This window comes from Triturus cristatus, chromosome 8 (assembly GCF_964204655.1).
Source record: "Triturus cristatus chromosome 8, aTriCri1.1, whole genome shotgun sequence".
Taxonomy (NCBI): Eukaryota; Metazoa; Chordata; class Amphibia; order Caudata; family Salamandridae; genus Triturus; species Triturus cristatus.
Window position 1 is genome coordinate 60,162,122 of NC_140591.1, and position 288,358 is coordinate 60,450,479.

The window sequence follows — 288,358 nt, forward strand, 5'->3', positions numbered from 1 at the left end:
TGGATTAAACCCAGATCTGTGACTGGGGGTGAATGTTTTGCCATTGTACAACATTCCGTCCATCATCTTGTGTGATTTGCTGTTCACCCTATGTGGGAAGGGTATGCCCAGACGTGGGTCCCGTGCTCACTACGCCACTGGAGTCAAGCTATCCTGGCTGATGACGGCTGATAGCCAGAAACCGGTCCTAGGATGCTTGATTCCGGTCCAGGGAAGACATGGCTTGGCAGTTCGGGCTGGACTGTTGCTATGAGGCACAGGGTCAAGACTGATTTGCATATGGCCATGTCTGAACTGGGGTGGCATGGTGAGCAAAATAACGATGGATTAAACCCAGATCTGTGACTGGGGGTGAATGTTTTGCCATTGTACAACATTCCGACCATCATCTTGTGTGTTTTGCTGTTCACCCTATGTGGGAAGGGTATGCCCAGACGTGGGTCCCGTGCTCACTACGCCACTGGAGTCAAGCTATCCTGGCTGATGACGGCTGATAGCCAGAAACCGGTCCTAGGATGCTTGATTCCGGTCCAGGGAAGACATGGCTTGACAGTTCGGGCTGGACTGTTGCCATGAGGCACAGGGTCAAGACTGATTTGCATATGGCCATGTCTGAACTGGGGTGGCGTGGTGAGCAAAATAACGATGGATTAAACCCAGATCTGTGACTGGGGGTGAATGTTTTGCCATTGTACAACATTCCGTCCATCATCTTGTGTGATTTGCTGTTCACCCTATGTGGGAAGGGTATGCCCAGACGTGGGTCCCGTGCTCACTACGCCACTGGAGTCAAGCTATCCTGGCTGATGACGGCTGATAGCCAGAAACTGGTCCTAGGATGCTTGATTCCGGTCCAGGGAAGACATGGCTTGGCAGTTCGGGCTGGACTGTTGCCATGAGGCACAGGGTCAAGACTGATTTGCATATGGCCATGTCTGAACTGGGGTGGCGTGGTGAGCAAAATAACGATGGATTAAACCCAGATCTGTGACTGGGGGTGAATGTTTTGCCATTGTACAACATTCCGTCCATCATCTTGTGTGTTTTGCTGTTCACCCTATGTGGGAAGGGTATGCCCAGACGTGGGTCCCGTGCTCACTACGCCACTGGAGTCAAGCTATCCTGGCTGATGACGGCTGATAGCCAGAAACCGGTCCTAGGATGCTTGATTCCGGTCCAGGGAAGACATGGCTTGGCAGTTCGGGCTGGACTGTTGCCATGAGGCACAGGGTCAAGACTGATTTGCATATGGCCATGTCTGAACTGGGGTGGCGTGGTGAGCAAAATAACGATGGATTAAACCCAGATCTGTGACTGGGGGTGAATGTTTTGCCATTGTACAACATTCCGTCCATCATCTTGTGTGTTTTGCTGTTCACCCTATGTGGGAAGGGTATGCCCAGACGTGGGTCCCGTGCCCACTACGCCACTGGAGTCAAGCTATCCTGGCTGATGACGGCTGATAGCCAGAAACCGTTCCTAGGATGCTTGATTCCGGTCCAGGGAAGACATGGCTTGGCAGTTCGGGCTGGACTGTTGCCATGAGGCACAGGGTCAAGACTGATTTGCATATGGCCATGTCTGAACTGGGGTGGCGTGGTGAGCAAAATAATGATGGATTAAACCCAGATCTGTGACTGGGGGTGAATATTTTGCCATTGTTCAACATTCCGTCCATCATCTTGTGTGTTTTGCTGTTCACCCTATGTGGGAAGGGTATGCCCAGACGTGGGTCCCGTGCTCACTACGCCACTGGAGTCAAGCTATCCTGGCTGATGACGGCTGATAGCCAGAAACCGGTCCTAGGATGCTTGATTCCGGTCCAGGGAAGACATGGCTTGGCAGTTCGGGCTGGACTGTTGCCATAAGGCACAGGGTCAAGACTTATTTGCATATGGCCATGTCTGAACTGGGGTGGCGTGGTGAGCAAAATAATGATGGATTAAACCCAGATCTGTGACTGGGGGTGAATGTTTTGCCATTGTACAACATTCCGTCCATCATCTTGTGTGTTTTGCTGTTCACCCTATGTGGGAAGGGTATGCCCAGATGTGGGTCCCGTGCTCACTACGCCACTGGAGTCAAGCTATCCTGGCTGATGACGGCTGATAGCCAGAAACCGGTCCTAGGATGCTTGATTCCGGTCCAGGGAAGACATGGCTTGGCAGTTCGGGCTGGACTGTGTCCATGAGGCACAGGGTCAAGACTGATTTGCATATGGCCATGTCTGAACTGGGGTGGCGTGGTGAGCAAAATAACGATGGATTAAACCCAGATCTGTGACTGGGGGTGAAGGTTTTGCCATTGTACAACATTCCGTCCATCATCTTGTGTGTTTTGCTGTTCACCCTATGTGGGAAGGGTATGCCCAGACGTGGGTCCCGTGCTCACTACGTCACTGGAGTCAAGCTATCCTGGCTGATGACGGCTGATAGCCAGAAACCGGTCCTAGGATGCTTGATTCCGGTCCAGGGAAGACATGGCTTGGCAGTTCGGGCTGGACTGTTGCTATGAGGCACAGGGTCAAGACTGATTTGCATATTGCCATGTATGAACTGGGGTGGCGTGGTGAGCAAAATAACGATGGATTAAACCCAGATCTGTGACTGGGGGTGAATGTTTTGCCATTGTACAACATTCCGTCCATCATCTTGTGTGTTTTGCTGTTCACCCTATGTGGGAAGGGTATGCCCAGACGTGGGTCCCGTGCTCACCACGCCACTGGAGTCAAGCTATCCTGGCTGACGACGGCTGATAGCCAGAAACCGGTCCTAGGATGCTTGATTCCGGTCCAGGGAAGACATGGCTTGGCAGTTCGGGCAGGACTGTTGCCATGAGGCACAGGGTCAAGACTGATTTGCATATGGCCATGTCTGAACTGGGGTGGCGTGGTGTGCAAAATAACGATGGATTAAACCCAGATCTGTGACTGGGGGTGAATGTTTTGCCATTGTACAACATTCCGTCCATCATCTTGTGTGTTATGCCTCTAGAACAGGGTTTCACGCACTCTGTTCCCGGGCACTAACAACGGGCATAGCACCGAGCGTGGCTGTTAAGAGCGTTTCTTTTATTTTCTGCTACACTCGTTGCTCTAATGGAAAGGCACTAAAATTCGGTGGGCATGGTGACTGAATACTTGAGCTAATCGAAAATTAACCTGCATTGGGAACCACCTCTACAAATTGAAGGGCCGTTTTCGACTGGGGTTCCATTGTTCACACCAGTCGCGGCTCGTGTCGTGTGGGGGGGGGGGGTCGCGCGGGGTGGGGTTTTAAAAAAAAAATCCTACCTGTCCTAAGCAGGTCCGGGGCCGCGCCGCCTCGGGTCCGTTCTGGCGCCTACACTCACTCACTGGAACAGCCCATCAGTGCTGGCAAGACCCCTCTCAGTCAATCTGGTGCTGGAGCAGCTTACGCTCCGCCCGCCTACCCATTAGGACACCGAGGTTTGAGCCTTGGCTCAACCCTCGCTCTCCTAATGGGCATGCGCCAGCCTTTGGAAACACAAGTGCGCATGACTGGGCACGGTGCAAAAATCACCCTCCGTCCCCACTCATGCGCACATGTGTGCTGCTGGCTGCCTGTTGCCCCAGACAATGCCTGTCAGTCAACATGACGCCAGACCACCCACCCCCTTCAGACTCTGAAGGGGGTGGGCGGTCCAACGTCATACTGACTGACAGTTCTCCCTCAGCGTCTCTGAACTTAAGTAAACTGAGAGTTTACTTAAGTTCAGGGACGCCGAGGAAGCTGCGGGCGCGGGGCGCGGGCGGGGGGGGCAATGCCCCAACGCCCCCAATGGACGCACCGCCACTGCTCGTAAATGGTGGTTTCTTTTGCCGGGGTTTGCATTACTATGTAAATTGGGGGTGGGCGAGGTAAGGAGGGGGCTGACGTCATAGCTGCTCCAGAGAGGCACTGGGAGAGGGAGGTGGCGTCACGGCCAGCACTGTCTACCTTGGAACTGTGGTCGCAGGCTCTAGTTTCGGCGTCCTGATCCGAGGAAATCATTTAATCTCCCTGTGCCTGAAAAATAAATGCGTCCTTGTCTAATGTAACTGAAAATCACGTAAAGTGCTCCAATACCTTTGGCACGAGTTCGCACTATATAAAATTGCAAATAAATAAAGCAAGGACCTAGAGACACGCTTATACGTATATGGAGGAGCAGGGTCAACGGGAGCCGCAGCTTTATGTACAGAGCTACGAGACTGTCAACAAAGCAATCAGTGTGTTATACTAGCTCAAAGTGTGACTCAACCTCGTCCTACACTCAAAACAAGTGCGGTACCGCAAAGTCAGCCGCGTGTTTATTTTTGCATCGCGCTTTCACTTTAAGTGAAAGCGCGATGCGAAAATAAATACACGACTGACTTTGCCAAAGCCGAATGTGAAGAAAAAAGTGCCTACAGACTAATGAAGGAGAGAGTGTCACGCCGCCAGTAAACGATCCAATCCTGGTGGGCGGGGCCAAAAGGAGACAAGGCGGCAACAAGGAGGGACTAAGAAGCCTCCTTTACAATCAGAAGCCAGCGTTTTGCATGGAAGATGACGCTACCCACTTAAAAAGATGGGTGGGGCTTTAACACCGCCTCCAAGAGCTTCGGAATCTGTATTGATTCCAAGAAGCTCTTGAATGCCGAGAGTAGCACATGCGCGCTGCTATCGTCAGCCGAGACCTAAAAAGCAGGGGAACTGTAGGGCTTATTTACAAGGGCTTATCACCACCAAAATGTGTAAATAATACCCCTTTAATGCACCACTCGGCGTGAAAAAGACAGGCAATGGCGTTGCAGTGGGTGTTCCCTCACAACACTCATTTCTTTTTTACGCTGCCCCCTATTTACACGGGTGGCATAAATATGGGGCAGCGCCAAAAATTAGCCCAGGTAAAACCTGGTCTTAACCTGGTGCAACGAGGAGAAATCATTAATTTCCCCTCGTTTTCGCTGTTTCAATGTGTGCTGCATTGTGCAGCACACATAGAACCAGCAAATCACAGTAGTGATTGTTTATGTGCAGGAAGGAATCCCTTCCTACACATAACAAATCATTAGAAAATAACAAGTTGTAACCTCTATATGTGCTGCATTCTGCAGTACACATAGAAGTTACAAATGGCCATTAGTGATTGATTAGGTGCATGAAGGGGCACCTTCCTGCACATGAACAATCATTAGAAAATAACAAGTTGTAACCTCTATATGTGCCGCATTCTGCAGTACACCTAGAAGTTACAAATGGCCATTAGTGATTGATTAGGTGCATGAAGGGGCACCTTCCTGCACATGAACAATCATTAGAAAATAACAAGTTGTAACCTCTATATGTGCTGCATTCTGCAGTACACATAGAAGTTACAAATGGCCATTAGTGATTGATTAGGTGCATGAAGGGGCACCTTCCTGCACATAAACAATCATTCCCTCAATGCGGGCTCTCTTGCACTATGTTATAAGGGTGCCTGCGTTGGCGCTAGGCAGCTAAATCTTGCACTAGGGGAAAGGAGGGTTGCTCCGCTTTATTGTAAATATGGTGCATCCCTGAGTTTCCAGAATCTCAGAGGGGAGCTTTGCCAATTGTGGCACAACACCGCGCTCAGCCATTCTGTTGTACATATGCCCCTGTATTTGTTAAATTAAAAACCTATAGGCACGTGGTGCCCTAGAGTTCCCGCCCATGTCAACCTATGGCTCCCACACTGCATGTCCATAGGTGTTTGCACTGCTGCATCTTCAGTTTGTACAAACGATTGTACATATGTCCCAGAACTAAAGAAAAGGGCAAGAAGATGAACTTCCATCTTGATGGGGTTGCGAAGCGGAATTTGTTTTGGGCAACCTTCGTGAATATGTATACAAAATATGTGAAGAGCCTTACAAGGATTAGTCTTGCCATCTCTCGGTGAAAATCAGGAATTTTTCAGCAATTTATCTGAACTAAACTGAAATTGCATTTATCTAGCGTGGGGCAATGTGAGAAGCAAGTGGCTGATGGAGTGAATAGATACAGGGTTAGTTTGCAGGGATATGCTTTCAAAGGGGGAGATGAAGGCGGACAGGCGGGAGGCACGGATTAGTCCATATCCTCAGGAGGGATGCAGAACGTAGAAGGGAGGAGATGGGCATTCAAAAAAAGAAAGGATTCTTCATGCAGGACTTTAAGCCTATTGCAGGAGGTCTTTACTGAGATAGCATGCACTCTGTGGATGGAAATCAGTAGCAAGAAACAAACCATCTGCTCTGATGACCCAACTGCACTTTTAAATTCTGATCTGAAGGAGTGTGGCTTTCAGCAGCCTTCCTAGAGACACTTTAAAGTTCAAAGCGATGTTGGATATTTGATGCAAAAAGCCACGCCAGTGCTTGTTTGAGAGATCCCTTTACCAGCAGCCATCAAGCAATGTGACATCCAAGCACATCCAAGTATCCGGGGATATGGCTTGAATTGCTCAGACATCCCTGTTTAACAATTTGAAAATGGCTCCTCCTAAGTGTATCTCAGGAGGTGTTGTCCAGTGGCGTTCGACATAGGAAAGCGCTGCTAAACGTAAACTTCAAGGGAAAGATATTGCCTCCCTTTGCACTGCGCATAGACCCGATCTGCAAAAAGGAGACTGTTTGAGAAAACGTCTGCATTCATTCTCAGGGTATTCATTTCGGGGGGCACGTACCCCAGTAATGACAGCACGAACAGAAGGTGTGGATCTCATTGGAAGCCATCATTTAATGTTCGATCTTACTTTGGTACCACACACTCACATCTGCACTCTTCCTACATCTGTCTCTCTCCACCTTCAGGACCAACAGTACTAAGAGCGAGAGAAGGCTCTAAGAGCCTTAACCTCTGACCTGCGCAGTCGCCGGCGGATGGAGACCTGGATAGATGATTGACTTTACGTGTCCCCTTTTGGAGACCACCAGATACAGACCACCCACATCATACGGCCTGTTTACGATCTTGATGGATGAGATACTCCATCACATAAGTGACGATTATCCCGTCTGCCGTATTACAAGTTCCATAGGATATAATGGAATTGTAATACACGATATCTGTCATGTTTGTGACGGGGAATTCCATCTGCAAAAGGTTGTAATCAGACCCTAAGTGGTCTCCCTCGGGGACAGGCTCAGAATGTTTTTTGAATACCTGCCAATTTGAAGAACAATCTCACCGTGTGAGGAGGGGGTGGGGCCTCGGAGGGGGTGGGGCCTCAAAGGGGGTGGGGCCTCATGCCAGGAAGTACCTACGAGGAACTTTTAAACCCTACTCTACCCCAAACCACCTCCCCCCCCAAAAAAAACATTGGCTAAGGCTGGTGCCGATGCCGGCATCTCGGAAAACGAGCTGCAAACCCACTGTTTACACTCTTTTTCTGTTAATTTTCGCTGCCATCATGTGATATCGGCTCCTCACCGGGAGGCCGTGTGATGGGAGTGGATATCGTGTGTCACACGGAGTCACCATATGAATTGGCAGGTATGGTTTATGGCATTACCCATTTGCTTATCCTATTGCATGCCTTCAGCAGCTCTACTGACCAGCTTTGATGGTCACTTGTAGAGACGCCGGTTGCTTCATTAATGAGAGCATTAATAGGAGATCTGAACACAGATGCCACATACTGTTTGCACATCACAATGGACTGGTCAAACTCTTCGATGGTTCTCAACTCCGCGGTGGATCCAGGTTCATCGAATCCGACACATCACACTGTTTGTAAAGATCTTCCCATGTTCTATTATACTTCTGCCAGCACAGACACAAAACAAACATCCATACATTTGCATTCGTTAGGTTTGTAGGCATCACAAAAACAGCTGCTCTTGCCGCCTGCAAGTTGAGTCAAGCGGGCAAATGTCCATCCATCTCCCTGAGGTAATGTCAAATTCAGGGCCTATGGCTGAATCTTCCTACAACAATTTTGTTGCCTTGCTTTCAGTTCTACCACCCCAAATTTGTTGAATTAATTGCTCTTTCACGCAAGGAACACATCTGAGTACTGCTCTGAAGCCAGGGTGATGCAGTCTGAAGTCAGACCCAGAAGAACTAGAAAACAGATGTTTTATGTATGGGCAGATTAATGATCTTGCACTAAATACAGGCTTTTTTGTGGTGTAGCTGTCTGTGGTGTTATGACCTTAAGCCAACCTAGGATATTGTATATGTATGATTAATTTGGAGACCAGTTATTAATTTGGAGACCAGGACTCTGCTCTTATCTTTAGATTCTTTATTTCTCAGAGTCTGCAAATTAAACATTTTGGAGATTGTTCTCTGATTGGTTTAAACAACCCATTGGGACAAAGCAAATTATTCTGTTTATTTTTAGCACTTGTGATTTTTATTAGATCTTTGCTGCCATCACTATTCTGGAGCAGGGTGGGGTTGGATGTTCATGAACCTCTGTAGCACCTTGGACCAGATCAGGGCAGACTCAGGTGCCCAAGATCACCGGTCTGTCACCTGACTGCACAGAGACAAGCCGCGCAGCACAGAAGCGGGCATGTCAGGCACCGAGGGCCCAAGCATGCTACGCAGCTGCACTGGTGCTCAAGGGGCAGGCGGAGACATGCTACGCAGCTGCACTGGTGCTCAAGGGGCAGGCGGAGACATGCTACGCAGCTGCACTGGTGCTCAAGGGGCAGGCGCAGACATGCTACGCAGCTGCACTGGTGCTCAAGGGGCAGGCGGAGACATGCTACGCAGCTGCACTGGTGTTCAATGGTGCTCAAGGGGCAGGCGCAGACATGCTACGCAGCTGCACTGGTGCTCAAGGGGCAGGCGCAGACATGCTACGCAGCTGCACTGGTGCTCAATGGTGCTCAAGGGGCAGGCGCAGACATGCTACGCAGCTGCACTGGTGCTCAAGGGGCAGGCGCAGACATGCTACGCAGCTGCACTGGTGCTCAATGGTGCTCAAGGGGCAGGCGCAGACATGCTATGCAGCTGCACTGGTGCTCAAGGGGCAGGCGCAGACATGCTACGCAGCTGCACTGGTGCTCAAGGGGCAGGCGCAGACATGCTACGCAGCTGCACTGGTGCTCAAGGGGCAGGTGCAGACATGCAGTAGTGCCCATTCCACTGAGGAGCTACTTATCCTTCATGCCCCCTACTAGGGACCTATGAGCCTGTAGTACCACAGGCGTGGGCAGCCAATGGCCTGCAGGGCATCTATCGAGCAGTGGGTGTGGAATGCTCCCACTGCCCACAGCGCAGCACGTGCAGCAGCCGGGACCCGGACAACTGACCCGTGAGAAGTCAGTCTAGTCAGAACCATCACAACAAACGAAATGACCATGTGACTGACAATTTACAGTCTTGTATTTGAGAGGTACTCTAAGGCTGATGCTAGGTCTATAAGGTGTCCTTTTAATGGACACATATACATAAAGGTTTACAATAGGTGCAGTCTGATTGCTATTAGCAAACTGTTGTATTGGGATTTAATTTCCAAGGCAAACCCTGATATCCGTTGGAAAGTAGCCTAAAGTAAAGTAGTGATATACGCTACTTGTCTCTACTTTACGTGAGTCGGGTGTTCCGTGCAAGCACCCATGGTTTTAGATCTACTAAAGCTGGTAGACAGAGATTTGTGCCAAACATGTGTGCATTCACGTGGAATGTTCCCCCCTCCCAAAATGCGAATGAGCTCACTGAACTATTTAACAATACTGTTACAGATATTCTTGACCAACTAGCCCCGCCTAAACTCAAAAACCAAAGAAACACCCCCTCAAACTCTTGGTTTAATACAGAGATAAATAATGAGAGACTGGCGCTGAGACTGGTAGGAAAGAACCTGGAGACACCATCCCCCACCCTCCCATCTTGCACTTCTCAGACATGCCAGATCCACTTACAAAAAACACATCCTCAAGGAAAAGGCATCCTTCTTCCGCACTCAACTTGACCGTGCCAAAAACAGACCCAGGAACCCCTTCAAAATCATCCGAAACCAAACTTCCCCCGCACCTCCAAATATGACAGCCTCATCAGACAGATGCGAAGAAATTGCCCACTTCTTCTCGGAAAAAATTGCCAAAATTGACCAATCCTTCCTTCCCACACAACTATCCTCCAACTCCCAATCCAATCCTGTCCTCACCTCTAATGCCTACTCCACATCCCCCCTTTCAGACAACACTTTCTCTCCTCTGCCCTCTATCCTACCGCTCCCCAGCGAGCCTCCTCACCCACCCATTTCCATACCCCCCCATCACTCCACAGGCCTCTCACCTTCCACATCTCCAGTAACCAACTCCGCTAAATCTCAACTTTAGAACAATGCCTCCTTGCTCAACTTTCTCCCCGTCACTGAGCTTGAAGTCCTCAATATAATTGGCAATCTAAAACCGTCCTCCCACACAAAAGACCCAATACCCTCCAACCTTGTCCCTGCCCTTAAGCACATCATCACCCCATTCTGGACCAAAATCATCAACACCTCTCTCGCCACGGGCTGTGTCCCCTCCTCCCTTCAGCTTGGTCAAATCTCGCCCATAATCAAAAACCCCAATGCTGACCCCAATGACCTAAATAATCTCCGCTCCATCACTAACCTCCCCCTTCTCTCAAAGGTACTTGAAAAATGTGTCCTACTACAACTAGACAAACACATAGAAAATTTCAACCTTCTCGACACCTTTCAATCTGGCTTCAGAAAAGGCTGCAGCACCGAAACGGCAATGCTCAATGTCATAGATGACATCCATCAATCACTTGACAATGGCGAGACCTACCTTCTTATACTTCTTGATCTCTCCGCAGCATTCGATACAGTCAACCATTCAGCCCTACTTAATGTGCTTAGGACCAGTTTCGGCCTTAATGGCACCGCCTACAAATGTTTCATCTCTTATCTACAACACCGTACTCAGCAAATCAAAATTCAAAACTGTCTCTCTACCCCCACTCCTATCTCCCTTGGAGTCCCCAAGGATCTATTCTCTCTCCCTCCCTCGTTAACCTCTTTATGGAACCCCTCACCCTCATTCTTAACCAAGCAGGCATAAATTACCACCTCTACGCCGATGACACCCAAATCTATTACAAGATTAAAACTCATGCTGACATCTTACTCCTGAACAACACCCTTACCAAGATCCAAACCTGGTTCCATTCCAATTATCTCAAACTCAAACGTAACAAAACCGAAATCATTCTCTTCTCCCCCAAAAATAACCCTCTTCCCGTTCAATCTTGGATCCCTGACCTCAATGCACTCAATTGCTCACTCACCCTGTCCAACTCCGTCAAATCTCTTGGCAATACTATCGACAACACCCTAACCCTTAATGTTCACATCAAAAACTCTGCCAAAGGAGCCCTCTTCACTCTCTGTCACCTCAAGAAAATCAAACCATTCATACCCACCGATGATTTCAAACTCGTAGTTCAGTCGCTTGTTCTGTCACGTATTGATTATGGTAATGCCATCCTTAATGGAATCCCCAAGGTACACCTTGCTCCAATCAAAGCTGTGCTCAACCTTGCTGCCAGGCTGATCACGGACTGCAAACGCTTCGATCATATATCCCCGGCTCTCAAATCTCTTAAATGGCTCCCTATCGAAGGCAGATCTGCCTACAAAACCGCCTGCATAACTCATAAAGTCCTCCACCAAAACACTCCGCAGTACCTCTCAAAGAAACTCCACACTGAGGGCTCCACTCGACCTTTGAGAAGCACCAACACCCGACTCCTAATCCCACCTCTGCATAAAAAGAAAGCCACACAATCTCGCTCCTTCTCTGGCAATGTCCCCACTATCTGGAATGACCTCCCAAAAAACCTGCGCTGTAATCCCTCCTATTCTAGTTTAAAAAAAGACCTCAAAACCCACCTCCTCAATTATTATTGGGGTTCCTAACCTCTGTCCTACTCCTGATCTCTTATCAATCACACTATATTTGTTCAGTAATATATACCCTGTTCTCCTGTTTCACCATTTACCTAATTACTTAAATGTATAGTTCCTGCCCCTGTTTATTTATCTGGTTTTGTATAATGCTCATGTTGTTTTTACTTTGTATATTTCAAATTTTTGTTGCGCTACCTTTCATATGCTTTTATACCCTATGTGCCGTATACTATCCTTATCTTGTAAAGCGCTCTGAAACCTCTGGGTCTAGCCAGCGCTATATAAAACATTCAAATTAAAAAAAAAAAAAAAAAAAAAATGTGTAAAATCTGATGAAAGATTTTTCTCAAAGCCTGTAAATTTGCACGTGTGCTGAACTGTACAGAACACATACTAAGTGGCAAAAGTGTTAACCAATGTGAAATCGTAGTACTTGGTACAGGGATGACAGTCCTTCAGAAGAAAACCTATGCTTGAAATCATGTGCATTCCCTTGCACTATGGTATAAGAATGTGTGCATTGGCAAAAGGGGGCCTTAAGTTCAGCAGGGGAGGGTGGGGGGCAGCACCATACGTGCTCGCTACCTTTCACGCGGCGCAGCGCATCAACTTTGGTTGCAGTTTAAACTGCAGCCACATATAATATACTGTGCCGTTCTTTTTTTAACTATTGACTTGCGTATTTACTGTGCCTTCCATCAGAGGCGGGGACGTCTTGGCACTGTAAGTATGCATGTCACTAGTCCCAAGTGAACCCATGGGAGAGGTGTGGCGCAGCGGCCAGAGCGGCTCACTCTGGAGCGCGGGGCTCACGGTTCAATGGCCGGCGGCAGCTCAGCTCAGCATCATGTGACTCCGGGCAATAACTCACTTGATCTCCCTGATGGCCCCCCAGCGTCTGGATACCCTTAGGGGTGATAAGTTTGCACTTTACAAATGTGGAATTATTATTATTAACCCAGATTCAGAGTAGTGACCCCCAGTTTGGCACCCAGACATCAGAAGTCCTCTCATAAGGCTTCTGAGTTTTGCTACCCGAGCTATGCATTTCATGCACATTTGTTCAACTTACATTTACTTTTCGTTTAAGTATTGCATTATATCTCCTTCTCCTTGGCCCTAGTGGACACAACCCTCACCCAGCCCACGAGCTTCAGCAGTATAATGTGGTTTTACTAAAAATGGCTCATATAAATAAATGTACACATTTATGGTCAATTATTTTAGGGGGTCAGACACAAATATAGACTAGCCGGGCCCTTCGGCCACCATCACCACTACAGCCCTGCACCATTTTCCTGTTTGATTGGGTTTTAGTGCGGTGAATCGTGTCTGTAATGTAGTGTAAAATAGCTTGATTTGTAGAATAAAGCATCGTATGGGTGAAATCAACTAGGAATGCGGAAAGGAAAAGTGAAAATTGTGGACTTTGTAAAACTTTGCACCATTTACACTCATTGAGACTGGGTTCCTCCAGGCCTGAACCCTGAAGCTGCACACCACAGACTCAAAAACAACCACCAGAAAACAAGCACTGGATGAGACACCTGAATATTGGACATTGCAGGAGACAAGCTGTTGGTGCGTGTCAGTCATCACGGAGGTAGGGGCTTTGCAGCCTGTGGGGGGAACCCCTTCAAAGGGCCGCCAACCCTTCAGGGGGACCCCATTCAATCCAAAGCCCATGAATAATTGTGAGGTGTTCGAGACCCGGGCCCTTATCACATTCTGCAGGGGGGGCCCATCTTTTGTGTTACACCACTGCACTGAAGAACATTTTAATGCCAATTGAAACATGGCCCTTTGCTGTGGTCTGCAGGAAAGACACCATGACCATTGCCACAAGGACCGGCTCATGGTTCAAGAAGTTGTATCTGTCAAACCTCAACTCATCTCAGAACTTGCTTGGCACCAATTTAGATCCTCAAAAAGACTTGGAGCAGTGCGTGGTGGACCCCTGATGCCCGGTGGAAAAACACCCAGCTCTTCTGCCGATGGCATGGTGACCCTTCCCACCTCAACACCTCAAATAGAGTCTTAAAAAGGACCATCCCTCCCATGGAGTCAGTGGCGTATTGAAACCTGAGGGCCCCCCCTGCAAAGTACATGGAGGGGGGCTCATCCCCCCCGGACCCAATCAGAAGATCTCAGGCCAGGGGTCCGTCGATCGTGCACAGTGCTGGTGGGGGGCCCTGGAGCTCGGGGGACCCCCCTGTACCGCTGGGGCTAATGTGTTGCCACTGAGCGGAGTCCCTGAGGCCAGTGGACAAGGGTGTGGGAGACAATACCACTCAAGCTCAACCATCCGACCCTCCACTTGCCTTCAAGGGGATCAGTGGCAGAATATCGAAAACACAATCATTGTGTAGACGGAATATCGTGTCAAAAATATCGAGAAGGAAAGTGCAATCAAGTACGTCTAGATTTACTTTTCTTAACTCCACATCTACATATGGTCAAGGTGCATGCACGTGGAGTTATATACAGTAAAACTTTACTTACCTATAGGAACTTACCTTCGCAATACTTTTGTCCTTGATATCCTTGACAGGAAACATCCTTTACTCCCCAGTTACAACAACGACCTGACTTTGCAATGCAGTCACTACTCCGACTTTAGCACGCATCCATTTTACCATGCAAATCGTTACAAGGCGGCGAGTTATTGGACGCGTGTTGGATTTTTAATCACAACACCTTCCCTTCTGTTGCGCAGACTGGAGTTGGAATAGTAATTTATACTATTCCAAAGTCCAGCACCCCTTAAAGCAAGTCATTGTAACGACTTGCACGGTAAAGTAACGCGTGGTACCGTTGTGTGGTACCGTCATAAGTCGGGGTAGTGACTGCGTTGTCAAAGCTTGCAGGGATCCATCATACAACCATCAAAGTAACGCATGCTAACGCCACAGTCGGGGTAGTGACTGCGTTGTAAATGCATGCAGGGTTCCGTCATACAACCATTCTTGGCACGATATTTTGTCCCACGATTTCTGTGTTTACGATATTCTGTCTAAATACACCTTCGTGATTATGCTCCATGGTTGAGGTAAGCAAACTGATCCATTATCTGTCTCTCCTTTCCCCACTCAGGGTTTGCTTCTGTTTCAATAGATTTTGAGAGGGATGTCATGTTCATCAATAAATAATTAGTATTATGTGCTGTTTAGCCAGCCAAGCCCCACGTGAACTTTAAAGGGCTTCTCATGCCTATAAAGGAGAGCTCTGAACAGACCACTCGGTACCTCCCGCCATCTGGGATGATCTGCTTCACATAAAAAGCCTTTGGACCGGGTGCAGCACTCCAGATGTGTACAGGGGTGACACGATTTCCTTTCCTAATAATTATACGTCTCCATATGTATTAAAACCTTTAACACATTGCTTGGTCGTTTTGAGACCATCTGATATGTATGTATTTATGTGACATTTACAGATTGCACACCGGGGTCGTTCATTATGATCTTGTTAAGAAAGTCTCCAAATAGGATCTGGATAAAGGGATCCGATTCGGAGCCTATGTTTCCAACCGAATCGTCCACCTTTCCGGACGATCAAGTGTGATGCGAGGAAGCCGTCCACGCTGAACGAATCAGTTCTGAACGCTAATCAGTCACTCAGACTCGTTCAGAGCCGAATCATGCAGCTCAATGGGGACAGTTTCCGAACGAGCGAGTACGATGGTCGAGTCTGACAGCCGTACTGACTTGGTTTTGATGACACAAAAAGGCTGTGAGAATCAGACTTTGAGGGCCCATAGCAGGGCCCCCTTCACCCGGGGCCTTCCGAATCGGTCGCAGAGGGGTACCCATGGGTCCCTCCTTTTCATACATGCCCAGTGTGGCAGGCCCCATGGGGTGCCCACCACAGGGTGCACGCTTTTCCCCACCCACCCCTTTTTTCAATGGGAGCCTGTGTTCACATTGAGTACACAGCTCCCGTTGAATTCAATGGGAGACCTACCAAACCGAGTTCATGCACACACGAACACATTGTACTCGGTTGGTGGGACTCCAAGAGTACGATTCGTGCGGAAGGCATTCCTAACCCGATTCGGTGGGAATGCTTTCCTAACATGATTGTAATTGGTCCCTAGGCAGAAGCAGCGGAGCGCTGTAAGAGCCAAAGGCACTGGTACAGTCAACAGATGGCTGAAGGAGCTAGATTCTGGGTGCACAAGTGGACTGTTGATGCATCGTGACGTAGTAGTGTTTAAAGAGGTGAACCTTCAGTTCTTTAAAGAACACTTTTAAGGCTACGTAATAGGTTTCAGGCTCCCAACAAGCTCCAGCTTATATAAGCCCTCGCCATGAAGAGTCCCAATCAGGGAAGGAAGTTAAAAGGACTGCCAGTGGAAGCCACCCCAAAGCATCATGGCGGCATTCCACTTTTATTTCTGCAGTAAGCGAGATGGCTGCACCCCTAAAGGGCCAGCTGCCCCCTCCAGTCATTGGCCCTCGCTCTTTTGTGAGGTGGCCGAGGAGGGACCATAGGGCGTTGGGTCTGTTCACTCAGTCCCATGCGGCGTCATTGCCCGCCCCACTTGGCGTCTATGTTTTCATGGAAACCTCTTCCGACAGGAGGAAGTAAGGAAGGTGTAATTTACAGGGCCTGTAACGTGAGCCCACCGAGTAGGACGATCAAGGTCACCTTTGTCTCCTTGGAAACGGAGGTTTTCTTTCTTTAAATTATTCTACTATAAAACTAGCCTTAAAATAGCTGACACGTAAAAGAGGGCACGTATGGAGCTGAGCTCTCTGCCAGCGGGGGTCTGTGCGATAAAACGTCTTCACGTTTCATGAGACCCAGCGGATTCCGGGCACGCAGGCGCGTGACCCCTCCATCCCTCGGCCCCTTGAAAGGACCAGCAGGGGTCTCTTTATGAGGCCTGGCTTCCTCCATAAAACCTCTTCAGCAGGAAACACGAGTCCTCCTGGGATGAGCCGTGCTGGACTGCCATGTGATAAAACGGCGCATTCAGTTTACCACAGAGCAGGTTCACACCAGGCAAGAACCCATCTCATGCTGAAACAAAACAAGGTAGGATGCCTGCAACAGAGGTGCTGGGCCCCCTCTCATACAGAACCTGTGCAACACAGGCAGCAGCAGTGCAAGCTTCCCTGACACACATAACAGGTATATGTCTGGCATCAGCAGCGGAACCTCGCTCACACCGAAAAGGTACATCAGCAGTACCAGGGCAAGCTTCAATCACTCACAGAACATGTACAGCACATGCAGCAACAAGCTTCCCTTGCACACAAGAAACCTATGCAGCACAGGCAGCAGCAGTGCAAGCCCTCCCTGACACACTTAACAGTTACATGCCTGGCATCAGCAGCAGAACCTCGTTCACAGGGAAAACGTACATCGGCAGTAGCAGGGCAGGCTTCAATCACTCACAGAACATGTACAGCACGTGCAGTAACAAGCTTCCCTAGGACACAAGGAACCTATGCAGCACAAGCAGCAGCAGTGCAAGCTTCCATGACACACATAACAGCTACATGTCTGGCATCAGCAGTGGAACCTCACACACACAGAAAAGGTACATCAGCAGCAGCAGGGCAAGCTTCACTCACTCACAGAACTTGTAAAGCGCATGCAGCAACAAGCTTCTCTCATATGGATGAAAGGAACAGGTACAGCACAGGCATCAGCAGTGCAAGGTTTCTTCATGCACAAAGCTCAAGTACTCAAGTACAGCACAAGCAGTAGCACTTGAAAAATCCCTCACACACAGAAATGGCACAGGTAACTCCAATGTAGGCTTCCCTCACACACAGGGAACAGGATTGGCATCAGCAGTGTAATCTTCCCTCACATGTATCGTAAAGATGAAGTACCAATAGCATCAGTGGTAGCAGTAGTGCATGCTTCAACCCCACACGCAGTGCATAGCTACCGCACAACAAGCTGCAGTACAAGATCCCTAAATCTACATGGTATAATTAAAGCAGAGGGAGCAGTTCAAGCTTCTCTCTTGACCAGTAAACATGTTTAACACACAAAGGTACAGCACAGCCATCAGCAGTGCAAGCTTCACTAATACACACACAGCAGGTACAACACAGGCACCAGCAGCAGCGCTCAAGCCTCTCCCACACAGTCCAAAGCACAGCAAGCTGCAGTACACGATTCCCAAACATACATAGTATAGTTAAAGCACAAGCAGGAGCAGTCATGCTTCTCTTCTGAGCAGAGAACATGCACAATACATGGAGGAGTGCAAGCTTCCCTCACATAGAGAACACAGGTATAGCACAGCCACCAGCAGTGCAAGCTTCACTAACACACACAGCAGGTACAACACAGGCACCAGCAGCAGTGCTAGCTCTCCTCACACACGGAGTGCAGGTACAGTACAGGCATCAGCAGTGTAAGCTTCCCTCTGACACACAGAACAGGCATAGCATGGACAGCAGCACTGCAGCCGTCATACAGGAAGAGTACAGGTGCAGTACAGGCAGTGTTGTAAGTTTCCGTTGGACACACAGAGCAGATACAGCATGGAGAGCAGCCGTGCAACCAACCCACGCACAGAGCAGGTGCAGCACAGGGAACAGCAGTGTAAGTCACAGGGTGCAGGCCCAGCACAGGCAGCTGCAGTGCAAGCTTCACTAACATACACACAGCAGGTACAACACAGGCACCAGCAGCAGTGCTAGCACCTTTCCCACACAGTCCAAAGCACAGCAAGCTGCAGTACATGATTCCAAACATACACAGTATAGTTAAAGGACAGGCAGCAGCAGCACAAGCGTCACTTCTGAGCAGAGAACATGTACAACACATGCAGGAACACAAGCTTCCCTCACATAGAGAACACAGGTATAGCACAGCCATCAGCCATGCAAGCTTCACTAACACACACACACAACAGGCACCGGTGGCAGTACTAGCTCTCCTCACACACAGAGCACAGGCATCAGCACTGTAAGCTTCCCTCTGACGCACAGAACAGGCACAGCATGGACAGCAGCACTGCGGGAGTCATACAGAAAGAGTACAGGTGCAGCACAGGCAGTGTTGTAAGTTTCCGTTGGACACACAGAGCAGATACATCATGGAGAGCAGCCATGCAACCAACCCATGCACAGAGCAGGTGCAGCACAGGGAACAGCGGTGTAAGTCACAGAGCGCAGGCCCAGCACAGGCAGCAGCAGCGCAGGATTCCCTCTCAAACAGAAGAGGTACTGCAGAGGCAGCAGTGCAGGCATCTATCACAGCACAGTGCATCATGCACAGAAAAGGTACAGACAGGTAGCAAGCACCTAAAGTGTCCCTCACACAAAGAGCGCATGTCCTGCACAGGCAGCAGAAGTGCAAGATTCCCTCATGTACAGAGGAGGGACAGCGTTAGCGTTCCTCACTCAGGGAGCATAGTTCCACTACAGGCAGCCGCAATGCAGGATTCCCTCATACCCAGATAAGGTACAGCATTAGCATCCCTCACTCAGGGAGCATAGGTCCACCATGGGTAGCAGCAATGCAGGATTCCCTCATACCCAGAGGAGGGACAGTGTTAGCGTCCCTCACTCAGGGAGCATAGGTCCACCATGGGTAGCAGCAATGCAGGATTCCCTCATACCCAGAGCAGGGACAGTGTTAGCGTCCCTCACTCAGGGAGCATAGGTCCACCACAGGTAGAAGAAGTACAAGATTCCCTCATGCGCAGAGGATGGGCAGCGTTAATGTCCCTCACACAGAGAGCATAGGTCCACCACAGGAAGCAGGCATGCAGGATTCCCTCATACACAGAGGAGGGAGAGCGTTAGCGTCCCTCACTCAGGGAGCATAGGTCCACCACAGGTATCAGCAGTGCAGGATTCCCTCACACAGAGGAGGGACAGCATTAGCGTCCCTCACTCAGGGAGCATAGGTCCACCATAGGTAGCAGCAATGCAGGATTCCCTCACACAGAGGAGGGACAGCACAGGCAGAAGTGTTATCGCCCCCTCACACAGAGAGCATAAGTCCACCACAGGTAGCAGCAATGCAGGATTCCCTCACACAGAGGAGGGACAGCGTTAGCGTCCCTCACTCAGGAAGCATAGGTCCACCACAGGCAGCTGCAATGCAGGATTCCCTCACACAGAGAAGGGACAGCACATGCAGCAGTGTTAGCGTCCCTCACACAGACAGCATAGGTCCACCACAGGCAGCAACAATGCAGGATTCCCTCACACAAAGGAGGGACAGCGTTAGCGTCCCTCACTCAGGGAGCATAGGTCCACCACAAGCAGCTGCAATGCAGGATACCCTCACACAGAGAAGGGACAGCACATGCAGCAGTGTTAGCGTCCCTCACACAGACAGCATAGGTCCACCACAGGCAGCAACAATGCAGGATTCCCTCACACAAAGGAGGGACAGCGTTAGCGTCCCTCACTCAGGGAGCATAGGTCCACCATAGGTAGCAGCAATGCAGGATTCCCTCACACAGAGGAGGGACAGCACAGGCAGAAGTGTTATCGCCCCCTCACACAGAGAGCATAAGTCCACCACAGGTAGCAGCAATGCAGGATTCCCTCACACAGAGGAGGGACAGCGTTAGCGTCCCTCACTCAGGAAGCATAGGTCCACCACAGGCAGCCGCAATGCAGGATTCCCTCACACAGAGGAGGGACAGCACAGGCAGCAGTGTTAGCGTCCCTCACACAGACAGCATAGGTCCATCACAGGCAGCAACAATGCAGGATTCCCTCACACAAAGGAGGGACAGCGTTAGCATCACTCACTCAGGGAGCATAGGTCCACCACAGGCAGCAACAATGCAGGATTCCCTCACACAGAGGAGGGACAGTGTTAGCGTCCCTCATACAGAGAGCATAGGTCCACCACAGGCAGCAGCAAAGCAGGATTCCCTCACACAGCGGCGGTTAATCACAGGCAGTAGTATTAGCGTCCCTCACACAGAGCATAGGTCCACCACAGGCAGCAACAATGTAGGATTCCCTCACACAGAGGAGGGACAGCGTTAGCGTCCCTCACACAGAGAGCATAAGCCCACCACAGGCAGCAGCAAAGCAGGATTCCCTCACACAGCGGTGGTTAAGCACAGGCAGTAGTGTTAGCGTCCCTCACACAGATCATAGGTCCACCACAGGCAGCAACAATGTAGGATTCCCTCACACAGAGGAGGGACAGCGTTAGCGTCCCTCACACAGAGAGCATAGGCCCACCACAGGCAGCAGCAAAGCAGGATTCCCTCACACAGCGGTGGTTAAGCACAGGCAGTAGTGTTAGCGTCCCTCACACAGATCATAGGTCCACCACAGGCAGCAGCAAAGCAGGATTTCCTCATTCACAGAGGAGGGGCAGCACAGAAGCATCCATGATGCACACACAGCATGCCCAGCACAGGCAGTGCCAGGACATAGGGCCCCCAGACACACAGATCAGATACCTCTTTAGTTATCTTTGAGATTCACACATCTGAGGTGGGCTTCCTCTCTCACAGCCACCTGTCCTGATCACTTGACTTTGGGGCTTTTACTGATAATCCAGACCTTTGTTATTTCTTCATACAGAGGAGCTGTATCTCTGTGCAGGGCTGACTTCACTATACTACTTATACTACTGATGGGGCGCCCCCCCCTAACACAAGCACACACCCCCGGGGCAGGCAACGGCTTTACACACTCCCACAATGGACATGTGACACAACAAGACCAATCCATAGCCAAATAAGCATCATAGCCAACTAACTACAGGTCACACACACAGGAGAACATCCCAATCTGTCCCCCGCAACATGCCCATCCCCAAATGGACACTGAGAGGAATGCTAGGGACATCCAACTACCTGGGTGAACTGTGTCAAATAGAATATGTATGAAACATGGATGTGGCATGAAACAGCATTAACATTGTCTCTCTCTCACACACAGGGCAACGTCGACGATCTCCCCCCAACACTGGGGGGGAAGAATCACAGTCCCAGGCACCGCGTGAAGACGATCGCACTGGCAGCGACGACTCTCACCACTCCGTGGATGACCCCGACCATCCTGGCCCCTCTGGTGTACAAGCCCCTGCAGCACCTGCGTCAGGTACATCTGTGCCAACCACCACCCCCATTCCTGCCACATCCCAGGAGACACCCTGGAGCCCTGCTCGCACTGAACAACACAGCCAGTCTGACCAGGAGGGACAAGGTTCTCCGGGCACCCAGGAGGAGGCAGGCAACCCTGCAAATGCCATCCCTCAGGGGTCCCGGAGACCCGATGTACCCACAATGGCAGGCCCGGCTCGTGTGGGCAGGGGTGGTGAGAGTGGAGGCAGGCGGAGGCGCGAACCTGACCAGCCAGCTCAGGACCCCAGTCTGACACACATACGCAACATCCTGGACTCATACCGGCGTGACACCAGAGGCATGGACCAGGTCGTGTCCAGACTTTCCGGGATGCAGGGGACCCTCGATGAGATCAAGAACCTGCAGGTCGAGCATCATGCCAGTCATCAACAACACCAAGGACGGATGGAGGCAAGACTGGCTGAGCTCCTGGCGGTGCACAGGGACGTGGGACAATCACTCAGTCAGATCGCCCAAAGCCTGGCAAACCCTCCCTGTACCACCAGGCGTAGACCAGCACCAGACACAGGGAGGGACAAGGAGGAGGAGGATTCGTCTGACGGAGCGTCCTTGACATCGTCAAGGCCTGCATCTGAGGGTCCCCGGAGGAAGGTGGGTCGTCCACGTAAAAGACCGTGAGAGTTACCGGACCATCACCGTCTCCCAGGTCACCTGGCCTGGCACCTGGCCCTCTGGCGCAACAGCAGCACCTCACCCAATGACATTCTCTGCCACATGGACTTGCTGGTCACAGTCTGACCAATGATGACCAACACTGTGGTCTGGACTCTGATGACTCCAACTGATAAGGATGCCATCTCCCCCTGTGAACTTTGGATTCTATGCACCCGGTAGAGCACCTTGGCACATCTACCAAAAGACTCACCCCACCAAAAATAAATTCACATTGTTCTGCACATGAGATGTTGCTGTCATTTTGCATTATTCAACGACATATGTGTGTGGAAATGTCAAATTATGCCTGAGTGTTGAACTAACTCCAGCCATCCATACGCTGGGATCAGAGTCTGGTACAGGACACACATGGGTCACAAGGTATCATTCAATGTGGGCATGGAACACAACACTCACCTGTGATGGCCTCTGGCTGCTGAGGGGGGGGCTTGCTAAACTGTGTGGACACACCTATTTGGGAGATCATCATCAAGGCGTAGAGGTCATGGCCCATGTGGAGGTACCCGGGGAGGGAGTCCCAGGTATGTGTTGCCAGGTGGGAGAACAATGTCCTGTATGCTGGAGTACGGTGGATGTTAAGAACGGTGGCCAGGGCAAGGTTGGATGCACGGATATGGCCCAACGGGATCTAGGATGACAGACGCACAAGGTAGGTTTGGGGTCGGGGTTGTGGACTGCCTCCTGAGTGTGGGTGGGGAGTGTGGAGGTCATCCTGCAGCAGACAGTGATCCATTGCAGCTATCTATGGTGGACGGTGAGGTGGCTGGGGCGCAGGGTGTAGAAGCTGAGGTGTGCAGATGCCCCCTGGAAGTGTGCCAGGTTCCTGGGAGTGCGGATGTACTTGCACCGTAGAGGGCAGGCCAGTATATGAGACGGATGTTGTTATGGACCTGGGGGATGGTCTGTCGTAACTTGGAGTGGATCTATCTGTGGATCATGTGCATGATGCAGAGGGCGTTGCAGCATGAGGCACAGATGCTGTGGACTAGCATGGCATATGTGAGCGAGACAAAAATGATGCACACCATCTCGTTTGTGTGGCCACTGGGTGCTTGTGCAGGGCCCGCAGCAGCAGGCGCCATCTCCCTGAAAAATGCTCCATTTTGCACACAAAGACTAGGATGTCAGAAGGACAACTGCAACAGGTGCGTGTGTAAAGTAAGGAGTGTCCAGTGTCACATGGCACACCCAGAGACAATGCATGCACAATCACCAAAGAGCCATTACACCGGATCAGGAAACTGAAGGGCGACCTGCGCACAGGAGACACACCCTCAGCAGCTGTTGATGGCCCATTGTGTGGTCGACCTTGCTAAAAAACATACAGGACCATGTACTTTGTGCCCAATAGAGAGCCTAATCCATGAGCAACTGCATGCATGATGCTAGACTACACATGGACTCCTTTGCATTATCGACAGCAAGTATGCCAGAGATGCCGCATGCCAAGTGGCAAGAAACCTGCATTGACAGAGACGAGGCACCTTGGAGGGTGACGAACACCTTTATTACTCAGCCTCACACAAATGGAATTGCATCCATTGGAACAGTATCACAGGTCATTTGGATGACCATGTGTGACCGACACTGGACACCCCCTGCAACACACAGATGTGGTACATCCTACTGAGCTGGGACACAAGTGAAGGGGTTGAGCCTCACAACCCTTGCTGCACATGGAGAGTGTACAATTCTCCATTGAGCCTCATATGGGGATGTCCCACACCATATCCACCATTGGCATCCCGTATGTTCCTGAGGGACGTTATACACAAATTGATGCCTTCATCAGAATCCACAATCCATGACAGATGACTGTCAGGAAGGGTGACTATCAATTCATGGGAGCCATGCAACACGTCAGGTGGCCCATGGTGGATCGACATGTATGCACGGTAACACACCATGCACAGGAGCAGTCCCCACATATCACAAACACGTACCACCCACAAAACGCCTTGCTGCACTCCTTACCCAAAATGACTTTTCACCATCTCTGTGCATGTAACTCTGATCCAGCACATGTTGGAAAAATCATGAGGAATAGCAGGAGTGCAATGATGACATGAGCAGACGACAGCCGCAGGAAGCTGGGGAGGACAGACACACAACAAGTCAGCGAAGAGCTAGTAATCCGCAGACACTCTACAGGATTTATGTTGTCACCATGCTAATTATGAAATATGTGTACCCGCTGAAATTTGGGGAATGACCTCATGACTTGAATGACACATCAGAACACACCTCCAAGTCACTTAGCACACAGTCAGCTCGACACACACATTGCAACACATGCCACACAAGGCCCTAAGCGTGCACACTCAGACACAGGGACTCACCATCATGAGAAGAAGTTGCGGATGAGCTGGCTCCGGATGTCTTCATCCTCATCCTCACTTGCCCCGTGCACGAGCCCCTCATCCTCCACGGGTGGATTATCCTGCTCATCCGGATCCAGGATGAGTGGCACGGCCTTCTCCACTGCCATGTTGTGCAGCATGCAGCACACAAGGAAGATTTTGCAGACCTTCACCGGGGCATATGGGAGTGCGCCGCCGGTCTTGTGGAGGCACCGGAATCTGCTCTTCAGGAGTCCAAACGTCCTCTCAATCACGAGCCTCATCTGCCCATGGGTGTCGTTGTACCGGTGTTCTGCGGCTGTTCTGGGGTTGCGGAGCGGCATCATCAGCCATGGCATGTTGGGATAGCCAGCGTCCCCTACATGGAAACATCATGGACAGAAGTGGGTCAGGAGAAGCAGTAAGATATGAAGATACCGCTGAATACAAGACTAACAGAGTATACCCACCAACAAGACATGCACGTTCGTTGCGCAGCTGCAGCATCATTTCAGGCACCCTGCTACACCTCATGATGTAGGCATCGTGTGCTGATCCTGGAAAACGGGCACAGACATGGGATATCATCATGTTAGCAAGACATACCACAAGGGCATTGATGGAGTGGTAATGTTTGCGGTTACGGAAGGCTACCTCCTGTGCGTGTGGTGGTACCAAAGCCACATGTGTCCCATCAATGGCCCCAATGATGTGGGGCATCCCTCCCAGGGCATAGAACTCACCCTTGACACCTGTCAACTGCTCACGAGTCGGGAAATGTATGAATTCATCCAGGTGTACCAACACGGCCTCTAACACATCATGCAGGACACGGCTGAACATGGTCTGGGACATGCCACCTACATCAGCTATGGTCAATTGAAACATACCCGTGGCAAAGAAATGTAGGGCTGCCATCACCTTCATCTTGGCTGTCAGTGCAGTAGGATACCTGTGTAGCTGTTGGAGGTGTGGTTCCAGCCTTGTGGTCAAGTCGTCAATCAACGGTTGGGAGAAGCGGTAGCGGCGTATACAGTCACGTTCCCTCATGGTAGCCAAGTCTGGCATTGGTCGGGGGAGAGGCGGTGCCCTGCAGAAATTTGGAAGGAATAACGAAGATTGAGTACAGCACTACACCACTGTCAATGAACTAAACACATGTTCAACAGCTAATACACATATGCTACATACAGAGTCTGTACTGTGCAATGCATCCAGGACACGTATGCCAGCCAGGTGACACCCCTGCCAACAGTCAGCTACACACGTGGGTGCTCAAGGTCAACATGACATGCCATGGAACTAGCTGTGGGGCAGTGTAAGTGAACAGGCAGACGCATTACAGGAGTGACAGACAACCACATATGTGCATGATAAGGATGTTTCATCATACAGACCGGTTGCGGAACACCAGAGGCACAGGTCACATGTCCTTGAAATAGGACAGTCCACACACCTTGCCATGAAGGGGTACATGTCAGGAATGATCACACATACATTGAGACTACGCAGATATGTCCTTGTCTCGCAAGGCCATGTGCGATGCATGCATACACCCATTATGTCTGATTCCACATGTGGCCTGGTGTGCGTAATAGTGTGCCATGCCCATCCACACGCACACACATGTTGGATGCAGCAACTGCAGATGCATGTCACGGAACAACTATAGCAAGCTCATGGGAACACTTGACACACACATGACATAGTTACATCGTGCAACGCCGGTAGTTACATGTCAGGTGTCATTATCCGTGTACCTGGCATCAGGGGACAGTTGCGGGTGTAGGTGACTGTGCCATGCCAGTGATGCAGTGCCCGGCTGTCCACAGAGAGTAGCTCCTCTGTATCAATTGATATCAAGTAAATTTGCTGTTGTGTCATGCTCCCCATTGTTTCACAGTGGCATGGTGGCTAAACCAACTGTGTGGTGCAGGGCCTACATATGTTTGTGGTATTGTAGATGTCACTCATGTTGCTGTTCATGCTATGCGCTGTGTCCTATGTAGTTTGGACTCATGTGTCATATGTCTACAGGTGTCTCTTCACCTTGACCACAGCATCGTCGGGAGAAACCGAGGGAGACACTGGCACGGACGTGGGGGAGGGATCCAGCACCGGGGCCACCAGTGCTGGGGAGTCTGGCACAGCAGGTGGCACGGAGGCTGAGGGGAGTCAGGCGGAGGACCTGTCCAGTCCCATCACCGCCCTCCCACTTGCTCGGGTCCCTTGTGTCCGTGCTAGGCGACAACAGGTGCGTGAGAGGCGGCAAGGAGGTGTATTTAAAAGGTGAAGGGTGCACTTCCACTCCGGATCATTCTGTGGTGTGTAGGCAGATTTAATTGCATGGTGCATGTCATATGCACGCTCATGATTTAACTTGTATTCTGAGGTGGATTCGTGTGCCGATCATGACCCCGTCTTGTGCGCTGCTTGATAATGGTAATTATGTGCTGTTCAATGAAGAAGCTTGCTGTGGGATGCTTCCGGGAATTGCTCACATCGTCACTGTATCACTACGAGTGGTTTTCTGTCATTACGTCCTTTTCCCACCCCCGCATGGCCGGCTGGATGTATCCATCTGGCCTTCCATTCCAACCTTGAAAGCAGAGTTCAACAAGATGTGCGGAATAAGGGCTCTATTGTCTCAAAAACAAGTTGTGTTGACTTCATACCGAGAAACATTTGTCCTTCACGTAGCTCACACGCGCACAGAGGTGCAAGTGCTTTTGGACACTGCACTCCCACTACATATTTGGGACTCGGATTCAGACTATCTTTCATGCCTCGTCAACAGGTGGCCTGGATGTTTTTTTCAGAATTGTGTGCTCTGGCCTCGTGACCTCCTTCCAACTCTGTTTGGTGTGATCCCCGCATTTCATCATTCGATTTGTTCTAGCGTCTTCGGAGGTCTCCCTTTGCTTCTCGCACTCGTGGCTAGGGTGCTATTGTTGATCTGCGTACTACGCTGTGGCTTCACAACTTGCGTTAGAAGACAGCATGCACCGGCTGCTCCATCTTCGGAAACAGATGCTTGAATTCTACGGCACTCTGCCGCTGGCGACCTTAAGCAGTGCCTATGGATTGTCCTTCCGGTTTCCCTTCTTTACCTGCGTGCAACCTGTCTTTCATTGCCTAGATTGTCCATTCGAATGGGCTCTGGATTTGTGCCTGTGTAACTCGGTGTCTCCTGACCCGGATTATGATCGACTGATGAGCCCCTTAGTGGCTCATGAGTTGGACTGCTCTGGCGTCGGGATTATGGCCTGTGCTGCAGCACATGGAGTCCTTGGGAATTGGGACATCGGAACCGCTGCAACTGAATTCTTATCCAGAAGTTATCTTGTTGTCCCCACCTGTTGTCCACAAATGGTGCTGGATGCCCCGATTGTTGAGGAACACGTGTGTTCTTTCCCCCTTCTGAACTGGATGGCAGATAATTTTGCGGAACGTTCGAATGATTTCCTCTTGGAAGCTGTTGCGACTTATTGTGCCTATACCTTGATGGACTGACTTTAGCCCTGCTCATTTCATGGTGCATCCATCGATGTTATGTTTTTCCCCTTTTACATGGTTCATTTCCCTGCAACATCGTTCATCATTGACATTTCTTTTCTGACTTTTTCGCTTCCCTTCTATGGACTTCCAGTTCATGCCCTTGGTTCCGTTGTATCAGACTTGAACTCTGCGTTCCCGATTTAGCGCCCCTAGTGGTTAGTGGTACGAACAAGGGGGGGTGTAGTCATGATTCTTATCTCCCTATGTACAATGCTAAGTTGGCACCACCGCGTTAGTTGTTAGTGAGCCAACTTGCCAATTTTGCTGCTTTTGCACGCGACACTGTAGTTGCGTGTAATCATACTAAAAATGCCTACTCGAGTTAGCTTCACATGAGGACTGTCAGTTGTGTGACATCCTTCACAGTGAGCAGCGAGCTTGTACTGTACATTGTGTACACAAACATTCTGGGTGACTAGACGGTGCATGTTGTTGTGTGCAGGTTGATCGCCCCACTATTTGGCCATAACATGCACGCAGCTGCAGATACCTGATAGACGAATGCTTGCCATATTGTAGTGCAGGACGTTTGAGTTTCATTGTGATGGGGAACTTTCGCAGGAGAAGAGACTAGATGATCCTGTGATGTGATACCACTGAGCTGATCTGTAGGGTGGGGGGTCCCCCGTTCAAGCCTGGAGACCTTCTATTAGTCGAATGATACTACTATTGGTTTACTGGCGACAGGAAGATTGCTGTTTCCACTGTCATTTACTCATGATTGCTCCTTTCATTGTCTATGATATTGCAACTTTGATGATGCTTCTGAACTTAACCATTTGTCTGCTTATGTTAGCCACAGTACTGCATCTTAGGACGCGAGGTTCATTGAATGAACTCTTTCAACTTTACCGTGTCTGTGTATATTCTGTTGTGGACTGATCTGAGAATAATGACGTACAGGTATGTCTGATTCCCAGCATTCGTGAGAATATTGTAATGCGCTTGTTCTGGGTTGTCTATACATTGGGACCGCCGAGCTCAACCTCGGCTAACGAATGGGACACTAAGCTAGTCGGATGAGAGGTTCTGGGTTCTGAAGGGAGTTTGTGGTACACCAAACATGTCTCCTTCGTGCCAGGCTCCGCACCCCCTGCCCCTGTCTCCCCTGCTGCCATCCATGCAGAGTCTGTGGATATTCAGCGCCAGTTGCAGGTTGGTCAGACATGGCTCCTGCGTGTCCTCCGTGGCCACGCCAGACTGCTGACACGGATGGTGTCGTACATGGAGGTCATGTCATCAGCGATGTCTGACCAACGGATGTTGCTGAGGTCCATGGACTCGTCACTGACGGCAGCAGTGGCTCTCCTGCAGCGCTCCGTCCCCCCCCTACCCCGGCACCATCCGCACTTCCCACTCCCATGCCTGTCCCATACACACCCAGACGTCCCCATGCTCGCACCACACCAGACACAGGCAGCACACCACCAGGGAAGGCCAAGCGCACACCTCCTGTCACGCACACACAGTGGGGAGAAGGCACAGGCACTGGGTCGGGGGGAATACAGCAGCCATGCTGTCACAGTAGGAGTCCGCAGTCCTCACGAGCCACTACCTCCGAACCCACTCCCCTTGGCTCTCCTGCCCAACAGTCAGACAGGGAGTCCTTCATGGCCAGTCCGTCCCCTGCCCCAGTGTGACACCACCCCGCAAGCTTTTGAGGGATTCCCCGGGCAGGGTAGTTGATTCCACCCCCCCTGTCCACACCACCCCCCAAGTTGCGCTGCGACCCATCCCTCCGACCCCGCCCCCCTCCTTGGGGCCTGTGGTTCCTTTGGGTGCAGGGGAGACACTGAAAGAGCTTGCTGCCGTGTGCAGCGCCATACTGACCTCCTCCTTGGTGGAGTCGTCCGTCCCTGCACCCACGACACCTACTCGTGCCCCTCCTTTCCCTGCGGTGCCTGGTTCTTCCCCCCCACATGATGCCCCCCACTCTGTGGATGATATGGTACAGTGCACTGTGCAATAGGCCTGGGTGAAAATTTCGATCCGTTCGCGGAAATTGCGATAATTTGACATTTTCGCGTTCCGCGGAAAGCGCGAGAATGTCAAAATTTCCGCATTCCGCAGCTTAGCGATAATTTGGTTCTTGCTCGCGCTGTAAAATAATACATTCTCGCGCGCGCGATCGCCTTACCTGAATCCCTGCATTCGCCGACTTGTTTTCTTGATCCGGTCGCGTTCTCCATGAGATGTTGTATTGTTTTTAGCCATTTGCGCTGTCTCGCGACAGTTCGCACCCGCAGTGAGGTCATGCGTGGAGTGATCACGTCTTTCTTCTCGCGATCATGCACCGCGAGACAACTGAAAACAAGATGGCCGCGCCCGCGAGCAACCACATGGGTAAGTTGGCGAGCCGCAACCATGCAGAAAATCTCGCGAACATGCGGGAAAAAAACTTCTGCATCTTCGCGATATTTCCGCGTGTTTGCGATAATTTTTAACATTTTCGCGATAATTTGCGAAAGTGGATTTCGCAAATTCCGCCCACCCCTACTGTGCAGGCAAGCTAGGGGAGACGCGTCCCGACATGTCCCCCCCAGGACTTCGCTTCTGGCGTGGCCCATGGGCTTGGTGAAGAGTGTACTGTAGCTACTTTTCTTCGACATGCTGATTGTGGTTTTTTGTTTTTCCTTTGCACACGTATGTTTTTCTGGTATTGCTGTTGGTGCTGCTGCTCCCTGAGTTGGGGTGGTGATGGTGTGCTGCTCATGGGGTGGACCCTGGTATCTGCATGCCGTCACAAGGTGACTGCATGTATTCTTAGGTGATGTTAGCTCTTACTGCATGGTGACATTGTCCCAAGGTGTGTTCCTTACTCTGTGGCACCTGCCATCTTCCCTGCAGGGTGTTTCCCAATTGTTGTGCTGAGCTGTTTCAACATTTCCTGGGTGTGTGACACGTCCCTTCGACTTTTGCCATGCATGCTCTGCTATGTCTCCACCTGCATTGTTTGTGGCATCCTTGCTGGACACTGTACTTGTGTATGGAATGTATTGACATGAGTTCATGTGGACATTTTCCCTTTTCCGCACTATGCATGTGTGTTCTCCCTGCCTCACACACATGTGTTATGTGTTCTGCAAGGTATTTGGGCACCTGACTGACAATTGTGGGCATTGTATCTGTGTGTACTCCACCCTTTTCCTTCCATGGGAGGCTACAACTTGTTGGCTGCCCCGGCACCTGTGCATTTCTATCATTCCTGGTATGTGGGTGACAGTGTGTGTTCCCTTAGGGTCTCTTACTTTAGTGGTGTTTGACATGAGGATACTGTCTTGTTGCATGATCTCAGTGTGTGTATTGTGCTGCCTCCGCCAGGGGTGGGTATGCTTGTGTAATTTGTCATCACACCCACATGTGGTGTGTCATGCAGTGGGGGAAGGACATCCATCCTCATGGGAGTGGGACACTGCAGTCAGTGATGTGTTGTCATGGTACTCTCAACATTGTCGCACATTGTGTATGCCTTCATGCACCCATGGAGTTTGGCTCATCGCAGGGTGATGTACACACCCCCATGGCTCTGTCCACTGCGGGGGGTCCTCTACACCCACCCCTCATATGTCTGGGCAGTGCTGGGAGTGATAGGCACCCACCCCTCATATGTCTGGCCACTGCTGAGAGTGATAGGCACCCACCCCTCATATGTCTGGGCACTGCTGGGAGTCCTCTGGACCCACCCCTCATATGACTGGGCAGTGCTGGGAGTGATAGGCACCCACCCCTCATATGTCTGGCCACTGCTGAGAGTGATAGGCACCCACCCCTCATATGTCTGGGCACTGCTGGGAGTCCTCTGCACCCACCCCTCATATGTCTGGGCACTGCTGGGAGTGATGGGCACCCACCCCTATGTATGTGTCCACTGTCGTTGTACGAGCCGTACCCACACGCTGATGTCCTGGGTACGGTCCGTACCCCTGCGGCACCCCAACTTTGGGGGTGCGACCCTATCCCATGCCTTTGGGACGTGGGTACTGGCCGTGCCGCCATTGTTGGTGTGACCTAGGGGTGGGCGTGGTATGTGCCGTACCCACGCGCTGATGCCCTGGGTACGGCCCGTACCCCTACGGCACCCCAACTTTGGGGGTGCGGCCCGTTCCCATGCCTTTGGGACGTGGGTACCGGCCGTGCCGCCATTGTTGGTGTGACGTAGGGGTAGGCGTGGTACGGTCCGTACCCACGCTCTGGGGGGCATGGGGACGTCCCGTACCACCATTGTGGTGGTGACGGGTACGCGTGCACGTCCACTTCCGTTGTGGTGGGACGTGGGATTGGTGGACACGCCCCCCGTAGTGGCCAGACCATCGAGGTAAATATTGTGCAGGTTGTATTTGTATTTTGTGGGGTGTGGGTTATGTTTCATGCCCCTTGCACCCCACCACCCCCCTTTGCCCCTAGGGGTTGTTCTGACCTTCTGCGGCGTCTGCGGCGGTTTCTGTACACGAGGTGGTAGGCTATTAGGGCCGGGATGACGCGTAGGTTGGGGTCCATGGCTGTCCGTCGCGTACCGGTACTCCTTGTTCGCGTCGTCCTCAATTTCCCGGCAGTTTTTGGCTCCCGTAAAAACTGCAGCGTGCGGAGTGACGTCGGCACGAATTGTACTTGCTGGTCCGTAGAACGCTGCCTGACTCCGTCCGGACGTCGTGTATGCGCCGTCCAGATTCAGATTTGTATGTATTTTTAGGACGGTCGGTGTATTTTACGACTCAAACGGAAATGGTGTTTCTGTGCGAATCGTAATTGCGAGTTTGTAACGTGTTTTTCCCGGTTACGAGTCGGACAGAAAAAACGCTCCGTCCGACCATTTGTACCCGGGTTTTACAGGATCGGAATCGACACCATTGTGTTTTAAAACATACATAAATATAAATAGCAAACGATAAATATATACAAAAGTAAGAGTAATATAATAATAATTAAATGTATTTTATTCATTTAAAAATATATATAATTATTATACCTATTTTAGAAAATAAAACACACATATATATAAATAAATATATAAGTTGATTTACATATATTAAAAATATTAAACTCATATTTTCAATTTATATTGTAATTATTTTTATGTAATAATATAAAAACATATATATATGTGTGTATATGTATTTCGGGAGGTAGTCCAGCACGAAGGAGCAAGAATGCTACTTGTTGTGAGTTAAATTGTGCATCGCCCCACTTGGGTTTTGAACTGTGAAATTCACGTATTTCTAAAACGGACTCACTTGAGTTTAAAAAGAATGCAACTACGAATACCAGAAGGCCACAGGGGTGGCCACGCCCACTGGGGCGGACTTAAAGACATTAAATTCAGTTGCACATTACCGGTTTGTCATACGTGTGATGCCAATGATTAAGGGTCTACAAGACTTGAAACGCGTCTGGCAGCAAGATTTAGATGCCGTTTTTTCTACACCTTGTTTGCAGCCTTCGTGATTAAAATATTTGGAATAACAACTACCTGGCACTTCCATTTGGGGTAACCTGTTGTGATTGGATATATATATATATATATATATATATATATATATATATATATCCACTTTCAACCCGACATATCGGAACTTGATCCCAAACCCTTAGAAACAAAGTGACGGGTTTGTTTCATTCAAATGAATGAGAATGTTGTTTATTATGTTGATTATGCATTACTTTTTAGTACGGGAAAAATGCATGTGTATATAATTCACTATGATTGAAATCACGTTTTGAATTATGACTCGATGTACGGCCTGATCGTTTAATTTGATTTTGTTTGATGAATTATTCCCTTTAATCATTGCCTACCTATGACTGTCTCGTAACTACTTTAGAATATAGAATGGTTCAAATCTAACGGACTACAACTCCCACTAGTCAGAGGAGTAAGTCTTGTAATGAACAGGAAATGAGGTACTATCATTTCCTTTTGTTAAGTTTTTTTCAGTAAAGTTTAAATATCAGTCACCAGGAGTTAAACTAATGCCCGTGAGCAAGGTATCGTGAGCATACCGAAACGCGTTGGTTGGGACCTGTGTGTCTTTCTTTATTGCTGACATTGAAAATGATTTGTGAATAAATCCTTCAACATTCACGAACTGGAGTGCGACCCTAATTTTATTTCGAGGAGGAAATGGTTGGCATATATATATTACCTACTGGCGGTCGCCAGTTGGTAGTTATAGTTAGGACCACGTTTCCATAGGAAATCCGCAACATTCTATTTGGAATAACTTTGGCGCCGGTCGACGAATCCTCGCGAATTTTTCAAAATAGGTGGGGCGCTACGCTCCGCTCCTACCCTGAAAGTCTCGGGGGGATTCGTCAAGCGGGGGCTGAGATAAAAGGGGGGTCCCAAAACGCGTTTTTCCCATGCATTTTTCCATAGGACCTTTAGACAGGGCTACAGCCCGAACGGCTGAACAGAATTACTAGAAATTTGGCAGAGAGGTAGTCCTCAGGTCAAGGAAGTGCCTTTTGTAGGTCTGGTGTAAATCTGTTCAGTAGGTCCTGAGAAAATAGCCTTTAAATCAATATATATATCTGAGCCAGCTTACGGTACGCTTACGGTACGCTTACCGTACGCGTACGGTGGCGTGCGCGAGCGCGATTCTGATTGGCTCTTAGATCTTAGTAAACATTCGAATCGGCCGAAATCAGGAAGCGGCGGCCGCCATTTCGTGTGTTTCACTCAGAAAAAAAAGAGTGATAACAAGAAAAGGGGGCAAGGAGGAGAGTTACAGACCCCCTTACATTTGTGAGGGGGTCAAAGAAGGACAGAAAAGTACAAAGAAAACATTTATTGATTTAAAAAAAAATCACGGGGTACGCGTACGGTAAGCGTACGGTAACAAAAAAAAAAAAAAAAGAAATGAAATGCAGATTTAAGAGTTTAGATATTAGGGGGCTCTAAAAAGAGCCGTTGTGTTTATGAAGTTATTTTTTAGTGGTACCTACAAGTAAGTACCGATGCAGAGTCTAAGGTTCAAGAGGAAGACTCTGTTCCCTTCATCATTGAAGTGCACACCATCTCCTCTATAAATGTCTTGCATGTCGTAACGCAAGATGTTGTGGTAAATGGAACCCATACCATAGTCACGGAGGAAAGCAGAAACAGATTTGTTGACGTGCTTTCTTGCTTTGTCAATCTGCGGACAGAAATGATTGGACCAGTTCCATTTTTGCCTTTGGCATATGTTAGAAAACACAAAGGCAGTTTTAGGGAAAAGTGAAAACAGTTGTGCAAAGGTGTCCTTCATAAGCATTTCCAGACCTACCCCAGTCAAAGTGCCTAGGTCATTGCCACCACAGTGCACTATTATGAGGTCAGGGTGTTGGATTTGCATGAAGGATTTCACCAATGGCATCAATTGGTGCCACTTTAACCCTCTCTGACCAATCCATTTAATGTCTACATTTGGCAAAGCAAGGTCTCTCACCATACCTGTTTTCTCTGCAAACTTTTCACTCCAGAAGACATAGCTGTGTCCTACAATCCACACTGTGAACATCTTCAAAGGAGATCTGGATGCACTCAGGAGGTGTATTTCAGTAGAATGGTAAAAAGAAATGAAAGACAGTTTGGAAATGGAGGCATACATATTTTTTTATTAAAAAAAAAAGAACTGATTGGCTGTTTCATACCATTCTACACTAAAAAATAGGCAGTATGTGTAAATTTATAGAAGCATGTTTTGTATTGGTACAGAAAAATGTGTTACCAAAGAACAGTACTATGGATTTGCTGTTAGGTTAGAAAAGTCAAGCACTCTTGCTCTGTGGAATTGAAACATTGTTTGGCGAACTTCTGACCTAACTCCACACAGCAGTGATCCATGAGCTGTTGCTATGGTAGCAGGCAGAAGTCAAGTTGGGGGAAGGGTACTAGGCAGAAGTCAAGTTGGGGGAAGGGTACTTTTGGAAAAGGGTTGGTTTTCAACCAATAGAAATGTGTGATTACATTTGAAAAAAAGGGAGAAGCACTGAGATTTGAAACTTACTGTATATGTGTGGAAAAATAGAGGGAAACTTTGCCATTATCTGGTTCTGCTGAGAGGAGAGAGGTGTAAAGAACAGAGATCCTGGCTCTGATAATCTGCTGTTTGAGTGCCACATTTCTTTCACAACTAACTAATTTTAAAGGTGAGTTTAGAGTTTGAGAGGGGATGTATATGGTAAATTAAGAAATGAATAATAGAAATGGAATTCCTTTTGTTGAAGTTGTGTTTATTATTTTCTGTTTTGGGAGAAATTTAAATGTGAGGAACATGTAAAATAATATGGACTATGTTTTCACGATAAATTAAGGTGTATTGGTATAAAAAAAGAATAGTTTAAGGGTTTGAGGTTGGACTCAGTAATGCAAATACATTCAGCATCACTAAGGCTGGTTGCCCTTGCTGGAATGTAGGCAGTCACCCAGGTTACACATGTTGGGAAATATAGGCAGAGATTTATTGTGTACTACTCTGGTAATTTTATATTTGCATTAGTAGGAAAAAGGGAAAGCCATTTTTTGGTGCAGAAGCAGACTCTTAGCACACACCCAGCTGCTTTCCATGTAGAATCATGCACAGTATTTACAAGCGAGTGGGGTTTGAGGTTTCAGTCTGTAATGCAAATACATTCAGCATCACTAAGGCTGGTTGCCCTTGCTGGTATGTAGGCAGTCACCCAGGTTACACATGGTGGTGGACTGAAAAAGCAGTCTGGACATGTGCTTTTTTAAGAATCTGAAAAGTGGATTCATAATGTGTCAGTCTGTAAAAGTGATTATCACTTGTCAAAAAAAAGAGCAGTAAGTGTGCTTTCAAATTAGCAAAGAAATTTCGTTTTGTGACTAATGTGAAAACATGACTCTGTGTGCAAATAGGAATTACTGGTAGAGATTTATTGCGTTTTGCTCTGGTGATTTCACAGTTGCATTAGTAGGAAAAAGGGGGAGCCATTTTTTGGTGCAGAAGCAGACTCTTAGCACACACCCAGCTGCTTTCCATGTAGAATCATGCACAGTATTTACAAGTGAGTGGGGTTTGAGGTTTCAGTCTGTAATGCAAATACATTCAGCATCACTAAGGCTGGTTGCCCTTGCTGGTATGTAGGCAGTCACCCAGGTTACACATGGTGGTGGACTGAAAAAGCAGTCTGGACATGTGCTTTTTAAGAATCTGAAAAGTGGATTCATAATGTGTCAGTCTGTAAAAGTGATTGTCACTTGTCAAAAAAAAGAGCACTAAGTGTGCTTTCAAATTGGCAAAGAAATTTCGTTTTGTGACTAATGTGAAAACATGACTCTGTGTGCATATAGGAATTACAGGTAGAGATTTATTGCGTTTTGCTCTGGTGATTTCACAGTTGCATTAGTAGGAAAAAGGGGGAGCCATTTTTTGGTGCAGAAGCAGACTCTTAGCACACACCCAGCTGCTTTCCATGTAGAATCATGCAGAGTATTTACAAGCGAGTGGGGTTTGAGGTTTCAGTCTGTAATGCAAATACATTCAGCATCACTAAGGCTGGTTGCCCTTGCTGGTATGTAGGCAGTCACCCAGGTTACACATGGTGGTGGTCTGAAAAAGCAGTCTGGACATGTGCTTTTTAAAAATCTGAAAAGTGGATTCATAATGTGTCAGTCTGTAAAAGTGATTGTCACTTGTCAAAAAAAAGAGCAGTAAGTGTGCTTTCAAATTTGCAAAGAAATTTCGTTTTGTGACTAATGTGAAAACATGACTCTGTGTGCATATAGGAATTACAGGCAGAGATTTATTGTGTACTACTCTGGTGATTTTACATTTGCATTAGTAGGAAAAAGGGGGAGCCATTTTTTGGTGCAGAAGCAGACTCTTAGCACACACCCAGCTGCTTTCCATGTGGAATCATGCACAGTATTTACAAGCGAGTGGGGTTTGAGGTTTCAGTCAGTAATGCAAATACATTCAGCATCACTAAGGCTGGTTGCCCTTGCTGGTGTGTAGGCAGTCACCCAGGTTACACATGGTGGTGGTCTGAAAAAGCAGTTTGGACATGTGCTTTTTGAAGAATCTGAAAAGTGGATTCATAATGTGTCAGTCTGTAAAAGTGATTATCACTTGCCAAAAAAAAGAGCAGTAAGTGTGCTTTCAAATTGGCAAAGAAATTTCGTTTTGTGACTAATGTGAAAACATGACTCTGTGTGCATATAGGAATTACAGGTAGAGATTTATTGCGTTTTGCTCTGGTGATTTCACAGTTGCATTAGTAGGAAAAAGGGGGAGCCATTTTTTGGTGCAGAAGCAGACTCTTAGCACACACCCAGCTGCTTTCCATGTAGAATCATGCACAGTATTTACAAGCGAGTGGGGTTTGAGGTTTCAGTCTGTAATGCAAATACATTCAGCATCACTAAGGCTGGTTGCCCTTGCTGGTATGTAGGCAGTCACCCAGGTTACACATGGTGGTGGTCTGAAAAAGCAGTCTGGACATGGGCTTTTTAAAAAATCTGAAAAGTGGATTCATAATGTGTCAGTCTGTAAAAGTGATTGTCACTTGTCAAAAAAAAGAGCACTAAGTGTGCTTTCAAATTGGCAAAGAAATTTCGTTTTGTGACTAATGTGAAAACATTACTCTGTGTGCATATAGGAATTACAGGCAGAGATTTATTGTGTACTACTCTGGTGATTTTATATTTGCATTAGTAGGAAAAAGGGGGAGCCATTTTTTGGTGCAGAAGCAGACTCTTAACACACACCCAGCTGCTTTCCATGTGGAATCATGCACAGTATTTACAAGCGAGTGGGGTTTGAGGTTTCAGTCTGTAATGCAAATACATTCAGCATCACTAAGGCTGGTTGCCCTTGCTGGTATGTAGGCAGTCACCCAGGTTACAAATGGTGCTGGTCTGAAAAAGCAGTCTGGACATGTGCTTTTTTAAGAATCTGAAAAGTGGATTCATAATGTGTCAGTCTGTAAAAGTGATTGTCACTTGCCAAAAAAAAGAGCAGTAAGTGTGCTTCAAATTGGCAAAGAAATTTCGTTTTGTGACTAATGTGAAAACATGACTCTGTGTGCATAGAAGAATTATAGGCAGAGATTTATTGCGTTTTGCTCTGGTGATTTCACAGTTGCATTAGTAGGAAAAAGGGGGAGCCATTTTTTGGTGCAGAAGCAGACTCTTAGCACACACCCAGCTGCTTACCCTGTGGAATCATGCACAGTATTTACAAGCGAGTGGGGTTTGAGGTTTCAGTCTGTAATGCAAATACATTCAGCATTACTAAGGCTGGTTGCCCTTGCTGGTATGTAGGCAGTCACCCAGGATACACATGGTGCTGGTCTGAAAAAGCAGTTTGGACATGTGCTTTTTTAAGAATCTGAAAAGTGGATTCATAATGTGTCAGTCTGTAAAAGTGATTATCACTTGCCAAAAAAAAGAGCAGTAAGTGTGCTTTCAAATTGGCAAAGAAATTTTGTTTTGTGACTAATGTGAAAACATGACTCTGTGTGCATATAGGAATTACAGGCAGAGATTTATTGTGTACTACTCTGGTGATTTTACATTTGCATTAGTAGGAAAAAGGGGGAGCCATTTTTTGGTGCAGAAGCAGACTCTTAGCACACACCCAGCTGCTTTCCATGTGGAATCATGCACAGTATTTACAAGCGAGTGGGGTTTGAGGTTTCAGTCAGTAATGCAAATACATTCAGCATCACTAAGGCTGGTTGCCCTTGCTGGTATGTAGGCAGTCACCCAGGATACACATGGTGGTGGTCTGAAAAAGCAGTTTGGACATGTGCTTTTTTAAGAATCTGAAAAGTGGATTCATAATGTGTCAGTCTGTAAAAGTGATTGTCACTTGGCAAAAAAAAGAGCAGTAAGTGTACTTTCAAATTGGCAAAGAAATTTTGTTTTGTGACTAATGTGAAAACATGACTCTGTGTGCATATAGGAATTACAGGCAGAGATTTATTGTGTACTACTCTGGTGATTTCATAGTTGCATTAGTAGGAAAAAGGGGGAGCCATTTTTTGGTGCAGAAGCAGACTCTTAGCACACACCCAGCTGCTTTCCATGTAGAATCATGCACAGTATTTACAAGCGAGTGGGGTTTGAGGTTTCAGTCAGTAATGCAAATACATTCAGCATCACTAAGGCTGGTTGCCCTTGCTGGTATGTAGGCAGTCACCCAGGTTACACATGGTGGTGGTCTGAAAAAGCAGTCTGGACATGGGCTTTTTAAAAAATCTGAAAAGTGGATTCATAATGTGTCAGTCTGTAAAAGTGATTATCAATTGCCAAAAAAAAGAGCAGTAAGTGTGCTTTCAAATTGGCAAAGAAATTTCGTTTTGTGACTAATGTGAAAACATGACTCTGTGTGCATATAGGAATTACAGGTAGAGATTTATTGTGTACTGCTCTGGTAATTTTATATTTGCATTAGTAGGAAAAACGGGGAGCCATTTTTTGGTGCAGAAGCAGACTCTTAGCACACACCCAGCTGCTTACCATGTGGAATTATGCACAGTATTTACAAGCGAGTGGGGTTTGAGGTTTCAGTCAGTAATGCAAATACATTCAGCATCACTAAGGCTGGTTGCCCTTGCTGGAGTGTAGGCAGTCACCCAGGTTACACATGGTGGTGGTCTGAAAAAGCAGTTTGGGCATGTGTTTTTTAAAAAATCTGAAAAGTGGATTTATACTGTGTCAGTCTGTAAAAGTGATTATCACTTGCCAAAAAAAAGAGTAGTAAGTGTGTTTTCAAATTGGCAAAGAAATTACGTTTTGTGACTATTGTGAAAAGAAATGTAGTAATATATTTAAATAAAATAAAGGATTTTTTTTTTAGTTTTTTTCAGGTATTGCTGAAGAGCAGTGAACAAAATTTAAGATGCCTACAAAATCCAGAGTTAAAAAAGACCACAAAAAAAACCTATATTTGAAGACAACTGGAGGACCTAAGTTAGTAGAAGATGCTCATGTTGGGAAAAAGAAAAAATCTTCTGGTAAGCAGACAAAACAATTTCTAAAAAACATATTCAAAAAAAGGAAAAATGTACAAAATGTCTGTACTGGAAAGAATGTTTTGAAAAGAAAAGGACAGGAAAAAATTGAGAATTTAGTTAATGCAAATATACCTTCTGCAACTGAAAAGATTTACATAAACAGAAAAACAGCGTTTAAAGAGATACGTAGAAAAATGTTTCAGAGAAGAGTTATGTCCAATTTGATAAAGGATGTGAAGAAATATAAGCAAAAGGCTAAGTTTTATAAGAGAAAAAAAGAAATTGAAGCCATTGCAGCAAAGGCATTAGAATTAAAAAGGAAACTATTCATTTTAATTTTGAATAGGATGCGTACATTAGACAAAATGGTTAATGTACTGAAATCACATAGGAAAAGAGTAGTGAACAGAACAAACTTTTGTAAAGTGTTTTTAGGAAAGTGGATGCATAGTTCAAGTAGTGAACCTTTTTTTAATGAAGAGAGCTATTTTCAAAGTAATAGTTTGCTGCATGCAGTTGACACCAGAGGTCGTGCTTACGAAGTGAAAAATGGTTGCATAATGGAGAAGGAGATAATGGTTCCAAGAGATGAGGTACAAGTGATGGCGGATGAGGCTATGGGGAGACGTCCTAAAGCCCCAGTGTACACTTGGAATTGTAGTAGTATTTGCACTGTGCGTCAGGAATCTATTGATAAATTTCGTGAGTTTCTAAGAGAATATAGTAAAAAAAGTATAAAACAGAAGATTAAGGTGCTTCAAAGTCTGGATCCATGCAGAGTGAGAGAGAATACTGGTTTGCAGGGTCATTCTCTGGCTTGTCTATCTAGAAAAGTGTGTAATAGTGTTTTCCATCATTTTAGGATGCTGGCTGTTCATCATACTGAAATGAGAAAGTTTGTGAGACGGTTGTATTTTGCTAAAAGTCCAGCAATAAAGTTAAATGAATTGAATAGGGCTCTGTTCCGAGGAACGGTATCAGATGTAGAGAAGGTTGTTGATGAAATTCAGTTTTGTTACTTTGGTCCTGAACAAAACAGTGCAGAGAAGGACACAGCAAATGAGGAAGAAGTGGAAGAGAATGTAGAACCCTCTGTAAGTAAGACATTTAATGATCACATAACAAAATTTGCAATAATCTCTAATGAAAGACCAAATTTTACTTGTATTTGTTGCCGCAGAACTCATTATAGAAAACAAACTAGGAATGTTGATCTCTACAGAAAGAGTGAAAATGAAGATAATTATAAGTGGAAGGATTTTGCCACATATATATTTCTTGAAAATTGTTTTGAATTGGGTGAAGATCAGCGTATTTGTAAATACTGTTACAACAAGTTAGAGGAAAATAGAATGCCGACCAGAGCTGTACATAATAATTTAGAATTGGATGCTATTCCTGCTGAACTTTCTGAATTAAATACATATGAGTCTATACTCATTCAATGTGTTCATCCGTTCCAGACCATAGTACGTATGGAGCCCAAAACTGGTAAATTACCTCCTTCAGATTTACTGAGAGGTTTAAAAGGTAGAGTGGTGTATTTGCCCTTGGATTTGAAAAAAAATATGGAAACTATTGATGCGGATACTTTGGAAACTGAACCATTAATTATTCTGGTTAATGGTGTACCTACAAAGAATAAGAAGATTTGGCAGGAGCTGGTAGATGTGCGGAAAGTACAAAGAGCAAATTTGTATTTGAAAAGGAATAACAAATGGTATGAATCAATTTATATAGAAGAAGAAGAAGAAGAAGATTTACAAGAAGACACAGAAACACCAACTGGACAAATTGAAAAAGTGGACAAGTCAAAGGAAGAAGAAATTTATGAACATTTTAGCATACATCCTCTTCATTCAAAAGAAGTTATGGGAGACAATATTGATCTCTTTCAGATGAAGAAAGCAAAAGGAACTCCCGTGAGTGTATGGGAGGAGAGCTTGGAAGCTCGATGTTTTCCCCAGCTGTTTCCTAAAGGAAAAGGAGGACGATACGATGAACGTCCGGAACAGATTCCAGCTTCTGAGTATCGGACTACAAGACTATATGCTGAAGATCCCAGATTTCGACAAAGTATTCCTTATTTGTTCCATCTTTTATTTGAAAGCGATTTGTCTGCACTGTCTTATGCAGTAAATCACATTTTAAAAAGTGGAGTACATTTACAAAATGTGTCTGCTAAGGATTTTACGGAGAAAGTGCAGCACCGAGATGATCATTTGGAAACACAACTGATCAATCTGATGGCTTGTCAGCGTGGGACAAATGAATATTGGTACAGACGCCATGGTGAATTAAAATGCATGTTACGGAATTTAGGAACACCAACATGGTTCGTTACCCTAAGCTGTGCCGAGTACGCTTGGGATGATTTACTGGATTTTCTACGAGAGGCAAATTCAAACATTAAAAACATCGAATACAAGACAGCAGGAGAACTGTGCTCATTGGATCCGGTTAATGTTTGCAGATATTTCAATCATAGATTTGAGGCTATGATGTCCTTCATCTGCAATAAAAAAAATCCACCTCTAGGAGAAGTAGTGGATTTCTTTTGGAGAAATGAGTACCAGGCAAGAGGTGCTCCTCATATTCATATGCTGTTGTGGATCAAGGATGCCCCAAAGTTTGGAACAGATACTGATGAAGCAGTGTTATCTTACATTGAAGAATATGCAACATGTGCTATACTAAAAAGCACAGAAGAGAAAAAGTTAAAGGAGCAAGTTTTACGTTTCCAAAGTCATCGGTGTGGAAAATACTGTCGACGGAAATACAAGAGCAAAGATAAATACTACACTAAATGTCGATTTGGATTTCCTAGACCTGTTCTTTCAAATGGAAGAGTAAACAGTTTTATGTCAGCTGTGAGACATACTATCACAAGAAAATCACCTAAGAATACCTACAACCTAAAAAGAAAAGAAGAATCAAAAAATATAAATGACTACAACCCAGTCATTTTATCCATGTGGAACGCTAACATAGATATACAGTATGTAGCTGACAATTCCATTGCTGTTGCTCGATATGTAACGTCTTACATTACGAAATCAGAAAAAACAGAATTGAAGGAAATGTGGGAAGAGATTTCTCACGAGAAGACTGTCAGTAAGAAGCTGTACAGTTTCAGTTTGAAGATGTTATCGCATCGAGAAATTGGATCCTACGAATGTTCAGATAGGTTATCATCTGCAAGTCTCTACTCGAAATCAAGAAGAATAATTTGGGCAAGTTTAGGCCTTGCAGCAATGAGAAATCGGGTACTGAAATCTGTTGGAGAAATTGAATATTTGGCTGAGAATGACTCAGAAAGTACAGATATTTTGAAATCAAACATGTTGGACGCATATTATCCCAAGAGAAGTCATCATCTGGAGAACATGTCTCTCTATGAAGTGCTGCAGAACTACATTTATTCACAGAAAGCCACAGAAGACATCAACAATGGAAAATATAAAGTCATTGGTGAGGAAGGATGTTTGGTGAAGCAAACAAAAGGAAGTTTGATAAATCACAGGAAGCTGAGTTGCGACACTACTGACAAGAAGGAATTTTACTACTTGGCTCTTTTACAGTTGTTTAAACCATGGCGTACAGAGGATGAACTACTGGGAGAATTTCAAAGCTATGAAGATTCTTTTAATGCTTGCAAAGACAGCATACAATGCAGTACATTCTCAAGTTATCTGCAAATGTTAAATGAAGAAATTGAACAGGAAACTACAATTGCAGCAGAAATAGCTAGAGACAGTTCTCAGGACAGCCAAAGTTCAGGAACACTCAGTCAAGATCCCCTAGGACAACCAATCGTTGAAAATGAAGCATCAATAGCCATGAATGAAGTGGAAACGGCTATGAATCAAGCTCAAGAAGAATTTATAGACTTACAAAATTTGGAAAGACAACTGAATGAAGAGCAGCAACAAATTTATGAAGAGATCAGAAACAAAATTGATCACGGATTTCTACATGAAAAAAAAGAGTGCTCATGCACATCATTTCATCCAATCAGGATGTATGTAAGCGGACAAGCTGGAACTGGAAAAAGTTTCCTAATTAAAGTCATCAGAAGCTACCTACAGCAAAAAACGGATTCTACTTTGTCTTGTGTGGTTACTGCTCCAACTGGGTTAGCAGCATATAACATAAAAGGAATCACTTTACATCGTTTGCTAATGTTACCAGTGGAGCATGAGAACAAAATACAATACAACAAGCTAACTGGAGAAGCATCCTTGGAAGTTTCAAGAGTATTGAAGAAGATGCAAGTTCTCATTATTGATGAGGTGAGCATGGTTTCAAACTTAATGCTTGCCTTTGTGCATTTAAGAATGCAGCGAATTCTGAAGACAGACTATGACATGTTATTTGGTGGAAAACACGTCATAGTTTTTGGAGATCTTTTGCAACTTAGTCCAGTTAAAGGACAACCAGTGTTTAATACTGTCACACATGAAGACACGAAGAAGTCATTGGGAAGCATCGGAAATACAAATATTTGGTCCTTCTTTGAGTACAAGGAACTTACTACTAATATGAGGCAAGCAAGCGATGAAGAATATGGAAGTATTCTGAAAGATATCAGAATTGGACTACTCACTGAAGTTGGCAAAAAAGCATTACAGAGTCGGCTGCTACATAATTTATTTCCAAAGGAAGAAATAGTTGCAGAGAAGATATACAAGAACATTGCAGAAAACAAAAGTGTCATCTGCTTAATGCCAACTCTACGTGAATGCTCAATATTCAATGAGGAGCTTTTGAAATTGGAAAAGGAAGAGATCAGGAAATTGGAAGCAGTGGACAAAATTGAGGATGGAAGAATTACTATCACATTAACAGGCACACTGAAAAATAAATTGGATTCACTAGAGAAGAACATTTCCAAAACAGCTGGATTAGAAAAAAATCTATATGTTTGCATGAACTGTAGAGTATTTTTAAGGAGAAATTTGGATGTTGAAAAAGGTTTAGTTAATGGAGCTATGGGAAGAGTTGTGGGTTTTATTAATTATCAGAAAAAAGATGGAATTGAATGTTTAAAAATAAAATTTGATCAGATAAAAGAAGTTAAAGACATTTGTCGTTGTACAGTTCGTTTCATGCTTGTGAAAGACTTATATGTACGTAGGAAGCAGTTTCCGTTTTCGCTAGCATATGCTGTAACTATTCACAAGTCTCAAGGATTGACTGTAGATTGTGCATTTGTGAACATTGGTTCAACTGTGTTCAAAGAAGGTATGGCATATGTTGCTTTGTCACGAGTGAAAACATTATCAGGTTTATTCATGATAGACTTTGATGACTCAAAAGTTAGTGCTGATACAAATTGTGTAAAGGAGTATAATAGATTAAGAAGAAGCTATGCTCCTCATTTAGGTCAGTATCCTGTGTTGGAGAAACGTGTAGTTTCTCGTAAAAGGAGAAATGAGAATATCTGTAATGAAGATGTAGAGAGGAGGAAAAAAAAGAGGAGTGATGTAATTGCAAGCAAAAAGAATAAGGAAAAAGAAGAACAGGTTGTAGGATGTCATTTTGAAAATAGCTCTGGTGTCAACTGCTACGCTAATGTAGTTCTGAATGTTGCATTTTATCTGGAAAGTTTGCAAGAGCAGATAATAGTAAATCAGGGAAAAAAATTCTGTTCTGTGCTGAGTCTCCTTTTTGAAAAGCTGAGTATTGATAAAACTAAAATAGAAAGTGCTACTGAAATTAGAAAACTTTTAGATGTATGTTCAGGACGAACACAGTTTTCTCAAAATGTACAGCAAGACGCACAGGAATTCTTGATGTATTTTTTTCAGGTACTGGAAGAAGAAGAAGTTGCCATTGATAATTTATTTGGTCTCTCTTATAAATGGGAACATAGTTGTGAAAACTGTTATAATATATGTGGCTCTAATGTTGATAATGAAAGGTTTATTTATTTGACATTGCCAGAGAGTAAAACAGTCACTTTTGCTAAATTAGTTAAAGATGCTAATCATAGCATGCAATGCGGTGAGTGTAAATCTGACATGTTTTCAACTTTAATTTTAAAGGAATACGGACAGTATGTAATTTTAATGATGCAACGATGTAGAGCTGATGGTTCAAAATTGGATACTTTAATAAAGAAGTTTACAGGACAGCAATTATCAATTTCAGGAAAAACTTTTGTAACTGTTGCAATAATTTTCCATGAAGGACCTACTGTTACTTCTGGACATTACACAGTTTATCTTAAATGTGAAAAAGGCTGGACACTGTGTAATGATTCCCAATTGGTTTTTAAACAACGTTTGCCTTTTGATTTAGCAAATTCCTATCTAATCTTCCTGAAACCTAAATTTTAGAGAGACTTGGCAAGATCTGGACAAAACAATTTTACCATTTTATTGGATTACCATTGGAATTTTCAAAAAAAATGATTTTTTAAATTATCATTTGGCCTAATGGAAAGATAACCAATTGTAATGTGGACTTTTTTAATTTTTTATGAAACTTTCGAAAACCAAAAATTTTGAGAAAATCGGTAACATCTGCACAATTTAAATTTTGGAATGTTATTGGAGTGCCATTGGAATTTTTTCAAAAAAGATTTTTTAAATTACTATTTGGCCATGTGGAAAGGTAACCAATTCTATTGTGGACTTAATAAATTATTAATAAATCTTTCGGGAACCAATATGTTACAGAGAATCGGTGAGATCTGTACAAATTAAACTTTAGAATTTTATTGGATTACCATTGGAAATTTAAACAAAAAAGAATTTTAAAATTACTATTTGGCCTAAAGGAAATGGAACCAGATGTATTGTGGAGTTATTTGAGATATAATATTGTGATTATACTTCTGAAACAAAAATATCAGACGGTATTTTAAAGAAATAAGTATTGATATTAGATGATATTTTTTTAGAATATTATGCATTTCTATATTGTTAAGTTTAAGTAAAAAGAGATTCTGGGCTTTTTTAATACAATCTTTGAGATTGTTATTTTTTTTTTGCCCGCTGTTAAATGATGAATGCAATTGCTTTCACAATTTATAGTGAAATGCAATATATTCTGAAAACAGCAAAAATAAGGCAAAAATATTTTTTGATAAATATGTAAATATGTGTACTGTATTATAAAATGTTTTAAAAAATATTAATACTTTTTTCTTTTTTTTCAGATTGATATAGAAAATTTTCAAAACCTAGAACCATTTTTAAAGCAATTTTTAAAAAAAACAAATGAATAAATATTTTTTTGAGCGGGTATGGTAAGTCAATAGTATCATGGTTCCTTTTTTTCTACTTCTCTACAATCACATTTTCAGTTTTTAATTGTAGTCTCTCAAGGACCTTGTAATGTGATAATTGATTTTTAGTGTTTTTTTTAAAAATTACGGTAAAAAAAAAAATTAAAAAAGTTTTTAAAAACATATATAAAAAAAAGATGAAAGATAAGGTTGGCTCTTAAAAGAGCCGTTGTGTTCATGCAGGGACAGAGGAAAGAAAGATTGGGAAAATTAGTCTCTGCGACAAGTGTGCTGATCTATTTTGTTGTTCACTAGGGAAAGACTGGTCTCCCTATGACAAATTAGATCATGACAAGAGGCGCATCGAATATCAACCCTCAGAAACCGAGGGTTAATTTCCAGAGGGCCAGCAAAAGGAGATGCTCCCCCCACAGATGAAGGGCTCACCTGACCTGCAGAAAAAGGACTCGGCCCTGCAGATGATGGTCCAGGCTGAGCTGCTGTGGATGTGCTTGGTTGACTTACTGAAGGGTTACCTCCAGTAAGTGGAGCATGTGTCCTTTTGTGTACATCCTTAAGGTGTCTCATCATGGTATGATTCCCAAAGGAATACTTCCTGTCAGGATTCCCTCTTGAAAGTACACGACCACACAGCTTACAAGTCACTAAGGGTGCATTTACCTTTTGCTGGCCTTCTGGAAAAGTAAAATAATCCCATACATAAGAGGTCTTTTGTTTCCTCGCTCTCTGCCTCAAGGTAGTGCTGCTAGCCTCACTCTCAGAAGGGCTCTGCTGTTCTGCCATCGTATCACAAAGACAACCCAGCTCCTTCTCCTAAGGGATCACAAGCAGAAATGAGGGGAATGGGTGTGGTGTAGGAGAGTTCTAGAACTGAAAGTAGTTTCAACCAATCAAAAGTTGTGTTTCATGATCACATGACCTACCGTACGCTTACGGTACGCTTACGGTGCGCTTACGGCAAAAAGTACGCATGCGCGTAAAAAAGACACGCTCACGCGCACATGCGCAAAACTGGCACGCCCCTCCACTTCCGCGTAACGTGCGCGTGCAGCGTACGCGTTACGCGCTATGCGCGCGTGACGTATGACTACGTAAATTGCGTAAATGAACGCAAACAGCGTAGGAAACTAGCGTAATTACCTCGCGACGTGCGCTTACGGTACGCGCTCGGTAAAAAAAAAAAAAAAAAAAAAAAAAAAATATTGCTAATAAATTTTACCTGTTTATTTTTAAAAAAATATAAAATAAAAACATATTGTAGAATTTTTAAATTTTAACCATAGTCTTTAAAAAAGGATAGAAAATTAAAATAAAAATATGTAAAAAAAAAAAGAAAAAAATAAATAAATTAGCATTTAAAAAACCTTGCAAATTCACTGAAAAAACCATGAGTTTCACTCACGTTATAGTTAGGAATTAGCATTTAAAAAACCTTGCAAATTCACTGAAAAAACCATGGGTTTCACACAAGTTATAGTTAGGAATTAGCATTTAAAAAACCTTAGAAATTCAATGAAAAAACCAAAGGTTTCACACATGTTATAGTTAGCTGGACATTTCACTCGTAAAAAACCAATGAAATTCCCCTGTTATAGTTAGTTCACCTAACTATAACTCGCGCGCCCGCAATGCACTACTGATGACGTCACATATTACATCACTCATGACATGGTCACTGACATCACTCATGACATCACTGATATATATATATTATCTACTGGCGGTCACCAGTAGATAGTTATAGTTAGGACCGTGTTTCCATAGGAAATCCGCAACATTCTCTTTTGAATAACTTTGGCGCCGATTGACGAATCCTCGCGAAATTTTCAAAATAGGTGGGGCGCTCCGCTCCTTCCCTGAAAGTCTCGGGGGGATTCGTCAAGCGGGGGCTGAGAAAAGGGGGGTCCCAAAACGCGTTTTCCCCATGCATTTTTCCATAGGACCTTTAGTCCAAGCTGCAGCCCGAACGGCTGAACAGAATTACTTGAAATTTGGCAGAGAGGTAGTCCTCAGGTCAGGGATGTGCCTTTTGTAGGTCTGGTGTAATTCTGTTCAGTATTTCCTGAGAAAATAGCATTTAAATCAATATATATATCTATAGGCGCGCTCCGAGCGCGTATCGTAAGCTTGCCGTACGCGCACGCTGCCGTGCGCAAGCGCGATTCTGATTGGTTGTTAGATCTTAGTAAACATTCGAATCGGTCGAAACCAGAACGTGTTGGCCGCCATTTTGTCTCTCGCAGTCTGAGGGGGTGAAAAACAAAGGTGGATAACGTGAAAAGGGGGCAGGCTGGACAGTTCCTGACCCCCTAGCCTTGGTCAGGGGGTCCCAGAAGGACCCCCAAGGGCAAAAATGTATTTTAATTTTTTTACGCAAAATCGCGGAGTGCGCGTAGCGTACGCGCACGGTAGAAACGGAAAAATTACACGAACCTCTTCACGTGTGCACGCGGTGCGCGATGCGCACCGCGCGCCCACAGCTCGCGCACGGTATGCGCACGGTGAAAAAACTTTAAAAAAATAAATAAATACATAACTTAGCATTTAAAAAACCGTACAAATTCACTGAAAAAACCATAGGTTTCACACACGATATAGTTAGGAATTAGCATAAAAACCTTGCAAATTCACTTAAAAAACCATAGATTTCACACATGTTATAGTTAGCTGGGCATTTCACTCGTGAAAAACCATTGAAATTTCCACGTTATAGTTAGTGCAGGCAACTATAATTCACGCGACCGCAATCCTCTGCTGATGACGTCAGATATTACATCACTGATGACATATGTGTCTTTATGAAAAATAAATATTTGTAATATATGTATAGCTAAAGATTAATGGAAGAAGACATGGGTAAATAAGTGTCTAAATACAGTGATGTAATATCTGACGTCATCAGCAGAGGATTGCGGTCGCGTGAGTTATAGTTGCCTGCACTAACTATAACGTGGAAATTTCAATGGTTTTTCACGAGTGAAATGCCCAGCTAACTATAACATGTGTGAAATCTATGGTTTTTTTCAGTGAATTTGCAAGGTTTTTTAAATGCTAATTCCTAACTATAACGTGTGTGAAACCTATGGTTTTTTCAGTGAATATATATATATATATATATATATATATATATATATATATATATATATATATATATATATATATATATATATATATCTGAAGAAAGAAACACCAGAGTTCCCACTGTTATGCTTCCCAAATCTGGAACAAAGGTAGGGACACGGACTCCAAGTTGGTGCATGATTTCTTTTCTTTATTTAAATCAGCAGACGCTTCGGCATGGTGGAATGACGCGTTTTGCCCAGCAAGTGGGCTTGATCACATAACGAGACTATATATGTATATATACAAAGTTCTCGTTTTCTTAAACGTCTTTTGACAGAAACGGATACGGACCACAAAGTAGGTGCAGGCTTATTTATTCATTGTGCAAGTCGCCATGACGCGTTTCAGCCCCTCCACAGGCCTTGATCACATGACATAGTTTGGTATTGGTCATTGGCTTTTAAAGTGACTGGTGCAACTGTAATGATTAACACATGATATTCAGTTTCAGTCAACATGGACGAAAGACTACTTAATAATTCTTCGTATGTCTTTCCTATTCAGTATTAACATTGTAATCTTCCGACAATTGCAAACCAAAATTTTAAGTTTTAATTTAGTACATTCTGTCTTAGAATTATACTGGTTATTTAGTCAAATTCATATATATTTTAAAATGCCTTATGCTAAAATTGTATACAAAATAGTGCAAAAATTGTAACAGTGCTTAATAGTGCTAAAGTGCTTACGTGAGTGTATTGTTTAAACCAAATTTCCCAATATTGTGTTTCCAGGTACTTGGCATAATGTTTTTTATATATATATATTTTTGGATGCGTTTGCCACAGCTAAATTATATCTATACATTCATGGTACTGGAGCCCCAGTAACCAACTCTGAGCTAAAGCGATGCAGTGGTGGTCATCCAAGCGTTTTTTTATTGGTTTAAATCATTTTCAAATTTTTCAATTTTTTACTTTCAGTTTAAATACCCTGATTGATCAGACTTCAAGCATGGAGGATCAGTGAGATGTTAATGATTATGGTTGTATTATGGAAATCATCGTATTGACGTTGTCCCCATTGACATTTTTAATCCATATACACATAAAAATAAGTACACATTATAATAAATATCATAAAAGCAATACAATACAATCCATAATAGATAGAATTTGCTTAAATATTCATGTATGCGTCAATAAATATGTATAAATAAAAAACTAAAATGTCAATAAATACATATATAAAATCCAAAGTCATAATACACAGATAAAATGATTTTCCTGAATTCTTTCTAAAACCTCACCAAATATATCGACATGGAATAAATAATTAAAGGCATGTAAAAAGATCTTCCGTTATTTTTAAACCTGATGGTTGTTTGGTGTTAAGTTCCAATATGTATCTGGTCTCCAACTGGCGTAATCTGTGTTCTCTATTGCCGCCCCTTCTGCTTGGTGGTACTGAATCTATAATAAAATACGTGAGATCCTGACTTCTAGACTGATGTTTAGTTTTAAAATGCTGAGCTACCGGATAAGTGTTGTCTTGGTTGTTAATTGCCCTCAAGTACTGTAGTATCCTTTTGTGCACTTGTAACTTTGTGCTTCCTATGTATTGTAGGTTGCACTGGCATGTTAAGACATCACTGCAAATGCTGTCTTGCCTGTAAGTAATTTAGGTATTTTGTAGCATGTATCGCTAAAAGGAGTAATATAGGTTATTTTATTATTTTATTTTACATTTAAAAAAACCTGTGTGAGTTTGCAGCCAACTAGTTGCCTCTATGATCTCAGGACTGGTTTTGACTAAGTCATCTCTCATGGATCGACTCCTACTGTATCTGATGAATGGTCTCTTAGGCAATTTCTGGCCAATCACTGGATCATTAAGAACCAGAGGCCAGTTGCGGGATATTATGGATTGGATCTTTTTGTGTTGCTTGCTGTATTGGATTATAATCCTAAACTCTTTTTTGGTTTCATCAATCTGAGTTTCTGTACTGAGTGAACTTTCGTCATCTTTGGTTAGTTTTTCAGTCAACAAGTCATGTCTACTTTTCCGCATAGATTTAGAAATAGCATTGTTAATGACCTGTTCTGAGTATCCCCTTTCCAGAAACCGTAATTTGCTATCTGTCTGAGCTTTTATTAGTTCTCTTTCTTTACTGTGGATACACCTCATCCAAAGCATTTCCCCATAGGGGATACTAGTCACTAAGGGCATCATTAGGTCCGCCCGCCATCCTGATGGAAAACGGGACCGCCTGCCTTATGTGCGGCGGTCCCGTGGGGGAGATTAGGATGCGCCGGCCACACTGACGGGCACATCATGCATTTTTAACATTGCGGCTGGCGGTGCTTTCAGCAATGGTAAAAATGCATGCTGTGCATTTGCATGCACAAAACAAATGGCAGGCACCGCGCGGTGCCTGCCGCATTGTGCATGCAAATGCAGGGAGATAACATAGGTACCCCCCATGGGCACCCCCTACATCCCCCAACTTCCTGGGGGCCCTCAACAGGCCCCCAATTGTGAACTGTGCATGCATTTCCCGCCACGGAAAGGCTGCTCTCCGCCTGCATACTAATATGGATGGCGGTGTCTAGTAGACACCACCACCATATTAAACCCATTTCTGCCCGGTCGACTCGTCGACCAGGTGGAAAAGCAGCGGACGGTCTTCCCGTCCGCCGTGATACCCCCCGCCATACTGATATGGTGGGGGTAATTGGCATGCGGGTGGTGTAGTATGGCGGGCGGATTGCCACCACCGTTTGGGCGGTGCCGATCCACCCGCCATACTAATAGACCCCTAAGTGTTTGACATGCGAGCTGCTGGCATGGACTGTTGAGTTTCCAGCTGTTTCTTTCCGATATAATTTAGTTTCTATCTTATTTTCATCTATGTAGACATGTGTGTCTAGAAAATTAACTGTGGTGGTGCTGATGTGCACAGTAAAATATAAGTTTAAATCATTTACATTTATGGCTTGCACAAAATCTCTGACCTCGCTGGTATTGCCATCCCATATAACGAACAAATCATCGATGAAACGCAGTCATAATTTTACCTTGGTTACCATTATTTCTCGGTACTTGGTCATGAGGACCAGCTCCTCCCACCAGCCCATGTGTAAACACCCGTAGCTGGGAGAGAAGCCGGCTCCCATCGCCACACATCTGGTTTGGCTATATGCAGGTTATTAAACATAAATATATTGTTCATCAAACAGAAATCAACCATTTCAATTAACATCTTCTTACGCTCTCCTGTGTTGCCCATTGTATTCTCTAAGAAATGGTCCAAGGCTAGCAGTCCATCTGTGTGCTGAATGCTAGTGTAAAGCGAACTTACATCAAGGGCTATAAACAAATAATCCTGTTTCCATTCAAAGTATTTTAGTTTTCTCAGAAAGTCGCTAGTATCACTCATATATGATGGCAAAGCCTTTACCAGATTCTGAAGGAAGAAATCCACATATTGGGATGTGTGTTCAAGTAGCTCATTCCTGGCTGATATTATTGGTCTGCCTGGTGGATTTAAAGGGTCTTTGTGGATCTTGGGCAAAAAATAAATCGTAGGTACCACTGGCTGGTTGTTCTTTAAAAATTAAAATTCCTGTACAGTAACCAAGTTCTTATTTTTCCATGTAGACAACCTTTTATTGAAATCCGCATACATTGATTTCAATTCTAATCCACTGCTTTTCGTATAGCAAGTTCTGTCGTTCAATTGCTTATAGGCTTCCTTTGAGTATTGTTCTTTGGACATTAACACATGCAGGCACATGCATCATCATAGGGTTTTGCGATTCCTTAATAGCGATTATTAAGGAATCGCAATTAAGGAATAGCACAACCCTATGCATGTAGGAATCGCTAAAGAAATTGCGATTCCCACAAATTCCTTAATTGCGACTAGCAAGTTGTGAGTCGCAATTAAGGAATGTCTTCCCATTCATTCCAATGGGCCTCCAGGCCCATAGGAATGAATTAGAGATTGCGGGAGCAATTTGCGAGTACCAGTAGGTACTCGCAAATTGCTCCCGCAATTTTGATGGTGCAAGGGTGTCAAAATGACACCCTATTGCACCCATGTATGTTCACTCTGCACAAATGTTGCATACACACATGCTCTAAGGGCATGTGTGTGGGCAACATGAAACTTATTAAAATGCAAATAATTGCATTTTTCTAAGTTTTCGCAAATTACCATGAGGCCCAGCCTCATGGTAATTTGCTCACGCTAATAGCGAAATCGCTATTTTGGAAACTGTAATGCATTGCATTTAAGGAATCTCAATTAGGGATTCCTTAAATGCAATCGCTATTTAAGAAATCACAATAATTAGCGATTTCTTAAATTGCGAGTGGCAAGTTGTTTCATGCATCGCAAAAGCTATTTTTGCGATCGCAAACGGCCGATTTTTGCGATTCGCGCCGTTTGCGATCGCAAATAGCTTTGATGCATGTGCCTGTATGTTCCCACCTTTATCCGAAGCGCGAATGACAATTTTGTTGTTTGCTTTGAGTTTTTTCATCAATTCATTATAATGATTCTGTTTGTTGTATTTAGATTTTCCTCTATTCATTTTGATATTGAGTTCTTTCAACTGCTCTGTTACCAACTCATGGAAAATATTGATTGAATCCCGAATCATGACAGGATTAAATGTGGATTTTGGTTTAAACTGGGTTACTGGCCCTCGTGCATGGGTGATGCCAATCTGATGGACCGGTTGACCTGATGCATTTGGGATAGCCTCAGATATTTCATTTTCATAGTTACTTATGATTGAGCTGTGATCCCATAGCTCTTGCATTTCATAGACAAATGACATGTCCAATTGAATAGATGCCTGCAAGTCTTGTGTCCTGATTTCTGCTTCCCCAGCCATGTCATATTTTTTGTTAGTCAAGTGAAATTATCTGAGTTTTAATTTTCTTGTACTTCAAAAGATATCCAATCTTGCATAACTAAAATTACAGGGCAGTATGTTAGTCCCAAACTCAGGACTCTTTTGTCATTGTCGCTTAGTTCTGTATTGTATAGGTTCCCAATGGTCTTGTCAAAGGATCTCATACTGGTTATTTGCCTTTCCTCCATCCGCCTCGCTTTCTTTGATTTGTTCCTGATTCTGTTTGCCTTCCTTCTTTGTTTGAGTTTGCAGTTCTTACTTGGCCATAGTTGTTTTTTTGTGCACGTGGACGGAGGGTTTGCCTCCTGTCCTCGCATAAAAAACCTAGTTCCTCATCCAGAGTACGTTTTTGTCTCACCTGACTTGTGCCAGATTTCATTACAAGACCGGAGGCTGACATTATGCATTTTCCTTTAATGCAGGCCCAAGCAGCCGCATACATCACAATAGTAAAATTCCAAAGAAGAATAAAGGCAACAGATAAAAGGCATGAGACAGTAACGATCAGCCTCTTTTAAATGCGGCTCCAAGCAGATAAGTTGACCTTACCTCTCCTGCTTTATCGTATCTGTTTTGTCTTAACCTTTTGCCGTTCAGGGTATGTTTCTGGTGTGGCACCTCCCACCCCTCCCACACCCCTCATCCCTACCAATCTCGAATTTACGGAGATTTCCTCTTTCTTTTGCCTTCCCGAGCTTGTGCATGTTTTTGCCTCCTTGCCATCGCAGGAATCATGTTTTTTTACTTTCTGAGTTATGGGATTTATATTTATGAATTGCGTACCTTTTGGTCTGATTACTATGTTTGTCTTTACGGCATTATATCGCTTTATCGCGTAAGTTTGTGGTCCACCAACCTTCTTATTCACCCTCCGCGATCCTTTTAACCGATGTAGCCCTAACGCGGCTCACTCTTTCCCCGCAATCGCTTCGCGGCTTAGTTTCTCCATTTCGCCGCTTCTTCACGAAGAGTGGAGAAACAGAATAAAGTACCTCGGCAACGGGAGCACCGCATCCTCCCGTTGCATAGTGGCTTTCTTCTTTCCCCTCCGGCCTCCAGCTGATCGTGAAGCCGGTTGGGCTCGAGGCCGGAGGGTTTCCATAGCGATCCCTTACAGCTGATCGCTCGAGCTTTTACATCGCTTCAAAGCCGTTTTTTCTTCTGCTGGAATCAACCGCAAGTCAAACCTTTTCCTCCTTATATTCTCTGCAAAATAAAAGGGGGTTAATAGTCTTGCTATAATATTTTAAGGACTTTATAATGCTTTATTGAAAGACTCTATATCCTTCATTGAACTACTTAATATCCTTTATTTAAGGACTTTAGATCCCTTATTGACATACTTATTAACCTTGCCTCTCCTTAATTTAATTTAATATCTGAGTCTTACTCACTGTCGAGTTTTTTATCTCTGACACACAATGTGGGATTCAGATTCGGATGAGGCTTCCGCCCCACCCCCAACTTAGAGTATGAGGCTTTTATAAGATGCTGCACATGGAAATGAAATCCTGTATGATGGAGAGCCTCTCTCAGATATTGGCATCTAAACGTTCATTCCCAGAGGAGGAAATTACCGAGCCTACTATATCCCATTCTCAAATTGACTCAGAATTAAGGGGCAAGAGACTAAGAAAAAGCAAAAATTTCGAAAAGAGCATGGGAGGTCTTGGCACTTCATCAACTCAGGGAGGTCTTGGCACCTCATCGAATAATGGAGGTCTTCGCACCTCAATTCACCAGGATGTCCTTGGCGGCACAAGAAATACAGGTGTCCAAAGCGGCACAAAAAACCACAGTGCTCTTTATAAGATGGGGGACGATAATTCTGATGATTCTGAATTTATGGATGAATATGTCCTCGATCTCAATGATGATGATCAGGATTTTGATGAACTAGTAGAGGATCTCCCATCATCCTCTAAGGATACTATTCTTAATCCATTAGGAGAAGAAATGTTCTCCCCACTAAATTTAAAGCACCCAGTGAGTTCTGAATGGTCTCCACAAGACCATGTTGCGAAATTTATTAAAAAATGGATTAGGAATCTATTGGAAAGAGAAACACGTAACGTCCTTAGAGCAGAATGCTTAAGACCTTCTGTGGAAGACAAAACTTGTTATACCCCTAATCTGGATCCAGAACTGATCAAGTTTCTTTTCAAACTAGGGCGTGACCCAAGAATGGGGATGGAAAAATCCCTTAAAGGTTGTCAAGATCGTCTCCTAGACATTCTCGGTCCCCTGGTCAGAATTCTGGATTTTGCAGAAGAAAACCACATTAATGGTACTCATCTCGATACCGATATGATTAGGGGATGGAGCCAGTGGGCCATCATCCTTCTTGGCAATGCTAATGCAAGTATGAACGCGGAGAGACGTAGAATCGTCCTTACAAAAATAAACTCCAAACTAAGCGACCTGGCCGACAAAGAACCCTCTCGGAGCCCTAAAGGGCTGCTCTTCGGCGAAGACCTCATAAAATCTCTGGGCATATATGTTTCTACCTTTACCGCCCTTGACAAAGTTCAACAAAATATGCAAAAGGTGTTCAATAATAACCTTTTTGGAAGGGCCGGAAGACGGGGCCTCTCTTCCGGCCGCTTTAATCAAAGGCCCTATTCCAGAGGCCATGGCTTTGGTAGAGGATACCAACAATTCAAAGTTCCACAATTCTACCCTCAAAGAGGTAAAGGCCAACGAGGCAGAGGATATAGACCACGTGGAACAGCTAACTCCAATACACCTTCAGGTGAGTATTCTCCCCCCTCCTTCTGCCCCTTTAAAGGTGGGCGGCAGACTCAGACATTTTTTACACAAATGGAAGTTAATTCCTCAAGACACTTGGGTCTTAAACACTGTAAAAGGTTTTATGATAGATTTTCCACATACACCCGTTTAAACTTCCTTCCCGAAGGTACTTCCCTTAACTCCGGACCAACAAAAAATTATAAAGGAGGAGATTTCCTCCATGATTCAAAAGGGTGCAATATTAGAGGTCCCCATCGAGCAACTAGGTTGGAGACCCGTCATAAACTTAAGAGATCTGAACAAGTTTCTGACCTACAGACATTTCAAGATGGAGGAAATCCATCTCCTCAGAGATCTACTTCTAGAAGGAGACTGGCTTGTCAAACTAGATCTAAAGGATGCCTACTTCACTATTCCTATGGCAGAGATCCATCAATCCTTTCTCCAATTTATATGGAAAAATCACTTATACCAATTTCAGGCACTCCCCTTTGGACTCTCTTCCTCCCCTTGGTGCTTCACCAAGGTTATGAGAGCCGTCGTCTCTTATCTAAGGTCAAGAGGCATTAGCTTAATCATTTATCTGGACAGCATCCTTATTATGTCTCAAGGCGCCTCTCAGCTAGTTCAGTATCTGAACTGCGTGATGAATCTCCTAGAGGGTCTAGGATTCATCATAAACAAAGAGAAATCATGTCTGACTCCTTCCAGGTCCCTGGAATTTCTGGGATTCACAGTAGACACAGTATGTTGCCTTCTTCTGCTTCCCTCAAAGAAAATCTCAAAAATCAGAAAAGAAATAAGGTACGTTCTGAAACGTCAAGACCTATCTCTGAGAGAACTAGCCAGACTTCTAGGCCTTCTCTCCTCTTTCATCCAAGCCATCTTTCCCGGACCCCTCAATTATCGGGCTCTTCAGAGGGTCAAAGCAAGAGCCCTAAGATCCGGCCTCTGGTACGGAGATCGGATTTGCTTAGACCAAGAAGCATGTTCAGAATGATCCTGGTGGCTGAACAACCTAGAAGCGTGGAATGCAAAGGCAATCTTTGGTTCAAAACCGGAATTTATTTTGGAATCGGATGCGAGCCCTCATGGCTGGGGAGCTTGCCTTCTCAATCACTGGTGGTCTGTGGTCTCGAGAGGAAACTCTTCACCACATAAACTATCTGGAATTGACTGCTGGTCTCTACGCCCTTATGAGTTTCAAACATTCTCTTCAGGGGAGGTCCGTCATTTTAAAGATGGACAACATGCCAGCGGTAGCTTATATCAACCGCTTGGGCGGCACCAAATCTGCGGATCTGTCCAATCTAGCCAGGAAACTTTGGATGTTCTTTTTGGAACACAAGATCTCTCTCAAAACAGAATACCTTCCGGGGAAGGCGAACAACAGCAGATTGGAACTCAAGGTTCCTCCTAGATTACAGCGATTGGAAACTGAATGTTACCATATTCAATACCCTGAACAAGATCTGGGGCCCCTTAGAGATAGACTTGTTTGCGAGCAGACTGACCTTTCAACTCGAGAATTACTTCAGCTGGATGCCCGACCCGGGTGCTCTGGCAGTCAACGCCTTTCTTCAATCTTGGAAGGAAACCAGAGGGTATGCCTTCCCTCCATTTGCCATGATTCAGAGGGTCCTACAAAAAGTGAGACAAGAACAGTGCTACCTTCTCTTAATAACCCCCTTCTGGCCTTCTCAAGCTTGGTTCCCGACCATTCTAAAATGGCTTGCAGTCTCCCCTTCTTAATTCCTTCCCTAGAGAATCTTCTTACAGACGTAGACGGTCGAATTAACCCCCTAACTTGCCTGGAAAGTGTCAGCAGATCCAACGAAATCTCAGGCCTTTCGGAGACGGCTACAACTCTCCTCGGAGAATCTTGGGCACCAGGCACACACTACAGATATACCAACATCTGGAAATTATGGGTACGTTGGTGCTTGGAAAGGAACCTGGATTCCTTGGAGGTCCCTATTGTTGACATAGTCAACTTCCTTGTCGAACAATTTGAAAGAGTTCTCAGTTATAGATCTATCAATTGTTATAGATCTGCCATTTCCGCCGGTCATGTGCTCATCAACGGGAAGACTGTAGGTAAAAATGTCATTATCTGTAGAGTCATGAAAAGTATTCGCTTAAGGAGCGAGATACGAAACATTGTGGGATGTTAAACTAATTCTCGATCTCTTTAATAATTAGCCTTCCAATTCTCTTCTTAACAGAAAAAACCTTTCTATTCAATTAGCTGCACTGTTATGCATAATCTCCTGTAGGAGAGTTTCGGATATTAAAGCTCTGGAAATTACTAACCGTTCATATAATATGTTTGGTGTCAAATTTGACATTCATAAAAGAACTAAAACGATGTCTGACTCTATTTTTTATCCTCGTTTTGATCTATGTCCCAATCTCTGCGTGGTGGAGTGCATGAAAGAATACGATCGCAGAATGCTTCCTTTTCGTCCACAACGTGTTAATCAATTACTTATTTCCTTTGTGAAACCCCACAAAGGTATAAGTTCTTCTTCTATTGCTAGATTGGGTCAAATCCACTATGAGTCTAGCTGGTATTGATTTAAACAGATTTCAAGCTCATTCCCTTAGAGGTGCTATGGCAAGTAAATCTCTCTGGTCTGGAGATAAGTTGGATGACATCCTTAAAGCGGCTGACTGGTCTAATGCCATTACCTTTGCACGTCACTATTGTAAACCTATTGAACACATGTCCGATGTTGTTTTAGAAAGCTACCAACATGCATAATGTAGCCTCCGGTCTTGTAATGAAATTGCGATTCTCATATTAACATGACTAGAGAATCTGGATTTCATTAAAGACACGGAGGCTGACATTATCCCTCTCTTCTCTTTGGTGGTATTTCATTTAGCAATGTTCTTTATCATCACATTTTATTGTAAGGCCTATTATAATTAGGTACTCTGTTTTCTCTGCTTGTTACTCTCTTCTCCTTATGCCGTATTCAGTTCTCGTGCACTGACTCCCTTCTTCTTTCAGGTAATCCTTCATTGCTGGTTTTACCACCTTTTCATCGTTGGAGCCCTTTACTTCGTTACTCCCTATCATCGATGGAGTCCTTCTACGTTCCTCCTTCTTTCGTTCTACTGGATCATCTGAAGATTGTCCTGAAGTTCTCTCTTACGACACCTCAAGTTTTATGGACTTATCCTTTCCTCATTTAAAAGAGGCTGATTGTTACTGTCTCATGCCTTTTATCTGTTGCCTTTATTCTTCTTTGGAATTTTACTATTGTGATGTATGCGGCTGCTTGGGACTGCATTAAAGGAAAATGCATAATGTCAGCCTCCGTGTCTTTAATAAAATCCAGATTCTCTAGTCAAGTTAATATTAGAATCGCAATTCACATTCAGATTCACTGTCTGGAGCTGAGCTTAAGTCCGATTGCGATGTACTGGAGGCTGCTTCATCTGTCCTATTTGTGCCTGATTTGGCTATTGCTATTCTTTTGTCTTTGATGGATCTTAAAGCTTCATATTTCTTTGAAAAGGTGAAGATTTGGTGATTACGAGGTGAAGATTTGGCCCACCTCGTAATCGGTTTTGTCCCAGTTTTGCGCTCCTTGATTTTATCTTCCTCCTTCCTTAGTCTGAGTATCATGTCCTGGCGCAGTTTTGTCCTTACCTCCACTTGTTCCATATTTTCCAATTTCTCATTGATTTTGACTATCTCCTCGAGTAGCGCTGCCCTATCTATGTCGGCATATTTTATCAATATTCTCATTAGCCGTTTAAAGGACTGCAGATTACACTCGGCCCACTCACGCATCATTTGTGAATTTGGCGCTTCGTAGCTTTGCGCTAGGATTATCCTCAATCCCCGTGGGACCCTGTCCAGGTACCTTTGCAATGAACGGGACTCCCACCATTTGCTCTGCTCAGAGCACATCTTTTTCTCCAATTGTTTAAATCTTTCCTTCATTGTTAAATTGTGTTCTTTAGATACTGTGGCAGTACTAGTAGCATTGCTTGTTACTGTCCTGCAGTCATTAAACATCTCTAATGCTGCGGCTTCCCTCTCCCAAACTATGTCAGCCGACATTGCACTGTTTAAATTCTTGTAATAAAGGTTGCTGGAGTATTAACACTGTATGTTCAGTTACATTCCCCGACCAGCACATCTCTCACCCCTTGTCAGCTAATATACACGTACCTGTGTTTTCACTCGAATCGTCCGCTTCCTCCGAGACGGTCCGATTCCAGTCAGCTCCGGGTTTGTGTTACCTTCGCGGTTACGGGGGGTCCGATAGCACAACTCCTACCGGGTTAAACTTTGGACTTCCTGGATTACGGGAAATCTGGTCTTTCCTAGTACTTCATCCCAAATCGAAAGGGGGTCCATGTATACGCCGAAAAGAGACTCCGTCGGCTTCTAATATCCAAAGTTCCCGTTTTTTTAAACGTCTTTTGACAGAAACGGTTATGGACCAAAAAGTAGGTGCAGGATTATTTATTGATTGTGCAAGTCACCATGACGCGTTTCAGCCCCTCCACGGGCCTTGATCACATGACATAGTTTGGTATTGGTCATTGGCTTATACATTTTAGAAAATAAAACACATATATATAAATGCATATATATATGTTTATTTACATATATTTAATATAAAAAACATTATTAAACTAATATTTTCATCGTTGGAGCCCTTTACTTCGTTACTCCCTATCATCGATGGAGTCCTTCTACGTTCCTCCTTCTTTCGTTCTACTGGATCATCTGAAGATTGTCCTGAAGTTCTCTCTTACGACACCTCAAGTTTTATGGACTTATCCTTTCCTCATTTAAAAGAGGCTGATTGTTACTGTCTCATGCCTTTTATCTGTTGCCTTTATTCTTCTTTGGAATTTTACTGTTGTGATGTATGCGGCTGCTTGGGACTGCATTAAAGGAAAATGCATAATGTCAGCCTCCGTGTCTTTAATAAAATCCAGATTCTCTAGTCAAGTTAATATTAGAATCGCAATTCACGTTCAGATTCACTGTATGGAGCTGAGCTTAAGTCCGATTGCGATGTACTGGAGGCTGCTTCATCTGTCCTATTTGTGCCTGATTTGGCTATTGCTATTCTTTTGTCTTTGATGGATCTTAAAGCTTCATATTTCTTTGAAAAGGTGAAGATTTGGTGATTACGAGGTGAAGATTTGGCCCACCTCGTAATCGGTTTTGTCCCAGTTTTGCGCCCCTTGATTTTATCTTCCTCCTTCCTTAGTCTGAGTATCATGTCCTGGCGCAGTTTTGTCCTTTCCTCCACTTGTTCCATATTTTCCAATTTCTCATTGATTTTGACTATCTCCTCGAGTAGCGCTGCCCTATCTATGTCGGCATATTTTATCAATATTCTCATTAGCCGTTTAAAGGACTGCAGATTACACTCGGCCCACTCACGCATCATTTGTGAATTTGGCGCTTCGTAGCTTTGCGCTAGGATAATCCTTAATCCCCGTGGGACCCTGTCCAGGTACCTTTGCAATGAACGGGACTCCCACCATTTGCTCTGCTCAGAGCACATCTTTTTCTCCAATTGTTTAAATCTTTCCTTCATTGTTAAATTTTGTTCTTTAGATACTGTGGCAGTACTAGTAGCATTGCTTGTTACTGTCCTGCAGTCATTAAACATCTCTAATGCTGCGGCTTCCCTCTCCCAAACTATGTCAGCCGACATTGCACTGTTTAAATTCTTGTAATAAAGGTTGCTGGAGTATTAACACTGTATGTTCAGTTACATTCCCCGACCAGCACATCTCTCACCCCATGTCAGCTAATATACACGTACCTGTGTTTTCACTCGAATCGTCCGCTTCCTCCGAGACGGTCCGATTCCAGTCAGCTCCGGGTTTGTGTTACCTTCGCGGTTACGGGGGGTCCGATAGCACAACTCCTACCGGGTTAAACTTTGGACTTCCTGGTTTACGGGAAATCTGGTCTTTCCTGGTACTTCATCCCAAATCGAGAGGGGGTCCATGTATACGCCGAAAAGAGACTCCGTCGGCTTCTAATATCCAAAGTTCCCGTTTTTTTAAATGTCTTTTGACAGAAACGGTTATGGACCACAAAGTAGGTGCAGGATTATTTATTGATTGTGCAAGTCACCATGACGCGTTTCAGCCCCTCCACGGGCCTTGATCACATGACATAGTTTGGTATTAGTCATTGGCTTATAAATTTTAGAAAATAAAACACATATATATATAAATGCATATATATATGTTTATTTACATATATTTAATATAAAAAACATTATTAAACTAATATTTTCAATTTATATTGTAATTATTTTGTTATGTAATAATATAAAAACATATATATATATATATATATGTGTGTATATATATATGTATAAATATATATATATATACCTAATAAATTAAAATGTTAAAAAATACCAATTTAATTAGAAATAAAAAAGTCAACAGCATACAAAATTACAATTCACAAAAAAAGTAACATTTTTCACAAATCTTTCACTAAGGAGTTCAACTATACCTGACTCCTGGCGAGGTGCATTAATCCACCCAATCTATAAGTCTGGCTCCCATTCGTCCCCAAATAATTACAGGTTGATAGCCTTACTGGACAATGAGGCAAAGTACTTTGCGAGTATTTTACTTGAAGAACTGAGCTCTGGGGCTGACCTGCAAGGACTGATCCCCAAAAATCAAATTGGTTTTATTGCAAACTCTGGCACCATGTCTAATTTACTGGCACTATCAATACTCATCGATAAAGCACTAGTCTCATCCAAGGTGGTTTACTGTTGTTTTGTTGACTTTAAAGCTGCCTTTGACCGGGTCCCAAGGGCAGCACTTTGGGCCAAGCTAACGAAGGGGGGAATCCCGGTCAAACTCTTGGAGGCAATAGTCCAACTACATACCAACACCTGGATACAAGTCAAGCTTGGCAACAGCTCACATCTGTCTTGAAAAATCAAGACGACAAGGGGAGTCAAACAGAGATGTGTGCTAGCTCCACTGCTTTTTAATTTGTTCATCGCCAATCTCTCAGCGTAACTAGATACGATAAACAGCCATCCCCCTAAGATTGGTGGTGTTCAGCTGAGCAACCTTCTGTATGCCGATGACCTTGCCCTCTTCAGTCTCACTTGAGTAGGGCTGCAACGTCAATTGACAGGCCCGAGTTTAACCCCAATTTTGGACGTCATGAGAGCCAAAATAGGCCCCACGTTGTCGTATGGGTTCGAATTTCCCTGGGCAACCTTAGCACAATATTGAACCAACATGTGACTAAGTTTTATAAAAGGGTCTTTCAGATGGCAAAATCCACATCCGCTGCACAGATCCGGCTATAACTGGGCCTTTTAAATAATGAAATGCTAACCGCAGCTGCTTATTTAAAACTGTGCCACAAGCGAAGGCAGTCCGGAGCTGGTTCCCTTGAGTCACTGTTATGGTCGGATATCAGCTCTAGTAATCCTGGTGGGTCATACAATCGGTTCTTTCACGAATGTGTACAGCAATTATCAGCAAGCGACCTCTGGAACCGTAACCCTAGCAATAAAGTTTTTAAAACAAGTATTAAGAAGGGCTTCCGTATCTGGTCCCATTCTACCGACAAAGTACTCCTCGCCAAACGCAAGCATGCATGGACAGTAATCAACTATTATCAGCTGGCTTCTCTTCAACCACACCTGCCCTGCACATACCCCCTGTACTTAAAACTGCGGTTTAAGGCACTTAAATTGAGGGAATGGCACTTCCTGAAACATCTACCACTTTGGCGTCGCCCATCAGACGAGCTTCAGTGGAGGGGCTGCGGGGAATTGGTGGAGTCTTTGCAGCATGTTGTATGCCTCTACCCAGCATTACTGGCTTTGCACAGACTAAAACTGAGGCCATGGAATAGATTGGGAGTCCGGTCCTGTAGGCAAGCAATCATCGTGGCATTGAACCCAGAGAACACTGCTTTAAACATAAGCTTCACCATCTTTGTCCACCATGCATATCGCAAGCTTAACCAGCAAATTCCAGGCCCTATACCAAAACCAAGGAACGTGCACAGATGACTAAAATAACGGTATATCTACGAAGCAGCATCCTAGCAAAATCTGTGTACTCTGCCCTTGCCACAATACGGAACGCAAACTTAATGAACTGTCATCGACTACTGATAATTAACTGATGTCACTTTGAACTGTACATAAACTTTGGGACACTTTTTAACAACTTGGTGCTTTATCTGTAGTTTTTAGAAGTAACCTATATTTTCCTTTTTTATAACTTTAATTGTTTTTAACGATACTATGTTGCCATGTGGTTTTACGTAAGCGATGGTTAGCTTGTATTAGAAGACATTTTATATCAACTACTTTAGTGCTTCATTTCAGTTGGGAATGATAGGCGGTCCCTAGTGAAAAAGTTATTTTCATGTTTTTCTACATTTCGTCTTTTTACATGTGGATTGTAATGATTTAACAAATCAAACAATAAGTATATATACAGAAAAATTACATATTAAAAATTGTATTCATTATAAATATTATAACTTTAAATACACAAAAACATAATAATATAAATGCGAACAGTATAAACTAAACTATACAATTCTACAAGTTATACATATATTATTCCCACTCCAATTTCTGCAACAGTAGGGAAAGCATTGGATTGTGGAGCGGTAAAATGTACTGTTCCCACTCCAGTCTTTGCACCTGTAGGGAAAGTGTTGGATTACGGAAGGGTTAAAATTTACTATTGCCAGTCCAGTCAGTGCAACAGTAGGGAAAGTGTTGGATTGCGGAGGGGGTACATTGACTTTTCCCATTCCAGTCAGTGCAACAGTATGGAAACTGTTGGATTTCAAAGGGGTACAATTTATTATTCATACTCCAGTCAGTCCAAGAGTAGGGAAAGTGTTGGATGGAGGAGGGGTACAATTTACTATTACCACTCCAGTCAGTGCAACAGTAGGGAAAGTGTTGGATTGCAGAGGGGTAAAATTTACTATTCCCACTCCAGTCAGTACAACATTAGGGAAACTGTTGGATTGTGGAGGGGTAAAATTTACTATCTGTGCAAGATTAGACTAAGTCACCAAAATAAAATATTTGCAAAACAATACTAAATTAAAAAATATATATATAAAAAGTCTATATATAATTGTGATTTAAAAATATATAAATTACATATTCATTGCAATATTTACTACATATCATAACTAATACAAATATTATTAGAATTAAAATCCTAAACTATATTCTCAAAATAATAACCAAAAAATACAATGTTACTTACAATTCAAAAGCACAAGACAATTAACACATATAATAATAAATAACATAATATTTTTTTTTTTCATTTGTTATTACTTAAATTACTTTCTACCATGTACCGCAGTAAACTACACAACACAAATCTTAAATGCATTTTAAAAATTATATTTACACATTTTACATAATTATCCAATAAAATATTAATATGTATTAACTAATATTACAATAATTATCTTTGATTACCGACCCACCCTTTATCCACAAAAAACAACCCATACCTAATATATAAATGTAAAAGATTTTAGTTACATAATTTACATAATTATTTATCAATTTAAAAATGAATACAAATATTTAGCTAATAATAAATGAATTGTATTTAATTACCTTCCCACACTTTACCCCTGCTAATGCAACAACTCACACACATATTATAACTAATTTCCTACACACCCTTAACCCATAAAAAACACACACACATTAAATATTTACTAGATTACAACATTTACATAATTAATTATCAATTAAACAGTTAACTATAATAGTAAATAATTTTTAATTAAGTAAAATTATTTTACTTCCCACCCTATATCCCTACAAAACCCACAACCCACACCCACATATACCTTAATAAAAGTAATTATACAATAAATATAAATAATTATCTATTAAATAATCAATCAATCAAACATTGGTAGAGCGCACTACTCACCTGCGAGGGTCTCAAGGCGCTAACGGGGAAGAGAACTGCTATTGCTCGAACAGCCAGGTCTTGAGAAGTCTCCTGAAGGTCAGCAGGTCCTGGGTCTGTCGCAGGTGGATGGGGAGGGTGTTCCATGTCTTGGTGGCGAGGTGGGAGATGGATCTGCCGCCGGTGGTAGTTCGGTTGATGTGTGGGACGATGGCAAGGGAGAGGTCAGCGGATCGAAGCTGGAGGTTGGGAGTGTAGAAGGTGAGTCGTTTGTTGTTGTCATCCAGGTCTCGGTCAGGAAGGCGACGTCCGGGGAGGATGAGTCGAGCAGGTCTCAGAGTTCGACGGCGTGCTTGTGGATGGAGCAGGTGTTAAGCAGTACGCACCTGAGAAGGTTTTGACCTGCCCTGATGGGAGGGGCAGGATGCGCAGGTGTTTGCTGGCTGGAGAAGCTGCAAGTTTGGCAGGTGAAGGGTCCGTGGGTGAGCTTCGAGGTAGCCTGGAAGCAGGTGGTTGATCGGCCGGTGTTGAGTGCGTGGAGGAGGTTGGCGTCGTAGCGGCGTCTGGTGTCATGGCGCTCGCCGGGGAAAGGGGTTCTGGTGCTGGGCGTGGTCCTGGCACGGACGGGCGCAGACGGGCTTGCCTTAGGCACGTGCGGCCGCCATTAAGAAGGGGAGGTGGGAGGGAGGAGCAGCTGGGAGGTGGGTGGGAGGGCAAATGGGCGAGTGAGGGGGCGGGGCCTCAGGGGGCACAGCGGTGGGAAGAAGCAATCAGAGAGCTACGAGGGAAGGAACCAAGGAGCTACGGGGGAGGGGCGCAGGACGCCGAAAGAAAATACAGGAGAAGGCACACAGGAGGCGGACACAGTAGCCCAGAAGAGTGGGCAAAAAATAGCAACAACCACAAAAACGAGAGCGGGCACAGGAGGCTCGAACTCGCTCTCGCGGCAGCAGCAGTGGGAGGATGGACACAGGCACAAACAGGTGGTGCTAGCTTTGCGGCGTGGGGAGTCATCTGCCTGAACACAGGGACAATAAGTAATGTTAATTAAAATGTATTATTAATTAATGATCATTTACTTCCCACCCTATTACCCTATAACCCTACAAAGCCCGCAACCCACACCTAAACTTACCTTTAAAAAATTGCATTTTACAATTAACATAAATAATTATAAATTAAATAATTAAAATTAATTAAAAATGCATTATTTATAATTAATTTACTTCCCAACCTGTACTCCTATAAACCCCGTAACCCGCTATGGTACAAAAAATGACAAAAGTCTATCAAATTACATTTTAAAACTACTAAAACTTTACAAACTATATTAAACAAGATTAACTATATTTACACAAATAATTTATAACATATGCAATTAAAATATATAGTCAAATACATAAAAGTAATTAAAAATCAATATTTTTGACAATATTTTTAACATTGATATAAACAACTAAGGGCCCGATTATGTTAGCGGCCGGACGAGCGTCCAACCGCCATCACAGTAGGATTTGGACCGGTTGACAAGTAGTCGGCGGTCCCACCCGCCAAATTATGATGCGACCGCAGTGTAGGTGGTCGGACTCATGGCTTTTTCAATTGCGGCTTGTGATGAGGCCTGCAAAGCCGCAATGGAAAAATGGATGTCTTTAAACATCGTTGCACCGTGTGCCAGACACCATGTAGTGGCTGGGACATGGGGCATGGATGTTTGGGGGGCACTACAGGTGCCCCTCTGGGTCTCATAGCAGAGCCCTACAGGGGACGGAGGCCCCACCTAGGGGCCCCAAAGTCAATTCCCGACAGCCTTTCATTGGCGGTTGGACTGCCATGGAAAGGTTGCTGTAAAGGGACATCGTTATTCCTATGGCAGTGCCTACGCCCTTATTGTGGAGAATACATTCCGACTGACAGCCCAACGGGCTACTTGAGGCTGTTGGAAGCATCGGTCGGTCCCTCTGACCGATGTGGTCCGACCGACTACTTCATAATGCGGTGGTCGGACCGATCTGCTGGATGTCGGTCGGACCACCACCGGTGGCCTATCGGTGGTGGTCCAACCGCCATCCTAATGAGGCCAATAGATATCTTTGTAATTGCTATTTAGACTTTCTATACTTTTAACATGGATATTACTTACCTTAAAATCGATATTCTTGTCAAGGATATTTCCAGCACGATATTGCTGTAGGTTGATATTAAAATTTAGATATTTTGTCTGAATAACTTTTGAATTTATAGTAGCTCAGCCTTGCTGACGAATAAGGGCCCAACCTCCTGTAAACGGTGGTAGATTTTCTAAAAGTGGCATTTTCAGACCTGCAATCTAAAAACCACCTTCACTAAAAGATGTGTTTTTCAATTGAGAGTCCAGAGATGCCAAACTGCACTTTTCTATTTGCTCCCAATTGGAAGGCAGTTCCAAAGCTAACCTTGGGGAAGGATAGACCTTGCTGTAGTGAAATCCGAGTTTAGCAGTTTGTCACGACCAGGACATGTAAAACTCACAAGTACATGTTCTACCACTTAAATACACTTCATCCTGCACACGGGGCTACCAAGGGACTACCTTTGGGGTGATTTACATGTAAAAAAAATGGAAGGTTTGGGCCTGACAAGTGGATGATGGAGGGCAGTGTCAATGATAGTGATGATGGGGGACAGGGCTGCGTATACTGATGATGAAGGACAGTATCTATTATACTGATGATGAAGGGCAGTATCTCTTACACTGATGATGGAGGGCTGCTTCGATGATGCTGATGTTGGAGTACAGTGTCGCTTCTACTGATGATGGAGGGTAGTGTCGTTGACACTAATGATGGAGGGCAATGTCACTGATGCTGACAATTGAGGGCAGTGTCACTGGTACTGATGATGGAGGGCAGTGTCACTGATACTAATGAAGGAGGGCAGTGTCACTAATACTGATGATGGAGGGCAGTGTCGATGATACTGATGATAGAGGGCAGTGTCACTAATACTGATGATGGAGGGCAGTGTCGATGATACTGATGATGGGGGGCAGTGTTGCTTGTACTGATGATGGAGGGCAGTGTTGATAATACTGATGATGGAGGGCAGTGTCGATGATACTGATGATAGAGGGCAGTGTCACTAATACTGATGATGGAGGGCAGTGTCGATGATACTGATGATGGGGGGCAGTGTTGCTTGTACTGATGATGGAGGGCAGTGTTGATAATACTGATGATGGAGGGCAGTGTCGATGATACTGATGATAGAGGGCAGTGTCACTAATACTGATGATGGAGGGCAGTGTCGATGATACTGATGATGGGGGGCAGTGTTGCTTGTACTGATGATGGAGGGCAGTGTTGATAATACTGATGATGGAGGGCAGCGTCTCTTATACTGATGATGAATGGCATTGTCTTATACTGATGATGAAGGGTGGTGTCTTATAATGACGATGGATGGCAGTGTCACTGATACTTATGATGGAGGGTAGTGTCGCTGATACTGGTTATGGAGGGCAGTGAGGATGATACTAATGATGGAGGGCAGTGTTGATAATACTGATGATGGAGGGCAGCGTCACTGATACGGATGATGGAGGGCAGTGTCACTGAAACTGATGATAGAGGGCAGTGTCTCATACTGATGATGATGGGCGTTGTGTTATACTGATGTTGAAGGGTGGTGTCTTAAAATGATGATGGTGGGCAGTGTCCATGATGCTGTTGATAGTGGGCAGTGTCTCTGATACTGATGACAGAGGATAATTCTGCTTACTCTAAAAATGGAGGACAAGGTTCCTTGCTCAGATGATGATGGTCATATTTGCTTCTATTGATGAGGAAGGTCATTGCTGCTTCTAGTCATTGTGTAGGCAATGGTTTGTTATCCTTAGCATAAAGATCCTTGTGGCTTATACTGATGACAGAGACAACGACTTGCTAAGCTTATTACATGGGTCATGGTCGCTGATGCTGATGATACAAGTCATACTCCTGACAGCCTCTATTAGTTCTCATACTGATAATGGCAACTCTTAGTGCTTGAGGGCATCATTGTTTATTCCCATCACTAAAGCTCTTTATAGTTTTCATTATTGAATTTGCTGCCTGGTGCCTGATTGGTGACCTCTGATATTTATCCTATATTTAATTTAAATGAATCGATAGATTGCACATTCAGTGCATTTTTGTCATATGATGTTATGAACTAGTCTCAAACGTTGCACAACTTTACTTCTTGTGAGTACAGTACGTTTGGCTTCAATATACAAATCTATCACATGCATGGAACAGTTTATTTTTAATTTTTTGTTTTTGAAGTGTTATATAGTGCAAACTCGACCCGAAGGTTTTGGAGTGCTTTACATCAGCACCAGATGGACCCATTAATTTTGTTAGGCACGGTGAGATTAAGGCCCTAATTAGGATGTCAGTCTGAATTGCCTCCGACCAACATCCCTGCGGTTTTGGAACTGACTGACCTCGGGTCAGCAGTCCGAAACCGCAATTACGATGCAATCGCACTTCCCTATGGGAGCTTGTGCGACGGTCAGAAACCGGCCATAGCACAAACTCTCATAGAGAAATTGGATTCACTGTAAATTCCTGCACCTTGAAGCAGGGACCTCACTCTCGGGCCTCAGCAGGAGACCACAGAAGAAGGGGGAACCTGCTAGGGGCCTCAGAGTTGCTTTCTGACAGACTTTCCATGTCGGAAAGCCCGACATGGAAAGCCTGCCAGAAACCGACATCATAATCTCGAAGCCGGAAATGTCGTCTGTAAGGGATTAGGTTTGGTTTCCAACTGGCTGACGAGCTCCTTGAGCCCACTGGAAGCCAGTCGGATTGACTGGCCGCTTTGAATTCTGACCGCCGTAATCGTAATACGGTGTCGGAATTCAAGCCAAGGATGGCGGTCGGTAAGCCTCCGACAAGCGGTCGGAGGCTTACCGACCGACATACTAGGTAGGGCCTTAGTGATTTGCCCAGAATCATGGGCAAATCACTAAGGCTCAATGGTTAGAGTGGCAGACCCTGAAGCAGAGTTCTGGCCAGGGACCAGGGTTCGATTCCCGCCTCGGCGGGGCTCGGGCTCAATTTCCTCGGACCTGTCTATTCTCGCCTCGGTGCCTATTCTAATCATGGGCCCCACGCTGCAACTCTGGGCAATAGCTTGCTTAGCCTCCACACCGGCCCCAACAGCGCTAAGGATGCCTGGCTTCACCCTGGGGGTGCCCAGGAGTGGACACTTCACAGGGAAAGCCAGGAGGGGTTCCACAGCGGTATGAGTATCAGCGCCAGGAAACCGCAAAGGCGACACCGCAAGGTGGCCGTCTGGTGACAGTGCGCTCTATAAGTACCTTGACATTTACAGAATGTTGAGCATCCCTGCTAAGACTCGTACTCATTTCCCCAGGTTCCAGGTCGACTGCTCTAGCCATTAGTCCACATCCTCTCTAGTATATCAATCATCTAGTATATGAGAGTTATTGCAACCATCTCTCGCACACAAAATACATAGAGCCAGAGATGATTGTAGTAGGGAACAATGAATCCTGAAAATCGACTGGACTGAATATCATTACAACAATATTGAGGGAGAAAATATTGAAAAGTAAGTTCACAGAGAGAGGTAAAGATTTACTATTCTTAACTACTCACCTACGTACCTTGAAGAGGTACGTATAGTTAAGGATAGAAAATGCATACAAACTTATGATATTTTGTCCCTCGATATTGTTGTAACGATATTCTATCCCATCAGGATTTGGGACTCGATATTCCCACCCTCGCCTCTGAAGATAGTTGTGATGAAACAGCTTTTCTCACACATGGAGTGAGCGCCGGACAGGGGGTTCGGAAGTGGCACTCGTGAAATGTGCTAATTCTTTCACATGTCCAAAGCAAGTCTAAAGTTCCCTAGGGACTTTGGGGTGCTTGAGGAGGTCCCACTATCCGTCTGAATGGCCTTATTCCATCAATTACTTGATAAAGAACTATACAAAGCATAGAGAAAGAGTGGGCCTTGTATCTTTCTCCTTCAACCATTGGTTTTCATGTGGTTTCCATGCTTTCCTACTGCAGGGATGGGGTTTACATCAATCCCGTGGATTCTGTGGGGGGTTCCTTGGTTCCATTTGAGATGGGGTACCTATTAGCACTTTTAATATCCTGCATATCTGACAAGAAAAACAAAGTGGATTTTTTAATGTATTGATATAGCTGAAATAATGACATTTTAATTGCTAATCTATGTCTTTTTTGTTTATGAGTATGCGTGCCCTTATCCTGTCATAAAAACCACGGTGCTACTCACTTATCTCTCTTAGCATGGATTTGTTATACTTTGCTATCAAGACAACATGTTTTTAGATTTATGGATTTCTTTTTATTCACCAAGTGAACACGTGTGCACGCATAGGGCCCAATTTAGAGTTTTGCAAAGAGGGTACTCCATCACAACGGCTACGGAGTTCCCTAACCAGCATTCTGAAGCTCTGCTCATTTAGAGCTTGGTGGATCTTCAGTATGTTGACGGCGGAGCCAGCTCCATCGCCACCACTGGCGTACACCTCCAGCGGCCCAACAGGCTGGCGGCCATTGGTCTGCCTGCACTATTTAGAGTGGGTGACAAATGGCAAATTTTCACTGCCTGTCACCGCCAAGTAAATCTACAAAAAATGATCTCCATGCAAAGGGAGAAAATTTCCATGGCTAGAGGCAGTGGCGGCCCACACAGGTAACATTGTGGATCGGTGAGACAGGGCGGGGTGGGGTAGAAGGGTAGTGGATTTCGACATACGACGGGAAAGGTTAAAGTAAAGAAATAAATAAATAAAACCACTTATCTTGCGCTCGCCGCATCACCGATGATGCAGCGAGCGCAAGGTAAGAGGTTTTATTTATTTATTTCTTTACTTTCACCGTTCCCGACCTATGTCGAACACCACTACCCACGTTCCCCGCCCGCCCCAACTCACCGCCCCACAGCATTACATGTGCGATCCAGCACTGGCGAGAGGGGTCATTGTTTTTGTTATTTTCAAATACAAAATACAAAATCCATCTCTAAATTTGGCAGACGGAGGACCCTCACCATGGCGGGAGTAAAGTACGCCGCCATGGTGACGGTACGTAATCCTTCAGCCAAACTCTATCTCAGCCCCATAGTTTTTTAGAATGCTTCATCTATAAAGTTGACCCATTATCAAAAGTATCTAATTGCAATATTTTCCTTTTGTCTCCCTTTTAAGTTCACCACTTACAATGCAAACAACAGCTTCTCACTATGTTTCAATAAACTCTTCTTTGAGGGAGTGGGAGGCAACAGCTTTACTCTGTGAATTCAGTTTGTGCAGCAAAGGGGCCCTGTTCCCATTGTATACAGTACTGTAGCCCAAGATGTTGTTTCATTATGGGATTTTTCGAGACACCTGGTGGCAACATACACAGTGTTGTGCAACTATTACCAAGCACTTCCATAAAAGAAAGTCAGACCTCATAGCAATGCAAATGATTATGCAATATAATTCCACGAAATAATTTCTAAAAAGTCATAAGTTCTACAGACAGTGAATAAAACGTCATCTGTAATTTGCTACGGCCTATAAATACTTGTACAACGGCAAGCAGAAGTTTTCTTCTCCTGTCTTCTATTTCCTTTCATTTTAAAGCTTGCCCCTCTCCTCTTCAACAGATATCCGTAGTCATGTTATTAAGCATCTATCAACTTGAAGGGGCAGCCTGGGAAAATTAAAAGCTAGATACATCTTACAACCTCAGGCTATATTAAACGTGGCTCTCTCTAAGGACAGGCAGATGTTACAAGTTCAGACAGTAGGGCACAGGAGCACTCGCCGCCACTATGGGGCCACGTTACATCACTTTATAGCTAGGTTTGTGCTATACAAGTCTACCAGCTTACAGAGACCTGACGGGTTCTGGCAGCAGACACATCCCTTTCGTTTTACCAAACTTCGAAGCGCATGCCTCACATATCAAAGTGGTGGCTGGCTCATTGGGACGCTGGTCCTCTGCCCTACCCTTTAACAAAGCAACATGGGTGACAAAATCAGAGGTTCAAAGGATGCCTACATTAAAAGCACTACCAATGAGTAATAAAGGTGAGTGAATGGGCTGCTCCAGACTAGAAACCAAGCTGTAAAGGCGCCTCAGCTCTCTGCATGTCACTTGCTGTCACGGGTGCATCCGTCTCCTTCAATGGGGTCGATGGGGTCTCCGATATAATGACCCACAACAGCCCCAAACACCTCAGTGGGGGATCCCATTAACGTCACCTCAACAGAGCCTCTGGGAATGTTTCTAGTCTCTCTTTATTATTCTAAAAATTCAGCCATAAAAACTGAACACAATTATTTTTTTGGGGGGGGGGATTTTTATACAGCGCTAACTCATCCCGAAGGTATCGGAGCACTTTGCATGAGGAGCACTTGTTTCACAGATGGACGCATATTTTTTTTTAGGTCTCACCTACGCAGCGCGCATGCGCTGCGTAGCAGGACCTTTAGCCGTCGTTCTTCTCTTTTTCGAAGCACATACTAGTGCTTGTGGCGGCATCCACCTTGCGGGAGCGCGCAGGGGCGCGCCACAAGCACGAGTATGTGCTTCGAAAAAAAGCAGACTGCTCTCACCACTCGTGGGCTCACCTCCTGCTCCCTACCTCATTTCCCTCTCTCTCCTCGCCCACTCGCTCCACCCTCTCCGTCTCCTTTTTGAAGACCGCTTGTCTTTCATTTTTTCTCATTTTTTCATTGCCTCTCTCGGGCAGCATGTGTTTATTTATGTTTGATTAGACTACCAGCTGAATGTTGTGTACAGCAATGACGTACGCTCTCGCTAGCAGCATGTGCACAGCAGTGAGGGTGTATATTTTTTCTGGCAGCATGAGGAGTGCATCAGCTGTGATGTATTCTCTCTGACACCATAGTGGCGCATGCTTCTGCTATATATTATCGTTGACTGTTTGCACTGACATGTATCGTGCACATACATTGTGGATGTAGGCTCCGAATACTGACCTGCGTTTTGTGTCCGTGTTATTTTTGTAGCCTTCTGATGTGTGCACATTTTCTGACAGTGACTGCAAGGGGCTGCATGTTCTTTCTAGTAGCCTGGGTTGTTTGTGCATCAGTAATATTTGTCCTTTATGGCTCCTCGCTGTGCGCGTCAGTGATGCACATTATGTCGGACATCGTGGGCTCTGCATTGTCAATGAGTGTCCCGCCTGCCTGCATTGCTGTGCCTTGGAGATATGTATTTTCCTCAGCCGCCTGAGGGTGGGTAGTATAGAAATGTGTTATTTCTGGCAGCGTGACCTTTGACGTGTTTGATCATTGGATGCCGGTTACATCGCAGACAGTGTATCGGAGACCTATGATCTCCGGCAGCGCGGACTTGCACCGGAGATGGGTGTGCTGCGGTGTAACAACAGATGGTGTGCAGTGTTTTATTTGTATTCTCTCTAGCATGTCATGTGCACAGATGACGTGTGCTCTCTACCAGCATCATGCACGTTTTCTTCTGTCACAGCGGCCATGTAGTGAATTCTCTGTCCATAGGGTCCCAACTCCTAGTGAGATCTGGGTGGTGGTCGGAAGATGACGTCACTCTTGACTTGGGCACCGCCAGAATATTGTTGTGTACTTCAAGCAGCGGCACATCGATTATTTTTGACCATGCCGTCCCCAGTGCAGATTGCAGCTCTGTGGCAGTGGACGCCTTTGTCTTGCTGTGCTAGGGACCAGGAGCAAGGTTACCAGTTCCCCGACACCGCGCCGGGTGCGTCTGTGTCTTACTGTGTGGCCATGATACATCACCCCACATTGATCCCAGAGCCGAAACTGGGGGTGGGAAGCTGTTTCAGCTGGTGTCGCACAAAGCTCTTTGTCTTGCTGAGCTAGGGATCATCTCAAATGAGGTGTGTGTGTAAAGGTGCGCAGCTCAGATATGAGAGGAGATGGAGTGTGGTAGTACTGTGCATTTTTAACTGCATCATATGGCTTGAATCCCATTTGGCAGCGCACTGTATGCACACGCATTCTTTGTAACTAGACCTGCCTTCACTGCTTCCTGCAAAGGTGTGTCTGTCCACATGTAGCTCATTTGTTGTTTTTCTGAATACTTGATGGCTTTGGCGCAGAACACTTTTACTGTTTGCAAACTCTGTGATTTGGTCAATTGCACGGTTTGTTACCTCTTTCTCTACCTCTCTCTACCTCTCTCTACCTCTCCCTCTACCTCTCTACCTCTCTACCTCTCCCTCTACCTCTCTACCTCTACCTCTCTACCTCTCTCTCTCTCTACCTCTCTCTCTACCTCTCTACCTCTACCTTTCTCTCTCTACCTCTCCCTCTACCTCTCTCTACCTCTCTCTCTCTACCTCTCTACTCTTCTCTCTCTACCTCTTTCCCTCTACCTCTCTACCTCGACCTCTCCCTACCTCTCTACCTCTACCTCTCTACCTCTCTCTACCTCTACCTCTCTACCTCTCTCTACCTCTCTACCCCTCTACCTCTCTCTACCTCTCTACCTCTCTCTCTACCTCTACCTCTCTCTACCTATCTCTACCTTTCTACCTCTCTACCTCTCTCTCTACCTTTCTACCTCTCTCTCTCTACCGCTACCTCTCTACCTCTCTCTACCTCTCTACCTACCTCTCTCTCTCTACCTCTCTAACTCTCCCTCTACCTCTCTACCTCTACCTCTCTACCTCTCTCTACCTCTATCTCTCTACCTCTGTACCTCTCTTTACCTCTCTACCCCTCTCTCTCTCTATCTCTCTCTCTACCTCTCTCCCTACCTCTCTACCTCTCTCCCTCTACCTCTCTCCCTCTCCCTCTCTCCCTCTCTACCTCTCTCTACCTCTCTCTCTCTCTACCTCTCTCTACCTCTCTCTACCTCCCTCTCTACCTCTCCCTCCCTCTCTACCTCTCCATCTACCTCTCTACCTCTCTCTCTACCTCTCTCTCTCTACCTCTCTACCTCTCTCTACCTCTCTACATCTCTCTACCCCTCTCTACCTCTCTACCTCTCTCTACCTTTCTACCTCTCTACCTCTCTACACCTCCCTACACCGCTCTACACCTCTCTACCTCTCTACACCTCTCTACCTCTCTACACCTCTCTCTACCTCTCTACCTCTCTATCTCTCTACCTCTCTCTCTATCTATCTCTCTCTGCCTCTCTCTACCTCTCTCTCTACCTCTCTCTCTACCTCTCTCTAACTCTCTCTCTCTCTACCTCTCTCTCGCTCTACCTCTCTACCTCTCTCTACCTCTCTACACCTCTCTGCCTCTCTACAGCTCTCTCTCTACCTCTCTCTACCCCTCTCTACCTCTCTACCTCTCTATCTCTCTACACCTCCCTACACTGCTCTACACCTCTCTACCTCTCTACACCTCTCTACCTCTCTACACCTCTCTCTACCTCTCTATCTCTCTACCTCTCTCTCTATCTCTCTCTCTCTCTCTATCTCTCTCTCTACCTCTCTCTCTACCTCTCTCTACTTCTCTCTCTCTCTACCTCTCTCTCTCTCTACCTCTCTCTACCTCTCTCTACTTCTCTCTACCTCTCTACACCTCTCTACCTCTCTCTACCTCTCTACCTCTCTACACCTCTCTACCTCTCAACCAGTTGAATTCCGGGAAGCCCAAACCATCAGTATTTCAAATCTGCACGTGAAACGTGGGTAGGATGAGCCATGCAGCTCAGAAAGGGATGTTCTTTTTACATAATTTGTATTTAATAGAATTGGGAAGCAGGAGAACAGTCTCACAGTTGAGATAGGGATTCACATACACTGGTGACCACTTTTGAATTGGCTTTAAAACCATTCAAAGATGGCTGCAGCATCTATGTGGGATGCGGTGGACTAAGTGGCAGCCGGAGCCTGATAGCACTGCTAGCCCTTTTAAAAAAAACAAGCATTGGCATAGCCAATAGGTCTCCCCTTTGGGACCTTATAAGTGTTTAGTTATCCAGTACAATATCCTTGGTGCAACAACATCAAGTGTTGCATGGCTAAACACTTATAAGGTCCAAAAGGCGAGACCTATTGGCTATGCCAATGCTTGTTTTGTTAGGCACTGTTCAGATTAAGGGCCTGATTAGGATGGCGGTGAGACTGCCACTGACAGCTCATCGGTGGCGGTCTCACCGTAATCCTGAGCAAGTTTCTCACCAGCCACATTAGCATTGTGGGCGGTTTGTTGACGGTCGGAAAGACCGACCGCCATGCATCCGACGGGCTCCTTGAGACCATCGGTGCAGTGAAGGGCCTCGTATTCCCTTCAATGGTGGCGGTGCCTAGCAGGCATCGCCGTAGGGATTACGATGTCCCTTTCCGCCCACCTGTTCATGATGGTTAACCCACCTAGCGGGCCCCCCTTGTTTCCTGGCCCTGAGCTGTGGGCACTGGGGAGACCCATGGTGCCCCACTACATATCTCTGCACCATATAGCAGGCACCGCATGGTGCCTGCCACATAGTGGAGGAATATATACATTGTCCCTCTTCTGCATTGCGGCGGGTGCTGCAGCCAGCAGTAAATAGATGGTAAATAAAAAAAGCAAGATGGCCGTGCTGCCGTGAGGTATAGGCCTATCATAAAACAACGTCAAATGTACATATATTGTGGATGGCGTCTAATATCAGGGGCGTCATTAAGTTAACCTGCTCTGCCCAATGCTTCCTGCCGAATTAGTAACAGTGTAAGTCATTAGCCGACCGCAAATAAATCATGGCTGGATTCACGCGCTTAATTCCCTGCTCCGAGAGCAGGGACCGAAGCAATTTCCTCAGTTAAGTCAAGTACCTCGGACACGAAGGTCGGAAATGAGAAATACAGCCAATTAAGCTCATCTCGCACGTAGAGGCCTCATTAGCTGCGCGCGCTCGCTGCTAGCCGCCCTCTGGACTCTCAGCGCCGCGTCAGTGGGGCAGATAACGTGCTTCAGTGCGCTGCACACACGGGCCCTGAGCCTGGGCTCGACCTGATTAAGGGATGTAAGGACCGAGAGGTCGTGGACAGGCGCCTGGAGATCTGTGTGGCGCAAATACCTACATAGTGCCTAATTTGTCAAATGTTTGCTCAGAAGTGTGCGTCTGGCGCTATCGAAGTTCGGGCAGTGAACACTTGGAGATAGATCTACAAACATTTTGTGCTGGTTAGCATCACAAAAGTGATGCCAAGCCGCACAAAATGTTTTTTTCCTAATCTATTTTCCAGATAAACACTTGTTTTCCTCTGGAAAGACCCTTCAAAGTAACACAGAGCAGTTTTGCACTGCTTTATGCTACTAGGTGCTAAAGAGGCGTTAGTTACATGGGTGGGAAATGGGCGTTCCCATGCAACCACCCGTGCCTTTTGATGCAAAACCCTATCTTCATACTATAGTAGGCAGGGTTTAGCACCAAACGTTAACGCTATTTGAAAGGAGGAGTTGAGAGGAGAATCTTATTTCTCCTTTCTTTTCCGACTTTGCATGCGTGCAGCACTGTGCAACACACATACAAAGTAGGTAACAATTCTAAAGTGTGTCTAAGCATGGTATTTTGTACTGGAATGGTTCCTTTTCAGTACAAAAACCTATGGTAGACTCAGTCACACACCCTTGCACTATGGTGCAAACGTGGTCAGGCACACACCCTTGCACTGTGGTGCAAACGTGGTCAGGCACACACCCTTGCACTGTGGTGCAAACGTGGTCAGGCACACACCCTTTCACTGCGGTGCAAGCGCGTGTGCCTGGTGCTCGGTAGCTGAAATCAGCGCCAGAGCATGGGCGAAGGGAGGAGAGAGCCGTATCCCTGGAGATATCGCGCTCTCCTGCTCCCTCCCTGTCACGCAACAGAGCGCAGCATTTTTGGCTGCTGCGCTGCGTTCCGTGACTGTTTTGGAAATCCTGCCGAAGGGTCTGTAGTGTCAATTCCACCTTAATCCGCCACCTGGCGCCGCCTGGACCTTTATCTTACCTCTGCAGGTTCTTTTTCATCCCTGTTTTCTCCTTCTGGAGAGGTGTGGCTCACTAGTTAGAGGCGGCAGACCTGTAAGCAGAGAATCGGCCAGGGACCAGGGTTCAATTCCTGATGCGGCAGGGTCGTGGACCAGGGTCAAAACGGACTTGATAATTCTCGCCTCAGTACCTACTCTAACCAGGAACACACTCGGCAACTCTGGGCATTAAGCTTGCCTCATCTCTACAACGGCCCCCCACAGATGCTGGGGATGCCTGGTTTCACCTTGGAGATACCCAGAAAGGGACCATCTCACAGGGATAGCCAGGATGGGTTCCCCAGCGGTCTACAGCGCCGGGACACCCCGTTGCTGGGGTAGCTGTGCGCTTTACAAGTCTACAACATTTACATTTACATTCTGTCACTGTCCCCTTCTTCCTGATTCTTTCTCTCGTTTGTGTTTTTCCTTCACTTTCTCAGAATTAAAGTTTATGGAGGGAAAAAAGCGTACCTCCCCGAAAATGAGTGCCGGTGGGCTTCACCGCTGGCTCAAATTAAGCACGGACCTGCACAATCCTATTGCCAGCTACAGATTTTAGTTTTTTTAACAATTGACCAAATGCTTAATTTTACAGCATAATTTTCCTAGGAACATTTTTTGTTAAAGGGGTCATCCAGTGAATGATATCGCAATAGGTTTTACAACAGAACCCGTCATCATCAAAGGGCCATTCCAGAACTCTGTGTTTGTAGCTGATGTAAATTGTAAAACAACAGCAAAGTTTTTTCTTTTCACTCGGTTGTCCCTTTAAGCAAAAGGTTTCACAAGATGTTCTGAAGAAGTATTCATGAAATATTCATAGACAACATGGTTTTCTGAGAAAGTCAGACCCTCCCAAGGGGTGTTGGAAAAAAGTTGATACAAAGGTCGGGTAACAAATTTCAACGAGTTTGGTAATGTTTTGTGGTGATGCTATCCTTCACTTGCAAAAAGAAAAAAAAGAAACAATTGCTTTCCCTTGCAGAACAGAAACATAAAATAACGTGTTATTATGTATGCGCATGAAGATGCAGATGGTGTGTTATGAAGCTACAGCGGCACGTCAGAATGTGGCGGCCATTTTGATTTTTGTCTTCATCATTTTCAAGGTAGCAAACGCCCCTCTTGGAGCAGTACATTAAAAAAATATATATATATCTGTGTATCACCCATGGTGGAGTTAGAAATGTGCAGAAATGTGGACAGAGACGTAACTTCTTAAAGTATTTGCTTTATCAACCTTGTTAAGATGTATCATGATGAGTGTAACCAGCTAACAACATCTGTCAATATTGTATGCATGTCTGTCACGAAGTTTCATCAATAAAAAAATTAAATATATATATATATATATATATATATATATATATATATATATATATATATATATATATATGTATACATAATCAAATGTGTGTCAAAACACATCTATTTTTCCGGAAAGGAGTGCCCCAGCAGCAACAAATTACAGCTGATGGACCATAAAAAAGAAACAAGTATTGGCAACGCCAGCAGGTCGTGCCTTTATTATGCTGTTGACTTTGCCACTGTTTGTATGTAAAGTGTTGTTTACCAACACTATCAAAAAAAACATTTCAAAATGCTGAAGAAAAGTAAAACATGTATCATGGTGTCTGAAATCTGTACATTAGATTGAATATTTTCCTTTTTTTTTTTAATTGCACTTTTTTTTCAATTACTTTTCATATCAGGAATTTCTGAACCAAATAGGAGCCACATTTTAAAAGGATACGTGTGTCAGAATGTGAAGGAAAATGATTGATAAGGGCTAATTTATGTTGCACAGGAATCAGCCATTTGCTTTTCTCACTCGCCCAAGGAGCCGATTTATGCGCCTCCAGGAGTAGTGGTATGCTGAATAAAGTGTTGTCTTAAGGATTTGTGGGGTCCTGGGCCAGGCATGTTTTGGGCCCCCTGTTCATAACAACTTTGAATGTTATCACCCACTTTTTTGCTAATTTTAGCACAAAAACTGTTGAAATATGTCTTACCAGAATTCCACAAACCCTCAAGATGACATTGGGCAAAGAGAGGCAGAGGTAGGAGAGAGAGACGAGGAGAGGTTCAGATATATAAATAGACAGAAGTGAGCTAGAGAGAGATAAACTTTACTTTCCCAGGGGGCCCCTGGAAGGTGGAGACCCTAGGCAATCGCCCGTGCCTTAAAACATCTCAGGCTGAATACACCTTCTGCCTCGGGCACCAGCTGAGTGGGTACAGAAGGTATCCCTTCCTCCAGAGCTGTGAACGCCTTTCTATGCCAACGCTTTCACAAAATATGTGGAATGCAGGAGACAAAACAAAAACAACCATTGGAGTCTGCTCTTCATACCCCAGCAAAATCCCCCTGCTGCTCTGCTTTTACAGAAAAGCAAGGAGGGGTGGAGAGCAACACAGGGCAGAGAAGAGGGCAGTATTTGAGGGGTGAAGAAGCACAAGGTGGAGAGTGGTAGTAAACACTTGCTCTCTCAAGGAGAGCTGAATGAAGAAGAAAAAAGTAGTTCCACAGACATGAGCAGGGGAAGGATACAAGTCAGCCAATTAAAAGGATCATAAAGAGGTATGCTCCTGGAGAGGGAAACTGAGAGTGGCAGTAAAGCCAATCAATTACAAGCAATGGGTGGGCTGTAAGCCTATTGTAAGCTCACAATAGATTTTTTGAAAGCAGGCAGCTTGAGCCGTCTATCACATACACCACAGAGCGTGAGCCACCAATGGCACTGCGCCTCGCCCTTGTCCCGAATCATCACATTGTATAATTATACTGCATGCACCAGACCCAGGCATCTGCTGACCTCAAGGTGTGACCGAATGGTCAGACAAAGTCCAATGACCACAAGTGGTTGTCATCGCAAAGTTAAGGTCCGTTCATATACAAGTTCAATCAAAGTTGTGTACAACTCAAGAAGTCTTTATTTTCATCGCTGATATCAAAAAGCAGCCAACGCACTTGGATAATCTAACATGAACTTAATCAGGGGAGTAAAAATTGTATGTCGACCAGGGTTAATGTTCAGCCATTGTAAAACCAGTCCATTACTCATATCGAACCTTCGTGTATTTACTGATATGAATAATTCAGCTTCCTCAGTGCCCACCAATGGTCCATTTCCTGTCTCAACCCTCGTGCTGGTATCCACAGGGTTTCAAAATGCAACCAGGCCCACCCTGCAGTAAACAATCAATAGGAAAGCATGAGGCTTACATTCTGACCTTCATGCCATAAACACAGAAAACACACACACACTCAGTCACATATAGACACGCATATATGTACTGTCTCTCTCTCCCTTCATAATGAGAACCATATCTGTAAGACCAACTCTGAACAAATGGCCTGATATAATGAAGATGTGTTCCAGTAAATTTGCCAATACATGGAAAATAATTTTTCCACAACTCCGGTGGATTAGCCATCCTATTTGGACTTCCCTATGAGGATATCCCAGAAGCAGACCCTTCTCTGGCTCAATCCTTGGAAACACTGATGATTGGAGGTAATTACACCATAACCGGCAGAAGAGCTGCTCGCCAATCTAGGATGACTGACCCGCAACCCTTCGTGGTGGGGTTACCACCATGAAAGATCACCGTGGAACATCTGGTGAACGGCGATTAAACGTTAAGTATACTCTCGTTAACATGCTGGTCAACAACCTCATAAATGCTAGGGAGACTACATATGGAGCACTGAGTATGCACACCTTCAACTTTGGGGGTACGTTCTCAAGATCCACATTGGGTGGCGGTTATTCCACATCCGGGATCACCATTGGCAGTTTTCTGTTGAAGTGTTTCCCCCAGATTGGCAAATACCAAGATGGGCACAGACTTTTTGGTGAAGACACCTCTCCTAACGTGGTGCAAATTGTTCCATAGGTCAGATGTTCCTCCAGGGCCTTTCGTGAGGAAGGAAATGTGCGACAATTTCAGACCGAAGGTCCACCAATGTGTCTGTAAGTCAAGTCGAACGTTTCTACTACACGTCCTGTCTACTGCACATCCTGTCGCTAGCTGTTCTGTCACTGACTTCTCCAGGTAGAGCAAACTGCGTCACTGCTAAGTTCTGCTCACTTTTTACACTGCCTCTACTGCCATGACCACCATCTCCAGGTACCCTCACGAGATTCCAAATCTTTCCTCTACCCACATCCAGCAGATTGTCAGAGCCCTAACATTACAGGGTTCTACTACAGCGGGGAACCCTCATTTCCTCCATAAGAAGCCTAAAGCAACAGAATCTACACAAGCAACCCCCACGCCCTCGCCCCCACGCCCTCGCCCCCACGCCCTCGCCCCCACGACCTCGCCCCCATGCCCTCGCCCCCACGCCCTCGCCCCCACTCCTGTTTTTCACACCAGATAAGACCACACCTCAAGTCTTAGGTCATTTACAACCCACATCTGCTTGGACAGTGTGCAGCATGAAAAGGATACAATGATCACAAAATTCATATGACATTCCTAGATATGTGGGTGACCAAAGAACATGTCCTCTGCACATGTCGGGCATCCCAAAATATGTCCGGAAACATACGAGACACTACACACTCTCCATGATGTCCAGACGAGAGGTACAAATTGAAAAATAAACCGAGAATAATACGAGCAAAAGGGTGGAAGTAGCATTGATGCTGTGGTTCTTCTTTTCCCATGGTGGCCCAGAGTTGGATGCCCGGGCCGTTTTTAGTGGGCTCAATCTTCTCTCAAGGTTTTCTTTCGCCAACATCGTATCGTACATTTGAGGAGCAGAAGGCGCTGCAGATCACAAGTAGAAGCAGCTCTGGGCAGTAGTGGTGGAGCGGGGGGAGGGGGGTTAATAAAAAGAAAAGAAAAAAGAAACTTTCACTTACCTGCTGGCTGCCCCCTCTCCTCCGTCCTCTTCGGTTAACACAGGAAGCACACAGGCTCCCAGACTCCCCTAAGCCAATCATGACGCTTCTGTCATCAGCTTGACGCTGCTGTCATCAGCATGACAGCAGCAGTGTGACTGGTCTGAGCGACCCGGTTCGGCCCTCTGAAAGGAAGTGGGTGCCTGTGCAGGTTCTCCACGCGACTGTGCAATACAGCCTGGTGGAAAACATGCTAAGGGCACATGTCTGTTTGGCCAGCCCAAGACGGCAGGCCAAACCGCCATGCGCCCTTAGAAAGTGCTCACCACTCCTCCCCATGCTCTGCGTTAAGCCCAGCCCCACCCCGCCCGCACCTAAAAGAAACACAACAGAGCCAGTACTGAAAAATAAAGTGATAATAACATGGTGGTATCATTTCATTTTTCCTGTGGGGCGACGCTACTCTCTCTTAGTGGAGGAGCCACTGCTGCAGAGCATGTGGGTGAACCCTACGCCCTAATGGGATTTTCCAACGGTGAGATCTTCGTAGGAATAGGTTACAACCGACATTATATTTCTTCGGTGCTGTGGTTCAGCTTCAAACCAGTTTGAATTGTGTCGCTTAGTTGGGGGTACAAGAAAGGGATGTGTAGGGTAATCATGCTGTGATTTTCTAAAACACTCTTTTTGGCAAGGGACAATCGTTTCTGGACACATTTAAAGAGACAAGTGTCTGTGTAGCCAGTGCATTGATTCAGCCTGCTAGGCTGCTTTGCTATGATTCATAGCCTGTTGCTTGCTTTCTATCTGTTGTGTTGATTTGCCAGGCTTTGTCTGTCCCCCATGGAGCCAACAGGCTGCTCGGCACGCTACTTGGCCATTTTCCTACCGTGTTACCTGAATCAATGTCCAGAATTATCAGACGTCAATCACTGGGAGTTTAGGGCGAGGTCCACTTGACCTCAACGGATTACATTTCACTCCTCCACTCTCTTCTTTTCTGCTCGTCAGATGACTGTATTTGTAATGCTAAGCTCTTGTGGGTTTTCTCATCATGATTTATTGTATTTACCTCTGACATTTGAAAAAGAAATCATACTGAGCTGGTATGGTAATTGTTGGAAATTCCCCACTCCCACTCTGAAAGGGTCTCTCCAGGACATACAGTGGTAGCTTGGCTCGAGTGGTCAGGAATCAGGCTCCGTGCTAAGCATACGACATACCCAAACAATAACCATGCGTGCATCCGTTCCAAAAACGACTCTACACCGTAAAAATTATGAAAATATCTTTCTTTATCTTCTTTTTCTCTTAGTTGCTGATTGGATAAATAAATAACAATCACAATATACAAACTTTAAATAGTGCAGGTCAAATAAATTCTGGCTTAATGATTCAATAAATAGGGGTGATCATAAATACTGAAGGCATAAATAAAAGTGCAATACATACAGGCAATTAAATATTCTGAGGCAATAAATACTGTAAACCAATAAATATTGTGCATCAATAAATACTGTGGACCAATAAATACAGTGAAGCAATAAATAGGTTAAATACAATAAATACAGTGCCCCTAATAAATACTTAAAAGCTGACAGTGACACTCATAGAATCAGTTCACTTTTGAATTCCTAAGGGCTGATTTGGCCCAGGCACAGCTTGTGGGGATGTGGAAGGCTTGGGGGTGTCTACTCCCTGGCTTGGACAAGGCTGAGGCCTAAACTGAGGTAGATCAAGGGGGGAATACCAGAGACCTGGCTCTCTCCCTCCACACAACTTCTCTAGATTAGTCCCAGCTCACCCCTGGCACAGTCAGGTTGGTTCCAGCACCTCCCTAGCCCCTTAGAGCAGTCTCTCAGGTCTCCACAGGGCCTTAGGCGCCCTCTACTCCACTTACTGCCCTTTTTCTGATGCTCCGACGCCGCTGGAGTCGTGTCGACGCCGTGAGGCGGTTCCGGTTCGATGTCGGCGGCCTCGGCACAATGTCAGTTCTTGACGACGCCGGTAGGCGGCTCCGGTTTCGATGTCAGCGGCCTTGGTTCGATCTCGACCTCCGATTCGATGACGTCGGGCAGTCTTTACTCGATGTCGACCTCGGGCGGCTCCGGTCCGATGGCGACCTCGGATTCGATGACGTCGCCCGGCCTTGGCTCGATGTCGACTTCCGGCGGCTCCGGAGTGCGATCTCCACTCCCGACCTCCGGTGCTCCTCTCCTTAGGTTTCCGGCGACTCCGGAGTGCGACCTCCACTCCCGACCTCCGGCACGATTCTCACAGGTTCCGGCGACTCCGGAGTGCGATCCTCACTCCCGACCTCCGGTACACCTCACCTCGGTCTCCGACGACTCCGGAGGGCGGACTTCACTCCTCCGATGACGCCGCTCACTCGACCCCGGGTGACTTCCTCCTCGACCTCTGGTACTCCTCACGACCTCTGACGGCGCCCTCACTCGACCTCTGGCGGCTCCGGGTACGACGTCCGCTTTCCAGTCGGCGCCGCTTCTCCACCTCGGGCTCCCGGGTCTCAGGCTACTCGACGTCGGACTCCAGGGAAACCAGTTTCCAGGTCAGGATCTTGCTGTTCTCTGTTTCTAAGGCCTGTTCCTGCTGTCCAGGTCCTTAGGATGGTTTTTCTGGCTTCTTCCCACACAGGGCTCCAGGCTGGGCTCAGTCAGTAGGGACTAGTATCAAGGGTGGGTTTATGGACCCCACTCCAGGCACAAGTTTCCACCCCTGCTGCCTCACTCCTTCCTCCTTCAAGTTTCTGCTGCTCACTCCTCACCAGTCAGGTGCCAACTGCCAGCTCCAACTGCCAACTCTCTGTCTTAGCTTCCCAACATTCTAAACCGCCTCCAACTGTCACAGGGTTCTGGAATGTTCTGGAAGGTGCTAGTAGGTTCCAGTGGATGCTGGTGATGTCACAGGTGGCCACCATTTTGTGCTCCAGGCCCTCAGACAGAAGTTTCAGGGGTAGCTAAAATGTCTGAACTAGGAAGTGCGAGCCAAACAGGTATGGCCGCAACTTCTTCAGAGCCCATACCACTGCAAAGGCTTCACGCTCTATTGCACTCCACTTCTGTTCCCTGGGAAGTAGTCTCCGGGATAGGAAGACCACGGGTTGATCCAGACCCTCTTCGTTGAGTTGCGATAACACTGCCCCAATGCCATGTTCTGATGCATCTGTCTGGACAATGAACTCCTTGGAAAAGTCTGGGGCCCTTAAGACCGGGGCCTCGCACATGGCTTTCTTCAATCTCTCAAAGGCTTGCTGACAAGCCTCCGTCCAGACTACCCGTCGAGGTTGTTTCTTGGACGTGAGCTCCGTGAGGGGGGCTACGATGGTACCGTACCCCTTCACGAAGCGGCGGTAATATCCCGTGAGGCCCAAAAATGCTCGGACCTCAGTCTGTGTCTTGGGGGGTTCCCAGGCCATGATGGCCTCGATCTTCGCCTGGAGGGGTTGCACCGCTCCCCTACCCACCAAGTGTCCAAGGTACACTACCGACCCCTGCCCGATCTGGCACTTGCTGGCCTTGATCGTCAATCCAGCTTGTCTCAGGGCCTGGAGAACAGCTTGCAGGTGACGCAAGTGATCCTCCCAGCTGTTACTGAAGACGGCTATGTCATCCAGATAAGCAGCAGAGAAACTCTCCATTCCGGTGAGGATCTGGTTTACCAGGCGCTGAAACGTGGCAGGTGCGTTCTTGAGCCCAAAGGGCATCACACAGAACTGGTAGTGGCCATTGGGCGTGGAGAAGGCTGACCTTTCCCTTGCTCCATCAGTCAAAGAGATCTGCCAGTACCCTGAAGTAAGGTCAAAGGTACTTAGATATTGGGCAGCTCCCAGCCGGTCAATCAATTCATCCGCCCTAGGGATCGGATGAGCATCAGTTTTGGTCACTGAATTCAGTCCCCGATAGTCCACACAGAACCTCAGTTCTGGTTGGGCACCCGGTGGTGCAGCTTTTGGTACTAACACCACCGGACTGGACCAGGGGCTGCTAGAAGGTTCGATCACTCCTAGCTCCAGCATCTTAGTGACTTCACTATGAATGCTGGCCTTCACCTTGTCTGACATCCGGTAGATCTTGGACTTCACAGGTGGGCTGTCTATTGTGTCCACGTCATGGACGCACAGGTGAGTCCTACCCGGGACAAGGGAGAACAACGAAGAGTACTGCCCCAGGACCTGGCGACAGTCCTCCTGCTGTTCAGGAGTTAGAGATGGGGAGAGATTCACTCCCTCCACCGACCCATCCTTCTCTTGAGACGCAAACAGATCAGGGAGAGGCTCGCTTTCCACGTCCTCTCCTCCGTCAGTCACCATCATCAAGATGACTTCGGGCCTCTCGTGGTGGGGTTTGAGGCGGTTGGCATGCAGCACCCGCAGGGGCTGACGAGGGGTCTTCAGGTCCACCAAGTAGGTAGCCTTACCCTTCTTCTCCAACACCTCAAAGGGTCCTGACCAGCGATCCTGGAGGGCACTAAGCTCTCCCGGTTCGATCACCCACACCTTCTGGCCAGGCTCCAACTCCACCGGGTGAGCGTTGTGGTCATACCACGCCTTCATCACTGCTTGGCTGGCTTCCAAGTTGTCAGAAGCTTGCTTCCACAACTTAGCCATTTGGCTCCGGAAGGCCAGCATGTAGCTCACCACATCCTGGGGAAGCTTTCTGGGAGTTCTTTCCCATCCGTCTCTCACCAGGTTGAGAGGTCCACGTACAGGGTGCCCATACAGAAGCTCGAAGGGGCTGAAGCCCACTCCCTTCTGTGGCACTTCCCTGTAGGAAAAAAGTAAACAGGGTAGGAGGACGTCCCATTTCCTCCGCAGGCTTTCAGGCAGACTTCTGATCATGCCCTTCAAGGTTTTGTTAAACCTCTCCACCAGACCATTGGTCTGGGGGTGGTAAGGAGTGGTGAACCGGTATGTCACTCCACACTCCTTCCACATCGCCCGCATATACGCTGACATGAAGTTGGTCCCCCTGTCGGACACAACTTCCTTGGGAAAACCCACTCGGGTAAAGATTCCCATCAGGGCCCTAGCCACAACAGGTGCTGTTATGGTCCTCAGAGGTATTGCCTCTGGGTACCGTGTGGCATGATCCACCAGAACCAGGATAAACCTGTGACCAGCTGTAGTCGGCGGATCTAATGGACCCACAATGTCGATGCCCACCCTTTCAAAGGGGGTGCTAACGACAGGAAGTGGTTCCAGGGGAGCTTTCAGCTTCACCCCTGTTTTCCCACTGGCTTGGCAAGACACACATGTCCGGCAGTAGGTATCGGACGACACTTTCATCTGAGGCCAATAAAAGTGTGGGACAAGACGGGCGAAGGTCTTGTCTTGCCCCAGGTGTCCTGCCAATGGTATCTCGTGAGCCAACTCCAGAAGGAAGGCTCGATAACGTTGAGGAACTACCAAGGCTCGTGACGATCCATGTAGGGGTGCCTTGGGTTCACTGTAGAGGAGGCCATCCTCCCAGTAAACACTGTAGTTCCCTTCAACGTTCCCTGCTGCCTGGGCTTCGGCCTGTCGCCTCAGCCCCTCAAGGGTAGGGCACTCCCTCTGGCCCTGGCAGAATTCCTCCCTGGACGGGCCTCCCTCCACGTGCCACTCGGCCGGTATGGGTAGGTCCTCCAGGTTGGTAACGTCCCCCACCGCAGACTCCTGGTCCACCACCTCCGGTGGCCTATCCGTCCTACGGGGTGGGGACGCCGAGGCAGGCTCCTCCTGTCCTCGGTTCTTCCCTTGACTGGCAGCTGGCTGGGCCTTTGTTCCAGGCTCCAGCCGAAATGAACTCCCTCTTCGGGTAGTCGCGGACCTTGTGCTAACACAGGCCCAGTCAGGTGTACCCAGCATCTCGGTGTGAGTCCGGTATTCCACCTCCTTCCAAGCGTTGTGCTCCATGTCATTCCCCAGCAGACAATCGACTGGCACGGCAGGGCTTACGGCAACTCGAAGTGAACCTGCAACCCCCCCCATTCAAAGGGAACCTCGGCCACTGGATAGTGGCCTGTTCTGCCGTCAGCCATCGCGGCTGGGTGGAGTACATCGGGAATTACCTGCTCTGGAGACACCAGTTGGCTACGCACCATAGTCATACTGGCTCCTGTGTCTCTCAGAGCCTCCCCTCTTTGGCCGTTGATGGTGACCCACTGCCCATACTTTGCGGTATTTGCGGGCACCTGGATCTTAGGAACCATCTCCCGTTCTCCCAGGGACACTAAAGTGACACCCGCCCACTCCCTTCCCTTAGTTAAGGGCATCTCCTCCCCGAGCACTACACTAGCTACTCCGGGGGTCTTTCCTCCAGTGGGAGGGGGTGGTCGTTTCAAGCACTTCGGATCTCCTTTATAGTGTCCAACGCCACCGCACTCATAGCAATGGACAACCCTTGGCTGCTGACTCTGGCCAGGATTAGGGTTTCTGGGTGGGTTAGCCCTAGGGGTGAATCCTGTTCCCTTCCCTTGGAAGTTATTTTGGGGGCCTTTGGAGAACTCCTTTTTCTTTTCCCCTCCCTCTTTCTTCTGGGGGGCGCCCTGTCCGGCCTTTTGAGTATCCCCTCCAGTCCCCCTTGTGGACACCCGGGTACTAGCCCAAATGTCTGCATCCTCAGCAAGCTTCCGGGGACTGGTCAGCTTGCTATCCACCAGGTGTTGCCGCAGTTCAGGGAAACATTTCTCGAGCAGGTGTTCCTTCAGTACTAGGTCAAACAACCCCTCGTAGTTCCTCACTTCACTGCCCTGAATCCAACCTTCCAGTGCCTTCTTTGCATAGTCCAGGAAGTCCACCCAATTCTGTGTGCCCAGTTTGTGACTACCCCTAAACTTCTGTCGGTACCTTTCGGGTGTTAGTCCAAACTTCCTTATGAGCGCCAGTTTCATGGTGGGGTAGTGGGTCTGCTCATCCTCTTCGAGGGCCAATAAAGCATCCCTACCAGCTGGAGGCATGTACTTGTACAATCCCCCTCCCCAGTACTTCTCTGGAACCCCATGGGCCCTCAACGAGACCTCATAGGCTGCTAGCCACTTGGCGATATCATCACCCACCCCATAGCTAGCTACTATGTCCTTTGGCAGGTAGGGTTTAGGTTCCCTGGTGATCTCTTGGGTTTGGCTGCCACCATTAGGAACAGGTTGTGCCCCGATTCTCAGGATCTGAAGATCTATTTCTTTCAGTCGTAATTCATGGGCCATCCTCTGTTCCTCCTTCTCCTTCTCCAGCCTTGCTAAGTCCCATGTGAGCTGTCTTTTCTCCCTCCGGTCTGTTAACTCCACTTCAGACAAGCCACCGCTAGAGGCACTGCTGCCCTTCCTAGAAATGGTTCTGGGCCCCGCTGACAGGTTCCCCACCTCAGGTTGGTACATCTCAGCCCCCTCGGTGTCAGGCTCTCTATCCCTGTCCTCCTCCTCAGCCTTGCTTTCTCGGCGTGCCTCCCCCCAAGCCCTTAAGCTGGTTTGGAGTGCACCCTTCTTTGCTCCTGGGGGACAGTACACCCCCTCCCGCTGGCAAAACTCCCTGAGTTGGGCCACAGTGTACGTTTCTAGATTTTCTAGTACAAACTCCATCTCGCCCACTCAGGTTAGAGGACAGGTTTTGTGCAGTAACAATGTAGGGGGGTACCTTTAATAAAACCTCCTCCCACCACCAGAGTAAATTTGGAAAAAACAAAAACCCACAATTAGGAAGGCCGCTTTGAGAAAACTCCCGGTGTAGGCCTATGGACTACCCACAGTTATTGTTGAGTATACGTAGGCACAGCTCGATCCCACCACTGAACACCAATTAATGTTGGAAATTCCCCACTCCCACTCTGAAAGGGTCTCTCCAGGACATACAGTGGTAGCTTGGCTCGAGTGGTCAGGAATCAGGCTCCGTGCTAAGCATACGACATACCCAAACAATAACCATGCGTGCATCCGTTCCAAAAACGACTCTACACCGTAAAAATTATGAAAATATCTTTCTTTATCTTCTTTTTCTCTTAGTTGCTGATTGGATAAATAAATAACAATCACAATATACAAACTTTAAATAGTGCAGGTCAAATAAATTCTGGCTTAATGATTCAATAAATAGGGGTGATCATAAATACTGAAGGCCTAAATAAAAGTGCAATACATACAGGCAATTAAATATTCTGAGGCAATAAATACTGTAAACCAATAAATATTGTGCATCAATAAATACTGTGGACCAATAAATACAGTGAAGCAATAAATAGGTTAAATACAATAAATACAGTGCCCCTAATAAATACTTAAAAGCTGACAGTGACACTCATAGAATCAGTTCACTTTTGAATTCCTAAGGGCTGATTTGGCCCAGGCACAGCTTGTGGGGATGTGGAAGGCTTGGGGGTGTCTACTCCCTGGCTTGGACAAGGCTGAGGCCTAAACTGAGGTAGATCAAGGGGGGAATACCAGAGACCTGGCTCTCTCCCTCCACACAACTTCTCTAGATTAGTCCCAGCTCACCCCTGGCACAGTCAGGTTGGTTCCAGCACCTCCCTAGCCCCTTAGAGCAGTCTCTCAGGTCTCCACAGGGCCTTAGGCGCCCTCTACTCCACTTACTGCCCTTTTTCTGATGCTCCGACGCCGCTGGAGTCGTGTCGACGCCGTGAGGCGGTTCCGGTTCGATGTCGGCGGCCTCGGCACAATGTCAGTTCTTGACGACGCCGGTAGGCGGCTCCGGTTTCGATGTCAGCGGCCTCGGTTCGATCTCGACCTCCGATTCGATGACGTCGGGCAGTCTTTACTCGATGTCGACCTCGGGCGGCTCCGGTCCGATGGCGACCTCGGATTCGATGACGTCGCCCGGCCTTGGCTCGATGTCGACTTCCGGCGGCTCCGGAGTGCGATCTCCACTCCCGACCTCCGGTGCTCCTCTCCTTAGGTTTCCGGCGACTCCGGAGTGCGACCTCCACTCCCGACCTCCGGCACGATTCTCACAGGTTCCGGCGACTCCGGAGTGCGATCCTCACTCCCGACCTCCGGTACACCTCACCTCGGTCTCCGACGACTCCGGAGGGCGGACTTCACTCCTCCGATGACGCCGCTCACTCGACCTCGGGTGACTTCCTCCTCGACCTCTGGTACTCCTCACGACCTCTGACGGCGCCCTCACTCGACCTCTGGCGGCTCCGGGTACGACGTCCGCTTTCCAGTCGGCGCCGCTTCTCCACCTCGGGCTCCGGGTCTCAGGCTACTCGACGTCGGACTCCAGGGAAACCAGTTTCCAGGTCAGGATCTTGCTGTTCTCTGTTTCTAAGGCCTGTTCCTGCTGTCCAGGTCCTTAGGATGGTTTTTCTGGCTTCTTCCCACACAGGGCTCCAGGCTGGGCTCAGTCAGTAGGGACTAGTATCAAGGGTGGGTTTATGGACCCCACTCCAGGCACAAGTTTCCACCCCTGCTGCCTCACTCCTTCCTCCTTCAAGTTTCTGCTGCTCACTCCTCACCAGTCAGGTGCCAACTGCCAGCTCCAACTGCCAACTCTCTGTCTTAGCTTCCCAACATTCTAAACCGCCTCCAACTGTCACAGGGTTCTGGAATGTTCTGGAAGGTGCTAGTAGGTTCCAGTGGATGCTGGTGATGTCACAGGTGGCCACCATTTTGTGCTCCAGGCCCTCAGACAGAAGTTTCAGGGGTAGCTAAAATGGCTCCCTGAATCTGCAGCAACACTAAAAAGTCTGGTGGTTCCCAAAAAGGAAAAATTCAAACAGGGTTTGAGGCAAAAGTGGGACAAAATAAATAATGATGAGGAGGGACCACCCAAAGGGCTGACAGGTCTAACAGTAATGTTCTTAAACCACACTAAAACAGTACTGGTTCCAAGGTCACTGTTGTGAACATGTACCTTAATATGAAACATGGAGAGGAGAACGCTCACAGTATTTTAGGTGCTACATAAACCCCAACTCTGTCACCCTCTCCGGTGTCTAACCACCATTGCTTGGACTAGCGAAACATGCACCTGAGCTTAACTTTACCCCAAGGCTAAAAATACGCCCTCTCACCTTATTGTTGGCATCTGAAACCCTCTTTTCAGGACCTTTTAAACATTGGTACATGCTGGTACTGGGCTTCCTGCCACACAAAATCTATTTTTTTTCTTACTGTGGTGGTATGTCTTGTCACCCTATGAACTACAACACTTTTCCCCCTGTCTCATCGTGTCACAGTCGCCATTCTAATACAGCCGATGATGGTTCTATTGAGACTCTCCATCATCCCATTTGTCTCAGGATGATACAGTGATGCCCTGCGCTGTTCCAAACTATTGCTCTTTCAGAAATGTCTCCATATCACTGAAAGGTGGTTGTGTCCCATTCTAATTCAGCAGCAGCTCTAGAACATCTTCCCTGTAGACCCTCCAGTCCATTAATCCAACGCATTCCTAGTTCCTAGAACAGTGATAAAGTGCCACATCTCTGGCCGCAAGAAATAATAATGGTCCTCCATCACTGAGACACATCACTGCCATCTCGTGTATTCGGCTCTAATATATTCAATGCATTTGTTTCCACTACATTCAAGGAAGACGCGCACCATCAAAGTCTAGCGTGACAAATTCTACACCTTATTGTACTGAGTGCATTCCAATTAGCAGTAGTCCACCATGACCGTCAAGTTGGTCACCTTTGCAGTACTCGTATGTGTTGTAACCAAACCTCTCCCAGGGGAAATAGCCACAACCATTTTTCATAACATCTCAGGTGCCAATACTATCATTCCCCTCTACACCAATCGTTTTACCAAAATCATTTAATCTCTTACAGAGAAGAAATCTAACCAAAATCTTCCTCAATTTCTCCCTTTGTGAGTACATGCGCTGAATATGCCTAATATCTGCTGTTGACAGTCATTGTACTTTTACTACAGACTGTAAACCATCCACAGCTGCCTCCAGGCTCTGCAGGAGAACTCTTCATTCATTGAAGCAGCCAGATATAATCAAACGACATTGAGGACACGTAGATGAACCTACGAGGCTCTCTAGGTTTGAATCTCTGTCATCAATTCTTAAGATAATACACTGAGGTCTGCCATCTCTGTATAAAAGCAATATCTGTAGGTTCCTTGTGACAGTTGAGTTCGGATGTTTCTAATCAGTTGTAATAAGAAAATGATCTAGCTGCTCAATTGTAATAAGTTATTACAGTTCAGTTGGGATGTTATAACATCCACTGACAGACAACAAGCAAGGTGTAAGGCACCTTACAGAGCCCGATTACAGTAGTGTAAATAAAAAGGAAACTGGCTTTTCATTCTTCTGATCTGTTTTTCTAAAATGAACAGCGATTATCAGAAAGGAGATATTTATGACAACATGTTTACTTTTGTTCTGGTGTAGGTCATTACAGGTATGACAGACCTTCTCTGCATGCTTCTAAACATTCTGAGATACAGCATTGTTATAATCTTACTAACATTAAACTGATTCTAATATCTTTTTGCATCAAAGTACTAATTGCATTTTAGGGTGCTTAATTTCATCCTAAAGATTCTGCTTTCATACTTTATGTCTGCAACCATATTATCTTTTCCTTATGAAAGAGCAAGGCACAAAGGTTTTATGCCGTATGCAGGAAGGGATAATGATTTCACCACATAATATAAGGAATAAAATGCTCTCTGGTATAGGTTAAAATGAGATTGCAAGTCACCTCAGAGTTCCATGACCTTACAATTTAACTGCGCCTTCAGCCTCGTTCTTCTTGGAATGTCTCTGTGACTTGCAATATCCTTATAATGTGCTGCAGAGGGTACTGGATCCCATATATTGTTATCAGCATGTATGAAGTCATTACCACCTCTCAGCAGCAACAGATGGAGACATTGTGAAATGAACTGACATCACAATAACCAAACCTCTCGAAGCTCTGTCTACAGATTCACCCCAAGTTCTCCTTTCTTGAAGCGTGGTGAACTCGACACTAACGGCGTAACAGGAACATCACAAATGGAGGCGTCTTGAATAACCCTTTCAAACATTACTGCACGGCTCAATTAGACTCCATGGAGACAGGAAAAAACCTCCTGGCACCAAGAAGCAACGACAAAGATGTGCATGACTACAAGTATCAGGGCATCAACCTCAAAGATGTACACAAGAATGTTCGCCATTAGCCGCTGAAACAAGCATCTTCTACGGGGACTGTATGCCAGGTATAGAGACGCTGTAGCAGGAGAATGGCACAATATGCAGGGGGTTGGGGGGTGACGAGAACGCTTGACCTGTTACGTGACAGGAGCCCATAGCCTTACCCTTCTTGGATATTTGCCCAGGTATGGATTTCTGTCTCTAAGGGCCGCATGTACAAAAATTACCGTTTGTGATTTCCTATTAGCAAATTTTTGTGATTCGCTATTAGGAAATGGCAAACAGCTATATACTACAGTGTGTTAAACACTGTTTGCGATTCCCAGTGGGGTCACAATTGACCTACCTCATTAATATTCATGTGGGAGGTCGCAATTTGCAACCCATTGACAATTGCTAAAAACACGGGGATGGTGGACTGCTGCAGACAGCAGACCACCACGTATGTGTTTGATTTTAAATACAGAAACATTTTATTTTTAATGAAGTGGTTTTCTTTAAAGGAAATCGGGATGCAGATGCGTTTCAAAAACAAAAATGAAACGTTTCAGTTTCACTTTCATTTTTGAAGAGCTCTTACGAGTATGAGAATGGGACCCACCAAATTGAATTTTGTGGTTTAAAGCTAATGTTTTACAACTGCATTTTGACAGAAACATTCATACATACCACTGCCAGTCGCTATTAGGAAGGGACGCCATAACACACTGCTTCCTAGTACCGAATCGTTGACCTATTTTGATACTTGGTAATAGGTTACTGATTCTCAAAATAGGGTTTGGTACATATGAAAAGGCTTTTTTGCATTCGCAAACAGTCCGATTCTGCGCATCAGGACATTAGCGACAGTCAAAAACTTTTGTACATGTTGCCCCAAGTTTGTTGCTGATGGTACAGGATTAATATGGCTCCACCAGAGTTCTCATCCTAGGTCAGATACAGGTGGGCCTAAAAGGGAGCAGACAGGTGAAGCGGCAGCAGCTCGAAGCAGGGCCTACACCTGGCCCTAAGAGCAACAAATAACGTGAGCAAAGCAAGACAATGTGGTACTGCTGTGTCTAAACAACAACCAGGACATATTTTTAATCCACCTACAGGAAGTAAAAATAGGTGAGTTAAGACAAGGAAGCAGTAAACAGTCTGTACCTAATAAGTCAATGGTTTACATAGGAAATCCGGTTACTCACTGTAGTGATGTCACAACAGTGGTTAACCCAAGTGGCTAACCACTGTTGTGACATCACAAGGGAAGCGCCCCCATTTTTCACCACCTCTTCTGAGTCTACAGAGCAGTCGACAGCAGTCGAAATGTGGTTGGTGGTCTTACCTGCCTTCTTCCATCTCTCCTTGGTCTCCACAGACCCATGCTGAGATGAGAAACGATGCGGCACTGACAATGTAAGAGCGGAGAGTGCGGTTGGTGGTCTTACCTGCCTTCTTCCATCTCTCCTTGGTCTCCACAGACCCATGCTGAGATGAGAAACGATGCGGCACTGACAATGTAAGAGCGGAGAGTGCGGTTGGTGGTCTTACCTGCCTTCTTCCATCTCTCCTTGGTCTCCACAGACCCATGCTGAGATGAGAAACGATGCGGCACTGACAATGTAAGAGCGGAGAGTGCGGTTGGTGGTTTTACCTGCCTTCTTCCATCTCTGTTTGGTTTCCACAGACCCATGCTAAGAGGAGAAACGATGCAGCACTGGCAATGTGAGAGCGGAGAGTGCGGTTGGTGGTCTTACCTGCCTTCTTCTGCCTTTCCTGGTCTCTAAAGACCCATGCTGAGATGAGAATGAGAAACGATGCGGCACTGACAATGTGGGAGCGGAGAGTGCGGTTGGTGGTCTTACCTGCCTTCTTCTGCCTTTCCTTGGTCTCTACAGACCCACGCTGAGATGAGAAACGATGCGGCACTGGCAATGTGAGAGCGGAGAGTGCGGTTGGTGGTCTTACCTGCCTTCTTCTGCCTTTCCTTGGTCTCTACAGACCCACGCTGAGATGAGAAACGATGCGGCACTGACAATGTGAGAGCGGAGAGTGCGGTTGGTGGTCTTGCCTGCCTTCTTCCACCTCTGTTTGGTCTCCACAGACCCATGCTGAGAGGAGAAGCGATGCGGCACTGACAATGTGAGAGCGGAAAGTGCGGTTGGTGGTCTTACCTGCCTTCTTCCATCTCTCCTTGGTCTCCACAGACTCATGCTGAGAGGAGAAGCGATGCGGCACTAATAATGTGAGAGCGGAGAGTGCGGTTGGTGGTCTTACCTGCCGTCTTCCACCTCTGTTTGGTCTCCACAGACCCATGCTGAGAGGAGAAGCGATGCGGCACTGACAATGTGAGAGCGGAGAGTGCGGTTGGTGGTCTTACCTGCCTTCTTCCACCTCTGTTTGGTCTCCACAGACCCATGCTAAGAGGAGAAACGATGCAGCACTGACAATGTGAGAGCTGGGAGTGTGTTTTTCGGCTGCAAGGTGGTGACGGGGCGCAGAGAGTGATGGGGTAGGTGACATGAGAATAGGTAAGTTTCTTCTAGTGTGGGCTAAGGGGTTGCAGAGGGTGGTGGGAGGTCAGATATTTTTTTCCCCTCTAGGGAGAAGTTCGGGGGATATGCAGAGGGTGGTGTGGTGGACAGTACAAGACTAGGTTTTTGTTTATATATTTGTATTTGGGAAGGGGAGGGTTTTTCATAAGGATGATGTGGGTGGGGGGCAATCGGAGAGGTTGTGGCCTAAAGGCTAGGGTGGTTGACCTCAAATCTGGGGAAGCAGGTTCAAGTCTCAGCACCGATGCTCAACATCCTGTGATTCTGGGCAAATCACTTAATCCCCTTGTGCCTAATAAAAATGAATGTGTCCTTATTTAACGTAATTGGTGCTCATGTGAAGCGCTCTGATACCTTTGGGTCAAGTTTGTGCTATATAAAACTCCGATTCTTTTTTAACATTTATTTTTAAATTCGCAGGAGGGGGAGGGTAGCTCAAGGTTGGTGGGGTGCGTGGCAGGAGGCCAAGACTTTTTAAATATTTTGTTTACATTTTATGCATGACGCTCCTCTACTCCTGTGCATATGCTGGAAGTCAAAGGCATATGATTTTGAGAATAATCTTATAGAGGGGGCTTCTGTGTGGCACCACAGACAACTCTAACTCTGCTCTCGTTGTCTTTTTGATGTCTCAGAACCCAGATCCCCTTGTTGAAAAGATCACTGGTATTCACAGTTACCCATCTATAATCCTATATACAATAAGCGGGAGCCTGTCATCCATGTACTGAAACCAGGTTCAACCTTTCCTATCAAAGTCGAGTTGTGACATCGATAGAGACCTGTCACAAGAGCAGGATGTAGCTGCTCAACTGTAATAAGTTATTACAACTGAGTTGTGACGCTAAAGCCTGCTGTCAGAGCCAGCAGACAATGTGAAAGGCAAGTCACAGAGCAGAATTACAACAGCTGTTTAAACTGAGAAAGCAAGAGATAGCACTACCCTCTTCTGAACTGTTCTCTGGAAATGAATACTCATTAACAGAAAGAAGCCAGTCATGGTAGCACATTCATTTTTCACAAGGCTATAGTTCATTAAACAAATGCAGGCATTTCTCTCCATGTTTCCACACATTATGAATTATAGTTATACATCATAGACACATTATACTGCATATAATACGTTTTACCAACAAATTACTTGCGATATATTGATGCGTTTCTTTCACACTACAGAGTCTATATTTATTATGCATATTTGCAATTACACTTTCTCCTATGAAGATGCAAGAAACCAAGGATGTAATCTTTTTGGGGAACGCTTATGGTCTGATCATGTATTATAAGGAATAAAGTACCTTCTGCTGTAGAGGTAAAAAAATGTTACAAGCCACATTGGATGTCCATAACCTTTTAAAAGAACTTGGCCTTTGGCCTCCTTCCTCTATATAGCCATGGACCTCTTTGGCGATTTTAAATATTCTTCTAGCTTATGGCAGAGTCTACTTCAGACCATATACATGCATATCTGTGTGTGCTTTATTCTATATTTCTTTGTATGTGTGTGAGCGTATGGATGTGCGCACACGCCTGTACATCACCAGATTAAAAAACGTCAGCCTGGTAGAATGAAAGTGCAGTTTTGGGAAAAATATCCTAATACAGGGGTTCCTTTGGCACGCTTGTCCCTGGATGGAGTGTACTGTAGGTGCTGCAGCCTGTAGGAGTAGTGTTTCTGGCACTTAAGGAAGAATAGATTGTAGTGAGGATGTAAACCTGCATTCATCCATGACTGAAACACACTAGTGCTTGCTCCAGTGGTTTGACCCATAATCCAGGTCACAGCTGAGAAGAGCAGAGATCTACCAACCCATCTTCGGTTATGGTGGCTAGGGACCTGGGGCCTGCCTGCGTTGTTAAGGGCTACGGAATCTAACTGGGTTTATCCTGGAGGGGCCAGAGCCTGCCCTGGTGACTGGTGGCTCTGATGGTCTCATGACAAGCTTTGGGAACAATGGGCCATGTTACGGTGGTGGGGGGACTTGGACCCTCCATCCAGGTGAGATTGTAGGGCTAGTCGGGAAGCACAATGCACCTCCCTAGCGTTCTCTAACACTCTCAGCGCAATACACCTCCTCAGCGTTCTCTAAGACTGTCAGCACAATGCACCTCCCTAGCGTTCTCTCAGTCCATCAGCACAATGCACCTCCCTAGCATTCTCTTAGTCTGTCAACACAATGCACCTCCTCAGCGTTCTCTCAGTCCATCAGCACAATGCACCTCCCTAGCGTTCACTCAGTCTGTCAGCACAATGCACCTCCTCAGCGTTCTCTCAGTCTGTAGGCACGATGCACCTCCTTAGCGTTCTCTCAGTCCATCAGCACAATGCACTTCCCTAGCATTCTCCCAGTCTGTCAGCACAATGCACCTCCCTAGCATTCTCTCAACCTGTCAGCACAATGCACATCCTCAGCGTTCCCTCAGTCTGTCAGCACAATGCATTTCCCTAGCCTTCTCTCAGTCTGCCAGCACAATGCACCTCCCTTGTGTTCTCTCAGTCTGTCAGCACGCTGCACCTCCCTAGCGTTCTCTCAGTCTGTCAGCACAATGCACCTCCTCAGCGTTCTCTCAGTCTGTCAGCACAATGCATCTCCTCAGCGTTCTCTAAGTCAGTCAGCACAATGCACCTCCTCAGCATTCTCTCAGTCTGTCAGCACAATGCACCTCCCTAGCATTCTCTCAGTCCAACAGCACAATGCACCTCCCTAGCGTTCTCTCAGTCTGTCAGCACAATGCACCTCCCTAGCGTTCTCTCAGTCTGTCAGCTCAATGCACCTCCTTAGCGTTCTCTCAGTCTGTCAGCACAATGGATTTCCCTAGCCTTCTCTTAGTCTGTCAGCACGGTGCACCTTCCTAGCATTCTCTCAATCTGTCAGCACAATGCACCTCCTGAGCATTTTCTCAGTCAGTCAGCCCGCTTGAATAGGCCTAGATCAACTTTAAACACAGGATCTGGGTTAGAGTTGGCTGGTAATAGAAAATCCCCGCATTTCTGGAATGAGTGCTACATCCAGAGGAGAGGCCAATAGGGGTCATGGAAATGCTACTGGTGTCAGCACGGTGCACCTCCCTAGCGTTCTCTCAGTCTGTCAGCACAATGCACCTCCTCAGCATTCTCTAAGTCGGTCAGCACAATGCACCTCCCTAGCGTTCTCTCAGTCTGTCAGCACAATGCACCTCCTTAGCGTTGTCTCAGTCTGTCAGCACAATGCATTTCCCTAGCCTTCTCTCAGTCTGTCAGCACAATGCACCTCGCTTGCGTTCTCTCGGTCTGTCAGCACAATGCACCTCCTTGGCGTTCTCTCAGTCTGTCAGCACGCTGCACCTCCCTAGCGTTCTCTCAGTCTGTCAGCACAATGCACCTCCTCAGCGTTCTCTCAGTCTGTCAGCACAATGCACCTCCTCAGTGTTCTCTCAGTCTGTCAGCACAATGCACCTTGTTAGACGGACCGGGAGGGTCGGCCGAGGACAAGGGGAGAGGTCTCCGGGGAGAGCCGTCTCCAGCGATCGTACAGACGAGTAACTTCCCCCCCACAGATGTACACCACACAAAGATAGGTTTTAGCGTTATTTATAAGCAATCTTTAGGTACGATAGAATGGTACAAGGAGGTCAGGACTCCGGGGTCCCCTCGATTCTAGTCTCTTGGTTGGGAAAGGGGGTAGCGGGACAGTCTTGTTACCAATCTGGTAGATGCGATGAAATGATGGATAGCTCACAATCCTCGAGCTCGGTGTTCTAGTTGGACGGGCCGCGGCAGCGCCAGCAGGTCCCGGTGAAGGTGGTCGTTACACGGTCCGCGGCAGCGCCAGCAGGTCCCGATGAAGGTGGTGGTTACAACGGTCCGCGGCAGCGCCAGCAGGTCCCGACGAGGATGGAGGATGCAGAAGGCCGTGGCAGCGCCAGCAGGCAGAGTGATAGTTCACAAGGCAGGGCTACGGCAGCGCCGGTAGTCCGTCAAGGATGAGTTCTTCTCGGTGTCTCTCGACTCCAGGCTACAACTCCCTTCCTGCTCTGGAGCTGCCCCAGTTATAGGTCTGGCGCCCTTTGATGTCCGGACCCTCGCACTTGGAGGTCGGGAGGTCCGGGGTGAGGGAGTCCAGACACCCAGCAGGGGGGTGGAGCCAGCGCCCGGGGGAGCTGGGGGGCGATCGACACCTGCCAAGTGGTCCGTTCACCTCCTGGGTGGATGGTGGTGCCGGGATGTCGGGGCCTGGCCAGGCCCAGGGTTAGGGTCGAGCTGAGGCCACGCAGCCTCGTGGTGCAGTGTCCAAGATGGCGGCCGGGCGAGGGAGCCGGTAGTGGTTCGGCCCCATGATACAGAGATGTCCGGGGGCAGGAGTCCCGTCTGGAGACGGGGTGCGGGTTGTTTCGGTGAGTAACACCTAGAGGGCCGGGGCTCGGGCCCTGTCATGCGGGGAGGGAGCAAGCCCTTCATGTGGCCTGTCCAACATGCGTCCCCCCCAGCTGAAGGCGGGGAGAGTCACCCATCCTCTTGGGGACTCTCCTCGTCGAGGCGGAAAAAGCGTGACAGGCCATCTGCGTTGGCGTGGTCTTGGCCCGGTCGATGTTCCACAGTGAAGTCCATCCCCTGCAGGGAGATGGACCAACGCAATAGTTTGGGGTTTTCCCCCCCGCATCTGCATTAGCCACTGCAGGGGTCGATGATCTGTTTGCACCCGGAAGTGGGTACCGAAGAGATAGGGCCGGAGGTTTTTGAGGGCCCACACCACTGCGAAGGCCTCCCTCTCGATGGTGCTCCATCGCTGTTCTCGGGCCAGGAGGCGTCTGCTGATGAAGGCCACCGGTTGGTCAAGTCCCTCGGAGTTCAGCTGGGAGAGGACCGCCCCGATGCCATGGTCGGAGGCATCTGTTTGTACGATGAATTCCCGACTGTAGTCGGGGGCCTGGAGCACAGGGGCGGTGCACATGGCGGCTTTCAGCTTCTCGAAGGCCGCTTGACAGTCTGGGGTCCAGTTGATCTTCTTCGGGTGGTTTTTGGATGTGAGTCCCGTGAGGGGCCCCACAATGCTGCCATAGTCCCTCACGAATCGCCGGTAGTAGCCGGTGAGCCCCAAGAAGGCTCGGACCTCGGTCTGCGTGACTGGGGGCTGCCAGGACTGGATGGCAGCGATTTTGAGTTGCAGAGGGGCCACCAGACCGCTTCCCACCTGGTGTCCGAGATAGGTCACGGACCCTTGACCAATTTGGCACTTGCTGGCCTTGATTGTGAGGCCGGCCCGTTGGAGGGCCTGCAGGACCTCTCGGAGGTGGTGGAGGTGGTCGGACCAGTGGCGGCTGTACACAGCGATATCGTCCAGGTAGGCGGCGCTGAACTCCTCGAGCCCCGCCAAGACCTGGTTCACCAGTCGCTGAAAAGTAGCTGGGGCATTCTTCATGCCGAAGGGCATGACTTTGAAGTGGTAGTGGCCATCGGGGGTAGAAAAGGCGCATCGTTCTTGGGCCCGGGGTGTGAGACCGATCTGCCAGTAGCCCGCTGTCAGGTCGAAGATGCTGAGGTAGCGGGCAGCCCCCATGCGGTCGATCAGTTCATCCGCTCGGGGGATGGGATGAGCGTCGGTTCTGGTAACAGCATTCAAGCCCCGATAGTCGACGCAGAATCGGAGCTCAGGAGTGGTGCCGGGGGCAGCAGCTTTGGGGACCAGCACGACCGGGCTGGCCCAGGGGCTGTCCGAGGGCTCGATGACCCCGAGCGTGAGCATCTTTGATACCTCCTCTTGGATGCAGGCCCGTACCCGATCTGGTACGCGGTACACCCGGTGTCTGATAGGGGGACTGTCCCCAGTGTCCACGTCATGCAAGCACCAGGGGGTGACCCCTGGGGTGAGGGAAAACAAGGTAGCAAACTGCAGCAGGAGGTCCCGGCAGCCTTGGCGCTGTTCCGGGGTGAGGGCATCGGAGAGCCGGACCCCGTCCACGGAACCATCTTTCTCCCGAGTCTTCAGGAGATCAGGGAGAGGCTCGGAGTCTTCTTCCGCTCCACTGTCTGTAGCCATCAGGAGGCTGAGCTCCGAGCGCACAAAGTGGGGTTTGAGTCTGTTGGTGTGGAGGACCCGGAGGGGGTTCCGTGGGGATTCCATATCGATGAGATAGGTGACGGGGCTCTTGCGTTCGACCACTTTGAAGGGCCCGTCCACTTGTCCTGCAAGGCACATGGTTCGGTGGGGGACATCACCCATACTTGTTGGCCAGGCTCGAATTCGATGGAGGAGGCATTTTGATCGTACCATTTTTTCATGTCCTCCTGACTGGCCTCAAGGTTCGCTTTCGCCATTTCTCTGAATCGCCTGGTCTGATTGCGTAGGGTCAGGAGGTACTTGAAGACGTCTGGAGGGGTCTTTAGGGGGGCCATCTCCCAACCTTCTTTGACTAGGCTGAGGGGCCCTCGCACAGGGTGCCCGTACAAGAGTTCGAAAGGGCTAAAGCCGAGGGACTTCTGGGAAACTTCTCGATAGGCGAAGAGGAGGCACGGAAGTAGTACATCCCACTGGCGACGGAGGGGTTCTTCCAACCCCCCAATCATTCCCTTGAGCGTGCGGTTGAACCGCTCGACTAGTCTGTTTCCTTGAGGGTGATAGGGGGTCGTGAATCGGTAGGTGACCCCGCACTGTTGCCAGAGGGACTTCATATACTTCGAAATAAAGTTTGTGCCTCTGTCGCTGACGACTTCTCGGGGGAAGCCCACCCGGGAGAAGATCCCCATTAAGGCCCGGCCGACCACCGGGGCTGTTACAGTTCGCAGGGGCACAGCCTCGGGGTAGCGGGTGGCGTGGTCCACCAGTACCAGGATGAACCGATGTCCTTGTGCTGTACGGGGGTCCAGGGGCCCCACAATGTCTATTCCCACCCTCTCGAACGGGGTGGTGACAACTGGGAAGGGTTGCAGAGGTGCTTTGAGTTTGCGGCCGCTCTTCCCGCTGGCCTGGCACGTGGGGCAGGACCGGCAGTGGTTGAGGACGTCGTTTCTCATCTTTGGCCAGAAAAAGTGGGTCACCAGGCGACTGTAGGTTTTGTCCTGGCCCAGGTGTCCAGCCAGAGGAACATCGTGGGCCAAATTTAACAGGAAGTCTCTAAAACGGAGGGGCACCACCAGCACTCGACTGGCCCCTAACTCCGCGATTCTCTGTTCACTGTACAATAGTTCGTTGTCCCAATAGATCCAATGGGCTCCGGTGGTGTCCCCTGCGCTCTGGGCGAGGGCTTGCTGGCGGAGTCCCTCGAGGGAGGGACAGGTCTTCTGTTCTTGACGGAACTGTTCCTGGGTGGGCCCCCCTTCTTGACGCCACTGAGCCAGGTTGGGAAGGTCCTGGGGCTGAGTGAGCCCTTCGGGGGTTTGCTCTGGGGGGTCGGTATGGTCGGTGTCCTCTACTGGAGCGATCGGGGGAGGAGGTGCTGGCCATTCTGGTTCTTCTTGTCGGGGGATGGCACGGGCGGCCATGGACCGGGTGGTTACGCACGCCCAGTCCGGGAGGCCCAACATCCCCAGGTGCTCTCTTCTTTCTACGGCGGCCCACGGGGAACTCTCAAGATCATTCCCCAGGAGACAGTCCACGGGGGCATCATCTCGGACCGTCACCTTCAACATGCCGGAGACTCCTCCCCATTCGAAGGGGACGCAGGCCATCCGACATAGACTCTCCGAGTTGTCGGCTGAACGGACGGGGCAGAGAATGTTCGGCAGGATCTGCTCTGGTTTTACCAGGTGACAGCGGACGGCCGTCACGCTGGCCCCGGTGTCATGTAGTGCTTCGGCCCGGCGTCCATTAATGTTCACCCACTGACTATATTTTCTGGTGTTGGCGGGTAGGGGAGCCCGCGGGACCAGGTCTCTTCCCCCTAGGCACGCTAGAACCATGGCGGCCGGTTCCCACTCTTGTTGTCCCTGCTCGTATTCTTCCTGTTCCACGGAGATTTGTTCTCCCCCCAGGGCGGCGGCAGCTACCTGGCGGGGTCTCGGAGTTTGGTTCTGTGGACAGTTCGGGTCATTGGCGTAGTGGCCGACTCGCTGGCATCGGTGACACGTGACATTGGCTCGAAGCCCCGCGCGCATCGGGGGGTTGCCCCGGCTGGCCGGGGGCGGGGTGCTGGCAGCGGGAGCGGCCGGGACGGTGTCTCTTCCTCGTCCCTGGCCTCCTCCTCCTCCTCAGGGACGGTGCTGACCTTGGTTGTTCCGGTTCTGTTCGTGCGGCCCTCTCCGGCCCACTCGGGTGCTTTCCCACCGGTCAGCTTCAGCGGCGAGTTGCCGTGGGTCAGTCAATTTACTGTCGAGGAGGTGCTGCCTGAGCTCGACGAAGCAGTTGTTAGAGAGGTGCTCCCACACCATGAGATTAAAAAGTTGCTCGTAGGTCGTTACGTGGCTTCCCTTGATCCAACCCTCGAAGGCTCGGCTGAAATAGTTGACATATTCCACCCAAGTTGTACCCGGGATCCAGGTGCAGTCTCGGAACCTCTGGCGGTACATTTCGGGTGTGAGCCCATATCGGGTGAGGAGGGCAGCCTTCATGTGGTCATAGGATGACATCAGGTGGTCTGGGAGCTGTAACAGGGCATCGCGGCCTTCATTGACGAACCTCCCCCATAGACCGGCAACCCAGTCACTTCGATCGATCCGGTGGGAGGTCATGGCGATCTCGTAGGCCTTGAACCACTGTTGTATGTCGTCTTCTCGGACATACTCTCGAACGACATCCTTGGGGATGTGGACTTTCTTTTCTGTCGCTCCCGGGGTGCGCGGTCGCTCGGGCACCTCCAGTTCTTTGTTCTGCTTCCGTAGGTCTATCTCTGCCAGTTTGCGCTCGTGTTCGTATGCTAATCTCTTTTCTTCGAGCTCTCTCTGCCTCTGTTTTTCTTCCCCTTCTTCTCGGAGCCGCAGATGCTCTAGGTTCAGTTTTTGTTCGGCTAATTTTAGTTCACCGTCCATTTTGAGCCGTGCCATTTCTAACTCATGTAGTCTGTTTTTTTCTCTCTCTTGGATCTCTTCCTGCGAGAGGCCCGTTCTTCGCTCTTCGGGAGCCGTGGTGTTCCTCTCTGATGCTGCAATGTTTTGGTCCGGGGATCTGGCGGCCCCGGTTTCTACCCACGACTCAATGGCGTGCTTGAAATCGTCTTTGGTACTCAGGCCGGTGGTAGCAATGCCTAGTTCAATGCAGAATTGTTTCAATTCACGATGGCTGTACTCTTCCAATTTCTCCATCTGGAATTTCTCGGTGGATCCGCTCTCTTTGGTTGACATTGTGGTTTTGTCGTGGGGTGAGCTACTCTCTGTACGATTACGCGTTGATTCGGATCGCGCCGCTGGCCACCAATGTTAGACGGACCGGGAGGGTCGGCCGAGGACAAGGGGAGAGGTCTCCGGGGAGAGCCGTCTCCAGCGATCGTACAGATGAGTAACTTCCCCCCCACAGATGTACACCACACAAAGATAGGTTTTAGCGTTATTTATAAGCAATCTTTAGGTACGATAGAATGGTACAAGGAGGTCAGGACTCCGGGGTCCCCTCGATTCTAGTCTCTTGGTTGGGAAAGGGGGTAGCGGGACAGTCTTGTTACCAATCTGGTAGATGCGATGAAATGATGGATAGCTCACAATCCTCGAGCTCGGTGTTCTAGTTGGACGGGCCGCGGCGGCGCCAGCAGGTCCCGGTGAAGGTGGTCGTTACACGGTCCGCGGCAGCGCCAGCAGGTCCCGATGAAGGTGGTGGTTACAACGGTCCGCGGCAGCGCCAGCAGGTCCCGACGAGGATGGAGGATGCAGAAGGCCGCGGCAGCGCCAGCAGGCAGAGTGATAGTTCACAAGGCAGAACTACGGCAGCGCCGGTAGTCCGTCAAGGATGAGTTCTTCCCTTCCTGCTCTGGAGCTGCCCCAGTTATAGGTCTGGCGCCCTTTGATGTCCGGACCCTCGCACTTGGAGGTCGGGAGGTCCGGGGTGAGGGAGTCCAGACACCCAGCAGGGGGGTGGAGCCAGCGCCCGGGGGAGCTGGGGGGCGATCGGCACCTGGCGGGGGAGAGCCATCGACACTTCTTTCTCCCATCGACCTGCCAAGTGGTCCGTTCACCTCCTGGGTGGATGGTGGTGCCGGGATGTCGGGGCCTGGCCAGGCCCAGGGTTAGGGTCGAGCTGAGGCCACGCGGCCTCGTGGTGCAGTGTCCAAGATGGCGGCCGGGCCGGGCGAGAGAGCCGGTAGTGGTTCGGCCCCATGATACAGAGATGTCCGGGGGCAGGAGTCCCGTCTGGAGACGGGGTGCGGGTTGTTTCGGTGGGTAACACCTGGAGGGCCGGGGCTCGGGCCCTGTCATGCGGGGAGGGAGCAAGCCCTTCATGTGGCCTGTCCAACACACCTCCTCAGCGTTCTCTCAGTCTGTAGGCACAATGCACCTCCTTAGCGTTCTCTCAGTCCATCAGCACAATGCACTTCCCTAGCATTCTCCCAGTCTGTCAGCACAATGCACCTCCCTAGCATTCTCTCAACCTGTCAGCACAATGCACATCCTCAGCGTTCCCTAAGTCTGTCAGCACAATGCATTTCCCTAGCCTTCTCTCAGTCTGTCAGCACAATGCACCTCCCTTGTGTTCTCTCAGTCTGTCAGCACGCTGCACCTCCCTAGCGTTCTCTCAGTCTGTCAGCACAATGCACCTCCTCAGCGTTCTCTCAGTCTGTCAGCACAATGCATCTCCTCAGCGTTCTCTAAGTCAGTCAGCACAATGCACCTCCTCAGCGTTCTCTCAGTTTGTCAGCACAATGCACCTCCCTAGCATTCTCTCAGTCCAACAGCACAATGCACCTCCCTAGCGTTCTCTCAGTCTGTCAGCACAATGCACCTCCCTAGCGTTCTCTCAGTCTGTCAGCTCAATGCACCTCCTTAGCGTTCTCTCAGTCTGTCAGCACAATGGACTTCCCTAGCCTTCTCTTAGTCTGTCAGCACGGTGCACCTTCCTGGCGTTCTCTCAGTCTGTCAGCACAATGCACCTCCTGAGCATTTTCTCAGTCAGTCAGCCCACTTGAGTAGGCCCAGATCAACTTTAAACACAGGATCTGGGTTAGAGTTGGCTGGTAATAGAAAATCCCTGCATTTCTGGACTGAGTGCTAAATCCAGAGGAGAGGCCAATAGGGGTCATGGAAATGCTACTGGTGTCAGCACAGTGCACCTCCCTAGCGTTCTCTCAGTCTGTCAGCACAATGCACCTCCTCAGCATTCTCTAAGTCGGTCAGCACAATGCACCTCCCTAGCGTTCTCTCAGTCTGTCAGCACAATGCACCTCCTTAGCGTTGTCTCAGTCTGTCAGCACAATGCATTTCCCTAGCCTTCTCTCAGTCTGTCAGCAAAATGCACCTCCCTTGCTTTCTCTCAGTCTGTCAGCACAATGCACCTCCTTGGCGTTCTCTCAGTCTGTCAGCACGCTGCACCTCCCTAGCGTTCTCTCAGTCTGTCAGCACAATGCACCTCCTCAGCGTTCTCTCAGTCTGTCAGCACAATGTACCTCCTCAGCGTTCTCTCAGTCTGTCAGTACAATGCACCTCCTCAGTGTTCTCTCAGTCTGTCAGCACGCTGCACCTCCCTAGTGTTCTCTCAGTCTGTCAGCACAATGCACCTCCTCAGCGTTCTCTCAGTCTGTCAGCACACTGCACCTCCTCAGTGTTCTCTCAGTCTGTCAGCACAATGCACCTCCTTAGCGTTCTGTCAGTCTTTCAGCACAATGCACCTCCTCAGCGTTCTCTCAGTCTGTCAGCACAATGCACCTTCTCAGCGTTCTCTCAGTCTGTCAGCACAATCCACCTCCTCAGCATTCTCTAAGTCAGTCAGCACAATGCACCTTCTCAGCGTTCTCTCAGTCCATCAGAAGACTTGAGTAGGCCTAGATCATCTTTAAACACAGGATCTGGTGTAGAGTTAGCTGGTAATGGAAAATCCCTGCATTTCTGGAATAGTGCTAAATCCAGAGGAGAGGCCAATGGTGATCATTGAAATGCTATTGGTGGATTTAAGTCCGGATGTGTAGGGCTTCCGATAGGGGAACTTTGCTTCCACCACTTATGGGACTTAAAATCTCATCTGCCACTGGGCTGCCAGGCCACAGTGACGGTGGCCCTTACCCTGCTTACAGTGGGGAATGGATACTCCTTTTGCTGCCTTAAGAGGCATGGTAGACCTGGGCAGGGAAAACTCTCAATTGCCCCATGCACAGGGAGAAAACTCCCTGAGACTCAGGGCCATTGGTTTTTGTATTTTGGTGAAACATATTACCGCTTTTAGATCCACTCAAGGCTGGTAGGGATCGCGTAATATGGCGGGACGTCCTGTGCAAAAGAAGCTGAGGCCAGCTCCGCGCCGCACTGACCGAGCAGGCCACCCTGTCAGAGTCTAACTGACCACCTAAGTGGTTTGCGTAGAATCACTAATGCCTTGCGTTGTTAATGTTTGAAGCCAAAATTAGATCACAAGTCCACAGGTTCCAACGTCATCAACATAGTCATTGTAACACATTCCTTTAGTGGGTAAGAAACCCTTTCAGCGAGTTAACACTCGTCGTAGACATCAGGGTGACCTGCAAGTCACAAATGTGAACCCTGGCAGAGCCAACTCAAGGGTCAGCCTTTCAATAGCCACTGAGTTGAATGCCATTGAACTGGGTGATTGCAACACTTACCATCCTCAAGGACATCGAAGTTTGCAATCTCCTGTTCCTGAAGGCTACAATGGAGGATCCCTGTATCATCCAATCTTTTAAAGTGAAGGAGATCCTTGCCGAAGCCTTTGGACCTTTGCCTAATATCATTAACGCATCCTTCAAGCAAGGTTCCATCTCAGAAGCGTTGGAAAGACCCTTGTCCTCTTAAAGAAGCACAAGATGGACCCAGAGAGCTTCACGAATTACCGCTCGGTCACCCATCGGCTATTCCTGGGGAAGACCATTGAGAAGACAGTTGTCCACTGTGAGAAGTTGGCCTGGTATATGATGCTCACTAGTTAAAGTGTTCACCTTGTACCATGCCAAGCAACCCTTATGGTGTGGTTGTAAGTCAACCTTTTCGGACTAGCTGCCCTAGTGGTAGCGTAGGCTAAGCAGTCTTTGAGGCTAAACTCGTGAAGCGTGTTAAGCCAGCTGTTTTACCAAATGTAACCCCCTTTTATACCAATGAAAGGACACCACACAGATATATATTCAAAATATATATGTATTTATTTCTCAAAGTAACCCCTAGTCTCTTTATGAGCACAGGAGCACAAATCGTCAAACAAGATTACAGTAGAATACACAGAAGTTGCACTTTATATGGATAGGCCCTGGTGGCCACTCAAACCATATACTAAAATAGTGGTATAAGTACCACGAACAGAAAAGGGAAAAGGCCTAGGGCCTCTAGAATCGCTGGGCCTACAAGGAGCTAACGTCAGTTAGTGACCAGGAGGTCCACGGGTGGCGTGTGCAGAGCAAATAGTCACACGCGTGCTCCCATAGGTTTCAATGGGTGCGTAAAAAGTACAAAGTTACTGCAAAGAGGATCTTCCGGATGGACTAGGAACTCAAGATTTGGAACACAGGCACTAGAGATGTAATGCTACACTTGGGCACAGGTGTGCCAGCTTTACCTCACCCACAGGAAGCGGGTGCATAGGCCTCGAAGTGCGTCGGGTTTCTTCTAGCTGTTCCGTGGAGCCTGAAGACAAAGATGCTGCAGGTGGTCGGTCCGGGAGAGATGCAGTGGATCCAAGAGTGGATCGGAGATGTTGAAGACCTGTAAGCAGAGGGGACAGTGTTCACAGTCACCAGCCAGTGACCGGCGTGGCACCAGGTGGGTACCAGGCAATGTCGGGTGCAAACAGGGAGAAAGGTGTAGCTTGTCTCTGCAGCCACGTGGTCCCTGGAGGTCGACGACGTCCAGGAGTCGAGTCACGAGCTGTCCCACGCAGGCTCTCGCTGTCGGCGGTGTCGGCGACTTGATCGAAGCAAACAAGCCTTGGCAAAGCAATTGTTGTAGGAAAAGGAAATAAGCTGATGGTTCTGACCAGCAAGGTCAGAAGGACTGCTCCTTTGGAGGGGAGCAAGGGCCAGTCTGGAGCAACCAGACCAGCGGTGTATTTCTTGAAGTTCGTCGCCAAGATGGCTACTAGCCAGCGGGCCAGCAACCGGTTAGGCGCGTCGAGTGGCAAAATGCAGAAGGGCCCCACGCAGATCGTGGAGATGCTGGAGGGCTCACCTTTGGTGCAGATGCTGCTCGGGTGTTGGGCTTCTCAGATCCCAAAGCACAACTTGGAGGAAGCCTCGGTTGTTGCACTTGTCAGCTTGTCGTAGTCGTTCCAAGATGGCCGGCTCCACGTGTCTCGGTGCCTCCACGGGTCTCCTCTTTTCAGGGACTGTGGATCGGGCGGTGAGAGGTCTGGAGGTCCAGGTCTTGTCAGTCTCTGGGCTCGGGCTCCGGCGGGAGGCGGCGGCAAAGCAGACGTTGATTCGCTGGATGGTGCTTGCGTTAGCAAGGTGGTCACTCCCTGACCACAGGGGAGATTGGCTTCAGTCCTCTGTGCAGCAGAGCGTCGAAGTTCCCGTATTCTTCTTAGTGTTAAGTTGATTCCAGGATGTCTGAAGTCTTAGGACACAGCTCCTACCTTTAAGCGGATTCTAGGGGCCGGACTACCTGCTAGGTCCCTCCCTATGGGTGGGACCAGGAAGGGGGGTGGTTACACCCCCAATCCTTTGTCCAGCTCGCCCCAGGCCCGGGACTGGTGTGCCCCAGGACCGGTTTGAACTGGCATATGCACCGAGGCTCCTTGTGAGCCACAGGCATGTCTGGTTTCTTTCAAGCCCTACCTGACCAATACACAAAATCCTGTCTGGGGTGGTGCACGCACCTCCCCTGGCAGGAAACCCTTTGTCCACACCTCCCAAGCTGGAAGGACTCCCAGCAGCAGGAGGGCAGACTTGTGTCTGTGGTGGCAGCATCCATTTTGTGGAGCTGAGGCTATGTCTGATTTTACCCGGGTTTCAGGTACTGTACATGTCGTGTCCCTCTAGAAGGGTGGAATGCTAACCCCGTCGCCAGAATTGGCGAGGGGTTAGTATTCCAATTCGTATGACACCTTACTCGACATGTTTTGATAAGGCCAAACCAAAGATAGCATTTAACCGCGAGGTTCATAATGCACTTAAGAGTATATGGTATGACGATATCTGGAAACAGTAGAAGGAAGTTGTTCCGACCATTGCAGACAGGCTCAGCTCATGCCAGAGCACCATCTCACATGGAACCAAGCACTCTGCCTTCAGGATTGTTAAGGCCTGCCATAGGAGTGACTTATAGGTTACCAGGTGTCCCATTTAAGGTTAGGTATAGATATACTACACCTAAGTAAGAGGTGATTACACCAACTTACCCCAGCTGAGTGATCAGCCAGTTGTGTCAAATTGTTAGGCCAAGCCTGGGGTGGCATGATACATGCTTCAGCCCCTGGCAGGCCTTGGGTACACCAATGCCCTGGGTACCTAGTGTACACTGGTACAGGGGCTGACAGGGTGATCCACTTCCAATTGGTTATGCACCTAGGGTGCATAGTTTTAATTTAGTAGAGAGAACAGCAGGCTGGGGGTCTGATTGGCAGGCCCACAGCCTCAATATGTCAAAAACCAGTGAAACAAAAAGCAAAAATTTGGGGTGACCATAGGATAGCAGACCCTACTCTCCTACACAACCCCCCCCCAAACGCTGGGACATTAAACTAGCCTTGACCAGTCTCGTCTTCATGTCCTAAGTGGAAGTACCTGGAGAGACCATCTGCATTCCCATGGTCAGTACCTGGCCGGTGCTCCACTGTAAAGTCCATCCCCTGTAGGGAAATGGACCACCTAAGCAGTTTGGGGTTTTCACCCTTCATCTGATTTAGCCACAAGAGGGGCTTATGGTCGGTCTGAATCTTGAAGTGAGTGCCAAACAAGTATGGCCTCAGCTTCTTCAGGGCCCACACCACAGCAAAGGCCTCCCTCTCAATAGCTGACCAATTCTTCTCTCTGGGGGTCAACCTTCTGCTAATAAAAGCAATGGGTTGGTCTTGACCATCTACATTAAGTTGTGACAGCACAGCTCCCACACCCAACTCAGAAGCATCTGTTTGGACAATAAACTCTTTGGAGTAGTCAGGACTTTTCAGGATAGGTGCAGAGCACATGGCCTCCTTCAGGTCATCAAATGCCTTTTGACAGCTTACTGTCCACTGAACCTTTTTGGGCATCTTCTTGGATGTCAGATCATTAAGAGGAGTCACAAGGGACCCATAGTTCTTAACAAACTTCCTGTAGTACCCAGTCAAGCCCAAGAAAGCTCGAACTTGAGTCTGGGTGGTTGGAGGGGACCAGTCCTTGATGGATTGTATCTTACTCTCCAGTGGTTGAACTTGGCCTCCACCTACAAGGTGGCCCAAATATACAACCTTACTCTGCCCTATCTGGCACTTTGTAGCCTTGATAGTGAGGCCTGCCCTTTGCAGAGCCTCAAGAGCCTTCTTCAGGTGGATCAGGTGATCCTCCCAGGTGGAGCTAAAGACAGCAATGTCATCCAGATATGCTGCGCAAAAGTCATCCAACCCAGTAAGGACTTGGTTCACCAGCCTTTGGAAGGTGGCAGGTGCATTCTTCAGACCAAAGGGCATCACCACAAACTGGTAGTGCCCACCTGGGGTTGAGAATGCTGTTTTGGCCTTAGACTCCTCAGCTAATCTGATCTGCCAATAGCCAGCTGTTAAGTCAAATGTGCTCAAAAACTTTGCAGAAGCTAGTTTGTCTATGAGCTCATCTGCCCTTGGAATAGGGTGTGCATCTGTCCTGGTGACAGCATTGAGTCCTCTGTAATCCACACAGAACCTCATCTCTCTCTTGCCATCCTTGGTGTGAGGTTTGGGGACCAGAACCACTGGGCTAGCCCAGGGGCTCTCTGAGGGTTCAATGACACCTAATTCCAGCATTTTATGTACCTCAGCCTTTATACAGTCCCTGACGTGGTCAGGTTGTCTGTAAAGCTTGTTCTTTACAGGCAGACTGTCACCAGTGTCCACCACATGGGTACACCAGTCAGTTTGACTAGGTATCAAGGAAAACATATGTGAAAATGATTGTAGAACCTGTCTACATTCAGTCTGCTGATGGGCAGTGAGGTTGCCTCCAAGGGTCACTCCTTCAACTGAGCCATCTTCAGGGTTCTGAGACAACAGGTCTGGGAGAGGGTCACTCTCTTCCTCCTGTCCCTCATCTGTAGCCATGAGCAAGCCCATGTCTGCCCTGTCAACATATGCTTTAAGCCTGTTAACATGGAGTACCCTGTGGGGACTCCTGGGAGTTCCTAGGTCGACCAAGTAGGTGACTTCTCCCTTCTTTTCCAGGATTGTATGGGGTCCAGACCATTTGTCTTGGAGTGCTGCTGGGGCCACTGGCTCCAACACCCATACCTTCTGTCCTGGCTGAAACTCAACCAAGACAGCCTTTTGGTCATGCCAAGCTTTCTGTAAGGCCTGGCTTGCCTCAAGGTTTTTGGATGCCTTCTCCATATACTCAGCCATCCTGGAGCGGAGACCAAGTACATAGTCCACTATGTCTAGCTTAGGCTTTTTGAGAGGTAACTCCCATCCTTCCTTCACCAAACACAGTGGGCCTCTCACAGGGTGCCCAAACAACAATTCAAAGGGGCTGTAGCCAACTCCTTTTTGTGGGACCTCTCTGTAAGCAAACAGAAGGCAGGGTAGAAGGATGTCCCATCTTCGCCTGAGCTTTTCAGGTAATCCTTTGATCATACCCTTTAGGGTCTTGTTGAATCTCTCAACAAGCCCATTGCATTGTGGGTGATAAGGGGTGGTGAACTTGTAGTTGACACCACATTCCTTCCACATAGCTGTCAAGTATCCTGACATAAAGTTGGTACCTCTGTCAGATACTACCTCCTTAGGAAACCCCACTCTGGAGAATACTCCTAGCAGGGCCCTGGCCACAACAGGAGCTGTAGTGGTCCTAAGGGGAATTGCCTCTGGATACCTGGTGGCATGATCCACTACCACCAGTATAAATCTGTGCCCAGATGCAGTGGGAGGATCCATGGGACCCACTATGTCTATTCCCACTCTTTCAAAGGGGACCCCCACCACAGGTAGTGGTATTAGGGGGGCCTTTGTTGTGCCACCTGATTTGCTACTGGCTTGGCAGGTCACACAGGAGCGACAAAACTCCTTTGTATCTTCATTCATATGAGGCCAGTGAAAGTGAGGGACAAGTCTGTCCCAAGTCTTGTTCTGGCCTAAGTGTCCTGCTAAAGGAATGTCATGGGCCAAGGTAAGAAGGAAGCCCCTAAATTGCAGAGGTATAACCAACCTCCTGGTAGCACCAGGCTTGGGGTCTCTAGCCTCTGAATAAAGGAGCCCTTCATCCCAATACACTTTATGGGTACCTTGAGCATTCCCAGCAGCCTCAGCAGCAGCCAGCTGTCTGAGGGGTTCAAGAGAGGGACAGGATAACTGAGCCTGCCTCAAGTCAGCCCTTGAAGGTCCCCCTGTCCCCAGAAACTCAACCTGATCAGGTTCAAGCTCTTCAGGGACAGTTCCTTCAGGGTCCTCTAGATCAGCTTCCTGGGAAGGCTGATCATCACTCTGAGGCAGGGGGGAAGGCACAGCCTTGACCCTCCTGTTCTTCTTCTTGGTAGGTGCTTGGTCCATTGTTCCAGGATCCAAGACCTGAGGTTCAGTGAGGCACTTTTTGGCCTGTGACCTGGTCACAGCAAGGACATGTGATGATATACCTAACATCTCTGCATGAGTCCTGTACTCCACTTCTGACCATAGAGAACTCTCTAGGTCATTGCCCAACAAACATTCTACTGGGAGGTCTGCACTAACCACAACCCTTTTGAGGCCAGTTACCCCTCCCCATGAGAAGTTAACAACTGCCACACTGTGTGAAGTAGTGGCATTGCTGGCATTGGTCACCAGGTAGTTCTCACCTGGTATGTACTGTCCAGGGTCCACAAAGCCTGGTGTCACCATAGTGACACTGGCACATGTGTCCCTGTAGGCTTGAGCCACTTTGTCATTGATTAAAGGAGTCTGTCTGTACTTGCCCAGGTTACTGGGGCTCACAGTCAGGGACAAATCAATGTCCCCATCACAGATCAAGACTGCCTGTGTCAGGGTTCTGTCTAAGTCAGAATCTCCTTCAGTTCCCATAGTGATTCCCACTACACCCTTTGTCTGGGGACCAACACTGCTAACAGTAGTACTGGGAGCAGGTGCCTTAGGGGCAACAGTGTTGGGGGCTCCACCCTTTTTGCAATCACTAGTCCAGTGAGTTGTATTTTTGCAATGATTGCACCAGGGTTTCTTTTGACCTTCTTTCTTCTTTTTGGACTGTTGTTGGGACCCACCCTCCTTAGCAGTAGTTTGGGGCCCTGTTGAAGACTTCTGGTCTTTAGATTTCTGATCTCCACTCTTTTGGTCTGTTTTCTTCTGATCACCCCCTTGGCCCTGGTTCTGGTTCTTTTGCTTAACCCTGGTTCTGACCCATTTGTCTGCCTTCTTTCCCAATTCTTGGGGAGAGGTCAGATCAGAGTCAACCAAGTGTTGATGCAGTTGCTGGTTTTGACAGTTATTTAAAATCTGTTCTCTCATCATCAAATTATACAATCCTGTAAAATCAGATACCTTACTTCCCAGCAACCAACCCTCCAAAGCCTTAGTGGCACATTCAACATATTCAGACCAGTCCTGAGTCTGTGTCTTTTGGGTGTCTCTGAACATTAACCTGTACTGTTCAGTGGTTAAGCCTAACCCATCTACCAGAACACTCTTCAGGACTCTGTAGTTTCTGACATCCTCTTCTCTAACAGTGAGGAGTCTGTCTCTGCCTCTTCCTTCAAAGGAGAGCCAGTGGATTGCTGCCCACTGGTCTTCAGGAACCTGCTGTACTTTGCAGGCTCTCTCAAGAGCAGTTATCCATTTGTGGATGTCATCCCCACTTTTGTAGGGGGGCACAACCTTAGACAGGTTCCTATTATCAAAGACCCTATCTTTGTCCTTAGGGACAATGCTGCGACCAGTGGGTATAGACCCACTCTCTCTAGGTTGCCTAGCCTTGTTCAGTTTTTCTTCCATCAGGGCTACTTCTAGCTCCTGCTTCCTGATCCTCAGCTGGGCTTCCTGCATTCTGGCCTCATGTTCCCTCCTCTGAGGGGTGGTCATCCTTTTCCTGGAGTGACCTTGAGAGCCTCTAGAGCCATGAGAAGCATTGGAGTCACCTGAGCGATTCCTTTGCCTCCCAAGCCCTGTGTTAAGTCCACTGGGGAGATCCAATGGGGTAAACCCACTGTCAATCCCCAATAGCCTTAGTTTAGCTGGGCCAAGTATAACACTTGGCACTGGGCTAGTTCTCCCTTCATCATCACTACTTTCTGTATCCTCACCACTTTCCTCCCCTGTAGTATGATTCTCATCTAAGGGATGGCTATTGGAACTGGGTACCTCTGTAGCATCTTCAGAAGGGGGGCCTCCTGTTCCTGACCCTAAGGGGGCTAACTGGGAAGCTTTCTTGAGTTCTCTCTGATTCTCATCATTCTGTAAGAGTTCTCTGAGCTCAGCAGAGGTAGGGTTCTTGGGCTGTTTAAGGCCTCTAAGAGTTGCCAAATGCCTGAGCTCATTCTGATTAAGGGTAGCAAAGCTGGATGGTGCCCTCTGGGGGTCACTCTCAACAGAGATGGGTACAGTGGACCCCTCTGCCCCGGCCATTGCTCTTAAGTGTGGGTGGATGTGTTGCAATCTACCTACACTTGGGTTTGCCTACTAAACCTATCTAGTAGTTGTAGTCAGGGTGTGCTACTCCCTTTGCTCTACAACAACTAAGTTCAGTAGAACTTATGTATATCTAATCTTGTTTAATATGTACCTACAGGTACCTATGTGATCTTTCAATTGGTAACCAAGAGATTACAATGGTAAAACACAGCAAGCTCAAATCCAACCGCTGCTCACCAATGTGAGAAGTTGGCCTGGTATATGATGCTCACTAGTTAAAGTGTTCACCTTGTACCATGCCAAGCAACCCTTATGGTGTGGTTGTAAGTCAACCTTTTCGGACTAGCTGCCCTAGTGGTAGCGTAGGCTAAGCAGTCTTTGAGGCTAAACTCGTGAAGCGTGTTAAGCCAGCTGTTTTACCAAATGTAACCCCCTTTTATACCAATGAAAGGACACCACACAGATATATATTCAAAATATATATGTATTTATTTCTCAAAGTAACCCCTAGTCTCTTTATGAGCACAGGAGCACAAATCGTCAAACAAGATTACAGTAGAATACACAGAAGTTGCACTTTATATGGATAGGCCCTGGTGGCCACTCAAACCATATACTAAAATAGTGGTATAAGTACCACGAACAGAAAAGGGAAAAGGCCTAGGGCCTCTAGAATCGCTGGGCCTACAAGGAGCTAACGTCAGTTAGTGACCAGGAGGTCCACGGGTGGCGTGTGCAGAGCAAATAGTCACACGCGTGCTCCCATAGGTTTCAATGGGTGCGTAAAAAGTACAAAGTTACTGCAAAGAGGATCTTCCGGATGGACTAGGAACTCAAGATTTGGAACACAGGCACTAGAGATGTAATACTACACTTGGGCACAGGTGTGCCAGCTTTACCTCACCCACAGGAAGCGGGTGCATAGGCCTCGAAGTGCGTCGGGTTTCTTCTAGCTGTTCCGTGGAGCCTGAAGACAAAGATGCTGCAGGCGGTCGGTCCGGGAGAGATGCAGTGGATCCAAGAGTGGATCGGAGATGTTGAAGACCTGTAAGCAGAGGGGACAGTGTTCACAGTCACCAGCCAGTGACCGGCGTGGCACCAGGTGGGTACCAGGCAATGTCGGGTGCAAACAGGGAGAAAGGTGTAGCTTGTCTCTGCAGCCACGTGGTCCCTGGAGGTCGACGACGTCCAGGAGTCGAGTCACGAGCTGTCCCACGCAGGCTCTCGCTGTCGGCGGTGTCGACGACTTGATCGAAGCAAACAAGCCTTGGCAAAAGCAATTGTTGTAGGAAAAGGAAATAAGCTGATGGTTCTGACCAGCAAGGTCAGAAGGACTGCTCCTTTGGAGGGGAGCAAGGGCCAGTCTGGAGCAACCAGACCAGCGGTGTATTTCTTGAAGTTCGTCGCCAAGATGGCTACTAGCCAGCGGGCCAGCAACCGGTTAGGCGCGTCGAGTGGCAAAATGCAGAAGGGCCCCACGCAGATCGTGGAGATGCTGGAGGGCTCACCTTTGGTGCAGATGCTGCTCGGGTGTTGGGCTTCTCAGATCCCAAAGCACAACTTGGAGGAAGCCTCGGTTGTTGCACTTGTCAGCTTGTCGTAGTCGTTCCAAGATGGCCGGCTCCACGTGTTTCGGTGCCTCCACGGGTCTCCTCTTTTCAGGGACTGTGGATCGGGCGGTGAGAGGTCTGGAGGTCCAGGTCTTGTCAGTCTCTGGGCTCGGGCTCCGGCGGGAGGCGGCGGCAAAGCAGACGTTGATTCGCTGGATGGTGCTTGCGTTAGCAAGGTGGTCACTCCCTGACCACAGGGGAGATTGGCTTCAGTCCTCTGTGCAGCAGAGCGTCGAAGTTCCCGTCTTCTTCTTAGTGTTAAGTTGATTCCAGGATGTCTGAAGTCTTAGGACACAGCTCCTACCTTTAAGCGGATTCTAGGGGCCGGACTACCTGCTAGGTCCCTCCCTATGGGTGGGACCAGGAAGGGGGGTGGTTACACCCCCAATCCTTTGTCCAGCTCGCCCCAGGCCCGGGACTGGTGTGCCCCAGGACCGGTTTGAACTGGCATATGCACCGAGGCTCCTTGTGAGCCACAGGCATGTCTGGTTTCTTTCAAGCCCTACCTGACCAATACACAAAATCCTGTCTGGGGTGGTGCACGCACCTCCCCTGGCAGGAAACCCTTTGTCCACACCTCCCAAGCTGGAAGGACTCCCAGCAGCAGGAGGGCAGACTTGTGTCTGTGGTGGCAGCATCCATTTTGTGGAGCTGAGGCTATGTCTGATTTTACCCGGGTTTCAGGTACTGTACATGTCGTGTCCCTCTAGAAGGGTGGAATGCTAACCCCGTCGCCAGAATTGGCGAGGGGTTAGTATTCCAATTCGTATGACACCTTACTCGACATGTTTTGATAAGGCCAAACCAAAGATAGCATTTAACCGCGAGGTTCATAATGCACTTAAGAGTATATGGTATGACGATATCTGGAAACAGTAGAAGGAAGTTGTTCCGACCATTGCAGACAGGCTCAGCTCATGCCAGAGCACCATCTCACATGGAACCAAGCACTCTGCCTTCAGGATTGTTAAGGCCTGCCATAGGAGTGACTTATAGGTTACCAGGTGTCCCATTTAAGGTTAGGTATAGATATACTACACCTAAGTAAGAGGTGATTACACCAACTTACCCCAGCTGAGTGATCAGCCAGTTGTGTCAAATTGTTAGGCCAAGCCTGGGGTGGCATGATACATGCTTCAGCCCCTGGCAGGCCTTGGGTACACCAATGCCCTGGGTACCTAGTGTACACTGGTACAGGGGCTGACAGGGTGATCCACTTCCAATTGGTTATGCACCTAGGGTGCATAGTTTTAATTTAGTAGAGAGAACAGCAGGCTGGGGGTCTGATTGGCAGGCCCACAGCCTCAATATGTCAAAAACCAGTGAAGCAAAAAGCAAAAATTTGGGGTGACCATAGGATAGCAGACCCTACTCTCCTACATCCACCAACTCTACCCAAGCATCAAGATCAACGGGAATGTTCAGAACTATCAGGTTGAATTAAAACTTAAGATTCATGCACAGACGGCCAACATCCAGGTGATCCACGCCACCGTACAGACCTGCGGTAGCGGTGGTCTCTGCCTTCTCGTCCTGCTCATCCTCTCCACTGCCTTTGCCAGCATCGACATTCACGGCTTCCCCCCTTCAGTCATCACAGCATCAAACCTCTGGCCTTGTGCACTGACGCCAACCTTAACTTCCTCTCTGACATGGAACACAAGAGAAAGACTGCCTGGCATCACATCATGTGGTCCAGCAACGCAGAGTAAAGCCCTTTAATGCCAGAAGCAGACTTCAGAACTGCCACCCAGGTTCTTTTCCGATGCCACCTTGATTGATGCAACACTGTGTTGGCCAGCCTCCCTGACATCAAGCTGCATCCATTGGATGGCTTCCATCATGCAGGATGTGCCATCAAGGGTGGTAGAGGCACACCAACCTCCATAAAAATCATCCCATGAACCTTCTAACAGGCATTCAAGTCTGGTACCCATCACACCTCACAACCAAGATAGTGACATGCCAGACTTGTGGTGAAGCTCACAGAGACCAGAGCTGCAGCATCACCAGGCTGGCAACAGGAGATGCAGGAAGGAGAAGATAAGATGCCAGGCCTTCTCTCCTGTGTGCCTGGGGTCTGGAAACCATCTGTGTCTACCCTGTCCCACCTGAATAAGGAGCTGAAACCACACCTTTTCAAGCCACGCCTTGTGAAAATGTTACAGCTCGCATGCCAGACCCAATGAAGACCTCCCGTTTCCATCTCTATCACCCTCCCTCTGTTCCTAGGGCATCTCTCCAGTTCGCCTTTTTGCCCCAACCCTCTAGGTCGGCTTTCACCCTTCACCACCCAAAGACCTGCGCTGCAATATTATATAAGAGAACACTGACATTACACAAGACACAATAACATAAGAAAATACATTTCATTGTTTCCCCATTAAAACATATAATCAAGCATGTTTAGAAAATTCGGCTGGTAACCTGCCCAGAAGTGAGAAGGGGAGTACTGAAAGAATGGAGTATAGTCTTGTTGAGCTCACTACCAATATACGTCACGTTGCATAGTCAGGCCCCTCCCACAAAATGGCGTCCTCGACGCTGTGCAGAGTGTAGGACCATGCAGTAGGCAGTGGCGCCTGTGCACTCCTCTGCCCCTTCACTGGATGCGAGATATGCAGTGTATGTACTTGGCACACAGCGCCATGAACCTGGTAAAGTCAGTACAAGCTGGCTCCTTATAGGCAGCAGTGACAGAACCAACAATTGTGAAGGAAATTAAGAGGAAAACGGGGAAAAGAACCAGTTGGCATTGTAGAGAGAATGATTAGAAATGAAATTAGACCAAAAGAGGACACGTGTTGTAGGCATAATTCATTATTCTTTAGTGATTTTTGTGTTGCATAAACTCTTTTTCCGATATAAGTGCACACACGGGGCACTTTTCGATCGAGGAGGTCTCGTTCACGTTGCAAGACCGGAGTTCCTTTGCTAATCAATATTCTGGTGCCCACAGTGCCACCTGTGCAGGCGTGCCACAAGATGCAAGCTTTGCTGTCACCTAATCAATGGTTATTGTCCAGCAGTCTGGTCTTAGCTCAGGACATCAGTGTAACATCACTGCAGAAGCATGGCTGGCCTGGCACGCGCATCGACTCCCTGCTTCCATGAGGTGTGCCCCAATCACTCGAGCTCCTCTCTGCATCCTGCCCATGGATCCGGCTCTTGGGCTCTTCCCGGTCCATCCGCTCTGGGTCTTTAATTATTAAACCTGAAGCTGCCTCCACGGCAGGGACCGCCTCTCCCTCTGGGGCATCTGTCGCATGTTATGCATCGACCCCGCAGGCTCTTTCTTGGGCAGTTTGGTGAATCTGTGTTATCTTTGCAGCCAGAACTCTTTTCCAGACTCTTTCACCGTTTCCTTATCCTTTGGGCTTCAGAGGAAGTTGCAGGACCTGTGGACTGCCTTATATGTCTTCAGGTGCTCGTGCTTGCTTACCTGATGGATCTGTTAATGGGGAGCCCTGGCCGAGCTCCCCATCTCCTCTTCCGACGTGGACAAGTTTAGAAGTCAGATAAGGAGGCCTGGAGAGTTCAGACAAGCCCAGCCCTCTGTCTCCTAGCTGCTTTCAATGAGCTTAACCAATCTATCTATCTATCTATCTATCTATCTATCTATCTATCTATCTATCTATCTATCTATCTATCTATCTATCTATCTATCTATCTATCTATCTATCTATCTATCTATCTATCTATCTATCTATCTATCTATCTATCTATCTATCTATCTATCTATCTATCTATCTATCTATCTATCTATCTATCTATCTATCTATCTATCTATCTATCTATCTATCTATCTATCTATCTATCTATCTATCTATCTATCTATCTATCTAACTATCTATCTATCTATCTATCTTGCTTTCTGTCTATCTGTCTCTCTGTCTGTCTGTCTGTCTGTCTATCTATCTTTCTCTTTGGCTCTCATTCGTCCTTTTGGACCCCTAGTTGGTGGCCGCAGGATTTAGGTGCACTCCCGTTACCAGTTACTAAGGCCTGGAATTTATGGCTAGCAATTGATAACAAAATCAAACTCACTTTTGCTGATCAAGTCAATGCTGTGACAGCCTCTTCATTTCATACATTAGGGTTCATTAAAAAGATCCTACCTTTTCTCCTCTCGGATCCGCCAAACGTGGGAGTCCGCTCGCTGGTACTTACTAAAATCGACGTCTGCAATGGACAGTTCTAAACCTGCCTCGGGACTTATTGAACAGGCTGCAAATTCCTCAAAATGCCGCAGCAGGACTATTATTGAAGATTCTAAATTATCAGCCAGTGTCTAAATCTATCGGGAAGTTACCCTGGCTGCGAGTAAGACAGTGACAAAGCTCTGTGCACCGCTTATGAGGCATTGCATAGCCAGGGTCCACTGTTCCTTAAATACAGTTTCCGCTGGTACCTTCCAGGTAGAACACTACCCTCCACAGCAGCCAATTGTGTGGTGGTCCCCAGGCTTCAAAGATCTTCCTGGGGTGGAAGAAATGTTGTGATCAGAGCAGCCAAGGCTTGGAACCCCTGGCCCTGCACGTTAGAGCCATGCCCACTCTACTGATGGTTAGGAGGCTTGGAACCCCTGGCCCTGCACGTTAGAGCCGCGCCCACTCTACTGAGGGTTAGGAGGCTTTGAAAACCTGGGAGTTTAACGCAGAATGGGCTTCAAACCTCTTGTTTCTCCGTTTCTTCTTGATAGCATCAAAGCTAGTGCCAAGACGCCTTTGGGCAATCAAGCGCTATTGTATATATTATTAACTTAACACAACATCTAGGCCACAATGAATTGCAGGATTTGTGACTACTAAAGATTTGAGTACAGCCATAACCAAGTCTGCTGAGTCAGCCTATGTGCAAGAAAACTGAAAGAAAGGGTAACCCAACAACTGCAAATAGGCTGAGTGGAGACCCCAGACAGGTGAGGTTTCAATCCTGAGATGAGAAAAATAATGAAAAGTTTTTTCATGAAATTGTAAACAAATTTCATGAGAAAGGGGGCCTAATCCTACGCATGCCAGAGGAATAGGTGCTATTTTGCATCTGGTAAAATCCGATACTAAGGCGGGTTTGACTAGCAGAATTTTTAGGAAGGGCGAGGTATTTAATGCACTCAGTAATAACTGGGTTAGTTAAATACCACCCACTCCAAATGTCACTACTGCTTAAACACATCTTTGTGCAGGGGTAGAAAAACACTACCCAACTCTTGAATCAGGGCCACAAAATATGCCCTTCTTACAGTTCCTAAATATCAAGGAGCAGTAATGGAAAATACTTTAAAAAACTTGGGTAAATGGAACAACCAAACCATTTTCTAATACAGTAAATGCTGCCACAGTCTGCCCTTGCAAACTCTCGTAGTTATGTAATGTGATCCTGTGTACCCACAAACCCCACAAATATTTTTGTACCAAAGATATGTGCCATTTAAAAGTATAAAGTTACGTTTTTGTACATATCTGGAGACAATCGTCTGTCTTAGCAAAATTATCGGTTTGTTTAACAATTGAGTATAATGTTATACTACAGCCTTATAGCCTGCCGTACTGGGCTATACCGGCTATTAAAGGCCCGCTGCATCGTTAAAGACCCGAGCCAAGGCGAGGGACTTTAACAATGCAGCGGGACTTTAATAGCCAGTATAGCCCAGCTACGAAGGGCTACAAGGCTATTAGAACATTCTGCCACTAGAGGGCAGAATGTTCTAACAAATAAAAGAAAAGCTTCAGGGAGCGCGAGGGGATTGAAATCCCCTCAGGCTCCCTGAAGCCTTTGTTCACAGCCAGAGCTGTGAACAAAGAAGCATTGGAATGTTGGAGCTCCGGGCTTATACCAGCCATTAGAAGCCCGGAGCACTCCATTGTTTTCAATGGAGTTGCCAACAGTCCAATGTTCTAATATAGCCTTATAGCCCGCCGTAGCGGGCTATACCGGCTGTTAAAGGCCCGCTGCAGTGTTAAAGGCCCGAGCCGAAGGCGAGGGACTTTAACAAAGCAGAGGGACTTTAAAAGCCGGTATAGCCCTGCTGCGAAAGGCTATAAGGCAATTAGAACATTCTGCCACTAGAGGGCAGAATGTTCTAACAAAACAAAGCCTTCAGGGAGCGCGAGGGGATTGAAATCCCCTCAGGCTCCCTGAAGTCTTTGTTCACAGCCAGAGCTGTGAACAAAGACACATTGGAATGTTGGTGCCCCGGGCTTATACCAGCCATTATAAGCCCAGAGCACTCCACACCGAGCGGCGTGTGGATGACCCACTGGGGGATGGCCAGCTGCCTCCTCTATCTCAATCTCACTAAGATGGCGGTTCTTCTTACCGCTTGAGGGGTCCAATGTACTAAGAGAATGGGGCTGTCCGCAACCCCCACAGGGGGCCATTCCAAATGGGCGGCCCTTTAGTTCTATTTGGGCACAAACGCCACCCCTACTGGTCTAAGAGTTGGACTCAAGGAAGGAGTCCTTCGCCTTGGCGCACCAGGCGTATCACTTACGGCGAACAGAGGTTGGGGGAGGGTACTTATAATTCCCCCCATCTCTCTGGCGTCCTCTTTGCGCCAGACACGCCGTCTAGTTGTGCCGGGATCCCCTTGCTGTCTCTTTGTCCCCCACCAGACACGTTGGCAGGCACGTCGGGTCCGGGTCTGGATGGCGCTTCGCCGTTGCGGTGAGTTTGTACTTGATGGTTGCGTTTCTGCAACTCTGGGGCAAGTTGTCGGGCCTCCTGTCTGATGTCTGGTGGGAGGAATGGAGCGGGGTATTGAAGGTGACCTTTCAAATTCGGGATCAAGAGGTGTCCGTCGCGGTAAATTTTTGGGGATGGGAGGGCCCCTTGGGCCTTTCGTTGCGACTGGCCATTGTCCTTCTGTTTTTTGTTGCATCTTTTATATAGCGCAAACTCGACCCGAAGGTATTGGAGCGCTTTACATGGGCACCGTATTTACATTACACATTCAGGCACGGGGAGATTAAGTGATTCGGCCAGAATCACAAGATGTGGACGCGACCCCGAGGCTCGAACCCTGATTTCCAGCACCAAATTCGGCAGTTTAACCGACGGGCCACATGGGGGCTTGGGCCTTCTGTCGTCCCGTTGTGTGCAAGGCTGGGTAGACTGGGCGTTTGTTTCCGGGCCTGGATGCGGTCTTCAGCTTCTTACCGGGGCATTGCTGCGTGGTTTCTGTCCTTTTGTCCCGGGATGGAGTGGGTATTTTCGGATCAGCACATGGGGTGTCCTGCGGTTGTTATAAGCGCTCACCTACCTCAATTGGGGCCAGTCTAGATATGGTCCGTATGTTTGGGGCCAGCCCAAGGCAGGGTGGGGTGGATGCGGTGGCCAGCGGGCCGTCTCTGGAGTCTGCACCCATCTGCCGCAGCTGCACGGGCACCTTGGACTGCCCTGGGGCGGGGACCGCAGGGGTTACCGGGGTCTTTCAATGTGAGGAAGTTTCCGGCTTTTTGGTTTTCTTGTTTTACAGTGGTTGAGTTTTCTGTGCACGTATTGAATGGTGAATGATGCGAATGAAAATAGCAAATGCATCATCTTTATTAGTGCGGAGGTAAGCTGATTAGCTCTTGTCAATCAGACTGCCAATATTTCAATTGAGCTTTTGCCCCACTCCTCTCCACGACTCATTGAAGCGAGCGATAATGCGGCCCCCGGGGGAAGAAAGGTCAACGGACTAGTCTTCCCCCGGGGATTTCGCGCAAGGAAAGGACAGGGGAGGAAGGGGTGGGATTAGGGGTGGGGTCAGCGGGGAGAGGTTAAAGGGGCTGGGAGAGGAAGTCCTTCCTCTTCCTTCCCCACGCACCCAGGCGAGCTTTGGGTGCGTGGGTAATTCGTGACGGGCCTCTCCGGGGGTACGCGACGGCGGTGCGGGTAGTTTGTTGAGCCTGGTTGTCCCGTGAGTCGGGGGCTCGTTTAGCGGCATTGGAGCGGCGGTTGGCAGCGGGTCTGCGGGAGCGGAGCAGCGGACGGTGGGCGGCCTCGTCAAGCGACGTGTGACGGCCCAGGTGCGGTGCGGTATCGGCGGAGGAGGAGCGGGCGTCGGCGTAGGCGGTCCGTTGGCTATGGAGGTAGGAGGGGGTCAGGTGCCTGATGACGCTGCGGTGCGCGCAGCGCTGCAGCTCCTTGGGCGCGCGGGGAGGGCTGATTTGCTGAGGCCGGGGGTGTTGGAGCAGGCGTGGGTGGGCATGGCCAGGACACCGCGAGCGGCATCGGCGGGGGTGGCGGCGGCAGTGGCAGCATGTCAGGAGGAACCCCCTCATAAGAGACTTGCGGCGTCGGCCCGGGGGGGGGCCAGGAGGGTGGGCCCGGGGGGCAAGCTGGGGGATAGGCGTCTGAGCCTCCCTGCGCTGGGGTCAGTGGGGGGTGGTGGGGGGTGCTGTCGCGGAAGCGGATGTGGCGGGGGGGTCCTCGGGGGCGGCCCTGGCGGGGGGACGGAGGGCCCGGGGGGGACAGTGGCGACTGGGCAGGGGAGTGGGGCGGCCCTGGTGGTCTATAGCGACGACAGTGAGCTGGAGGAGGATTTTGAAGAGCCGGTGGGGGAGGATTTTTCCCTGTACTTATCTGGCAGCGAGTCGGCTGGGGGGGAGGGAGGGGGGGAGGGGGAACAGCCCCCGGGTGGCTCGGGTGGGGGTAAGGGGAAGGTTGGGGCGCGGGGGGGCAAGGGCAAAGGCCCTGCGAAGGCGGTGGGAGGGCCTGGGGGGGTCGGGAGGCGTCAGGCGACACTGGGGGTGTGGGGCGCGGTCGCAGGGCGACGGTGGCGGGCAAGGGCGAGGTCCGGTGGGAGGACCGTTGGGATGGGATGTCGCTGGAGGAGCGCATACGGGAACAGGGCAGACTGATTGAGGAGACGGAGCGTCGGTGGGAGGAGATGTGCGCAGCCAGGGATGGGGGGCACCCAGGGGGGGCGCGGGCGGTTGACCGGGGAGCGGCGCGCGGTAGGGGTGCTGGGCCAGCGGCGGGACGTGGGCGGTGGATCTGGGTGAGTGAGGCAGGGACTGACTTGACGTCTCAGAGACCTGGTGGCGCTGGGGCCCCCTTGGACTATGCCGGTCCTGGGGGGGGGGGGGGGGGATCCCAGCCAGCGCGGTTTGCTGGCAGAGGCCAGGGTGGGCCGGCGGGGCGCACAACGGCCTCCAGACGCCGGGGCGAAGCAGCAGGGGGGTCCGCGGCGGCCTGCCCTCCATCGCGGGAGCGGGCTTCGTCGGCGCCGGAGTATGAGTTTGTGCAGGGCGAGGAAGGCAAAGGTGTGAAAAGAGTGATGCGGGAGGTACGGATGGAGTCTGGTGCGGTTGACTTGGATGAAGAGCTGGATTACGAGTCGGAAAGTGAGGAGCTGGAAGAAGGTGAAGTGCGAGATGAGCGGGGGCTGGAGGCAACGAGGAGGTTTGGTGTGTTACAGGCGCAAAAAGCCAGCTGCAGCACGACGCCAGCGGTGAAGGCGAAAGCCCCGACTCCCGGCGGACGGGCCCAGGCGGTGCCACGCACTCTAACAGGTGAGGGAGCGTGGTGGGGGGTGTGGGACGGGGGACAAGGGGGGGCGTAGGAGGTCCTGCAGGTCTGTCAGGGTTGGGGATGGGTCGGTGAGGGAGGAGGGAGCGGCTGCGAAGCAAACGGTTCCGGCTAAGACGGCGGCCCTGGAGGGGGAAGGGAAGCGGCTCGTGGGGGCCAGGGTGCAGACGGACAAGGAGGGGGAGAAAGAGGGGAAAGATGAGGGGGGGGAGAAGCATAAGAAGAAGTTGCCCTATATGGGCCTGGCGATGCCTTTGTGGTCGCACTAGTCGGAAAAAACGAGGGCGAGGATTTGGAAGCATGAGTATGTGGATGTGTTCAAGCTGTTGCACCGGGAGATACAGGCTAAGGAAGGGTCTAAGGAAGAGGAGTGGGAGTTGACGAGGCGGCCGCGGGTGCCGGTGAATATGGAGAATTGGACGTCGGCCTTTTTGATTTACGCGAGCATCTACTGTGAGAAACATCAGGATAGGGCGATTGCGTTGTTCAAATATATGGATATCATCCGCAGATGCACTTTGGGGGTTTCGCGTGGCTCAGTTACGATGAGGAGTTTCGGGCGCGGATCAGCGTTAACCCTGACAAGCCCTGGGGTGAGGTAGACCAGGAGTTGTGGGTCCAGTGGATGTCTTCGACGCAGTCCTCCGCGTCCACGCATACGGCTAGCGGGCTCCCGGTGTCGTATCGGCCTTTTCAGTCCCGTCCCGCCTCGACAGGGGCGGGAGGTGGATCTAGTGGAGCCGGGGGAGCGGGCGGGCAGGCTGCCGCTGCAGGCGCACCAGGACAGCCGGCCAAGAGCGGGGGAGCCACCACGGGGGCCTGTTGGAATTTTAACAAGGGTTTCTGCACCCGCCACCCGTGCAAGTTCAAGCACGAGTGTTCTAAGTGTGGTGGGCGGCACCCGGTCACGACCTGTTTTACACTGGCCACTCCCTCCGAGCAGTGGCGGGTTACCAAGGGCAGAGGGCAGGCTGGGCCAAAGGGCTCCTACACCGGTTAGTGTGGAGGCCATGGGTCCTTGGCTCTCCCGCTATCCTGATCGGGAGGCGGCTTTGAAGCTGTTTTGGGGGTTCACGGAAGGGTTTCGAGTGGGGTACCAGGGACCGCGGGAGTGCAGATGGGCGGAGAATTTGAGGTCGGCGAAGGATTTGCCGGGGGTGGTTGAGGCGAAATTGCGGAAGGAGGTTCTGGAAGGCAGGATGGCCGGCCCGTTTGACACGTGGCCGTTGCCGGAGCTCATCATATCCCCTTTGGGGGTGGTGCCAAAAAAGGAACCAGGGAAATTTTGCTTGATCCACCACTTTTCGTGGCCCGAGGGGTTGTCGGTGAATGATTTCATCGCGGAGGAGGATTCCCGGGTGCTGTATGCGTCGGTGGATGATGCGATTGCGCTGGTGAGGGTGTGTGGGCGGGGGGCGGAACTGGCTAAGTGTGACAACAAGTCGGCGTTTTGCCTTCTGCCCATTCACCCGGCGGACTTTCCTTTGCTGGGGAAGCAGTTTGGGGGGGCGATCTTTGTGGATAAGGTTTTGCCCATGGGTTGTGCGGTATCTGTGCCTTGTTCGAGACTTTCAGTTCTTTCCTGCAATGGGCCTTCACCGACAGGGCGCGGCACCGGCTGGTGTCCCACTATCTGGATGATTTCTTGTTCGTCGGGCGCGACCAGTCGGGGGAGTGCGGGGAGGCGTTGCGGCAGTTTGAGAGGATGGCGGGGGAGTTTGGAGTTCCGTTGGCACCGGAGAAGACGGCTGGGCTGAGCAGTTGTCTAGCTTTCTTGGGGATCGAATTGGATTCCGTCGCGTGGGTGGCGCGCCTGCCCCAGCAGAAGGTGGAGGAGATGCAGGAATTTTTGGGCCAGGTGGTGTTGCAGCGCAAGATTGATTTGAGGTCCGTCCAGCGGTTGTTGGGTTTGCTGAATTTTGCGTGCCGAGTGGTGCGGGCTGGCAGGACTTTTTGCAGGCGACTGGGGTTGGCCATGTCGGGGCGGTGCTGCCCCACCACAGGGTGCGGATTTCCATGGGTGTCCGGGCGGATCTGCGGGTTTGGCAGGGGTTCTTGAGCGACTTCAATGGGGTCTCTTTGGATTTTGCGGATGACAACATGGTGTGGCAGGTGCAGATCTTTTCGGATGCGGCTGGGGCTCGCGGCTTTGGCGTTTTCTGGGACGGACGGTGGTGTGCGGAGCAGTGGCCGGCACACTGGTTGTCGCAGGGCAGGAGTATTGCGTTTTTGGAGTTCTTTCCGCTGGTGGTGGCGCTGCAGGTGTGGGGACAGGAATTCCAGAACAGATCTGTGCTGTTCCATGTGAATAACCGAACGGTGGTCGACCTGGTGAATCATCAGAGGGCGAGGGACCTGCGTGTGCTGCGCTTGCTGCGAAGTTTCATGCTGCTGTGCTTGCGTTTTAATGTGCTGTTTCGCGCGAAGCATGTGCCGGGCGCTAGCAATGACATTGCGGATGCATTGTCTCGTTCGCAGTGGCAGCGTTTCCGAAGGTTGGCGCCCGGAGCAGAGGTTGTCAAGACCAAGGTGCCGGAGGGTATCTGGAGCTGGGGGGAGTGAGAGTGGTGAATTTGGTGGAGAAGTCTGCTGCTGAGTCCACGAGGCGGGCGTATCGGTTGGCTTGGGTGGAACTGGGTGCGTTTCTGGGATGGTCGCGGGATGCTGGGCATATGTCTCAGAGGGAGTGTGAGGAGGGGGTGATGCGGTATGTGTTGCATTGCATGGACAAGGGTTTGTCGCAGGTGACGATTGCGGGGAGATTGGCGGGGATTTCTTTCTATGGTATGGTTTATTTGGGTTTTGATCCAGCCAGGAGTGAGTTGCTGAGTCGGATGCTGAAGGGTTGGGGCAGGGAGCGGGGGGGGCGGGGGAGTGGGCCTGTGCGTGAGGCGACCACCTTCGAGTTGCTGGTGGATGTCTTGGCGGAATTGAGTGTTTGTTGTTATGACATGGCTGAGGTAGCGTTGTTCCGGTTGTGCATGACTTGGATGTTCTTTGGGGCTTTCCGGGTTTCGGAGTTGTTGGGCGGTAGGGGTGCGACGGGGCTGAGGTTTGAGGATGTTCGTTTGGATGGGACGCGTTTGGGAATCTGGCTGGGACGGTCAAAAACGGACCAGGCTGGAAGGGGAGCATGGGTGTGGTTGTGTGAGCCGGGGGGGGGAGGGAGTTTGCCCGGTGCGTGAATGGGGCAGTTTTTGTGGGCAGGTCGGCCAGAGTGTGGGCGAGATTTTCTGTCATGCCTCCGGGAAGAGGGTCCCGGCCTTCCAGTTGCTGGCGGTTTTGCGCATGGCATTGAGGCGCCTCGGTAAGGACCCGGCTGGGTATGGGACGCACTCCTTCCGGATCGGCGCGGCGATGGCGGCGGCACGGTTGGGGTGGTCCTGGGACAAGATCCGGCGGATTGGTAGATGGAGGTCGCGCTGTTGCGAGCGGTACGTCCGGAAGTAGGGCAGAGGGGGCGCGTTGGCTGTTGGTGCGTGTCTGTTGTATTTCGTGTTCTAATTTCCTTTTTTCTTTGTAGGTTGTGTTGGGGGTCCGGGAGCCAAGACGGTTACCTGGATCGTTGGTCATTCGTTTGTGCATTGGGCATCCATTTATTCCGACAGGCAGGTGTACGGTCGTAACCTGGGCCTGAGAAGCAGCAGTCACGAGGTATTTTGGTGGGGCAGGAGTGGGATGCGCTGGGGAGAGTTGTTGCCCTGGCTGACCAAGAAAGTTTCACAGAGAGGCTGTCCGGACTTGCTCGTCATCCATTTGGGGGAGAACGACCTAGTGAAGCAATTGGGGATGTCACTGCTCTATTTGATGCAACGGGACTTGGAGGCGATGAAACGCAATCTGGCTGGCGCCTGTATTGTGTGGACTGAGTTCATTCCTCGACGAATCTGGAGGGGGGCATTGAAGCCCGCAGCGGTGGAACGAGCCCGGAGGAAGCTGAATAGGGCCATGCGGGTTTTTTGTGAGAACACTGGGGTCAAAGTGCTGGCGCACACCGGACTGCGGCTCGAAGAGCCCTTGCTTTTTAGGGACGATGGAGTGCACCTTTCGCACATAGGCAACGCGTACTATATGATGGAGTTGAGGGATTTCATCAGTGGTTTGTGGAATGAGTCGATTTGATGTCGGAGAGAGTGAGGGCGAAAGGTGCACTTGTGAGGGGTGGGGCAGGTAACCGCCCTCCGGGGGTTCCCTGGTTGGCGAATTGGGGAGGGGGGAGGAGTCCATGACGGGCATACTCACCCTTCCGGGGAGGGGGATACTAGTGATAGGTGGGGGTGCGTCAGATCAGTGTACGATGAATGGAGATGATGGAGAAGTTTGGAAGAGAAGTGAGGAAGCGAATGGGATAGGTGAGGAGGTGCTGTGTGAAGTGGGGATGGAGTAATTGGAGTCTGGGAGAGTATGGAAAGTGAGAAGTTATGTTGTTGGGGATTGTTGGGGAGTTTGTGTTATGTTTGGTTATGATTGTCCAACCCTGTCCTAATAAAATGGCCTTTTACGCTAACTTACCTGGCGTGGACTGATTATTGCGCGATGCGGCCCCCGGGGGAAGAAAGGTCAACGGACTAGTCTTCCCCCGGGGATTTCGCGCAAGGAAAGGACAGGGGAGGAAGGGGTGGGATTAGGGGTGGGGTCAGCGGGGAGAGGTTAAAACGGCTGGGAGAGGAAGTCCTTCCTCTTCCTTCCCCAGCGCCTCAGGGAGCAGTTAGGCGAGCTTTGGCCACCCGCCCACCCTACAGTGGTGGGACTCGATTTCGGGTTGTTGAGTTTTCTCAGCGTGCCAGTTTAGGACGGGTTTGGGAGAGTGCGGAGCGAATTGGGGAGGGGGGAGGAGTCCAAGACGGGCATACTCACCCTTCCGGGGAGGGGGATACTGGTGAAAGGTGGGGGTGCGTCAGATCAGTGTACGATGAATGGAGATGATGGAGAAGTTTGGAAGAGAAGTGAGGAAGTGAATGGGATAGGTGAGGAGGTGCTGTGTGAAGTGGGGATGGAGTAATTGGAGTCTGGGAGAGTATGGAAAGTGAGAAGTTATGTTGTTGGGGATTGTTGGGGAGTTTGTGTTATGTTTGGTTATGATTGTCCAACCCTGTCCTAATAAAATGGCCTTTTACGCTAACTTACCTGGCGTGGACTGATTATTGCGCGAAGGGCTGTGTGTCTCGTATCCCCCTCCCCTCCTGTAACCATGTGTGAGCAGGGTGCACGGGCCTGTGATGATGCGATGACTATATTATAATGTACATCAATTTGTTTCAAGGCGTTTTGATTCTCGGATGCTGGCATTAGGAGAGCTAACGCCGCGGCCGCAGCTTTACTAGAAAGTGAGGGGTTCTGGAATGGGCGCGTGCTTTGAAGCCTACCGGGGCTTTGAGCCTTACTGTGCCGATGGGGCGCGAGTGCTCCTGTAACTGGCACACTCTGATGAGCCAACTCGTGGTTAGACCCCATCCTTCGGTGGAATTAACTTACTTCACGCACATTTAATGTCATGCACTTTGGGGCTGAACTGCGGCTGCCCGCGGCCCCCGCAGGGGGTCACCCTAGACGGGCGGCCCCCCTTAGTCCCATTTGGGCATTTCCCCACCCCCACTATTAATGGGGGACTCTAGGAGGAGTCCCCTTTCCAGATGCGTCACTTCCGGCACGTAGAGGAGGGGGAGGTATTTATGCCTCCCCCGGCCATCTTGGCGTCCTCTTTGCGCCGGACACGCTGTCGAAGGGGTCGATCCGTCGTTGGTGCACGCATGAGCTTTGCTGCACTTGGACGTCGTCGAGTATTCGTTGGCATCGTTTGCCATCATTGTGGGTGTTGCGTGGTGAGCACTGGAAACCCCCCCCGCTTCGCTCCGAGCAGGGCAGTCACCCAGAGGCCCAGTTGGCGGAGTGCCTCCATGGGGGAGCTACTGTCCCGGGCAGCGTGGCCCGAGTGGGCTGGCGGTTTGAGGGGGGAAGGCCAGGAATGTCCTAAACCCGAGCAGCCTAGGCCTAGGGCTGGCGAGGCACTTTCGGCACCCATGCCCGCTTCGGCGTGTGGGTAATAGGCCCGGGCACGGGCGGCTAGCGTGAACAGGGGTAATAGTGGCAGGATGCTGGGGCAGATTTCACTCCCTAATCGGTAATTCTTTCGCGCTGGCCATCCCGAGGCAGAAACACATGATGAGCCTCGCGGGGAATAGGCTGGGGTCGCCTGCACAGGTAGCGCGTTATGGTGGATCCCTTCAGGCACGTTGACGAGGCTAGGCCGTTATACCCCGTGACACTCGGGCAAGTCAGCCCCCGGAGTTTTCCCTCCTCGTTTTCCCCTTCAGCCAGACCGGGTTTCCCGACGGCCGGGATCCCAGATCCTTTATCCTGCCCCGGGGAAGGGGGGGGAGGGTGTTAGCACGACGGCTTAGGGGTGCAAAGGCACACTAAACGCATTGGTGCTTTAGTGAAGGGGGCAGTATAGGGCGCCCCGAGCACCAAACCTCCCGTCCGCGAGGCACTATTAGCGGGCTTGGTGCGGCATGTAGTATGGCGGAGCGCGCATAAGGCCCACATCGGTGGGGGGTTAGTCCGCAGCCTGCCAACGCCGTATCTATCACCTGTTTAAATTTGCACATTTAGATGGCGCGAGCACTGCAGTCGAGTACGAGGTAATTCCAGCAGCGTGTGGGTACCAAGTTACGGGTTGTGTGGGTCCATCGTACCTCACGGGTTTGGTTTGGTTCTCGTTTTCTTATTGCGGCGTCATAGCACCGTGCGCAATCAGGCTGCTCCCACGGGCGCCACCCGGCAGGGTAAATTAGCATATTCTGACTCCTCTGGGGTTGCTTGAGGCAGGCGACTGGTTTAACCGTTGTGTGAAGCCGTGAAAAAGGGCAGTTATCCTCGTGTTGTCACAGACCTAGTCCTTGTTCCCCTAGTAACATTTCAACACTGTTGACTGCCCCCCTTTTCCAAGCCTAATATGTTACGAGCTTGTCGCGTCGATGGCTCGGACAGCTATAGTTTCTTCTCTTTTCTTATTGGTTGTTGGTTTCAAGGCTCACTTTCGCGTCTCCGAATTGTGTACCTTTTTGGCGTGTTGAGGCTTCCCGCTGTGCGATGTTGGGCTTGGGGGGCGTTGTCGCATTGTGTGATGCTGCTGGTGCGCGGTGTGCCGGGAAAGTCGATTGCTCGGGTTGTGCCGTGGAGGTTGGCGGAGGATTTTGGGGGGGTGTCAAGGGGTTTTGAGCACTAACAAGGTCACGTGGGTGACAGGTTCAAAGGCCCTCGGAACGGGGGCTTGCGGAACTGCGCTGCATGTCTCCAGCGCCATGCTCCTTAGGGTGTTAGATAAAGGAAAATATAACACCACAACTCTTGGCCCCAAACAGGTTGTCGCTGGGCCAGTCCCAGCAGAAACAGTTAGGGCTGTGCTCTGGATGACCCCTTCCGCCCCCCCCCGCCCCCCGCTTTGGGAGTCCTCTCTCATGTCGGCACAGTTTATAGGGCTTGCGCGTTGTCTGATTGAAATCATAGCCATGGTACTTGTAACTGCCCTGTTGCTGGTGATGGGTGGGTGCAAGGTGGGTTGAACAAACTATACTCGAGTGGAACACTGTGCAGATTCTTTTGCATTAGTTCACACGCATTCATGCTCACTCCGATATATTACAATTATAATCAATCAAGGCTGGCCGTTGTGCCGGTTTCCGCTGCTTCTGCATACGCGCGGCATTGGGGCAAGACATGCCCCCGGCGGCCTAGTGAGGTCCCTTGCTCCCACCTCCTGAACTTATGTTTCAACATGTTTGCTGTGGTGCTGAATTATCCTCATTTCGCCCCGTCAGCGGCCAGCGGGAAGGTCGTTGGCCCAGCCCTGTTTGTGGCTTCTCCGTTGCTGGGGACTTCCTGGGTATGGCACGGAAGGATAATGCTACGTTGCCGGTGTCTGGGTTAGGCATACTGTGCCTCTGAGGCCCGGGATGGCTCGTTTTGGGCTGACTGGCTGTTCGGCGTGAGGGGCATCAGCCTATATGTGAGCTGGGAGTTGTTTTGCAGTGTTTTGTAGAACAAAGACCGTTTTATATTAAAGCAAACCTGGCCCTTTCAAAAAGACCTATATCAACCTAGTGGAAACGGTATTACCATTTCAAAGGTGCAGCGCGTCTCTCTAGGCTAGGCACGGCACCACGCGTATGGATTTGGTGCTACATCGGGCCTGCCCGCATGAAGTAATTAATGGGGCTACATCGATGGCGGGCAATGAATTTCACAGTGTGCTAAGTATGATTGGTTTTTGTCAAGGTTGTCAGGGAGAGTGCATGCACAAGGAAGGGTATCCCGCTCAGTTAACACGGGCAGAGGCGGCCAGCCGCCACGGCGCCGACCGTGGCGACAGTGTCGATGGCAGCGTCAGTGGTAGTCTGGTGGTATGCTGGCTGTTGTCAGCGTTGGTGTTAGTAAGGTTGTATGCTTGTGGTCAGAGACAGCCACATTTCAGATCACAGGTTGTAGTGCTGATCGCATACCTTTCCGCTCAGTCACGTTGTATTGTGGACATCAAATTAGCCTGGGCAGCAAGGCGGCTCCTGTTTCTTAACGCCGCGCCTTTTCAACGGTGGTGTGCATTTGTTTCTGTTTATGAATCCTAACATGATAAGCTTACAGAGACAGCGGCATGGCGCCCCGTCGTCATTGCCGCCTCTCACATGTTGTCATATGTCTACTTACAGGTAGTATGGCGGCGCTTGGTTGAAATGGTCAAAGGCAAGCAAATGGCTATTATGCGGTGCTTTGCCTCCTGGGGCAGATTTGTATTGCAAGCGCTGATTTGTGCCCTATAAGTCCGGTATTTAAAGCTGCAGAAGCAGGATTAAGATTTCCACATGTTAACTTTTATCCTCCACGGGGTGTGCCCGTTCGCAGTAATGCGGCCGCCTCGCACGTGATGTGCAGTTGGGGTGAAGCTAACGCGGTGCTTGGCAGCAACTCAAGCGAAAACCTATGGCTTCGGGGTCCATTGTTCAACTTGCGCTAATCGCACAGGGTCCCCCCCCCCCCTGTTGAGGTCGTGCCGCGCCTAGCCCGGCGGTGGCCCTGTAGCACCGGTGCCAGGTGAGCTGTAAAGGAAGGAAAATCCTATAAGAGAGTCAGGTTCTCTGTGGATTTCCCTTCCCTTTTGTAACCCAGGAGCAGCAATATTGTCTGGTGTCGCGCACTTCAAGTGAAAGTTTCAATTGCAAATGCGCCTCATGTTGAAGCCTTTTTTTAAATCGATTTAGCATGTTGTCGCAGAAAACACGGAGCCCACCACGGGCCAGCTGTATGCCTTTAGGTCACTAGAGGACATTGCTACCCTGCACCATATAAGTACCCTCCGGTGTTCCCCATTCAATGGGTTTGTCCTGTAGTGCTTTGAACGGCGCACCTTGGGCTTCGCTTTTAGTACCATGCTTGCACGTCTATAAGGGCGCCACTCTGGTTCTGAGGTCATTGGTGATGCTGGCTATGCCCTCGCCTGGTGGGCCTGCTTGTCTGCCCTGAAGGGGCAACGTTCCGAGTGGTGGGCTTGGTGCGCCTGCTGCCTTGTGCTTGGTATAAATATATTTTGGTTAGATTGTCGCTGAGTGCAGAACAGGTATGATGCCCTGGTTCCTGACATGCTTGCCGCCTATGTGCTGGTCTGTGGCAGGGAGTGGTATTCCTGTAGCGTGGTATTTGTCAGCTGGGGCTGTTACATAATTTCACAGCATTATGGTCTACTGTGCCAGCTAGTCACAATCAGGTAAGGTTTTGATCGTTGCCCTCAGGGTAAACGGCTTTCTAGAATCAAGCCGGCTGTCTCATAAATGGTAATGGAGAAAGGTTAGTGCACAGTGCAGACTAAGCACAGGGGGGGACGGATGCCAACGTGAGTCAATTTGTCTCCCTATAGCAGAGATCGTACCCCCCGGAATGTTATTGAGTTCGGCTTTTGTAGAGGCCCCTGGCAGTGCCTTTGGGGCGGGCTGCCCTGCCTCTGTGTGCTTGAGGCATGCATGACTGAGTGCGATGCAGCGGGGGAGCAGAAAAGAGTGGCACACTTGTTTTCCACTGCATTCTTATTCATATGCCTCAGTAGCGAAAATGATCATGCCAACAGTGACAAGGAAATCATTTATGACTCTTAACCCCTTCAGTGCCCGCCCCTTTCCCCGCCCAGTGCCGGCCGTTGCATTAGCGGGCGGGGTCTATGACGAGCTGGACTCGTCATGGGCACAGCGCCACCGCGGCCCATGACGAGTCCAGCTCGTCATGGGCACTGAAGGGGTTAAAGAGCAGTCTGTTGAATGGGTTACCACGTATCTTAACGCGGCGTGAGGGCACCCAGGAGTTGTCATAGCCTGTATTTCAAGAACGGACATCTAGAACGCTCACCTGTCTGTAACACAAGTCTGGCATTGTTTGGTTCTCTGTTTGGGAAGGTCTTGCCACACTCTGTGGGATTATACAGCCTTTGGCCAGGCTGTATGCACTTATGCCTCAGGTTTTAGAGGAGGCAGTCTTTTAGTGCAGCCCCTGCTGTTCAGCTGCTGGCATTCTAGCGCCGCTAGACAATTTGAGGGTCTTATCTGAGATGTCCAGGGGGCATCATAACTTGGCTCTCGGCTCAGCCCGGGCAGAGTTTGGTCCGGTCTCTGTGGTGTGAATGGACGGGAGCAGCAGCGCGGGGCGTTTTGATGCTGCTTTTATGCCTGGCCGTGAGGCTTGTCCTGTGCTGCAGGCTGCTATACATGGGGTGGGAGGATGTGTTCGATGATCAGAACGCCAACCGAGGGCTTATAGACTATTGGAAACTGTCCAATAAATCTACTTTTGCTGGTTCTTCGGGACAGAGGAGGTAATTCTTAGTCTTTTTCCACTGGCACATTGCTTAGCTACTGCATTAGTGACGGCCTTAGTGTCAGTGACGCTTGTTTGTTTTGGGCTTTTCCCCAGTCACCACCGGCATTTCTACTGGATGGTCTGCATGATGCGTCCGGCCGCTGCTAGGCACACAAGGTGGTAATTTTAATCGCAGAAGGGTCTGTGTGTCCGGGCGTTATGTGATATGTGTTGCCTCAGTTGGGCATGAGGTACTTATGATATGCCCCCTGCTACAAGTGTTAGTAGGGTACACTGCTGATTGAGTGGATGCATAAGGTGTTATGCTAAGTACAGCTCCTACCAGCAAATACAGGTTGTGTTAACTGAGCTGTAGGACGGTGGCCCGATTGACCCAGTAAGTTAGGTGGTCCCTGTGATGTCATGATGAGGTTGGTAGAACAGGGTAATAGGGGCAGATGGACCTTAGTTTCTCTTGGATGGACGATACGATGGGTAATTGAAATAACCTGGTATGGAGTCTCTTCTGTGATTGATTGATTGATTGATGTGGAACTTGTATAGCGCATCTATCGCCCTACGGGCATCTTGGCGCTTTTGACTAAGAACTACATCGAGAGGTGACAGAAGGAGGTCAGAAGAAAGACCCATCTTAATTAGACTTTGGGATATAGCCAGGTCTTGAGTCCCTTGCGAAATTCAAGTAGGGAGGTACACTGTCGCAGGTTCGCAGGGAGCTTGTTCCACAGGCCAGATGCTACAGTGCTGAAGGATCTTCCGCCTACCCTAGTGCGCTTGAATCTCGGAATTGTCAAAAGATCGGCTGTAGATGAGCGAAGATGCCTGCTTGGTAAGTAGCGGGCAAACTTATCCTGTAGAGGGGCTGGGCCCAGTCCATGTATTGCTCTAAAGGTAAGGCATAAGGACTTAAAAACAATCCTTTGGGGGGAGGAGCCAAGATGGCAACCGGAGCAGACGCTTGAGCGCCCGGCTCCGTCGGCCCGTGGCCTCGGACTACTATCCTGATGCCCATCCTCGCCGATTCTCGAGGTGCAACGTGTGCGAAGACGCGCTGACCGCGCTGCCGCTTTCCCGGAGTCTCAGCCCGCCCGGATGCCCGAGTTCTGGGTGCCTTTGTCCTCTGCACTGAACCTCTGCGCCATTATGGCCTTTGCCGGCCCCCTGGAAGCTTCGCAGTTACCGGACCAGCTAGCGCTAACCTGAGCCCCGCGGTCCCGATCTCACCTCGCACCACGGATCGTTGCCGGATGAGCCCGGGGAGGGACGGCCGGACACCTTCTGCACCCTGGGCCTGACGGGCTGGAGCTGTGGGGTGGGCCTCGGTGCGGCGGGTCTTCTGCCCCGCTCTGAGGACCGCGCTGTGGGAGGCTGCTGACCCCCTTCACCTATTGCCTAGCCGGCGGCAAAGAGAACCGGCGAGAAGAGAAGCGACTGTCGGCCTTCCCTGTTGCGGCGTAGACCTGGAGGGAATTGACTCCTTGCCACGATCCCCCCCCCTGGCCATTGCAACGTACAGCGGCAAAACATGGCGTTGAGTGCCTGCTCGCGGCTGGGGGGTGATACTCCGGTCTCGCCCGCTGCCCACTTCGCCCTCCCTCTTCCGGACACCAGCTCCACAGTGCCGTCCCGGATTGCTGCCGATGTGGGGGCCCAGCTTCCGCTGACATGCGGCTCCGTTCTGGCTGTCCTGCGGGACTTTCAACTACAGATGTGCGCTGGCCTGCAGGCGCTGAGTGAGCGGTTTGACCCCATACTGTCGGCTGCGGGTCGTGAGCGCTCTGTTTGTCATCCGCAGGACGTGGGTCTCCCGGTGCTTCTGTCCTCTTGCGGGGACGCAACGGCGGTGTATGATTGTGCTACACTGGTGCCTTCATCCGGCGTTCCCGGCACCCAGGGTCCACCGCTCTCCGCCTCAACTGCGGATACTTTGTCCCCCTGGTCATGGCTGCCTGCTTCATTGTTGCCTGCCTCACCGCGTCCGCAAGAGTATCCTGCTGAGCGATACCTAACGGCTTCGAGGAACCGTCCGCGGTGGCCTACTGCTTCTTTTTTGTGGAACTCCTGTACTTTACTTGCCAGGTTTGGATTGTATGTGGTGCAAAGAGGGACCTCAATAGATGGTCGGCGGCCATTTCGTGATCCTACTTCACCATCTTCTCACAAGCGGCCATCTTGTCTTTGTCTGCTCGGGACACGGGGCCTTCATGTAGGGGCTGGTTCAATCCCAAGCCCGCGTTCGGGCCAGGGCTAGACTGACTTCTATCGCCATGGTTCATGGACGGGCTGGCCTGGGACTGGAACTGTATGTATGTTTTGTGCGCACTCGTCGCGACTTGTATTCCTTCGCTTAAATTGTGGTGACATGGTCTCTTCGCATGCAGTTTTTTGGAGTAGTGGGCTCTCAGTGTGTGGAGGCCGTAACTGGCTGATGGTTTGGGGCGCTCTGGTGTCCCGTGGGCTCCTCCCCACCTTCTTTTCTGTTTTCTTAATTTCTTTACTCTATTCCTACTTTCTCTCTTGTCTATATTTCGGGTTCATTGGGCGACAGGCACTATGCTGGGGGGGGGGCAGGCCGTAGCCTCCGCATTGGTGTAGGGTGGGGGGGTAATACTCTGTTCTTAATTAGTTCTATGGGCCTTTTTTCTTTTATGTCTCTACGCTCTACTTGCTTCGATTCGGGGTCCGGGTGTGGGGTGGATCGAGTGGGGGCGGCTCTGGAGGGGTGCGTACTTGCTCATGTGACTATCCTGTTATATCTCTGCACCGCCTCACTGATTGAGATTTTACTTCCATTGTTGTTCTTACTGATGTTGCTGCTCTCCCGTGTGGTGAAGCTATCTTGCGGACTCGAATCTCCTTTGTTCTTATCCTTCACTGACCTTTTTTTTTCCCTGATAAAATTATTTTAAAAACTTAAAATTAACCTTCACCTCTCCTTCCCCGGGTGTCAAAGATATCTCCAGTATGTAACTCATAACTCGTTGTTAATCTTGACCGTTGACGCACGGGGGATATAATGTGGGTATCAGTGCTTCACTGTATCGTGGCCGGCCTGACGGTTGTAGGCCCGTATTTGTTCTTTTAAGATGCACGAATAAAGGTTTTAAAAAAAAAACAAAAAAAAAAAACAATCCTTTCCCCCACGGGAAGCCAATGTAGGTCCCTTAATGCTCTGGCCGACGAGGAACAGCGTCGCCTGCCTAGCACTAGCTTGGCAGCAGTTGACTGAATCCTCAACAATCCTTGGAGGATATACTGTGGAGCTCCCAGGAAAAGGGAGTTACAGTAATCAAGTCTGCTTAATACCGTGCTGCGCACCACAGTAGCTCGCGACTCCCTAGGAAGCAGGGGGAGTATGCTCCGAAGTAGCCGCAGCAGGGCAAAGCAGACGTTGGCAGTTTTACTTGCCTGAGACACCATTTGGAGGTCGTCATCGATGATCACCCCAAGGTTACGAACCTTCTTGACAGGTGTAAGGGGACCTTCCTCCGGTGTAAGGCGAAAATCGGGAGGGAGATATTTCGGGATCCTGAAAGGCGAACAGAAGACCACCTCAGTTTTGCCGCTATTAAACTGAAGAGAATTCCTTCTGAGCCAGTTTGTGGTCTGATTCATGCACTGATGGAAGCGGTCCATAGAAAGCGCGACATCGCCCTCTAGAGAGAAGGCCAGTTGCGTGTCGTCGGCGTAATTCACCAAGCTAACTCCGAAAGATTTAATCAGCGGGAACAGGGGCCGCAGGTAGATGTTAAAAAGGATGGGACTGATAGCGGACCCCTGCGGCACCCCGTATGCAACTGGCGCTCTGCCAGAGGAGAACGGTGACATGGTGACGACCTGCTGTCTGTCTTCTAGGTAAGAACAGAACCATTGCAGCGCTCTGCCCTTCACGCCTAACTGCCTCAGCCTCTCTAACAGGATTGGGTGGCTCACCGTATCGAATGCTGCCGACATGTCAAGAAGCACCAGAATCATAGCATTTCCGTTGCCGGCACGCATTCGAAGGTGGTCCAGCATGGTGGTTAACGCTGTTTCGGTACCGTGACCAGGACGGAAGCCGAACTGGTCCCTGTCGAGCAGAGAGTTCTCCTCCAGAAACTGAGACAGAGTCTTACTTACAGACTTTTCCAGTATCTTTACCGGAAAGGGCAAAAGAGAGATGGGCCTGAAATTAGCTGGCTCCAGAGGGTCCAGGTTCGGTTTTTTTATCAGTGGGGTTACCACTGCTAATTTCCAGCATCCAGGAACAGATCCGGCCGTCAGGGATTGATTACAGATTGACCTTAACCAGGGAAAGGTGTTGCGTCCATAGAGCTTCCACATCTTATGGGGAAGAGGATCTAAGGGCGAGCCAGACGACACACTTTCGATCAGAGTGTCAAAGGCTTCGTGAGAGAGAGGTTGAAAACTGCCCAGGCTAGCAGTTGGTTTATGATCTCCGTCAGCTGGGCTGATTGTTTCCTCAGGACTGACCTGGAGATTGTCCTGCATTTTGTTCACAATATTGGAGATCTTCTCCTGAAAAAAGGAGGCAATTTCGTTGCACAGAGTTTGCGAGGGGGCGACTCGGTTATTCATGCAGTCTGGATTGGAAAGGTCGCGGACGATCTTAAAGAGGGCTTTGGACCCGTTAGAAGCCTGGGTGATGGAATTAGCGTAAAAATCTGCCTTGGATTTTAGGATGAGAGACTTATATTGCAATTGAACTAGTCTTAGCTCCTTTTTGTCTCCTTCGAAGTAGTTTCTTCTCCACTTCCTCTCTGCTTGTCTGCGAGAGAGTCTGAGATGATGTAATTTCTCATTGTACCAGGGCGCTGATCTTTTCCTTACCCTCTTTAAGGATTTTATGGGGATATGCTGGTCTAGCAGTTCGGTAATGTATTCCGTGAAAGACCTATAATTATCCTCCACAGACCTGTTGGAGGAGAAAAGATTGACATCAAAGGATGTAGTTATGGAGTCCATCTTGGCCAGTTTGGCCCATTCTCTGTCCATCCTGTGAAGGTGCCGCTGGCTAGGTAGGTTCTTTTGGCAGGGCATTGCCATATTTAGAAGGACAAGAAAGTGATCGGTCCAATTCAATGGCACTATATTGGAGACTTCAATTATAGCTGGGTTGGCGAAGACCAGATCTAGAATACGTCCCTTCTGATGGGTGGGGCTGGACACCAATTGATGGAGAATCAAGGTGGAACACGTGTATAGGAGGTTTCTCAGTTGGCCACAAAGGCCTCCATCCTCGCTAAGGTTGAAGTCACCGAGAATGACCATATTAGTGTGAGTAAGCTTTAGGTTGGTGATAATTTCAGCGAGGAGGTGGAATTGTGTGATCGCGCCCGGTGGTCTGTAACAGAGCATCCCCGAGAGCAGGTTTCCACTAGGGGCCTGAAGTGAAAAGCCCAGGATTTCTATACCCCCGACCTCGTCGATCTGGCAAGGTCTGAAGTCCAGAGCATCCTTAAAGATTAAACCCACTCCTCCTCCTCTGCCCGTACTGCGGGGCTTGTGGAGAATTTTATAGCCGCTAGGACATGCCCCGCTCAGGCCAACGGCAGATTCCGTGGTGGCCCAGGTTTCTGTTACAAAGAGTGCATCCAGTTTCAGGTCTTCCAGTAGACTAAACACATCGGTAGAGTGCTTGACCAGCGACCGACTGTTGATTAGGCCACAGACAAGATCGACCCCAGCTGTCTCAGGACCTTTAAGAGGATTAATCTGTAATAGTTGTGTACGGCTGTATGTCACTCTTTCTAACTGTCGGATAGCATTACTGGCGCTGGGAGCGTCCGGGACGCGGACGGGCGCAGACGGGCTTGCCTCTGGCGCGCCTCCGGCGCGCCATCGGCGCGCCCGCTGCGCGCTTGCATCAGGTGGTCTTAAATAGATACACAACAGGCCTCCCAACCGCTAGAGCGCCTCGCAAAAATGGCGGCAGGTAGTGGCACACTAGCAGGATACCACACCCAAGATGGCGGCGCTGGATGAAAGCAGAAATCGTCACGCTAAAGCAGCGTGTGTAAGATGGTTTTACAGTGCGAGTAAGAGAGCTGCTTTCGAACACACAGACTACAAGGTACGTTTTCAGGTTTTGCAAGTGAAACAAATTTCAGAACAAGGAGTAAAAACGCGCCTCACGGCGCTCTGACTAAACAGGTTAAAAAGCACACAAACACTCGTTCTGCCACTTGCTGATGGCCTCAGTCAATTAGGCTGCGCGCTTGCATCAGGTGGTCTTAAATAGATACACAACAGGCCTCCCAACCGCTAGAGCGCCTCGCAAAAATGGCGGCAGGTAGTGGCACACTAGCAGGATACCACACCCAAGATGGCGGCGCTGGATGAAAGCAGAAATCGTCACGCTAAAGCAGCGTGTGTAAGATGGTTTTACAGTGCGAGTAAGAGAGCTGCATAGTGTGTCACTGTGGGAGTGCAGTTGGCACATTACATTTGCACTGCCTTTAGGATAAGCTGAAATCTCTGCCGAACCACCTAGGGGGTGGGCAGGAGTCGGCTTATGTGTGTACTCCCTTATCCTGACTAGAGAGGTGGGTTCCACCAGGCTTAGGTGCATACCCTAACCAACCAGAAACTCCATTTACATCTTTGGTAGAGAATGCATAGGAGTTGTTTGCAGTCCATTCACAGCTGCCCCACAGGGAGAATGTTTTAGGCCACTAGGTTTGTGGAAGGCTCTGGTTTGGGAGCCTGGTGAAGAGCTAAGGTCAGGCTAGTATGTCTCGGTCTTTCGCCGCACTGTTGAGTCCCAGCCATGAGCGGATTGTATCAGGGAGAGCTGGGTGTGGGTCAGGAAGCGCCAGGCATCAGTAGCACTGAGCAGCTTACAGACAGATGTGGTACCCTATCCAAAGGGCATCTGGTGGATTAGAGCCCTACTCTGAGGTACCGCCTTAAGTGCTTGGAGGTCTGTTGGGCACCGCCTTGCAATGGAAACAATTGTCTAGCGGGCTGAGCTGAGCGTTTTGCAGGCGTAAGTAACCGTATCAACTACCAGTCCAAGCATGCATCTGTCGCTAATTTACTCAGATAACTGGGACAGGAAGTAAGGAGGGCTCGATAACTTTCTTCTACCTGCATTGGCACATCTTGTCAGGAGTAATTGTCAAAGGGATTGCACTTCAGCCGGGTAAAGTTGGCACCCATCCACACCAAGCAGATTATTTAAGATCACCCTGGGCCGCATTTACACAGCCCAGTATTAGGCCAGTGTGGTTTGTAGATTGCACCGATGCAGCAATTTGATCCCTGCCAAAGCAAACCAAGGTTCTTATGGCCAGACGCACAACATACAACCGTTCACCCTTGCCTCACTGAAGGTAGTCTGTTAGCAGAGGTATAGAACGGGACGGCTTGCGCCAGGGTGCGGATATTGCATGGGCAACACAGCAGATAGGTTGCTGCCAGACGAGGGTGCTTGCAGGCTGGGAGGCCAGGCAATGTAGCAGAGCCAATCCTAAGGACCCCTCTCCCCCACCGAACTGCCTGCGAATGCGAGTTCAGTGGGTTTTGCAATGTCGTAGGTATTTTCCCGCCAATACAAGGGCAGAAGGGTACATTGCAGGAAACTGCATAAATAGAGTGGGGGCAAGACCTATAGAGCATCAGGGATCTCAGCTGGTTAGCAGGTACGTTGGCATCTGTGATAGAGCGTTAGTTAAGCAAGTCTAGTAAATTGTTGTTGTGACTGCAATAGTGTGCGCTAGGCGGAAAACAGTCTTGTTCGCCATGGATTATTAATAGAGAAGGTCTGTGCACATGTCGGGTCAACCTCAACTAAGTAGGTGCACTCTGCTCCTAGGTTACGGGTCGCTTCAGTGAAGCACGAAATGTCCCGTCCACATAGCCAAGTATATAGGCTGGTTGTGGAAGCGGTCCTATAAATACCTAATCACTCCTGAGGCGGAAGCCGGGAGAGCTTGTTCGCATTTTGTTTTTAAATTATCTTTGCATTGTACTGCTTTTAAATCCACTGAACACTCACCCTTGAGCACTTTCCCCCTGAAAGCTGCTGTAATCTCCTTCGCACAGCGGATCTTAGCGCTGTTGCGGGTAGGGATCAACATCGCCGCCATCGCGCGCCAAACCCCCGGGCCACGCTACTTCCTGAGGCCACGCCTCCCACCTCCCTATATCAATGTGCATTCCCTGGTCGCGCAGCGGGCAAGCGCACTGGGCGCGCCGTCAGCGCACCGAAGGCGCGCCAAAGGGAAACCCCTGGAGGCCACGCTCCAATATCAAGGGTCTACACGCCTGAACTACTACTCTCCATGCGACTCCCCGTCAAGCAAAACTGTAAGATCCTATCAAACGACAGGCACAATTCCATCTCGTGTCCTTCCTGCAACTTCCAACTCGATGTCCCCCAGCTCTGTCGGCCCATTTCCTCAGGCCGTAAGCCGGTACACACGTGGCTTCTCGGAAGCTTGAACTGCAGATCCCTTGGCAAACACAAAAGAAACATATATGACCTTTTGTCCGACAACTCACTGGATGCCCTATTCCTCACAGAGACGTGGCTACACGCCAGCTCAGGCCCAGACATAGCTGAAGCCCTACCGTCTAACTATGCCATTGTCAGAAAAGACCGAACCACTGGAGTAGGGGGTGGCATAGCAGTCATCTTTAAAAAATCGTTGCAATGCACCTTGGAACCGGTTTCCCTAAACGCCTGTGAGATGGCCCTTTTTAAACTTCAACTCCACCCGAACTTCACCTCCACGGGTCTCCTGATCTATCGACCACCCGGCCCTATTCAACCCTGGGCCACTCAACTTGTGGATTGGGTCGCCTCGGTCCAGGTAAACTACAGCAATTTGTCCATTATAGGAGACCTAAATATACACTTTGACGACCATCTGAATAAACCTGGCATAAACTTAATTCACGATCTTGCTGCCATGAATCTCACTTTGTGGAACTCGGGAGCTACACATAAAGGAGGTCACCTTTTGGACCCAATTTTTTCCAGCTTTCCCCTGTCACTCTGCCATCCAGCCTTGCCCCTACACTGGTCAGATCACTTCCTTATTAATTTGAGCGTGTCTGACCATATGACTTCTAGTCCCTCCGGCAGGATAGGACAGTCCGGTAAAAGGAATTGGAAGAAACTGGACATAAATCACTTCATGTCCGTCCTAGACTCTGCACCTCTGGATGAATATTTGATACTGAGGACATAGAGATTGTAGCCACTAATATAAACAAATGGCTACTAGGAGCCTTAGACACCTGCCTTCCCTTGGCTCGCAAAAAATTCACAACCCACAACTCTCCTGCGTTATGGTACAACGAGGAACTGAAGGCAGCGAAATCCAAGTGTAAACGCTTGGAACGCCTTTGGAGGACAGACTACTCCCCTGCAGCCTGCCTGACCTACCGAAACGAACTCAAGCTTTACCATAAAGCCTGCTCTACGGCCAGAGCCAACTACGTGGCGAAATCTATCTCAGAAGGCACTAACAAATCTAAAACTCTGTTCAATCTCGTAAAAGAGTTAGCGGGCTCAAACACATCAGCCAAACCCCTTCCATTGAATAATGTTCAATGTGAAGAATTGGCGCAGTTCTTCACAAAGAAGATTGAGACCATCTACCAGGACATTGTAAAACAGCACCAGACACAAGCAGTGACAGATCCGGATCTTGATCCGAAGGTGGAGGCCATCTCCCCTGCACCAAACCTGTCCTACGAGCCACTAACATCCTGGCCCGAGATAAATGTTCAGGGTCTTCGAGACATCTTAGGGAAAGTAAAATCTAGCTCTCCCATCGACCCCCTCCCAATCTCCGTACTCAGACTCCTGGACACCCCACAACTCTCCGTCATCTGCCAAACTTTGAATCTATACCTCTCCACAGCAAAGGTCCCAGCCATATGGAAACATGCCATGGTGTCACCCCTACTTAAGAAACCATCGGCAGATCCGAAAATCCTGGCCAACTTCCGCCCAATATCCCTCCTATCCACTTTCTCCAAAGTTCTGGAGAAACATGTCCATGGACACCTCGCCAGTTTCACGGAGGTAAACAACATACTTCACCCCTCCCAATCGGGTTTCCGCCCTGGCTTTTCGACTGAGACGACACTGCTTGGAGTGATGGAAAATCTTCGCCTCCTAGTCGACAAAGGTGACTCCGCTGCGCTGATTTTACTTGACCTCAGCGCAGCGTTCGACACCATCTCCCATAACATTCTGTTAAATTCGCTCTCCACCATGGGCATCAGGGGCATAGGATTGGACTGGATATCATCTTTCCTGACTCTCAGGACGTTTCAAATCACCTCCAGTACCGCGGCCTCAAATGTCCATCTATCCCCCTATGGTGTCCCTCAGGGCTCGGTGCTGAGCCCCCTGCTTTTTAACCTATACGTAACCCCGCTCGCCCAGATCGCCGTAGCAGCAGGTTTAAACATGTTTACCTACGCCGACGATTCACAGATCGTATTTTCACTCTCCAATGTAGATCACGACTCCTCCTCCCCCCTGCAGTCTGGCCTTAGGAACATCGCCACCTGGATGAGTAAAAACATGCTCAAACTAAACGGTAGCAAAACGGAGGTTTTAATACTGGGCCCAAACCAAAATCTCTGGAACCCAAGACACTGGCCATCTGAAATGGGCTCCCTACCCATCCCGTCACAAAAAGTACGCAACTTAGGCATTATCATTGACAACGGCCTAACTATGGAGCCCCAAGTCACTAACCTGACATCCACCTGTTTCACCATCCTGAGGTGGCTCAGGAAAATCATTTGGATGCTACCTGACGACACTCAAAAGTCTGTGGTCAACGCATTAATCACCTCCCATTTGGACTACGGAAATGTCCTCTACCTAGGGTCTCCACAGGCAGTCATGCGTCGCCTTCAACTGGTGCAGAACGCCGCAGCAAGACTGCTCTGCAATTGCCACAGAAGGGAACACATGTCCAGTCACCTTAAGGCACTCCACTGGCTACGAATTGAAAACAGGGTCAAATTCAAAACACTTAGCCTTATGCACAGAATCAAATGGGGCAATGCCCCCAGATACCTACAAGCCCTCGTGCGAACCTACACGTCGGCTCACTGCCTGAGATCCTCATCTCAAGGCCTTTTCTGTGTACCCAAAGTACGCCTAGTGAGGGGGGTAGATCTTTCTCCCTACTGGGCCCCAAGCTCTGGAACTCCCTCCCTCAGCACCTACGCCTGGAAACCCGCTATATCCACTTCCGCAAAGCCATTAAGACCTGGCTTTTTAGCCAGTAACTTGCTCCCGCCTCTCCCCAGAGTCTTTCGTTCTGCTCATGTGGTTAAATATCTCTTAGCGCCGGGAAACCCTTTTTGGGTAGCTGTCGCGCTTTAAAAGCCCAATAAATAAATAAACAAGTGTGCTGCGGTTCCATTAAACCAGGTGATAGGGTGCACAAAAGGCTAGAAGAGCTGCAACTACAGGGTTCAGGAGGTGGGAGCCACTTCAGCTTGAAGGAAGATAGCGATGTTTAAGAGTAGAGCCCCCTCCTGGGAGGCCATCACATCCTTGCAGGGCATGCGAGGCACTGGTCCATTCCCAGAGAAGCATAAACCGCTCCATGCGCAAGTTCACAGAGCAAGGGGCTTTGGCTTCATCAGGCATGAGCCATGCCGGGCGAACACCAAAGGTTATTTTGACAAAGTTGGGGTGCACTTGGCACAGGTGGGCTTGGATCTGTTCCTACTGGACATGAAGATGGCCCGTGAAGTTGCAGGTTGCAGTGAGAAAGGAACTGTTTTGGTGGGGGGGCTCTTTAGGCGATGGTGGCCGCCTCCAGAGCTATGGCAGAGTTACAGGGCGATCTGGAAGCATATGGGTACAGAAAGGTTACCTCTGCAAGAGCACAATAGGGGTGCCAGAGCCAAATCACAGGAACCTCGTGTGGAGGGTCCTGGAACAACTACATCGGCGCCCCGTTAGTCCTTCGTGCAGTTGTGGGCCTGAACAACTGGGGGGTTGCCTTGCTACGCTCCGCCCTGAAAGGGGCCTGAGTAATAAGGGACGAATGTGTCACGTGATCCAGTAAGGGGATCACCCCCCATAAGGGTAGCGCTGATTGGTTTCTCCACAGTGCCTGGCTCATCAGGCGGGCAGGGCAGCATAGGTTGGTACAGCTGCCTGCCCTTGGATCGCCCGTAAGATAACCCACCAAATTGCATACTTTTGTATGGAATAAACCTGCAGCAATATTTTTCCCAAACAAAAGTTGTGTTGTGTATTTATTTATGCATGCATACTCTGTTGTGGTAAGGGTGGGGTGTGGTGCCATAATGGGACTAAGGGCGAAACCAGCATTCAATGGTGCACCTTTTCTGGTTTCGTGTGTCCTCTGGTCTGGATGGAGTCCAGCATGTAGCTTCCCTGCAGTTTGGGGGCAGAGCTATTGTATTTTGTGTGGGGGGAGGATGCGGGCGTGTTTGTGTACTGTGGGATTCCCTCCAAGTTGGTGCTATATAGGGCTGAATGCGAGTGTCTTTTGGGTGCATATGAGGCGGGGACGGATGCAGAGTTGGGTTTTCCACCTTTGATTCACCGTGGATACCCTGAGAGGGACGACCCCTCTCTGGGGGCCATTGCTTGGTGTATATTCCTTTAATGGTCGTGGTGAAATTTTGGGTTTGGGTGGACTTTGGAATGGGCTTGCCCAGGGAGGCGTGCCTGCACTCATGTGGGTGCCTGGGGAAACGCGGGTGCGTTGTGGCGCTACAGAGAAGGGGAAACTGGTGATGGGTTACTGGTCTTCCCTATCAGGGGAGTGGGGATAATGTGTATAACTGTAAAGAAGTTATATTTGTAAGCTTTTGCGACGGGTAAGCCAGCGCATCCTACCCACCGATGACGATTTGGCGCAGCTAGCAGGGACACAGGTGGGTATTTGACTCCACTGCATCCTCAGGTCCGTGAGGCTTCTCAGCTATCACCTCATCCCTCCTTTCCCTTTAAAGGTGCTGAGCCCATAGGGGAGCGAGCACTCGAGTTTTCAAATTAATCTGGGCAGGCGAGGGAGCGCGACGATGGAGAGAATGCTTGCATGCTGATTGTCCAGTCATGCTCAAGCTGTGGGAAGAAAGGGGATAGTTGAGCAGGAAAGACTGACACTTTTATAAGTGGGAATATTCCGGTTGGCTCGAAGCTGCATGTTTTTCTCGTGGCTCCTAGGTTGAATTCTGCCAGCAAGTCTGAGGTAGAGGGCAGAATCGCATTAGGGGTGATTATATGGCTACATTGCCGGGCAGTATGAACTGGACCTCCGCATGTGCCACGTCGCTGCAGCTGGTCAGTGTTATGAAGTAGCTTTAACAGCGGCATTGGTACGGCCTGAAATGATTACCCAGGGCGACTTCTTCAGAGGCACAATGCTATGGCCGGTCAGCAGGCATCTGTGCACCATAGATTTCAGGGGTAGGTTGTAGGTCCAGTTCTGTTTATCCTGCATCTTTAGTTGTAGAGGAAGTTATTGTATCCCCCTCGATGGCCTAAAGGTCAGGCCACAAGGTGGGACTGCTAAACTCTTTTCTACACCGGGCTGATGTTGCTTGGTTTTCAACTCACTATGCCCTGTGTATAATTGCTCGCTGGACGGGTTACTCACGTGCAGCTCCTCCAGGGAGGAGTGTTGGGAGAGTAGCAACAGAAGGCGTGGTGGCTGGGAGCTATGTGTGCCGACGGCTCGCATTGAGGGTGCACCGCCCAATAAGTCTGTCTTATAGGTGTAGTGTTACTTTGGTTAGTATGTATCACGAGCCGATGACAGAAGCCGCAAAATCACCGGTTGGTGGCACACTAAGCCAAGTAGACTCAAAAAGGTGTGGTGCGAGGGGGATTCTTTGACGATTAGAAGTCAAGCATCCGTGTTATTAGCAACTCAAACTGTTAACAATTAAGCAGCCTGGTAAGAGTGTGGGCAGAGCACTGCAAAGTGACAAGCACACTGGTCATCCCTGTGAGGAAGATTGGGCATATGGGAACCTCATAGGGGCAGCTATTATTAAGGCCAACCCATCAGAGAGGGGGCTGTTCACTGAGCCTTTCATCCTCCCGGGGGTATGAATATAGCCTTCTGGACTTGGGGTTGTCAATCAGATACGTGCAACAAGGGCCCGGTAATGCGACAGTTTCCCCTAGCATAACAGCACAAACGGTTTTCAATGTGTTGCCTCTGTAAGGTATTATCAGTCGCAATTCTCATGCTTGCCCCATCTACACCTTCCACAGCATCAGAGTATCTCCCCTACACCATGCATAGGTGCACGGCCTGGGGGCCGAGACCAGAGTCAATGGACCCAAAGGATGCATTTTCAATATGCTATGCAACAAAGCTATAATAGTGGCTTATGCAACTCATAAGCATTGACAAAGCCAACAGATGGGCTTGTTGTTGGTGTAGTGCTCTTTCTGTTAGAGGTGGAAGTAAAGTGTAGTGTTGACGTTTTTTCCCGGTTTTGGCTTTAACATCCTGGTCACCCGATGCTGAGGGCAAGGGTGAGCAGCCTAGGATGAGAGATAAGAAGAGACGTGTGTATCCTGCCGTTGATTAGCATTGAGCATCAGAAGGTTTGGGGTGAGCCCAGCCGTTTCCGTCCTAGGGGCTGTGACTCCTGAAGTGACGTTTGAGTCAATAGTCCTGCTTGCTGTAGGTGGAATGATACCTGTTGATTGTATAATTGGATGCGATGACTGAGGCGGCAGAACCATGCAGCACACTATGCTAAGCTACGTTCCTGCTGAATTGTTTTAATCCAATGCCGAAGTGAGAGCTTCTAGTGCAGGGCCAGAATCCTTAGGCGACTGCAGCACGGCAAAGGTCTTTTAAAGGCACTGGTGAAAAATGGTGCATGCTAAGTAGTCCTTAAGGCCGACCTCTTGCCAGGATGGCCAGCAGGGGTTACACGGGGGAACTAGCTATTAGCGGCCCAGTCTTGTGAGCAAATAACCAGCACAAAATTTTGAGGTGAGGCTGCGGAGTTGCTCTAGCATGGTTTGCCTCGTTCCGGGGCCAGTGTTTGTTACTTTTCAGGGTTAAGGTTCGAATTCTTAGTTGAGTTTGAGTACTTTGACAGGTTGCCCATATTCATGCAACACTGCGATAAAGTTGTAATTTTGTGGAGTGTTGAACTAGGTTGCAACTTACAAGAAACTCATCGTAGATCTTGCAGTCCCTTCATCGCAGAACATAAGAATTTTCAACATTCTTCAAGGAAGCCAGAGTTGTTGCTCAGTCAAATTATGCAGCTATTAACCATGGATAAGGCACTTTTGTCTCTAACGCGGGGATTGTGAGCTGCCATTCCGTTTTCAAAAGGGCTGCCGCTTTTTGGTTTCGGCACCTGGCATGCGCGCAGGTGACCTGTCTGGCTGTTGCGGAAGTGCGGAGGGACTCCGGTGGTCTCTACATTTCCCTGATAGACTGCTTCTAATGGTTTCATTTGGCTACGGCTGGGTTTTACACACATGTCTACATGTTTATTGGCTGGCGCAGCACTTGGTCATCAGTCGGTACCCTTGTACTGGGGATCATCCAGGGAAGGGGGCACATTAGGGTTTAGTCACCCCAGAACGATAAACTGGCACACGGTGCGTTAGGGTTTGTGCCACACAGGACTGGGGTGTCTCATTGGGCACACTCACTGCCTGTGCATTGTGCTTTAGGCGGTTTGTTTAATCTTTTCATAGGGAAGAGATATGTGGGGTATCTAATTGCTCACAGCATGGCACATTAAGGTGGCCGCAAACCGGGTTGTTACCCATTAAATGTTTTATAATAGCACCCGCAGCAGTGAGGGATGCTACCTGTGTGCCTAGGACTTGAGGTTTAGTAGCACTCCCCTCCCCCAGGCCCACAGGGCTTTCAGCAGATTGGCCACAGGCTCGAGCAGGGGGATTTCTGCGCAGTGCTTGCAGAATGTCACGTACCATTATTAATAATAATATTAATCCACATTTGTAAAGTGCGAACAATTACCCGTAAGGGTCTCTAGGCGCTGGGGGCCGTCGGGAAGATTAAGCAAGCTATTGCCCAGGGTCACATGATGCTGGGCTAATCTGGCGCCGGGGAGCGAACTGTGACCCCCAGATTCCGAAGGCAGTCACCCTGGCCGCGGCGCCACACCTCTTCCCTCTAAGGGCATGTTGCGTGTGGATATCATGGCTAAGTTTGTGAGTCCCTATCAACAAGCTAACGCCACATTTCGTGAGATTATTGCTGGGTTTCCAGCGATAATCTCACGTTAGGCAGTTAGCGCTAGGATTTTTGAGATAAGCGTTGCTAATAGCACGCTAACTCAGCGATAAAAATCCACACTAGCCGGCGATAATTATCCTAGCGCTAAGTGCGCTTAGCAATAATTATCGCCGGTTGTTGCTGATATGCCTCTAGGTTAGTCAGGGCCGACTTGTCAGTTGGGCGACTTGTGCAGGCGAAGACTCACTACACTTCTTGCACAGTCACACCAGTTCGGAATTGAGGCATTGCCTTAGGTATCCCTGGGCATAGGAAGGCCTGACAAGCAGCCAGGAGGTTACAGAGCAGATAGGATATGCAGGCTACATCACCTGGGTGCAGTCAACAGAGATCTAACTGATCAGACAACAGTCCAGCAGGAAAAGAGATGTTGTATTGATTGCCCACTTAGCAATATGGCTATTGCACTGGGGGATGGAGGGTGATTCAAGGGACATGGGTGGTGTGGCGCCTGCGCTAGAAGGCCAGCTTATGCTGGGTAGGAGGTTCTGCATCACCAACCAGTAGGGTGCCAAGTGGCAAAAACCAGTAAATAGGTTTAATATATGCGTGTCTCTGGCCTTACAAGCTGTGTGGAGCCGGTCTCATTTAGAGGTACGCCCCGGTTAAAATTGTGTACTTCTTAAGGTTTGCATGACCAATGCGGTTTGTGGTATCTCCTAGCGGATCCACTGAAAGTGTACCGCAGCTAAACAGGAAACTGGGAATCTGGGATTCCGACACTATTGCGGGTTTAAAGCATCCAGGGTCAGATATGGACAGCAGGTATTGTGCAGCTGTGATCCGACGGCAGTTAAGCAAACGGTGTGCGCTGCGTAAGTTGTCACTGCACGAAAGGGTGACGTGTCTCCATAGTGGGCACAAGACATATATTGTTTCAAACCAGACTTGACACCATTAAGGTGTTCACCAGGGTTTAGAAATCAAAGGGATTTATGCAATCATCTGGTCAACGGGGCGAAGTAAGTGCACCCAGAACCAAGGGTAGGTGACATGTTCCTGCAGTTAAGCTCAAATGCCCCGCCCGGTTAGCTATATTAGCCTCGCTCAGTGGGGACGCTGTCAGCCAACATCGTGTGCTGCTATCCCAAGAAATGGGGAAACAAGGTGCAGAAGCACAAAAGGCTACTATGTAAAAGAACATTTGACATGTCCAGTGTTCAACAAAAATTAAAATTGAATGGAGCAGGGAATTTTCCACCGCTGGGGCTGCTTAGGATGGGCAGTATGGGCAGGCGCAATTCCCATAAGGTATAAGGGATGCATGGTAAGTGCAGGGGGACACCCTTGCTCAGAGATTGGCCAAAGGGGGGGTTTCCCCCAATTTCTTAGTGATAGACCTAGGGGGCAACGACCTCATTGCCATGGGGAGGAGGTCATTCTTACAAGCCATGAAAGCTGATTTAGGGGAGATCAGAAAATACATGGGTCAATGTGAGCTCTGGTAGTCTGAGATTATTCCCCGCAGAGTGTGGCACGGGGATGAGTCAGAGGAGGCCGTTGAACATCCCTGAATGAGCGAACAGTTCATGGCGTAAGTTTGCAGACCAGAGGGGTCTGGGTTTCATCAGACATGAGCTGATTCAAGCTAATGTTAAAGGCTACTTTGATAAAGATGGGGTCCATTGTCACCATTGCCAGCAAGGCGTACGCCTAAGGTTAGGTTGACAAACATGGGGTGCATTTATCAAGGGTGGGCAGGGACACGTTCCACTCGACATGCAGGAGGCCATAGAAAGCAGGTTGCAGGTCAGAAATTATCTGTTTTGTTAGGGGGGCTCTGGCGGCGACAGGGGCCGCCTCCAGTGCTGTGGCGACGTTACAGGGTGATCTGGAAGCAGACGGGTACAGTAAGGGTACCTCTGTGGCAGACGGGTACAGTAAGGGTACCTCTGCGTGGCACAGTAAGGGTGCCAGAGCCAAAGACCAGGAGCCTCAGGGCAGGTTCCGGGAAAACCGCGACGGCACCCCGTTAGTCCTTCGGGTGGTTGGGGGCCTGACCAACCGGGGGTTTACCCTGCTACTCTCTGCCCTGAAAAGGGCGTGAGTAATAAGAGCTCAACGTGTCACGTGATCTATAGGAGGATAACCATAAGGTGTAGCACTGATTGGGTGTCCCACAGTGCTGGCTCATAAGGCGGGCGGGGCAGCATAGGTTGGTACAGCTGCCTGCCCTTGGATCGCCCGTAAAATAACCCACCATATTGCATAATTTTGTATGGAATAAACCTGCAGCAATATTTCCCATAACAATAGTAGTCTTGTGTATTTATTTATTCATGCATGCTCAGACTGTGGGTGGGGGAAGTTGCCGATAATGGCACTATACGGCTGTCCACGGCCCCCACAGTGGGCCATTCCAAATGGGCAGCCTTTTAGTGCCATTTGGGCACAAACGCCACCCCTACTGGTATAAGGGTTGGACTCAAGGAAGGCGTCCTTCGCCTTGGCACGCCAGGCGCATCACTTCTGGCGCACAGAGGTCGGGGGAGGGTAATTATACCACCCCCACCTCTCTGTCGTCCTCTTTGCGCCAGACACGCTGTCTCCCAACCTACCGCTTACCCGGCGTGGGGTTGGCAGGCAATGTACGTAGAATGTTGTAATGTTTTCTTTTTTTGTTGTAGGCGAAGTTACAGGGCGATCTGGAAGCAGATGGGTACAGTAAGGGTACCTCTGCGGCAGACGGGTACAGTAAGGGTACCTCTGCGTGGCACAGTAGGGGTGCCAGGGCCAAAGACCAGGAGCCTCAGAGCAGGTTCCGGGAAAACCGCAACGGCGCCCTGTTAGTCCTTTGGGCGGTTGGGGGCTTGACCAACCGGGGTATTGCCCTGCTACGCTCCGCCCTGAAAAGGGCGTGAGTAATAAGAGACCAATGAGTCACGTGATCCGGAGGAGGATCACCAAAAGGTGTAGCACTGATTGGGTGTCCCACAGTGCTGGCTCATCAGGCGGGTGGGGCAGCATAGGTTGGTACAGCTGCCTGCCCTTGGCTCGCCCGTAAGATAATCAACCATATCGCATACTTTTGTATGGAAAAACCTGCAGCAATATTTCCCATTCCCCTCTAGTGATGCTCACATAATTGTCTGGCGACAGCTGCACAGTCAGGCCAGACCATTAAAAGGGGTGCTTCTTTTTATACTGCCAGAAATAGGACCCCGCCTAGGTTTACAGGTGTTGTCAGGTATGTCATACTGTGTACTGTAACACATAAAGGAATAAAGTGTTGCATGCACACGCCTGTTTCTACCCCTCAGTGACTGTTGTGGTTTTCAGGTTTTCTTAAAACTATTGGTTTTGTTTAACCTGATTAAAATACTAATAAGAGATTTGACACAGCACTCACTAGCATCGTACCCCCTCCTCCCGCCGTTAAACATTCCCAGAATTTCAAAAGGTGAGCAAACAATGAAAAGGCCCTAGACTAGAGAGTCTCTTCACCCCTTTTATAAGGCGTACGGTAGCTATCTGGTGTCATTTTGACATGTACTACTGTGCACTGGTGGTGTCACACCAATAGTATTGGTTATCTCACAAGTTGGAGGGATCCATTGAGGCCTGGTGGAACAAACACCAGCAAGCGAAGAACAACATCCTACTGGCGATTGGCCAGATTGATGGCTCTATACGAGGGTCACTACTGGAGGGCAGACAAAACACCTTGTAGATCTTGCAGTCCCTTCATCGCAGAACATAAGAATTTTCAACATTCTTCAAGGAAGCCAGAGTTGCTGCTTAGTCAAATTATGCAGCTATTAACCATGGATAAGGCACTTTTGTCTCCAACGCGGGGATTGTGAGCTGCCATTCCGTTTTCAAAAGGGCTGCCGCTTTTTGGTTTCGGCACCTGGCATGCGCGCAGGTGACCTGTCTGGCTGTTGCGGAAGTGCGGAGGGACTCCGGTGGTCTCTACATTTCCCTGATAGACTGCTTCTAATGGTTTCATTTGGCTACGGCTGGGTTTTACACACGTCTACATGTTTATTGGCTGGCGCAGCACTTGGTCATCAGTCGGTACCCTTGTACTGGGGATCATCCAGGGAAGGGGGCACATTAGGGCTTAGTCACCCCAGAACGATAAACTGGCACACGGTGCGTTAGGGTTTGTGCCACACAGGACTGGGGTGTCTCATTGGGCACACTCACTGCCTGTGCATTGTGCTTTAGGCGGTTTGTTTAATCTTTTCATAGGGAAGAGATATGTGGGGTATCTAATTGCTCACAGCATGGCACATTAAGGTGGCCGCAAACCGGGTTGTTACCCATTAAATGTTTTATAATAGCACCCGCAGCAGTGAGGGATGCTACCTGTGTGCCTAGGACTTGAGGTTTAGTAGCACTCCCCTCCCCCAGGCCCACAGGGCTTTCAGCAGATTGGCCACAGGCTCGAGCAGGGGGATTTCTGCGCAGTGCTTGCAGAATGTCACGTACCATTATTAATAATAATATTAATCCACATTTGTAAAGTGCGAACAATTACCCGTAAGGGTCTCTAGGCGCTGGGGGCCGTCGGGAAGATTAAGCAAGCTATTGCCCAGGGTCACATGATGCTGGGCTAATCTGGCGCCGGGGAGCGAACTGTGACCCCCAGATTCCGAAGGCAGTCACCCTGGCCGCGGCGCCACACCTCTTCCCTCTAAGGGCATGTTGCGTGTGGATATCATGGCTAAGTTTGTGAGTCCCTATCAACAAGCTAACGCCACATTTCGTGAGATTATTGCTGGGTTTCCAGCGATAATCTCACGTTAGGCAGTTAGCGCTAGAATTTTTGAGATAAGCGTTGCTAATAGCACGCTAACTCAGCGATAAAAATCCACACTAGCCGGCGATAATTATCCTAGCGCTAAGTGCGCTTAGCAATAATTATCGCCGGTTGTTGCTGATATGCCTCTAGGTTAGTCAGGGCCGACTTGTCAGTTGGGCGACTTGTGCAGGCGAAGACTCACTACACTTCTTGCACAGTCACACCAGTTCGGAATTGAGGCATTGCCTTAGGTATCCCTGGGCATAGGAAGGCCTGACAAGCAGCCAGGAGGTTACAGAGCAGATAGGATATGCAGGCTACATCACCTGGGTGCAGTCAACAGAGATCTAACTGATCAGACAACAGTCCAGCAGGAAAAGAGATGTTGTATTGATTGCCCACTTAGCAATATGGCTATTGCACTGGGGGATGGAGGGTGATTCAAGGGACATGGGTGGTGTGGCGCCTGCGCTAGAAGGCCAGCTTATGCTGGGTAGGAGGTTCTGCATCACCAACCAGTAGGGTGCCAAGTGGCAAAAACCAGTAAATAGGTTTAATATATGCGTGTCTCTGGCCTTACAAGCTGTGTGGAGCCGGTCTCATTTAGAGGTACGCCCCGGTTAAAATTGTGTACTTCTTAAGGTTTGCATGACCAATGCGGTTTGTGGTATCTCCTAGCGGATCCACTGAAAGTGTACCGCAGCTAAACAGGAAACTGGGAATCTGGGATTCCGACACTTTTGCGGGTTTAAAGCATCCAGGGTCAGATATGGACAGCAGGTATTGTGCAGCTGTGATCCGACGGCAGTTAAGCAAACGGTGTGCGCTGCGTAAGTTGTCACTGCACGAAAGGGTGACGTGTCTCCATAGTGGGCACAAGACATATATTGTTTCAAACCAGACTTGACACCATTAAGGTGTTCACCAGGGTTTAGAAATCAAAGGGATTTATGCAATCATCTGGTCGACGGGGCGAAGTAAGTGCACCCAGAACCAAGGGTAGGTGACATGTTCCTGCAGTTAAGCTCAAATGCCCCGCCCGGTTAGCTATATTAGCCTCGCTCAGTGGGGACGCTGTCAGCCAACATCGTGTGCTGCTATCCCAAGAAATGGGGAAACAAGGTGCAGAAGCACAAAAGGCTACTATGTAAAAGAACATTTGACATGTCCAGTGTTCAACAAAAATTAAAATTGAATGGAGCAGGGAATTTTCCACCGCTGGGGCTGCTTAGGATGGGCAGCATGGGCAGGCGCAATTCCCATAAGGTATAAGGGATGCATGGTAAGTGCAGGGGGACACCCTTGCTCAGAGATTGGCCAAAGGGGGGGTTTCCCCCAATTTCTTAGTGATAGACCTAGGGGGCAACGACCTCATTGCCATGGGGAGGAGGTCATTCTTACAAGCCATGAAAGCTGATTTAGGGGAGATCAGAAAATACATGGGTCAATGTGAGCTCTGGTAGTCTGAGATTATTCCCCGCAGAGTGTGGCACGGGGATGAGTCAGAGGAGGCCGTTGAACATCCCTGAATGAGCGAACAGTTCATGGCGTAAGTTTGCAGACCAGAGAGGTCTGGGTTTCATCAGACATGAGCTGATTCAAGCTAATGTTAAAGGCTACTTTGATAAAGATGGGGTCCATTGTCACCATTGCCAGCAAGGCGTACGCCTAAGGTTAGGTTGACAAACATGGGGTGCATTTATCAAGGGTGGGCAGGGACACGTTCCACTCGACATGCAGGAGGCCATAGAAAGCAGGTTGCAGGTCAGAAATTATCTGTTTTGTTAGGGGGGCTCTGGCGGCGACAGGGGCCGCCTCCAGAGCTGTGGTGACGTTACAGGGTGATCTGGAAGCAGACGGGTACAGTAAGGGTACCTCTGTGGCAGACGGGTACAGTAAGGGTACCTCTGCGTGGCACAGTAAGGGTGCCAGAGCCAAAGACCAGGAGCCTCAGGGCAGGTTCCGGGAAAACCGCGACGGCACCCCGTTAGTCCTTCGGGCGGTTGGGGGCCTGACCAACCGGGGGTTTACCCTGTTACTCTCTGCCCTGAAAAGGGCGTGAGTAATAAGAGCTCAACGTGTCACGTGATCTATAGGAGGATAACCATAAGGTGTAGCACTGATTGGGTGTCCCACAGTGCTGGCTCAGAAGGCGGGCGGGGCAGCATAGGTTGGTACAGCTGCCTGCCCTTGGATCGCCCGTAAAATAACCCACCATATTGCATAATTTTGTATGGAATAAACCTGCAGCAATATTTCCCATAACAATAGTAGTCTTGTGTATTTATTTATTCATGCATGCTCAGACTGTGGGTGGGGGAAGTTGCCGATAATGGCACTATACGGCTGTCCACGGCCCCCACAGTGGGCCATTCCAAATGGGCAGCCTTTTAGTGCCATTTGGGCACAAACGCCACCCCTACTGGTATAAGGGTTGGACTCAAGGAAGGCGTCCTTCGCCTTGGCACGCCAGGCGCATCACTTCTGGCGCACAGAGGTCGGGGGAGGGTAATTATACCACCCCCACCTCTCTGTCGTCCTCTTTGCGCCAGACACGCTGTCTCCCAACCTACCGCTTACCCGGCGTGGGGTTGGCAGGCAATGTACGTAGAATGTTGTAATGTTTTCTTTTTTTGTTGTAGGCGAAGTTACAGGGCGATCTGGAAGCAGATGGGTACAGTAAGGGTACCTCTGCGGCAGACGGGTACAGTAAGGGTACCTCTGCGTGGCACAGTAGGGGTGCCAGGGCCAAAGACCAGGAGCCTCAGAGCAGGTTCCGGGAAAACCGCAACGGCGCCCTGTTAGTCCTTTGGGCGGTTGGGGGCTTGACCAACCGGGGTATTGCCCTGCTACGCTCCGCCCTGAAAAGGGCGTGAGTAATAAGAGACCAACGAGTCACGTGATCCGGAGGAGGATCACCAAAAGGTGTAGCACTGATTGGGTGTCCCACAGTGCTGGCTCATCAGGCGGGTGGGGCAGCATAGGTTGGTACAGCTGCCTGCCCTTGGATCGCCCGTAAAATAACCCACCATATTGCATACTTTTGTATGGAAAAACCTGCAGCAATATTTCCCATTCCCCTCTAGTGATGCTCACATAATTGTCTGGCGACAGCTGCACAGTCAGGCCAGACCATTAAAAGGGGTGCTTCTTTTTATACTGCCAGAAATAGGACCCCGCCTAGGTTTACAGGTGTTGTCAGGTATGTCATACTGTGTACTGTAACACATAAAGGAATAAAGTGTTGCATGCACACGCCTGTTTCTACCCCTCAGTGACTGTTGTGGTTTTCAGGTTTTCTTAAAACTATTGGTTTTGTTTAACCTGATTAAAATACTAATAAGAGATTTGACACAGCACTCACTAGCATCGTACCCCCTCCTCCCGCCGTTAAACATTCCCAGAATTTCAAAAGGTGAGCAAACAATGAAAAGGCCCTAGACTAGAGAGTCTCTTCACCCCTTTTATAAGGCGTACGGTAGCTATCTGGTGTCATTTTGACATGTACTACTGTGCACTGGTGGTGTCACACCAATAGTATTGGTTATCTCACAAGTTGGAGGGATCCATTGAGGCCTGGTGGAACAAACACCAGCAAGCGAAGAACAACATCCTACTGGCGATTGGCCAGATTGATGGCTCTATACGAGGGTCACTACTGGAGGGCAGACAAAACACCTTGGCACAGACAATAGCGTGCTGAAATGATGAATGCCGGGAAGCCAATCCACCAAGGTTTGGAGCATCCATGCAGCCAAAGGCCTGGATGGGTCTAGGTTTATCCAACGATCACCTGCACCGAAGCTGTTTGGAAGAAACTGGCCTGTGCAAGCCTTCCTTGTAGAGCCTACGCTCCGGGGGAGGGACAAACACAAACTGACAAACAAATCCATCAAATAAGACGCAGCCAAGTGAGTGACTGGAAAACTAACCCTCGGAAAGCAGTGGGCATGCTCCAATCTCCTGGATGTTCTTGGTAAGCCCACTGGATCTGGAAAAACATCCCTGTAGCCATCAGGACCGTCCAAACGCTGCTCCAATGTAGGAAAGAGTTGAAGACTCACCTCTCTAAAGACACTACATCACAACGCATTAACCGTCCACCACCCACCGGCCTCTCCCATCAACACATTGACTTTATGCTTCTCTTTGACCATCTACAGTGCTCCGCTGCCTTTTGACGAGGTTTGTGCTATAGAAACACCGTATACATACAGACAGCTTGCGCAGTCTGGTAGGCTCGACCTAGAAAACTGAGAGAATAGAGGTTGCGTGAGGATCAGCATCTTTCGCTAGAAGGAGGGGTTTAGGCTGAAAGAATCTGAATAATTTAGATTCAAAGAATTTAGAGGCTTGTGGAGGAGAAAGGAAGACTTCCACCACAATGAGCAGGGCCATTTGAGAGAATCATAAATTCATTGACGTGCATATCCTGCGGCGGCTGCTCCATTTGGGCCGAGCATTGTCACCCCCCGGCTCAGCAAAAGTGAAAAATAAAATGGCATTAAAGTGACTTTATGAACCTTTTATTCTCTGCCCCGCCAGCCGCCGGTGCTCAATGTTAGGGAATTGCGGGGCGGGGCCAACGCTGCAGTGCAGACTGGGAGCATGGAGGGTGGTGGCTGGCTATGCCAGTTTAAACTGCATATGTCACTTTCTTGTGACGGCCAGCCTGACGTAAGCAGTTTCAATTTCTCCAGCCCGAGCTGTCATACAGCTGGGTGGATACACAACATAGTCCCCTAGGGCCAACCAATCCCAGTGCAGCTTCAAGCTGGGTAACAGCATGATAGCAGCATCGGGATTAGTTCAGGTAGTTGGGTCTCACGTCACCAGGACATACTCGGAGCCCTCTACACAGCAAATGCGGGTTGTAAGGATGCTCTGAAAATTAAAGTGTGACATGGGAGGAAAGGGTACTTGGGAACTGGCGAGGAGCAGCAGCAGCGCTAGGGAACCAGGGCAGACTCGTGATCTGAGAGCACGCACGACAACTGCTGTGTTGAGTACCTTGACTGACGAGCAAGGAAACTGGAGGAGGCACTAAACATGCAGGTGGCGTCTAAGCACTCACCGAGTCCATAGCCTGCACCTGACAGTAAGTGATCGCAGCCTCTAGTGGCACAGCTCTGCATGCTCGAGGCGCAAGAATCCGGCGAGCATGGACGGGCGGCTGGTGGTTTGCTTACTGTGTGATTTCCCTGGCCAAGTTCTTGGGGTGCTTTCTCCTCAGTCTCATACCTCAGGCCATCATCTCTGAGGGAAGCTCATTCTTTCAACTTGTGCATTAGCTGTTTGTAGGCACCTGCCTGGCTGTGTTCGTTAGTAAAAACACCTCAACACAAGCCTGGGTGTGTCTGTACAGCCTGTTTGCTCGCTTCACCACTTTGAAATGTCACCAGCCGCCACTGTGCATATCCTTCGAGAACTGCAAAGATGATGCACATTTTCACATTCCGGCTGCAAAACTACAGTTACCCTGTGTAGAATGCTGGCTCGTATATACTATACCAAAGTGAGGTGTAATGTACACAGAGTCCAGTGGAACCCCAAAGGTAGGCAGATGTAAAGTTAGATAGCACCTCACTCTCTATTTGTGGTAGTGTGGTCGGGCAGTAAGGCAGTATCAGAGGACAGTGTTAAGCATTTGTTGTACACACTCAGTCAGCAATTTAATTCACACACTCAAAGACTGAACTTCAGACCAATTATTTTTGTATAAAAATATTCTTTTAGTTATTTTATTTTCTAGAACCAAGCAAGCCTGGCACAGGTAAGCAATACATACTGTACAGTAGTTTTTTTTGCAAAAGGACGGTGCACCAAAGAAAAGTCTTTTCAAGTACTCCAATTGTTGTTCTTTTATTCTTAGTCAACTTTTTAGAGATATCAGACTCAGCCAACGCGTTTCGTTCTTTACGAACTTCGTCAGGGCATAAATTGTATTTTGGAAACGACCTCCAGGAATTTCAAAAGATGGTCAACTTCCAATTTGTATGCTTGTTCATAAGAAATGTCATGTGACCTCTCCAGGTAGCTGAAAGGTGTATATACAGTTAAGATCCTGTGTACACCACCGGTTAGTTCAATTAGAGCTCGGACTCTTAGTTAGTCCATAGATAGCGTAAGTAAAAATGAATCAACACTGTTGTTGTATGTTTAAGACCAATGTGTGGGCTCCATTTTCTTCGCAACGGGTGCTTCCTCGAAATAGCGGCTTTAAAGAGGGAAAAAAAGAAGAGAAATTGAGGTGGCCAGTGGACGAGGGGACTGGGCAACTAAAACCAGAAGATTTCCAGCTAACTAGAAAATTCAACGTCTGAAAGTTTCTGAGACATAAAATTGCACAGAATGACTTAATATCTGAAATGAAGGGATGCTGGAAGAGCTAACTGATGGCTCACACCCTTCATCAATAATCAGACAAGGTGGTATTGGAGTCGTTTAAAACTCTTATCGATGGCATTTGACCCACCCAGGTGAAGAAATATCAGCACACAACAGTGATAGATGCTGGTGCACTTGTGCCTAACACTGCTGAAAAGTTGGAGGAATAACCCAGATATTAAACTATTCTAAATTAGAGGAATGGCTCTCATACGAGACATCCTGTACCTGATGATCCCAATTGAGCAAGCGGTGATCCTCCAGGTGCTCCGGAGAAAGTCAAGTCTCTGCGAAAACCCAACACCGGTGTGTCACACATCTGGAAGCAGGCTCAGCCTCAAATAATTTAACTGGCTAAGCAGAGCAGATGCACCTTGGGATGTGAACAGACAACATATCCCATGACGTGCGCCTGTGGGTATCCATGTATGCTTTATTTGGATAGGATGAATTTTGCTGAAAGGCAGTGTAGCTCTGACCTGTTACTCCCCACCACCACTATGAAACTCCCTGGGCACCAATGGATCGAAAACAGTGCTAAAAAGCACCATCTCATATTCTGCAGGTATGTACCGGGCTACAATAAGGAGCTGTCATTGTTATTACTTTTATTAATATTTTTATTGTTGTCGATAATGAATCTGTTAACCCGTTCCGTGCTCATGACGGAACCACGCCGTCATGAGCCACGGGCGTCGTGTGCTCATGACGGAGTGGTTCCGTCATGCTGCGGCCGTTGGCGGCCGCTCCGCCCACGCGGCGCTAATTCCTCGCCTGTGCGGGCGATTAGCGCAGTGGGCGGAGTCGTGATGGAACCACTCCGTCATGAGCACAGCTCAACTGTGACTCATGACGGAGTGGCTCCGTCATGAGCACAGCGCCACCGCACTGCCCCCAAACCCCCCCCAGCGCTGCGGCGGAATTCCTGCCGCAACCAAGGGGTTAATGTTGCTGTTGTTATTACTGTTTTTGTTGTTGATGATGATATTATTATTGTTGTTGTTGCTTTAGTTGATGATGTCATTATCATTATTATTATTATTATTGTTGTTGATGATGATATTATTATTGTTGTTGTTGCTTTAGTTGATGATGTTGTTATCATTATTATTATTATCCCCTTCCACGCGCGGCAAATTCTGCTGCGATGCGAAGGGGGGCGGGGCTGGGGGGGGCGCTCAGGTACCCAGGACGGCTCCCAGCCGTCATAAATCACGGTGGGCGTGTGCTCATGACGGCCGGGAGCCGTCCGAACTCCGCCCACCTACTAATTCGTCCGCACAGATGGGGAATTAGCCGCGCGTGGGTGGAGCGGCAACGGTCGGACGGCTCCCGGCCGTCATGAGCACACGACTGCCATGACTCATGACGGCCGGGAGCCATCCTGAGTATCGATAAGGTTAATGTTGATGATGATATTATTATTGTTGTTGCTTTAGTTGATGATGTTTGTTGGAGGGAGGACCACCGGGGAGTCGGAGGGACTACTCCGCACCTTCCTACCGCCAAGTTATAGCCGAGCGCTGCTGAGAAGCCTCCTAGGAGAGGTCCTTCTCCTATAATCGTACTAGGCTCAGTAACACCACCACACAGGACTCTGTATCAGTTGCTTATCTTGGTTCTTTTATATAAACAAGGAGCACGGTCAATCTGTACAGTGGGATCGAGAGATCCAGTAAGAGTCTCAATGTCTTGAAAGGAATAGGGTAGCGGGACAGTCTTAGTACCAACCAGGTACGGGAAGGCTCTGCGCCAGACCTTGGATGCTGTCTCAGAGCGGCTCGGACGTGGAGAGCCGCGACGGTGTCAGCAGGGCTCGGGTGGTAGTTCCGCTTGGGTCGAGCCGCGACACAGTCAGCAGGGCTCCGGTGGTAGGTCCGCTTCGGTCGAGCCGCGACGAGGTCAGCTGGGCCCTGATGGTCTGTTGCAACAAGGTCGGGCCGCGACGGCGTCAGCAGGGCCCCAAAGGTTCGTGAAGGTCTTGTAAGCACGAGGGAGCCGCGACGTCGTCAGCAGGGCTCAGCAGGTAGTTTCAGGAAGAGTCTTTCTCCGTAGGGTCAGCCGCGATCCGATCAGCAGGGCTCTTGACTCCAGGATACAACTGTCATCTTGTTGTCGAGTCGCCCCAGATATAGGTCGTGAGCCCTTTGATGTCCGGACCCTTGCGCCCAGGAGGGCGGAGAGGCCGGGTAGGGCGCGGCCAGACGCCCAGCAGGAGAGGCGCCAGGCCCCAGAGAGCTGTGGGGCGGTCGCACCTAGGTGTGGAAGGACGGTTGGGGGTCCCATCGATACTGCCCTCCGCCGGGAGTGGAAAGGGCTCACGTGGTTTCCCCCAGGCCAGGGGTGGGCGCCTCGATGTCGGGCCTCGCTGGGACCGAGGCCGGATAGAGCGGGGTCACGGAGGTGGTCACGTGGAGTGACGTGTAGTCCAAGATGGAGGAGCCCCGAGGTGCATGGGACCTCGTGCAGCTGTGCGAGGGGGAACAGGACCACGCCACGAGGCCGGCTCCAACACGCGTCCCCCCCAGCTGAAGGCAGGGAGAGTCACCCATCTCCTTGGGGGTTCTCCTCGCCGAGGCGGAAGAATCGGGACAGGCCGTCAGCATTGGCGTGGTCGTTGCCGGGCCGGTGCTCCACGGTGAAGTCCATCCCTTGCAACGAGATGGACCATCGCAACAGTTTGGGGTTCTCGCCCCGCATTTGCATGAGCCACCGCAAGGGCCGGTGGTCAGTCTGGACCCTGAAGTGGGTGCCGAAAAGGTAGGGCCGGAGCTTCTTGAGAGCCCATACCACAGCGAAGGCCTCCCGCTCGATGGTGCTCCACCTCTGTTCTCGTGGCAGCAGTCGGTGGCTGATAAAGGCCACAGGTCGGTCGAGGCCCTCGGCGTCCATCTGGGAGAGGACCGCCCCGACCCCGTACTCGGATGCGTCGGTCTGCACCACAAATTCCTTGCTGTAGTCAGGAGCCTGTAGCACCGGGGCAGCACACATGGCCGCCTTGAGGGCTTCAAAAGCGGTCTGGCAGCGGGGCGTCCAGTGCACCACCGTGGGCTGTTTCTTGGAAGTGAGCTCCGTAAGGGGGCCCACAATGCTGCCATAATCCTTAATGAATCGCCGGTAGTAGCCTGTGAGGCCTAAGAAGGCCCGGACAGCGGTCTGTGTTGCGGGGGGCTCCCACGCCCGGATGGCATCGACCTTCAACTGGAGGGGCGCTACCTGGCCACTCCCCACCTGGTGGCCCAGATAGGTCACAGATCCTTGACCGATCTGGCATTTGCTGGCCTTAATTGTGAGCCCGGCCCTTTGGAGAGCGGCCAGGACTTTGCCGAGGTGTCCCAAGTGCGCGGCCCAATGGTCGCTGAAGACTGCAATGTCGTCGAGGTAGGCCGCGCTGAAGGTTTCTAGCCCGGCCAGGACCTTGTTTACCAGCCTCTGAAAGGTCGCTGGGGCGTTCTTCATACCGAAGGGCATTACCCGAAAGTGGTAGTGCCCATCGGGGGTGGAAAAGGCGGATCGTTCCTGGGCGCCGGGAGTGAGCTTGATCTGCCAGTACCCAGCGGTGAGATCAAAGGTGCTTAGGTAGCGGGCGGCCCCTAAGCGATCGATCAGCTCGTCTGCCCGGGGCACGGGGTGGGCGTCAGTCTTGGTGACTGCGTTCAGGCCCCGGTAGTCTACACAAAATCGGAGTTCCGGAGAAGTACCGGGGGCGGCGGCCTTCGGCACCAAGACCACCGGGCTGGCCCACGGGCTGTCGGAGGGCTCAATGACTCCGAGGGCGAGCATCTTGGCGACCTCGGTCTGTATGCAGGCCCAGACTTGGTCGGGTACCCTGTAGGCGTGATGTCGCACAGGGGGGCTGTCCCCGGTATCCACGTCGTGTATGCACCAGGGGGTCACCCCGGGCGTGAGAGAGAAGAGGGCAGCGTAGGGTTGCAGCAGCCTCCGGCAGTCATGGCGCTGTTCCGGGGTCAGCGTGTCGGAGAGGTGGACTCCCTCTAAGGAACCGTCTTGGCTCGAGGACCCCAGGAGGTCGGGCAGGGGCTCGGAGTCGCTTTCGCCCCCATCATCAGTAGCCAGCAGCAGGCTTAGTTCAGTTCGGGCAAAGTGGGGCTTGAGCCGGTTGGCGTGCAGGACCCGGAGGGGGTTCCTCGGGGACTCCATGTCGACTAGGTAGGTGACGGGGCTCTTCCTCTCAACCACCTTGAAGGGCCCGGTCCACTTGTCCTGCAGGGCGCAGGGGTCCACGGGTGACATGACCCAGACTTGCTGGCCTGGCTCGAACTCGATGGTCGAGGCGTTTGCGTCATACCAGCGCTTCATGTCTTCTTGGCTGGCTTCGAGGTTGGCTTCTGCCAGGGCCCGGAACTTCCGAGTCTGGTTCCGCAGGGTCAGGCGGTACCGGTAGACGTCGGGGGGGGCATCTGGGACGTTCGCCTCCCAGCCCTCCTTGACCAGGCTGAGGGGCCCTCGGACGGGGTGCCCATACAACAGTTCGAAGGGGCTGAAGCCCAGGGATTTCTGCGGTACCTCTCGATAGGCGAACAGGAGGCAGGGCAGCAGGACATCCCACCTCCTCCGCAGGGGCTCTTCCAGACCTTGGATCATCCCTTTTAGGGTCCTGTTGAACCGCTCGACCAGTCCGTTCCCCTGGGGGTGGTAAGGGGTAGTGAATCTGTAGGTGACCCCACATTGTTGCCAGAGGGATTTCATGTACTTTGAAATAAAGTTCGTACCCCTGTCGCTCACCACTTCTCGGGGGAACCCCACCCTGGAGAAGATGCCCATCAGGGTCCGGCCCACCACTGGAGCTGTCACAGTGCGGAGTGGGATGGCCTCCGGGTATCGGGTGGCGTGGTCGACCAGTACCAGGATTAAGCGGTGTCCTAGGGCGGTTCGAGGGTCGAGGGGCCCCACGATGTCGATCCCCACTCGTTTGAACGGGGTGTGGATGGCTGGAAATGGTTGGAGGGGGGCTTTAACTCGACCCCCAGTTTTCCCGCTAGCCTGGCAGGTCTGGCAGGACCGGCAGTGGTGGTCCACGTCTCTCCGCATTCGGGGCCAATAGAAATGGGTCACTAGACGGCTGTAAGTCTTGTCCCTCCCGAGGTGTCCGGCGAGGGGCACGTCGTGCGCCAGGTTCAGGAGGAACTCCCGGAACCGGAGGGGAACCACCAACACCCGGCCGGCTCCCAGCTCGGCGACTTTCTGCTCGCTGTATAGTAAGTCATTGTCCCAATAGACCCAGTGGGTTCCCGTGGGGTCCCCCGAGGCCTGGGCGGCCGCTTGCTGTCGGGCCCCCTCGAGGGACGGGCAGGCCTTCTGTTCCTGCTGGAACTGTTCGCGGGTGGGGCCCCCATTGTGGCGCCACTGAGCCAGCTCGGGGATCTCGCTGAGGGAGGCGGCATCGTCGGGAGACAGTTCGGACGGCCCGGCCTCATCGTCGGGTTCCTCCGTGCCGGAGGGGGGTGATAGTTCTGGGCCCGTAGGCTGGTCGGTGGCCGCGGCAGCGGCGGGTTGGGCGGTCATGGACCGGGTGGTGGCGCAGGCCCACTCAGGCAGCCCTAGCATCCCCAGATGCTCTCGGCATTCCACCTGGGCCCAGGGGGAGCTCTCTAGGTCATTCCCCAGGAGGCAGTCCACGGGGGCGTCGTCGCGGACAGTCACTTTTAGGGTGCCGGACACTCCTCCCCACTCGAAGGGGATCCTGGCCATCCGGCACATACTTTCGGTGTTGTCCGCGGTCCGGACCGGGCATAGGACATGTGGCAGGATTTGTTCGGGGGTCACTAGGTGGCAGCGGACAGCGGTCACGCTAGCCCCAGTGTCCCGGAGGGCTTCGGCCCGTTGTCCGTTGATGGTGACCCACTGCTGGTACTTCTGGGTGTTGCTCGGGATGGCCGCTCGGGGCACCATTTCTCGGGAGCCCAGGCAGACGAGCGACATGGCAGCTGGTTCCCACTCGGGGGACCCGTCCTCGCGGTTTTCCTCCTCTTCTTCTCCTTCCCCCAGGGCAGCGGCGGCTATTTGTCGGGGAGGGGGCCCAGCGGCCCCGTTTAGTCGGTTCACGGGGCAGGCCGGGTCGCTCGCATAGTGGCCGGTCTGCTGGCAGCCGAAGCAGGTCACTGGTGGTCGGGGTCCTGGTCGGGCGATGGGGGTCCCCCTTTGGCCCAGGGTCGGGGACGCGTGGTTGGCGGCTTGGCCTCGTGGCGGGCTTCTGGGCGGTCCGGCCGGGAAGTCTCGGCTGCGGTGGGACCCCCCTCCTCCGCCCTGCTGGCGAGGGGGTCCTGTGGTACTCCGTTGGTAGTCCCCCACGGGGTTCCAGGGGACCCTTGTGTTGACCCATCGGTCTGCTTCGGCGGCGAGCTTCCGGGGCTCGGTCAACTTACTGTCCAGGAGGTGTTGCCTTAGTTCTACAAAGCAGTTGTTGGCGAGGTGCTCCCAGACAATGAGGTCAAACAGTTCATTGTACGAGGTGACCTTGCTCCCTTTTATCCACCCTTCAAAAGCCCGGCTGAAGAAGTCCACGTACTCGACCCAGGTGGTACCGGGGAGCTTCTTGCAGTCCCGGAAGCGCTGCCGGTACATCTCGGCTGATAGTCCGTAGCGGGTGAGTAGGGCTTCCTTCATGTGATCGTAGGAGGTCATCACTGCGTCGGGGAGTTGCAGCAGGGTATCACGGCCCTCGCTGAGGAACCTCCCCCATAGGCCGGCACCCCAATCCTTCCGGGGTACCCGATGGGAGGTCATGGCTACCTCGTAGGCTCGGAACCACTGCTGGATGTCGTCATTCTTGTAGTACTCTTTGACGGCATCCTTGGGGATATGAACCTTTGGCTCGGTCGGTGGCAGGGCGTCCCGGGCCCCGGGGGTGCTGGTCTCCCCCGTTTTGGATTTCAGTTCGAGTTCTTTGAGGCTCCTCTCGTGCTCGAGGGTTAGTCGTCTCTCTTCGAGCTCCCAATGCCGTTTCTTCTCCTCGATTTCCTCTTGCAGCCGTAGTTGCTCCAGGGCTATTTTCTTCTCCGCTAGCTGGAGCTCGCCGTCCAGCCGAAGTCGTGCGAGGTCCATTTCGTGTGCCCGGACCCTCTCCCGTTCTCGTATTTCTTCGTGGGATAGGCGGGCTTCGGGGATGCCTTGCCCCCCATCTGTCGGGGTTGTGGTCGGCAGGTTTTCGTCCCGGGCGAGGTCCCTTCGTTGCGGGGTGGAGTGGCCTCGGCTTCGGCCCAGGCTTTCAGGGCTTTCTGCATTTCTTCCTTGGTGCCCAATCCTGTGGTTGGGATCCCTTTGTCTTTGCAGAATTGTTTTAGTTCTTTGTGGGTGTATTCCTCCAGTTTTTCCAGCTGGAAGGTTGCGGCCACGGTTGCTTCTTGTCCGTCCATGGTTAGGTAGTGGGTGCGTTACTTGCTTGTACGATTGCGTCTGGCTCGGATCCCGTCGCTGGCCACCAAATGTTGGAGGGAGGACCACCGGGGAGTCGGAGGGACTACTCCGGCACCTTCCTACCGCCAAGTTATAGCCGAGCGCCGCTGAGAAGCCTCCTAGGAGAGGTCCTTCTCCTATAATCGTACTAGGCTCAGTAACACCACCACACAGGACTCTGTATCAGTTGCTTATCTTGGTTCTTTTATATAAACAAGGAGCACGGTCAATCTGTACAGTGGGATCGAGAGATCCAGTAAGAGTCTCAATGTCTTGAAAGGAATAGTCTTAGTACCAACCAGGTTACGGGAGGGCTCTGCGCCAGACCTTGGATGCTGTCTCAGAGCGGCTCGGACGTGGAGAGCCGCGACGGCGTCAGCAGGGCTCGGGTGGTAGTTCCGCTTGGGTCGAGCCGCGACACAGTCAGCAGGGCTCCGGTGGTAGGTCCGCTTCGGTCGAGCCGCGACGAGGTCAGCTGGGCCCTGATGGTCTGTTGCAACAAGGTCGGGCCGCGACAGCGTCAGCAGGGCCCCAAAGGTTCGTGAAGGTCTTGTAAGCACGAGGGAGCCGCGACGTCGTCAGCAGGGCTCAGCAGGTAGTTTCAGGAAGAGTCTTTCTCCGTAGGGTCAGCCGCGATCCGATCAGCAGGGCTCTTGACTCCAGGATACAACTGTCATCTTGTTGTCGAGTCGCCCCAGATATAGGTCGTGAGCCCTTTGATGTCCGGACCCTTGCGCTCAGGAGGGCGGAGAGGCCGGGTAGGGCGCGGCCAGACGCCCAGCAGGAGAGGCGCCAGGCCCCAGAGAGCTGTGGGGCGGTCGCACCTAGGTGTGGAAGGACGGTTGGGGGTCCCATCGATACTGCCCTCCGCCGGGAGTGGAAAGGGCTCACGTGGTTTCCCCCGGGCCAGGGGTTGGCGCCTCGATGTCGGGCCTCGCTGGGACCGAGGCCGGGTAGAGCGGGGTCACGGAGGTGGTCACGTGGAGTGACGTGTAGTCCAAGATGGAGGAGCCCCGAGGTGCATGGGACCTCGTGCAGCTGTGCGAGGGGGAACAGGACCACGCCACGAGGCCGGCTCCAACAATGTTGTTATTAGCATTATTATAATTGTTGTTGTTGATGATGATATTATTATTATTGTTGTTGCTGTGGTTGATAATGATGTTGTTGTTATCATTATGATGATTATTATAATATTATTACAATTACTGTTGTTGTTATTATTAATAATATTTTTGTTGTTGATGAAGATTATATTATTATTATTGTTGTAGTTGATGATGATGTCATTTTTATTACTGTTATTATTGTTATTGCTATTATTTTTATTGTTATTTTGATTCTTAGATGTGCAGTCGCCCCTCTGTGGTCGCAGTTGATTCCTCGCTCTACAGAAAATATAATTTTTGTGCTTAATCATCTTGACACACTATGACCAATCTGAGCCTAGGGGCGTGGCCTCTGTTAATTGCAAGTGCGGCATAGGGCACTTGGAAACAATCCAAAAAAACAATCTTTGTAAAGCAATAGGTCTCGCATTGGATACAGACTCTCCATGTCTGTCTTTGGAGATAAGAGGTCTAGATATGGACGGATGGACATGAAGCAGCTTCATTGCGGGAGAAAAGGCTACATCTGTATGGTAAGAAATGAACCTTAATGATTGAAACCATCAAAACTAGTAAGAGAATAAAGATTCGGCCAATTATTAAGTCAAGATTGCTGGGAACTCCCTAGATCTTTGATAGGCGCTGTTCCAGGAAACGTTTGTTTGCTTATCTGATGAATCTATACGGCTTCATAGGTGAACTCCCAAGAGACGTTCCTTATGAAGTGGATACTGAAATAATTCACCTATGTTCTTTTAAAACCATAAAAGATGCAATTGTTTCAATGATTTTAAGGAAAGCTCTGACAATCTACCAGCAGTTGTCCTAAGGATAATATGGACTGGAGAGCGTAACAATTGTTACCTTTCTACCATTGGTTGGCCGAAAAAGGCAATTTCCCAGCTCTGGAAGGGTGTGACTGTGAAATCTATCTGTAACAAGCATTTACAGCTATTGGCATTGTTTATGACATTTTTTTTGGTTAAGTTTTTGTTTTTAAAACATTTAAACAAAAGGTATTGTTATTTCCAATGTTAATACCTTAATAAGTCTTAAATGCAACATTTATTGCCTTTGTACCTACAGACAGAGTTACCTACACACATATTGAGTAAGCTATTGATACAGTAAATACTAATGTTTTTTTTGTACTGTTTTATAAAGAAAAGCAAACCAAAATGTCATGAGCAATGCGAATAGCTGTAACTTTAACAATAGTAGTATTGTTGGGTGAGCTAGTGTTTAGATAGTGTACTATTACATGAGTAATAGTTGTGAAGAGAAAGAGAAAGGTTTGAATAGGAAGTTCTATATTCTAAATGGAGGAGTAAGTATTCTTAGCAGAGTGCATTAAGTAATATTGAGAAATTTTAGATTTTTTTTTTTTTTGTAATACTAGTACCCAATTCTTGCAAAATGTATACATAAGTCATTGTGTAATTATTTACCCAAATGGTGCCCATAAATACATGCAAGTACATATCAAACATTATTATTTCTTTGAAAAAATAAACAGTAAGCCAAATGTGATTTGAGATTTTTATTAACTAAAATATTTATTTTGTATGTATTCATTTTATTCAAAGTTACAAAAATAGTTATCTTTTTGCATATTGCATAATTTAATCTTCGTCGAGAATTTCGACAATGTGTTCATTTTGAAATATTATATTTAGTGTTTTCGGTAGGTGTGGCATAAGAGCCTCTGCAAAGTCCTCAATATCTGCTGGAATTTGTAGGTGGTCCATTAAAAGCGTATTGCTTATTTGTACAGATTTTAAATGTTCATTATCTTTAATTTGTATGGTGATGGTGCTTTTTTCCTGAGTGGTATTTTCGAGTCCATATATAGTTATTTGCAGTTGTTCTTGGGGTGGCTCAATTTTCTGCAAAAAGAAAAAGACATCTGTTACGAAACACATTTTTTACTGTATGTTTTTTTTTTGCTATATTTTAACGTGCTTTTGAGAGAAATAAAAAATTTCTATAGATGCTGAAGGAATTTATTCAAGATTTTTCTGTTAATTGCATTTGTTCTGCGTGGTTTGGAGAATGTGTGTATATTTAGTTAAAGGCAAAGACCCAAAGTGCGTACTTATGTGTTAGTACTTATGGAATTTATGAAGGAGGTGTTGTATTTTTGATGCAGAGTGTTTCTAAATGTAATGCAAGACGATCTAAAGGTGACAGATATTTATAGAAATGTATGTTTATATAGCACATTATGTGAAAACTTTGCAATAGAATTCGAATATGCACAGGAAAGTAGTGAGAGAGTGCAACTAAACTAGAAGTTAAGTAATAGGTAATGTAAAATTGAAAAGTGCATTTAAGGCAGTTTTTTATTAGTATGTATTCCAAAAAGGTAAATATAGACATAGATAGAGAGTTGGATGTTGCTTTGCTTGAGATGTAGTAATGTATGATTCTGGTGCTATTCCGATAGAAAGTTAGTGCTATATATAAAGTAAGCTATTTTATGTTTCCATGTGTTAGTAGGTAAGGTATAGATACGGACTAAAAAAGTTACTATGGCATGGTTATGGACTAGCATTTTAAAATGTGTGCAAAATTATTAGACCAAAAGGTGTAGTATGATTTGCAATGTATTTACCTACATGTTTTGCAGTTTGTCGTTAGGTGTTGCGCTGTAGGAAAGGTAAACAGAAAAGTTGTTTGAGATATTTAGAGAGAGTGTTTTGTATGAATGTATATGCATGTATTTAAAGGTGATATAGTATTTTGGTGTTTCATCTATGTGTATGAGAGTTATGTGTATAATCACAAATTGTATGTTGAAAAAAGAGCAACTGATGTTACTACGTGTGATATAAAAATGGTGAATTTAATTAGTGTTCTGTTCTAGATGTGTAAGTAAGTTCTTTGTAAAGAATACCTTTTTTATTTTTCGCAATTTTTTTTAACTTTGTACTTACTTGCAATTGTGTATTCCGAGTAGAATTCAATATTTTTTCGTTGTTAAATTCATGCACTGTCAGATGGGTTATTTTGATGTAGCTCCCAAGTTCGATGGGAAAGTCCGCTGCGTCTCTCCACAGTGTTATTTTCACTGAGTCTGTTGCATCGTTGACTGTTATTGATTTTAGTTTTGTTTCTTGTCCTCCAATGAATACAGTTTTGGTTTCTGCCTCCTGTTAAATTTGATAAACAATCATTGTTATTGGTTCTTGCATAGATAGTATACACTTGTGCTGTATCTTTGTTTATTGGAGAGAACATGCGAATGAAAAGTTTGTTGATTGGTGTGGTGTATTTGTTGTGTAATAGTGTTTGCTACAGTGTGTATGTTAGAGAGTGTGTGTTAGAGACTTTTGTATGGAAGTATATATATGATATAATTTGTAGGAGAGTGCACATAAAAGAGTAGATGATGATATTCTGTATAGCTATCAATTTTACAAGTGTTTCAAATAAATAGTAAAAATACTTTACATATGTTTGAAACTGGTGGGACTGTTCCATGTAATCAACACTTTACAGTGCATTTAGTGTCCGACGTGTATTTTTACAGATTTTAATGTTTTTTTCGTAAATTATATTAGTTAAATATAATTTATATTGTAAAATGAGCGAGTTGAGTTGCTAGGATATTGTATGTGTTGTGCAGTAAGTATAGTGCTATTAGCAGCAACGTTGTGTATTCTATTTGATTTTCTACATCGATTAGTCCTAAATATAGCCTTTAGATGCTATTTTTCTATAAAAAATTGTTGTATGCTTGTAGTAGATTGTACTAGAGAGTATTGGCAAAGTTTATGTAGCAATGAATGAGATAGAGAGTGTTAGTTGTTAACATGTAACCTTGTGGTGTGTGTAAAAGGAGTAAGTAACAGCTATTACTTGAAATGTTTGTAGATAGCATGTGTGTTGTAGTGAGTGTTGCATATAGTTTATAGTAAAGTGTGCTGCTAATAGTGTGTGTTTTAAAGAGTTGGAGTTACTAAATGTGTTATAGAATGTATGTCATAGTGGTTTGAAGAGTGCTATTACAAAGTGTGTGTGGCAGATAGTGTTGCTGACAGTATGTAAGTTTACTGACTACTACATGCAATAGTTAATAAGCACCTTTTTTTTTAATGATACGTACCTCAGATATTGTCCCTAATATGCTCATCAATGTCCGTAAATTAGCTTTCCTTATTGTTTTTATTGGAGAAACTGGGGGTGCAGGCGGCTGTAGCAAATATACTGCTTCTTGGGTTATTGTTTCCGGGATTGTTAATGGTGGCATTCTTGAAATCTTTGTTTGTTTCGTTAAGATGATGACATTGTTCTTGTTTATAAAATTCCGAATTATAATTCCATTCCCTTCTTTTGTGAGCTTGAAAAAATCATCATTGTAGCAAGTTCCTTTAATTGACCCACTTTCATCAGCAAGAGCAATGTGGAATAAAATCTTATTTTCTTGCTTAGCGTTTTTGTAATGTGATTTTGCAGAGCATTTGACTATGTTTGCTCGTATTGCTTTCTGATACGGTTTGCTTTCCTCGTGTTTGGTTTCCTTAATTTCTTGTATAGAAATCATCTGCAACGAGACAAATAATGTAAGTAGACCTTCTGAATCTAGCATGTAAAGAAAGCAAATTCCTAAAGCAAAATAACATACCAATTGATAATTTCAGCTTATTAAATAGCTACCCATAATGCTTTGTGATCGCTATAGTAGGACTCTAGTATACCAAAGTGAGTTACCTCTTCATTAACATATATATGGTCTAAGGTTGAATTGTAGTCTGTTGTGTAGTTTTGTATTTTTTGCTGACATTGAAATTGGCTTTGCATGTATTCTAAAAGTAGTGTTGCATTCTGTGATACTTGTGCTAAATCTATGTTGAAGTCGCCCATTATTATATATTTGTAGTTTGGGTAAAAGCTCAATACGCTAGTTAATACTTGAAAAAGTTTTTGTAGTTGTACATGTGGTGGTTTGTATATTATCACAAATAAGTAATCACAATTCTTTATAATTAAAGTAAAATGTAAAATGTCAATTTCGTGCTGTGTTTCATAAATTGGCAAAAGGCAAATATTTTTTTTGTAATAAATAGCAATTCCATGCTTGGTATTTTGATTATGGAATTTATCAAATAGCATCAGATGATAGTGGTCAATATATAATGAATTACTGTTCCCTTCCCTAGTTGTGTTTATTTCATTGAGACATATAATATCTGCCTTCATGATATTTGTGTCGGCTTGTATAGCTTTGTGATTTTTTTGTAGTGAACGTATGTTGTGTACAATAATATTAAAGTTTAGCAGATAATTACATAATTGTGGTACTGATATTTCTAATAGCATATCTGTCCTTAAGCGGGCCATTTCTTCATGAACCTTTGGGTGGACAACTATTTTGTCCTGCTGAAAGTTTTTAATATATGTTTTCTAATGATTTTGCTCTGCTTAAAGCAACATAATGCAAATGATGTATTTTACTATTGTTAAAATGGATGTAAAGTGGTTCAATAGTTTCTCCTTGTGTTCTATGTATAGTACGTGCAGATGATTGGCGTAGTGGGAATTGCTTGCGTATTATTGTTATACATTTTTGTGTAAATTGAAAATGTCTAGAGATAACATGAATTGGTGTCCAATGAGGTGAAATGTTATTGTGATATATGTGCCTATTTTCCTGTCTTGTTAATTTGCCAACCTGTTCTTTATCAAAAAGAATCCATATCACATTTGGAATGCTATTGATAGTTTCTACTAATTCAACTATACCTGTTGCACCATTTGTTAAGCCATCGTTAACATTGATATTGCATGGTAGATCGTATCGTAATTTTAATGCAATATGCAATATAAATGGCAGGCCCATGGTCTTAGTTGCATCTGCAGGTAATTGCATTAGTATTTTTTTTTTTACAATTTCGCTTAGGTCAGATGCAACTGTATCTATTGCGGTTGATGTGTATACAGGGTATTTTGTTATATGTTGTAACAAAACTTCATTATTAATATTATTAACCTCTTTGTTTGTTGCCATTATATAAGGGATGGTTTTGGTAATGTTTTGGGGTGGGTCTTGCTCGCGTGTTTGTATTTGTATAATATCGTCATTAGTTTGTTTTCCTTCTCTTAATCTATTTAGTAATTGAGCAAATGGTAAGTCGTTTAGCTGCCTCATAATTTTTGTTAATTCAAACAACTTAAAGTGTGTTTGCCATAAATTTGTACTTACTGGTCTGTATGAATGTCTAGAATTTTCAAATATGTATGTGTCAAATACTGGTTTTAACTGATAAAAATCTCCAATAGCTAATATGGATATTCCACCAAAAGGGAGTTTGGACATTTTAATTTCTTGTAACCTGTTATGTATAAAATTGAAAAGATTTGCCCCTACCATTGATATTTCATCAATTATTAGCAATTTAAGATGCAATAATTCATTTTGAAGTGCACTCCTGTTCTCATGAGTGAGTGGTTTATGAGATAGCGATTGCGAAACTGGTATTTTGAATGTACTATGTAGCGTTTTACCATGTATGTTATGTGCTGCTTTGCCTGTTGGAGCTGTAAGCAATACATAAATGTTATCAGGATTTTCCCCTGCTTTGGTATTGTAATAGCGTAGTAATGTTTGGTAAAGGGCTGTTATAAGGAAGCTTTTCCCTACTCCTGCACCACCTGTGCAAAACGTATAGCAAGGTGTTTCTTTGGTTTTTATCCAATGCAAGTGATGGTATATAAAGTTAAGTTGCTCATTTGTAAGATTTTGCATCAAACTGTGATATTGGTCATCTGGCATTATATTATTGGTTAAAAGTTCATCATTACTTGTACTTCTAATGCCTAAATCAAATGACAAGTCATATAATAGTGGTTCATTTGTTTGAACTTCAGGACAAATGTTTTCGTCAGTTTCTATATCCATTGGAGGTATAAGTAATGCGTCCAATGTACAGTCTCCATTGGCATTAGGTGTTAAAGGGGTATTATGCCTATTATACTTAGTATGATTAGCGTCAACTATATTTTGAAGTTCTAGGTATTTTTCATAATATGTTTCCTTATTACCAATAATTTGATTTTCTACTCTCCAGGGATAATAAAGCATTAGCAATTCTCTGTAATAATTTTCAGGGTAATTTTTTTTATTAAACCTGCAATATCGAATTATTTTTTGTTTTTGCCGCTTTGTATAATCTGTTTCTGCAGTTTCATTTGGTATATTAATTTCAAGTTCTTCCTCATCCGAGCTATAAAAGTTGTTTTCGGTGAGGAAATTATCATGGTCTGTTGAATTTTTCTGCTTTCTATTTTTATGATTTCCATGATACATAGATGCATAGTCAGCTAATGTACACGTTTCCAAATCTGTAGGACGTTTGCTGTACTTTACTATTACATTATCATATTGTATTTGATTGGATGTATCAGGTAACAAATTTATAGTCTCAATGTCTTTTAATAAGTAGGTACGCTTTTCTGGAGGGCTTGTATTAATGAAAACATACGATCTAGAACTTTTGCGTAAAGGAATTTGAAGTATAAGATAGGCTGCTTCTTGCGCGCTTATTTCTGTACAGTTTAGGAATTTGTTACCTATATGCTTAAGCTGCTCTTTTATGCTTGGATTGTGATAAACTTCTTTTGCTGCTTGTGCAATCAACTTGCTCATGCCACGCTGTGATTTACTAATATATGATACTATATATACGGCACATGCATATGCGTCTAAGATGTATTGTATATCAATGTTTGCTTGCCATGCTTGTAAAATTGTCGTATTGTAGTTATTAATAAAGCATTCAGCTGGTGTTCTTTTTAGGAAAATTGTATTTTTTTGTATAATGCAGCGTATACATATAACATATTGACTTAGATCTAGTTGCATCGTATCTAAAAACTGTTCAAAGGAATAATGTGAGAACTCTTGCGTGTTCATAGTTAGGTGGATTAGTTCGATTTTCTGTAAGAGCTCTTGATCAGTTTTGTCTAGTGGTAATGGTTCCAGTATAAAAGTTTCTGGCATTGGATATTTTGGGTACTGGTATTTGCATGTTCTTTTATGTTTAATACGACAATTTTTGGTATGTCCATGCTTTTGTAGTGGCAATAAAGGCTCGATATTTGTATCTTGTTGTTTTGCACAGGTTATATATTTATCTATAAAAGCTGTAACAGTAGTAACTTCTGAAGTTTCATACTGTGGAGCTCTTTCAATCCATATTATTGCATGTATATGTGGTGATCCGCTTTGTTGAAATTCTACTCTATAAAAGTAATCTATCACCTTGCCAATTGGCTTACTTTTATGCAGTAATATACAATTAAAGAATTTTCTAACTTGAAAGTCAAAATGTCGGGCACAAGTAATGGGATTTCTCTGTATTAATTTGCATTTTTCCTCCCATGACATATTTTTGAATTCTTCTTCTGTACATTCTTTTTTTTTCTCAGTGCGTAATAGTATGTTGATTAAATGATACCATTTAGTTTCTGTTGCTGATAATGTTAAAAAAAATGTTGGTATCCCTAATTGTCTTATCATAGCAAATAAGTCTTTTTTGTATTGCTCCCAATATGGTGGTGAGCCACGTATTGTTTTTAGTATTTTATATCCCTCATTAAATTGGAAAATGCTATCTAATTTTTGTTTGATGTCTTTTGCTGTAATAATGTTACCATTGTTAAAATATTTTCTAAGTGAGATGTATATTTTGCTCTGTATTTGCTTAATATGCAACTTTTTCAATTTGAAGAAAACATTTGTCATGGACTTTGCTACTCTTAAATCATAACTTCTTAATTCCCATTGACATATTGTACTGTAATGTATTGGTACATGCCTTTCTTTGTTTGTTGGCCTTCGCTTTCCACAAAAAATAGTGGGGAAAGCTAAATATTCAGAATCTTTGTCTTCATATAGACCCCTTGGTGTGTTATATTCTGCAGGTGCTAAGTTAATAATGTTAATGCTTTCTGTAGTTATAGTTTCATTAGTTAGCATAGTATCTAAATTCCCAGCTGCAATGTTGTCTGATGAATCTGATGTATTGTTTGCATCAGAAGTGTCATTACAAGGTGGCATATTCTCTGGTGTATATTCCCAATCTTTATTAACAGTGACTCCATATTCTTGGAACATACTGCTAGTAATTGCTAAATATAGAGCTGCACGCTTTACTTTGTTTGGCCTTACATTTTCGAAATGGGTATAGGATTTATAGCTAAATTTGCGTTTTAATTTTATTGGAATCGTCATGTTATCATTAATTTGTCTTGGTAAAACAGTAACAGTTGTCATAACATCGGCAGGGACGTTAACTACTGCACCTGAGAGAGATTTTTGGAAGCCTCGCGGCAGCGTTCTGATTTGTAAAAAAGGTATTCTTGGCGATACTAATCTCTCTTCTAAATTATGCAAGTGTAATTCAGGTGGGATATCAGGAAATGTCATCCCATTATAGAAAGAACATGGTGGTATTTTGTCCTTGGCAATATATTTGTAACATGTCCGGCATATATCTTCTGTTTGATATTGACTAATGTTACATTCTATGAATTTATCCCTTTTTTTTAACTTGTGCGTTGTTTGCAAACTTTGTTTATGCCATAACTGATTGCAAATAGTGCAAGCATACTCTGGGCCATATTTAATTTGTGCATGGAAAGTACTAATTGTGGCATTTGTCAAAGATGTTATATTTGTGGCATTAAGTGTATTTTCTGTTTCTTGTGCATGCAATCTTTTTCTGTTACAGTTATTTGGTTGTACTTCTATTGCATTTGGTTCATTGTGAATCCCAGCATTATGTGTAAATGTGCTTATTATTGCATTGGGATTGTTAATAGCTATGATAGATTCAATATGACTTGTGGTTGTGGAATTCTCTGTATGCATTTGCCTATCGCTGTTGAGTGTTTCTGTAAGTGTATTTTCTAGTTGTAACTCTATAGGTGTGATATGTACATTATCATATTGTATTTGATTGGATGTATCAGGTAACAAATTTATAGTCTCAATGTCTTTTAATAAGTAGGTACGCTTTTCTGGAGGGCTTGTATTAATGAAAACATACGATCTAGAACTTTTGCGTAAAGGAATTTGAAGTATAAGATAGGCTGCTTCTTGCGCGCTTATTTCTGTACAGTTTAGGAATTTGTTACCTATATGCTTAAGCTGCTCTTTTATGCTTGGATTGTGATAAACTTCTTTTGCTGCTTGTGCAATCAACTTGCTCATGCCACGCTGTGATTTACTAATATATGATACTATATATACGGCACATGCATATGCGTCTAAGATGTATTGTATATCAATGTTTGCTTGCCATGCTTGTAAAATTGTCGTATTGTAGTTATTAATAAAGCATTCAGCTGGTGTTCTTTTTAGGAAAATTGTATTTTTTTGTATAATGCAGCGTATACATATAACATATTGACTTAGATCTAGTTGCATCGTATCTAAAAACTGTTCAAAGGAATAATGTGAGAACTCTTGCGTGTTCATAGTTAGGTGGATTAGTTCGATTTTCTGTAAGAGCTCTTGATCAGTTTTGTCTAGTGGTAATGGTTCCAGTATAAAAGTTTCTGGCATTGGATATTTTGGGTACTGGTATTTGCATGTTCTTTTATGTTTAATACGACAATTTTTGGTATGTCCATGCTTTTGTAGTGGCAATAAAGGCTCGATATTTGTATCTTGTTGTTTTGCACAGGTTATATATTTATCTATAAAAGCTGTAACAGTAGTAACTTCTGAAGTTTCATACTGTGGAGCTCTTTCAATCCATATTATTGCATGTATATGTGGTGATCCGCTTTGTTGAAATTCTACTCTATAAAAGTAATCTATCACCTTGCCAATTGGCTTACTTTTATGCAGTAATATACAATTAAAGAATTTTCTAACTTGAAAGTCAAAATGTCGGGCACAAGTAATGGGATTTCTCTGTATTAATTTGCATTTTTCCTCCCATGACATATTTTTGAATTCTTCTTCTGTACATTCTTTTTTTTTCTCAGTGCGTAATAGTATGTTGATTAAATGATACCATTTAGTTTCTGTTGCTGATAATGTTAAAAAAAATGTTGGTATCCCTAATTGTCTTATCATAGCAAATAAGTCTTTTTTGCATTGCTCCCAATATGGTGGTGAGCCACGTATTGTTTTTAGTATTTTATATCCCTCATTAAATTGGAAAATGCTATCTAATTTTTGTTTGATGTCTTTTGCTGTAATAATGTTACCATTGTTAAAATATTTTCTAAGTGAGATGTATATTTTGCTCTGTATTTGCTTAATATGCAACTTTTTCAATTTGAAGAAAACATTTGTCATGGACTTTGCTACTCTTAAATCATAACTTCTTAATTCCCATTGACATATTGTACTGTAATGTATTGGTACATGCCTTTCTTTGTTTGTTGGCCTTCGCTTTCCACAAAAAATAGTGGGGAAAGCTAAATATTCAGAATCTTTGTCTTCATATAGACCCCTTGGTGTGTTATATTCTGCAGGTGCTAAGTTAATAATGTTAATGCTTTCTGTAGTTATAGTTTCATTAGTTAGCATAGTATCTAAATTCCCAGCTGCAATGTTGTCTGATGAATCTGATGTATTGTTTGCATCAGAAGTGTCATTACAAGGTGGCATATTCTCTGGTGTATATTCCCAATCTTTATTAACAGTGACTCCATATTCTTGGAACATACTGCTAGTAATTGCTAAATATAGAGCTGCACGCTTTACTTTGTTTGGCCTTACATTTTCGAAATGGGTATAGGATTTATAGCTAAATTTGCGTTTTAATTTTATTGGAATCGTCATGTTATCATTAATTTGTCTTGGTAAAACAGTAACAGTTGTCATAACATCGGCAGGGACGTTAACTACTGCACCTGAGAGAGATTTTTGGAAGCCTCGCGGCAGCGTTCTGATTTGTAAAAAAGGTATTCTTGGCGATACTAATCTCTCTTCTAAATTATGCAAGTGTAATTCAGGTGGGATATCAGGAAATGTCATCCCATTATAGAAAGAACATGGTGGTATTTTGTCCTTGGCAATATATTTGTAACATGTCCGGCATATATCTTCTGTTTGATATTGACTAATGTTACATTCTATGAATTTATCCCTTTTTTTTAACTTGTGCGTTGTTTGCAAACTTTGTTTATGCCATAACTGATTGCAAATAGTGCAAGCATACTCTGGGCCATATTTAATTTGTGCATGGAAAGTACTAATTGTGGCATTTGTCAAAGATGTTATATTTGTGGCATTAAGTGTATTTTCTGTTTCTTGTGCATGCAATCTTTTTCTGTTACAGTTATTTGGTTGTATTTCTATTGCATTTGGTTCATTGTGAATCCCAGCATTATGTGTAAATGTGCTTGTTATTGCATTGGGATTGTTAATAGCTATGATAGATTCAATATGACTTGTGGTTGTGGAATTCTCTGTATGCATTTGCCTATCGCTGTTGAGTGTTTCTGTAAGTGTATTTTCTAGTTGTAACTCTATAGGTGTGATATGTATAGAGGCATGTAGAGTTACCTTAGTAGTATGGATATACATGTCTCTTATAGGTGTAACTTTTTTCTCTCTATGTTTTCTTTGTGTTGCCTTAAGTGACAATTTGCTAATTTTGCGTACTGTAACTGGAGTGAAGTATAAAGTAAAACTTAATGAATTTGGTACTTTGTTCTGGAGAGCCAACGTTCTGATGTAATCAATAACCTGCTCAGGTGATTTGATTTGTAAAGCAATAGAGGTCCCCTTAGCAGGAGGTATTAATTCCTCATTTTGGCTATTTGAATTAAATACAAAGTATGCATGAATCGTTTTGAATATTGAAATAGTGTATGCATTAAAACAAATCAATATACCATTGTTAAAATGCATTGAAGTAAGGGTTCTCAAAAGCCTTGCATTTTGCATTTCTGTTTGCTTCTCCTCCATCGTTATGCTCTTTTTTTGCTTAATTGCATCTATAATGCTATTGTGCTCTATGTAATTGGGTAAATATTGTGGCTGCATACAATTTTCTTTATTAAGAGACTGCATTTCAATATATGGTGCATTTCCAAGTCCCATAATAGATTGTAAGTCTTGACTATCCCAACTATGTGCGGGTTTACAGTAGTTATGTAGAATAGCAAATAGGCTATTTTGTATAGATTGTGTACACCTTGATGGTAGTGTAAGATTTGTTTGTGTTTGCTGTTTGTCTGTACTATTTACGACATTTATATGTTGTTGTGTTTGTGGCCAAAATGTTTGTTCTATGTTGTTCTTGATGTTAATATGCATTTTGGACAATATAGTATTGGTGTTACTTTTTGGGCTAAGTATTTTGTTACCCTGAGTGTTAGGTTTGTTTGTAGGATGGGAGCTTTGTATATATGCGTTATTATGCAAATCACTTGTTGAGCCTGTGATGTTTTGTGTATGTATGTTTTTTGTATCACAACTCGTGACTCTTGTGTTGTGTCTAAGTGTATTTCTAAGTATATTTGCGTATGTCGGAGTATTATGTGAGTTACTTGCATATTCTGTTGTATCTATGCTAGTGCAGGTAGGTAGCGTCAGTTGTGCAGTTGTTATAGGCACAATGCAATTTTTTGAGGGGGGAATATGCTGATCAGTAGCTAATGATGCTGATGGCTGAAGAGTACCTGCCTTTGATCTTTGGAGGCAATCTCTTTCATTTTCTATGCGAGTTTTTAATGTGTGTGTGAATAAATCTGTACATGCTTTAGTAGAATGCACATAAATATGCTTGTTTAATATGGCACTTGCATTTTTTTCTGCTATGAGCATTGCCTTATGTAGTGAATCTTTTTTAATTGTAATTATATCTATTGGAGTTAATTCATATGGTAAGTAATTACTATTGGGTCGCTTTAGACTATATGCCAGATTTGTTATGTACTGTATAAGCCCTTCAAATGATATTTGTATGGTAATACATGTCCCATTTGGGTGAGGCATTCCTGTGGTGTCGCGGCTATGCGAGTCAAATACAAAGTATGAATTTTCACTGTGCATAATAGCTATAACATACATATCCATGCAAAGTAAAACACCGCAATGCAAATTGAGTGTAGCTCTCAATACTGTTTGCATATTTGGCGAAGATGGGTCAAACTGTTTCAGTATATCCCCATAAGAAGGTTGTTTAAGCTTAAGCGAATAGATAGTGTCATTGTGTTGGATATAATTTGGTAAATCATCAGGATGCATAAGCTGTTCTTGATTTATGGAATGCATATCTATATATAAAGCATCCCCTAAGTCCATAATGGCATGTAAATCTTCTACAGTCCATGTATTAGCAGGTTTGTAGCTATTGTGTATGATTGCGAATGTGCTGTTTGGCAAACATTGTTTGCCCCGCGAAGTAGGAGAAAATTTGTTATGCCCTTCATGATAAGCTGCCTGCAGTATTTCCATGATATTAATAGCGACACAAAAATATTGTTCAAATAAACTGCCGGTATTAAACTACCTATTATAGGTTTGTATTGTAGCGTTCTTTTGATGCTGTATTTTAGTGTTGTAAGTTTCTTGTATGGACTATATATCTGTATGCTTCTATACAAGTATAATGCTAACTAGCATATATTAAAATTTATATACACCTTCTAACTTTTCTGAGTAGTTACTATTTATTTGTATAGCTATACAAGGTTCATGCAACTTCCCTTGTGCTGCTAATAACAGTAAGTAATAAATAGATGCTGTTCAGCAAACTAATTTGTGTGAGATAAGTTAGATGTATACTGTATTACATTTATGCTATATGCATAGGATTCTAAAATGAATAGAAGTGTTTTCTAAGCATGCATTTGGTGTGTGTTTCTATACGCTTGTAGTGTTTCCATGAATGTTGTGCTTTAAGCAAAGCTCATTGTTTCTTAAATAGCCTGTGAATGATATTTACGGATTTGTAAGCACTAGACTTTCTCAACAGCCTATAGCTATCGCTAACAGAGGTTATGCATGCTGAAAACAATGAGTATGTTTCTAAAAAAATATATATATATTCTAATGATCCCAACTAATTTGTTTTCACCATAGGCTGGTGTATCAACAATAAATTAAGATACTTTCACCTTGATGCCTTGAAAAAGAATGCGTAACTTCTCACAGTTATCTATGGAAGAATAAAAACAAGTATTAATGTTGATTTAGCATAGTAATATACAGTAAGTTGTCAATAGTAACGAAATTAAGAAATTTTTGCATGGCTCATAAAGTTGGTAGATGTAATAGAGGGAAAACACAAGTAGAAATTGTATCCCAAAGAGCAATACAGATGTAATAATACGGAGATGGTTTGTAGTGTAAGGTTTCTGTCGAGTACGGTAGAAAAAGTGTTGTGAAATGTAGTATAGTGTAGACAATATGTAGCCAAAAAAGTGTACATCGAGAATGTGTAGCAGAATGTGAAGAAAAGAGTAGTAGAGTGTTTTTCTTAGAGTAAAATATTTAAATAGTTTCATTAAAAAAGACAAACAGTACAAAAACTAAGGCAAGAAAAGTTGTCAGTGCTTCACGTAATTCATCCCATGGTAGTCTGCAGCACGGAATTATGCAACATATTGGCGCATGCGATAAGGTACAGGGGCTAAGGCAGAGGCGCAAAGTAACACGTGTCATGCCACATGTGTGAAGTCACAGAATGTGTGTGCTGTAAAGAGTAGATGGAAGAGATTGTGAATGAGAATGTGTGCTAAAGAGTGTGTGGTACAGAATGTGTAATAGAGAATGCATGGTGTAAAAAGCATTGTGGGCAGTGTGTGCTATTACAGTTGAAAACAGGGATAGGAAACTGAAAAACTTTGAGAAAAAGTTGACAGAGCCTCACGTAAGTAACCCCATTGGAGTTTGCAGATTGGTTCTCACCTGCATGCTCACTTTCTCATCATCAGCTATTGTCAACTTAAAGGTTTAAAGTTTGAAAAAGCCAGGAAAACAAAGAGGAGAGTAAAGAAGAGGCAGTGTGTCATACGTCAAGGAGTAGCGAGAGGAGTAAGAGTAATGTATGTACAGTACAATTTTAAAGGATAGTAGTGAGGATAAAGACAGTAGAGATGTAAGCATTAGCTCTGGTGCATGTTGTGAAGATGTACATAAAAATGTGTGCAACAGGTAGTATGGTAAAGATTATGTATAATCATAGTGCATGAGAGTGTGTGTGGCAGAGAGCATTTAAGATGTGCATGCAACAGAGTGTGTGCAACAGAGCGCGTGCAATAGAGCGCATGCAACAGCATGCATGCAACAGAGCGCATGGCAAAGGAAAGAGGGCGCGTGGAAAGAGGGCGCGTGGAAAGAGGGCGCGTGGAAAGAGGGCGCGTGGAAAGAGGGCGCGTGGAAAAAGGGACCGTGGAAAGAGGGCGCGGGGAAAGAGGGCGTGGGGAAAGAGGGCGCGGGGAAAGAGGGCACGGGGAAAGAGGGCGCGGGGAAGAGGGGGCGGGGAAGAGGGTGCATAAAGAAATAGTCTATTAATGGTGAAAACACTGAGCTATCTAAAGGAAAAACTTTCCCAAAAAGTTGACAGTGCCTTACATAAGTAACATCATTGCATTGTGCAGATTGGTTGTCATGTGCATGCTCACTTTCTCATCATTAGTTATTGCCAACAAATAGGCTGAAAGTGTCAAACATGTAGAGGAAAATAAAGTGAGAATAAAGAAGAGACAGTATGTAGTATACATGGAGTAGAAAGAGCAGTAAGAGTAGTGTGTGTAGTGTTTGCCTGATAGTAAAGGATAGGAGAATAATAAAGGTAGTAGAGTTGTAAGCATTAGCTAGGGTGCATGTAGAGGAGATGTGTATTACAATTTGCACAGTAGGTAGTATGTTAAAGTGCATGCCAAAAGACAGCGTGTAGGAAAGTGTGTTGCATAGAGGGTGTGGCAGAGAGGCTGTGGTAAAGAGCTGGTAGTACAGAGAGTGCCATAGAGGCTGTAAATATAGTGCGTGCTACAGAGTATATGCACCATGTTGTCATATGCGCTAAGTTACACGCGCTAAGTTACCTGCGCTAAGTCACAGTTGCTAAGCCACATGTGTCAAGTTACACAATGAGAGTACTGTAGAGAGTGGCTAAAAGAGTGTGAATGAGAATGTGTGCTAAAGAGTGTGTGGTACAGAATGTGTAATAGAGAATGCATGGTGTAAAAAGCATTGTGGGCAGTGTGTGCTATTACAGTTGAAAACAGGGATAGGAAACTGAAAAACTTTGAGAAAAAGTTGACAGAGCCTCACGTAAGTAACCCCATTGGAGTTTGCAGATTGGTTCTCACCTGCATGCTCACTTTCTCATCATCAGCTATTGTCAACTTAAAGGTTTAAAGTTTGAAAAAGCCAGGAAAACAAAGAGGAGAGTAAAGAAGAGGCAGTGTGTCATACGTCAAGGAGTAGCGAGAGGAGTAAGAGTAATGTATGTACAGTACAATTTTAAAGGATAGTAGTGAGGATAAAGACAGTAGAGATGTAAGCATTAGCTCTGGTGCATGTTGAGAAGATGTACATAAAAATGTGTGCAACAGGTAGTATGGTAAAGATTATGTATAATCATAGTGCATGAGAGTGTGTGTGGCAGAGAGCATTTAAGAAGTGCATGCAACAGAGTGTGTGCAACAGAGCACGTGCAATAGAGTGCATGCAACAGCATGCATGCAACAGAGCGCATGGCAAAGGAAAGAGAGCGCGTGGAAAGAGGGCGCGTGGAAAGAGGGCGCGTGGAAAGAGGGCGCGTGGAAAGAGGGCGCGGGGAAAGAGGGCGCGGAGAAAGAGGGCGCGGGGAAAGAGGGCGCGGGGAAAGAGGGCGCGGGGAAAGAGGGCGCGGGGAAAGAGGGCGCGGGGAAAGAGGGCGCGGGGAAAGAGGGCGCGGGGAAAGAGGGCGTGGGGAAAGAGGGCGCGGGGAAAGAGGGCGCGGGGAAAGAGGGCGCGGGGAAGAGGGGGCGGGGAAGAGGGTGCATAAAGAAATAGTCTATTAATGGTGAAAACACTGAGCTATCTAAAGGAAAAACTTTCCCAAAAAGTTGACAGTGCCTTACATAAGTAACATCATTGCATTGTGCAGATTGGTTGTCATGTGCATGCTCACTTTCTCATCATTAGTTATTGCCAACAAATAGGCTAAAAGTGTCAAAAATGTAGGGGAAAATAAAGTGAGAATAAAGAAGAGACAGTATGTAGTATACATGGAGTAGAAAGAGCAGTAAGAGTAGTGTGTGTAGTGTTTGCCTGATAGTAAAGGATAGGAGGATAATAAAGGTAGTAGAGTTGTAAGCATTAGCTAGGGTGCATGTAGAGGAGATGTGTATTACAATTTGCACAGTAGGTAGTATGTTAAAGTGCATGCCAAAAGACAGAGTGTAGGAAAGTGTGTTGCATAGAGCGTGTGGCAGAGAGGCTGTGGTAAAGAGCTGGTAGTACAGAGAGTGCCATAGAGGCTGTAAATATAGTGCGTGCTACAGAGTATATGCACCATGTTGTCATATGCGCTAAGTTACACGAGCTAAGTTACCTGCGCTAAGTCACAGTTGCTAAGCCACATGTGTCAAGTTACACAATGAGAGTACTGTAGAGAGTGGCTAAAAGAGTGTGAATGAGAATGTGTGCTAAAGAGTGTATGTTGTGGAGTGTGTTTTGGAGAATGCATGGTGTAAAATGCATGGTGGGGTGTGTGCGCAATTTCTGTTGAAAACAGGGTTAGGAAAAGGAAATAATTGCATAAAAAGTTGACAGAGCCTCGAGTAAGTAACACCATTGGAGTTTGCACATTGGTTCTCACCTGCATGCTCACTTTCTCATCATCAGCTATTGTCAACGTTTAGGTTTAAAGTATGAAAAAGAAACAAAAACAAAGAGGAGAATAAAGAAGAGGCAGTGTGTCTTTTACGTTAAGGAGTAGCGAGAGGAGTAAGAGTAATGTATGTAGTGTACAATTGTAAAGGATAGTGTTGAGGATAAAGGTCAGTAGTGATGTAAGCATTAGCTGTGGTGTATGTTGAGGAGATGTACTTAAAAATGTGTGCAACAGGTAGTATGGTAAAGAGTATGTAAAAGCATAGTGCATGATAGAGCGTGTGGCAGAGAGCATTTAAGAAGTGCATGCAACAGAGTGCATGCAACAAAGTGCGTGCAACAGAGTGCGTGCAACAGTGTGCGTGCAAAAGAGTGTTTGTAGAGGAGTAAAGTATATTATTGCTGGAAAAATTGATATAGGCAAAGTCCAAATCCCCTGGTAGTGTTGAGTGTTTAATGTAAGTAACACTATTGAGGTTTGCCAAATACTTTACTTGTATGTTCACTTCTTCATTCTTAAAATTCGGCAGCATATAGCTTGAAAGTTCCCCATAAAAAGGATTAAAAAGAGGCGCGTCTAACGACCAACAGTAGTCTAAATGTAGGCATTAAGTATGATATATGTAGAGGAGGTGTCTCTAAAAAAGTGCGCTTTAAATTGTATTCTGTAAAATATAGCATGTTAAAGAGTGCATGTTAAAGATTGTATGGTAAACAGTGCAAATGCAAGAGTGTTTGTAGAAAACTAAACTATATTGCTATCTAATAAATTCAACTGCTCTAACGTAAAAGTTGCCAGCGCCTCATGTTATTAACACCATTCGAGTTTTCAGATTGTTTTGCACGTGCATGCTTAATTCCCCATCAACAGCTAATGCCAAATGTGGTTTATATTCACATTTTCACGATGTCACACAGGCATTTACACAAACCTACACATACACACTGCTTCATCCAATCGTGAATTTGAGTACTCCATGCAAACTTTCCATTTTGCTCAGTTCTTTACAAGCAATAATACATTATTTGATTGTGCACAGCCATCTATGTATTGCTTTTTTTGGCCCAACTCTTTTCTCTCCCCTTTTCCATAGCAAGCTTTTGTTGAGGAAGTTTCCCTCAACCTGCCCCACGCTCTTGAGAATCATGGGTGTCTTTTTTTGCAACTTTTCTCTTTTGGGCAGCCGGACCCATATTTGCTGGTGGGCATGTTTCTTCTATTTTATCTTTGCCCTTTTCCGGCTTATGTTTATGGCTGTGAGGCAAAATCTTCCTGAAGCAGTATGGCAAGCAATGTTCTATGTTTTTTTGCTGTTTTGTTGTTTGCTTGCTTTTTATCTAACTTTTTGTTTCTCGAGCTTAAGCGGTGTGGGTCATTCCGGTGCAGCGGCGTGCAGGGAGTGCTTTCCTCTGTAAGTATGGTGCTGGTTGTGGGACTTAGGTAAGGCATATTGTAAGTAACTCATTTCTTTTTTCTGTTTCGTTACAGGTCTTCAGCAGTGAGGGTCGTTCCAGTGCGGCGGCATGCAGGGAGGCTTTTCCTTGGTAAGTATGGTGTTGTTTGCGGGACTTAGGTAAGGCATATTGTATGTTTTGTAACTAACTGTGTATCTTTGTTTGTTTACAGGGCTTCATCGTTCTGGGGTGCTACGGTGGAGATGCCTACATGGAGCGCTTTCCCCAAATGTATGGTGCTGTTTGGGCTATGCATCTAGTAAAAAAAGCTAGCATTAGCTACGATGTTTAAGAGGTGTGCTAAAAATGGTGTGCAGTACGTGTATTGAGAGTACGTGTGAAAGAGGGCGCGGGGAAGAGGGCGCGGGGAAGAGGGCGCGGGGAAGAGGGCGCGGGGAGGAGGGCGCGGGGAAGAGGGCGCAGGGAAGAGGGCGCGGGAAAGAGGGCGCGGGAAAGAGGGCGCGGGAAAGAGGGCGCGGGAAAGAGGGCGCGGGAAAGAGGGCGCGGGAAAGAGGGCGCGGGAAAAAGGGCGCGGGAAAGAGTGCGCATAAATAAATAGTCTATTAATGGTGAAAACACTGAGCTAGCTAAAGAAAATAGTTGCCCACAAAGTTGACAGTGCGTTACATAAGTAACACCATTGCATTGTGCAGATTGGTTGTCACGTGCATGCTCACTTTCTGTTTATTAGTTATTTTTAACAAATAGGCTGAAAGTGTCAAAAAAGAAGGGGAAAAAAAAGTGAGAATAAAGAAGAGACAGTATGTAGTATACATGAAGAAGTAGTTTTGAGCAGTAAAAGTAGTGTGTGTAGTATTTGACTGATAGTAAAGGATAGGAGGATAATAAAGGTAGTAGTTGGAAGCATTAGCTATGCTGCATGTAGAGGAGATGTGTATTACAATGTGTACAGTAGGTAGTATGTGAAAGCGCATGCCAAAAGATAGCATGTAGAAAAGTGTGTGGCATACAGTGTGTGGCAGAGAGCCTGTGGTAAAGAGCTGGTAGTACAGAGAGTGCCATAGAGGCTGTAACTAAACTGCGTGCTACAGAGTATATGCACCATGCTGTCATATGCGCTAAGTTACATGCGCTAAGTTACCTGCGCTAAGCCACATGTGGTAAGTTACACAATGAGAGTACTGTAGAGAGTGGATAAAAGAGTGTGAATGAGAATGTGTGCTAAAGAGTGTGTGGTGTGAAGTGTGTTTTTGAGAATGCATGGTGCAAAATGCATGGTGTGGAGTGTGAGCAATTACTGTTGAAAACAGGGATAGGAAAATGAAAAAATTTCAGAAAAAGTTGACAGAGCCTCACGTAAGTAACACCATTGGAGTTTGCAGATTGGTTCTCACCTGCATGCTCACTTTCTCATCATCAGCTATTGTCAACTTATAGTTTGAAAGTATGAAAAAGCAAGGGAAACAAAGAGGAGATTTAAAAAGAGGCAGTGTGTAGTATATATAAAGGAGTTGCGAGAGGAGTAATGTATGTAGTATACAAATAATAAAGGATAGTAGCGAAGATAAAGCCAGTAGAGATGTAAACATTAGCTGTGGTGCATGTTGAGGGGATGTACATAAAAATGTGTACAAGTAGTATGGTAAAGACTAAGTAAAATGATAGTGCGTGAGAGCATGTAACAGAGTGCGCACAACAGAGCATGCGCAACAGTGTGTGCAACAGAGCACATGCAACACAATCTCACACGCGCTAAGTTACACGTGCTAATTAACACAAGCAGAGTGTATGTAGAGATTGAATGGAAGGGAGCATCAAGGAGAAAGTGGTCAAAAGAGTGCATGTAATAGAATGTGTAACAGAGAACGCATGGTGTAAAGTGGATGAGGAGGAGGAGGAGTGTGTGTGAAAGACTATAGTTAAGCCAGTAATGAAGAGTGTTGCGCAGAAGGAGCATATATATGCACTATGCAAATAACTGACAATGCAGCACTTAATTGCAACCAGTGCATGACATTTCTAAACTCTAAACTATATGTTCTGAATGATAAAATCCATTTTATTGCAAAGCGTGATTTCCCAAAATCAATTGCACAGTAATATCTGCATTACTGCGGTTAATACATACATCAAGAGCAATGTTTGTACAGCAAACACTGAAATTAAGTCAACATTGAGGAGCAATGAAAATATTTAGAAAAGGGTACCTAATCCTGCAAGCGTAAGCTGTGAAACCCCTCCCACCCCCTCCAAAAGGGCAACAAACACCACATAACCAAATGCCACTGCTAGTATAAGGTTAACCCCCCCCCCCCTTTTGCCCCCCTCATCACACACTTGTTTCAGTTTGTTAAAGTAGCATAGCAGCCTCACAGAGCTAACTAAGGTAAATACGCGTTTTAGATGTAACCAATACGTAAACAATGTGCCTTGAAAGCATATGCAATGAAGGCCAAAAGGCAGATGGTAAATGTATTGAAAGGCAAAGCATGGCGAATAGAAATAAAGGCAAATCTATTGAATGCGCGCACCATAATGACACTTTTAGGCAAAAAGTGAGATACAAAAGTAGACATGCATAACAAAACATTTATTAAAAACGTTTTGCTTCCTGAAACACATTTTGTCAACCAAAGTAAAACAGTTGTAACATATGTAACGAGCCGCAAGTGCCTGAAAATGCAAGTGCGAAAATTTGTATATTAGCATATAATTGTAGATGGCTGGCAACCGTAGCACGTTTGTAATGCAAGCGATGCTAAAGTATATTATGCAGAGAGTGCTTTACAATGAGTGTACTGTAGAGAGTGGATAAAAGAGTGTGTGAATGAGAATGTGTGCTAAAGCGTGTGTGGTGTGGAGTGTTTTGGAGAATGCATGGTGTAAAATGCATGGTGGAGAGTGTCCGCTATTACTGTTGAAAACATGGATAGGAAAAGGAAAAAATAACAGAAAAAGTTGACAGAGCCTCACGTAAGTAACACCATTGGAGTTTGCAGATTGGTTCTCACCTGCATGCTCACTTTCTCATCATAAGCTATTGTCAACTTATAGGTCGAACGTATGAGAAAAGCAAGGGAAACAAAGAGGAGTATAAAGAAGAGGCAGAGTGTAGTATACATAAAGGAGTAGCGACAGGAGCAAGAGTAATGTATGCAGTGTACAAATAATAAAGGATAGTAGTGAAGATAAAGGCATTAGAGATGTAAATTTGCTGTGGTGCATGTTGAGGGGATGTATATAAAAATGTGTACAAAAAGTAGTATGCTAAAGAGTATGTGAAATGATAGTGCATGAGAGCGTGTGACACAGTGCGTGCAACAAAGCGCACGCAACAGACCGCGTGCAACAGAGCGCGTGCAACAGAGCGCGTGCAACAGAGCGCATGCAACAGAGCGCATGCAACAGAGCGCGTGCAACAGAGCGTCACACGCGCTAAGTTACACGCGCTAAGTTACACGCGCTAAGTTACACGCGCTAAGTTACACGCGCTAAGTTACCCGCGCTAAGTTACACGCACTAAGTTACACGCACTAAGTCACACAATGAGTGTGCTGTAGAGAGTGGATAGAAGAGAGTGAATTTGAATGTGCGCTAAAGAGTGTGTGGTGTTGCGTGTGTTTTGGAGAATGCATGATGTGAAATGCATGGTGGCGAGTGTGCGCTATTACTGCTGAAAATAGGAATAGCAAAAGGTAAAACTTGTACAAAAAGTTTGCAGAGCCTCACGTCAGTAACACCATTTGAGTTAGCAGATTGGTTCTCACCTGCATGCTCACTTTCTCATCATTAGCTATTGTCAACTTTTAGTTGTAAATTATGAAAAAGCATGGAAAACAAAGAGAAGATTAAAGAAGATACAGTGTGTAATATACATAAAGGAGTAGCGAGAGGAGTAATTTATGTAGTATACAAATATTAAAGGTTAGTATTGAAGATAAAGGCAGTAGAGATGTAAGCATTAGCTGTGGTTCATGTTGAGGAGATGTACATAAAAATGTGTGCAACAGGTAGTATGGTAAAGAGTATGTAAAATCAGTGCATGAGAGAACGTGTGACAGAGCACGTGCAACAGAGGGCATGCAACATAATCTCGACACGTGCTAAGTTATACGCGCCAAGGCACACGCGCGAAGTCACACAAGCAGTGTGTATGTAGAGAGTGAATGGAAAGGGGCATTAAGGAGAAAGTAGGCATAAGAGTGCATGTTATAAAATGTGTAACAGAGAACGCATGGTGTAAACTGGATGAGGAGTGCGTGTGAAAGTCTATAGTTAAGCCGTTAATAAAAAGTGTTGCGCAGTAGGAGCATATATATGCAGTATACCAAAAACTGCCAATGCAGGACTTAATTGCCAAACAGTGCATGACATTTTTAAGCTATGAACCATATGTTCTGAATGAAAAAATGCATTTTTTTCCAACGCGTGATTCCCCAAAAACAATTGCACAGTAGTATCTGCATTACTGCGGGTAATACATACATGAAGGCCAATGTTTGTACAGCAAACACTAAAATTAAGTAACCTTCGAGGAGCGATGAAATAATTTAGAAAAGGATACCTCGTCCCGCTAGCGTACTTTGTGAAACTCCTCCCACCCCCTCCAAAAGTCTAACAAACATCACATGACAAAATGTCAATGCTAGTATAAGGTTAACCCCCCCCCCCCTTTTTGCCCCCCTCATCACACACTTGTTTCAGTTGGTTAAATTAGCATAGAAGCCTTAGAGATTTAAGTAAGGTAAAGACGCGTTTTAGACGGTACCTATACGTAAACAATGCACCTTGAAAGCATATGCAAAGAATCCCAACCGGAAGATGGTAAATGTATTCAAATGTCAAGCAAAACGAATAGAAATAAAGCCAAATCTATTGAATGCGCGCACCATAACTGCAATCATAGGCCAAAAGTCAGATCCAAAAGGAGGCATGCACACGAAAACATTTCACATAAATGTTTCGCATCACAAAACACATTTTGCCAACAAAAGTAAAACAGTCGTAAGACATGTAACGAACAGTATCAAGCGCATTAATATTCCACGGGTGCGAAATTTGTATACTAGCATATAATTGTAGATGACTGGCAACAGTCGCAAATTTGCAATGCAATCGATGTTAAAGTATCTTATGTATAGAGTGTTTCAGTGAGGATGAAATAAACGGCAAACTAAAGCAAAACGTTACCGTAATAAGGCTAGCATTAGTGGTGCAAGCAAAAAGAGCAAGTCAATGTACTGCGTGTGCATTCGTTAAAGTAGGACTAATATGTTTTGAAAGCTGTTCGGTTTTAAGATAAAAAAAAATTATGGCATCTAAACGTAACGCTTGCAAATCAAAGGCAGCAAGATACCCAACGATGGCGAAGCGGTACCGTAATGTATACCGAAATACTGGCGAAAGCCAAAAACATCCAGGTTATGTGCTGTCTATGTGTGTCCCTTCTAAATTCTGCCCAATCTACGCTCGCCAAATATTTTATTGCAAACTTGACAAAAAAGCGCGGCTCGGAAGTTTAAATGCATTCAGATACGAAGCGCACCTTTGTGTTTCCAAAGGTTGAGATCGCAAAACCACTGCACTTGTCATTAGCCAAACACGACAGAAAACGTTCAGTGAGTTCATTGTGTAAACGGAAATACAATAGAAGCTGCTTACCTTATAGCAATAGAGATCGTTTTGGTCGTACCGGATGACCCACGAAATGTCTTGAATGTCTGCTCTTCCAGTTTAGGTCAAGGAAAAGAGAAATAAAAGGGAGTTAATTCAAATGTCTTCTGAAATGTAACCATCTATTCGAAAGGCAAATGCATTGTAAGTTGTATTTTAAGTCATAATTGTACGATTTCGGACAACAGAGCAAGTCTGCAATGCAATCCAGGGAAAAGTTTGTAATGCAGTGTGCGCCTCACTAAGTATGCAATACACGCGTACCGTAATGTGTATAGTAAGAGTGGCAAACACCCAAAAACTGCAAAATAATGTGGTGTGCGTGCGTGCTCCTTATAAATCGTGTTAAATCTTTCCTAGCAAGTGATTTCTTTTTAAAAGATTGTAATCGCGGCTTCGAAACTTAAAGTCAGCAAGATACCAAACGATGGCGAGCCGGTACCGTAATGTATATATAAATCGCGGCGAAAGGTAAAACATTAATGTAATGTGGTGTGTGTGCGTGTCCCTTCTAAATTCTGCCTAACATATGCTAGTAAATCTTTTCGTTGCAGCTTTTAAATAAAAGTGCGGCTTTGAAAATTTAAAGCCATAAAGACACTCAGCGGAATTTGCTAACAAATAAAGCGCATAACATGTTTGCAAAGGTTAACATTGGAAATTTACTGTACTTGTCATTAGCAAACCACGATAGAAAACGTTCGTTGAGTTTATTTTAAAAAGGGCAATACAATTGAAGTTGCTTACCTTTTTGCAATAGAGATAGTATACTTCGTACCGGATGACCCACGAAATGTCTAGAATGGCTGCTGTTCCAGTTCAGGTCGAGGAAAAGAGAAATGAAGTGTATTTAATATAAATGATCTCAAAAATGTAACCATCGATTCGAAAGCAAAAGGCATTCTAAGTTGTATTTTAACTAATAAATGTACGATCCCTGACAACAATAGCAAGTCTGAAATGTAAAGCATGGGAAAGTCTATTATGCAGAGAGCGCTTCACTAAGTATGCAATACACGGGAAACGATAGCAAATCGGTACCGTAATGTATTTATTAATAGCGGCGAACACAAAAAGCATGCAAGGTAATGTGGTGTGTGTGCGTGGTCCTCACAAATTCCGACAAATATTTATTTGCAAGTGTTTTTCTTTTTAAAATGTAAGTAATCGCGGCATTGACAATTAAAGGGAGCAAGATACCAAACGATGGCAAAGCGGTCCCGTAATGTATATAGTAATCCCGGCAAAAGAATAAACATTATGGTTATATGGGGTGCGTGCCCCTTCTAAGTCCTGCCCAATATAAGTTAGTCAATTTCCCCGTTGCAGATAGTAAATAAAAGCGCGGTTTTGAAAATGTAAAGGCATCAAGATACTGAGCGGACTTTGCTAACAATAAAAGCGCCTAACATGTTTGCTAAGGTTAACATTGTAAAACACCTGCACTTTACATTAGCAAAACACGATAGAAAACGTTCCATGCGTTTATTTACAAAACGGCAATACAAATAAAGTGGCTTACCTTTTCGCAATAGAGATAGTTTAGCTCGTACTGGATGACCTGTAACCAAGCAATGTTTTCGAATGGCTGCTCTTCGAGTTTAAGTACAGTCAAACCAGAGGAAAGGGGAGTTACTTTAAATGAATAACAATAGAGAAGTAACACTTGTTTACGAACAGCACGCGTGTGAAACCTTGTTGTCTAGCCGTATGCTAATGTTTGGGTGGTGGTCTTCCTTGGATGAAAGGAATGTCTGCCTGAGAGTGTGTGCTATCGTTAGCAAGGAGGTGTGAATTCCTGGCGAATTGAATGTGAAAGCATGCATGAGACAGATAGCGATGCAGCAAAAGGAAACGCGGCTCCAACCTGTCTGACCGCGTTCAAAGTTTTTATCAAAGAGAATTCACCGCAAATGCGCTGTAAAGCTAAAACCTCCTTTACGAATACAAAACATTCTAAATACAGGCAAATTACGAAAATAAGTAAACAGACTTACCTTTAGATGCCTTACCTTAGACCCGCCAAAAGATTAATACCTACAGAGTAACGCTCCTAAAGCACGATGCTGCCCGGGATAGTCAGGCCCGCGGAAGTCCCTGTAAAACCCCCCCAAAAAATGTCTAAGTGAAATACGAATCAGACAAGATGTCTTATTAAAGAGCCGCAAACACCAGCATACATACCGGTTGAAGTAATCTTTGCATGACGCTTCCCAAGGACGGATAGGACCGGGGAATCCCTGTGTAAAAAAAAGTAAAAATACAAGCATTAGATAAGGGACAGACAAGATGCTTTTACTACAGAGGCGGCAAACGAATTATACATACCCATGGAAAGCAGTGCAAGCACGTTGGTTTCCGGGAATGGGCCAGAGAGGGGCATACCTGCATAAAAAACCGAAAGTAATTTATTCCAATAACAACATGAGGTAATGCCTACAATAGGTGAACAAACTTCAAGTGACCTGTTTATAACTGCATAGCACTTACCATGCGATCTGCAAAAGACTGTCACTCTCCCCCAATAGCAGATTCTGTTAAAAAACGTGCCCTTACGATAACTCCCAAGCATTACAATAAAGGGAAACGCAATTTTACATCGAACATATTACGTTTCAAATAATTCAACTTAGCTGTCTGTAGCTGCGTCCGCCTACCGTGAGATCTAGAAAAGGGTGCCACTCCCACCACAGCAGATTCAACCCAAAAACGTGCCCCACCCTCACGTACGCAAATATTGAATTGCACACAATACACGTGACTGTACTTCCGTTACAAATTCTGTATTCCAAAGAAATAAACCGTCTAACATACAACGATAAAAAAGTGAACACATCCCCAAAAATTACAGCATCGATAACTCTCCAACATTCTAATTACCGTCAAAGTAATTTTAGAATGAACCTAAAAAGGGATAAAAGATTCGCACTTACCTGTCTGTAGCTGCGTTACTCCTACCGTTCGATCTGGAAAAGGATAACACACTCCCAATACAGCAGATTCATCATAAAAACGTGCCCCACCCTGACGTAATCACATATTGAATAACACAATACACGTGACAGTACTTTCGTCACAAAACCTGTATCACAATCAAATAAACGTTCAAACATCCAGCAATAATTAAGCTGAAACTTCGAATAAAAATACATCAGCACTAACTCACAAACATTCTAAGCACGGTAAAATTAATTCCCAAGAGAACATAACAGGTATAAAAGATTCGCACTTACCTGTCTGTAGCTGCGTCACTCCTACCGTCCGATCTAGAAAAGGATGACACACTCCCAAAACAGCAGATTCATCACAAAAACGTGCCCCACCCTGACGTACTCACATATTGAATCAAACACAATACACGTGACAGTACTTTCGTCACTAAACCTGTATGACAATTAAATAAACAGTGTAACATCCAGCAATAAATACGAAAAACCTTTGAACCAAAATACATAATCAATCACACAAACACTATAATCACATTATAAATAATTCAAAATAGAACATAACAGGTATAAAAGATTTGCACGTACCTGTCTCTAGCTGCGTCACGCCTACCGTCCGATCTAGAAAAGGATGACACACTCCCAAAACAGCAGATTCATCACAAAAACGTGCCCCACCCTGACGTACTCACATATTGAATAACACACAACACACGTGACAGTACTTTCGTCACAAAACCTGTGACACAATCAACTTTGCAGTCTAACACCCAGCAATAAATAAGATAACCTTGTATTACAAATACATCACCAATAACGCAAACATTATAATCACATTAACAATACTTCCAAATCAAACATAATAGGTACAAAAGTTTCGCACTTACCTGTCTGTAGCTGCGTCACGCCTACTGTCCGATCGTGAAAAGGATGACACACTCCCAAAACAGCAGATTGATCACAAAAACGTGCCCCACCCTGACGTAATCATATATTGAATAACACACAATACACGTGACAGTACTTTCGGCACAAAACCTGTATCACAATCAAATAAACGTTCTAACATTCAGCAATAAATAAGAATAAAATTAGAATATAAATACATCAGCAATAACTCACAAACATTCTAATCACAGTAAAAGTAATTTCCAAAAGAACATAACAGGCATAAAAGATTCGCACTTACCTGTCTGTAGCTGCGTCACTCCTACCGTCCGATCGGGAAAAGGATGACACACCCCCAAAACAGCAGATTCATCACAAAAACGTGCCCCACCCTGACGTAATCACATATTGAATAACACACAACACACGTGACAGTACTTTCGTCACAAAACCTGTCTCACAATCAACTTTGCAGTCTAACACCCAGCAATAAATAAGATAACCTTGTATTTCAAATACATCACCAATAACGCAAACATTATAATCACATTAAAAATACTTTCAAATCAAACATAATAGGTATAAAAGTTTCGCACTTACCTGTCTGTAGCTGCGTCACGCCTACCGTCTGATCTAGAAAAGGATGACACACTCCCAAAACAGCAGATTCATCACAAAAAAGTGCCCCACCCTGACGTAATCACATATTGAATAACACACAATACACGTGACAGTACTTTCGTCACAAAACCTGTATCACAATCAAATAAACGTTCTTACATCCAGCAATAAATAAGAATAAGCTTAGAATAAAAATACATCAGCACTAACTCACAAACATTCTAATCACAGTAAAATTAATTCCCAAGAGAACATAACAGGTATAAAAGATTCGCACTTACCTGTCTGTAGCTGCGTCACTCCTACCGTCCGATCTAGAAAAGGATGACACACTCCCAAAACAGCAGATTCATCACAAAAACGTGCCCCACCTTGACGTACTCACATATTGAATAACACACAATACACGTGACAGTACTTTCTGCACAAAACCTGTATCACAATCCAATAAACGTTCTAACATTCAGCCATAAATAAGAATAAACTTAGAATAAAAATACATCAGCACTAACTCACAAACATTCTAATCACAGTAAAATTAATTCCCAAGAGAACATAACAGGTATAAAAGATTCGCACTTACCTGTCTGTAGCTGCGTCACTCCTACCGTCCGATCGTGAAAAGGAAGACACACCCCCAAAATAGCAGATTCATCACAAAAACGTGCCCCACCCTGACGTACTCACATATTGAATAACACACAATACACGTGACAGTACTTTCGTCACAAATCCTGTTTCACAATCAACTAAACAATCTAACACCCAGCAATAAATAAGATGACCTTGTATTACAAATACATCACCAATAACTCAAACATTATAATCACATTAAAAATACTTTGAAATAAAACATAAGAGGTATCGAAGATTCGCACTTACCTGTCTCTAGCTGCGTCACGCCTACCGTCCGATCTAGAAAAGGATGACACACTCCCAAAACAGCAGATTCATCACAAAAACGTGCCCCGCCCTGACGTACTCACATATTGAATAACACACAATACACGTGACAGTACTTTCGTCACTAAACCTGTATGACAATTAAATAAGCAGTGTAACATTCAGCAATAAATACGAAAAACCTTTGAACCAAAATACATAATCACACAAACACTATAATCACATTATAAATAATTCAAAATAGAACATAACAGGTATAATAGATTCGCACTTACCTGTCTGTAGCTGCGTCACTCCTACCGTCCGATCGGGAAAAGGATGACACACTCCCAAAACAGCAGATTCATCACAAAAGCGTGCCCCACCCTGACGTACTCACATATTGAATAACACACAATACACGTGACAGTCCTTTCGGCACAAAACCTGTCTCACAATCAACTTTGCAGTCTAACACCCAGCAATAATTAAGATAACCTTGTATTACAAATACATCACCAATAACTCAAACATTATAATCACATTCAAAATACTTTCAAATAAAACATAACAGGTATAACAGTTTCGCACTTACCTGTCTGTAGCTACGTCACGCCTACCGTCCGATCTAGAAAAGGATGAGACACTCCCAAACAGCAGATTCATCACAAAAAGTGCCCCACCCTGACGTACTCACATATTGAATAACACACAATACACGTGACAGTACTTTCATCACAAAACCTGTATCACAATCAAATAAACGTTCTAACATTCAGCAATAAATAGGATGACCTTGTATTACAAATACATCATCAATAGCTCAAACATTATAATCACATTAAAAATACTTTGAAATAAAACATAAGAGGTATCAAAGATTCACACTTACCTGTCTATAGCTGCGTCACGCCTACCGTCCGATCTGGAAAAGGATGAGACACTCCCAAAACAGCAGATTCATCACAAAAACGTGCCCCATCCTGACGTAATCACATATAGAATAACACACAATACACGTGACAGTACTTTCATCACTAAACCTGTATGCCAATTAAATAAACAGTGTAACATTCCGCAATAAATACGAAAAACCTTTGAACCAAAATACATAATCAATCACACAAACACTATAATCACATTATAAATAATTCAAAATAGAACATAACAGGTATAAAAGATTCGCACCTACCTGTCTGTAGCTGCGTCACGCCTACCGTCCGATCTGGAAAAGGATGAGACACTCCCAAACAGCAGATTCATCACAAAAACGTGCCCCACCCTGACGTACTCACATATTGAATAACACACAACACACGTGACAGTACTGTCGTCACAAAACCCCAGTATTACTATAAAATAAACAGACTAAATATTAATCCTTGCTAATAAAACCTGTAACTTACCTTGATACGAGACTAAAAAACAGTAAACGTATACAAACCATTCACTTACCTGTTTGTAGCTCTCTTCTGCCCAATGTAGCATCTAAAACTCAAATTACAGTCAACAATCGCAGATTAGCAAGAAACCGTGTGACGAAAAGAGACATAACAGCCAAGTAGAAAACAATCCTCAGCATATTATTTTTATCTCCAAATTACTCGCCAAGTTCTACTTTAAACGTATAAAATATATACACTTACCTGTTTGTCGCTTTCTTACACCTGCCGTCGCGCCGTGAAAACAATGAACAGTCAACATCTGCAGATTCACAACAAACCCGGGCCCAACGTCCCTAAAAATACACAACCCTTTTGACACCCAAAAACCCTATTGCTATACTACAACAATCCATAACAAACAAAACTACTTACAAACAAATCGTCTAACACTACACCCAAAAGCAATTAAATGAAAAGATGTAAATTTGCGTACTTTTACCTAATAGCCGAAGTGACGCCGCTGCACTGGACCGACCGTACAAAAATGGACACATAACAAAGAATTAGATATTACGCATAGACATATTATATTTACCTAAAAACAACTCTGAAAGTCCAACTTTAAACGTAGATGAAAAATGCACTTACCTGTTTCTAGCTCTCCTCCGCCTACCGTAGCATCGGGAAAACAATGAACAGCCAACATCCGCAGATTCACAACAAACCCTGGCCCAACCCCACGAAAACGACCCCACACTTGCGACGCCAAAAACCCCTATTGCTATACTACGAAATCCGTAACAAAGAAAACGACATAAAGATAAAACAGCTAACAGTACCCCAAAAACTAATTTAATAAAACGATGTAAAATTGCGTACTCTTACCTAATAGCCGAAGTTACGCCGCTGCACCGGGAAGACCCTACCAAAACAGACACATAACCAAGAATTAGATATCAGACATAACATATTCTATGTACCTCCCACTAACTCTCAAACTCTTACTTTCAACGTAAAATACAAATGCACTTACCTGTTTCTAGCTCTCTTCCGTCGACCGTTGCATCGTGAACACAATGAACATTCCACATCCGCAGATTCACAACAAACCCTGGCCCAACCCCAGTCAAAATATACAACACTTCCGACGCCAAAAAACCCTATTGCTATACAACAAATCCATACCAAACCAAACTACCTAAAGTTAAAACGTCTAACAGTACCCCCAAAAACTCTCAAAATGCAATGAAAAAAAATGGCGTACTCTTACCTAATCGCCGAAGATACACCGCTGCAAGGCCACGACCCAGACCGCTGAATCCCTGTAAATAAACAGAAAACAAAACCTAATTACTTCAAAAACATACAATATGCCTTACCAAACTCCCGCAACCCCCACCATACTTACCGACTAAAGCGCTCCCTGCAGCCGCTGCACCGGTACGAACCTCCTAAAACTGAGACATAACAAACACTTTAAAAAAATCACAAACATATTTTATTTCCCTCCTAATTACTCTCCAACTGCAACTTTAAACGTATAAAATATATACACTTACCTGTTTGTCGCTTCCTTCCACCGGCCGTCGCGCTGTGAAAACAATGAACAGTCAACATCTGCAGATTCGCAACAAAGCCTGCCCCAACCCCACTAAAAACACACACTTTCGAGCACCCAAAAGCCTTTTGTTCTACTACAAACCCCATAACAAACCAAGCAACCTAAAAATAAAACGTCTAACAGTACAATGAAAAATAATTGAATAAAATGATGTAAAATGGTGTACTCTTACCTAATAGCCGAAGTGACGCCGCTGCACCGGCCCGACCTTTCAAAACTGGACACATAACAAAGAATGAGATATCACGCATAGACATATCATATTTACCTACCAACAACTCGCCAAGTCTAACTTTAAACGTATAAGAAAAATGCACTTACCTGTTTCTAGCTGTCTTCCGCCTACCGTAGCATCGGGAAAACAATGAACAGTCAACATCCGCAGATTCACAACAAACCCTGGCCCAACCCCACGAAAACGACCCCACACTTGCGACGCCAAAAACCCCTATTGCTATACTACGAAATCCATACCAAAGAAAACGACATAAAGATAAAAACAGCTAACAGTACCCCAAAAACTAATTTAATAAAACGATGTAAAATTGCGTACTCTTACCTAATAGCCAAAGTTACGCCGCTGCACCGGGAAGACCCTACCAAAACAGACACATAACCAAGAATTAGATATCAGACATAACATATTCTATGTACCTCCCACTAACTATCAAAGTCTAACTTTCAACGTAAAATACAAATGCACTTACCTGTTTCTAGCTCTCTTCCGTCGACCGTTGCATCGTGAAAACAATCAACATTCCACATCCGCAGATTCACAACAAACCCTGGCCCAACCCCAGTCAAAATACACAACACTTCCGACGCCAAAAAACCCTATTGCTATACAACAAATCCATACCAAACCAAACTACCTAAAGTTAAAACGTCTAACAGTACCCCCAAAAACTCTCAAAATGCAATGAAAAAAAATGGCGTACTCTTACCTAATCGCCGAAGATACACCGCTGCAACGCCACGACCCAGACCGCTGAAGCCCTGTAAATAAACAGAAAAAAAAACCTAATTACTTCAGAAACATACAATATGCCTTACCAAACTCCCGCAACCCCCACCATACTTACCGACTAAAGCGCTCCCTGCAGCCGCTGCACCGGTACGAACCTCCTAAAACTGAGACATAACAAACACTTAAAAAAAATCACAAACATATTGCATTTCCCTCCTAATTACTCTCCAACTGCAACTTTAAACGTATAAAATATATACACTTACCTGTTTGTCGCTTCCTTCCACCGGCCGTCGCGCTGCGAAAACAATGAACATTCAACATCCGCAGATTCACAACAAACCCTGGCCCAACCCCAGTCAAAATACACAACACTTCCGACGACATAAAACCCTATTGCTATACAACAAATCCATACCAAACAAAACTACCTAAAGTTAAAACGTCTAACAGTACCCCCAAAAAATCTAGAAATGAAATAAAAAATGGCGTACTCTTACCTAATCGCCCAAGATACACCACTGCAACGCCACGACCCAGACCGCTGAAGCCCTGTAAATAAACAGAAAAAATAATCTAATTTCTTAAAATACATACAATATGCCTTACCTAACTCCCGCAACCCCCACCATACTTACCGACTAAAGCGCTCCCTGCAGCCGCTGCACCGGTACGCCCCACACTGCTGAAGACCTGTAAGGAAACAGAAAAAAAACACAGTTACTTCCAAAAGCTACAATATACATTACCTAAGTCCCGCAAACCCCACCATACTTACCGAGGAAAGCGCTCCCTGCAGCCGCTGCACCGGAACGACCCACACTGCTGTAGACCTGTAAGGAAACATGAAAAAAACACAGTTACTTACAACACATACAATATACATTACCGAAGCCCCGCAAACCCCACCATACTTACCGAGGAAAGCGCTCCCTGCAGCCGCTGCACCGGAACGACCCACACTGCTGTAGACCTGTAAGGAAACATGAAAAAAACACAGTTACTTACAACACATACAATATACATTACCGAAGCCCCGCAAACCCCACCATACTTACCGAGGAAAGCGCTCCCTGCAGCCGCTGCACCGGAACGACCCACACTGCTGGAGACCTGTAAGGAAACATGAAAAAAACACAGTTACTTACAACACATACAATATACATTACCGAAGCCCCGCAAACCCCACCATACTTACCGAGGAAAGCGCTCCCTGCAGCCGCTGCACCGGAACGACCCACACTGCTGGAGACCTGTAAGGAAACATGCAAAAAACACAGTAACTTACAACACATACAATATACATTACCGAAGCCCCGCAAACTCCACCATACTTACCGAGGAAAGCGCTCCCTGCATCCGCTGCACCGGAACGACCCACACTGCTGGAGACCTGTAAGGAAACATGAAAAAAACACCGTTAATGACAACACATACAATATACATTACCGAAGCCCCGCAAACCCCACCATACTTACCGAGGAAAGCGCTCCCTGCAGCCGCGTCACCGGAACGACCCACACTGCTGAAGACCTGTAAGGAAACATGAAAAAAAACACAATTACTTAGAACACATACAATATACATTCCCGAAGCCCCGCAAACACCACCATACTTACCGAGGAAAGCGCTCCCTGCAGCCGCTGCACCGGAACGACCCACACTGCTGGAGACCTGTAAGGAAACATGAAAAAAACACAGCAACGTACAACACATACAATATACATTACCGAAGCCCCGGAAACCCCACCATACTTACCGAGGAAAGCGCTCCCTGCAGCCGCGTCACCGGAACGACCCACACTGCTGGAGACCTGTAAGGAAACATGAAAAAAACACCGTTAATTACAACACATACAATATACATTACCGAAGCCCAGCAAACACCACCATACTTACCGAGGAAAGCGCTCCCTGCAGCCGCTGCACCGGAACGACCCACACTGCTGGAGACCTGTAAGGAAACATGAAAAAAACACCGTTAATGACAACACATACAATATACATTACCGAAGCCCCGCAAACCCCACCATACTTACCGAGGAAAGCGCTCCCTGCAGCCGCGTCACCGGAACGACCCACACTGCTGAAGACCTGTAAGGAAACATGAAAAAAAACACAATTACTTAGAACACATCCAATATACATTCCCGAAGCCCCGCAAACACCACCATACTTACCGAGGATAGCGCTCCCTGCAGCCGCTGCACCGGAACGACCCACAATGCTGGAGACCTGTAAGGAAACATGAAAAAAACACAGCAACGTACAACACATACAAAAAAAGATCACTTACCACACAGCTCCAGGAATCCTTCGCCTCACAGCAACCAACACAAAATGACCTTCCAAACAGGGAAAAAAAAAAAAAAAAAAAACACGCCCAGCATCTGAAAAAGGGGACGGCCGGCACGATTGAGACTTCTTGGTAAAAACACGCCCCCCGATCCGAAAAGGACGGGGCATAATCGGAGTGACTGACCTCTTCTCCAGTGGCTGGCCAGCATTTAAGAGGCCAGCCAATGGAGAACAGGAGAGAAGAGGGGCGGGTGCCTTCGCTAGCCGAGACCTAAAAAGGAGATGACTGCACCAAAATCTTGAAGATGATTACTCAACATCTACACACCTGGATCACTGACAGAAATGTAATATCCCCTGAACAAGTTGGTTAGAGGGAGGACCACGCGACCATCGACCATTGCTTTGCTCTTTGGGCAATAGCGCAGAAGTAGGGGGTGAAGATGTTGTTTAGTTCTTGTTCTTTTGTTTTTGATGTGTTTTGGACTTCAGCTCAGCTTTTAGCCTGGTTGATTGAGAATGCCTTCGGAAGAAGCTTATTGATTGAAATATCACACCTGGTGTCATCGCCTTAGATAGGATTGGAATCCAAGCAGCTAGGCTCAAGCTTTCCTGAAGCCCAGGATTCTTGGCACTCATGTTATCATTCATTCATTTCATAAGGCTTTATTCGGAGCTTAAACACAAAGTCCATAAAAGCACATACATAACAATAAATGAAACATCATATTAACAAAATAATCAAGCTGTTAAAATACTTTTAAAACACATTAGAAAAACAGTTTAAAATATCATACTAGGCCTTGCTTTAATGGCTCGAAGAAGAAAAGTGGCAGTAAAAAAGCAGACATCAGGTGTCGGGTTAAATAACAATTTCATAGTATCATTTACTGTCCTAACTCCATATTTCTTAAAAACAGGTTTTAAAAAAGCTGAGCGAAAATTGCCATAAATCGGACAGAATAATAAAAAATGCGAGGTGCTTTGAGCAGTAGTATTATCACAGGGGCAAGGTCCATTCGGGCGTTTTTTGATACTTGGAAAAGCCACCAAATGGTGGACAATCCCAAAACGAAATCTTGTCAATACGAACCGATGGGAGGGTCTGGTGACAAAGCTCAGATATGGTTGAAAACCTATCGACTCGCAGAAACTATCATAGAACAAACAGGTAGATAAATTACCGTTGTCCCTCCCACGCACCTCTGTCTTATAGCTCATGAAAACAGATTTCATTTCATTTTTGGTCAGACCCGTGACTGCATAATGATCCTCTATTACATTAAGACCATAGATCTCCAGGAAACAACCCGTAACAAATTTGACCCATGGAATCTTTTGATGATTATCAATAGAGAAACAGTCTTTGATGATAGCTCTATTTAAGGAGGTCTCTTCCTTTGCCCAAATAGCTCGCCACAACAAAAGTGGTCTAAGGGCTACAGAATCTTTAAGATGTTGGATACCAAACTCCCTGTGCACCAGATCGGTAGAAACCGACGTGGGAAGACACAGGAGTCTTTTTAGGAAGAGGTTTTCCTCCACTTGTAGACTACCACTAGAAGAATGCCCCCAAATACCAGCACCATAGAGAGCTATAGAAAGACACCTCATTTGATGAATTTTCAACATGTCTTTTATCCGTTTATCCCCAATTTTAGATGCGAACTGGAACACCCCATGTGCGCATTTCGCCATCCTCCCTCTGACATGGTTGATCTCACTGGTCCAACTACCTGACTTAGAAAATGTTATACCTAGGTAGTTAAAAGAGTCCACCGTTTGGACTGTAACCCCATCAATAAAAAACGAATGCGGTTTTTTACAACTCTTACCACATTCCATAACAAATGTTTTAGTTTTATTGATCTTCAGCTTCCTTTCCTTAATGAACTGGGAAAACCTGTCCATTAGGCGTTGAAGGCCAATGGGGGTCCTAGATAAAATAACGGCATCGTCCGCATAAAGTAAAACTGGGACGTTGAAATCAAGGGTTTTGGGGGCGTCAGCCGCAACGGCCTTTAAAACAGAGTCAATCTCGTTAATAAAAAGTGTAAAAAGTAGAGGGGCAAGCACACAACCTTGTCTAATTCCACGTCTAATAGGGAACTTAGAGGTAAGCTCCCCTTCCGGGCCAAAGCGAACACTAGTTCTAAGATTAGCGTATAACCGGGCCAAGAAATAAACAATGCCCTCTGGTGCCCCCATTTCCAATAATTTCTCCCATAGGATCTTATGGTTCACCATATCGAAGGCACTGCTCAAATCTGCAAAGCAGAGGAAAAGAGAACCATTCTTGGCCTTCGTGTACTTCCCTATGAGAAGATCAAGGTTGAGGCACTGTTCTACTGTCCCTCGACCCTTCCTAAAACCATATTGAGAATTAGCTAATATATTATTTGAATTGGCCCATTCTTCTAGTCTAACCAGAAGCACCCTGCTCATAATTTTCACAGAGGAATCGAGAAGTGAGGTCAGGTGTGGGCGTATACAATTTCCGGGTTGTACTAGAGGACGCCCGGAAATTTTATACGCCCACACCTGACCTCACTTCTTTATTAGCACCAAGTTCCGCGGCCACTGTTTCACTCCCGGCAGTGACTTGGAAGGGGTAGGTGTAGAGGAGGCAGCCCCCCCGGAGAAACAGTAAGTAGATTCCCGTGGCATAAAATTCAGACATGGTGAGCGTTTGGCTCAGGAAAGTCTGTGCTGGGTTTCTGTTCCTGCATCTATGTGTCCATCTCCATTTTTTTACAGCCCAGTAATGTTGCGGGCATTCCCTGCTCTTGCCGGCGGAGGTACCCTCATAACATTATGAGGTAAGCCCCTTTTATAACCAATGACCTCACGGCACCGCCAATAGGCGAAGCAACATTCGTTTTATCAGCTGCTGTTACTGTAAGGCATAATCCCCACTTGGGAGGGTTACGAGTGGTACCGATATTGACATTATCATATGGCATGATGTTTCAATAATACCACACTGGGCCACTGCCCCATTGAACGTACTTATATGCCCCCTGTGCCTGTTTCTTTGCTTATTGCTTTTATTGATGAATACAGATGTGTCACATTATGAGACATCAAGTTGTTACTGATGCTCTTATCTGCTTTTTCTGTTCCTTCTCCTAGGTTTTTATCAGGAGCGTTCTTTCACCATGCAGCTATAACCGTACTAATGGTAATCAGGTTACTGCCCCGCCCCTTTTTTTGATTTAGAGGGTTTTGGAATTTTTATCACGTGCACTTTATATATCATTGCTCTGGTCCTGAAGAAGCGCCAACGACCCTTAAGGCGACACAGGCGCGAAACATGTCGACCTATGACCTTTTGACACCCGGACATAGTGTGTTTCCGGGGCAAGTTTTTAATCAGCAGGCAATCTGCCAAGGGTTTACTATCCATACATTTGCTGCATGTTTACCCTTTATTAAATATCTCACCACTTTGCACGCACCACTTTCACCCTCAATTGGACCAATACCCCACACACCCACATGCACCATCCGGTAGGCCTAAAAAGATCTCCGACAAAGAGACCCTTCGGGGGACCCGTGGGGAATTGCAGCGCCGGCCCCACGAGGAGCAACAGCCCGATGATGAAGCATGACACCCCTTGGGGTGTGTGAGGGCAACAGAGTACAAGTGGTTGTTCCACTTCATGAATGGGCCCCCATTTTTACCTAGGATATCTTAATTTCTTTCTTCTATCCCCCCACCCCTTTTTAGGTCTCGTGAGCCAAAGGCTCTAAGAGACATTTTATATCTGGGCTTTTTCAAAGTGCTGCCGTGGCCTAAAGCTACAGTGCACGTGAACGTGCACGCGCGCAGCGCCATGTGTCTTTCCTTCGTAGCGATCGTGATCACTTTCACTTTCGCGGGCTCCTCTGTTGCTGGCATTCCCCCCTCCCTCACGCTCCGCCGGGCTTGTTTGTTTTCCTTTCACTGCCGTGTCACTTTCAGTGAAAGCCCCTCCCACTCCCTCCTCGTCAGCTTCATGTTTTTTTCCAGCGGCGGGCTTGTCTTGTGTTTTTTTTACCCATTTCCCACGTCATTTGCCCCCGACTTGTTATTGTTTCTTCCTATGTCATTAGCCCACCACCCCTCGTCTTTGCTTGTTGCTTCTTTTAACATTGCACAGCAGCACTACACGCCTGAAGGAAGAAAAAAAAGCTTTGAAGCGGTCAACGCTGGCCTAGTCATAGTGCTTTCTTTTTTTTTTTCAAGCAAGGTGTCACTTAATGAAATTTAAAGTGTTGTCACAACTACCACGCAAGGAGTGTGGCGAGCCGCCCACGCAATTTTACAGTGATTGATGCTTAGAACTGGCTTGAACCACCTGGACTGCACTCTATTATGGAATTCGTCACTGCTGATCCTGGTTTATCACTGCTTCCGAGTTCGCGCTATTGAAAACTGTAAAGAACATATATTTAACTTTGGCACAGTGCACCAGTTGCTGATAACCGCCAGAGGAGTGGTGCATCTGAATACTGTAATCAAAATAGTTAATACTGCGGTAAGTATGATAGTGAACCTGGATCCGTTGTTGTGGGAAGCAAACATCCAGGGTGTAGCACTGGGCTCCACTTACTCCACGGTGCAGGGGGAGGGGCGCAGGCTTCTATTCCAGACTAGCCCTCCCTGCCCCCTGTCAGCTGCATTTACTTTTAAAATGTTGCACGGCTCTCGACCCATTTATTTATTAAAGACTGCTTGTGTGTGTGTGGGGAGGGGGGGACTCAGTGTACTTCTTAGGGTCCCCCTTGAGTTTCAACATGCCCCTGCCAGCATCGCGGGTCGTCCTCAGTTGGCTGACTGGACTGCATGATTTAGAAGACAAATTGCTTCCGGGCTGCGCAGATCCTTTTCTCAGATCACTGGTGCAGTTTTGTGTGGCATGCGCGTCTGCAGTGACCGGCAGGAAAATTAATATACAGAGTCGCCGCTGCAGACAGTACAAAAACAGTTATGCATCTTTGGGGGCAATCATTTCCACAGACTCCTCTGACAAAATTCACTTTACCGAGGTGAAGTGTTTCTAAGGGCCATACAAGAAACCTTAGCTTTCAAGTTTCCCAAAACATGCCATTCGAAAAAATAGTCCTTCGAGAAGGATGCAGCGTTGGTGCTGCTCCTGTTCATGTGCAAGAAGCTGTTGCTCAGCTCAAGTGGCAATGCAATAGCTAATGGCTGTCTGGTCATCAGAACAGAAACTCAATATTCACTGCCAAGACAGTTAGTAGCCTATGGGAAGTGACCAATTCCAGTTCTCTATTGCTTCAGAATGTTGAACTGTGCCCGCTCAAACCCCAGTTACAGCAATTAGCTGGGTGTAATGTGCATGTGTGATCCCAGCCAAATTCGCCCTTTCTGGCACTTGGTGTACCTCGGGACTTGCCTACATTGAACAGGATATAAGGTAGTCCTGCCATTTAGCAAAATTGAAAAATAGTTGCGATTGGCCAGAAAACTATTCACTCTTTCCTTCGCAAGCAGTGTGTAGTAATTGTATAGCTCTCCAATCCCTGGCGGCAGAGCACCCAGAATAATGTGCTGCCTGGCTAAACACTTAAGAGGTCCAAAGCTTAAAGCTAATGGCTATGCCAATGCTTGTTTGGGTTGGGTGCTTGTTTGGGTTGGGTTCGTTATTGTTCCTGTGGCATTCTATGCCAAATTATTTTGGCTTTATAAGAAAAATAAAGGACACTTGGAATGAATGGCTTTGCAGTTGGTTGAGCGGGTCATGCATGTGTCATTCTTCGAAGCTGGAGTTTTTTTATTTGGGAACTGTTCAGAAGAAAATCGGGTCTTCAGAAAGTTTCAGTGGGGTAGTGCAATTCTTGACTATATCGGGGTTCATCAAGCCACTTTATTTTTGCTCTTCCTACTGCCATTAATTGCATCGAACCCTTTGTGCCCACGTTGAAGAGTAAGCTCTGGTTAAAATAACATGTTACAGACGCTCATTGAAGGCAAAATTAAAAGCTCTGAATAGCAGAGTACACATGAAACCCCAAATAAAGTTAAGAACATCACTGTATGACTCTGTAATGCCCATAGTTGTGTCCCCAAACTGTACGACAGAGTGGTCTTGTGATGTGCATCACTAGGTGCTCTCATGATGTTCGTCACCTTGTGTCCAACACTGAGCTTATGCACTTAAGCATTTGCTCTGCTGTTGCTCTTCACCCTGAATTCAGTGTGTGGGACTCTGTGTGTGCATTAATTCTTGTTTGTATGATGCTCTGATTCCACGGGCCTCTGAATAAGTGATTTTTAAAAAAAAGGGTGGCCAGCGGTGTGCATGTGCTATTGGTGTATATTTGGAGATATGTCACTTGCATGCCCTATACAAAACTCAAACGTGTTGGTTTTGGCGGTCTATACCAACATGGACAATATAGATCGCTTCACAAACATGCATGCATAGATTTCATTAACGCAAAGACTAGGTTAGGATTTTATTATATTTAGGAATCATCCTCTTTTGCTTCTATTCAATAAAACACTATAAAAAGCTAATGCTATGCTCTTGAGACTTCCTGCATTATGGCCCTTATTTTCAGCATTGGCCAAGCTGTATTTATTTACAAATCTCTCAGAACGCTAACCCATTGCTAAGAATCCAGGACTAAGTAATGTAACATATAGGGTGGCACAAAGATTACTCATGTGACATTGTTAAAAGGCCTGACACTTGGTAATGAAAGGTGGGCATCCCTCTACAAGTCTACAGTTATGTGTGTGGATGCATATATGAATTGCACTAATAACAAGCCTTTGCAATGCAATAGGTCTCGCTTTTACTGGAGTTTGAGCTATTGGCATTGTAAATGACAATGCCTTTTATTTATGTTTTGGTTTTTAAAAACAGATAAATAAAGGGCATTGTCATTTAGAATGCCAAGAGCTTAAACTCGCGTAAATGCGAGACCTATTGCATTGCAAATGCTTGTTTTCATTGCACGGGTGACTAATTGCACCCTCATGCGTGAGTGACTTTTGCACCCCGCATACAGAAACAGTGCCCCTTGTGTTAACGAAACTTAAGCATTTGGAGCATGGACACTGGACCTTTATTAGCTCCTTGGCCCCCCCTCTTTTGATATGTTTAAAAGATACTACCCCATCCCCATCGCCAGTGGTCGGACATACAATTCCATTGGCGATTGGTGCATCCAAAGAGTTCACCCTGGATCCACTTATACCAATGGCCTCCCCTGATTCTGAGGCCCCAGGGATCAATCTTACGTTTCCACAATCGACTGTTACATCGGTGTTATAAACACTGGAACCACTTGTAACTATGGCCTCCACTGAATCTGAAGCCACTGGGGCCGCTCTACATCTCCCCTCACCCAGGGTCATATCCACGGTGCCTGGGTCCACCATAGGGGATACCAGTCAGTCGTTACAGTCAAGCCCACTCAAGGGTTGGAATCTATTATACGTGGGGATAATGGGGTCAACACACGTGTTCATATCTCTTGTCCTCCCTTGGTGATACCTAGCATCCAATTGAATATCATGATCTCTATAAAAGAACCCTAGGGGGCGTAGAGAAATCCCCTGTTCTCGAGATGGAAGAGAAGCAGCTTTGATCAGGACCGTGGAGGTAATTTGAGGATTTCGAAAATTAATAACAATACAATCCCCTTCACAAGTCTTACGGGATTTCCCCACCCAGTTAGCTCTTCTGGTGCTTAAGATATCCCCTGACAAAGCTACGGGGAAACCACACTGCCGGTGGAGCCAATCCACGGTTTTATTCTTTAATGATTAATGGGATTCATCAGGACCGTGGTTGCTTCCGGTCGCACTTAAAGGAGGAACATTGGTTAAAACTGCCACAAAAGGTGCACAAGTCGGAGGTAAGTCTGGCTGATGTCTACTAGATATATTAAAATTAGCGTTGGGACCCACCGGCTTCCTTAGGACTGAGCTAAAGGATGGTTTAGCTTGGGCCGGCAACTGCGGGGGGAAATTGGGAACAGCTGAGGGAGCTACACAAACATTCCCAAGACCAAGTGTGCTGCTCACGGCCGGCGTTACAACCAAATTACGGGAGTTACTTGGTACCTCCACAGGGCTAGGATCATTATCATTATCTTTTGCTCCCTTGGCGGCCTTAATAAATGTATCCACTAAACCTCCCAATCTGACTACATCGTCTGATATTGTAGCCAGTTTAATCAATAGGGGTTTAACAAGTATGTCAAACTTAACATCAATAGCATTGATTAAATAATCTAATTGCTCCTTATCTAAACTGATCACAGTACCATCCTGTTTCTTTTTTTGGTCACATTGGGCATTAGATAATGAGGGATCAGTTCTTTTTACGGGGCGATTCCCCCCTCGTTTAGGCTGATTAATCTTGCTAATGTTCCTACATGATCGTATTAATCTTTGTGGCCTCGGTGCCTGCACTTTTGGAACGGTCGAATCAATAATAGTTTCTGGACCAGGTTCCACATCGTTAGGAGGGATGTATGACGTTACAACGCACACTTTTACAACGCATGCACTTACAACGCATTTTTTACAACGCATAATCCATTACAACGCATGACATTACAACGCATGACACTACAACGCATTTTTAAAAAATACCTTTACAACGCATTACCATTACAACGCATACTACCTTTACAACGCATACCATTACAACGCATAATATTAAATTACATTTAAGGTAAGTATTAGATAGTATAGGGGTAAAAATTACTATTCTAACTCCAGGGGGTGCATCAGTAGGGTAAGTGTTGGATAGTATAGGGGTAAAAATTACTATTCTAACTCCAGGGGGTGCATCAGTAGGGTAAGTGTTCGATAGTATAGGGGTAAAAATTACTATTCTAACTCCAGGGGGTGCATCAGTAGGGTAAGTGTTGGATAGTATAGGGGTAAAAATTACTATTCTAACTCCAGGGGGTGCAACAGTAGGGTAAGTGTTGGATAGTATAGGGGTAAAAATTACTATTCTAACTCCAGGGGGTGCATCAGTAGGGTAAGTGTTGGATAGTATAGGGGTAAAAATTACTATTCTAACTCCAGGGGGTGCAACAGTAGGGTAAGTGTTGGATAGTATAGGGGTAAAAATTACTATTCTAACTCCAGGGGGTGCATCAGTAGGGTAAGTGTTGGATAGTATAGGGGTAAAAATTACTATTCTAACTCCAGGGGGTGCATCAGTAGGGTAAGTGTTGGATAGTATAGGGGTAAAAATTACTATTCTAACTCCAGGGGGTGCATCAGTAGGGTAAGTGTTGGATAGTATAGGGGTAAAAATTACTATTCTAACTCCAGGGGGTGCATCAGTAGGGTAAGTGTTGGATAGTATAGGGGTAAAAATTACTATTCTAACTCCAGGGGGTGCATCAGTAGGGTAAGTGTTGGATAGTATAGGGGTAAAAATTACTATTCTACCTCCAGGGGGTGCATCAGTAGGGTAAGTGTTGGATAGTATAGGGGTAAAAATTACTATTCTAACTCCAGGGGGTGCATCAGTAGGGTAAGTGTTGGATAGTATAGTGTAATATTATGCGTTGTAATGGTATGCGTTGTAATGGTAGTATGCGTTGTAATGGAATGCGTTGTAAAGGTAGTTTTTAAAAATGCGTTGTAGTGTCATGCGTTGTAATGTCATGCGTTGTAATGGATTATGCGTTGTAAAAAATGCGTTGTAATGGTAGTGCGTTGTAAAAGTTGCGTTGTAAAGGTTGTTCCCCGTTAGGAGGCCCAGGGATAACCATAGCCTCAATAGTAGTATCATTTGCGTCAACCACAATAGGACTATCCATTGGGTCTATAAAAACACTAACATCAGGATTGATGGATGCCTGGATGACTGATCGGTCGGGAGAGGTGGGGCTCGAACTTTGAGATCCCGGTCGTCCAAGGGACTTCCTCCGTTCTTTGTTAATTTTATCCACCATCTTGACTAGATAGTTATCCACAGTGGTCTTTACAACCGCTGACTTAGCTTTAGGCATAATGAGTCAGACTAGACCAGTACCCAGATACTAAAATAAATTAGCACCACAAAGTGGCACCCTGCAAGCCTGTACTAGATAGGACAGTCTAACATAAGTGACAACTTCCCGTAATACCACAGTACAGTTCGCTGCCCTATCCTTATGACTATAACGTTACAACAAATCACCCAACAGGTTGGGCAGAGTAACAGCGAACGGGCAAACCTGTATAGGGCCCCCTCCGGCCCCCTCCTGTCCCGGACTGTCTCAGACTGTCCGCCCTTTGTCCGGGCTTCGTCCTGGGCGTCCCGCGGCGCGTCCCGCTCTGCGATGGATGGATGATCTTATATGAGCGGGAGCCAATAGACAAAGGTTGTAAGCAGGGAGGCGGGCTTCCACGCAGGTGTGCTGACGCACGGACTCCTGGGCAATGGAGTCCCGTGCGCAGTTCTTCCTCAGGCACAGGGCAGTGGAGCGGCAACAATCCCAGGCGTCTACCCCTCCGGGGGTGACAGGCAGCACAAGGCGATACTGGCCACAGAAGCGAAGCGGGACCCGCGCCAGCGGGTTCCGCGAGCAGTTTTAAAGGGCTTGTGGGCAGGGAGGCGGGCTTCCACGCAGGTGTGCTGACGCACGGACTCCTGGGCAATGGAGTCCCGTGCGCAGTTCTTCCTCAGGCACAGGGCAGTGGAGCGGCAACAATCCCAGGCGTCTACCCCTCCGGGGGTGACAGGCAGCACAAGGCGATACTGGCCACAGAAGCACTTGAAATCAAGCCCTGAGAAAACAGGACAAGGAAACAGGAAGGAGAAGCTCTAGAATTCATGATGCTCCCATTTACCACCTTCAATCAAAGGGCATTACACAATAATTTCTGAATAGGCTCTACAGGTATGCGTAATTTAGCTCTGTTTGCAATGTTAGAAATTCAGCATTAATATTGCAACTCGCGACAAGAGGCTACAAGTCCGCTTCGCCAACAGGCTGAATCCAAGGATTCCAGGATTAATGGAGCTCAAGGAAGAAAGCTGTGAGGTTAAGCAAAGCATAAAAAATGTCTGCCTAAGGGAAACTACTTGCAGGAATGTCAGAAAACAACAAAGGTAAAATTAAAAGCTGGGTGTGAACTAGAACGAAGAGCGAGTGAGTCCCCCCAACATGTACACTTTTCAGAGAAGTCCATCAGCAAGTGCAGATCTTATACCGCTCTGCTTACCGTGATCTGGAAGAGCAACCCAGGTGCCATCTTTGGCCACTATTCCCTACACAGTGAACCCCACCATCTTGAAGTGGTCAAGACGTCCATTATTGCTAGCATGGTTTCCCCAAAGTCCATATACCAGGTAGCCATAGATGGCAAGTTACATTTCCTTTCCACAATGTGCCGCTAATTCACGCACACATCTGCAAACCGGTGGAGTCCAAAGTGCTACCTTCAGGGCTTACTGTCGGGTGAGTCCTGAAACCATGCCTTCTATCAGTTTTTTCATGTAAAAAAACAAGTGTATGCCCAAAATGCAAGACCAGGAACCTGGGTCAGTAAAAAATAAAACAAACCAATGTTTCACAGTAGATTAATTCAAAATATCAATACTCAATAGTTTGGTGGCGGCACCCGCTATCCACAGAGGATACATACATCAAAAGTGGTATATAATTAAAAAATGTATTGACCTGGCTGAAGATTTCATGACCCAACAACAACAAATTACAATACAAACAGAATAAAAGACGTATGATTCTTGACTCCTTAAGTGATGTGCAAACTTGGGGTCATAATAGGGAGTCTATATAACATCTGTAGCCGACGGAGTTTCAACCTCTAGGCAATAGGAGGTCATCATCAGGAGAAGAGAGTAAGGGGTGAGCACTTTAATAACGGTCAAGCGTCCTGTTCAGTAGAGGCGGAAAAGTGGAAGACAGTCCAGGCATGCTAAGGAGGATGTAAGACCTCCTGTCAAGTAGGAGTCAAGGAAGTAAGTCACTGAAGCATTCTAGAAAGTGAAAAAGGCTGGTAGAGCCCAACGGGATCAGGGCTAAACTCTACACAGGCAAGGGAGATGGTGATTTGCTGGAAGACCCGGTTGAGGCACCCAGGGAACGAATCAAATGCAGCAAGGCTGTTTGCTGCTATAGAGGAAGTAAAGATTTAGTATTCCTAACTGTGCATCTACATACCTATTATATATATATTGGTGCTTTGAAACCCTAAATAGACTTGGGGTTAGCAGGTTCCCGCGAGTGCTGTGCTTTTTGTACCTGGCAGCAGTAAATAAAATATATATATTACCTACTGGCGGTCGCCAGTAGGTAGTTATAGTTAGGACCCTCTTACCATAGGAAATCCGCAACATTCTATTTTGAATAACTTTGGCGCCGGTCGACGAATCCTCGCGAAATTTTCAATATAGGTGGGGCGTTGAGCTCCGCTCCTACCCTGAAAGTCTCGGGGGGATTCGTCAAGCGGGGGCTGAGATAAAAGGGGGGTCCCAAAACGCGTTTTTCCCATGCATTTTTCCATTTAGACAGAGCTACAGCCCGAACGGCTGAACAGAATTAAATGAAATTTGGCAGAGAGGTAGTCCTCAGGTCAAGGAAGTGCCTTTTGTAGGTTTGGTGTAAATCTGTTCAGTAGATTCTGAGAAAATAGCCTTTAAATCAATATATATATCTGAGCCAGCTTACGGTGCGCTTACGGTGCGCTTACCGTACGCGAGCGCGATTCTGATTGGCTCTTAGATCTTAGTAAACATTCGAATCGGCCGAAACCAGGAAGCCATTTTCTCTCTCGCACTCTGAGTGGGGCAGCAAAAATGAAGCCAAAAAATGTCTAAAGGGGCAGTATATTTAGATCATAACCACCCAGCAGTGAAATACGGGTCCCCAAACTACCCCCAAGGCCAAAAAAAAAAGAATTTTTTTTTTTTCGAAAAATCGCCGATTACGCTTACCGTACGCGTACGGTAAATTTTTTTTTAAAAAAATACATTATCCACACTCTCCCCACCCCGTGTGCAAATGGTGCCTGAAGGGCACCATTTGTGCATGGCATACCACACTTATGAAAATAATAAAGAATACATTTCACAACGATGCGCATAATATTTCCCCCATGTGCGCACGGTGCGCGAAGCGCATCGTGCGTACATGGCCCATCCCGCATAACGTGGGCACGCGGTGCGTGCAGCGCACCGCGTGACCACCGTGCGTGCACGGCACTAACTGCGTAAAGTGGGCGCGCACGCCACGAATGGCGGAAAGTAACTTAGCATTTAAAAAACCGTACAAATTCACTGAAAAACCATAGGTTTCACACACGTTATAGTTAGGAATTAGCATTTAAAAAACCTTGCAAATTCACTGAAAAAACCATAGGTTTCACACATGTTTTAGTTAGCTGTACATTTCACTCGTAAAAAAACAATGAAATTCCCCCGTTATAGTTAGTGCAGGCAACTATAACTCACGCGACCGCAATCTTCTGCTGATGACATATGTGTCTTTATGAAAAAAAAATATTTGTAATATATGTATAGCTAAAATTTAATGGAAGAAGACATGGGCAAATAAGTGTCTAAATACAGTATTAGCATCAGCAGAGGATTGCGGTCACGTGAGTTATAGTTGCCTGCACTAACTATAACGGGGGAATTTCATTGGTTTTTTACGAGTGAAATGTACAGCTAACTATAACATGTGTGAAACCTATGGTTTTTTCAGTGAATTATATATATATATATGTATACATATATATATATATACATGCAAAAAACAGTCTCCCTCCATCCAAGTAGACAAGGGGGCACGGCGGAGTTTAAAATTTCATTTATTAAAAAGAATGGCATAACGCGTTTCAGCTTTCGCCTTCATCAGATGCAGTTCCTTTCCAAATGCCACTGATGCTGGAATCCTAAGTGTGTTTTATATACTGGCCCATCTAAAGTAGGATGTTGCACACTTGAGCTTCGTTCAGCAGGGATCATTTTGGTGATTTGGTGTAAAAAGACTGCAACTCCCAGCATGCAGTTTGTTCGTGTCGCGATGTCGAGGTGAGTGATCCTGATAGCCAGATTCTTGCAGTACATCCAATTGAAGGCTGGCTGAGAACATAGTCAGGTTAAGGATTGCGGCGTATTACTGGGCAAAAAACAAGTCTCTTAAACCCTCACTTACAGCCTCGCAATCCCATTGGTTGCAGGTCCGGGACATCAATGAAGTAGCGATGTTGCTCCATGAATTCATGGAGTATCCCTGATAGCCGAGTCTCTGTTCCATGGGATGCAGGGCGGTCTGGGTAAGTGCCATTGAACCCAAGACACTAAAGGAAGGGCCTCCCTTGCGCGTCATGGCTACGTGCTAAAATGCAAAAAACAGTCTCCCTCTATCCAAGTAGACAAGGGGGCACGGCGGGGTTTAAAATTTCATTTATTAAAAGGAATGGCATAACGCGTGTGAGACTGGCCTCACGGCGTATGCCCTCCCGATCATCCAGCCAACCTGCAACCACCCCCAAGACACGGCATCTCCGACTCCGTCCGCCCCAGCCACACAGACCCGAGGGCCGGCCAGAGTCCCCGACAGACTCGACACCCTACCACGCATGTCCGACCGAGGGAGCGGGAACCCCCGAGCCAGACCAAGAGGCGCCAGCCCAGTCACACCTCGGATCGCCTTCCCCCGGGAGGACTCGATCGGCCACCAGGCCCCTGGGGAGCAGGCGCCTCGCCTGCCGAGCGTCTGGGGACCCTCCCAGACCCACCTGAAAAGACCAAAGAAATGAGCGGCAGGAAATCCCGCCGAACCCCCTTAGTCACCAAAGACCCCTCTCTGCGAGGACTCCGGACTTCAAAGGGCAGGGGGAGTATAATAGGGGGTGCCGGAGGAGCGAATGGAGAGAAAACCTGGAACCATCGAAGCCTGCTGACGCTGTCGCGGCTCCCGACTACCGAACCACCTGGGCCTGCTGAGTGACTCGCGGCCCCCAGCCATTGAACCATCTGAGCCCTGCTGACGAGATCGCGGCTCCCGAACTCTGAACCACCTGGGCCTGCTCAGTGACTCGCGGCCCCCAGCCATTGAACCATCTGAGCCCTGCTGACGAGATCGCGGCTCCCGAACTCCGACTACCTGTGCCTGCTGAGTGACTCGCGGCGCTCCCCTCGAGGACGAATTGGCAAGAGATCGCCCAGAGAAACGACACCCTCCAGCTCGAGGATTGTGAGCTATCCGCAGGGTACTTTGCAGAGACACTACCTTCAAAGACTGTCCCGCTACCCCCATTCCCTTACCACCGATTTGTAGTATCTTGTGCCGCTGATGTACTACTTGCACCTTGGATCATAAAGATCCCTTGAAACCTTCGATAAAAGAACCTATCGTCCTACAAAGAATACGTGTGGTGTCACTCTGTTCATAGTGTAAGCTCAGGGTGTGCGCGCCTGGTTCGGCCTACTTGGGAGAGGTGGGTCAAAGGGGTGGGCAAGACGTGTATCGAACCCCCCTCCGGCGAACGCCTTTCCAACAACGCGTTTCAGCTTTCGCCTTCATCAGATGCAGTTCCTTTCCAAATGCCACTGACGCTGGAATCCTAAGTGTGTTTTATATACTGGCCCATCTAAAGTAGGATGTTGCACACTTGAGCTTCGTTCAGCAAGGATCACTTTGGTGATTTGATGTAAAAAGACTGCAACTCCCAGCATGCAGTTTGTTCGTGTCGCGATGTCGCCGTGAGTGATCCTGATAGCCAGATTCTTGCAGTACATACAATTGAAGGCTGGCTGAGAACGTAGTCAGGTTAAGGATTGCGGCGTATTACTGGGCAAAAATAAGTTTCTTAAACCCTCACTTCCAGCCTCGCAGTCCCATTGGTTGCAGGTCCGGGACATCAATGAAGTAGCGATGGCGCTGCACGAATTCATGGACTATCGCTGATAGCACATATATATATATATATATATATATTCAATGAAAAAACCATAGGTTTCACACATGTTATAGTTAGCTGGACATTTCACTCGTGAAAAACCAATGAAATTCCCCCGTTATAGTTAGTTCAGCTAACTATAACTCGCGCACCCGCAATCCACTGCTGATGACGTCACATATTACATCACTCATGACATGGTCAGTGACATCACTCATGACATCACTGATGACATCTCAAATGACATCACTGATGACATCACTGATGACATCATCCTTGTGATTGAGTAGCAGACCTCCTCTCACCCTAATATAACCTTTGATACACACATTCAAAATTAGAAACTACAATGTTCAAAATAATGGACATACCAATACCAGTTACAACAACCAATTCAATAATTCAAAGATCCACATACAAATCCACTCATTCACCAACAGTCCTATACAGTCACTCATACATGTACTCACTCATCATATGTACTCATACACCTATACAGCCTGTTACATAATGTCACTCATCCATAGAGTTACTCACACACATAGTCACTCATGCTAATAAAGATTAAAACATACAATTATATGCATATACAGTTATACACACACCACCACACTTACTTATACGGAAACTTACACATACTTAGTCTTTTAAAAAGTCACTTATAGAAAAACATACTTATTCATACAGGAACTCTTTCAATCTCTTACTCTCACATATACTCAATTAAAAACACCAATAATCACATATACTACTATAAAACATATGAAGTTACTCATAGAGACACTATTGACACAGTCATTCACTTACTAACACACCCATACACACACTCATCCACCCATACAGTCCTGCACACATGCTGTCTTCAACACATACAAACAGTGAGTCACTCATTCATGCACCTATGCACTACGTAATACCCCCCACCGAACCATGCAGACACTCAGACTGATACTCAAAAAACCAACTAATAACCTATATAGACACCCATGTAGCTACTCACCAACTCATGCAGCCACCTATACACAAAGTGAGAGACTGATACAGATATTTACAGACTTAAACATTACTCACAAAGCCATGTATTCACTATGATACACTGAATCAGTCACATAATTATTTTTTCATAAAAAAATCATCCATTTAGACATTTATATACCCATTTATTCTTCCATCGACCTTGAGATATACATATATAAAACATATTTAATTTGAAGAAAAACACACATACACTAGATGATGTCATCAGTGATGTCATCAGTGATGTCATTTGAGATGTCATCAGTGATGTCATGAGTGATGTCACTGACCATGTCATGAGTGATGTAATATGTGACGTCATCAGCAGTGGATTGCGGGTGCGCGAGTTATAGTTAGCTGAACTAACTATAACGGGGGAATTTCATTGGTTTTTCACGAGTGAAATGTCCAGCTAACTATAACATGTGTGAAACCTATGGTTTTTTCATTGAATTTGCAAGGTTTTTTAAATGCTAATTCCTAACTATAACGTTTTTGAAACCTTTGGTTTTTTCAGTGAATTTGCAAGGTTTTTTAAATGCTAATTCCTAACTATAACGTTTTTGAAACCTTTGGTTTTTTCAGTGAATTTTACGGTTTTTTATATGCTAATTTTTGTATTATTTAATTAATGATATTTATTTTTGTATTATTTAAGTAATGATATTTATTTTTTAATAAAAATAAAATTCCTATATATTCATTTATATATTATCTGTATCTTTTTTTTTTTCTTTTTTAAATTTCAATTAGGATAATTTTTTTTTTATTATAAATTTTTTTAATTATTTTTTGTCCACTTTTTTTTTTTTATATAAATTCTTGGGGTGCGCGCTCTGAGCGCGCTCCTAGTACTATTTCGTAAGTTTTTTATGAATTCCGTCGTACGTTATTTACGTACACAAATATACGCCATAGTTCGCGCTGGGAGCGCGCACCCAGTACGTATGTGTGCGTACGTACGTACGCATGCGTGCATGCGTCCTACGCGCTCTACGCGGTTTACTTCCGCATACGCTAAAATTACGTGCAATAACGGTCGCGTATACGCGTCTTCAACGTATGCGCGCTAGGTACGCGCATATGACGTATGCACATGCGCTCTTACGCGTTCGCGAATACGTAATCACGAGGTGCGCGCTCGGAGCTTGCGCAGTGCGCGCACCTCGGGTTTATGCATAATAAAACAATATTTCTTATTGGTTATCATTACTTTCAGTTTCTAATTGTTTCAACATCACACCCAATCCCCTCATGGCAAGTCATGTGATCAAGAATCATCACTTTTGATTGGTTTGAAGTACTTTCAGTTCCAGATTCTTCCCAAACCACACCTACTCCCCTCATTATTAGTTCTGATTCCTTTGGAGAAGGAGCTATTCTGTTGTTGAGAGACAATGGCTGAACAGCAACCAACTTCAGACAGTGACCAGGACACTCTTGAGAGGCAGAGGAACAGGAAGCAGAAAGACAGCTTTATATGGCAGTTTTTCACTTTTCCAGAAGGTCTGAAAAAGGTAAATGCACCGAAAGTTACATGTGTACTTTGTAATAAAGTCTTATCAGGTGGGAATCCTAACAAGAAATATTCTTTTAGCATTCACACTATGTTGAGACAAAATGCATCCAGTAACTTTTCGTCGAGCTTCTGGAGAAAACCCTCCACCTGCTCAGCCGACGACATCAGCAGCAGCTCAGCCGAGCACATCTTCGGCAGCTCAGGGGAGCACTTCAGCTGCGATGGTGCCTTCACCTGTTTCTACACCTCTTGTTGGTCCACCTTGTTTGGCGAGGTTGTCTACACGGTGCACTGATTGCGGTTCTCTTATTTCTGTGGGGGAGACCAGTCTTGATCTCCTTCAGAGAAAATTTGATGCGCATCCGTGCACTAGGCCATAGATGTTTTTTCTTTTTTTGCGTTTTTCTCTTCCTGTTTCCCTCCATTAACTCAAGGGCTCTTTTAAGAGCCACTTATAAACTAAACCCCCCAAAAAAATTTTTGAGATATTTTTTTTTGAAATTTTTTTGAGGTGCGCGCACCCTGCGCGCACCCAAGGTTTTTTAAATTTTTTTTTTTTTTTTTTTTTTTAAATTAATAGACAAAAAGAGGTGAAGAAATGGAAGCACACAGAGTCATGCCATCATTTTGAGCACATAACACAGGCTGCCCCTTTCATGGGCTGCATTTCTTTCAGAACAACAACTTCACAAATTAAATCTCTGCCCACAATTCCTGTGCGCACACAGACTCATGCTATGTTTTTTTGAACAAAACAGTGTCCCTGAATAGTACCAAATTACTGTTACAGCCTGATACATTTCCCTTATTATTTACAGAAGCAGAAAACAGCACATTTCCTAACAGCTCCTTAAGACCATGTCCATATGTTACAGAGTGAGTGAATAAACAAGATCAATTTAAATGAGGCCTTGGTGACGTTGAATGTGTTTGCATTACACAGTGCTATCTGAAACAGCACACAGAGCTGTGTACTACACATGAGAGTGTTGGAGAAGCTGCTGCGTGTGTGCCAAGAGTGTGTTTCTGAACACTGTGGATTGTCTGGTGCTTGACAGATGAGCAAAGAGACTTCCAGAACTGCATGAAGACTGCAGGGATGTATGTAACAGTGCATGTGTGCTAAGGGATAATTTGTGTAAACACAACAGGCTGCCCCTTCCATGGGACTGCATTTCTTACTGAACAACATCTTCACAAATTAAATCTCTGCCCACAATTCCTGTGTGCACACAGAGTCATGCCATCATTTTAGGCACATAACACAGGCTGCCCCTTTCATGGGACTGCATTTCTTACTGAACAACATCTTCACAAATTAAATCTCTGCCCACAATTTCTGTACGCACACAGACTCATGCTATGTTTTTTGGAACAAAACAGTGTCTCTGAATAGTACCAAATTACTGTTACAGCCTGATACATTTCCCTTATTATTTACAGAAGCAGAAAACAGCACATTTCCTAACAGCTCCTTAAGACCATGTCCATATGTTACAGAGTGAGTGATTAAACAAGATCAATTTAAATGAGGCCTTGGTGACGTTGAATGTGTTTGCATTACACAGTGCTATCTGAAACAGCACACAGAGCTGTGTACTACACATGAGAGTGTTGGAGAAGCTGCTGCGTGTGTGCCAAGAGTGTGTTTCTGAACACTGTGGATTGTCTGGTGCTTGACAGATGAGCAAAGAGACTTCCAGAACTGCATGAAGACTGCAGGGATGTATGTAACAGTGCATGTGTGCATGCTTTTTTCAAATGTGCTGCCATTTTCCTCTCTTTTTTTTCAAAGTGATTTCTGCTAAATGCTAACCATCACAATTAAAAAGAAGCTGTCCTTTTCTTTCAACTGCAAGTCTTACTTTTCAACAGCAACACAAATTAAATCTCTGCCCACAATTCTTCTCTGCACACAGACTCATGGTTTGATGGTAGTCACAAAACAGTATTCCTCATTGTTACCAGTACACATTATCTTATGTTGAAAACATACTCCATAATATTATACATATTCAAAACAGTTAAATATCTTGCAAAACTGAAAATGTAAATCACAACTGTAAACAAATAATCATAATTTTTTTTATATATCAAAATTAACCACAAACACCCCCTCTCAAACTCATAACTCACCTTTAAAATTAGTTAGTTGTGAAAGAAATGTAGCAGTCACACAGCAGTTTATCAGACCAGAATCACTGAGCTCCACACCTCTCTCCTCTCAGCAGAACCAGTTAATGGCACAGGTTCCCTCTCTTTTTTCACACATATACATGTTAATTTTCAATCTCAGTACTTCCCACATTTTTTCAAATGAAATCACACATTTCTATTGGATGAAAACTTCAACCCCTTTCCAAATGTACCCTTCCCCCAACTTAACTTCTACCTGCTACCATAGCAACAGGTCATAGAACACAGATGTGAGCAGAGAGGTCAGAAGTTCAACAGACAATGTTTCATTTCCAAAGAGCAAGAGTGCTTGACTTTTCAAACCTAACAGCAAATCCAAACTAATGTTCTTTTTTCACACTTTTTTTCTGAACCAATGCAATACATGCTTTTTAAAATTTAAACATACAGCCTAGTTTTTAGTGTAGAATGGTTTGAAACAGCCAATGAGTTCTTTTTATAAAAAAAGTATGTGTGCCTCCATTTCCAAACTGTCTTTCATTTCTTTTTGCCATTCTACTGAAAGACACCTCCTGAGTGCATCCAGATCTCCTTTGAAGATGTTCACAGTGTGGATTGTAGGACACAGCTATGTCTTCTGGAGTGAAAAATTTGCAGAAAAAAGAGGTATGGTGAGAGACCTTGCTTTGCCAAATGTAGACATTAAATGGATTGGTCAGAGAGGGTTAAAGTGGCACCAATTAATGCCTTTGTTGAAAACCTTTCTACATCTCCCACAGCCTAACCTTATTATTGTGCACTGTGGTGGAAATGACCTAGGCACTTTAACTGGGGTAGGTCTGGAAATGCTTATTAAGGACACCTTTGTGCAATTGATGACGCTTTTTCCACAAACTGCCTTCGTATATTCTAACATATGCCAAAGGCAAAAGTGGAACTGGTCCAACCAATTTTGTCCGCAGATTGACAAAGCAAGGAAGCACGTCAACAAATCTATTTCTGCTTTCCTCAGAGACTATGGTATGGGTTCTATATACCACAACAACTTGCGGTACAACATGCAAGACATTTATAGAGGAGATGGTGTACACTTCACTGATGAAGGTAACAGAGTCTTCCTCTTGAACTTTAGACTCTGCATCGGTACTTACTTGTAGGTACCAAAAAACAAACAATAAACACAAGGGCTCTTTTTAGAGCCACCTTATATCTAAACACTTAAATGCGATTTTTTTTTGATTTTTTTAATAAAGTTTTTTTTCGGGTGCGCGCTGGGTGCGCGCACCCGGCGATATTTTTTAACAAAATATAAATCTTTTTTTTTGCCCTACAAGGTCCTACTGTGACCCCCTTACAATGCCTACTGGGTTAATTTCTCCCCACTCTGCCCCCTTTTCAAGTTCTCCCCCTTTGTTTATCACCCCCTCTTTATGCGATAGACAAAATGGCGGCCACCGCTTCCTGATTTCCACCGATTCGAATGTTTACTAAGATCTAACAACCAATCAGAATTGCGCTCGCGCACGGCAAGGTGCGCGCACCCAGCGCGCACGCTGAGCGCTTACAGATATATATATTGATTTAAATACTATTTTCTCAGGAAATACTGAACAGATTTACACCAGACCTGCAAAAGGCACTTCATGGACCTTATGGCTACCTCTCTGCCAAATTTCACATAATTCTGTTCAGCCGTTCGGGCTGTAGCTGTGTCTAAAGGTCCTATGGAAAAATGCATGGGGAAAACGCGTTTTGGGACCCCCCTTTTTTCTCGGCACCCGCTTGCCGAATCACCCCGAGACTTTCAGGGTAGGAGCGGAGCGTAGCGCCCCACCTATTTTGAAATTTTGCGAGGATTCGTGGACCGGCGCCAAAGTTATTCAAAATAGAATGTTGCGGATTTCCTATGGAAACGTGGTCCTAACTATAACTACCTACTGGCGACCGCCAGTAGGTAATATATATATATATATATATTACGTTGATACACATACATGGAGTTTGGTATAGACAATCCAGACTATATTTTATTTTTATATTCTGTCCTCAATATTCTGTCCCATTGATACTGTTGATTCGATATTCAGGGGGCACACCCGCACTAGTGTGCGCAAGGCATAAATAAGGCACCTCTGGACACCCAATGCAGAACATTCCTGACCTGTGGAAGATCAGAAGAGGCCTGAACCTGATACATGAGACCTGAGAAGAGCCTAGAAGACTGGCCCTAACCTCCATGTTGTTCCCTAGATAAAGACTGGATTCCAAAGGTCATAAGGTTGACCTCCTGTTCAAGCTACTGGGTGACAACAAGCTACAAGAGGTCTTTCCTGCAACTGTCCAGCTGGTCAGTGGCACCTGGACCTGGACTTGACCCTGCTTTTGGTCTCCTCCTGATGCTCTGAAAGTCTCTAAGTGCCTCCCCTGAGGTCCTTGGGGGCTTTAGAAGTGTACTCCAGTGGGGGGAGTGGGACTTAAAGGACTAAAGTCAGAAGATCAATCTATGACCAGGATGAAACTTGTCAGTGTATTTGACACACACTTATATTTACCTAGGTCATGTTCTGCCACAACCATTGACTGTCATTGACATGTTGAGCTTCTTTGGAGTATTTATACTTAAAACTTCAAAAAAACATATCTCCAGTTCCCCTTAATGGATTTTTGTCATTTTGGTGTGATTTTGTTTACTAAATTTTACTTTATTTTTCTAATTTGTTTCAGTATTTTTATTGTTTAACATTCTGACTTTATTACTGTTGTATCACTGCATACATACTTTACACGTTGCCTCTAAGCTAAGCCTGTCTGCTCTGTGTCATAGCTAACCGGAGGTTGAGTACAGGCTTATTTAGTAGTTTTAGTGGTTCACACCCTATCGAGGATTGTGAGGTGGGTAGTTACCCCCCTCAGCTAAACGCCCAATTTATTATAAGCCCTTTTAAACAGGGTCTGTACGCTGTGCCAGGCGACTTGGCAAAAACAAAGAAAAAGTCATATTTAATGATTTTCCCTTACAATTCTGAAGTCAAGGCTTGTTTGTCACCTAACCCAATCTAGGTTGTTTCTGCGGCACAGTAGAGCAACCATAGATGCAAAATGCACTTAGTGGCAAGTGGATGTGGTGCTTGATTGTGTACGTTGCCATTGCGGTACACGCATTGTACGTATAAGGAAAGCAGGTAATGGAGGCCTGTGGGTCCACCTATGGAAGCCCCTGGCCGGACAATGTGCACAAGATGGGGGAGTGGTTTTCCCTGAAACTCCTGAAGCCGGAGGGAGGAGACCTAGACAGTGAAGTGGAGAAAGAGGAGACCGGGCTCTCTTAGGAATTCAGTTGGGTCCTTGTGCTGAGAGGGGCTTCTGATAAGGCTTCCTGTAGCACTGACACTTGGCATAAGGCTGGTGCTGAGGGGTTGGACTGCAGTCTACTGTGCAGGCTGAGAATGGTCCTTCAGCTGAGGCCATCCTTTTGTCTTCTTTTGTGTTCACTGATCAGCGGTTGTTGATAGTGACTCGTACCTCTGTAGTGGGGGTTCCAGGGTGCAGACTACCCTGCTGTGAGGAGCAGAATAGCGAGAAATAGCTGGGGAAAAAAATATAAAATCAAACCACACTCAAAAATCAGAGGGAAGTTTGGTAAGAGTAATCAGATTTCCCTTTATCAAGGCTGTGCAAGGAAGAGAACTCTGGAATATTACTAAGGGGCCCCTGTGAAATGGCGTCGCAACCCCAGAACAAAACCTTTCGAGAATGTCTATGTATTGAGCACAGTGTTGCAACCATCAAAACGATGGCTGGACACGTCACGCTGGACATGAAGTCAGCAAGAGTATGCCCGAGATTATTAATGGGAGGTGCCTGCAGCAAATGTACAATATAGCACACAGAAGACTGATAGGCACTATAGCCGTCCTGCATTTGGCTGAGCTGTCGCTGCTCACGCTCACATCGTGCCTTGCCACCTGTCACTCTTGTTCTTTCTGAACCTTCAAATAGCAGTGAAATTATTACACAAACAGATGTAAATATGAGTGCGCACCATGGACCGTACTACAGATAGTACCCAGGGGGAGCAACGGGCATGTGTGCCTCCTTTTTGCATCCCTGGGTACTATGGCATTACAGAAGGGGCCGCAGCTGCTTGTGAGGCCCGTCTCTGAGTACTGATAGCATGGGCCCGCATGTAGCACCAGTGCTACCTTCAGTTCCTACATTTGCATGGGGGCGTGGCCGTATGATGTACGCGGACGCAGAGTCTTACATGCCCTTAGGAGGCACACTGACACAAAAACCCGGTGCTCTGTGAGAGTGCCCGCTGAGTGCGGAGGGGTCCCATGGACTCCCCCCCCCCTAGACATCCCACTGCATGTCTGTTTAGTCACTCATTGGGCCCGCCTGCAGGGGGATCACTCTCCCCTTTTCAACGTGCAGGCCGGTTGTAGCCTGCACTATGAAACACAGAGCGGCTTAGGACCCAGGCCGGGGAAGGCAAAGCCGGACCCGATAGAGGCCTAGGGTAAAACGCCAGCCGGCGGCGGGACCCCTCCACGCCACGCCCCCGCAATTAGAAAAACCCGGCTAGGCCAGGGAGGGCATGATAGGCCCACAAACAAAGGAAGCTCCCCCCCCCCAATCAGGGGGCGAGAGAGGTAGGCAAGGGGGAGGCTAAAAGGGGCCAACGTCACATCAGTGTGGGGGTCCGGGCACCTGGCATCACACACGCATGACGCAGAGTCAATCAAGCGTCCGTGTATAGGAAATGATAATAAGCCAAAGGACGGAAAGTGTAGAAGGCACAGGTCATTCAGACTGGTAGGCAGTATAGGGTACGGAGTGCTTGGTGTGGCGAAGCACGCACGCGAAGTCGAAAGGAAACAGCTTAGTTGGGAGTTTTTCCCTGAAATTAAGACTTAATGTATAGCCAAATTAACCCCTTTTGCAACATTGATGGATGTTCTAATAATGTATATTTAGCGGTGTATATGCAGTTCGGGGAGGGGATGATAGCTCACTGTAGTGGGATTTTAAGTTATAAATTGCAAGTAACGTAAGGATGCCTCTTTCGGAAGTAGTAGTCTGCTGTGCGGTTTACATCATATGCAGTCTGTACTCCGCTTGGTACACGTTCGTTGCAGCAGGCATAGTAACCTCTGCACTAACTTCACTAAGTCAGAACCTCAACCATACAAACACCGAGCTCCCTCCAGGGAGATAATTAATCGCACGAGTTTCTGGACAGTTATGCGAGGCCGGGGAATGGCCGGCGGGAAGAAACACTGCAGCAGGTGCGGTAAAGGCTTAATAGACCTTCAAACACGGCGCGAACACGGTCCCTCTGAAATGTAAATTTCGCGGCTTAATGAGGGGTTTACAATCAAGGTGCAAGACCGAGGACGTCGCCCGGTTCTGAGGATTGCAATTGTCAGAGTGTTTGCATGGCGACACTAAAATCACTGGGTGAAAGTGTTGCATTATCTCATTCAAGGCCAGTCACGGTTCGGAGCACGAAGCGAAGACAACGCCGCCTCCCATGTAGTACAATGTTTCGTAGGAAGGATATTTCCCCTACAGGCTGGCTGCTGATATCGAAATAAAATAATTTCCACCAGGTCAGATGGAATGATTCACACAACAACCAAGAACAGGCTGCTTCAATAGGGACAAGCAGCATACATGAGTGCAGAAGAAAAGCTACCTAATGTTTGCTGAAAGACAGGAGTTGTTGTTGCAATGCAAATGTGGTAAAACCACCGCAAAATATTTTGTGAATATCCATGGGGTTATTCTGTTCCCCGAAGGGTAGCAATTCGAGCTAGTAGTGATTCGAACTGGTAGTGATGCTCAATTACCGCAAACTCGAGGTACTGGTAATGTGCTGTACAGAAAGTAAGGCAGAAGTAGGTGTCCTTGAGCTAGGGAGCCACCATGTTATTCCCAAGGCGCAGCACTGGAATAGGCGACTGGTAGAGTAGTCATCTTTAAAAGGTCTGTAGAAGGTCTGAAAAAATGGATCTGTTAAAAGACCCGAGAGGGCGTGGATTGGTCTGAGTGTGCTGTTCTTTTTGGGATTTTGAAAGAACAGGGAGCACACCCCCTGTCACATTTGGTGCGGAGGAATCAGGGTAGGGCCGTCGAATCTCCCCGTGCACTGGCGCGCGTGAGTCACGGAGACAGCGGCAGCCCCCTCACAGTTAGAAAGATCCGCGCTTAAGGCGATAAACGCGCACATGGCGATTTCGAGGGCAGGGAATTGACTTTGAGGCCAAATATAGGTCGAACCATGAGGGGGGGTCTCCTACGCCCCCTCAGCAGTACACAGGCGCACAAAGGGTGCACGGGGCGCAAGGGAAGAGATAAAAAAAAAAAAAAAAAAGCCCCGGGTTAGCACACTGGGAGGGCAATTACCCAGAGAGCAAGGCAGCGCCAGGAGTGCGATCGTAAACCAAAAACTGTGTCTGGCTTGTGTTATGTCGGCACTATGCCGCAAGGTGCCCACGCTGCTGTGCTCCACCAGAGGCGCAATGCCAAACCAATCCGTCTACCTCCAGTAAAAAAAAAAAAAAAAATAGCAGGGTTCAAAGGGCGGCCGGCTTAGCAAGGCCAGCCTTAAGCATCTGAGATGGGAAGCGGGACAACAAATCCCATGCCGGGTTAGCACAGCCATGACAAATGACCCAATTACCTCACAAGTCCCAGTACCTTACAAAGTACCATTCAGAAAAGACTCAACCTGTGCCACCATATTAGGTTGCCCAACTAGCAGCGGTAAATGCAATTACATGGAGTTCACAGGGAGATTTAGCCCTGGAGAGACCTTCCCTAGCTGGAACAAACCAGATGTATAGTGTGCAACTGCACTTTCTATACGAAACGAAAATCTGCGAGTTGCAGGTCCCTGCAGTTAAAAGACGAGTTGGTAAGACAAAACTGAGAAAAAAAAAAAAAAAAAAAAGAAAAAGCATAGCGGTGGCACCATTAATACCGGGGCATACACGAACTGATAATTATGTGTCCCTGAGGTGTGTAGGACATCCCAATTGTGGTTGTCATATTAAATATTATAATTTTCGAAAGGAGCAAACCCGGACAGGGCAGTGCAAAACCTACCCGTGGTCAGGGCGATGGTCAAGTTAAGAACCTGGGGTATCAGCGTTTCGGCCCCCCCCCCCCAATTTCCTCAATGTCAATTACGAAAATTTAGCCCAGCATACCTGCGCCACGCAGCAAGCATAGCTAGAGGAGGCGAAGCTAGAGGGTTTAAAAAAAAAAAAAAAAAAAAAAAATCCTGAAGAGAGCTGAACACCACCAGGGACAAAGCTTACAAGGCCCAGGGGTGGATGTCAAGCAGCGCGGGTGCATAAACTGGTAGTAGTCAGGGCATACCACACGGGGACAGGGAGAGACAAGTTCATGCGGTACATCGTGGGCATATTCGAGCTAGGAGGTGGCGAGTAGGTAGCGAGGTTAGGCCGAGCTAAGGGGGGAGCTCCCTCCGATCGAAAAACCGTAGAGAGCGTGGCGGAGCTGACACGAGGAACCTAGTAGAGAACGAAAGTACTAGGAGATAGATGAAAGGCTCACACAGTGTCCTTGGATGCCTCACGCCAGGGGCACTGGGGGAGCCATTGGGCGGCGTGCCGCCAGAGAAAGAACAGAGATGACACTCCTGCAGGACCCCGGGGATGCCTCACGGCAGGGGTACAGACAGAGAAGATGACAAGGACCCAGCCTCAAGAAAATAGAGTAGATGCTCAAGTAAGGTCCTTGGGATGCCAAACGGCAGAGACCCCTGGGAGAAGGGAGGGCCCCGAAAGGATACAGGACGAGCGGGACGGCACTTGCAGCCCGGGCATGCCCAGGAAGGGACACCCTCCAAATCGGTAGCAAGTTGAAGCCTAGACCCGCGAATCGAAACACAGGGATTGGGCCCCCTCCCTCCTCTCCCAGGCAATTGGGGCGGCTGGGCCCAGTATGGGAATAGAAAAAATAATGAACAATAGATAAAAATGAAACATGGTCACTGAAGGACTATAGTAAGACCATGAATGTTGAAATTGAAATATGAAGATTTCATGTTACACAAATGGTTGTTGTAAAAATAAAACTGCGACCTTTTCAGGCACCAAGAAGTGGTCAAGTGGTAATTAAGGGAAAAGCGCGCAGCGATGGCAACAACCAGGGGGGAGCGGGGAGGGAGTGCTCGCTGCCTGGACGGGGTTAGGACCCAGGCCGGGGAAGGCAAAGCCGGACCCGATAGAGGCCTAGGGTAAAACGCCGGCCGGCGGCGGGACCCCTCCACGCCACGCCCCCGCAATTAGAAAAACCCGGCTAGGCCAGGGAGGGCATGATAGGCCCACAAACAAAGGAAGCTCCCCCCCCCAATCAGGGGGCGAGAGAGGTAGGCAAGGGGGAGGCTAAAAGGGGCCAACGGCCCAGGGAATTCAATTCCAAGGCTCCCCCTCGCGCAAGAAGAAGAAGAAAAACCCACCCACCCACACCTATGGATACGGGCGTCGCAGCCGCAGGGGGGGAAGGGTGGCGGAGCTGACACGAGGAACCTAGTAGAGAACGAAAGTACTAGGAGATAGATGAAAGGCTCACACAGTGTCCTTGGATGCCTCACGCCAGGGGCACTGGGGGAGCCATTGGGCGGCGTGCCGCCAGAGAAAGAACAGAGATGACACTCCTGCAGGACCCCGGGGATGCCTCACGGCAGGGGTACAGACAGAGAAGATGACAAGGACCCGGCCGCAAGAAAATAGAGTAGATGCTCAAGTAAGGTCCTTGGGATGCCAAACGGCAGAGACCCCTGGGAGAAGGGAGGGCCCCGAAAGGATACAGGACGAGCGGGACGGCACTTGCAGCCCGGGCATGCCCAGGAAGGGACACCCTCCAAATCGGTAGCAAGTTGAAGCCTAGACCCGCGAATCGAAACACAGGGATTGGGCCCCCTCCCTCCTCTCCCAGGCAATTGGGGCGGCTGGGCCCAGTATGGGAATAGAAAAAATAATGAACAATAGATAAAAATGAAACATGGTCACTGAAGGACTATAGTAAGACCATGAATGTTGAAATTGAAATATGAAGATTTCATGTTACACAAATGTTTGTTGTAAAAATAAAACTGCGACCTTTTCAGGCACCAAGAAGTGGTCAAGTGGTAATTAAGGGAAAAGCGCGCAGCGATGGCAACAACCAGGGGGGAGCGGGGAGGGAGTGCTCGCTGCCTGGACGGGGTTTGAAGCAGCCACCCATATTTTATTGAAGGGCAGCGTGAATTTGCGGCTACCCTAAGGGCAGCGCATTCATTGAAATTAAGCGCACTGCTCATGTTTACACCTGGCGCACCTGTTTAAAGGTGTGCTGTGGCGCAAACAAACACAGTGCCCCATAGCACTAGTACGGGCCCGTATGTTGCACCGGGCAGGATTTCTCATAGGAGCAGAGATTTTACTCTCAAAGATGCTGAAGAGCACACCAGCTGTATTTGCATCATAATTAAAAGTCTCCACCACTGTAGATCGACTTAATACGTTACATTTTGTTGTCGTGTTTGTCTGCCTTTGCTTTTAAGGACAGTTTCCAACTATCTACAGACTTTCCAAAATATGTCCCATTACATCAGGGGGATATCAGTACAAAACATGTCAGGGGAAGTCTGCCTGCTTCACTCTTATGCATACATCAATAATAATATCCTGCTCTAAGGCAAGGGAATACTTGTGTTCCGAAATCTAAAATGTAAACAGCAACGCGCCCACTGCGCGAGTGAGGCAGCCATGTTTTTGAGGGTCAGCTCTCATGCCGACTTTTTTCTGCATAAATTGGATGTCGTCTACATCAGGTTGAGTCTGAAAATGTCATGCCTACTAGTAACAAGCCCATGAACAAATGAAAAGTAAGCACGGGATGGAAGCCCCTTTTAAGATTTATATTAAATACAATAGATTTCCCAAGCACAGTGCAAGCGCTGTGCAGGCAAAACCTAACAAGCATTGGCATAGCCAATAGGTCTCGCCTTTGGGACCTTATACGTGTTTAGACATGCAACAGTTGCATAACTAAGTACTTATAAGATCCCAAAAGCGAGACTTATTGGCTATGCCAAGCGACCGTGAAAGTGAAAGTGATCCCGATCGCGATCAAACGTCCAAACGGCCGTGCGGCCGTGAAAGTGAGAGTAATCGCGGTAAAGCGCGGCGCGCGCGCCAGCGCACATGCACTGTAGCTCTAGGCTGGCCTGGTAGCACTTTTTGGAGCCCTTTCAATAAGTCTCGCCAGACCAGCGCATGCGCTGGGTCAGGCGAGACCGAAAAATGACTAATGTAACTTAAGCCACCATGTGCTTTAAAATGATGACTTATATATGATTGTGCTATACAACAGCATTTATTTGTTCCCTTACTGTGAGACCATAGAAAAAAGTCTCCTGTCAGTCCAAGGCTCTCAAGTTTACAACTCTCTTCCGCTGTCCCTCAAATCTGAATGCTCTGTCCATGCTGTGTGTGTCTACTGCAGTCTGAAATCTCTATTATTCATGACGTTTCTCTCTTTCTGTATTTGCTGTTGATCTGTTTGGCCACCCTGTAGAGCTTTAGGCTTACATAGATGCAGTACATTTATAAACACGTGAAGGATGGCAGGTCCCTGAGTGGAAGACCCATGACAAACACATGGGCCTTCCAATCAGACGCCACCATATCAAAGCGCGTCGCAACCGGCTGTACGTGGCCCAGACTGGATCATGCCCTGGGGGCATGTCACACCTCTATGTCCCCCAGGGGTACTTTAGACAAATCACAGGACTGTGCAGGCCGGCGGTACTGATGGGAAGTGCGGATTATCTGAGAGTGCAGTGGAAGTTAAAAACAACACGGAGGCTGACAGTCAGTGGGCTAGAAGCCAATATCTCAAGACTGGAACTCTACAGCAGTCAGCCTGCATCACTCCTGCAGCAGGATGGACCAGACACATCCCCATCAAGCCTGAAGTGTTAAACTGTTCTCAGGCCTCACACTTAGAGAACCGCGCTTTTACTTGACAACATGCAGGCTCATACGTAGGACGGCACAATAGAGGAAGGAAGGCAGAAGAAGCAGTCGGTTTCTGATGACGTCTTCAGGTGGGAGATGCTCTGGACCTGTCCTCTCTCTATACAATACCTCTTTCTCCACTGACCAATGGGCTGTCTTACTTGAGATCACAACCCGGATCTGTCTCAATATCGTGTGGCAAAATATTGTCCTGCAAGATTATTGTGTCCAGACTATCAACTACCGTAATATCACGAATGTTAGTCGATAAAGGTAAGTACAGATGTACGACTGTTAGTCCTTTTCTATATACCAACAAAATATCTACATATTTATGTCATCAAGGTACATAGATGTGTGTGATCGAACACCCTCCCCCCACTGAATGATCGCCAGATATTGATATATTAGTATCACCAAGGTATCAAATACGCAACCCATCCCTCTAGAAGAATGTATGACAATACAACGCAAACATTTACAATGCTTGCCTTTACAACGCAGTTTTTACATCGTAACATCCATCGCAATGCATGATCTTACATTGCATGCCATCACAACGCATTTTTAGAAACTACATTTACAACGCATTCCATTACAACGTATACCATTACAACACATACCATTACAACGTATATTATTTTTAGGGCAACAGTAGGGTAAGTGTTGGGCAGTGTAGGGGTAATACTTGCTATTCCCACTCCAGGGAGTGCAACAGTAGGGTAAGTGTTGGATAGTGTAGGGGTAAAATTTACTATTCCCACTCCAGTGAGTGCAACAGTAGGGTAAGTGTTGGATAGTGTAGGGGTAAAATTGACTATTCCCACTCCAGTGAGTGCAACAGTAGGGTAAGTGTTGGATAGTGTAGGGGTAAAAATGACTATTCCCACTCCAGTGAGTGTAACAGTAGGGTCAGTGTTGGATAGTGTAGGGGTAAAATTGACTATTCCCACTCCAGTGAGTGCAACAGTAGGGTAAGTATTGGGTAGTGTAGGGGTAAAAATGACTATTCCCACTCCAGTGAGTGCAACAGTAGGGTAAGTGTTGGATAGGGGAGGGGTAAAAATGACTATTCCCGATTACTTAGCGTTGTAATGGCATATAATGTAAAGGATGTTGCGTTGCAATGACTGAGTTGTACAGGTAGTGCGATGTAATGACTGCGTTGTGAAGGTTGTTTCCCCTCTAGAAATCACAGCTGACCTGCTGATAGTTCGGCTTTGCTGCTTTGCTAAAAAGACCTGTCTTGTTAGGGGAATGGTCAGCAAAAGTCTGGATTGAAGATCTCATATTGATTTTTTTGCTAAGATTGGTTTCTCCGGGGAAAATACAGAGGGAAGGATGGAGAGTTGAGAGAGGTCTGCACCCTGGTTTGGATGAACTCTCTTTACTTCTCAAGCAGCTGCATCTGAAGGTCTATCCAGGAAGGAGAAGACCAGACCACCAGCCCCCGCCTTCAGATATGGGCCGCCGCTGTGGATGCATCATTTGAGGTGGCGCGTCCCCGCTGACTGCACAGACGAGGTAAGAGCAGGCAGGCGAGTCCAGTGAAGCGTTTTCAATAATGGCGACCAGGAAAGAGCTAATCAGCCTAACATGGCCCAACAGAAGGGCTAATTAGAGAATATTGATGGATCTGGACCCAAGCCTTCGCTGAGACGCGCAAATGAAAAATCATTAGTATTTATTATTGGAGGCAGAAGTGACTGCTCATTGCTTGTCTTGCCCCAGTGGTTGCAATTAGCCCTGGCTGCAAGATGTGCCTTCCTTCTTACTGATCTCAGAGGTAACGCGTGGTCTTAAAGCTCTACCATCTGCCATGCGCAGCAGGAGATCTGTGTCCGGTAGCAAAGGTGCAGGAGGGAGTCCGGGTTGACTCAACTCAATAGTTTGCAACTGGGCCGATCTGATGGGATCAGAGCGGACATGTCTATATGTGTAGGGGACAGATTTGTATTTGAGTTATAGAGAGAGCTCCTAACCTGACATAGGTGAAGGCACTCCCCCCACTATGATCAAGACATGAGATGAGCTCTGCACAGCCAGCAGCAGCAGCAGCAGGGTTCATATTAGCAGTGATATGAAGAGCAACGCCATCTGTAGGTTAGAGCGCAGCAGGCTAGACACCAGCAACAGTAACTGTGGCACCTTCAGTAGGATAAAGACCATCAAAAGTGACCGCAGCAACAGCATCAGCAGGCTAGAGACCATGAAAAGCAACAGTATACTACTGACCAGCAATGTAACCACGGCAACATAGGAGCAGGCTAAACATCAGCAACAGTACACACAGCAATAGTATACGCAGATTAGAGAATAGCAACAATAACCACAGCAACAGTATCAAAACCATCACCAGCAATCTAGAGACCAGCAACAGTAAGCACAGCAACGGCATCAGCAGACAACAGACAAGCAACAGTAACCACAGCAAGAAGACTAGAAGACTAGATACCAACAAACGTAACCACAATAACTTTGGTAGACTAAAGACCACCAAAAATCACAATACCAACAGCATCAGTAGAGTAGAGACCGGAAGCAATAGCTGCAGCAACAGCATCAGCAAGCTAGAGACCATCAAAAGTAATAGTTTGCTAAAGTCCTGTAACAGTAACTGCGGCAACAGCGTCAGCATCAGCAGGCTTGGAGAACCGACAGTAACCGTAGCACCAACACCTGTAGGTTAGAAAACAGAAACAATAACCACAGAGTCAGCAACCTAAAGACCTCCTTCAACATCTGGCCAGGGACCATCAACAGTAACTGTAGTAACAGCTTTAGTAGACTAGAGACCAGCAAAGGTATCAAGAGCAAAAGCAGCAGCAAACGTGAGCCCAGAAACAGTAAGAACAGCAACAGCATCAGCAGGCTAAAGACAAGCAATAATAATGGATGCAACGTCATCATTGGGCTAGAGACAAACACAATTGGGTCAATAGGATCAGAAGGATAGAAAACACTGACAACTGCTGCAGCAAGAGCATCAGTAGCCTAGGTACCAGCAAAGGTATTAACAGCAACAGGATCAGCAGGCTAAAAAACAACAACGATATCAAGAGCAATAGCATCAGCAAGCTCGAGACCAGCAACAGAAAAGACAGCAACAACGATAACAGCATCAGCAAACTAGAGACCAGCGACATCAACAGCAAGCTAAAGACCAGAGCAATAGCCACAGAAACAGCATTAGCAGGTAAAAGGCCTGCAACAAAACCCACAACAGCCTCAGCAAGCTAGAGACCATAAACATCAACAGCAGCATACAGACCAGCAACAGGAGCCATAGCCGCAACATGAGCAGGCTAGACATCAATCAGGAACCGTAACTGCAGAAGCAGTTTCAATAGGCTAGAGGCCGCCAAAGGTAACTGCAGCAGCATTACAGACTAGCAACAATAATTGCAGCAATAGCACCAGCAGGCTAGAAACCAGCAACAATAAACTCAGAACCACAGCATAAGCAAGTTGCAGACCTACAAAAGCAACAGCAGGCTGGAATCCAGCAACATTGACCACAGTAGCAGCATCAACAGACTAAAGACCAGCAACTGTAACCACAGTAACAGCATCAGCAGGGAAGAGACCAGCAACAAAACCCACAGCAACAGCATCAGCAAGCTAGAGACCATAAACATCAACAGCAGGCTACAGACCAGCAGGAGTAACCATAGCCACAACATGAGCAGGCTAGAGATCAACCAGGAACCATAACTGCAGCAGCAGCTCCAGTGGGCTAGAGGCCACCAAAAGTAACTGCAGCAGCATTACAGACTAGCAACAATAATTGCAGCAATAGCACCAGCAGGCTAGAAACCAGCAACAATAAACTCAGAACCACAGCATACTACAAAAGCAACAGCAGGCTGGAATCCAGCAACATTAACCACAGTAGCAGCATCAACAGACTAAAGACCAGCAACTGTAACCACAGTAACAGCATCAGCAGGGAAGAGACCAGCAACAAAACCCACAGCAACAGCATCAGCAAGCTAGAGACCATAAACATCAACAGCAGGCTACAGACCAGCAGGAGTAACCATAGCCACAACATGAGCAGGCTAGAGATCAATCAGGAACCGTAATTGCAGCAGCAGCTCCAGTGAGCTAGAGGCCACCAAAAGTAACTGCAGCAGCATTACAGACTAGCAACAAAAACTGCAGCTATATCACCAGGAGGCAAGAACCCAGCAACATTAACACAGTAACAGCATCAACAGACTAAAGACCAGCAACTGTAACCACAGTAACAGCATCAGCAGGGAAGAGACCAGCAACAGTATATGCAGCAAGAGAAACTGCAGATTAGAGACCAGTAACAATAACTGCAACAACATCAGCAAGCTGGACACCATGAAGAGCAACCCAGACGCTGGCAACTGTAACATCAGCAACGTCATCAGCAAGCTAGCGATCACCAACAGAAACCACCACATCAACCCTAGAAGCCACGAGACCAGGATTAGAAACCACACCTACATCCCTAGTAGGCTTGAGGCTAAGAACAGAAACCACAGCATCAACACTAGTAGGCTAGCTACCACCAACAGAAACCACAGCATCAACACCAGCAGACTAGAGATCACAACAGAAACCACAGCATCAACACAAGTAGGCTAGAGACCAGAAACCACAACATCAATACTAGTGGGCTACAGACCAGTAACATAAACTACACCATTAATACTAGTAGGCTAGAGACCGGGGACAGGAGCCATAGCATCAACCCTAGTATTTTATTTATTTATTTTAAAGGTTTTATATAGCGCGGACAAGACCCTTACGGGTATCAGAGCGCTTTACAAGGTAAATATAGGAGATAAAGAGGCATATAGTCAATAAACAAAGGGTTCCATACACATCAAAAATCATCTAACCGCTACTAAACATGGCTCATGTGAATTTGGACATGAGAAGAGATTTCACTTCTTTTTTGAAAGATGCAGTAGAGGGGTTCCGTCTAGTTTCTGGGGGTAGTGCATTCCAAATCCTGGGTGCCATCACTGAGAAAGCTTGGTTGTATGTTTTCTTCTTGTTGAATCTTTGTGGTTTCAGTAAAAGTTTACTGGCCTTTCTGGAGGATCTGTTGCCACATGAAGGCAACAATTTCTGCGCCCGATAGTTAGGGGTGTTATGATGAATTGCTTTATGTGTCAGACATGTGACTTTTAGTTGAATTCTGGCTTCAAAAGGTAGCCAATTCAGGGATCTGAGGTGGAGATGTGAGAGTTTCTTTTGGAGCCAGTAAAAAGTATTGCTGCTGCATTGATTGAAGCTCTTAGAGGGGCTGTCGGGGATCTGGGAAGACCGCAAAGAGAGACACTCCCACATTCCACTCTTGGAATACCTAGTGCTTGAACTACCAGTTTGAAGTCCTGTGCGGGCAGCAAGGGTTTAAGTTTTCTTAAGGTGTTCATCTGGAAGTTTGCTCCTTTTGTTGCGGCGCTAATGTGCTTCTGCATATTTAGGTTTCTGTCCAGAGTTATTCCCTGCCATTTCCCTGAGTTGATAATATTAGGTTGGCATTTGAGTGCAGTTAGATGTTTCAGCCAGTCCTGGATTATGGTTACTTAGGGGGGAGGGGCGATTAGGAGGAATTTGGTTTTGAGGTTAATTAGTTTTAAATGGTTTTCGGCCAGCCAGGTCTGAGTTTTTTCTAGGGTTGAGTTGAGAGATTTGATGTCTTCTAGTGAGTGGATCTTTAAATATAGTTGTGCGTCAACTGCGTACATATGATACTGTACTTTAGAGGAGTTGAGAATTTCGATGAGTCGTTCCATGAATAAATTGAAGAGTGGAGGAGAGAGTGGTGATCCTTGTGGGACTTCTAACGTGACTGGGATGGGTTTGAACAGGGATTGATTAACATTGAATCGCTGCGATCTGTTTTGCAGGAACGAGGTGAAGCAATTTAAAACAGATCCAGATAATCCAATTCTGTGTTTCAGTAGGTCAAGCAGGTTGTCGTGCTTGACAGTGTCAAATGCCGAGGAGAGGTCAAGCAAGATTAGCAAACAGGCTTCGTTTTGGTCAAGGATTTGTAGTGCATCGTCAATTATGTGCATCATGGCTGATTCGGTACTGTGTCCTGACCGGAAGCCAGATTGGTATTGGTTGAGAAGGTTGAAATGGTCTATGTGTTTGCCCAGCTGAATGTGAACGCATTTTTCTAAGAGTTTGGCCAGGGTAGGAATGTTGGATATTGGACGGTAATTATTTAGGTCCGCGGGGTCCACCGTTGGCTTCTTTATGATGGGGGATACCTGCCCTGATTTAAGGCTTTCATGGATGGTTCCTTGAAGGAGAAAGGTATTTATAATCCTGGTCCATAGTGGCAGTAGCACTGGAATGAAATCTTGGATGTATGACGTTACAACGCACACTTTTACAACGCATGCACTTACAACGCATTTTTTACAACGCATAATCCATTACAACGCATGACATTACAACGCATGACACTACAACGCATTTTAAAAAAATACCTTTACAACGCATTTCCATTACAACGCATACTACCTTTACAACGCATACCATTACAACGCATAATATTAAATTACATTTAAGGTAAGTATTAGATAGTATAGGGGTAAAAGTTACTTTTCTAACTCCAGGGGGTGCAACAGTAGGGTAAGTGTTGGATAGTATAGGGGTAAAAATTACTATTCTAACTCCAGGGGGTGCAACAGTGGGGTAAGTGTTGGATAGTATAGGGGTAAAAATTACTATTCTAACTCCAGGGGGTGCAACAGTAGGGTAAGTGTTGGATAGTATAGGGGTAAAAATTACTATTCTAACTCCAGGGGGTGCAACAGTAGGGTAAGTGTTGGATAGTATAGGGGTAAAAATTACTATTCTAACTCCAGGGGGTGCAACAGTAGGGTAAGTGTTGGATAGTATAGGGGTAAAAATTACTATTCTAACTCCAGGGGGTGCAACAGTAAGGTAAGTGTTGGATAGTATAGGGGTAAAAATTACTATTCTAACTCCAGGGGGTGCAACAGTAGGGTAAGTGTTGGATAGTATAGGGGTAAAAATGACTATTCTAACTCCAGGGGGTGCAACAGTAGGGTAAGTGTTGGATAGTATAGGGGTAAAAATTACTATTCTAACTCCAGGGGGTGCAACAGTAAGGTAAGTGTTGGATAGTATAGGGGTAAAAATTACTATTCTAACTCCAGGGGGTGCAACAGTAAGGTAAGTGTTGGATAGTATAGGGGTAAAAATTACTATTCTAACTCCAGGGGGTGCAACAGTAGGGTAAGTGTTGGATAGTATAGGGGTAAAAATTACTATTCTAACTCCAGGGGGTGCAACAGTAGGGTAAGTGTTGGATAGTATAGGGGTAAAAATTACTATTCTAACTCCAGGGGGTGCAACAGTAGGGTAAGTGTTGGATAGTGTAGTGTAATATTATGCGTTGTAATGGTATGCGTTGTAATGGTAGTATGCGTTGTAATGGAATGCGTTGTAAAGGTAGTTTTTAAAAATGCGTTGTAGTGTCATGCGTTGTAATGTCATGCGTTGTAATGGATTATGCGTTGTAAAAAATGCGTTGTAAAGGTAGTGCGTTGTAAAAGTTGCGTTGTAAAGGTTGTTCCCCGAAATCTTTTGTGTATTTTGCGGGAAGAGAGTCAGTGAAGAGATTGGCGGGATTCAAGGCCATAAGTATTTTGACTATATCATCTTCGTTATAAGTATTGAAGGAGGACCAGGCGGCATTGTTTTTGAGGTCGAACTTTGGTGAATCTCTGGGTGGGATTTCAGGAAGGGATGAGGAAGTATCCATGTGTGTATCGGTATGTGTTATTAAATCATTGAGTAGGTCCTTCTTTATGGTTTCGGTCTTCTTAGTGAAGAAGAAGGCAAACGCTTCGCAGTTGGGTAGTGAGCCTGAGTTGTCACCGTGGAGGTGAGGAGCACCATTAGATTGTGTTTTGATTAGATAGAATAGTGTTTTTGGGATGATTCTTGGCTTGGCCTAGTTGGTTGCTAAAAAAGTCTGCTTTAGATCATCTGATCTTTCTGTAATAGGAGTTTCTCTTTGTTCTTAGCAGCTTGAGGTGGTTTGTTGATGGTGCGGATCTCCATCTTCGTTCAGTTGACCTTAGGGATCGTCTGTCCTCATTGAGACTTCCATCGTACCAGGATTTTGAGTCTTTAGTGGAGAATCTCTTCAGTTGGAGGGGGGCGACCTTGTCTAATACCTCGTTCATGGAGTGGAAGTAATGGTTGATGAGATCTTGAACATCAAATAGTCCTACTGGAGGAAGAAGGATGTTGGAACTGGAGGCTGTGATTAGGTCAACATCAATATTTTTCAGATTTCTCTTCCATATTTTAGGTCTCTTGGGTTGGGCAGAGTTAAGTTTGACTGTTTTGTTGATGAAGAAAGTTATGATGTGATGGTCCGACCAATCACATGGTAGGATCATATCGAGCTGAATGGATTCGCAATTAGAGGTGACAAAGTCAAGGATTGAGCCTTTATCATGTGTGGCGCTATTACAGATTTGGGTGAGGTCGAGGTCCGAGAGGAAGGCTTTGAGGCTATTGACCGCTGAGTCATTAGGGTCATTCCAGTGGAGCTTTAGGTCTCCGAGAAATATTTGGGTGTTTTGTTGGCCGTCATTAGTAGAGACAATGTCCATGAAATGTTCGATGAAGGTGAGGTTATTCCCTGGTGGATGATAGAGAGTGTGCAAAGAACAGACTGGTTTGTTATTACTAGTGATGCCTAAGCATAGGTATTCACAGGAGGGGAATACTGCGGATTTGGATCGGTTCACTGAGACGTTGTTCCAATGTATGCAGGCAATACCACCGCCTGGCTTATTGATTCTGTCTAGTCTGATGATATCATGGTTTGGAGGTACCAGAATGTCGAATGTGGGTGTAGAAGATTAATTTATGTTTCGGTCAGAATTAGTAGGTCAGGTTCATGTGATAGTATGAGGTCCGCTACCTCCGCTGCGTGTCTTGAGGCAGATCTACAATTTAGAAGTATGCATTTAAGACGGGGCTTGATGAGGGTTGAGTTGGGTTCTTGTGTGAAGGGGACTTGTCTAAGGTTGTTTTCAACTATACCTCTGGTATTATGTCTTGTAGGTCTGTGGGTATTGGAAGGGATAGTATGTATGTGCAAGTTGTCTTAGAGCGCTGTGTTAAGAGTGGGATGTGGGAGATCAGAGGAGCATAGTAGGAAGAACACGTCTGTATCTGATAAAGGATTTGTCCTTTGGGTTGGGCGGGTTGAGGAATTGCTATAGGGTACTGACCTCCACCTTGGGTGCTGCTGTATCGGGGAAGGGGGTGCGTGCCGCTGTTGGGTGCGTTTGGATTGGTTAGTGGGGAAGTTTGTCCTGGTTTCTTGTTTCGATCTTTTGGTCAAGGGTTGGAGAAGGATCAGTTCACATAGTACTAGGAGGTCATCTTTGACTTGTCATAAAAAGAGTAAAATTTCATCCAATCTAGGGTCTGGTGTGGGTGATAACGTGCTTACTGCTTGGATTGTAGGTGAGGGAGGTGTGCTTGTGTCAGGTGGGTTGAGTGGGGGTAAAACGCAGTCAGGGTTGTAGTGTTTTATCCTGCCTGGCTGGTTATCAGGAGCGGGGGAGTGGGTTGTTGGGATGCATATATGCATGAGTGGTAGGGATGTGCAGTGTGGTTGGCATAATGGGGGTGTAGATGATGCAAGGGGAAGATTTCGAATTAGGGGGATGTAAGTCATTTCCAGGGTTGGCTGGTGGGTCAGGGAAGGGTGTGTTAGCTGGTTGTGTCCTAATGGGGAAAACTCTAGCAAGAGAGTAGGGAGGGGAGTTGGGAGTAATGCTGGGATTGGGTGTATATGCTGATAGTGTCAACTGAGAAGAGTGTCTAGGAGGGGATTCTGTAGGGAAGTTATGATGTGTGCTGGGGGCGTGAGCCACTTGAGAGGGAGGGGGGGTTTCCACTGTTTCCCTGATACGGGTAAAGATGTTATCCAGCAGGTTTAAGCTGCAGTCCGATGCTTGCATGAGGATGATTCTGTTGTGATAAATGGTGATTGTAGCTGCGGCTTTGAAGATTAAGGAGGGGGAGATGTGAATTGTGAAACCATGCGCTGTTTTTCTGGTGGAGGAGATCGCGAACAGGCCGATAAAGGCTTTCCTCCATTGTGCTCTCCTTTTGGTAGCTAGAGACCATCAACAGAAACCACAGCATCAACACCTGTAGGCTAGAGACCGAGGACAGAAACCACAGCATCAACACTAGTAGGCTAGAGATTAGCAACAAAAACCACAGAATCCAGCACAAGCGGCTGGTGCAGGTAAGCGCGGTGAGGCGGGGCCCTGCAGGGGGGAGGTCGACAGAGGACAGAATAGGAGTTATTAATTTTTTCTTTAATTTGCCCTATTCCGTCATCTGTCAGCATCCAGCCGCCCCACCGCCCGAACCAGCACTGGCCGCTTCTGGCATCCACACTAGTAGGCTAGAGACCAGGAACAGAAACCACAGCATCAACAATAGAAGGTTGGAGACCACCAACAGAAACCCCAACATTAACCCTAGTAGGCTAGAAACCAGCAACAGAAACCACAACATTAACCCTAGTAGGCTAGAAACCAGCAACAGAAACCCCAACATCAACACTAGTAGGCTCGAGACCAGGAACAGAAACTAACTGCAGCAATCAACGCTAGCAGGCTAGAGACCACCAACAGAAACTACAGCATCAAAACTAGTAGCTTGAAGACCAGGAACAGAAACCACTGCATTGAACAATAGTAGGCTAGAGACCACCAACAGAATCCACAGCATCAACACTAGTGGGCCAGTGACCACCAACAGAAATCACAGCATAAACACTGGTAGGATGAAGAACAGAAACCACAGTGTCAACACTAGTAAGCTGGAGACCAGTAACAGAAACTACAGCAATTAGCACTAGTAGGCTAGAGACAACTAACAGAAACCACAGCATCAACACTAGTAGGCTGGAGACCAGAAACAGAAACTACAGCAATCAACACTAGTAGGCTAGAGACAACTAACAGAAACCACAGCATCAACACTAGTAGGTTGGAGACCAGAAACAGAAACTACAGCAATCAACACTAGTAGGCTAGAGACAACTAACAGAAACCACAGCATCAACACTAGTAGGCTGGAGACCAGAAACAGAAACTACAGCAATCAACACTAGTAGGCTAGAGACAACTAACAGAAACCACAGCATCAACACTAGTAGGTTGGAGACCAGAAACAGAAAGTACAGAAATCAACACTAGTAGGCTAGAGACAACTACCAGAAACCACAGCATCAACACTAGTAGGCTGGAGACCAGAAACAGAAACTACAGCAATCAACACTAGTAGGCTAGAGACAACTAACAGAAATCACAGCATCAACCCTAGTAGGCTGGAGACCAGAAACAGAAACTACAGCAATCAACACTAGTAGGCTAGAGACAACTAACAGACACCACAGCATCAACACTAGTAGGTTAGAGGCTTGGAACACCTTCCTACACATAAACAATCATTCCCTCAACTATGGTGCAAGGGTGCCTGAATTGGCGCTAGGCAGCTTATGTTAGCACCAGCGCTAGGGAAAATGCAGGGATGTGCTGTATCTTTGTAAATACGGCTCATCCCTGCGTTTTTGGAATGGCGGCACATGGCATTAGCATTTTGTCCTTAACGTCACGCTCTGCCTTTTCCTTGTACATATTCCCCTTAATGCCTATAGAATGATAATGTATGTAAGCAATCATTAACAAAATTACCCTACTTTCTGGTCCTACTGAAGCTCTACACCAACAAAGAGAACATTAACCAGTACCGCTTTTTGCCATAAGCCCGACCGGTCTCTGAGGCTACTCAACAGTGGCATGAGTTTGATCCGTTTGTGGGTGCTGTGGGGGGTACATTGAGGCACCTCTGGGCTCCTTGTTTTTTTAACTTACTGTCTTAGACTGCTTTACCATCTTAGGGGCATTGTTAAAACAAAAGTGGTGGAGAGCGGGCTATCTCCCAAATAGCTAGTGCCGCAATCCATCACTTTAGAAATGCAGGGATGTGCTGTAATTACAATAATGCGGTGCAGCCCTGTGTTTCTCCCTGCGCTGGCGCTATATTCAGCTGCCTAGCGGCAACGCTGGCCCTCTTGCACCTTAGTGCAAGGATGCCTGCTTTGGGGGGAATGATTTTTTATGTGCAGGAAGGTGTCCCTTCCTGCAGATAAACAATGGCGATTTGTAACTCCTATATGTGCTGCATTGTGCAGCACACACAGAAGTTGCAAATCTTCATTTTTTTAAATGATTGTTTATGTGCAGGAAGGGACACCTTCCTGCACATGAACAATAAGTTGTGGTGTTTTGCTGTTCCTATGTGTGCTGAAGAATGCCGTACACCTAGAAACAGCAAACACGGGGATAAATTAAACATTTCTCCCTGTTTTGCCATATGAGGTTTTCCCTGGTCTTAATTTTGACTCTGCCCCATATTTACGCACCCCTTGTAATTATGGGGCCGAATCAAAATCAATGGGTGTTGCGGTGGAACGCCCACAGCAACACCCATTGCCCTCCCCTTCCAAGCTAAGAGTAGCGTGAAAGGGGGCCTTATTTACAAGGCAGCGTTAAGCCACGTTAAGTGGCTTACCGCTGCCTTGTGAGTAAGGCAAAGCCCCTATCACCATCACAACGTCCTGAAAAGTGACGTTTCTGTGGCGATAGGGGCTTGTAAATATGCCCCTTAGTTGCTCTGAAACAAAACCTCCCGTAACTCACCAGCAAAATGAACGTTCGATCTTGACTGGTAGCTCAAAGATTTTAGGATGGTCTCAGGCCATTGAACTATGGACCCTGCAAATAAGTGAATTGGATACACAGGTCTGTGAAGGTCCTGGGTTACCAGAAACAGGGATTGAGGACCAGCCGGGGTTGTGATTTGGTTCTCTGATGTAAACCCAGAGCCCCAACCACTGCCATTGATCCGAGCATCTCTCATGGACATCCATAGTTCATTGAAAAACCCTTCCTAGGAAAAGTGGGACAAAAGTCCCCAGCCTCTCACCAGTTGTTCACTTCCCAGTAGTGGATCTAACTGGGCAGGCGTATGAGCTCCCTTGAACCAAAGAGAGAGCCAGGGCATTATTCCAGACATCCCTGGCGCCTCTAAAATAATCCACTGAGTGAGAACTAAAGGTTGAGTGCGTGACAAACACCTGAGTATGGTGAGAAGGTCCAGAAAACCAGACCAGTAGCATCAGACTGAGGGGCATTCTTGGCCCAGAAGGAAAGAATTCCACTTGTTTGAGGTCAGACACCTCCGACCCTTCGGGGTCTCACCTTTGTCATCTAGGTGGACTTTCATCTTTCGTACTTGGATCAACTTTTGTGATATACTATGTTTGAAACCAACCGCACCCTCCGCCCCCAATCACTCCCGGGCATAAGCACTGATTGCTCGACCACAGCTACCACAGGAGAGGGACAGAAGCTCTGTGGGTCTTGGTTTACCCTTGTCAGCAACAGTACCCAGGTAATAAAGTATTCAGTCCACGTCTTAATTTATCTATTTATTCGAGAGTGTGCATTGCAAGAGTCATGTCCAGGCCCAGTGGGAACTGCAGAAAGGAGACTGAGCTCTTCAGAAAACTTCACATTCTGTTCCTGGCACTTCCTGTGGAACCACTAAGGACATAGGGGTCAGAAGGGCAGTGCCAGGGGTCACAAGGAGCAAGCCAGTGGTAGCAGCTTTTAACCTGGTCAACCAGTGCATGATGTCCATGGTTTGGAATAGACATGACACTACCAAAAACTCACACCAACTTCTACTATCTATCCCCCACAGGACCTGGAGAAAATGTGTGCATTCTTTTCCAAGGTAAAGGAGCTGTGAGTGCCCGTTCACAGAGGGGGAGCAGTGGGTGCACACTCACAGAGAGGGACTTGTGAGTGCCTGCTCACAGAGGGGGAGCTGTGAGTGTACACTGACAAAGGGGGAGCTGTGATTGACCACTCACTGAAGTGAAGCTCTTAGTGCCCACTCACAGAGGGGGAGCTGTGAGTGCCCACTCACACAGGGGGAGCTGTGAGTGTCCACGCATAGAGGGGGGCCTGTGAGTGTGCAGTCACAGAGGGAGAGCTGTGAGTGCACAGTCACAGAGGGAGAGCTGTGAGTGCCCGCTCAGTGAGGGGGAGCTATGAGTGCCTGCTCACAGAGGGGGAGCTCTTAGTGCCCACTCACAGAGGGGAGCTGTGAGTGTCCACTCACACAGGGGGAGCTGTGAGTGCCCACTCATAGAGGGGGGCCTGTGAGTGCCGGGAGCTGTGAGTGAGCAGTCACAGAGGGAGAACTGTGAGTGCACAGTCACAGAGGGAGAGCTGTGAGTGCCCGCTCAGAGAGGGGGAGCTGTGAGTGCCTGCTCACAGAGGGGGAGCTGTGAGTGCACACTCACAGAGGTGAAGTTTCGAGTGCACACTCACAGAGGGGGGCCTGTGAGCGTCTGCTCACAGAGGGGGAGGTGTGAGTGTACACTGACAGAGGGGGAGCTGTAAGTGACCACTCACTGAAGTGTAGCTGTTAATTCCCCACTCACAGAGGGAGACCTGTGATTGCACACTCACAGAGAGGGAGCTGTGAGTGCGCAGTCACAAAGTGAGAGCTGTGAGTGTACACTGACAGAGGGGGAGCTGTGAGTGCACACTCATAGAGGGGGAGCTATGAGTGCATACTGACAAAGGAGGACCTGTGATTGCACACTCACAGAGGGGGAGCTGTGATTATACAGTCACAGAGGGGGAGCTGTGAGTGTACGCTCATAGAGGGGGAGCTGTGTGTCAACACTGATAGAGGAGGACCTGTGAGTGCACACTCACAGAGGGGGAGCTTTGAGTGCACACTCACAGAGGGGGAGCTGTGAGTGCCTGCTCACAGAGGGGGACCTGTGAGTGTACACTCACAGAGGGGGAGTTGTGAGTGCGTGCTCACAGAGAGGGAGCTGTTAGTATGCACTAACAGAATGGGAGCTGTGAGTGTGTACTAACAGAATGGGAGTTGTCAGTGCCCACTCACAGAGGGGGAGCTGTGAGTGCATACTGACAAAGGAGGACCTGTGATTGCACACTCACAGAGGGGGAGCTGTGATTATGCAGTCACAGAGGGGGTGCTGTGAGTGCACACTCACAGAATGAGAGCTGTGAGTGCCAGCTCACAGAGGGGGAGCTGTGAGTGGTCTCTCACAGAGGGGAAGCTGTAAGTGCCCACTCACAGAGGAGGAGGTGTGAGTGGCGTCTCACAGAGGGGGAGCTGTGAGTGCTCACTCACAGAGGGGGAGCTATGAGTGCCGTCTCACAGAGGGGGAGCTGTGGATGCCCGCTCACCGAGGGGGGAGCTTTGAGGATCCACTCACAGAGGGGGAGCAGTGAGGGCACACTCAGAGAGGGGGACCTGTGAGTGCCCACTCACAGTGGGGGGACCTGTGAGTGCCCACTCACAGAGCAGGAGCTGTGAGTGCCCACTCACAAAGGGGGAGCTGTGAGTGCGCAGTCACAGAATGGGAGCTGTGAGTTCACACTCACAGAGGGGGACCAGTGAGTGCACACTCACAGAGGGAGGAATGAGGCCAGGATGCCAGAGCCCATATTTTTGGGTCATGTTTCTTCAAAGGATTGGTCGCAAGTTTGGAACCCAAACAATAGTATATGATGAATGCAAGGTATATATTTTGCAAACACCTTGGGTCCAAACATAAGCTCACATAAATATCTCCTTGCATAAAATGTGGACCTGAACCTATCGCCGTTCTAAAGCATGTGTTTCTTCTTATTTTAGTTCCGAATCGAGAATAGCAAATTAACCTTATCCTAAAATACGTGGCTGTCTTTAGAAGTGATATATGGCCGGCATTCCTGTACACAAATGTTTATGCAGTGTCAAGATGTTGGTGTCTACGTACTGGAGTCTGGGGCTTTGTGAAAGAGATGTTTCAATCTCTGTTTTCCCTTTTTATTGTTGAGGAAGAGAACATGACCAATACAAAAACAAAAGCATCATGTCCAAATTTTCTGTCAACAAAACCATATTTACTTCTTTGAAATGATTCAAATGTTACTCAATCCATGATCATCCCATTGAGGGGAGATCCATTATGACACTCAAATCCGGTCTTGCCCCTCAGGCTTATTGAAAGTGCACTACAATTATGAGATTAGCCTAACAGATACAAAGCCTCATGCAAGAGTCCCAGCCCTTCACACCAGCGCCTAGAAGCATGACAGAATATCAAGCCACGTCGCCACTGGCGACCAGGTGACATCGCTAGCCCCTGTCCTCCTGACTTTACAATGATAGAAGCTCTGTTTGGGATGATACACTGGCAGAAATCCAGATACCCCCTGCTGAAAGGGGGATGGGGGGCGAATTCAGCCACACTGCCGCAATACAGATCCTCGCAACTGCCATGGCGACCAAGATTAGATGATATGCTGTACGTCTGTTGTCATTCTACTGCGAGTCTATATCTAGTTACATACACTGGGGCGAGAAATGTATCTGAATTTTTAAAATACTCAAGAATTCGCACATTTGGGGCCAGATGTACGATCCTCGGTGTTTGAGACTCGCAATTTTCTTTTTTTGCGACTCGTAACAAGTAGTAAACGCTGATGTACAACAGTGTCTGAGACACTGTTTGCGATTTCCAAATGGGTCGCAAAGGACATGCCTCATGAATATTCATGCCTGTGACTGCTTCAATGCAGTAGTTTAAAAAAAAAAAAATTCATGCAGCCAGTTTTCCTAAAATAAAAATGAGACATTTCAGTTTCATTTTTTTAGAGCAGGCACTGGTTTATGGGACCTCTGCCTGCTCTTAAAAAAAATTAGCCTGCCGATCACGAAGGGGATGGGGTCCCCTGGGGACCCCTTCCCATTTGTGACTGGCTTATCGCCAATTTAAAATTGGCAGTAAATGTGAATGTTTTGCGACCGCATTTGCGGTTTCAAAACAATCTTACATCCCTCTGCGACTCGCTATTAGGAAGGGACGCCCTAGTCCTAATAGTGAATCGCAAACCATATTTTGCGAGTCGGTAATAGGGTACGACTCACAGAGTGGGGTTTGTACATGCACAACCCTTTTTAGAGGTTACAAATGGACCAATTTCCCATGTGCGACCGCTGAAAACGGTCGTATATCGGGCCCTTTCTTCCAATTTCATGCAAGAATAAAACCTATGTATGATATGCCTCACGGACAATTTGAATCTATTCTTTTACCCCAGCTGCGCAGTTTCAGGGGGAATAATATAGATTAAACAGCGTCTTGTAATATTAATTTTTCAACCTTGCGCTTATCACCATTTTCAGCCCAAGACTTACAGATTGCTGGAAGCAGATTTCATCAGGAGCCAGATCCAACCTTCTGTCCAGTTTCTCAAGGTGTCATCTTGGTTGACATCAACAAGCAGTTTGCATATAGTTTTAACTTTTGTGACACTCTCAGAGTTCAAAGACTCAATAACAGTTTTCTTATCTAATGATATCATGTCATTGTTTAGATTTTTGAAGAAATCTCTTATCTGTAAGTATTTTAAAAAGCCTTGTTGCCGCAGGTTGTACTTAAAATGCAAAAAGCATTTTATTTGATATAAATTTATATATACCCTGCTTCTTCCATATATTTGTCATAATATCCACTGAGAGAACAAGTGCCTCCTGATACAAGGTGCTATAAGAATCCGTGAATATCCCAGTGATACCCTCCGGGCTGTTGGTTCTCTGCGCTTGACTGTCCTTGATGACATTAAAACTGCCCTGTGTTTCTCTATTCCTAACTCTCGGGCCGGCTAGCTCCCTACACTGTCGCTATATTCAAAGCGCGCAGCTTCGTGTGATCGATATGGCTCTGCAGCCCTTCTAGCGAGTACACTATCGATCCCTGCTTTAGCGGCTGTTATCTGAAGAAGATGATCCTGCGCCGACCACTCCTCCGTATGTCCGGTCATGTCCACTCTTGCATGGCTCCCCTCCAGGCTAGAGATTTCCTCATGTAGTTCCTTGTCGCAATAATTTTTTACTCTGATTATTGGGACTAAAAATGTGGGCCCGTTTCACAAAGGGCGTCAGCACTCGTGGTGGAGGCCCTGCAGTCATTTTGGGGAGCCCGCTCTCGTGGCAGGTGGGCTTGCACTTGTACTCCGTACTGCTGTTACCCATTGCGGAGATCCCCCCACGAGTGTGGGGACCTCACCATAACTGGGGCCTGCACCACGAGTACGGAGGCCCTTTGTGAATCAGCCCCAGTGTGTTTCACCCCTGACAATGGCTTTGGGAGCAGTTTTCGAAGTAGGCGGATCAGGCAGCGCTACGCACACGCCAGGGCGAAGCGTAGCTGCCTGCCGCCAGCCACCGCCTCCCGCCCGCCCTTCTTTTAAATCATACCCGCATGTAAAATAAATAAAAATTAAAGAGACTTACCTGAAGCGCGGCGTCTCCGGGGCTCCTTCTTTCTCGCAAGAAATGCGCATGCGCGGGCGTCCGCGCATGCGCATTTGTCAGAAGAAGTTGGAAATGAGGAAGAGGGAGCGCCGGAGACGCCGCGCTTCAGGTAAGTCTCTTTAATTTTTATTTATTTTACATGCGGGTATGATTTAAAAGGAGGGCGGGCGGGAGGCGGGTGGCACGTAGTGGGGCTACGCGGAGCGCGTAGTGTGCGTAGATTTGGGCACACTACGTGCTGCTTCACGTAGCCCCACTACGCCCACCCTTAATAATAAGGACCATGAGCGTTGAGGTCTGGCCCCTCTGGAATAAGCGAATTCCAAAATCAAGGTGTTAGGAATGGGGTCTCTAATTGGCAGGATTTGCACACTGTCCAGGAAGGGACCCTCACTCTACTCAGGGTAAGGGAGGCACACAGCTAAGATATCCTCTGCTCAACCCTGCAACCACCGTAACCTTTCTCAGCTGTTTTTTTTCTTATTTATTTCCTCTTGTGCCACTGTTATTGTGCCCATCTGTGTCTTGCTATAATTCCACCACTGTTTTTATTTTCTCATGCCTGCCTGTTCCTTTCGCTGCTGTCCCTGCGGTCCCTCCCCCCTGGAATTCCCCCCAGAATTACCCCGCTCCCGCCTCCCAACCTCTCCTCCCTCCCACCTCCCCTTCTTAATGGCGGTCGCTGCGCACCAAAGGCAAGCCCGTCTGCTCCCGTCCACTACCCTACTGCGGCCAGAAACCCTGGATCTCCCACTACCCATCGCTATGACACCACCACCCTCCTCGCACTCAACCCTGGAAGACTTAGATAATGCCAACAGGCCTCGCTGAACATGGCCCACTGCCGCCAGACCTTCACCGCCACCCCGGCCTCCAACACCGCCGACGCCAGCACCGGTGACACCCTAAAATGCATCCTCCTCAACGTACGCTCCGTACACAAACACGCCATGGAAATCTAGAACCTACTCGACTCTCTCTCACCCGACATCGCCTTATTTACAGAGACCTGGACCAACGCATCCTCCGTCCCCCGACCACAGCACCGCCATCCCAGACGGATACAAGATCCAGAGGAAAGACAGCCCCAACCACCCAGGAGGGGGCTTCGCTATTGCCCACAAGAGCACCCTGTGCCTCACCACCTCCAGCAAAACCTTCCCCTCTGCCAAACACCTGCATTTCCAGATCCAGACCACCCCCAAAGCCACACTCCGAGGAACCTTTGTCTACAGACCCCCCGGCCTCCGAACACCCTTCGCCACAACCATCACCGACTTCATCGCACCCCACATCATCGCCTCAACAAACTACATTCTCATTGGAGACCTGAACCTCCACCCCAACAAGCCCAGCGACCCCAACTCCACTATCCTTTGTGACAACCTCGCCAGCATCGGACTTACACAACTCATCAACACACTAACCACAGAGCAGGACACACCCTCGACCTCATCTTCGCGGCAGGAAACAGCGTCCAATTCAGCCACACAACGCAGCTGCCATGGACCGACCACCACTGTGTACACTTCACCATCAACAAACCCAAGGCACTCAAACCAGCCCCACGCCCACCATGAAGGAACTGGAGCAAGGTTACCGATGAGCAACTTAACTCCATCCTCACCCGAGACAACCACACCTGGGCACCCGACGCAAATGACGCAGCCAGAGAACTACACACCTGGATCTCCAACTGCACAGACAAGCTCGCCCCGCTACGCAACCCCGACAGACAACACCCCAGGAAAGCCGCCTGGTTCACCACCTCTCTCCAAGAAGCCAGACGAACCTGCAGACGCCTGGAGAAGAACTGGAGAAACACCAAGACAACCGAAAACCACACCACCTACAAGGACGCCATGATGGACTACCACAACCAGATGAAAGCCACCAAGAGGAACTTCATCCAGAACAAAATCCTGGCCAACTCCAAGAAACTTTTCAGTGTCATTCAAGAATTCACCAACCCATGCAGTGAAGCCACAGACATCACCCCATCCCAAGACCTCTGTGACAAGCTTGGAACCTATTTCCACTTCAAGATCAAAAACCTCTACAACAACTTTATCGACCATCCACCAGGCGCCACAGATGGCCCCCGCCCCCCAGAAACACCAGCCAGCCCACCATCTCCAACTGGACACCAATCACGGCCGAAGACACTGCCTCGACCATGAAAAGCCTCCACTCGGGGGCCCCCGTCGACCCCTGCCTCCCTCACATCTACCACAGAGCCACGGCCACCATCACATCCGAGCTACAACGCACCATCAACACCACCTTCAAAACAGGCACCTTCCCAGACTCTTGGAAGCGCGCAGATGTCAGACTCCTGCTCAGCTCAAGAAGCCCACAGCTGACCCCACCGACCTCAAGAACTATTGGCCCATCTCGCTCCTCCCCTTCGCAGCCAAAGTTGCAGAGAAAACAGTCAACAGGAAACTGACACGATTAATTGAAGAGAACCCCGTCCTCAACCGGTCGCAATCCGGATTCCGAAGCTACCACAGCACAGAGACCGCCCTACTCGCCACCACAGATGACATCCGCACCCTCCTGGACCAAGGCCACTCCGCAGCCCTCATCCTACTCGACCTATCAGTGGCCTTCGACACCGTCTCCCACCGCACACTAGTCACCAGACTACACGACGCAGGCACACAAGGAACAGCCCTGGACCTGATCTGATCATTTCTCACCGGAAGAAGCCAAAGGATCAGACTCCCACCCTTCCTCTCCAACCCCGCGAAAATCACCTGCGAGTCACACAGGGTTCATCACTGAGCCCCACCCTCTTCAACATCTACATGGTTCCTCTCGCCTTGCAGCCATCGTCCGACAACACGATTTTAACATCGTATCCTACGCCGATGACACCCAGCTCATCCTCTCCCTCACCAAGGACCCCACCACTGCCAAACTCAACTTCCAGAAAGGAATGCAAGACGTCGCAGTCTGGATGACCAACAGCTGCCTGAAGCTCAGCACCGAGAAGACAGAAGTCCTAGTCCTCGGTACCACCCCTTCTTCATGAGACAGCACCTGGCGGCTGACTGCCCTCGGAAGCCCACCTACCCCCTGAGGCCACGCCAAGAACCTCGGCATCGTACTTGACTCATCACTCACCATGAACTGACAGGTCAATACCGTCACCTCCAGCTGCTTCAACACACTCCGCATCCTCCGCAAGACCTTCAAGTGGACCCCCCCTGAGTCAAAGAAGACAGTCACCCATGCACTCATCACCAGCAGACTGGATATGGAAACGCACTCTACGCCGGCATCAGCAAGTCCCTACTCCGGAAACTCCAGATAATACAGAACACCGCCGCCAGACTCGTCCTCGACATTCCCCGACACGAACACATCAGCCAACACCTACAGAGTCTCCACTGGCTCCCCGTGGAGAAAAGAGTCACTTTCAAAATCCTCACTCACGCCTATAAATGCCTGCACAAACACAAACCCAAATACCTCAACGACAGAATCAACTTCCACATACCTAAAAGAAACCACCGATCTTCCAACCTCGCACTGGCCGAAATCCCACGCATCCACACAGCCAGAGCAGGTGGAAGATCCTTCTCTCACATTGCAGCCAAGACCTCAAACGAGCTACCGGCAGACATCAGACGCCTCCCTCCCTGAACACCTTCAGGAAGACCCTCAAGACGTGGCTCTTCAGCTAAACAGATCTGCGGACCCCCCCTCAGCACCTTGAGACCCTCACGGGTGAGTTGATTGAGATGCGTTAAAAATCAAAGACGGTGCATAGCGCAGGGGAGGTGAGGCACCACAAAAGCAAAGCGATGTGTCAGTTCCTTACTACACAGGAGAGCAGATGCGTCGGTTCCTTGCTGGCAGAGGAGGTGATGCGTCAGTTGTTTACTGGCACAGGAGGTGATGTGCCAGTTTCTGGACACGTGGCCTCAGTTCCTAACTGTAGTGTCAATGAAGAATCGGCACCCAGGGACAATGCGTCAAAAATCCAGATGCACTGTGTTGGTGCGACAGCGGCGAAGCCGGCCCTGTGTTGATTCCACAGACGTGAACCAAGTGCTGCGTCGAAGTCAGAGTGGGTGCCACGGTCGTCGGTGACATAGTGCTCAAAACTCATGCTGCAGGGATTTTTTCTGACTCGCTGCGATGGCAAGCTGGGACCTGCGGTGAAAGCAGTGGCCAATGCATGAAGCGGGGACAATGCTTCACCCTAGGATGCAGCGATGCGGCAATCTTTTACTGGGATGCGTCGATAAAACAGGCGCTAGGAGTCGATGCGTGGCTTTTCTCCTTAAGATCACCTGGTTGCACTTCCAAGGGCCCAGGAACTGGACTTGGCACCACTTGGTAAGTCAGGACTCTCAGCAGATGAGCCAAGGTCCTGGCAGGTGAAGTATTTGATGGCCCTGAGACTTCTTACCAGGAGGCAAGTTCAACTCAAGCCATTTGAGATACAAGGAGCAGGATCAGTAAGCAAAGTTCAGTCTTTTCACCCTCAGGACAGAAACAGCAAGCAGCAGGTCAGCACAACATAGCAATAGGCAGAGTGGCAGTCCCTCCTGCAGCATCCAGCTCTTCTTCCTGGCAGAATGTCCTCAGTCCAGAAGGGTTCTAATTTTGGGGTATCAGCAGTCCAATACCTATACCCATTTCTGCCTTTGAAGCAGGCAAACTTCAAAGGAAAGTCTTTGCAGTGCACAAGACCCTGTCTTTTCCTGACCTGACTCCAGACATACCACAGGGTGGTGGAGACTGCTGTGTGTGAAGACAAGCACAGCCCTATTCGGACATCAGTGACAAATCCTCCCACCAATCTAGCTCAGAAAGGCCAATCAGCCTGGTGATGAGCCATCAGGATAATCAGAGCACACCTCAGCTTCCTTTGTGTGACTGTCTAGAATGAATGCACAAGAGCCCAACTCTCAGCCAACCCAGACGTGTATTCTACAGACAGGCAGAGGCACAGAATGGTTAAGCAAGAAAATGCCTACTTTCTAAAAGTGCCATTTTCAAGATTTTAATTCAAACAACAACTTCATAAAAAGATGTATTGTTAAATTATGAGTTCTGAGACCCAAAACTGCAAACCTCTATCTGTTCCCAATGGCAAATTGCACTTACAAGATATTTCAAGGCGATCCCCATGTTACTGTATGGGAGAGATAGGCCTTGCAATATTAAAAAATTAAATTAGCAGTATTTCGTTATTAGGACATGTAAAACACACCAGTACTTGCCCAACCATTTAAATACAATACACCTTTGCTTTGGGCCAACCTTGGGGGTGACTTACAAGTAGTAAAAGGGAAGGTTTGGGCCTGGCAGGTAGGTGCACTTGCCAGGTCGAAATGGCAGTTTGAACTGCACTCACAATCACTGCAGTGGCAGGTCTGAGACCGGGTTGAAGGGCTACTCATGTGGGTGACACACTCAGTGCTGCAGGCCCACTAGTAGCCTTTGATTTACAGGCCATGGGCACACCTGGTGCACGTTACTAGGGTCTTATTAGTAAATCAAATATGCCAATCATAGGCAGATATAGCACGGGTTAGCTGTAGTAAAGTGCCGAGGGTCGTAAAGCCAACAAAAACAGGTCAGAAAAAATAGGAGGTAGAAGGCAATAGGTTTGGGGAAAATCCTGCAAAAAAGGGTCAGGTCCAACGCAAGGGATTCTGATCTGAGAATACTATTGGACATTTTGACACAGCCGCCCTACACATAAGAGTGGATGAGACCAGAAAATATTCCAACCTTACATACTTTTTATGGGGAAAAGAATATTAGATGAACTCTAGATCCGGGTCATTTATGGGCAACCTAAACATTGATAGCCCGGTATTTGTAAAGCACAAACTAATCACCCCTAAGGGTCTCAAGGCACTGGGGGCTGTCAGGAAGATTAAGCAAACTATTGCACAGAGTCACATGGTGCTGGGTTAACTTGTGGCTGGCAGTTGAAGCGTGAGCCCTGTGTTCCGGAGTCAGCCGCCCTGGCCGCTGACCCAAACCCCTTCCCTAGGTCCCTTGATCAGCCCGTGCAGCCCCTTAAACTGGTTTATGGTCTAATAAACCCAAGATTTCCTCCCGCTATGCCTCGGCATGGAGAGTAGTACTGTGCCCATATAACAGTTAAGATCCCTGCAGAGTACTAGAAGTGTAGGCCAAGAGGCCAATTCCAACGCCAGCTCATCTATAACAGTCGCCTCATCAAGACTAGGGCTGTAAATTGAGCAATTTGTAAATTTAAATCCCCTACCTGACATTTGGCTAATACCCATCTGTTCAAATTATCTCAGGCACACCTGTTAATGCTGCAAAAACCTGCTTTAGCTAATAACGTGACCCCCTCACAGGGCTTCTTCTTCTCCTGCAGGTGATAATATCTGCTCTCATTAACCTCTACCACTCAGCCACTCCAGCCCGTTTATCCTTATCATTTAGGCCTTGCACATCGACTGACACAATACACAACACATCCATTATGCCTTAAAAGAAAAAGACAAGCTTAAGAGACCGATAGAAAATTATGTAACATTGTTGCTTGAAAATGAATTTATTTTGAAAAAAGGAAACGATAAGAGGCGTTTAGCAAAACAGGAACAAGTTGGTTTAATTTAACGCAGCGGCTGGTACAGCACCAACAGAGTTGCGTCTGAAGAAAGTCTCAATTTACAGACGTTTTGGCTGTTCATATATACAGTTCGTGGGGTACAATAAAATGTTTTCACATTCTTAGAGAGCATGTGGGTCCGAGCCTAGTCATAAATCATTAATACAACCGTCTGATAAGGGGGACACATGTGGCTCTCGGCCTCAGGGAGAGCTAGTGTGGGCCAGCGTGTATGTGTCCAGATGAACCGGCATGAGGAAGGCGTGACCACTGCCTGTGGCATGCATATTGTGTCCTGATTGGCTGGGTGTTCCTAACTACATATGATATCTAACTTTGTGGTATTTTGGGAATGTGTGCCTTTGGACAAACATGTTTTATTGGGGCCAATTTCCTCGGACCTGTTTGTGGTGTAACTGTCTGTCTGTGGGATCAATCAGGGTTTTCCCTGGTTGCGCATTTGTCTTTGGGTTGCATTGACCTATCGATTGGTAGGCCTGTGTTTGGATCGCAGGGCCTGACTGACCGTGCATCTCTGACTCTGGGTTGATGGGGAGGTCATCTTGGTTGAATTCAACAGCAACAATACAAGTTCGTTATTGCGTGTACGTAGACTGTGGCGGTCATTGATATTATATTTACCAACATTTTCAATAATATGTGTACAGTTGTCATGGCGTACATCGATATTTGCTTTTACTGGTATTGACCTTGTTATGCGCGCACAGTTTGTGGCGTACATCAACATTGCATTTATTGGTATGGCACCTGTTGTGCATGCATATATCATGGTGTACTTTGACAACATATTCACCAATATTAACATTCCCCACGCTAGTTGAATTCTCAACTACATCATTTTCCTTGCATGTCAGGTTGTAAAAAGTTAATCTGACGTGTGCCCAGCAACATGGGTGGGCCCACTGATTTTCTGATGCAAATCGAGCATTGCTATGACAGAAATAAGCTGTGCAAATTTGACATTAAGGTAGTCTTCTCCATGAAAGTGAACATCATCCAATAAGAGGAATTGTTAGGATGATAAAACATGAGTTGCAATGGGTTGTGTTAGGTGTTGGCTAAAAGATGTTTGGGTCTAAAAGGTCGATATACTGTGACATCCACATCGATGGAATGTACCCGCAAACAACTTGATGATGAAGGCCTTCACATTCTGGCTAGGGGTGGGGTGTAAACTCCGCTCCACTGGCAGAGTTCAAGGAGTTTTGCCCACTCCATGCTCTGCCTTGAGCGCAGAGTTGGGCAAAAACTCTGCTAAATCCGCCGCGTGGTGGAGTTTATTGCCCATCCATCCACAAAGGAGGTGACCACTCTGACATACAGTTGAATATGTAACCCCAGTCCTCTGACATTATTAGAAGCGATGCAAGTGTGAGTCTCTCATTCAAAGATAACTTGTACTTGCTGAACCAATCATGCCCAAACCACAATTTCAATTCACACTGATTGGTTAGGTAAGTGCAAGTTAGCTTTGATGACAGGCTCAGCAAAGCTAACTTATACTTGCTGAACCAATCAACACGAATTGAAATTTTAGTTCATACATATTTGGTTCAGCAAGAACAAGTTAGGTTTGATCATAACCTCACTCTGGTATTCATGGCGTTGTTTCATCACGTAGGGAATTGTGGGGGTTGTAGTCACCCCTACTACGTTCTTTGAGGGAGGACGCAGTCACGCGCTGGTAGTGTGCTGGGACTGAGGCGGGAGCTCCAGCTGCCTCCCGCCTTTACTAGCCTGAAACTTTTGAAACCCATGTGAGGAGCTGGCAGAAGGCAGGTGCTGGTTTCACAGCCCCCCCTACTCTCCCGGAACACACTACAATGATCCTGCCTCAGCGAGATCAGCAGCGTAGTGGATGCAGACTGGGCAGCACTTAGCATAGACTACCAGCAGAGCCTGGTGCCTGCCTCCTCGTCTTCAGTGGGACCAGCTTCACAGTAGCCCCTCCTCAGATGGAATGAGGGCTCTGGCTCCTCTACCATTCTGAGCTACACATGCAGCCCCTGGTACCCCCTGACTCAGCACTCTCTTCCCCTCCTCTCTGCTCCAATCCTCTCAGCTGCACAGCTCCAGCCCTCTAGGACCCCTGTCTGGATGGATTCATCTATTCCCCACCTGCCTGGTACTGCTGAAGCTTAGCTGGGAGGGACACCTGGATGGAGGAGAAAGGAACCTCACAATCTGCCAGCAGTGGATGCAAGATGGAGGTAAGGCTGGGGCTCCTGTCTCTGTTCACATGTGTCTGCACTGTGGTGGTTGTGTAGAGGGCTCTGCATTTAATTATCTGCACTGCTTAGCTGGTGTGGCACTCCGCAGAATTCCCAGAGTTTTTACGTGACTATGTGGAATTCAGCAGAGTTTAGCGTTGCAAATTCTGCCCAGCCCTAATACTGGCCCTCTGTCCCCTCCTTAATCCCCAGGATTCTCAGCTTGTTTCAGTGATGCCAGTTTTCGAAGTCTTCCAGCTTCCATTGGACATCCACCAGTCAGGAGGGATTTGTGAACCAATAACTGCTGCCTCATCACTGAGACCTCAGTCTCCAGTGCAGCGGTCCATCTTCCAATCCCGATATTCTTTCTGCTATTTCCGTTCAGGTTTTAGATATCTTATGTATTGAGCCCTGAATCTCCCTAGAGGCTGCCCGGGCCTTCTGCTGTCTGCCCAAGTCTCCTCCCGGTGGGCACTTCAATTTATGTTTGTGGTCTCGAGAGTAGGGGAGCTGCCTTCTTCTTGTGAGTTCTGTCCTGGTCTTTCATTAGTACCCCATGCATTTGAATTTCCACCTTGATCTGATTTTGAAGTCCCCTTACGTACTGCAGACCCTGATGCTCCTCCCCAGTCTTCTGCCTAAGAGGCAGAGTTACTGACATCTGCAGAAAAGCTACTTGATGCCCTCACTATCTCCCACTGACTCCTCTGCTGATTCGTCAGAAAGAAAGAAAAAGTATTCTTCTATTTCATTGTTGGATGCAAGGGTTGTCGGGTCTGCTGGATTTGTTTCATGCCTCTCCTAGCTGAGCTTCTAGTGCTGCTAGATTTTTCCCCTTTCTCAATCAGTTGTGTCATATATTGTGCACCCCTGTGCCCTCATGGTGTATACCTTGTCAGCTTGCGCTCTTGATAAATTCCTGAGTAGGCCTTTTATCAGTGATAGGCATTGCATCTGCAGTAACTTCCGAGGGAGGCAAGAGACCATGCATAGTTCCTTCTGAGGCACTTCTGTCACAATTAACACACTGGCCTGATGCCAGACCAGAACCGCTCTCCCTCTCAGAGATTCTGGAACCTGTTATAGACAATCGTAGTATGCCGGGCCCCTCTGCCCCAACAACAGGCCCTGCCACAGTACATAAGAAGGTCCTCAAATCTCCTGTAACATCAGCTTGTGGACTGAGTCCACTGACCTGTGATCCAGCGAGAGGATCAAATAAAACCAGTTCCTGATCTGATGTGCCCTACAGAGCCTCTGTTTCCCGCTCCTCCTGCACTGCGGAGGGCTTATTAACTCATCCTACTAAACACTGGGGAGACTTTGACAAAGGCTTAGACCTGGGGTTAGTATTAGGCACATAGTCTGTGGATTCTCCAGTCGGCGCCCCGGTCATGATTAAAAGATGCTTTTTTAGCGTAGCCATTATGGTGTGCTGAACAGCCACAGCACTCAGGCCTCCAGAGTAGCGGGACACAATGGATGCTATGTCCCTAATGGACAACCCTGACAAAGAGCTGAGGGGTTTCCATCCTTCTCAGCTGTTTAGAGGCCTTTGTGCTGTCTCTACCATTGCCCGGGCATGCTTCCTGGTCCACCTCTGGACCAGCCAGAGATCCACTCCTACCAGCAGCTCCTACTCCCTGTAGACTTCTCAGCCTTCGCAGGTCCCATCTGGTCATCTGCCTGGGCTGGTCTGATCACTCCAGCCACACAAGTTATATTCACAACCCATGAGGCTCCTACCATCGCTGCTGTTCCAATCACTGCTCCTATAGGAGCTCCACGTACCCGCGTTGCCTGTGCCTGCTTTGGCGCCATCCTTTCTTCCATGCTGTGGTCCAGCAAGACCAAGCTGGGAGCCGCATCCTGCTCTGGGCCTCCCGATGAGAAGAGGAGAGACGCTCCATGAGGTGCTTAAACTTCTCCCACTGGCCAGCCAGGTGTCATAATCTACAAGAAAACACCGTCAGCGATGGCTCCGACCTGCCTCCACCGGCTCAGCTGCCTTGGGGGAGTTGGGCTGTAGTTACACAAATGCTCTGGGTTAGAGGGTGCAGTGAACAGCTAAATCAAGTGGCCGCCATCTTGCTTCCCCTACCGCACACCCAGTCTATGTTTTCCAGTAGTACCACTCCAACCGGTGCCAGGAAATCTGCCAGAAATGAGGCAGTCACGAGGTAAACATTTGAGACGTGTGAGATGGTAAACACCAGGCTATGTGTGTGGAAGCCTTCCTTACCACTGTCACCTAAAAAGCAGAAGGTGGACATTGCAGACACAGTGTGAGCACAAACATCGCACAACTGTCGGCATCACGGTCTCTGGAAAAGGAGTTCGCGAGCACACGAAAATGGATTGTGGATGCTGAGGTGGAAAAATGCTGCAGTGGCACATCTGTTCAGTCAAGGGAGGATAATGTCCATGGCTATGCAGAAGTGAGCAGACCCTCCAGGTCATTGAAAGTGCAAAAGGTTATCAAGGCCCAAGCTGGAGCCAGAGAGAAAATCATGGATCCCTCTGATGTAGGTAGCACACCTGGGTCAGGAAGCACAGCAAACCTTCAGCTGCAAGCAGCACAACAGGATCTGAAACACAGCAACACCTCAGCTGTAAGTGGCACCTCTGGGTCAGGAAACCCACCAAACCCTCAGTTGTAAGCAGTAAATCTGGGTCGGAAACACAATAAACCTTTAAACTGAAAGCAGCACATCTGGGCCAGGACACCCATCAAACCCTCAGTTGGAATCGGCAAATTGGGGCTAGGGAATAAAGCAAACCTTAGGCTGCAGCCAGCACATATGGGTCTTGAAACACACCACAGCTGTAAGTGGCACATCTTGGTCAGGAAACACACCAAACCCTCAGCTGTAAGCAGCAAATCTGGGTCATGAAGCACATCAACCCCTCAGCTAGATGCAACACATCTGGACCAGGTAGCACAGCACACCTTCAGCTGTAAGCAGCACATCTGGATCAGGAAACCCACCAAACCCTCAGCTGTAAGCAGCACATCTGGGCCAGGAAACACATCAAACCCTCAGCTGTAAGCAGCACATCTGGGACAGGAAACACATCAAACCCTCAGCTGAAGGTAGCACATCAGGATCTGGAAACACAGCAAAACGTCAGCTGTAAGCAGCAAATCTGTGTCAGGAAGCACAGCAAAGCCTCAGCTTGAAGCAATACATCTGGGTCAGGAAGCACAGCAAACCTTCAGCTACAAACGCCACACCAGGCTCTGGAAACACAGCAAACCTAAGCTGTAAGCGGCACATTTGGATTGGGAAACATAGCAAACCCTCAGCTGTAAACAGCACATCAGGGTCTAAAAACATAGAAAAACCGAAGCTGTAAGCGGCATATCTGGCTCAGAAAACACAGCAGATGCTCAGCTATAAGCAGCACATCTGGGTTAGGACGCACAGCAAACATTCAGGTGTACGCTGCATATCTGGGTGTGGGGGCACAGCAAACCCACAGTTGTAAGCAGCACACCTAGGTCAGAAGGCACAGCAAAAGCTTGGTTATAAGCAGCACATCTGGATCAGGAAGCACAGTAAGCCCTCAGGTGTAAGCTGCACATCTGGGTCATGAAGCACAGCAAACCCTCAGCTAGAAGCAACACATCTGGGCCAGGTAGCACAGCACGCCTTCAGCTGGAAGCAATACATCTGGGCCAGATAGCACAGCACACCTTCAGCTGTAAGCAGCACATCTGGATCAGGAAACACATCAAACCCTTAGCTGTATGCAGCACATCTGGGCCGGGAAACACATCAAACCCTCAGCTGAAAGTAGCACATCAGGATCTGAAAATACAACAAAACGTCAGCTGTAAGCAGTAAATCTGTGTCAGGAAGCACAGCAAACCCTCAGCTTGAAGCAACACATCTGGGTCAGGAAGCACAGCAAACCTTCAGCTGCAAGCTGCACACCAGGCTCTGGAAACAAAACCAACCTAAGGTGTAAGTGGCACATCTGGGTTGGGAAACATAGCAAACCCTCAGCTGTAAGCAGCACATCAGGGTGTAGAAACATAGCAAAACCGCAGCTGTAAGCAGCATATGTGGCTCAAGAAACACAGCAAACGCTTAGCTATAAGCAGCACATCTGGGTCAGGAAGCACAGCAAACCCTCAGGTGTATGCTTCATATCTGGATCTGGAGGCACAGCAAACCCTCAGTTGTAAGCAGCACACCTGGGTCAGAAGGTACAGCAAAAGCACAGCTATATGCAGAACACCTGGATCAGGAAACACAGCAAACCCTCAGGTATAAGCTGCATATCTGGATCTGGAGGCACAGCAAACCCTCAGGTGTGAGCTGCATATCTGGATCTAGAGGCACAGCAAACCCTCAGCTGTAAGCAGCACATCTGGATCAGAAAGCACAGCAAACCCTCAGCTGTATGCTGCATATCTGGATCTGGAGGCACAGCAAACTCTCAGCTGTAAGCAGCACACCTGGATCAGGAGGCATAGCAAACCCTCAGGTGTAAGCTGCATATCTGGATCTGGAGGCACAGCAAACCCTCAGCTGTAAGCAGTACATCCGGATCTGGAGGCACAGCAAACCCTCAGGTGTAAGCTGCATATCTGGAGGCACAGTAAACCCTCAGGTGTAAGCAGCATATTTGGATCTAGAGGCACAGTAAACCCTCAGTTGTAAGCCGAACACCTGGGTCCAAAGACACAGCAAACACTCAGCTTTATGCAGCACATCTGGACCAGGAGGCACAGCAAACCCTCAGGTGTTAACTGCATATATGGTTCTGGAGGCACAGCAAATCCTCAGCTGTAAGCAGCACATCTGGATCAGGAGGCACAGCAAACCCTCAGGTTTAAGCAGCACATCTGGATCAGGAAACACAGCAAATCCTCAGCTGTAAGCAGCACATCTGGATCAGAAAGCACATCAAGCCCTCAGCTGTAAGCTTCATATCTGGATCTAGAGGCACAGCAAACCCTCAGCTGTAAGCAGCACACCTGGATCAGGAGGCATAGCAAACCCTCAGGTGTAAGCTGTATATCTGGATCTGGAGGCACAGCAAACCCTCAGCTGTAAGCAGTACATCCGGATCTGGAGGCACAGCAAACCCTCCAGTGTAAGCTGCATATCTGGAGGCACAGTAAACCCTCAGGTGTAAGCAGCATATCTGGATTTAGAGGCACAGTAAACCCTCAGTTGTAAGCAAAACACCTGGGTCCAAATACACAGCAAACACTCAGCTATATGCAGCACATCTGGACCAGGAAGCACAGCAAACCCTCAGGTGTTAGCTGCATATATGGTTCTGGAGGCACAGCAAACCCTCAGCTGTAAGCAGCACATCTGGATCAGGAGGCACAGCAAACCCTCGGGTTTAAGCAGCACATCTGGATCAGGAAGCACAGCAAACCCTCAGGTGTAATCTTCATAGCTGGATCTGGAGCCACAGCAATCCCCAGGTGTAAACTCCATAGCTGGAGTCACAGCAAACCCTCAGATGTAAGCAGGACATCTGGATCTAGAGGCACACCAAACTCTCAGGTGTAAGCTGCATATATTGATCTGGAGGCACAGCAAACCCTCAAGTGTAAGCTGCACATCTATGTCAGGCAGCAGTAAACCCTCAGCTGTAAGCAGCACATCTGGATCAGGAGGCGCAGCAAACCCTTAACTGTAAGCAGCACATCTGAGTCAGGAAGCACAGCAACCCCTCAGGTGTAAGCTGCATATCTGTATCTGGAGGCACAGCAAACCCTCAACTGTAAGCAGCACATCTGGATCAGGCAACAGTAAACCCTCAGCTGCAAGTAGTACATCTGGATCAGGAAGCACAGCAAACCATCAAGTGTAACCTGTGCATTTGGATCTGGGGGTACAACAAACCCTCTGCTGTAAGCAGCACATCTGGATCAGAGGGTGTTCCAAACGGTCAACATAATGTGGACTGGAAAGGTTGTGAAGCTGTCGCGAGGTTGTTCCCAGGAAGGACACAAGCAAGACTCCTCTAGGCGCTGTTGTAGGCAGATATTTGGGGTGATTGTGGTATGGGTATGAGTATGCGGTGATGTCAGAAGCACGGCGATAGGGGCATATCGAAGGATGCAGAAGCTGGCAATCCTTAGCTCCTAAGCAGGGAATGCATGTTGCACAGTACTTTTAGCATGCCTTTGACAAGGAGACCAAGGCAGCACAGTGCTTCCTTCAAGAAGCCAGTTTCAGAATAGCAGTGCACGTTCTGCTCATCTCTCACCTGAAGAGACACGACCCTCTGCTCAGCAGCCTCTGTGCATTGAATACTAAACCACGAGGTACTGGATTTTCGAGGGTGCTTTTCTAGCCCTTTGTGGCACGCGTCAGACTTCTGAGTGCCAAAGACACAGGGGTAGATAATAGAGCCTTTAACCACCCCTGGTCACTTGGGCCACCTTCAGCCAGTCCTGGTTTGTCACTGGACTCCACTAAGCATGCTGAGACTTCTAGGCACATGCATATGAGAACAGTGAGAGTATAGGCCCCAGAATGCTTAGTGCTGTTGGCTGAAACACGTGAACTGGCTGAAGGTCACCTTCATGGCATGGGTCCAGTTTACACCTACGTTCTACCTCTTGGAATATGTATGTTGACTTTGTTTAGGCCACAGTCACTTGCGAAGGTGAGTCCCCAAATGTGCCCATTGTTTTCTCTCAAGTAGGCCATATTAAAGGAGCCATCCAATGAATGGTATGATATATTATGCAGATTTGTAGAGTGACCTATCACCCAGGAGGGTATCCTTGCACTGAGCAGGCGTGTGTCTAGCCACACCTAGGGCCTAGTGGGATTACTCAAAGTCAGGTCAGTGTCTTGTCGGTGTTCAGCTTCAGACGGCCGGTCTTCATCCAGTAGGGGCTTTCAGCCATGCAGGCATTGCATATGACCCGGGTACTGTGCGTCTTTTCCGTGAGGGAGAGAATGAGTTGCGTGTCATCGGCGTAGGAGAGGACGATGATATCGTGACAGAGGATGATGCTGGCTAAAGGGATCATAATGCACCTCAAACCCAAGGTGACATCATCGAACAGAGCTTCATTCTAGAACGCCTGCCGTCGGTGATGGCTAGCCATGTAGGACTGTGTTTTTTCTCTGCACCGGGTGGCCCCTTTAAGAACCGTTTGCCTTGTAACATCTGAGCCAGCAGCGTGTCGGACCAGACCCTATCCTTTCCTATTAGGTGGTTCACACACTTGAGCGGGTCTGGTCCTGTCTTTAAAGAACGATGCGCTTGATCGTCTCACTGCCTTCTGGAGCAGAGCGGATGGTCTTGTGCCTCCGCGCCAGCTCTGCGCGTCTCATTGGATATTTATAATGTTCCTCCTGATGCATCCCTGGGCACCAATACTGCTGCTTGGAGCGCAGCAAGGAAAGTGCTAAAGGACTTCTTGTGAACGGCGCAATGGAGGCACTCCATCCCCAGAGCGGTAAAAGTGGGGCTGCGTCTCACAGGCACAGCAGAAACATGACAGTAGGGATGAGCACTGAGGCCATCTCCCTCTCTCCTTTAATGCAATGTTTGCAGGGCTCTGTCTGGTTAGGGCCAATGCGTAAACATCAAGACTTCTCTGCTCTGGTGTGTGTCTTCCGTTCCATTCTTGGCTCATGAGAACTTAAACCATCTAGTGGCAGGAACAGGAACTGCATCCATTAATTAAAGAGCCTGTACTATGCATTCACATTAATCACTGGGCACAGATAACATGCACCTTTCTGTGCATTTACTGTATACCATCTTAGGGGCATATTAACAAGGGCCAGCGATAGTTATCGCTGGCCCCACATAGAGGTAGAAATATCGCTGAAAATTATCGCCATGATAACGCTATATTAACAATACATAGCGCTATGGCGATAATATTTCAGCGATAGCGGTGTTTACCATGGAACATCGCTGGTTTTCCAGCGATGTTCCATGGAAAATAGCGATAACATTGCTGATACGACCCTGTGGTCGTATCAGCATAATCCACCTACCATTATTAGTATGCCTTTGTCTGGAATTTAATAGACGTTATATTCCAGCGTTAAGGCCGAGGTAGCGTGATTTTTTTTATCGCTGCACCTCCTTGTTAATATCGCCAAGCTGCCTTCGCGATATTTTCATGTGTTGTTTTCACAGCCACGCCTTCTTTGCATCTCATTAGCTATGCGAGGCGAGGTGAAAAAACGGGCTCTACATCAAAGAAACACGCGCTAGCGTGTCCTTGATGATATTGCGATATAATTATCGCCGCTTATCGCCAGAAAACGGACGCTAAAGCGGCGATAATTATATCGCCAGCCCTTGCTAATATGCCCTTTAGTTCCTAGCTTTTTAGTGGCCAGTGAGCCCTGCAGCTCATCTCTCTCTCTCTCTTTCTCTCGCTCTGTCTCTTTCTCTCTCTCTCCCTCTCCTCTCTCTCTCTCTCTCTCTCTCTCTTTCTCTTTCTCTCTCTCTCTTTCTCTCGCTCTCTCTCTTTTTTCTCTCTCTCTCTCTCTCTCTTTCTCTCGCTCTCTCTCTTTCTCTCTCTCCCTCTTCTCTCTCTCTCTCTCTCTCTCTCTCTCTTTCTCTCTCTCTTTCTCTCGCTCTCTCTTTTTCTCTCTCTCTCTCTCTCTCTTTCTCTCGCTCTCTCTCTTTCTCTCTCCCTCTCCTCTCTCTCTCTCTCTCTCTCTCTTTCTCTCTCTCTCTTTCTCTCACTCTCTCTCTTGTGGTGTAACATTAGCCCCGCAGCCCCTGAGGTGCAGGGTGGGGTGCCCGAGCTCCAGGGGGCACCCTCAAACAGTGTGCACGGGCCCCTGACGTGAGAGCTCCTGACTGGGTCCGGGGGGTCCTCCATGTACTTTACGGGGGTGCACGTTTCGTTATGCTACTGACTAGGTGCAGCAATATTATTGTTGAGGAACGCCTGCTCTCTACAGCACGCCCCTACAAAATGGTTGACCATGTGTGCTTTGGCCCTTACAATGGGCAGTATGAGAGGTCTCCTTCTCCTGTGACCCTGTCTCGTGGTCTGCTGAAAAACCACCACATCTGGAAAATGCAAACAGGTCACATCTGCTCTAGCTGTTGAGGCATTGTTCGAAATCTCTGCCAAGATTCATCAGACGATGGCCAAGTCCCTTAGCCGTCATTCTGGTGATGCTTTGGCGCAAGGTTGAAAGTTAGAGCATTGCCCATTCCAAGGGCCCTGCAATCTGCATCTCGATGCTGCATGGGCAGGCCAAGCCCGCGTCCTTCAAGAGCTCTTCTTCAGCTCACACAGACCCAAAAAGCACAAGGAGAGAGCGGAGACTGGTTCTGGTCCCACCTCCATGGCCATCAGCTCCCCAAGCCCAGCATATCCACCTTACAAATTCAAAATTTAAAATAAAAACCTCCTCGTCCAATTGAAATGGCCAGAGTTGTCAATCTTCTGGTGCCAACTACTTCTAACTTCAGATAGATATCACAAAGCATTAGAAGGAGGCCAAGAGAGGGCTAGGAAGACCTGAGATAACAAACCCGGCCGCCATTTTATAAAACATAGACTTTCTTTCTGATAAACTTATCTCATCACCCCTCATGAACAGTAAACACATCTCACTGCAGGGATCCCTGCCCCGGTGCAGACCCCAATCTCAGGCACACTGAAGTCTCAGGCCTTTGCTTGCTTCACTCTCTTACCTTCCTGCAGATCAATCTCATGGGACTGTCCCCTCCCCACCTTTGTTAATACCGCAGTCTCTTATCAACCTTTAGGAACCCTTCAGCCACTAGGGATCTTGACAGAACATTATTATTTTAAGTTTCCTTTTATTATATTTTCGCCACCTGAAAAATTTGAAATTCATGTCATACAATGTCCTATGTCAGGCACTTCAACTCATCGATTTTTTGCTGTCTCAAGGAGTCTCCAAGAGTGGTACGAGCACACCTAGACATGTGCTCCAGAGGTCGCCATGAGTGGGATGAGCACACCTAGACATGCGTCCCAGGAGTCTCATTGAGTGGGACGAACACACCTAGACATGTGTCCCAGGAGTTTCATGAGTGGAACAAGCACACCTAAACATGTGTCTCAGGAGTCTAAATGGGTAGGACAAACACACCTAGACATGTGTCCCAGGAGTTGTGATGAGTGAGATGAGCACACCTACAAATGTGTCCCAGGAGTCTCCATGAGTGGGATGAGCACACCTAGACATGTGGCCCAGGAGTCTCCATAAGTGGGATGAGCACAACTACACATGTCCCAGGACTCTCTATGAGTAGGATGAGTACACCTAGACATGTCCCAGG